General features: G+C 35.8%; 1 protein-coding gene across 6 annotated transcripts; it reads left to right on the top strand.

The window, feature by feature from the left end:
* Positions 1-80,506: 80,506 nt before the first annotated feature.
* EPHA7 (EPH receptor A7) lies at positions 80,507-243,997 on the top strand (the record flags this gene model as incomplete). Of its 6 annotated transcripts, none has more annotated exons than XM_082669129.1 (17): positions 80,507-80,603; positions 84,986-85,050; positions 88,702-89,371; positions 139,004-139,159; positions 139,983-140,318; positions 213,850-213,974; positions 216,965-217,133; positions 221,977-222,085; positions 222,735-222,790; positions 227,189-227,302; positions 228,131-228,316; positions 228,897-228,958; positions 230,431-230,640; positions 231,383-231,532; positions 239,947-240,140; positions 241,580-241,735; positions 243,883-243,997. In XM_082669129.1, the coding sequence occupies 17 exons, from the start codon at positions 80,507-80,509 to the stop codon at positions 243,995-243,997; spliced, it is 2,970 nt and encodes a 989-aa protein (XP_082525255.1). The 6 variants fall into 6 exon arrangements, with proteins under 6 accessions (XP_082525255.1, XP_082525253.1, XP_082525254.1 ...); XM_082669127.1 differs by having other exon boundaries at positions 227,177-227,302; XM_082669128.1 differs by having other exon boundaries at positions 216,965-217,148.
* Positions 243,998-288,358: the final 44,361 nt, after the last annotated feature.

The raw sequence follows: 288,358 nt of genomic DNA, 5'->3' as shown, positions 1-288,358 counted from the left end.
CCTTAACAAACAGGAAACATCTCAAATAAACAACCTAACCTTGCACCTAAAGCAGTTAGAGAAAAAGAACAAAAAAAACCCAAAGTTAGCAGAAGGAAAGAAATCAAAAAGATCAGATCAGAAATAAATGAAAAAGAAATGAAGGAAACAAGAGCAAAGATCAATAAAACTAAAAGCTGGTTCTTTGAGAAGATAAACAAAATTGATAAACCATTAGCCAGACTCATCAAGAAAAGAAGGGAGAAGACTCAAATCAATAGAATTAGAAATGAAAAAGGAGAACTTTTCAACGGACACTGCAGAAATACAAAAGATCATGAGAGATTACTACAAGCAACTCTATGCCAATAAAATGGACAACCTGGAAGAAAGGGACAAATTCTTGGAAATGCACAACCTGCCAAGACTGAATCAGGAAGAAATAGAAATTATGAACAGACCAATCACAAGCACTGAAATTGAAACTGTGATTAAAAATCTTACAACGAACAAAAGCCCAGGACCAGATGGCTTCACAGGCGAATTCTATCAAACATTTAGAGAAGAGCTAACACCTATCCTTTTCAAACTCTTCCAAAATACAGCAGAGGGAGGAACACTCCCAAACTCATTCTACAAGACCACCATCACCTTGATACCAAAACCAGAGAAGCATGTCACAAAGAAAGAAAACTACAGGCCAATATCACTGATGAACATAGATGCAAAAATCCTCAACAAAATACTAGCAAACAGAACCAACAGCACATTAAAAGGATCATACACCATGATCAAGTGGGGTTTATTCCATGAAAGCAAGGATTTTTCAATATACGCAACTCAATCAATGTGATACACCATATTAACAACCTGAAGGAGAAAAACCATATGATCATCTCAACAGATGCAGAGAAAGCTTTCGACAAAATTCAACACCCATTTATGATAAAAACCCTGCCGAAAGTAGGCACTGAGGGAACTTTCCTCAACATAATAAAGGCCATATATGACAAACCCACAGACAACATCGTCCTCAATGGTGAAAAACTGAAAGCATTTCCACTAAGATCAGGAACAAGACAAGGTTGCCCATTCTCAACACTCTTATTCAACATAGTTTTGGAAGTTTTAGCCACAGCAATCAGAGAAGAAAAGGAAATAAAAGGAATCCAAATCAGAAAAGAAGAAGTAAAGCTGTCACTGTTTGCAGATGACATGACACTATACATAGAGAATCCTAAAGATGCTACCAGAAAACTACTAGAGCTAATCAATGAATTTGGTGAAGTAGCAGGATACAAAATTAATGCACAGATATCTCTGGCATTCCTATACACTAATGATGAAAAATCTGAAAGTGAAATCAAGAAAACACTCCCATTTACCATTGCAACAAAAAGAATAAAATATCTAGGAATAAACCTGCCTAAGGAGAAAAAAGACCTGAAAGCAGAAAATTATAAGACACTGATGAAAGAAATTAAAGATGATACAAATAGATGGAGAGATATACCATGTTCTTGGATTCAAAGAATCAACATTGTGAAAATGACTCTACTACCCAAAACAATCTACAGATTCAATGCAATCCCTATCAAACTACCGTTGGCATTTTTCTCAGAACTAGAACAAAAAAATCCACAATTTGTATGGAAACACAAAAGACCCCGAATGGCCAAAGCAATCTTGAGAACGAAAAACGGAGCTGAAGGAATCAGGCTCCCTGACTTCAGACTATACTACAAAGCTACAGTAATCAAGACAGTATGGTACTGGCACAAAAACAGAAAGATAGATCAATGGAACAGGATAGAAAGCCCAGAGATAAACCCACACACATATGGTCACCTTATGTTTGGTAAAGGAGGCAGGAATGTACAGTGGAGAAAGGAAAGCCTCTTCAATAAGTGGTGCTGGGAAAACTGGACAGGTACATGTAAAAGTATGAGATTTGATCACTCCCTAACACCATACACAAAAATAAGCTCAAAATGGATTAAAGACCTAAATGTAAGGCCAGAAACTATCAAACTCTTAGAGGAAAACATAGGCAGAACACTCTATGACATAAATCACAGCAAGATCCTTTTTGACCCACCTCCTAGAGAAATGGAAATAAAATGAAAAATAAACAAACGGGACCTAATGAAACTTCAAAGCTTTTGCACAGCAAAGGAAACCATAAACAAGACCAAAAGACAACCCTCAGAATGGTGGAAAACATTTGCAAATGAAGCAACTGACAAAGGATTAATCTCCAAAACTTACAAGCAGCTCATGCAGCTCAGTAACCAAAAACCAACCCAATCCAAAAATGGGCATAAGACCTAAACAGACATTTCTCCAAAGAAGATATACAGAATGCCAACAAACACATGAAATAATGCTCAACATCATTTATCATTAGAGAAATGCAAATCAAAACCACAATGAGATATCATCTCACACCAGTCAGAATGGCCATCATCAAAAAATGTAGAAACAATAAATGCTGGAGAGGGTGTGGAGAAAAGTGAACACTCTTGCACTGCTGGTGGGAATGTGAATTGGTACAGCCACTATGGAGAACAGTATGGAGGTTCCTTAAAAAACTACAAATAGAACTACCATATGACCCAGCAATTCCACTACTGGGCATATACCCTGAGAAAACCATAATTCAGAAAGAGTCATGTACCAAAATGTTCACTGCAGCTCTATTTACAATAGCCCGGAGATGGAAACAACCTAAGTGTCCATCATTGGATGAATGGATAAAGAAGATGTGGCACATATATACAGTGGAATATTACTCAGCCATAAAAAGAAACGAAATTGAGCTATTTGTAATGAGGTGGATGGACCTAGAGTCTGTCACACAGAGTGAAGTAAGTCAGAAAGAGAAAGACAAATACCATATGCTAACACATATATATGGAATTTAAGAAAAAATAATGTCATGAAGAACCTAGGGGTAAGACAGGAATAAAGACACAGACCTACTAGAGAATGGACTTTAGGATACTGGGAAGGGGAAGGGTAAGCTGTGACAAAGCGAGAGAGTGGCATGGACATATATACACTACCAAACGTAAAACAGATAGCTAGTGGGAAGCAGCCCCATAGCACAGGGAGATCAGCTCGGTGCCTTGTGACCACCTCGAGGGGTGGGATAGGGAGGGTGGGAGGGAGGGAGACGCAAGAGGGAAGAGATATGGGAACATATGTATATGTATAACTGATTCACTTTGTTATAAGTTACTGTACCACAGTTACTGTACAAATTCACATTCCCACCAACAGTGCACCAATGTTCCCTTTCTCCACAACCTCACCAACATTTGTTATTTCTTATCTTTTTGATAACAGCCATCTGACAGGTGTGAGGTGATACATCACTGTCGTTTTGACTTGTACTTCCCTGATGATTAGTGATACTGAGCATCATTTCACCTGCCTGTGGGTCATCTATGTCTTCTTTAGAAAAATGTCTATTCAAGTCTTCTGCCCATATTTTGATTGGATTTTGGGAGGCTACTGAGTTCTTTACATATTTTGATAGTAACCCTTATCAGATACATCATTTGCAAATATCTTCTCACATGTATTAGGCTGGCTTTTCTTTTCGTTGATGGTATGGTTTCCTTTGCTGTGCAAAAGCTTTTTAATTTGATGTACTGCCATTTGCTTATTTTTCCTTTTGTTGCTCTTGCCTCAAGGGACAGATCCAGAAAAATACTGCAAAGACCAATACCAAAGAGCAAACTATGTATGTTTTCTCCTAGTTTTATGGATTCAGGTCTTATACTCAAGTGTTTAATTCATTTAGAGTTTATTTTTGTATATGATGTAGGAAATTGGTCTAGTTTCATTCTTCTGTGCAGTTGTCCAGTTTTCAGAACACCATTTATTGAAGAGACTATCTTTTCCCTATTGATATTCTTGCCTCCTTTGCCAAAGATTAATTGACTGTACAAGCACAGACTTATTTGTAGCCTCTCTATTCTGTTCCATTGATCTATGTGCCTGTTTTTGTGCCAGTACCATACTGTTTTGGGCATGATACCTCCAGCTTTCTTCTTTCTCAAGATTGCTTTTGGCTTTTTCGGGTCTTTTGTGTTTCCATACAAATTTTAGGATTGTTTATTCTTGTTCTCTGAAAAATTCCATGGGTATTTTGATCAGGATTTCATTGAATACGTAGATTGCTTTAGGCAGCATGGACATTTTAACAATATTAATTCTTCCATCCATGAACACAGTACATCTTTTCATTTGTTTGTGTCATCTTCAATTTCCTTTATCGATGTCTTATAGTTTTGAGAGTAGGGTTTTTTCACCTCCTTGGTTAAATTTATTCCTAGGTATTTTATTCTTTTTGGTGTAATTGTAAATGGGATTTTCTTAATTTTGCTTTCTGATACTTTGTTGTTAATGTACAGAAATAGAACAGACTTATGTATATTAACTTTGTATGCTGCAACTTTACTGAATTCATTTAGTTGTTCTCATACTTTTTTGGTAGCATCTTTAATATTTTCTAAATATCTTGTCATGACATTTACAAAGAGTGACAGTTTACTTCTTCCTTCCCAATTTGGATTCCTTTTTTTTTTTCTTGTCTGATTGCTGTGGCTAGGATTTTCAATAACATTGAATACAAATTGTGAGAGTGGGCATCCTTGATGTGTTCCTGATCTTAGAGGGATAGCTTTCAATTTTTCACCACTGAGGATGATGTTATCTGTGAATTTGTCACATATGGCTTTTATGTTGACATATGTTCCCTCTATATCCACTTTGCTGAGAGTTTTTATCATAAATTTATGTTGAATTTTGTCAGATCTTTTTTCTGCATCTATTCAGATGATCATATGTTTTTTATCCTTTGTTTTGTTAATGTGATGTATCAGGCTGATTGATTTGCAGATACTGAACCATTCTCCCATTCCTGGAATAAATTGCACTAGTTCATGATTTATTATACTCTTAATTTATTGTTGAATTTATTTTGCTAATATAACCACAATCTGTTGAGGATATTTGCTAATGTAACCACAATTTGCTGAGGATATTTGTATCTAAGTTCATCAGGGATATTGGCCTGGATTTTTTTTTTTTTTTTTTTTTTTAAAATAACCCTACAGTATCTTTATCTAGTTTTGATATCAATCAGGGTAATGCTGGTCTGAGAAAATGAGTTTGGAAGTGTTCCTTCCTCTTCAACTGTTTTAGAATAATTTGAGAAAAATAGGTATTAACTCTTCTTTAAATGTTTGGTAGAAATCACCTGTGAAGCCATCTGGACCTGAACTTTTATATGTTGGAAGCTTTTTTGATTATTGATTCAATTTCATTACTAGTAATCAGTCTGTTCATATTTTCTGTTTCTTTATGATTCAGTCTTGAAAGAGTGTTATCCATTTATTCTAGGTTGTCAAATTTGTTGGCATATAATTGTCCACAGCAGTCTCTAATGATTATTTCTATTTCTGTGGTATGGGTTATAATTTCTCCTCTTTCATTTCTGATTTTATTTACTTGTGTCTTTTTTCTTGGTGAGTCTGACTAAACTTTCATCTAGTCTATATTTTCAAAGAACTAGCTTAGTATTATTGATCTTTTTCTATTTTTTAGTATCTATTTCATTTATTTCTGCTCTGATTTCTATTATTTCCTTGAGTCTAATAACTTTAGGCTTTATTCTTTTTCTATTTCCTTTAGGTGGGTAGTTTATTTTGAATTTTTCTTGTTTCTTGAGGTAAGGCTGTTCACTATGAAATTCCCTCTTATAATTGCATTTGCTTCATTCCATTGATTTTTTAAAGTTCTGTTTCCATTTTCATTTGTCTCAAGGTATTTTTAAATTTTCTCTTAGATTCTTCCTCTTTGATTACTGAATATGTGATTATTGACAGGTACATATGTGCTGCCATTTTATTGTTTTCTGGTTGTTTATGTAGTTCTTCTCCTTTTCTTTCTTCTTCTGTTAGTCTCTTCCCTTGTGGTTTTATGACTTTTTTAACGTTATGCTTGGTTCCTTTCTCTTTTTTGTGTGTATATTTATTATGTTTTTGGTTTGTGGTTACCATAAGGTTCATGAATATTGACCTATATACATGTGGTTTATTTAGGGCTGCTAATCATAAGTTTGAATGCATTCTAAAAGCACTATATTTCTATTCACTCCCTCCCACACTTTACATTTTTGACATGATATTTTACATCTTTTCATTTTGTGTATTCCTTAATTGTAGTTACTGTCAATTTTATGACTTTTGTCTTTTAATCTTCATACCAAATTTGTAAGTGGTTGATCCACTGCCTTTACTATATATTTAACTTTACCAATGAGATTTTTTTTTCTTTCACAGATTTTCTTATTTCTATTTATGGCCTTTTCCTTTCTGCTTAAAGAAGACCCTTAAACCTTTCTTGCACAGCTGGTATAGTGGTGATGAACCCTTTAGTTTTTGGGTTTCTGGGAAACTCTATCTCTTCTCAATTTTGAACGATAATCTTGAAAGGTAGGATATTTTTGGTTGTAAGTCTTTTTTTCCTTCAGTGTTTTAAACACATCATGGCACTCCCTTCTGGCCTGCAGGGTTTCTGCTGAAAATCAGCTGATAATCTTATGAGAGTTTCCTCGCATGTGATTTGTTTTTCTCCTGCTGCCTTAAAATTCCTTATCTTTAAACTTTGTCATTTTAATTATAATATGTCTTGGTGTGGGTCTCTTTGGGTTCATCTTGTTTGGGACTCTCCATGATTCCCTAGGTTAGGGAAGCTTTCAGCCCTTATTTCTTCAAGTTTTCTGTTCCTTTCTCTCTCTTCTCCTTCTGGGACCCCCATAATGTAAATGTTAGTATGTCTGATGTTATCCCAAAAAGGTCCCTTATACTACCATAATTAATTTTTTTTCTATTTCTGTTCTAATTGTGTGCTTGCCACTACTCTGTCTTCCAGATCACTGATCCATTCTTCTGAATCATCTGTCCTGCTGTTGATTCCCTCTAGTGTATTTTTCATTTCAGTTATATTCTTCAACTCTGATTGGTTCTTTCTTATATTTTCTAACTGTTGAAGTTCTCACCACGTTCCTCCATTCTTCTCTCAAGTTTGGTGAGCACCTTTATGATCATTATTTTAAGCTCTTTATCGCTCAAGTTTGGTGAGCACCTTTATGATCATTATTTTAAGCTCTTTATCAGGTAAATTTCTTCATTTCATTAAGTTTTTTCCCTCCTTGTAATTTTGCCTTGTTCTTTAATTTGGAACATATTTCTGTTTCCACATTTTGTTTGACTTTCTGCATTTGTTTCAGTGAATTTGGTGAAATGGCTACCTCTCCCAGTCTTGAAGGCATGGTCTTGTGCAGGAGCATCCTCTGTGAGTATTGCATGTGCCAGGCAGGTTTGGCAGGCAGGCTGGAGTGGGTGTGGATGAGGGGAATCCTGGGGTGCACTGTGTTGGGGCCACATTGGCAGAATGGATGGAGCTGGAGAAGATTAAGGCAGTGGGAGTGGAAGGGGGAAGTTCCAGATGCACTGGGCTGGAGCTGCCTCATCAGGACAGGTAGAGCTAAAAGCAAGTGCAGCCAGGGGGATCTGGGGCATGCCATGGCCAGGCTGTCTCGGTGGGATGGCTGGAGCTGGAGTAGGTGTTCTGGAACACCTTAAGGGCATGGCTTATTGTTGGCATGGCCAGGGACATGCTGGGATGGCCTTGGCAAGCTGGTTGGAGCACGTGGACTGGGTTCCTACCTGCACTATCAAAGTGTAGGGGGAAGGCAATAAAAATGGTGTTCTCAGGTGCTTCTGACCCTGGAGAGAGTTCTAGCAATTCCTTGCTTGTTCAGCAATACTCTAGGATTAGTAAATTTCCTATACATACAATCTAGGTGCCCCTTAAACCACTGGGTTGTTTCTTTTTTTCTGCTATGCCTCAGGCCAGCCAAGTCTGCACAAAGGTCCCTTAGTGACATCCCTCCTTTCTGCCGGTCAACAGGTCAGGAGTGGTCACTTATCTCTGTCTCTCCTACTTATCTCTGTAGTCACTCTGTTTTTTTGTTGTGCAGGAGCTGTTCAGTCAGCCCTCCGATCTTCCTCAGTAGGAATTGCTCTATATGCAGATGTAGATTCAGTGTGTCTACGGGAGGAGGTGAATTCAGGGTCTTCCTATGCTGCCATCTTGGACTCACCCAGGAGAAACACTTTAAAATTACAAAGTTTTCTATTAACAATGTTATGAGAATTTAAACACTCTATAAATATTATAGGCAAACTCAAATTTTCCTTTCACTGGAGATATTCAAATTGAAAATTAACAATTATTTATGAGGAATATTCTAGAGAAATATACTAATACTATTTGAGGAATCTACAGTAACTACTGTCCAAGAATATAATTAAATAATGTTGGCACTGGAGTGGGTCTTATGTAATCTAGTCTACTTAAATCACTCTATAAATGAACAACTGAGACTATGAAATTTTGTAGCCCCAAGGTTGGTTAGTGACAGGACCAGAGCAGAAACACCCTTTAATGAATGCTCCACAAACCTAGAACAGATTACAACACCTACAATGAACAGAGGAACATACTAGTTCACAAGCAGAAACACTGGATAATATTAGTGCTTAATGTCAAAAGCTTTTCTGACAGGCTAAAGCTATAAAGTTTGCCAGAGCACTCTGTTCTGATGTGGGGAAATAGCCTAAGCTGGCATTTTTCCCACTCAGGCTAATAAATATTTATATAGTGTTTAAATGTAAAAATAATATAAAACAAAACAAAAACATGTAGAAAACAGAAGAAAAATCACTGACAGCCCCGCTCAAATACAACTATTTTGGTACTATGGTTTATCTAATTCCAATATTTATTACTTTTGAATATGTTTTATGTGGCTTATATACACATACTTTCCATACGTAAAATTCTGCACCTTTATTTTTACTTTTCCTCCTATATATTATCACACACTCTTAAATAGTTTTCTACATTTCCTTTAAAGGAGTTATCAAAGAACAATTTTAAGAAAATACCTTAATGAAGTGATTTTTAAAAGAAGTAGCAGAATACAATTCCATTTTTTCTCATATTATAGCAATGTTCATGTTGTACAATCACCATATGTAACTTGAGAAGATTCTCTAACCAGTTGGGATGAAAGGCTATGTCTTTCCTCCACAGTCATTCTCATCTGTGAATAATTTAAGGCAGAGCAGATTTGTGACTATACTCCCACCAATATCTTAGCCATATTATCACAAGTTCTTTTCATAGGTAATACTCCTCTTCAGAGTGATAGTAATGCTTTTCCTCTCCAGAGGGATACATATGGTGCATTACTCCCCCCCCCAATAAATATTGCGAATGAATGCAAAATATGTTATGTAAACTTGTATGTGCATTTAAAGCCCATATAAGATTCACATATTTTCCTGTTTGGGAAACAAATATCTTTTTTTTTTTCAGAGGTGAGCCTGCATTTTTGCCAGAATGTTATCTTTTAAAATTTAATCCCTTGTGATAATTGAGCAAGAAATGTCAGGAAATTGTTATTCTGGCGAAAATGAGCACATGAACTATATGAAGGGCCGTAAGAGTTCAAAATAACCGAAAGAGCATTCAGGTTAAAGTTAGAGAAAGGAAGAAGATGATACAGAAGAATATTTTTATTTTTAATAGTATTTTTAAGCATACTGGAATACCAACACTAACTGTGGACAAAAATATCCAATCAATCATCCTTTATTAAACATTAACATACATTAACTATGTGTGTGACAATGACCAAAGCACTTCTCTTACTCTGAGTTCACCCATCAGTGCACTAAATGATACAGCTTCTAAGATTCCTTCCTGTTCTTCAAATCTCACTGCTACCTCCAACAATATATATTAAAACCACAAGATTACCTTAGTGGGAATACAAACGATTATTAAACATTGTCCCTGCTGTCAGTGGGCCTAAATCTATAGTAGTGAAACATAGCTAAATCAGGGATTATAAATAACAATAATACATAAATTAAACATTTTACTTTAACTTAACATATACAAATGATCACTCATTCATCAACCTTTTCAGGTAAGAACTTTTAAAAATATGGGTCTCATGATTGGAATATATTCTTTATAATTTCTAGTCTCTGTTTCTTTGAAGTAGAGTGAAGTAGAGTGACGATCTATGTGTAAAAAACCTTCTAGTATTGCTTTTCTTTTTCTAATCAGTTATTTTGGTCATACTTATATATGGTCTTACTTATATATAAACTTAAGGATATTTTCCTCTGGTGAACAAATATTGAGTCTTTCCAAAGCACTGGACTTAGTTTGCAGAGTCCAACTCTTGTCACACTTATTAAATAATTACATATATATGTAATTGACATGATATGATATACACATCATATATGTAATTATATATGACTACAATTTTATATGTAAAATATAAATATGTAATATTTATGTAATATAAATTATATATGCAATATGTAATTATACATAATTACAATTTTAGTTATAACTGTTATAAGCATGTTTGAGAACAAATTCAATTCTTGTTAAGCATACGAGCACCTCATGGGAGCCAAAGTGCACAGGTGCACTAGAGAGAGGCCTACAAGCAATGAATATTCACTATGCCTTGGACAGCAGTCAGTGTCATTTGTAGATGGGTTGTGAGCACCCGTTAATACAGCAGTTATACTCAATGGAGACTGGGTAAGAAAACTTCTCCTCTATTTGGGGACAACAAATAAGCATATAGAGAAGTGTGTAAAAATATGGTACGAATTACTATAGAACAATGTAGTGAATACATAAATATATATAATCCAACGTCTAACAAATGAATGGAAAGTATATGAGTCCAGAAAGAACTTTTCAGGGTAAAAAGTGTTAGGAGGTAACAGTTGTTTTCCACTCCTGTTCTCTCTCTGCCTCTTTAATCTTCCCATCCCAGAGGAATGCAATGCCTTTTCTCATTGGAAAATTTAAGGTTAACATTTCCCTTCTTCTCTTTCAGGAATGACCTGCTCATCTGGAGTGGGCTTGCTCTCTTAAGACTAGGCTCTGCCCCAGGTTATAGAGGGACCTTGCCCCAGCCCACAGCTGCCAATGGTTTGGAATTTGATATTAAGAAGCACACTTGCCTACAGACATAAGCCACATTTTTCAACCCAGACTTTATCAGTAATAAAGGTGATATTTTGGCTCCCATCTGCTTGTTATTATCTATTTTTTTTCACTGGGTTCAGAACGTAAATGAAGAAGATAGTTCTAGAGAGTGGCTGGGCCCTTCAAAGAACCCAGCAAGAAGATCAAAGAAGGCTTGAGGAAAGGTGTGGAACTTCAGGTGGAGACAGAAATGGAGAGTCCCCAGAACTCACGTTTCACTGAAAATGCCTTTTAATGGGTCTGTCATTCCCAGCTCTCCGCTAATAACTCTTTCCACTCCACTACGAGAATCATCTTTCCTAGAAATGTGCTTGTGATTAAATATCTCAATTACTTCCTTAGCATAACATTCAAGGCCTGTTATTATTAGGGTGACCATTTATCCTGTGTTGCTTAGGGAAGTCCCAGTTTGTTGTTTTGGTGTCATTATTTATAGCACCCCCTTTTACTCTTAAAAGTGTTCCAGTTTCAAAGTTTTATTGTAGCCGTATTTATGATGTACCTGTTACCTAGCCTTTCAGTCTCTTTTCCTACTTCTAACTTGCAATTCTAGCTCTACCCAATATAACCCACTCAGCAATTCCAAATAATGCACGCATGTTGTCTCCTATGGCTCTTTGTCACAGCTGCCCCTTTTCTACGGAATGCCTTTCTTTCCTCCCTCATTTGGTAAAATCCTACTTATTCTTCATGGTCCAGATCCAAGGTCACTGTTTCTATCAAGTCTTCCATGACCCCTCTCTGCTCATCCAAACTCACACTTAGTCTGTGTCTGCCACTGGAATGAAATGTACTTTGAGGCACTAAGGCACCAGTATATTTTGATCGATGTATACAATTTAATTTTTGCTAAAACGGAATATAGAGAATGTTAAACAGTGTCTAAAGAGTGAACACTGCACTGAGAATCCTTTACTGTGGTTCAGAGCTGGGCATAAGACATGCTCTTTAAGAGTCAAGCAGAGTTTAATGTTAAGCAGGTGACAGAGAATAAGCACAGGTCAAGCGGGACGTGTGAGAACTCTCCCTGGTGAGTATATTACTGTGCTTGTTTAGATGGGCAGTAAACAGTCCAGCTCCAACAGTGGCCTGTGCTAGAGAACAGTGGATTATTTTTATAGACACTGGGAGACATTGTTATGCTGTCGCAGTGATTGCATTTTCATTATTGCTAACCTGTTTAGTGTTCTTTTGAGACTTTTAACCACTTCAAGTGTACTGTCAAAAATTCTGGTACTCAGAACTGTGCTGTGATGACAAAAAAACTGGAGAGCTACTGGTAGTGTAACTAAGAGCATAGGTGTTTTGAATAAAGAAGACCTGGGGATACATTCTGCACCCTCTAAATGTGACTTTAGACAAATTATTGAAACTCTCTAAACGAAGTTTCTTCATCATTAAAAGAGGGACAACCATATGATCCAGCAATCCCACTCCTGGGCATATATCCAGAGAAAACCATAATTCGGAAAGATACATACACCCCAATGTTCATTGCAGCACTGTTTACAATAGCCAGGACATGGAAGCAACCGAAATATCCATCGATGGAGGAATGGATAAAGAAGATGTGGTACATATACACAATGGAATGTTCTGCCATAAAAACGAATGAAATAATGTCATTTGCAGAAACATGGATGGACCTAGAGATTGTCATACTGGGTGAAGTCAGACACAGAAAGACAAATATCATATGATATCGCTTTTATGTAGACTCTAAACAAATGGCACAAATGAACTTATTTACAAAACAGTAACAGAGTCACAGATGTAGAAAACAAACTTACAGTTATCAATGGGGAAAGAGGGGATGGATAAATTGGGAGATTGGGATTGACATATACACACTACTATATATAAAATAGATAACTAATAAGAACCTGCTGTATAGCACGGGGAACTCTACTCAATATTCTGTAACGACCTAAATGGGAAAATAATCTAAAAGAGTGGATATATGTATATGGATAACTGATTAACTTTGCTGTACACCTGAAACTAACACAACATTGTAAATCAACTATACTCCAATATAAATTAATAAAAAAATAAAAATAAAAAAATAAAAGAGGGACAAAAATACCTATCCTATAAGGTTTGTTAGGTCAGTTACATAAAATCATGCTTGTAAAGGGCATTTAGATTAAGTACTCAGTAAATGTTAGCCACTCCTACCTAGAACATATTTGTGTACTCATGTAAGTTGTGTCATGATACCATGGGAACTAATCAACTGATGCAACTTTGTGTTTGTGGGGAAAAGTGTGCAGAAGAAAACTAACATGTTTGGTATATGTCTCCCCTAAACAGCTTTGCAGTCAAAACAGACTCTGATCCACCAGCCCCAGTTTTCATAATTTGGCTCAAGCAGGTTGGTCACCGAGGGACTGAGAGAGAAACCAGGTCCTCCTTCAGTGTACTTCCCTGGGGATAGTTTTCAAACTTGAATACCTTTTACATCATTGCTTTCTCTCCCTCTCTCCCTGTCTTTTTTTCTTTTAAGAAACCCAAGTGTTTACCTGGCAAGGCTCTTTTTCAACCATTTTCCTAACAAAGGCCTCTATATCTTCTGAGTCATAACATGATAGAAAATAATTTCCTGTCTTCTCCCCTCCTCTATTCCTAAACCAAGTACACAACATAGTGAAGGTTTTATTAAAATGCTATTGTTATTAACGACGACAAAAAGAATAGAGGACCTTATTTCTAATGCCCTCCTCGTCACTATACTCTATGAAAAATAAAAATCAAGAATAATGTCCCTCTGTAAGGACTAATGGTAGATTTGGGTGGACAAACAACAGAAATATATCCCGTCCATTTTTGAGAGGAAAATCATTCTGAGAATATCTGAGCATTTCTTCTACGCTAAGGTTGAGAGTCAGTGCCTGGGAGGGTCTCTGGGTAAAGTGCAGAGGAAAGGAGGGAGGTAACAATGGAGAGACAGCAGCTGTACTGACCAGCAGTAGTAGCAGAAGGTTAATGGAAGATCAAGTTTAGAGAGTTATTTCTCTTTCTTCTATTCTATTGTTCTTGCCCAGATCAATGTTAATCTTGCCTCACAAAATGTTCCTCCATTTTTCTCATGATAGAATAGAGATAATATCATCATAGAGTTGTTATGAGAAGTAAACATGATAATAGATGCAAAACACTAAATGCATTGCCCATGAACAAACTCAATGGTGTTAGTCATCATTATTATCATTAATTTTTATTATTGTCCTTATCATAGAGTGACACTAAGGTAGAATGAAATACTGGATACACTCTACTAACAGGAAAGGGAGGTCTCATATCATTGAACACAGGGATATATATGTTCAGTGTTTGTTTGATTTCAGCCTGGGAGTCAAAAACACATGGGCTGTAACATGGTAAGAGGGCAAAAAGAATAATTGCGCTAGGGTGGAAGTGGAATCAGAGTAAGACGGAAAGCAAGATTGTGCAGAATACCAGGCACAGTGGAAGCTTCATGGAGATGACCCTGGAAATGGGCACAGATAATTAAGACAATTCTAAGTGCCAAGCTCCTAAGATTGAAGGGTGTAAGAGAAAATGGTTCTTCAGTGACAGGAATGTGGTGGCAAAGCAGTAACATCAGTGCAAAGCAAAGACAGTGAACTTAACAGAAGAGATTCAGGTCATCCTAGGAGACTTCAGAAAATTGAAGGAGATTGTGAGCGAAAAAGTATTCAGAGTCCAGTCCATGGGAAATGAATCAAGTTAAAATAAGAGAGAAGTATAACCTCAGTCAAAAGAGGCTAAGACATCAATATTCTTTAGGAACCTATGTGATATGAGCTCATAAAATAATGGGATCAAGTAATTAGCCTAATTTCCCAGGGAGAGTTTTGAGACAGACCTTTGCCACCCAATCAGGCAGTGAAATATTTCCAAGAACATCTTATGAGTAAATTAATTAACTGGCCCTTTATCTCCTAAGAAAATGAGCAGGCCATCCTGGGATAAATAAATATGGAGACCTAGATATATCTGAACATTGCTATAATATGAGAAAAATGCTATTATAGTATACTGCTACTTTCTTTAAAAAATAATTAAGATATTCTTTTCTTAAAATTGTTCTTTGGGCTTCCCTGGTGGTGCAGTGGTTAAGAATCCGCCTGCCAATGCAGGGGACACGGGTTCGAGCCCTGGTCCAAGAAGATCCCACATGCCGCAGAACAACTAAGCCCGTGCACCACAACTACTGAGCCTGTGCTCTAGAGCCCGCAAGCCACAACTACTGAGCCTGTGCGCCACAACTACTGAAGCCCATGCACCTAGAGCCCGTGTTCCGCAACAAGAGAAGGTGCCGCAATGAGAAGCCCGCGCACCGCAACAAAGAGTAGCCCCAACTCGCTTCAACTAGAGAAAGCCCGCGCACAGCAATGAAGACCCAACACAGCCAAAAAATTTTTAAAAAAATTGTTCTTTGATAGCTCCTTTAAAGGAAAGGTAGAGAACTATTTAAGAGTGGGTGGTAATACCTCGGAGAGAAGTAAAAATAAAGCCACATACTTGAACGCCCATTTGACCCACTTGATTGGGGCAAAGATAATGAAGTTCCTTTCACACGCTGAAGCATTTACAGTCACAGAAACCCACTTACTGCAATGTTTGTCTGAGTATAAATGCTGAATAAATGTGGCTTGTATCTAAAAGAGTACGTTTAATTTTTAACAATGTATTTTAATCCAATATAGAGTACTGAATGATGGAGGGAGTTTCTAGTACATTGGCAGGACTAAGGATGGAGATATTTTGGAGCCAAGAAGTCCTTTGCAACTTTTCAAATCCCCCTAGAAACCTGTATGTTCCTAGGACCAGAGTTCAACGCAGGCAGTTTTTACACAAGTTTCTAGGAGTTGTGAAGGACACCACAATAAATACTGTCCACATCTCTGGGGAAAGTAAGTCAAATTACTTACTATTTGTGGAAAAAACAGTCTGAAATTGTGAGGGCTTCAGAAAGTCACCAAAGATCTGTCATGGGATCAGGTGAGCTCTCAAAATTTTATAATTTGGGGGCTAGACGATATACTAAAATTCTTATTGGCTAAAATGAGGGCAAAAGAAGTAGGGTGCAGAAATGTATATGTTTATATAGAAATTAAATATATATGCAATTGGGATAACAATACATTTGGAAGAACTTTCAACTTGTGGGAAGTTTAGAAAATGAAGTTCAGGGTTACCTGAGAATAAGGGGCTGGCTATTTTTACGCATCACTGCAATGCAGCCGTCAATATCTTTTCAAATAACCTTAAGTTCTCTGAACTCTTCTGGATTTAACTCAGATTTCTAATGCCATTTTAACATTTTACACAGTGGTTTAATAATACAGAGTTTTCAGCTCAAAAAAATTAGGAACAGATGGTGAGAATGGACTCATTCCCATTCCTGATGTGCACTTTATTATACTCCTTTCAAAGAGTGACTTAAAGCACATTCCAAAAACGTACAGTAGGTGTGTGGCTTGCGTCTCTTGAGAAATGAATATTTTTGTGCAGTATTCCTTTAACTATTGCTATTCCAAGCTCTGTTTTGGCATGCAATGGGACAATCTTAGAAAACAAAGCAAATTAATAACTAGTGATGCAGATGTCCAACACAACAATTATTCTACAACCCATAAATGAATTTTAGTATTTGAATCTCTCTTTAAAATAAAAACTCTATTCCCTAATATTTAAAAAGGACTTTTTAACAATACTCAGTATCAACCACAATAGGATATTTTCAATTAATTTTATTTTATTATTTATTTATTTGTTTTTCTGGTATAATTGGCATATAACATTATATTAGTTTCAGGTATACAACACAGTGGTTTGATATTTGTATATATTGCAAAATGAGCCTAACAAGAAATAGGATATTTTTTAAATTCCTGATTTCAGAAATTAATTATGAAATGGTGACATAAAAATAATAACAGCAGTAGCTAATATTAAGTGTGTGCTTGTTATTTGCCAGTCATTATTTTAAGTGTTATATATTTTAAAATCTCATTTATTGTTCAAGATTACCCCAGTTTCAGGGAATACATTTTTAGGGATAAGTTTATCCCCAATTCATAGATGAGACAAATGAGATACGAAGAAATTAAGTATTTTGCCTTCCCAAGGTTCATAAATAACATACTCTGTTAGATGGCCATTAATAGTAACATTTAATCACCAGTAGAATAGAAAATATTTAAATGTACACCTACAGAGTAAGATAACAATTGATTTTTTAATGTACTTACTACTAGATTACAGTACAGTTTGTTGTCTACCAAAAACATAGATAGCAATAAGTAAGTTTTCTCAAAGTATACCTCTGGCTCAATGTACTCCCACTATATCCCAACGAAGTCCCTAAAAGTGTGATTAAAATTTGATCCTCTGCTTCTTATGTCATAGATGTTTTACTAGAATTATAAACAGAGTGGAGAGGTTGGGAGAGGCTGATGCATTTCTACAGTGGTAACAACTTGCTATGAGCACTTGGCTTGGGAGTGAGGGAAGCTAGATATTGTAGAACATTAATAACAGAAATCTCAATTAAATAGGGTCAGGAGACCAGAAGGGGGAGCTCTCACACCCCATGAAGATAGCATAGCCCAGCAGGAAGACTCCTTTCCTGGCAAGGTCTCAGTCAATGAAAAACCATGGGCTTTTTGTTTACTGTAACCCTCCCAACCCTTTGTTTACCCTAATGCCCCTCTGAAAAGGCATTCTCCTTTCTTTGCCATACTGGGACTTGCACGTGGCTCACCATGGTTGCAGACCCCAAATTGCAATTCTCTGCCAATCCTGAATCAACTCGTCTTTGCTAGAGAAATACCTGGCAGTCTATTTGTTTTAGGTCAACAATATATATGAAACAACAGTGATCCAGATCTGATTCTATAAGGAAATTCCCCACAAACACCTACTAAAGTGACCTGCTTGGAGTATACTTTGGTGTTCTGGAGTCACACATCCTCTTAGAGAGATTTTCAAAATCACACCTTGTCTTTGATCAGTAAATCTTTTCTTCATATGACTTCCCAAAGATCATGCTTGCTTGAAAATTATGAGAGGAATAATGAAGCAAGAGATTCCTATCTTCATTTTATCAAGTGACCAAAGTTTGGCTTGTACTTCCTCTGGATTTACAAGTTAGGAAGACTGCACTGGTTTCGGCTCTGAATTAGTTTTTGCCAATTTTGCATGCTGCATGAAGCAGTGGTTCTCAAACATTAGTGTCTATCAGAATCAACTGGAGGTTTGTAAAATTCATTTTATTGGGGACCCTGTCCCCAAGTTTTGGATTCAATAGGCCTAGGATGGGGCTGAAGAATTTGCATCTCTAACACATTCCCAGGTGATGCTGATGCTGCCAGTTGGGAGATCACACTTTGAGAAGACAAATCAGTGTGTGCTACACGAGTCTTAAAACCAAGCATCGACCATTTTGACCTGCATTAGATTTTTAATGTCTTTTGTTATTTTTTCTGAGCGCTAATTGATATTATTTAATACTTTATAGTTGGTTGTTATGTTTAAATTTTATATCTTCCTTTTTTCAAGATGGTTGTTGCCCTATACATTTTTCTCTTCTGGGTACTTGAATTCTAAGTCAAAAAAAAAAATGTGAAATTTTGTGAAGGCATACATTCATATATGTAAATCTTCCTTCTTATATTACCACTAGTTTTAGGTGGTGGTTTTGCTCAAATGAAAAGATTTTTTTTTTTAATTAAAAGAATGGTAATATGCTTCAAGTTGATCTTCTTTCTAAATGGATAATATTACAAATAATCATCGGTAGTTTTCCAAAGTATATACAAACCATATAAAGTAACTGAGGTACTGTGCTAGATTAGTCCCATTATTTTCTCTTTTATAAAATACTCATTTCTTTAATAGGCTTAGAATATTATAAATAAAGTTTTGCATAGCACAATTCCTATCAGGTTTCAAGAAAAACTTTTTGGTGCTACTTAGATATGCCATCCCTTTTCAAGGAAGATTACCCTACAAACCTAATCTTGGAATTGAAGATGTTTATTGGCTAATAGTATAAAAAGAAAACACTAAAAGCTGGTAAGAAATTATCTTGCTTATTAAATTTTAATTTACAGCCACTCACGTCTGTGGCTTAATGTGGAACTCATTTTACAGACTGTTGACATGTTATTTTTAATGTAACCAATGAGAGATTCTCTTTATCTGATAACTCTAAACACAGTTATGTTATTAAGGTACAGTATTTAAAGAAATGCTTACAAACTTAACAAAGTAAAGCCGAACATCTGTTTGCAAAGTAATTTTGCAGTCACTAAGAGTAAAACTATATTACTATTAGGAGACACAAAAGAAGACCAGAGGAGTTGTATTTTCTCAGCTTGTTTGTATTGTGAAGCACTGTTAAACAAATAGCATCTCCCTTTCATGGCTCAGAACCCCAGCCAATAATACAGCTGAGGCTGAAACTATTTGAGAGGGAGACTTGGCTTTTGTTGTGATCTGGCTGGAAGGCATTGCCTAGTAGAAAGCCAAAGTGCTGTTGCTCTACCACAAATACTTTACAAGGCAAGGAACTTTAGAGAGAGACGACAGCAGAAACTATTAGAAGATTAATGAGGAACCCCCTGGCCTGTGCTTTTATGGATTGCCAGGAACTCTTTCATCAACCATATTTACTGGGCAAGTGAATCAACTGCAAAAATATGTATATATGATATGTATCTGTATCTACCTATCCATCCATCTATTTATATTTAAAAGGATTTCTACAAGTCTGCTTTCAGGTAAGAGATCCTACACAAAAGGTTTAATAACATTTTATCAAAAATGAAAGACTCAAGGAGAAAAAATAAAAGGAAGGGGAAAAGCTAGGAAAACTTTCACTGTGCATGCCAATTAGACATTTTGCCCTTCAATGCCAACAAGCTTCTTTTGGATTTTCTCACAAACATAAAGAAAGTAATGCAGAATGAAAGTGAAACATACTAACAATGTTTTAATGTATGTGTTAAATCATTTTAAAATTGCTTTACCAGTAGTATTTGTTATTTCAACAATCAAATATAGACTTATGAATGAATTCATTACATAAAATTAACAAGAAAAATGGGGATCATGTTTTTTAAAAAATTGCAACAAATTTGATATTAAGTTTATATACCACCCACATAAAACTTAAAAAAATAAACAGACAACAGGTTTTAATCTGCTAATGGTTTAGAGGAGCAGAGTAAGTTTAAAACTTCAGATTCCAAGTAAAAATATCAGAACGATCCATGCGGTTCTGGATTAGTTTTAAACACCACACCAGGAGAAAGAGCCCCCTTCTTTTGTAGCGCCACCCCTTCCCTTCCTTACTGCCTCTTAACAGGGCAGCATGTAGAGCTCTGGCAGAAAATATGCAAGTTAACCTAAACAGAACATATGATAACTCTCTGCTAAAGAAGGGTGCTCTGTTCCATTGACAGGGACAATTATAACAAAAGCCGAACTACTTTTAGGTAACTGTTTTGGGGAACCAGATTTTATAAATTTAAATTTTAAATTTGGTATCATGTCGCCTCCAAACTATCTGGCATCACTTTATTACATTCCTAAACAAAACGGTATCCTAAATGTAGATGTATATAGACCCAGAACATAATTCACGTATGGAAAGAAACCAAATTCGAGTAATGGAGTGAGAGGAAATGAAGCAAGAATTATTAGTAGCACCATCAAATCTCACAATGTAACCTCAGCCACATACCCACAGTAAAGAATATCATAGTAAGAGGAATGTGCTGTATTATCATACATAGAAGACCATCACCAATGTCAACTATATAGACTTTGGAACAAAATTAAATACTTACATTTGAATATGAGTATGTTTGATCTTTTCAAAATTTATTTCATTTCAGAAATACTACTGCTTACAACTGTCACATGATATCCATTAGCCTCTGGTTCAACCAAATCCTAAGACCCTCCCATTAGGTGAATGAATAGTATTATTTACCAGATTAATGAAAAGTATAAACCAGCAAATCTGTCCTCTGCCTTTCTGAACCTGTCCTTCTTCAAAACACAGTAATAAATAAAATGTTTAGACTCAAAGACTTTCCCTGTTAGGCAGCAGGCAAAACACAAAAGTAATCACATTTACTAAGAATAATTGAAAGGAAGGTATATCTCTAAAAAATAATAAAGATAAATTTATTTATGGAATTAGAGTCATTTTAAAGATAATTTCTAGTACTGTTTTGGCCTTCTATGTAATAACATACTATACAGTATTTTAGTAAAAATGATTTAACCCCAGAGAGTATATATTCTAATTTTACTGTTAAATTTATGATAAAATATTTTAATGATATGAAAAACTACTAAAATAAGTCCAAGAATTCAACACCTAGATTTAACAGTTTTCAGTTTGGTGTATTTGCTTCAGATATCTTTCCTTTCCTCCCTCCCTCCCTCCCTTCCTTCTTTCCCATCTTCCTTCCTTCCTCTAGATTAATAATAAAAATAGATATTAAATGTATCATTAATAAATTAAAATTGTGATTTGGGCTGTGAAGAAGCTCATTATAATAAATTTTACTAATGATTAAGCAAATAAATTTAAGGATTAAAAAGAGATCTTACAAATATGTAGTCTAACTTCCTCATTTTTACCCAACTCTCAGTTCCCTCTTACTTGTCAAAACTACCATGGAACAAATTTTTTAAACTGAAACGTGTTTGACATATAACATTGTACAAATATAAGATGTACAACATGTTAATTTGATACATTAATATACTGTAATATGGTTACCACTGCAGAAATAATTAGCACCTCTGTCACATTACATAATGATCCTTTCTTTTTAGTGGTTGAAATCATTAAGTTCTAGTTTCTTAGCAATTTGATGATTATAATACAGTATTGTTTCTATATCCTCTATATTGTGCACTAGATCTCTAGGGCATATTTATTACTCATTGCAAGTTTGTACACTTAAACAACATCTATCCTATTCCCCACCCCCAATCCCCTGGTAACCACTATGTTACTTTATGTTTTTATGAGTTTGGCGTTTTTATATTCCACATATAAATGATATTATATAGTACTTTTTCTTCTGTGTCTGACTTATCTCACTTAGCATAATATGCTCAAGGTCTACCCGTTGTCACAAATGGCAGGGGGTCCTTGTTTCTCATGGTTGAATAATACCATAGAACAAATTCTTAAACAGGTGGAGAAAAAAATGCCTTCTAAGGTCACAATCAACATTAAATTCTATAATTCAAACTTAAATGTTCATAAGTTAGCTCTATTTTGGTGAACAGAAGCCATAATAGTTACCATGTTATACAACTGTGTTGAAATGCAAAGCTAGAGATCATGTAAGGAAACTTGAAAACGTTCATGTATGAACTGGTGGACACTGTTTTGTGGTTTTTTTCCTTACCACAATCTTTCCTGTACAACCAGAGTTCTTGGCATACTGTAGATTCTCAACAAGTATTTGCTGAACTAATAAAGAAAATAATAAAACTGTACATTGATTCTGTCTACCTTCTACTTAGTGGCCCATCCTGCATCCATTATCCTTTAAATACTCAATGAACATCTTACGTCTTGTGTAAATGACACTAGTTGGTCCCCCAAAAGATCTGTCCACTTCCTAACCCTGGAAACCTTTGCATATGACCTGATTTGAAAAATGGTCTTTCCAGGCATAATTAAGGATCAAGACAAAATTATATGGATTGTCCAAGTGGGACCTAAATTCCATGACAAGTGTCCTTATCAGAAACACACAGAAGAGCCACATAAAGAGAGAACAGTATGTGGCCATGTAAAGACAGAGGCAGAGCTGAGAGTTATTTGGCCATAAGTCAAAGAATATATGAAGCTACTAGAAGCTGGAAGAGGCAAGGAAGGCTTGATTCTCCCTTAGAGCCTTCTGAAGGAGTGTGGACCCCTGATTTTGGACTGCTGGCCTCCAGACTTGGGAGTGAATGAATTTCTACTGTTTAAGCCACGTAGTTTGTGGTATTTGTTATGGCAGTCTTAGAAAATAACATAATACAGTGACCAAGCAGCAAGTTCAAGGCTGGAAAGATTTACATTCTAATCCTGCCTTCATTTTTTTATTGGTTCTATGACCTTGAACAAGTGACACAGACCAGTGAACATCAGTTTCCTCATCTCTAGGAGAAGATAACAACAATTACTCTATGCTATTCCCAAATGTCAATGAAATAAAGCATAGAAACAGTAAAACACTATACAAATAGAGGCGTGTTTTAATGTCTCTTATAATCTCCTCTCAAAGATAAATCTCTCTGGGACTTTTACCTTTTTATCATATGGCATAGTTTCAAATCCTTCATCAAAATGGTTATCTTCCTTAAAGATAAAGAGAGGATTCTAAAGGCAGTAAGAGAAAAACAAATAGTTAATTACAAGGGAACTCCCATAAGGCTATTAGGTGATTTCTCCACAGAAACTTTGCAGGCAAGAAGGGAGTGGCAAAATATATTCCAAGTCCTGAAAGGGAAAAATCTGCAAGCTAGGATACTCTACCCAGCAAGATTATCACTTAGAATAGAAAAAGAGAGAAAGAATTTCACAGACAAGCAAAAACTAAAAGAGTACAGCAACACTAAACCTATCCTAAAGGAAATATTGAAAGGTCTTCTCCAAATAGAAAAGTAGCAAGAATCTATAAGAAAGACAAAATCACAACTGGAAAGTAAATCACTTAAATAAGCCAGTACACAGATTTAAAAAAAAAAATTCTGTGAAAGAAATGATAACCACAATGAACAGCAAAAGGATAAACATGAAGATGTAAAAGAGGAAACCAAAATCATAAAATGTGGGGAGAAGAGTAAGAAAACGTAGATTTTTTTTTTTTCAGAATGTGTTTGAGCCTACATGACTATCAGTGTAAAGTAAGTAGATATACGAAGGGGTTAACATACTTGAAAAACAGGTAATCACAAATCAAAAGCTTACAATAGAGTCACCAAAACCAAAAAGAAGAGAATACAAGCATACTGCAAAAGAAAATCATCAAACCACAAAAGGAAAAAAGAAAAGAAAAAGAAACAAAGAAGAATACAAAATCAATGGGAAAACAAGATTTAAAATGGCAATAAAGACATATCTATTAATAATTACCTTAAATGTCAATAGACTAAATGCTCCAATCAAAAGACAAAGTGGCAGATTGGATTTAAAAAGAAAAGCCTACACTATGCTGCCTACAAGAGACCCACTTTAGGGCAAAGGACACATTTAGACTGAAAGTGAGAGGATGGAAAAAGATATTTCATGCAAACAGAAATGACAAGAAAGCAGATGGCAATACTCATATCAGAACAAATAGACTTTAAAACAAAGGCTATAAAGAAAGATAAAGGACACTATGTAATGATAAAAGAACAATACAAGAAGAAGATATTACACTCATCAACAAATATGTACCCAATATAGGAGCACCTAAATACATAAAACAAATACTGACAGACATAAAGGGAGAAGTTGATGGGAATACAATAATAGTAGGAGACTTTAACACCCCACTCACACCAATGGACAGATCTTCTAGACAGAAAATCAATAAGGCAACAGAGATCCTAAATGATATAATAGAACAGTTAGACTTAATTGATATTTTCAGAACATTACAACCAAAAAACCCCCAGAATACACCTTCTGTTCAAGCACACATGGAACATTCTCTAGGATTGACCACATACTAGGGCACAAAACAAGCTTCAACAAAGTTAAGAGTAAAGAGATTATTTCAAGCATCTTTTCTGACCACAACAGCATGAAACTAGAAATCAACCACAGAAAAAGAAACAAGAAAACGATTACATGGAGACTAAATGACATGCTACTAAAAAAACCAATGGGTCAATGATGAAATCAAAGAGCAAATTTAAAAAATACCTTGGGACAAATGACAATGAAAATACAACCATACAAAATCTGTGGAATACAGCAAAACAGTTCTTAGAGGGAAGTTCATAGTGATACAGGCCTTTTTGAAGAAACAAGAAAAATCTCAAGTAAACAACATTACCTATCACCTGAAAGAATTAGAAAAAGAAGGACAAACAAAACCTAAAGTCAGCAGAAGCAAGGAAATGATAAAGATCATACAGGAAATAAATAAACTAGAGACTTTTAAAAAATGGAAAAAAGTCAGTAAAACCAAGAGATGGTTCTTTGAAAGGGTAAACAAAATTGACAAACCTCTAGCCAGGCTCACAAAGAAGAAAAGAAAGAGGACCCAAGTAAACAAAACAAAAACTGAAAGAGGAGAAATCGCAACTGATACCACAGAAATACAAAAAACCCTAAGAGGATACTATGAACAATTATATGCCAACAAATTGGACAACCTAGAAGAAATGGACAAGTTTCTAGAAACATACAGCCCACCAAAACTGAATCAAGAAGATATAATTTGAACAGACCGATCACTAGAAGTGAAATAGAATCTGTAATTTAAAGAACTCCCTACAAACAAAAGTCCAGGACCAGATGGCTTCACAGGTGAATTCTACTAAACATACAAAGAAGAACTTTTACCAATCCTTCTCAAACTCTTCCAAAAGATTGAAGAGGAGGGAACACTCCCAAAGACATTCTATGAAGTCACCATCACACTGATACCAAAACCAGATAAAGACACTACCAAAAAAGAAAATTACAGGCCAATATCTCTGATAAATATAAATGCAAAAATTCTCAACAAAATATTAGCAAACTGAATCCAACAACACATACAAAAGATCACACATCATGACCAAATTGGATTCATCCCAGGTTCACAAGGATGGTTCAACATACACAAATCAATGTGATACACCATATCAACAAAAGAAAAGACAAAAACAACATGATCATCTCAATAGATGCAGGAAAAGGATTTGATAAAAGTCAATATCCATTCATGATAAAAAACATTTGTGAAAGTGGGTATAGAGGGAACATATCTCAACATAATAAAAGCTATTTATGACAAAACCACTGCCAATATAATACTCAATGGTGAAAAGCTGAAAACCTTCCTGCTAAAACCTAGAACAAAACAAGGATGCCCACTCTCACCTCTTCTATTCAACGTAGTATTGGAAGTCTTAGCCACAGCAGTCAGACAAGAAAAAGAAATAAAGTGTATCCAAGTTGGTAAGGAGGAGGAAATAGTGTTTATATGCAGATGACATGATACTATACATATAGAAAACCCTAAAGACTCCACACAAAAACTACTAGAACTGATAAACAAATTCAGCAAGGTAGCAGGATACAATATTAACATTAAAAAATCAGTTGCATTTCTTTACACTAACAAATATCAGACAGGAAATGTTAAAAAAAAATCCCTTTTAAAATCACATCAAAAAACAAAATAATTAGGAATAAACCTGACCAAGGAGGTGAAAGACTTATATGCTGAGAACTATAAAACATTAATAAAGGAAACTGAAGATGATTCAAAGAAATGGAAAGATATCCTATGCTCTTGGATTTGAAGATATTGTTAAAATGGCCATACTACCCAAAGCAATATACAGATTTAATGTGATCCCTATCAAATTACCCATGACATTTTTCACAGAACTAGAACAAATAATCCTAAAATTTATATGGAACCATAAAAGACCCAGAGTTGCCAAAGTAATCCTGAGGAAAAAGGACAAAGTAGGTGGCATAGCCCTCCCAGACTTCAGACAATACTACAAAGGTACAGTAATCAAAACAGCAGGGCACACCAACAGATATATGGATCAATGAAACAGAACAGAGAGCCCAGAAATAAACCCACACCCCTACGGTCAATTAATCTTTGACAAAGGAGGCAAAAATATACAATGGGGAAAAGACAGCCTCTTCAGCAAGTGGTGCTGAGAAAGTTGGACAACCACGTGTAAATCAATGAAGTTAGAACATTCCCTCACACCAACACAAAAATAAACTTAAAATGGCTTAAAGACTTAAATATAAGGCATGACACCATAAAACTCCTAGAAGAGAACATAGGCAAAACACCATCTGACATAAACTGTACCAATGTTTTCTTAGGTCAGTCCACCAAGGCAATAGAAATAAAAGCAAAAATAAACAAATGGAACCTAATGAAACTTATAAGCTTTTGCACAACAAAGGAAACCATAAAAAAATGAGAAGACAACCTATGGACTGGGAGAAAATATTTGCAAATGATGTGACTGACAAGTGCTTAATTTCCAAAATACACATACAGCTCATACAACTCAATAACAAAAGAACAAACAACCCTGTCAAAAAATGGGTGGAAGATCTAAAGAGATTTCTCCAAAGAAGACATACAGATGGCCAATAGGCACATGAAAAGATGCTCATTATCGCTAATTATTAGAGAAATGCAAATCAAAACTACAATGAGGTACCACCTCACACGGGTCAGAATGGCCATCATTAAAAAGTCTACGAATAATAAATGCTGGAGAGAGTGTGGAGAAAAGGGAACCCCCCTACACAGTTGGTGGGAATGTAAATTGGTACAGCCCCTATGGAAAACAGTATGGAGGTTCCTCAAAAAAAACTAAAAACAGAGTTTCCATATGATCCAGCAATCCCACTCCTGGGCATATAACGAGACAAAACTATAGTTTGAAAAGACACATGCACTCCTATGTTCATAACAGCATTATTTACGATAGCCAAGGCATAGAATCAACCTAAATATCCATCAACAGATGAACAGATAAACAAGATGTGGTGTGTGTCTCTGTGTGTGTGTGTGTGTGTGTGTATAGACACACACACACACACATATATACACACACAATGGAATACTACTCAGCCACAGAAAAGAATGAAATAATGCCATTTGCACCAACATGGATGGACCTAGAGATTATCACACTAAATGAAGTCAGAAAGAGAAAGACATTTGCCATATGATATCATTTAAATGTGGAATTTAACACATGACACAAATGAACTTACCTAGGAAACAGAAACAGACTCACAGACATAGAGAACAGATTTGTGGTTACCTACCAAGGGAGGGGGTGTGTGAGGGAGGGATGGATTGGGAGTTTGGGACTAGCATATGCAAACTACTATATATAGGATGGATAAACAACAAGGTCCTACTCTATAGCACAGGGAACTATATTCAATATCCTGTAATAAACCACAATGGAAAAGAATATGAAAAAGAATATATACACATGTATAATTGAATCACTTTGCTTTACAGCAGAAATTAACACAGCATTGTAAATCAACTATACTTCAATAAAATACATTTTTAAAAGCTTAAAAAATGGTTATATTCTTATAGAAGAATAAATTTGACTATTCTGAATATTAACTCTCTTTCTAATCATTAATTGAACAAACTTGGTCTCTTCCATTAGGATGCATAATCCATATTCTTGAATAATATACCTAAATGGCTACTCAGCATCTCTACTTGCATGACCAATATGCATCTCAAAATCAGTAAGTTCAAAACAGAAATCTTCACTCAACCTCGGCCTCAAACTTACCTATCCCCAAGCCACTTCTCCTTTTAGATTTCCTCATTCATGGTCAATGGTTCCTAGATGAGCACACCTAGGCAATATAAAGTATGAAAGGCAAAATTAATTCCTCTCTTTGGTCACCTCTCACATCCAGCCCACCAGAAAGACCTCGTGCCTGTACTTCTCACGTATATGCCAAATCTGACCATTTTCATTGAACACTAACCACCTTGTTCAGTACCATCTTCTCTCAAAAGGAATATTGCAACAGCCTCCTAAGTCATTTCCCAGTTTCCATCATGGGTCTACATGTGGCCCATTTTCTACATGCTAGTCAGGCAAACTTTCAAAAATGTAAATCAAACCATGCTACTCCTCTGATTAAATCTCTCCAATGTCTTCCCATTGCAATTAGAATACAATTGAAATTTATTGTCTTAGCCCACAACACACAGCTGGATTTGGCAATTAGAATACAATTGAAATTTATTGTCTTAGCCCACAACACACAGCTGGATTTGGCCTCTCCCTGCTTGTCTAACCATTCACCACACTCCAACCAAACGGACCTTCCTTGCCAAGCTCATTCTCTCATCAGGGACTTTACATATTCTGCTTAAAATGTCTTTGTTCTAGTTCTTCAAAAACCTGGCCCTTTCTAACAATTAAGGTCCCAGCTCAAAGGTTACCTCCTGAAAGAGAGATCTTCCGTGGCTATCTCATATAAAGCAGCTCTCCCTCCCGTTTCTATCCTAGCCACCCCTGATCCCAAATTCCAGTTTTCTTATTACAGCACTTATTACCATACAAGAGTGTCTTGTTTAGTTATTTGCGTATGCATTTACATCTGCTCTCTTTTTTGGAAGGTGATACCCACAAGAGAAATTACCTTTTGTGACTTTGTACACCACCTGGTGTCAACTACGAGACATTTCGTGAACACTCAATGAATGTCATTAAACACTTCAAAAAAGCAGATGGCAGCAATAAAACAACAAAAATATGTGACAACTGTGGGAGAATGTGCAATTAGTCACAAATATATTTAAGTGTTCTGACTGAAATAGAGAAAATAAAGTGAGATAATTACTTTAAAATTCTAAAACTGTGGAAGAAATGTTAGTATTTTGAAGTATTGATTTAATATCCCTATTTTCCTTTCTAAAATCCTCTTTTCTGCACATTGAAAAATAGTACAGAATCTAATTAGCAATAATGAAGATATAATATTAGGCAATGATAATGTAATTATGATGATTTGGTTTACGAAAGAAGAAATATAAGCAAAATAACATCCCCTCATAAAATTTTAACTCACATAAACATTTAAAGATCCAAACAGCCATGCAATATAGGCTGATTCATATGAACAGTATGGAGTAATTCCAGCATTAATAAACTAATAATAGTCATTACCTTTAATGAAGGTCATACAATTTCCTTTTTTAAGTCAACATAATTTTGAAACTTTATAACTCAAGGAAAAATTATATGAGGGCTTGAAAACTATTCAAGCAAGTCATGAATAGCAAGGGTACACACTTTACTCCTGGAAACTTTATCAGTGTAAAATGAACATGATTATGATCTGATTTGTGCAGACTTGTATTTGTGATGACTCCAATGTTGCCTATTAATTCTTAGAATTATATTAAATGTACTCAAGGAAGATTGGTTAATATCTCTTGAGATTTCCATGAGAAATAAATGTCTTTTTCATTTGGCTAGTCAGGTGGGAAAATATGAAGACAAAGTCTATACTAATTTACACCGTATACTGTGTTGTTTCCAAAGGCTCAAGAATATGCATTTTTCCGGAGAGTAATAATCCCTTCCACTTTATAGTTTGCAAATCACACCACATACATTATTACATTTGAGCCTCATAAAAATAAGTATAACAGTGTATTATTTCATTTTCATATCAATAAATGAGAGAAAACATTTACATAACTTTTCCAAATGGCATGGCTAGAACACGGACAAACCAACAAGAGCCCAGGGTTGAAATTTTCATCCTACCATCCTCCCTTGTTAATTTCTTGACAGGTAGGGCATAAAGTAATTAAAGAAAAGTGCTTTCAGCTACTGCTACCCAAGGAAGTGTCATGACATCCACATTTCCCTGCAACAGGAGAACCAGTTCTGACTCCAAGTAGGAAGTAACTCTTAAAAACAAGGGGCTTAGGGCTTCCCTGGTGGCGCAGTGGTTGAGAGTCCGCCTGCCGATGCAGGGGACACGGGTTCGTGCCCCGGTCCGGGAGGATCCCACATGCCGCGGAGCGGCTGGGCCCGTGAGCCATGGCCACTGAGCCTGCGCGTCCGGAGCCTGTGCTCCGCAACGGGAGAGGCCACAACAGTGAGAGGCCCGCGTACCGCAAAAAAAAACAAACAAACAAGGGGCTTAAAAACCCCTCTTGCATCACCAAAGTAAAGAAGAAAACAGTAATTCTACGAAGAGAAAGCAGCTGCCAGCAGACACAAAGGTCTTAGAATAGAAGGGCAGAGAACAGCTGGAAACTACTCCTAGACAGCAGTTTCCAAAACATATTAAAGTGAAGCACCGCTTTCTGTAGAAATCAATGGATAAAAATCCAGTACTTAAAGATTATACTTTGAGGAAGAAAAACAGAAGAAGACTGACACTATTACATTAAGGAGGCTGAAGCTAGGTCAGGCAGATTTGGGCAAGAGAAACTTGAGAAAGATCAGAACCCAGATGGGACCGTATCACATTGTTGAATGAATATTACAAGTCTTATGTGAGGGGAATTTGGAAAAGTCAGAACCTCTGTTATGCCTATTATAGATCTTACCTTACCACACTGTAAATTGTATAACACTTTCCTTTGGCTTATGGGCTCAGTCACTCTAGACAAAGTTGCTACTGTCATTAAGTTTCAGTATGAAGAGACTTCTCTGGATATGTTTATATGAAGATACCTAGACAATGCAGTTCTTATTAGTGTTAAAATTCTGGAGCCCAGATTAGATTAGTCAGTGAACCAACTTCATACCTTTTTTAATGAGGTTATTTCTGTCTTAGGCTGTGTTCATCCACAAATGGTCACTGCTTCTCTCTAGGACAAGATTATACATGACTGTATCCCTCAGGCTCCCCAAACTTCTTCCTCCCTTATTCCTCCTGGGCCTAAGTATGGTAATAGTTTGTTTGCTAATATACCCAAGATTACTGCAACAGTCTTTGTGATTACCATACACCCACACCTTTATAATTAGTATCTCTGTAAATAAATCATTCTAGAATTAACCTATTTCAGGTGTGCCATCTGTTTCCTGTTAGTACTCCAGAAGATACAGATTCACATAGTACAAGACTCTGTTACCTGGTTCTCATCACAACCATGACAGATAATGAATTCTAGCATTTGCTACTGACACCAGTGCAACTCGGGGTTATAAAGTAATTTACCTAATGTCACACAGATAGTAAGGTAGCACCAAAATCTTGAAATAGAATAATCTGAGCCAAAACCTCTGGTATTTCCACTGTACTGCATTGACTCTTGAGTTTATTATATATCTTTCCACATATGTATACCTGATTTCTAACAGAATTTGCTATAAGGTGACAGGATGTTTGAGTGAAAAAGATAGTTCAGATAACCTATCTTAAAAGCTTTATAAACAAATGAGGTAAGAAAACTGAGGAAAATGACGTAATTTGCTCAAATTCACAAAGGTACTGACTGCCAACCAAATTTCCCACACATTCTTTAAATAAACAGATATGTGCTATTCAATGACATACTGATACAGACAGGTGACATGACTTGCCAAAGGTGACATACTCAAAGGTTGAGACATGTTTCTTATTCTCAAACATCTCTTATAAGAGTTGTAGGGGGCTTCCCTGGTGGTGCAGTGGTTAAGAATCTACCTGCCAATGCAGAGGACGCGGGTTTGAGCCCTGGTCCGGGAAGATCCCACATGCCGCGGAGCGGCTAAGCCCATGCGCCACAACTACTGAGCCTGCACTCTAGAGCCCGTGAGCCACAACTACTGAAGCCCGAGTGCCTGGAGCCCATGCTCCACAACAAGAGAGGCCACTGCAATGAGAAGCCCGCGCACCGCAACAAAGAGTGGCCTTGCTGCCACAACTAGAGAAAACTCCCACGCAGCAATGAAGACCCAACACAGCCAAAAATAATAAATTAAATAAATAAATTTTTAAAAAAAGAGTTGTAGGGCAGAGTAGGTGCTCATACCTATAATAGAGAGGAAATCAATATTTTTTAAACTGAAATTATCCATCAATTGCTTTATCTAACCATCTTACAGTTTTGATTAGAAATAATGAATCAATTTCTGAAGGAAATGGTAATCTGGGGAACATATTTGACATTTTGAAATGCTATTATTATTATTATTATCCTCATATAGTATTTAGAGAATCACTATCTGGTCAAGTGAGGAATAATTCTGATATTTTAGGCAATTTTGAGTAAACCTTATTACTAGCTTTAAAATATAAAATAAGTTAGCTAAAGCATAGCTAACTCATACTAAATATAAAACACTAATAAAATCAGGGGTAAAAAAAGAATTTCTAGTAAAAATGTTATAATTTTCATGCCTTTGCAAGTTCCAACCAATACAACTTATCAAAAATAGAAGTTAAATAAAGAAGTGAAAAGATGGGGAAAGAAACAAAATTATCATTTTTATGGATAATACGATTGTATAGCTAGGAATTTCAAAAGAATGAAGAGAAACTACTAAATTAACACGAAAATTCAATACGGTGGCTAGAAACAAACAAAATGACATAGTTTTCTTGTATATCAGTATTAAATAATTAGAAGTTTAATTTAAAAACGTATACTAGTAATCAAATATAAGGTACTCAGTAAGAAAATGAACGAAAAATATATGAGATCTACATGAAATCAACTACAAAATTCCTGAAAGCCATAAATACATTAAAAGTCATGCACTATTTCTGGATCAAAATACAAATTATATAGATATCTAATTGTTCCCAAACTTCAGTAAACTTATAATACAATTTTAATAAAAACTCTGAAGAGACCTTATCCTAATTAAAAAAAATAACTATAATGTTCATGAACAGACAAGCAGAAATCAAACAATTTGGGGGAGGAAATTTACACAAAGGAATTAGTTTACATAAAGGAATATATGATATGGAAAACAATGAGGAAAGAATAGATTAAGCGACCAATTATCCGGAACAAACGGTCAGCTAATTTAAAAATATCAGCTAAGATTCTATCTTTATAATACATGCAAAAATATAGTATAATTAAAAATTTAAATATAAAATATCAAGCCATAAAAAACAGAAAATATTAAAACTTTCTACTTTTAAGGTCATTGGAAGTAATCATGAAGGATACAGTTAATATATTGGCAAAATAAAAATATAAAACTGAATGTTGAAAGTATTGTAAACATTAAAAGATAAACTGAAAAAATATTTGCAATAGAGAAAGGGTTAGTAGTTTAATACATAGAGTTTAATCAAGCAATTAAGGAAAAATTTGAGACAATACATAAATGAAAAAAGGATATGAGAGAATTCATGAAAAAGAAATTTTATGTAATAAATATATTTTAAAAAGGCTGAATGTCAAAAGTAATGAAAGATATTTTACTTAAAATAAAAATCAACTTTTCGGGCTTCCCTGGTGGTGCAGTGGTTGAGAGTCCGCCTGCTGATGCAGGGGACACGGGTTCGTGCCCCAGTCCGGGAGGATCCCACATGCAGCAGAATGGCTAGGCCCGTGAGCCATGGCCACTGAGCCTGCGCGTCTGGAGCCTGTGCTCCACAACAGGAGAGGCTACAACAGTGAGAGGCCCGCGTACCGCAAAAAAAGAAAAAAAAAAAATCAATTTTTCAACAAATAGATTTGCAAAGATTTTTTTAAAAGTTAGTTTTACAAAGTTAAGTTATGTACATAGTACCACATTTGAAAGTATAATGATATAGCCAGTAATTTCATCCTTGGTAATCCATAACAAGGATATACCCTGAAACACAAATATTTATGCACTAAATTCTTCTACACTGCATTAGAGTAAAAACAGCATTAATTTGCATATGGGATATGATATTAACTATGTTCTACCAGATAGGAAAATAGTAGGAAGTTTTGTAAATTGTGTTTCATGTTGATTCTTTTTTCCCTATTTTATTGAGATATAATTGTCATACAGCACCGTACAAGTTTAAGGTGTAAAGCATAATGATTTGACTTACATACATCATGCAATGATTACCACAATAAGTTTACTGAACATCAACCATCTTATATAGATATAAATTTAGAGAAAAAAATTTCTTTGTGATGAGAACTCCTAGGATTTCCTCTCTTAACAATTGTCGTATATAACATACAGCAGTGTCAATTATATTAATCATTTTGTACATCTCTAGTACTTATTTATTTTTTAACCAAAAATTTGTACCTTTATTTTTTTTGATGCAATTATAAATTTCTCTAATAGTTTGTTGTTAATGTACAAAAATGCAACAGATTTCTGCATGTTAATTTTGTATCCTGCCAATTTACTGAATTAATTTATTAGTTCTAATAGTTTTTTGGTGGTGTCTTTAGGATTTTCTATATATAGTATCATGTCATCTGCAAGCAGTGACAGTTTTACTTCTTCTTTTCCAATTTGGATTCCTTTTCTTTCTTTTTCTTGTCTGTTTGCTGTGGCTAGGACTTCCATACTATGTTGAATACAAGTTGTAGGAATGGTCATTATTATCTTATTCTTGGTCTTAGAGGAAATGTTTTAAGCTTTTAACTGTTGAGTATGATGTTGGCTATAGGTTTGTCACATATGGCCTTCATTATTTTGATGTCTATTCCCTCTATACTCACTTTACGGACAATATTTTATCACAAATGATGGGTGAATTTTGCTCAAAGATTTTTCTGCACCTATTGAGATGATCATTGGATTTTTATTCTTCAATCTGTAGCATGGTGCATCACACTGACTGATTTGCAGACACTGAACCATCCTTGCATACGTGGAATAAATCTCACTTGATCCTGGTATATGATCCTTTTAATGTATTGTTTAATTCAATTTGCTAATATTTTGTTGAGGATTTTTGTATCTGTGGTCAATAGTGATACTCTCCTGTAATTTTCTTTTCTGTGGTAACAAGAGATGAAGTGGAGTGACAGAGACACTCCAGGCTAGGACTCTGATATATGAATAAAAATATCTATAATAATTTGTATTTCCCTAATGTCTAATGATGCTGAGCATCATTTTGTGCACTTATTTGCCATCAGTATACCTTCTTTAGTGAAGTGTCTTTTCAAAACTTTTCCATGTTCCTATTGAATTATCTGCATTTTTATTACTTAAGTTTGAGTGTTTTAGATACACTCTGAATTATAGGCATATAGTGAAGTACCATTCCACATCTATTAAAAGCTATAATTAAAAAAAACTGACTGGGCTTCCCTGGTGGTGCAGTGGTTGAGAGTCCGCCTGCCGATGCAGGGGACACGGGTTCGTGCCCCGGTCCGGGAAGATCCCACATGCCGCGGAGCGGCTGGTCTCGTGAGCCATGGCCGCTGAGCCTGCGCGTCTGGAGCCTGTGCTCCGCAACGGGAGAGGCCACAACAGTGAGAGGCCCGCGTACCGCAAAAAAAACCCAACAAACCTGACTGTACCAAGTATCGAGAAGATGTGAAGGAATAGGAACTCTCATACACTTTTTTTTTTTTTTTTTTAACTTTCGGCTGCGTTGGGTCTTCATTGCTGTGTGCGGGCTTTCTCTAGTTGCGGTGAGCGGGGGATACTCTTCATTGCGGTGCGTGGGCTTCTCATTGCGGTGGCTTCTTTTGTTGTGGAGCACGGGCTCCAGGCACGCAGGCTTCAGTAGTTGTGGCTCACAGGCTTCAGTAGCTGTGGCTCGTAGGTTCTAGAGTGCAGGCTCAGTAGCTGTGGTGCACGGGCTCAGTTGCTCCGTGGCATGTGGGATCTTCCCAGAGCAGGGTTCAAACCCGTGTCCCCTGCGCTGGCAGGCGGACACCTAACCACTGTGGCACCAGAAAAGTCCTCTCAAACACTTCTGCTGGTAAGATGGTATAACCACTTTGAAAAGCAGCTTGGCAGTTTCTTAAAGTATCTACTATATAATCCATCCATACTACTCCAAGTATCTACCCAAAAGAAACAAAAGTTTATGTCCATACAAAGACCTGAATATGACTGTTCATAGAAACTTTACTTGTAATACCCCCAAACTAGAAACAACCTAAATGTCCATCAACAGACCAATAGATAAACAAATTGTGGTAATTCCATACAATAAAATACTATTCAGCAAAAGATAGGAATGATACTACTTACTGATACATGCAACAATATGGATGAATCTCAAAATAATATGCTGAGGTGAAAGAAACCAGACAAAAACTATGTATATTCTATGAATCCATTTCTATAAAACTCTAGAAGATTCAAGATAATCCATAGAGAAAGCAGATGAGTGGCATGTGAAAACTGGGAGGGAGTGAGAGGAGTGTGAAAAGGGTGCAAAACTGGAATTACAAAAGGCTATGAGATTAGTTTAGGGAATGAAACTCACCAAAATGTACATTTTGTATATGTAAAATTTAGTGTATGTCATTGTTACCACAATAAAAGCTGTTAAAAATTTACAGTGACCACGTGTTACTTTTCGTATTTAAATTATTTTTATTATTGTGAGTGCATTATTCAATATTCAGATTCTGATCATGTAGTAGTAACCTAGTGGGTGAAGAGTTTCCCTCAAGGGAAAGGTTTATGGAGGGAAGTCCTGTGTGGGCCAGTTAAGCAGGGAATGTTACACAGATATCTCTCTATGGTATAGGAGGGAAGACAGAGAAGCAGGAGGGAGGACGGGCCAGAGGATAAAGAAAGATGAACATGGCCTAGTGGGAGGAAATGGGTTTGAAAAGGTCCAGGAGGGCATGAGGCCAAGGTCAGCAGGTGAAGAGGCAAGAAATTTAGGTGACCAGGCTGGTCACCTAACAGGTACAGTCTAGAGAGTCTACTTAGATTTGGGGGATGAGCCTAGCATATTTCATTAGACTAGGGTAAGACAAGTGACATATCTATTCTAAGCTGGGTAATGAATTCACTGGTTAAACAAAGAAGCGATCTCACAGTGATGCTCTTTCAAAAGAAGAGAAGTCTCCATATTTGACTAGGAAGAACACTTCACATTATGTAAAAAGGACTGTTGATGAAGTTGGATTGTGGCTGGAAAGGAAGATATGTGAACACTTTCATTTCCTACTGTGTATATAAAATAATTGCTCTTTGAAAAAGTAAAATCTCAATTTAGTGATAATGCTTAGGGATTAAGATGTCCTTGTTAATTGACTTTTTTATTTATACAATCATTGATGACAATCATAGAATTTCACAGCTGGAAAGGGCCTTGGAGATCCTTTAGTCCAACCTCACTTTATAGATTAGGTAACAGAGGACCAAGAGGTTAAGTAAATGGCCCGAGGTGGCAGTCAATTAGCGACAACTGGGATTATAAGAGAAATTTAACTAGAACATGCTTTTGTTTCAATCCTTGTGATTGAAACGTTTTCTTCAAGAATGTGTTCATCTATTTAAATGTTTTAATATGGAAATACAGGAACTCTGAACCTACAAAGAGGTGTGCCTCCAATTTCTACTTTTATCAATTGGTTTAACTAATATTTATTAAATTCCTACTATGTTCTGGGTACTGATTAAGTTCTGAGACTAAAGAAATAAAATATAAATAAAAAGAGCTCATAGTCTAAGGTGCTGACAGAAAGTAAATGTGATTAATGCTATGACAGATGTAAGCATAGGGGCTCTCAAACCACACCAGAGGGATGTCTGCTGGGATGGAAAAGAGTTGTGACAAGTATTGCATTAATACAAACAATATATTAATTAGACACACAAAAAACATAAGAAAAACAAGGAAATAATTATCACAAAATTTAGGATTGCAATTACCTCCAGGATGGAGTAAAGGGAGGCCATTACCAGAAGCCCATTCAATTATATTGGTCGTGATCTATTTCTTAAACTGGATGGGCACATGTATGCTCATTCTAAGTGATTTTTCTAAGTAATAGTATATAGTTGTTTGTACACAGGCTGTGTTACATACAGAAAAAATCTTTTAAGCAACTGAGAGCTAGAGAGAACGAGAATAAGTGAAAACTACAGTCCCTCTAATGGTGAAAGGAAGAAAGGAGTTTCTATAGGAGTTCAAGGGGTATGAGGGGGGAAGAAATAAAGTATTTCAGCTTTTCTGCTGGCCAACAAGAAACAGATTGAAAATTACAGAGGACTATATCAATACATATAATTATGAAAATTGGAGAATGTAAGTTTTGCTTGAGAAAAGTGGCAAGCACTTTCTTCTGTCAGACGAAAGAAAAAGGAAAATAGTTAACCGTGAGAAACATTAGGAGCAAATAAAGGCATTTCCTGAAGCTCCTCTTGAAGGCTCATGGTTTTCTTAGCAAAAGTAAGGATTTTATTCCTTATTTGCCCAGAGAGTAAGGGCAAGAGGTGGTAAGGGAGGGATAGGGGAGTGGAAGGGGTAGAGACGGGGAAGAATTGTTCTTAGAAGCTGGAGGGAAATGAAAAAGTATGAAATGGCCTCTAATGAATACAGACATTACCACTCAAGTCTATCTGAGGAGTAAGAGTAAACCTGCAGTTGATTATATTGGCAGTCTTGTGACTTTTTTTTTTTTTTGCAATGATAAGCTGGCTGCAGAAGTAGAGAGCTCAGGTGGCTTAGAATAACATAAAGTGTTCTGTGGACTTGATTGGGGCAGCAAGGAAACATAGGGTGTTGGGACATGTCATACACTGGACTGGGTTATGAGATGTAGAGCTCCAAGCAGGCAAACAAAAGAGTGGAAAGGATGAAGCCATTTGGCCCTTCATCTAACCCCACCAGGGCAGAACAGGTATGGAGGTTATGCTTAAGATTTAATAGTTAAGGTTTATTGTGAGTCTAACTACAAAGTGTAGTTGAAAGGGGAAAGGGGTGTAGGAGGTTGTGAGCCATGTACAAAGAATGTGAAGAACTCAATTTGGATTCAGACAAAAGTCAAAAGAGGGTTTGCAAGAGCAGGTGTTAGGTCCCAGCAGGAAGGCAGAGCACAGCTATATAATCTGGTTGATGGCCCAGGAAATTTAGGAAGAAAAAAAAGTCACTATTCAGAACCAGGTCTGTAGATGGAAAATAAAGGCCCATTTAGTAGGTGGGTGTTTAGAAGCAACACTTTTGTACTTCTAGAAGGGAGTAGAAAAGGAGACAGGTTAAAAGGAACTAAGTTACTAATTAGCCATGTTCTGGGAACTGGACCCCTAGAGATAAGGGTAAGTGTGACTCTGAAGTCTATATATCAGAGTCTTTGGCTGGAAGAAATGACCAAGGCTAAATGTCTGTTAGATTGGTGCCTTCAGCTGTACAGTCGTTCTTTCATAAGTCAGTTGGTCTTGGAACTGGGGGAAAAGAAAGGTCTACTGAATGTATAAAAGTGGACGCAGTTCCATTAGTGGAGCTTGGAACAGTAGAGTCAAGAGAACTGAGGTGGAAGGATTAATTAGGAGTTTGGCATTAAAATACACACACTATTGTATATAAAATAGATAATCAACAAAGATCTACTGTATAGCACAAGGAACTATACTCAATAACTTGTAATAACCTATAATGGAAAAGAATCTAAAAAAGAATAAATTTGGGGGCTTCCCTGGTGGTGCAGTGGTTAAGAATCTGCCTGCCAGTGCAGGGGACACAGGTTCGAGCCCTGATCCGGGAAGATCTCACATGCCGCGGAGCAACTAAGCCCGTGTGCCACAACTACTGAGCCTGCGCTCTAGAGCCCGTGAGCCACAACTGCTGAGCCCTCCGTGCTGCAAATACTGAAGCCCACATGCCTAGAACCCATGCTCCACAACAAGAGAAGCCACCACAATGAGAAGCCCGTGCACCGCAATGAAGAGTAGCCCCGGCTCGCTGCAACTAGAGAAAGCCCACACTCAGCAACGAAGATCCAACACAGCCAAAAATAAATAAATTTATAAAAAAATGAATAGATTTGTATATATGTATAATTGAATCACTTTGCTGTATACCTGAAACTAACACAACATTGTAAATCAACTATATTTCAATAAACTTTTTTAAAAAAGAGAACTGAGGTGGATACTGTCAAAGAGAGCATGGTAAAAAAGGATTAACATCAGGTCTAGGAGACTGGCTGAATCTGGGCCCAGATGCTGATGAGATTTCTCTAGGTGTGATTAATACACTATGTTGGTGGACTTCAGGTTTCCTATTAGTTCATATCTGTACCCAGACCGTACCAAATGATTTAGAGTCACCTGTGTTTCTTCTTATAGATGGACTTCAAGATCACATTCATCAGACTGTCAGAGCATGGGTTAGTGTTTTCAAAGACTCGCGTTATTCTTAGGAAGCTTGAAGTGTTGCCCAAAACACATGAGCACCAGTGCTGTCAAAACTTCCGCAGTATATGGAAGTGCCAAATACACCTATACAACACCCCTGACTTCACAAAAAATTTAATCAATTTCACCCATAAGCCATGCTTAACAGAAAAATGACAAGCCAGAGTTGCCACCCTTGAGATTGTGGAATGTGGTTAATCATTTGGGAAGGTTAAAAAGAGAAGAGTGGGCAGAGGGCAGTAATACTTGTGAAGACAATTCAACGTGAAAAACAAAAGGAATAATGCTAAAGAAACGTAGGAACAAATAGAAAGGTGAAAGGTGTATTTTCACTTTAAAATTTTTTCCTTGTTAAAGGAAAGTTACTTTAAAGTTACTTTAAATATAAAGGATTGAATCTTAAGGAGCTATGTATGGAAACTTCACTGTGTGACTCTTCACTTGGGAACTCTTCATTATAGAAGATTCAAGTCTATTTGGGCATCAACTGGAGAATGAGTATTCAATAAAATACCCAGAGGATCGCAAAATTATTTCACTAAAGGCAGTCTCAAAACAGGAAACGAGTATAGTGTTTTAGCCAAGTTCCAGTATATATTTGTATTTTAATCCTTTGGAATAAAAACTAGAATAATTTTCTCAGGAATTAAAACATAGAACTCTAAGAAAAACAGAAATAGACTCACAGACATAGAGAATAAACTTATGATACCAAAGGAGAAAGTGTGAGGAGGAAACTATATGTACTGTATGTATAGTACAGGGAACTATAGTCAAGATATTGTAACAACCTATAATGGGAAAAAATCTGAAAAAGTATACATATATATATATATATATATATATATGAATCACTTTGCAGTAGAAACACTTTAAATCAACTATACTTCAATTTAAAAAAACCCAAAAAACAAAATATAGTACTTTAAGAATCTATGATGAGAATGCTAAGAAGAAAAATCTCTATTTTATTTTCCTAAAAAATAAGGAATACTTTATAATTATATCACTATGAGTAATATTTTTAATCTTTACTTTTTAAAAACATACATAAAAATATTTGAAAATTATCCAAACTTTTAATATCTCCCTTACTGTTGATTTTAATTGTTACCCACAGAAAGTTTAAAATTAGGTTTTCTGTGCTTAAAGCACAAAACTTTCATGAAAGCTTTTCTCAACCTTATTTACCCTGAAAAATATGTATCTTAATTTGATTTATGCTCTTGAATAAGTAATTCACTTAATAGGGAATTTTTCTTAAAATGTAAATGCTATTCAACTTCAATACACAAACTTTTAAACTATTGTTCTGCAATAAAGATACATTTTGCAAAAACATTCCATGCTTATTTTTCAGTTCATTTTTAAATTAATCTTGCACACACACACACACACACACACACACACACTTGCTTAAGGGTGAACAAAACTTATGGTTGTACAATGTAGGGAAAAAACAAAAGGGAAAAAGTCATCCTTATTCACTTTGAATTTTATCTATAGAATAAGCAATCATAGAAGTAGAAGAGAATTATATCTGTCATGTTCCCAACAAGAAACAGATGTCACACTCAAATTAGGATAATTCAACAGACTACCTGGATATGGGGCTATTTACAGAGATGGGAGTGTAGGGGAACCACAAAGTAGATACAGCAGTGCGGGCTTAGTAGTAACTGTGGAGCTGAGACCCCTGACCCAAGGGAGAAGGGAGGGAGCGGTTATTGGACCATTGAAGAGAGAGCCAAGAGAACACATATCTGCTTCATCCTCTACCTTCCCCAGTGACCAGACCCAACCCGAAGCCTCTGGGCACAAGAACTCCATGGCTGTAGGGCAAGTTGTTCCCTTTCCTCAGACAGAGAACAGGGTAGAGAAGGGAAGAGAACAGAAAATCCAAAGGAATGAACCAACAATGTCAAAGCCAAAAATATATAACCATAGCAAAAAACTCTTCTCCTAAACTAATAGATAAGATACGTAAATTATAATAATTATTGAATAGTATTAGTAATTACAACCAAGCAGCACATGGTTGAATTGCTTATAATTTCCATTACCATTAATGACTGAGTTCACAATCTGGCCTAACACAAATCCCATCGCTAAATCATAGTTAGAGGAGACACGGAGACGCATGCACACACACACACACAATGTAATATATTCAACAGCTAGGTTCATCATTCATTCTTTCAGTCATTAATATGTACTCTGCTAGGCACTAGGGATTAAAAAAGGAGATCTCTGCTCTCCAGAAATTCTCAGTGCAGTGAAAAAGACAAATTTAGCAAGTAATTAGGAGACAATAGAAGTGAAAAGTGGTAAAGACCTCAGAACAGGGAAGCCTTCATAAAATGCTAACTTTTGACCTGAGACTTGAAGGAATAATTACTCTAGACAGGGGATAAAGCTTGTACAAAAGCATGGAGTGAGAGGGTTTGGTATGGTTGGGAAACCAGAAAAAAAAATTCAGAGTGATGGGGAACAGTGTGAGTGGGGATGCAAGATGCATATGAGATAGAAAAGATGAGTTAGGACCAAATTATTAAGGCCCTGTTTGCTATGAAAATAGCATAAATTTCATCCTAAGATAATACTTTTCAAACTTTTCACCATAAAAATAACACAGAGAGAAGACAGTGAACTTATACACCCATAGGTCTGCTGGCAACATCTGCAGCAGTTTGTACTTCAAGCAAAAACATTTTTAAAGTCTTAAACCTTACTGTGAAAACTAATGAGAATTTTGCATTCTACTCGTTTGTTTGTAATAACACGAAAGGGATATTTTGACACACTTAAAAATGAGTAAAGTGGATACTACAGTAAGCTCAGCCATGGTTAGTTTGGGGCTTCTAAAACTCCCAGGAATAACCTAAGAAAACACCCTCTCCAGGAAGTTTGAAAAGCAGATTTGAAAAGTCTCATGAGGCAATAGAGAGGCAATGGAGATTTTATATACATATATATATATATATATAAAATATATAAAAATACAGACAGTGATACTACAGAAAAGAGAATGGATTCAAGAAATGCGAGCTCTAGCGTCTGGCAACACTAGGAGAGGAAGAATGAGACAAGGATGATTTCAAGTTTTCTATTTTGGGTAGCTGGTCTCAATGGTAATGATATCTTTGAAAATCACAAAGAGAGGAAAGTTTGTCAGTGAATGTGGCGATTATAGCTTGGGAACATAGTGAGTTTCAAGAGGATGCCATACAGATAAGTAGAGCTTTCCAGAGGAAGGATACAAAATAAGGTCTAGAGTTCTAAAAATGGAGGTTGAGATTAAACGTCAAATATTAGCCACCCTGAAACCAAATCTGGTCTATACAAGTGTTGTGTTTGACGTGCATAGTGTGAAAATATATTTTTGAACTAACATTCAAACATTTGGAGACTAATTTCAACTATTCTCAAAATACTTCAAATTCAGGGAACCCTGGACCAAATTACCACATGACAAATCTCCCACTTACGAAGTAAAGGCTGCCCCTTTTGAAGAGGTCTGCACCCTCCTCTAATCAAGGAGGCATATACACTTACCTCCATCTGCCTCACTCATGTATAGTGTTACTTGTGAGACCCTGATGATGTTTATACTTGCAGTGTCTGGTCTAAGTGAAAGCTAAGCTTTTATAGTTAATGAAATCACTTGCATGAGAGAAGAGGAGGGAAAGAGAAAGGAGAAAGGAAAAGAGAAGAGAGACCACGAAAGGAAAGGGGAGAGGAGAGAAGGAGAATGTTTTCCCTGAGAAACAGTTGAACACTTGCAAAAAGAAGTGCCAGAAAAGGATTGTAAGGATGGTCAAGCCAGTAAGAAAACTGAGACTGTGCTGTCGCGAGAACCCGGGGAGTAGAGATCTCCAATAAAGAAATGAGAGAAGTCCCATGCGGTCGAAAGGTGCAATTCAAATGAATTTGGAATTGTGGAGGTCCTTGTTGTTTCAACGCGAGTCAGACTGCAGTACATTTAGGGGAGTGGAAAGTGAGAAGAGAGATACAAGTAGCCCAAAACATCCTTTTAGTAAATGATTTTTTGTGTGTTCTTTGAAGTTTAATCCACATGACAAAGTGCATTCTAAAATGATTTCTGAGTTATTTTTTATATTTAACGGTTTGCAAAACAGATGAGAAATTAGTGTCCTAAATTATAAAATCTTTCCTAAACTTTAATTTAAATAAATTTTATTTTCAGGATACACATATCACCAGAAAAAAAGGGATTACTGGTAAAGAGAACAATGACTTATACCGTATCTAGAACATTGCTTGAATATGAGGACAGATGAGACTTGAAGTAACCCAACTTCATGGCAAGGCTGTGGTGATTTTTTTTTTACTTGACCTTGATACTGACTCTTCTCTATTTTAGAGGAATGAAAAAATATTAATAAAATCATGTATAATGGCCAAGATTTATGCAGATTATCCTCTCACTCAAATACTAACAAGTACATTTGTGGAACAGAAATAAATCCATTTACATCCAATGACCTGTCCTGCAGGTTATGGCAGAAAACCAAAGACACATTCAGAAGGAGTCTGTGATTGAAGAGGATTTATGGAAGGGACTGTCTTACAAAGGCTTTCACACAGTTAAAGGACAGCAGTAAAGAATGGTATCAGATCCAAGGGCTCGTGACAGTGGAAAGAAGGCCAGCCCCAGGCCTAAGTAAGAAGAGGGAATATTTACAAGAACCCAGGTAAACATGTAACTGTAGGAAAAAAAGGACAGGAGCTTCCAGAGAGCAACGGCTACAGCCAACCTGAATGATGCCTGACAGGAAGGGAGCTGGGGGAATAAATATCTCAAACCCATTGTCCTCCAGATCTCCAATTTCCGGCCATTGTCTCCCATTTTCTAAACCCAGTCAGAACATAAGGGAGACCAGTTGACGTGACCATTAACACCAGCCTTCCCACTAGCAGAGAGAAGAGGAGAGAAGGGGCAAAAAGATCTCTCTAGCATATCCTCCAGAAAGTAAATAGTTTTCCCTCAGGGAGTTGCCTAGACCCTACATTACAGCATTTTCTTCAACCAATGGCGAGTTGGTCCCCTTCTGCAATAATAGTGATGTTTCATTTTCTCATTGTTTGGAAAATTGCCATATAAGGCAGCGTAATGGTTAGCGTAGTGGTTTTTTTGTTGTCCGCTTGTTTATTTATAGCATCCAACCCCCTTTCTTATTTCCAGAGAATTTGTCATTGTAGATTGTCTCTGTGGGGAGGTGGGGAAAGGTGCTCCTACCTTTGACTAGGAAAGCTTGAGGGACAGCCCCTTCCCCTTCCTGCCCTCTGCCCACAAAGGCAAGTCCCTGGACCTAAGAGCACTGAATGAGGTGTGTTCTCCCAAGACCCTAAATTCAGAGGAGGTAAGCAACATTAACTAGAGTTAGGATTTCTTCTAGGCAGAGGAAGCTGTGCTCATTTCCTTAGCAACAGCAGTAGCAGCCTGGCCAGGTTATTCCTGTTAAGAACACTTGTAGTACTTTCTGTACTTTTACTACTGGGAAGCACTTAGTTCAATCCATTCTGCTAACCTAGGCTTCCAGCTTCTGTGCAATTACCTAAGTTCCAAAGACCCTCCCAATAAACGCTCTTGTTGGCTTCTGTTATGTGTACTCAGAAACACCTTAACATGTATGATTACTGTTTGCAGCACTGAGTGGCCAGTTGGACGACACCACGTTTTCCCCAGGAGCAGGTTTCCTTCACACCTCTGATGTGGACCTATCTGCATTTGTCCTATCCTCCTTACCCAGCCACTCAGTCCCCATCTCAGTACCTGACCTAGTCATTCCTTTGTCCTGACCCTGTCCTCAACTGGGGCCTTTCTCTCCCTTTATTTTAAAATTAGTACCATTTTTTAATCTTAATCCTCATCTTCAGAAATATTTTAAGTCCAAGTCTTTTGATTCCGATATTTGAATTCATTTAGATGTGTATAACTGATAGAAGCTTGACAGGACAAGCAATAGATTTTCAGGTGTCAGAGGTCAGCTGTTAGTTGAGATATCTGAGGAACAGGTAGACTATCCCGGCAGTCTTAAAAAAATCTCAGCAGTTAGATGACTGACTACCCTGCTTAAAAATCTAAATGCAAGAGAAAAAGGGAAAATAACATTTTATATTTGTCTACTAAGTCAACCGCACCGAGCTAGCCACTTTTGGACATTTTCTTTCATTCTCACAATAAGAGAGTTTAGGAAACTTCCCCAAATAACTGCTATTTAGTGACAGAGCTGGGATTTGAACCTGTAACTCCTCCCTCAGCCCCTGCCACACCACCACTCTGCCTAAAAATGACAGCCACCTCTTCAAAGATTCTGACACTCCGAGTGTGAGAAAATAGTGGCAGCAGTCAGTTCAGTGACGAAGGTACAAGAGACTACATGGCATCGTACATTTCAAGATGAATTTCTGACAGCACAGGAAGCGCTTTAGAAGAAGTCATGAATTTGACTGGGTTAAGCTTAGAACATCTACTAGAAAACCATTTCTTAAATTACTATTTTCTATGGTATTGATGGAAAGGAAACTGTATAATTTGCTCATGTGTCAGAGGTAGTCTGCTTGTTTACTGTTAATGATAATCAAAATATCTGACATGTAATAGTGTTCGGGTAACACTTAAATCAACCTGATTATACTGGAAACCTAATAAATAATAACTACAGAGGTTTTTTTTGTTTAATATGCCTCTGGCTGCTGAAGTACTGCCAATCTGTAAAATATTTGAATTCCAAACCACAAATGGATGTGTATTCGATTGTATAATCAAAAGAGAGGAAATAAAAAACACAGCTTTGATGGAGTAGCCTTTTAACATGAAATTAAGGGAAAAAACCTGAAAATCATAAAAGTACACTTCAATTTTGAATGTTAATTTTAGGGAATTAATAATATTTTGTGGCCAAGATGAGTTTCTTTAGCATAATTGAATTCTTTTTGGTAATCGGGTTTCATAGGTGTGACCAGAAGCAGCTGCAAAAGCAAACCAGGTTTTCTCAGAAAGAATATTAATGGCGTTCTGAAATTCCTCATTCCCAAGACGAGAGTAAAACTTTAAGCTAAATACTTGAAAGAATACACATTTTACATGTTTCTTTTATTAGTGATGAGAGTTGCTTATTAATCAATGTTTAACAATGTAATTACAGCTGTTTTAGTCTCACCAGATAACACAGATTAATAAATGACCTGCAACTAGTGAAGTGTGCAGAAAGGGTAATGAATTCTTTCCAACAGCACACTAATATATTAGTAATAAACAAAGACCATGATGAATTAGGAGTATTGTAGAGTTTCTGAATATTGAAATCAAATTTCCAGATGAAAGCATTTAATCACTCAGTTTTCCTTCATTTATTTCTCTTCATGTCTGATAATGGGTTGGGATTTGCTTTTCTGGACTGCATTAAATAGTGCATCTAAAGCTCATCTCTTATACTATTTTTGCAAGTTTACACTGATCCAACTCTTATTATTTTATATTAGTTTTACCTAACACTGAAAGTAGTGTAACTCTGATATCAACTAATCGAATTATTACGTTTAGAAAGCTCCTTGTTCCAGCTCAACAAGGCACTACTGGATGAGCCCTGTTTTTCCAAAACTGGCTTTAACTATGCAGAATTCTATTTGAAAAATTTAGTTAACTCAAAGGAGAAAGACACAAACATATGTGTTTTATGATAAATATCACCAAAATATGATGGGGAAGGAAAGTTATTAGTCATACACACACCCAAAAGTAACACTGTACAATGTTTAAGAGTCATTTCAAAATATTTCTTTGTTTTAACTCTAGCCTTTCTTTGTTTTAACTTCTAGCCCTTGACGTTCTGTAGCAGAGAGTTGTTCGAATATGAACTTTACCTGATGGCATACATTATACTACGTGTTCCTTCAATTACATCCAATTACTACCAAATGCACCTTCCATATCATTTCTGGGGGGAAGACATTCTAAATCTGAGTTACTAAATTAGAAATGCAGTACTGTATTAAAAATAATTAGCAGCATGAGATGCCAAGCATTTTCTTAAACTATTTAAGAAATTATTATGCCTAAAATATATATATATATACATATATTTTTCTGAACTGTATTTTAAGATGTAGATTCTGAAAGAAAGGTATAAATCCCATTAAGACACAGGACAAAGAGTGAGCTACAAGTGGGAACAGTCAAAGGATAAGAATTTGAAGCAAAGTAAATTTGTGCACTTTCTGCCCATAATGGAAATGAGTTTAGTAAGAAAATTATTCTCTCCTGCTGATAAAGGCTAAATCATAGGATTTTTCAAAAACCCTGAGGGTTGACACTGCTTCCTGTATCCACATATTGTTGGAGATACCCTCTCTTTTTCTATCTTGACTCTAGCCTGGTGGAACAGAAAGCTTTTTCCTTCATGTAAAGGAAGCAAGTAAGCAGAGGGAGAACTACTTATACATGAGCAGGAGGTGACAGTGCTTTTTCTCCATGAAAACCTCTGAAGGAGGGTATTAAAAGCTTCAACTTTAAGGCTGGAAAGTGTAGTGGACAATGGCTGGAGAAACTGGAACCATCCTACATTGCTAGAGGGGATATGAAATGGTTCAGGTACTGTTGAAAAGAGTTTGACAATTCCTCAAAAAAATTAAATATAATGTATACAACTGAGCAAATCCACTAAGTATATACCGAAGAGAAATGAAAACCGGTACTCAAATGAATACATATTCACGAATATTCATAGCAGCACTGTTCACAATAGCTGAACAGTGAAAACAACCCATCAAAGGATGAATGGATAGACAAATTATTACAATGGAATGTTATTCAGTAAGAAAAATAAATGAAGTACTGATACATGGTACAACTTGGATGAACCCTGAAAACATGCCGAGTGAAAGAAGTTAATAACAAAACACCACACATTGTATGACTGCATTTATGTGAAATATATGGGACAGGTAAAATCCATGGAGACAGAGCTGATTGATGTTTGTCAGCAGTAGGATGGGGAGTAGCTGATTGATGGGTTTCCTTTTGAGTGAGAAAAATGTTTTAGAACTAGATAAAGCTTCATAGTTGCACACATTGTGAATGTACTAAATACCACTGAATTGACATTTAAAATCATCAATTTTATGTTATGGGAATTTCACGTCCATAAAATTAAAAACAAACCAAGAAATAGATAAAATAATAAACGATGGCTAAATAGTGTTTATTCCAGAAAGAATGACCAAATCAGGATATCCACTTAAGTAAAAAATTCATATGATTATACGAAGACCAATAAAGTTTAATAGCCAATGCTAATAAAAAAACCTCTAAATAGAAATAGAAGGAAATGATATAATGTTGATAAACATTAATAACAGATATGTAACAAAAACTTACCATTATAGTGAATGGTGAAATGTTAAAATCGTAACACAAAAGTCAAGACAAGAATGCCTATGCCAACTATTGTGATTATGAAAATTATTTTGGACAATTCAGTTAATGCAACTGGACTTTAAAAATGGGAATCTTTTTAAATATTGGAGGAATAAAAACATATTTATTTACAAAACAAATGATACATGCCCAGAAAATCCAAGAGATACCAAACTTCTAGAATTAAAAATAGAATTCAGTAAGTTGGGTGGTATCTGAAAAACATACAAAGTTCCATAAATAATTCCCAATAACAAGTTAGATAATAGGGTTGCAAAATAAATGTCCCTGTTACAACTTTAAAAAAACTACAAAATACAATGCATATTTTTTTAAGTACAGCACCTACATAAAGGAACACGGGGCATTCTCACCACTCTAGCCACCAACACCATTTAGATAAGTTTGTGGTACCAGGCTCCTAGAATGCTGGGGCAGAATGGCATGGATCAACCCACTGTCCATTCCACAGAAACATTCAGGGATTGGGCTTCTCAAACCTACCACAGACACATGAGGGTTCCAGCATGGCAAAGATCTGTAACTGGTCCCAAGTGAGAAACCAGGGAGACTGGAGAGGATGAGGCTTTCACTGAGATGTTTGAGATGGAATCAGAACCTGGCAGAGGAAGCTGGACCATGTAGCAAATTGTTCTCCATGTCAATTAGGCTGGTAAGTAATCCACAATAATAAGGAATATATATATATATATAATTTGTTAAAAGACTACTGACTTAAGTCTTTTCGCTATAAGACAACTTTTGTAAAATTTGACAAGGCACTGTGGTGAGTTATATTTATAATTTCAAATTGTTACAATTATTCTGGGAGATACATATATTTAATCCTGTTAGACAGATGAGGAAACTGATACTAAACAGCTGGAAGACACCTGCTCTAAATCACAAAACGGAAAAGAATGGGGACTGGGATTTGACCATAGTTGTGCGTGCATATATCATTATGTATCATTCAACAACATAGCCCAGAGTAAGACTGTAGTAATGTCTTTGATGGTGCTTCTTGAACAGTATTTATGTCCAAGATATATGCCTGGCACTAAGAGCTGGACTTACTACAAAGATCACATTCAATTAGTGAAAAGGCACCATCAACTCTTCTCCTTTCATACAATTTTTCTAACAGTGCAGTCTTAGAACTTAGGCCTGAGTTATTGAACCTATACTTATGGAAAACTTTTGAGAAAAATGGATGAAAGCAAATGGTGAGATGTAACAGAAAATTCAATTATCAACTTCTATATGATGGAAACACAGGGAATAGAGCAAGTGCTCAGAAAATTTAATAAGCACGATTTAAGGTCATGTGATGATACAACACATCTGAAAAAGGGACAAAAAGAAAGAGTTATATGGAAGCATCCTTTGAATTGAAAGAACCATCAAACAAACATAGTACTAAGAAATTTACACCAAAAAACCATAAACCAGGAAAGACCCTCTGCTGGGGAACGTCACCTTAAAACATACTTGCTTCCCCAGATTGTCCAGATAGTACACATGGCAGATCATGAGTTGATTTAATAATTCCTTTTATCACAGGTGAAAGTCTCTTTGTCTTTAATAGACAATGATATATTGACAGCATTTTGAAACTTGCCCAGCTGAGTTCAGACAAGGCTATTACAAATAACTCAGAAGCTGTAGGATCTGCAATGTGTGGAGAGAAGCTGTTTATGGGTGGCTTTTGGGGTATAAAGAAGAGGATAACCTGTTACAGTCATGTGGAGTGTGTTTCTCTGGTCAACTGAAGATAGACTGGGGATGGGGATGGCTTCTGTCAAGGCATAAATCTCTGATAAGCTAAAAGAATCTTGCTCCATCAAGGTGTGACAGGAAACGCTACTGGGAACCTCAGCCTCACATTTGTCCTTCTGAGATATTTTCCTTGCAAGAAACTTCAGCCTTGTCATGGCAGATGCAAAGGGAGTTTGTTAGTGGGATCTGACCATCTTACAACTCAAGAAGGGCTTAATTAGGACCTAGGACTTGAGCTTAATGCAATTTAGAATAACAATGTGTTTTGACTTCTGTACCTACTTTTTTTTTTAGTGGGCTGTCTTTTAGCTTCTTTTGTTTTTTGATTTATTCTACTACATGTTGAGAAGAGTGATCAATGAATACATGCATAACACAGTCTATTATGAGAGTAATTGAGCATTAAAGAGTAAAGCCAGATTTACATCACAAAGATATGCAGTCTCCTGAAACAGGTCCCAAATTTGGGCCTTGAACATGTTGCTGTGATTGCTTCATATTAAAAAAAACATTGCCCAGTCCTTTTCAGAGGGAATTCAGGCATGTACTACAACAACCCTGCTATCTGTTTTTCAGAAACACTCAGCATTTCAAACAAAAAAAAAATTAAATGAAACTCCTATTATAAGACATCTAGGGAGACCTTCAAGATGACAGAGGAGTAAGACGTGGAGATCACCTTCCTCCCCACAAATACATCAGAAATTCATCTACATGTGGAACAACTCCTACTGAACGCTGGCAGAAGACCTCAGCCTTCCCAAAAGGCAAGAAACTCCCCACGTACCTGGGTAGGGCAAAAGAAAAAAGAAAAAACAGAGACAAAAGAATAGGGATGGGACCTGCACCTCGGTGAGGGAGCTGTGAAGGAGGAAAGGTTTCCACACACTAGGAAGGCCTTTCGCGGGCAGAGATGATGGTGGGGGCGGGGGGGGGACAGGCACGGGGAAGCTTTGGAGCCATGGAGGACAGCGCAGCAATAGGGGTGCAGAGGGCAAAGCAGAGAGATTTCCGCACAGAGGATCGGTGCCGACCAGCACTCACCAGCCTGAGAGGCTTATCTGCTCACCTGCTGGGGTGGGTGGGGGCTGGGAGCTGAGGCTCAGGCTTCGGAGGTCAGATCCCAGGTAGAGGACTGGGGTTGGGAGCGTGAACACAGCCTGAAGGGGGCAAGTGTACCACAGCTAGCCGGGAGGGAGTCCGGGAAAATGTCTGGACCTGCCTAAGAGGCAAAAGACCATTGTTTCAGTGTGCACAAGGAAAGGGGATTCAGAGCACCGCCTAAATGAGATACAGAGATGGGCACAAGCCGTGGCAACCAGCACGGACTCCAGAAACAGGCATGAGATGCTAAGGCTGCCACTGAAGCCACCAAGAAACCTGTGTGCGAGCACAGGTCACTCTCCACACCTCCCCTCCCAGGAGCCTGTGCAGCCCGCCACTGCCAGGGTCCCATGACCCAGGGACAGCTTCCCCTAGAGAACACATGGCGCACTTCAGACTGTTGCAACGTCACGCTGGTCTCTGCCGCCACAGGCTCGCCCCGCACTCCATATCCCTCCATTCTCCCCACCTGAGTGAGCAAGAGCCCCCTAATCAGCTGTTCCTTTAACCCCATCCTGTCTGAGCAAAGAACACATGACTTCAGAAGACCTACAAACAGAAACGGTGCCAAATCCAAAGCTGAACCCCAGGAGCTATGTGAACAAGAAAGAAAAAGGGAAATCTCTCCCAGCAGCCTCAGGGAGAGCAGATTAAAGCTCCACAATCAACCTGATGTATCCTGCATCTCTGGAATACCTGAATAGACAACGAATCATCCCAAAATTGAGGTGGTGGACTTAGAGAGCAACTGTAGACTTGGGGTTTGTTTTCTGCATCTAATTTGTTTCTGGTTTTATGTTTATTTTATTTTAATATTTAGAGTTTATTATCACTGGTAGATTTGTTTATTGATTTCGTTGCTCTCTTCCCTTTTTTTTATGTATATATATATATATTTTTTCCTTTTTCTGTGTTTGGGAGTGGTATGTGTATGCTTCTTTGTGTAATTTTGACTGTATAGCTTCACTTTTACCATTTGTCCTAGGGTCCAGCTTGTCCTTTTTTTTTTTTTTTTTGTATACTTTTAAGCGCTTGTTATCATTGCTGGATTTGTTTTTTGGTTTGGTTGCTATCTTCTTTCCTCTTTTTTCTTTTACTTTATTTTTTACTTTTTTTTAATAATTTAAAAAAAATTTTATTTTGATTATTTTATTTATTTTTTTCTATCTTTTTTTCTCCCTTTTCTTCTGAGCTGTGTGGCTGACATGGTCTTGCTGATGTACCCAGATGTAAGCCCTGTGCATGTGACGTGGCAAAGCAGAGTTCAGGACATTGGTCCACCAGAGACCTCACCGCTCCATGTAATATAAAAAGGCAGAAGTTCTCACAGAAATCTCCATCTCAACGTTAAGACCCAGCTACACTCAGCGACCAGCAAGCTACAGTGCTGGACACCCTATGCCAAACAACTAGCGAGACAGGAGCACAACTCCAACCATTAGCAGAGAGGCTGCATAAAATCATAATAAGGTCACAAACACCCCAAAACACACCACCGGACATAGTCCTGCCCACCAGAAAGACAAGATCCAGCCTCATCCACCAGAACACAGGCACCAGTCCCTTACACCAGGGAGCCTACACAACCCACTGAACCAACCTTAGCCACTGGGGGCAGACACCAAAAACAACAGGAACTACGCACCTGAACCCTGCAAAAAGAAGACCCCAAACACAGTAAGTTAAGCAAAATAAGTAAACAGAGAAACATATAGCAGATGAAGGAATAAAGTAAAAACCCACCAGACCTAACAAATGAAGAGGAAATAGGCAGTCTACCTGAAAAAGAATTCAGAGTAATTTTCGTAAAGATGACCCAAAATCTTGCAAATAGAATGAATACAAAAAATGATTAACAAGGACCTAGAAGAACTAAAGAGGAAACAAACAATGATGAACAAAACACTTAATGAAATTAAAAATTCTCTAGAAGGAATCAAAAGCAGAATAACTGAGGCAGAAGAACAGAGAAGTGACCTGGAAGATAAAATAGTGGAAATCACTACCGCAGAGCAGAATAAAGAAAAAAGAACAAAAAGAATTCACAACAGTCTCAGAGACCTCTGGGACAACATTAAACATACCAACATTCGAATTACAGGGGTCCCAGAAAAAGAGAGAAAGGAAGAGACTGAGAAAATATTTGAAGAGATTATAGCTGAAAACTTCCCTAATAGGGGAAAGGAAAGAGTCAATCAAGTGCAGGAAGCACAGAGTCCCATACACGATAAATCCAAGGAGAAACACGCCAAGACACATATTAATCAAACTATCAAAAATTAAATACAAAGAAAAAATATTAAAAGCAGCAAGGGAAAAACAACAAATAACATACAAGGGAATCCCTGTAAGGTTAATAGCTGGTCTTCCAGCAGAAACTCAGCAAGCCCGAAGGGAGTGGCAGGACATACTTAAAGTGATGAAAGGGAAAAACCTACAAGCAAGAGTACTCTACCCAGCAAGGATCTCATTCAGATTTGACACAGAAACTAAAACCTTTACAGACAAGCAAAAGCTAAGAGAATTCAGCACCACCAAACCAGCTCTACAACAAATGCTAAAGGATCTTCTCTAGGCAGGAAACACAAGAGAAGGAAAAGACCTACAATAACAAACCCAAAACAATTAAGAAAATGGTAATAGGAATATACATATCAATGCCTACCTTAAATGTAAATGGATTAAATGCTCCAACCAAAAGACATAGACTGGCTGAATGGATACAAAAACAAAACCCGTATATATGCTGTCTACAAGAGACCCACTTCAGACCTAGGGACACATACAAACTGAAAGTGAGGGGATGGAAAAAGATATTCCATGCAAATGGAAATCAAAAGAAAGCTGGAGAAGCAATTCTCATATCAGACAAAAGAGACTTAAAAATAAAGACTATTACAAGAGACAAAGAAGGACACTACATAATGATCAGGGTTCAATCCAAGAAGATATAACAATTGAAAATATTTATGCACCCAACACAGGAGCTCCTCAATACATAAGGCAAATGCTAACAGCCATAAAAGGGGAAATCGACAGTAACACAATCATAGTATGGGACTTTAACACCCCCACGTTCACCAACGGACAGATCATCCAAAATGAAAATAAATAAAGAACACATGCTTTAAATAATACATTAAACAAGATGGACTTAATTGATATTTATAGGACATTCCATCCAAAAACAACAGAATACACTTTCTTCACAAGTGCAAATGGAACATTCTCCAGGATAGATCATATCTTGGGTCACAAATCAAGCCTTGGTAAACTTAAGATAACTGAAATCATATCAAGTACCTTTTCCAACCACAATGCTACGAGACTAGATATAAATTACAGGAAAAAAATTGTAAAAAATACAAACAAATGGAGGCTAAACAATATGCTACTAAATAACCAAGAGATAACTGAACAAATCAAGGAGGAAATTAAAAAATACCTAGAAACAAATGACAATGAAAAAACGACGACCCAAAACCTATGGAATTCAGCAAAAGCAATTCTAAGAGGAAAGTTTATAGCAATACAATCCTACCTCAAGCAACAAGAAACATCTCATATAGACAACCTAACCTTACACCTAAAGCAATTAGAAAAAGTAGGACAAAAAAGCGCCAAAGTTAGCAGAAGGAGAGAAATCATAACAATCAGATCAGAAATAAGTGAAAAAGAAATGAAGGAAACAATAGCAAAAAAAAAAATCAATAAAACTAAAAGCTGGTTCTTTGAGAAGATAAACAAAATTGAAAACCATTAGCCAGATTCATCAAGTAAAAAAGGGAGAAGGCTCACATCAGTTGAATTAGAAATGAAAAAGGAGAAGTAACAACTGACACTGCGAAATACAAAGGATCATGAGAGATTACAACAAGCAACTATATGCCAATAAAATGGACAACCTGGAAAAAATGGACAAATTCGTAGAAAAGCACAACCTTCTGAGACTGAAGCAAAAAGAAACAGAAAACTATAAACAGACCAATCACAAGCACTGAAATTGAAACTGTGATTAAAAACCTTCCAACAATCAAAAGCCCAGAACAAGATGGCTTCACAGGCGAATTCTATCAAACATTTAGAGAAGAGCTAACACCTATCCTTCTCAAACTCTTACAAAATATAGCAGAGGGAGGAACACTCCCAAACTTATTCTATGAGGCCAACCATCACCCTGATACAAAAACCAGACAAAAAGTCACAAAGAAAGAAAACCACAGGCCAGTATCACTGATGAACATAGATGGAAAAATCTTCAACAAAATACTAGCAAACAGAAACCAACAGCACAATAAAAGGATCATACACTATGATCAAGTGGGGTTTATCCCAGGAATGCAAGGATTCAATATACACAAAATACACAAATCAATATACACAATCAATATACACAATATACACAAATCAATATACACAATATACACAAATCAATGTGATAAACCACATTTACAAATTGAAGGAAGAAAAGCATATGATCATCTCAAAAGATGCAGAAAAAGCTTTCGACAAAATTCAACACCCATTTATGATAAAAACACTCCAGAAAGTAGGCATAGAGGGAATTTACCTCAACATGATAAAGGCCATACAAGACAAACTCACAGCCAACATTGTTCTCAATGGTGAAAAACTGAAACCATTTCCTCTAAGATCAGGAACAAGACACAGTTGCTCACTCTCACCACTATTATTCAACATAGTTTTGGAAGTTTTAGCCACAGCAGTCAGAGAAGAAAAAGAAATAAAAGAAATCCAAATTGTAAAAGAAGAAGTAAAACTGTCACTGCTTGCAGATGACATGATACTATACATAGAGAATCCTAAAGATGCTACCAGAAAACTACTAGAGATAATCAATGAATTTGGTAAAGTTGCAGGATACAAAATTAATGCACAGAAATGTCTTGCATTGCTATACACTAATGATGAAAAGTCTGAAACAGAAATTAAGGAAACACTCCTATTTACCACTGCAACAAAAAGAATGAAATACCTAGGAATAAACCTACCTTAGGAGACAAAAAACCTGTATGCAAAAACTGTAAGACACTGATTAAAGAAATTAAAGATGATACAAACAGATGGAGAGATATACCATGTTCTTGGATTGGAAGAATCAACATTGTGAAAATGACTATACAACCCAAAGCAATCTACAGATTCAATGCAATCCCTATCAAACTACCAATGGCATTTTTCACAAAACTAGAACAAAAAATTTCAAAATTTGTATGGAAACACAAAAGACCCCAAATAGCCAAAGCAATCTTGAGATAGAAAAACGGAGCTGGAGGAATAAGGTTTCCAGACTTCAGACTATACTACAAAGCTACAGTAAACAAGACAGTATGGTTCTGGCACCAAAACAGAAATATAGATCAATGGAAGAGGATAGAAAGCCGAGAGATAAAACCATGTACATATGGTCACTTTATTTTTCATAAAGGAGGCAAGAATATACAATGGAGAAAAGACAGCCTCTTCAATAAGTGGTGCTGGGAAAACTGGACAGCTACCTGTAAAAGAATGAAATTAGAACACTCTCTAACACCATACACAAAAATAAACTCAGAATGGATTAAAGACCTAAATGTAAGGCCAGACACTATAAAACTCCTAGAGGAAAACATAGGCAGAACACTCCGTGACATAAATCACAGCAAGATCCTTTTTGACCCACCTCCTAGAGAAATGGAAATAAAAACAAAAATCAACAAATGGGACCTAATGAAACTTAAAAGCTTTTGCACAGCAAAGGAAACCATAAACAAGATGAAATGACAACCCTCAGAATGGGAGAAAGTATTAGCAAATGAAGAAACTGACAAAGGATTAATCTTCAAAATTTACAAGCAGCTCATGCAGCTCAATATCAAAAAAACAAAGAACCCTATCCCAAAATGGGCAGAAGACCTAAATAGACATTTCTCCAAAGAAGATATACAGATTGCCAACAAACACATGAAAGGATGCTCAACATCACTAATCATTAGAGAAATGCAAATCAAAACTACAATGAAGTATCACCTCACACCAGTCAGAATGGCCATGATCAAAAAATCTACAAACAGTAAATGCCGGAAAGGGTATGGAGAAAAGGGAACCCTCTTGCACTGTTGGTGGGAATGTAAATTGATACAGCCCACTGTGGAGAACAGTATGGAGTTTCCTTTAAAAACTAAAAATAGAACTACCATGTGACCCAGCAATCCCACTATTGGGCATATACCATGAGAAAACCATAATTTAAAACGAGTCATGTACCACAATGTTCATTGCCGCACTATTTATAATAGCCAGGACATGGAAGCAACTTAAGTGCCCATCGACAGATGAATGGATAAAGAAGATGTGGCACATATATACAATGGAATATTACTCAGCCATAAAAAGAAACGAAACTAAGTTATTTGCAGTGAGGTGGATGGACTTAGAGTCTGTCATACAGAGTGAAGTAAGTCAGAAAGAGAAAAAACAAATATCATATGCTAACACATATATATATATATATAATTTAAAAAACAAAAAATGGTTCTGAAGAACCTAGGGGCCGGACAGGAATAAAGATGCAGATGTAGGGGATGGACTTGAGGATTTGGGGAAGGGGAAGCTGGAACGAAGTGAGAGAGAGGCATGGACATATATACACTACCAAATGTAAAATAGATAGCTAGTGGGAAGCAGCCACATAGCACAGGGAGATCAGCTCGGTGCTCTGTGACCACCTAGAGGGGTGGGATAGGGAGGGTGGGAGGGAGATGCAAGAGGGAGGAGATATGGGGATATATGTATATGTATCGATGATTGACTTTGTTATAAAGCAGAAACTAACTCACCATTGTAAAGCAATTATACTCTAATAAAGGTGTTAAAAAAAAAGACATCTATTGTATGTGCATGCACAAACTTTTTCATATGCCATAAACAATGTCTGAGAGTACATATGAACATTTTTATGTACATGATGAGGATACAGTCAACTCCCCAGTAATCTTTTCTACGGATGTACGGGGGAATGACAGTTGACCCCTGAACAACACAGGGATTGGGGTGCTGACGTTTCTTATGGTCAAAAATCCGAGCATAACTTTACAGTCATCCCTCTTTATTTGTGGTTCTGCATCCCTGGATTCAACCAACTGCAGATCGTGTAGTACTGTAGTACCTATTTATTGAAAAAAAAATCTGCCTATAAGTGGCAGAACTGCCCATGCAGTTCAAACTTCTGTCCAAGAGTAAACTGTAGTTTATATATGTCAGTCCCGATCTCCCAGTTCATCCCACCCACCCACTTCCCCGCTCAGTAAGCATAAGTTTATTCTCTACATCTGTGTCTCTATTTCTATACACACTACTATGTATAAAATAGATAACTAATGAGAACCTACTGAATAGCACAGGGAACTCTACTCAGTGCTCTTGGTGACCTAAATGGGAAGGAAATCCAAAAAACAGTGGATAAATGTATACGCATGACTGATTCACTTTGCTGTACAGCAAGAAGCTAACACAACATTGTAAAGCAACTATACTCCAATAAAAATTAATGTTAAAAAAAAGAGTGAACTGTAGTTGAAAATATACGTTTGTTGAACTAATTAATATTAATTAAAAATTAAAATTAAAAATAATCAATTAATTTAATTAATTAAAATAATTATTTTTATTTAATAAAATTTATTTTATTTAATAAAATAAATTATTAATAAATTAATAAAATAACAAAATAAAATTAATTATTTTTATTTAATAAAATTTATTTTATTTAATAAAATTTTATTTAATAAAATTAATTTATAATAAATAAAATAAATAAAAATTTATTTAATAAAATTAATTAAATAAATTAATTAAAATTAAAAATAATTAATATTAATATTATCCTGGTTATTATCTCCATCTACTCCTACAGAGCCCCCATCTACTCTAAACTCCCTGCAACCCCCTCTTCCCAGCTACATCCTAGAACCTCCAGAGAATGTGCCACTCTCAGAAATAAGTTCCATCCAACAAACAAGAGGGGTAAAGTAAAGACAGAGGCAGAAAGAAAGCCTTAGGAGTGATTGATTCCCTGGTTCCAGTTAGTCCTAAAACCATCCCCACTCTTCAATTCCTTATATGAGCCATATGTTTTTAGCTATTTAAGTTATGCTGCTGTCACTCCCAACCCTACAGATGCTACAGTATTGCAAAACTTATCCTGGAGTCAACTTCTCATCTTCTGCTTCTACTCTTCCTTCAGATGCTAGGCTAAGAGACAGGAGAAATTTCTGCCCTCATATTTCTACCGGCATAAAGTACCTGTGTGTAAAGCTCAGAGCACTTCTCTGTCTTATGCAAAATCTCATTCTGCTTCACCTCTTGTCAGCATTTGGCACAGCTGACCACTTCTTGAAACACATTGCCCTACTGTATTCTAGGACATCACACTCTCCTTTATGCCTTCTTTCTCACTGGTTCTTCTACTCCTTGACAACCCCTATACATTGGGAACCCTGTATGTCCTCTCCTATACCTATATTCTCTCCCTATGGGATTTCATCAAGTTCTAAGGCTTTAATTACTATATGACAAACGTGTGTTTATACCTGATCTTTCCCTTGATCTCCAGATTTGTATCTCCATTTGACTACTCAGCATTTCAACTTGGATGTATTGTAAGTATCTCGATATTAACAAGTATAAAACAAACACTGGATACTTAACACCTCCCAAATCTATTTTCCCCTAGTTTTACCCATCTCGTACAATTTCTCCTATCAAAAAAGTTGTATTTGATTCCTCCTCTCTGAGCTCACTCTATACATCTACTACATTTATAAGTCCTGTTAGCTCTACTCCAAACTGTAGTTGGAATTCGAGCTCTTCTCTTTATCTCCCCCGCTGTCACCCTCACCCTCATCACTATCATCTCTCACTGAGGGCTCTCCAAGAATCCTCTAGTTTGCGTCCTTCCCTTTGATTTCCCCACATGTGACTTTTTCCACATATTAGCCAATGTGATCATTTAAAAATGTGAATCACATTACTTCCCTGTTTAGAACCCACCAATGTGATCCCATGGAATGAAAATAAAAGGCAAACTTCTCATCTGAGTCTAGAAGAACCCACATGATCTGGCCTCTGCTGGCCAACCCCAAAATGGTACCAAACTATCCTGCCCAACATGAGCCACACTGACCTTCTATGTCTGATTCAAAAAGGATGTATCTCAATGACATCAAGGCCTTTGCATCACTGTTCCTTCAACATGGAACACTTTTGCCCCAGATTTTAGCTCAACTGCCTCCTTCTACCTCATTAATTCAGTATTCAAATTAAATAACACTTTCTGAAAAAGAACTTTGCTTATGTCTTGATTTAAATTTGTCTTCTCTCCTAATAAACTTGATCATAATACCAGCATTTACTAGTCTCCAAACACGTATTACTCTCTGAGCCTGTATTATTTTTAGTTGTTTACATTATTTGTCTCCCTCATGCAGAGTGTAAGTTCCGTGAAGGAAAGTATAATTTGCAATTGCTACATCCCCAGGTTCTACAACCAAGTTTTGCTAAAAAGGCGAAAGAACAGGAGAAATATAAGAAGAATGAAAGGAAGATGAGGAGGAAGAAAGAGACGAGGGACAGAGGTGAGGTGGAGAAGAAAGTCAAGAAATGTACTGATAAATCTGAACCTCCACTCAGAATACTCAAATTAGCCAAACTCCAAATGTGTTAGTAAGTCTGGTACCTGAAACTCTTGAAACGAACTTCCTAATGATTTGTAGAATGCACCAGAAGAGAGGTAGATGCAAGGGTATTAATCTGCCAAAGCTTGCAGTGGTTTTTAAACTTGACTGGGAAGGTGTCAGCAATTTTTAAACTTTGCTGCAGAAGTGTTTTGAACAAATGGTGCTGGAGCAAGTGGAGCATAGCCCCCCCGCCCAAAATAAACCTTTACCTAAACCTCATACCTTATAAGAAAGCATTACTCAGAAGAATCACAGACTTAAATATAAAACTGTTAAACTTTTAGTTAAAAACATATGGAAGTGGGAAGCAGCCACACAGCACAGGGAGATCAGCTCGGTGCTTTGTGAACACCTAGGGGGGTGGGATAGGGAGGGTGGGAGGGAGATGCAAGAGGGAGGGGATATGGGGATATATGTATAGCTGACTCACTTTGTTATAAAGCAGAAACTAACACACCATTGTAAAGCAATTATACTCCAATAAAGATGTTAAAAAAAAAAGAAAAAAAAGAAAATATATCAATGTAAAGGGGTCAAATGAGAATATCTTAGGGAAAATAACTAGGTATAGATCCTTCGTGAGATCTTTTATTCTCTAATAAGAGCAGAGCATAATCACATAGTTAAAACAACGGTAGGAAAAAATATATATATATGGAAAAGTTTTAAGTCTCCAGAACAAGCAAAGAGATTTTAGGCTTGATAACAACAGCATAATTCATAAAAGAAGAAAAATGAAAATTTGAACCTCACCAAAATTAAAAACTTTTTCCTTGTGGAATACCTTGTGAAAAGGATGAAAAAACAAGCTACAGATTGAGAGATAATATTTGTAAACCACATATCTACAAAAGGTCTTGCATCTAGAATATATAACACTCAAACTTCAACAGTACAAAAACAAAACAGTATAATTGGAAAATAGACAAAAGATATGAAGAGTCATTTCACCAGAGGAGATTTCACCAGTTGGCAAATAAGCCTATGGTAACATATTCAATATTATTAGATATTAGTGAAACGTAAATTAAAACCACAATGAGATATCACTACATACCTAAATTAGTGGCTAATTTAAAAAAACTGTGATAACATCAAATGGTGGCAAGGATGCAGAAAAATTAGATCACTCATGCATTACTGTTCAGAATGTAAAACGGTACAGCCACTCTGAAAAAGAGTATAGCAGTTTCAGTTTCCCACAAAACTAAACTTGTGCTTACCATATGATCCAATAGTTGTACTCTTGGGTATTTATCGCAAAGAAATGGAAACTTATTGTCATATAAAAACCTGTACATGAATGTTCAAAGCTTTATTTGTAATGGTCAAAATCTGGAAATAATCCAAATGTCCTTCAATGGATGAATGGGTAAATAAACTGTGGTATATTCATATAATAAAATGTTACATCAGCAAAAAGCGTGAACTATTGATATACTCAAAAAACTTGGATGAACTTCATGGATATTATGTTGAGTGAAAACAGCCAATCTCAAAAGCTCACATACTGTATGATTCCATTTGTGTAACATTCCTGAAATAACTAGATGATAGAGATGGAGAAGTTATCGGTGGTTGCCAAGGGTTAGGAATGCTGGGGAGAGGGGTTGAGGGTAACTACAAAAGAGGAGCATGTAATATCTTAGTGATAATGTAACAATTCTGTCTCTGGATTATGGTGGTAGCTACATGACTCTACACACAGGATAAAATTGCATAGAACCACACACACACACACACAGAGACACGAGTGAGTATAAAACTGGTGACATCTCAATATGCTGTGGATCATACCATTGTCAATTTTATGGTTTTAATATTGTACAATAGTTTTGCAAAGATGTTAACATTGAAGGAAACTGGGTGAATGGTATGGAGTCCCTCTGTACACTTTGTATACTCTGATTCTGTGAATCAATAATTCTTTAAAAATGAAAAGTTAGGGCTTCCCTGGTGGCACAGTGGTTGAGAGTCCGCCTGCCGATGCAGGGGACACGGGTTCATGCCCCGGTCTGGGAAGATCCCACATGCCGCAGAGCGGCTGGGCCCGTGAGCCATGGCCGTTGAGCCTGCACGTCTGGAGCCTGTGCTCCACAACGGGAGAGGCCACAACAGTGAGAGGCCCGCATATCTCACAAGAAAAAAAAAAAAAAAAAGAAAAGTTAAAAAATCAACTGAGAATCTTTTTAAAAACTCAAGCCCAGATTTCATCTTGAACCAGTTAAGTCAGAATCTCTAATTAAGCCAGGTAGTAGTATGTTAAAAGCCTCCCAGGTAATCCCAATGAACAGCCAACATTAAAAACCGGTGTGCCAAAGTGTGGTTTTCATGGTGTGATCCCAAAATGAGAAGCAAAAAAATCATCTGGAAATCTGTCATGCACGTTATCAGGCCCCACCCTAGACCTACCAGCTCAGAAACTGAGCAAGTTGTGTTTTAACAAAACTTCTAGTTAATTTTGATGTATACTACCCAATATGGTAGCCACTAGTCACATGAGCTACTGAGCAAGTTGAAATGTGACTAATGCTACATGTTGAATAATAATATTTTTGACATATTAGCTTAAATAAAATGTATTATTAAAATGAATTTCACTATTTATTTAAAAAAATTTCCAGCTCTATTGAGGTAAAATTGACATATAACATTGTACAAGTTTAAGGTGTACATGGTGATTTGACACACACATATATATTGCAAAATGATTACCACAATCAGGTTAGTTAACACATCCATCATCTCATAAAACTATAATTTGTGTGTGTGTGGTGAGACCATTTAAAATATACTCTCTTAACAACTTTCAAGTATATGATGAAGTATTGTTAACTATGGTCACCATCCTGTGCCTTAGATCCCCAGAACATATTGATCTTATAACTGGAAATTTCTACTCTTTGACCAACATCTTCCCTCACCTATTTCTTTTTAATATTTTTAGGGCGGCTACTATAAATTTTAAGTTACATATGGCTTACTTTATATGTCTATTGAACAGCAGTGCTCTACAGCAATTATTCTCAACTCTGTAAGTATTCAGTAGAATCACTCAAAGAGCTCAAAAAAAAAAAAAAAACCTAGTACCCCATCCCAGATTGATCTATATAAATCAAGTTGCTAATAATGAAAACCTGGGGTCGACCATTTTAGAAAGCTTCTTGGATGATTTTAATGTGTTGCCAGGTATGAGAATCACTGATCTAAAGCTGGGTTCTGAATTTTTGCCGCTTGGATTCCTTCAACAATTGGATTTGGGAAACTTCACCCAGAAAATACACATTCACAGACAATTTACATATATTTTCAAGACACTTCTAGGCATCATATAAAGTCCCCGCTTTAGGACTTTCACACGGTTTACTTTTTTTTTTTTAAGATGTTGGGGGTAGGAGTTTATTAATTAATTTATTTATTTTTGCTGTGTTGGGTCTTCGTTTCTGTGAGAGGGCTTTCTCTAGTTGTGGCAAGCGGGGGCCACTCTTCATCGCGGTGCGCGGGCCTCTCACTATCGCGGCCTCTCTTGTTGCAGAGCACAGGCTCCAGACGCGCAGGCTCAGTAGTTGTGGCTCACGGGCCCAGCTGCTCCGCGGCATGTGGGATCCTCCCAGACCAGCTCGAACCCGTGTCCCCTGCATTAGCAGGCAGATTCTCAACCACCGCGCCACAAGGGAAGCCCCCACACATGGTTTACTTTTAAGAAATGGGTTTTAGAGAGTAACATTTTTTCATGTCCTTAGATCTAGACATTTGTTAGCACATTTTGCTTCTAAGTAGATAAACTGGAGTGAGGGTGAGCTATCCATCTTAATCTCAGAGATGATTTTTTTTAATTAACTAAGCATGTGTAATGAGAACGTATCCTGCTTAATTCTGGTTTATTTCCCCAATAATTATCTGCTATATTTTATTATGTATAGCTGTCTTTAAAAATGAATAAACATCCTCCGACATATTGTTCCCTCTTTTGAATTTTATATATTAGCTACTCTAATGCTTTTCAAAGATTTGAATTGTTATCATTAATGGCACTGCCAAAAATCTCACCTCCAGAAACTCTAGACTATAAGAAATATCCTTGTAGAACATTTTTCTAGAAATAACTTTACAGAGCTGATTCTAAAACACATGGTCAAGCTAACTGAAAACTATTCATTCACGTATTCAACTATCAAGTACCTAGTATGTATGTAAGCACTGTTCAAGGCACCATCGAAAGAAAATATCCCCACCTTCAGGGGTCTTACATTCGAGTTTGGAATTCCAAAGATAATAAATAAGGTAAGTAAAGACATGATATATGGAGTGATGATAAGATCTGTAGAAAAAGAAAAATGGGCATAGAGAAGTCCAAGGAAAACCTTTGTGAGAAGAGACATGAGTAAACCTAAAGCAGGTGAAGGAATCATAGATATAAATGTCTAGAGGAATCACATTTCAGGCAGAGGGAATTTGAATGCCTTGATGCAGAAACTTGCCTGGCCTGTTAGAAGAGCAAGAAATCAGTGTGATGCAAAAAAGTAAGAAAGGGGAAAAGAGGCAAGAGAGTGGCAGTCACAGGGGTCATAGTCTGCTGAGATTGCTTGGGTCATTACTGAGCTTGACTCTCATCACAAAGTGCGATGGGAGCCACTAGAGAGTTTCCAGTGGAGGAGTGATGTGTTCTGATACACGTTGTAAAAGGATCACTCTAGCGGAGGGTCGAGAATGAACTGAGGGTATGAGCAATTCAAGTAGAGAGCCCAGGTTAACAGAATCATCCAAATGCTAGGGGGCAGGTGATATATTTTAAACTTAAATGCTGTATTTTATACCTGAAGTTCTAAGTTCCTATAATGACTTTATTTATAATCACTCTCAGCCTGTGTATGTCCCAGGGGGGATAAAGCAGGAAGGAGAAGAACAGGAAGCAGGAGGAATGCATGGCTCCGGGTCCTTTTCTCTCTCTCAGAAAAAAATGGACATGCCTTTAAAAGCTTCTTTATTTTGCCATAATTAACAACATCACTTGTGGCACTGCATGCTACTTCCTGTCCAGTGAAACAGGAAGAATTAAGGCAGATGAAACATCTGTGGGCTTGCCTTAAGTAAGCAATCTATTTTCCAAAGATCAGGGTAAACTTCAAATGGGCAATAACTAGATATTGTCTCAAAGTATAGAGAAAGGTTTTTGAAGTCCTATCAACAAAAATGAGATTTTTGTGAAGCCATGTGATGGCATAGAATTTTAAATAGCACATTTCCCTGCTACTCAGAAATAAATATGTAAATATTTATTCAGATTTCTGACTAACATGGTTTCTTTGACAATAGAATTTCACAAAAACTTAGCAGAATCTTCCACACATATAGTCATCCACCAGATTACAATCAAAGCTCTCTTGTACTACAATGCACAAAAGTAGGTCTTTCCAAGAAAGGATGCTAGGCCTATTGTATACTCCATGGGAAAAAAAAGCATCTTGACCTCTACCTGCCACCAAAAACAAAAACCAATTCTAGATGGATTACAGATCCCAATATGAAAGGGAAAACAATACAGACTGTAGAGGAACACATAAGGAAATATCTCTGTGGCCTTGAATTCGGCAAGGAACTCTTGAACAGAATACTAATATTACTAATCTCAGAAGAAAATCATGATAAAATGCACCATACTAAAATCAAGAACTTCTTTTTATCAAAAGATTTCATTAACAGAGTAAAAAGGCAAGCCACAAAGTGTGACAAGACATGTATACCCGACAAAGGATGCATATCTAGATATATGAACTCCTACAATCTATAACAAAAAGACAACTCAGACAAAAAGGACAAGAATATTTAACAGACGCTTAACAAATGATGAGATTCAAATGGCCAGTAAACATACAAAGATGTATTCAAGTTCATTAGTCATCAGATAAATACTAAAACCACAATATGATATCACAGAATGGCAAAAATAAAAAAATAGGAAAAATATTAAGTATATGGAGCAACTGAACCCTCATACCTCAGTGCTCTGATAGATGTATGAGGAAACATAAACTGGGCACTTTAAACTGAAGAAACTTAATTTGGAAATTAGATGCCCACAAAAATTGTGAAAGTCCTTGTATTAGTTTCGTACAATTGCATAACAAATTAGCCCCAAAGTCAGTGGCTTAACAACCAACATTTATTATCCCAGTTTCCCTGGGTCGGGAAGCTCATGTAACCCAGGTGGACCCTCTGGACCAGCGTCTTCCACAGGCAGCAATCAAGGTGCTCATCTGCATTACAATCATCTCAAGGCTCTACTCAGAGGCTTTGCTTCCTAACTCACACCTGAGGCTGTCGTTAGGCCTCATTAAGATCTGCTTTCAAGATCTTTCAAATGAAATTTCTTCAGTTTAAAATGTCCAGGGATTTTCTGTTTTTCCAGTAAAATATAACATATATGTACCCTGCTATGCCCTTTACATATTATCTCTGCTCTCTGAAATCTCCATCCCTCCATCACCTTCATGTGGCCAGCTATTCCTTACAACTCAAGACCAATCTGAAACACCGGTTACCGCTAGGATGTTCTCCCCATTCTGACTTACTGCTCTGAATACATCTATCAAAGCACCTATCTCATTTAAAAAGCTCCATCTGTTAATTACGTTAATTATGTGTATTTCTGTCACATACTAAAATTTTTTGTGTGATATTTTACAATATATAGAAATATTGAATCATGTTGTACATCTGAAACTAACGTAATTTTTTATGTTAACTCTACCTCAAAATCATAAACTATGATATGCTAGGGAAAAGACAATATCAAAACTAGTTGTAGCTTCTGAAAACAGTTAAAACTTCGCACCGTATTTCAATTCTCTCCTCCGCCGTCCCAATTTTTTGTTTGTATCATGCCTACATTCTCAGAACATAAAGCCATCATGAGATAGGCTGGGACCTGGGACCCTTTACCTGAGTGCTTGCACCTGGACAAAGGTTTCCTTGAGCAACAGAATACAAAGGGACTAAAAATAACCGCACCCGTGGGAAGGCCAGGCAATTACAAACAATAAGATACAAAAAGGCCACAAACCAACTGCCACTTCTGAGGTACTAGGAGCAAAGGAGGGCACTGTGCATGACCCCTACATACAGCACCACCAAGGGGGTGGGCAGACCACCTAAGGCACCCCTCCAGCCTGACCCACTGACCCACTCACACCCTCAAGCCATTTAAGGAAACAGCCTGCTCTCCTTCAAGAGCGAGCAAGGGCACCTGTTACTTGTTTTCACTCCCTCGTGCTACACCAGTCCCAGTAAAGCCTTGCCTGAAATCCTCATCAGACTCCAAATGATTCAAGAGTCCAAGAACCCGAATTCGTATCAATTACCTACTATACTCTCTTCTGTTTAACCCTCATTTAATCTTCACACTAATCCTTACTGTAATGTCTCTTTAGTTATTTTGATTTCTGAAGCGGGTTCTTTAGTAGTCCTCAAGGAGGGCTCCTGGAACACTCTCCTGAAAACACTGTAATAAAGACAGGGTCAGTACTACCGATTTTTCCTTTTGCCTAGGCTTCAGTATGGCTCAGCATCAGACTGTTAATGAGTCTACCTTTAAAAGTTTGATATTTTTCTCATCAAGGATTTTTGGCATTAAATTTGCTTTTTGAAAAATTATTACATTAAAATCTCATTTATCTTGATTTCTGAGTTGTTTGGTGCCCCTTTAAATTCTGTGGCAGAGACCTGTGCCTCTTTTTTTGCTTCTGGTTCTAGCCCTCAGTTGGAGCTTCTCTGGCTTTTGTCTTTACTGTTCCCATCCTACTTAATTTTGACTCCACTCCTTAGAGGTGATGTCCATTGTGGGGTCTAGTCCCAAGGGAGCCCTGGCAGCCCAGTGTGAGAATTCAAAGACTTTCATGCCTTACTTTAGACTTCTACCTCCCTCGCTGGTGGAGTCAGCCAAGTTCCTCCGCGTCTCAACTGCAGGTGCTCGCCCAGCTCCTCCACCGCTCCGGCTTCTCCACGGCCCCGGCTCCTCCACTGCCCCCCTCACAGCTCTGCGTCTGGTCCTCATTTGGCACCTCCACTCGCGCATGCGTGGGGCTCTGCCGCTAAGGGGGCAGGACAGGGGCGGGACAGGGGCGGGGTAAGGGCGGGGTCGGAGTCGGGGCAAGGGCGGGGGCGGGGCAAGGGCGGGCTCACTCTGCTGCTGTACTGAGTGTGCTCAGGGCCCTCGGGCATCCAGTTACACTGTTGCTTCCTTCTACTTTCCCCATACTTCTGACATTGGGCAGCTCTCATGGCTGTTGTCCACCCTTTGTATCTTGGGGTAACACGGGGATACCTTGTCATCTACTCTTGTTCTAAATATTGTCCGTGGGTTTTGGTTTTAATATCTTAATTGCTCTGTGTTATGTGGGAATTGTGGAAGACCCAAATTCTACGACCACTGCCATCTTCCCAGAATTCTTAAACTTAATTTATTTTTAAAAGGATACTTTAAAAGAAAACAATGGAGAACCAAAATTATTTTTTATGTACAGAAAGCATTAAAAAAAAAAACTACATTAAAAAAACCCCAAGACGATTTTTAGCTCAAGGCCTAGCTATGTTCTCATTGTTAACAAGGGAGACTACAACTGCTGGGCACGTGACAGCTCCTGGTCCAGGCAGGATGTTGAGTAGACAGTCCAAACACCCTTGTGCTACAAACACCCAGGCATGAGATGGCCTGGCCAAGCTCAGAAGAGAGGACGGGAAAGGCCTGGGGAGTGAAGAGGGAAGGGAAACCCAGGTGCAGGCTGTGATCCAAGGTTTCATCTGCCAGGGTCAGGGTCCTGCTATTGGCCCATGGAGCCAGGTGAGTGAATGAGTTTCACTGCCTTTTGTTGGGAGAGAAGGCAGGGATCAGGGATGGAGACACACACACACACACACGCACACACAGAGCCAGGTCTGCTGGTGGATTGTGCCCCTAATAGAAGGGAAAACATTCTACTCATTGAGGAGGCTTTGTTGGCTGGGCTCTGGTTGAGGAAGAAAGAGACTCCCCTGAGGGGAAAAATTACTAGGTATCTGCTAGGGACTGAATATTTATGTCCCCCCAAATTCATATCTTGCAATCATAACATCTAAGGTGATGATATTAGGAGGTGGGGCCTTTGGGAGGTGATTAGGTCACGAAGGCAGAACCCTTATGAATGAGATGAGTGCCCCTTGTAAAAGAAGCCTGAGAGAGCCCCCCTGCCCCTTGTGACATGTGAGAACACAGAGAAAAGATGGCCATCTATGAACCAGAAAGTGGGCCTTCACCAGACAACGAATCTGCATGCTCCTTGATCTCAGACATCGCAGCGTCTAAAACTGTGAGAAAAAAGTTCTGTTGTTTATATGCCACTCAGTCTACGGTACTTGTTAATAGCAGCGCAAATGGAATAACCTGGGATTCAGGCAGCCAGTGTCTGATTATAAGTGCTATGGATATAAGTAAAATAGAGGAAGGGGTGGAGGTGGGGAATGGGAGACGTTTTGTTTTAACTGGGGTGATAAGTGAAGTTTTGAGTCAGGACGAACATTAAGGAAATGATGTCTAAGGAGAACACTATTTGTCCATCTCTATAGGGCCTGAAAATGCATTTGAGAAATTCAATAGTTACACTGTTGTGTAACTGATTAAAAACCAAAACAACACTTAAAAAAATGGGACCAAAAAAGCATATATATACATCAAAACCCCAAAGCCAGCAAGTATCCACTATCATCAAAACATGCCCTGATCTCACCATGAACAAGAGTCAGCAGATACTACAAACAGGTGGATTAGAACCTCAAGACCTTCATGAAATAGAATAATTTGATAAAACTAAAAAAGAAATTCCTGTAAATTGGTTAAAGACCTAAAAGATCATATTGTAACCCTAAGTGAATAAGATACTATGAAAAAATAACAGGAAACTTAGAAAAACAAAACAAGATAAAAACAATTTCTAAAACCAAAAAAAGAGTTATGGAAATTAGAATTCTATTGAATGGATTAGATAGCAGATTAACCAAAATTGAGGAGAGAATTAGTGAACCAGAATGTTGCAGAGAGGTAAAGAGATGGAAAATAAAAAGAGGGCAACTACAATGAGACATTAAAGGGGTAAATATAGAGCAATTTTTTAAAACATATTTATTGTATTTTGAGATATCTGAATACATAGAACTCTAACATTGATCCTAAGCTTATCACTGCTTTTTTTTTTTTCCTTTTCATTCAGTATCCTTCACCATGCTGTTGTGTAGTCTTAGGAACAAGTATAACTGATTGAATCACAGCCGTTTTTCTCTAAAATGTACATAACTACCATTTAAAATGTGATGATCTACTGGACAGTTTCCCTAAAGTATCTGAGGACATGCATGTTATTATAGTATACCTTTATTCAAACTTGGAAGGTAGTTGTTCCCTCAAAAGTTTAACTCAAAGGTATATGTAAATATATGATAAATTGTTAAAATAAAGACAGAGATGTGACTGTATAGAAACATTAAATCCAAGTTGAGATCTGAAAGAACTCTAATGAGGAGTCTCGTCCTTCTTTATTGGAATGCAGGATAAATTTCCTTTCCCTGTACTTGTGAGGTAGGTAAAGTAGGTTTTGCCTTTTAGGGTTATCATCTATCCTTAAATGACACAAATTTCTGTCATGTTTTTCACTTCTTTAGTTTCACACACTTTACCACCAGAGCTTGCTGGATAAAAGACTGCCGAGAGAGTGACTATCAGATATTAAAATACTTAATTAAACTGAGATAGACCTCAGTCATTTCATCAATCTAAAATCAACTAGAGAATGTGCCAGGTTAACTTTGTAGCTTTAGCTAAATCAATGCATCTGTAAAACCAAACAATGACAATAATAACCTCACAGAATCTGAGATGGAGTATAAATTTTCATGAATTTTTTTTAATCTGATCTAAGAGCAGAGAGGGGAAAAGAAAACACCCTTGGACAAGCCAGATGATAAAATCCATATTGTACATTGAATCATCTTGCAATTTATGGCCAAAAGTGTGACTATGAAGATATCATTGTTGAAGTGGCCGAAATCAACACTGAGTAAAACTGGCTAGTTACCTATTTCTCTAAACATATGATTTCTCTGTTTCTAAAAGGAAACATGAGTTACAAAGGAATCCTGGTGGTGTTAGGTCTTCTGAATATTGGGCTATGCCTTTATTCCTCTGAATATGCCCCCAGTGCCTTTCTAAATATTTAATAATACTCGAAAATACTATTTTTAATCAAGGTTTCTATCAGTATTCTTTTTCTGAAATATTATGCTATTTAGATTGTGAACCTGTAATCTATTTGATCCACATCATTGAGGAGAAGCATAGTCACTTATCTCTTTCAATTTGACTAGTTTAACTTAAGGGGAAATCTAGCACCTCCTTCTTGAGGTTTTCTTTTCTCCATAATTGTCTAAGAATTCCTAGTGGTACAATCAGTCCAAAGGGATCAGATTTCTTCCCAATGATTCATATGTTTAGTCCACTAGTGACTTCATTTTCCTTACTGTCATACTGTATAACATTTGAAACCTACCTTTACACAGAATTGCTACAGTGAAACCTTGTTCTGTAGTGTCACTCAACATTTGAGCTATAACGGTATAGCTCTTTTAGTTCACACTTAGATAATTAGTACAAACACCATACCTGCGTTGCTGGGTTCAGAGGGCTTCTGAGCCTCAGGCATATGTGTTCACCCAGCAAATTTTAAGCCCAGAATTTTCATTCCCTCACAATAAGTACTTCTCTGAGGTACTTAGGCTTATTTACTCCTCAGAGCCCTTCTAATATTTTAGAGCTTCTAATATTGTTGAAATTCAAATGGGATTGCGTTAGGGACTTAAGATACCTTTCCTCCCAGGAAGGTCCTTGTCTCATATAAATGTGCCAACGTTCCCCACAGAACACACACTGCGGGCCAAGTTAAGGGGTAGCATAAGGCACCGCCTTTGGCAGTGTGCAGAATTCCACCCTTAGTCAGTGGAGAAAGTACCCACAGCTTTATATTTTACAGCTAGGACACACTATTCATGAATTCTTTTCCCCATAACATAGAAACACTATTTCTAAATTACTTTGATGCATAAAATTACTATTGTTGAGACTTTTCTTAGACCTCCTTGAGAATAGCCAGGCAAATTTTGACAGAATTTCATTTTTAGTATTAACCATGGCAGAAGACCAGGGGGAGAAGAGGTCTATAAAATGTTCCTCAAGCTAGAGAGTCCTAGGAACATCACAGTATCCTTAAAAACTCAGAACTGTCAAGTTCAAGGGAATACTCAATCCCAGCCTGGCCCTGTTTCCAGGGTAAAAGACTTTGGGAGTAAAGTGGGTGGAAAGGAAGGAAGAGAATATCTGAGGTCTATCTGGAGACGGAGAGTTGCTCAGATGTTTGGTTTAAAAGAATTGAAGAGCGCTTTTCTGCAATATAATTCACCTTCTAAGGTGCCTTCAGAGCCTCTCCAGTTAAATATGGCCTGAATAGATTGAAATAGGTTATAGAACATCTCACAGATTTTTACAAAGGCCTTTAAGTAAGCTGGCATAGGTACAGAGCATAAGAAACTTAAAAGTGTCAAAGGAACAAATAGGTACCAATTATTATATATAAAGTTATATACAAATATATATATACATATAATTATATATGTAGATAATTTCATAATTACCTCATTTTTATTCAGTGTGGACTTCGTTGGCTTGGACACCCAGAGGTCCTGATGCCCCCTGGTGGTCACTGAATTATCACAGCTCTCCTTGACACCTGAAAATCCACTGGGTTTGAAGAGCTAAAAAATTGCAAGGTGGGAAACCGTGAAAGCATGTAGAAGTAATTTGCATGATTTAAACTAGTTCTTCCTATCAGTGCTGGTGATTTATAGAAAAATGAAGTATAAGTAGTGGAAAAGAAGAGCCTCCCCGGGCAAAATCAAATTTGAAAAAAAAAAAAAATTCTTAAGCACAATTGGACATGTGTTAAGTGATTTTGAGTATAATGTGTCACATTTCTCTGCTATGTTTAGTAGTTCTCTTAATAATAGTCAAATAATAAAAGTTATTTGATTTAACATCTTTGAATATTTTAAGCGATCAGAAAATTTCAGAGTGACACCTTAGCAATATTCAATTGGACACATAATCTTGATATAAATTGTATTTTTATTTGTTAAGCTCTTTTGAATTAACTCAGTAATTGCAGTTAAAGGATTATAATTTTAATTTTCTAAGCCTCACCAATTTATCTGACCATACGAAAGTGAATGAACTCTTACAGAGGCACAAAATATAGTCTTGACTTATGATTTGATTTCTGAACTCTGACTTCCTATACTGCTAGATAAATCTGAAATTTCGAAGAATAAGTAAAATTATTACTATGTTTTTTATGAGCTTAGTTTATGTACATTTTACATTGGACTGCAAGTACATATTTTATATACACTACATAAATCACGCTAATGTAAATATGTAAGTGATTTTCCTGCACAGCGGAAAGACTATTTACATTTTGACTGAAATCACAAATAGAAAACCTAATTTTCTGTAATATCTATTAACTGAGACATAATGTTTCTTTTCTGTTTATAATCAGTTTCTTCTGTATGGTACCTTTTCTAATTCAGTTTAAATTACCCCCTTTTCTGTGATGAACTTGAATTTTCACATTTACCACCTGTGAATGTATTTAGATAGTAAGTTCAAAAGTAGTAGGTTCAGAGACAGCCCTTTGAGTTTGTTGTCGTTGTTAACTACTTAGTTTGGCAGCCTTGGAGTTGTAACATATTGAAGTCTCAGGTTCTTCCTTTACCCTCTAAAGGCCTGTTTAACACACACACACAAAGGCTTTTATTTGAAAATGTATGGAGGTAATTCCCTGAAGTCATTAGAATTTACTCCTAAGTGACTATTTCTCTCTTAAAATCAGAAAATATCTCCCAGAGATAAACAGTGAGGTAAATATTAGTGTTGAAGCAAGTTAAATGAAGATAACAGCTATACCCTCATTTGGAATGTGTGTCTTGAATTTGTACATTTATTTTCATATATGTACAGTTATGTGTGATTATTAGTAATTAGATAGATAAAAATAACATGGTTCATAAATATTGGGCATGTCTTCTTTGCATCTGAAAATAGGCATTTTTCATCTTTCTGCTATACAATTATGACAGATGTTTCAAAAGAGGGTCTATAAATGGTAATATTAAAGTTTTGGTCTCTTTTTTCCATTTATTTAAAACTACCTAAATATAAGTTGGGTATTATATCAACTGCATTTCACAATGAATACATAAAACTGAAAAAAGTTTTTAAAATTTCTGCTTTGGCTTACACATGTTGGTTATATATACACCATTTGGTATTGTTCAGGAAAATGATTTCTAATTCATTTTATATACACACATACATTTACTTTTCTAAAATTTGCCTTAGAGATAATATGCACAAATCATAGATATGAAGCTAAAATAAACCATTTTAAAAGTGATATAAAGAAATTACCTATTAAAAGTTATTTTAAAATATGAAAGTTTTGTGAACTGATTATTTTTCATTTCAGTGGCTTCATGTACAAAGAGGTTTACATGCTTTGCTGTTAGTCAAATACAGTCTAATGCCAATTTATATATTATATTTATATATTATACTATATAATACAGTATAATAAACATTCTTTTCTTGACTAGGTCATTCACTTTTTATTTAAATTCCATGACTTCTCATCACTATACCTAGATCCAAAAGAAAGAAGAAAAGGTTGGTAAACCTAAAAATGAGTATCACTGTGCAACTCTGCAGGAAAAACTGTCAGCAGTCTGGCACATGTGCATTTAATGTGAAGCCTCTTGTCTCTAAAAATAAAAGTGAAGCTGAACATGCCCCTATGTCTGATAGAGAGAGGGGACACAGTAAGGGGACTCCTTATACCACCTACACTCATCAGAGTGAAGGATGTTACTTCTTTAGTCTCCTCGTTTCATGGAAAGGTATTTGTATTCACATCACTGAGTATTAGTCATTCAATAGATGAAAGGAATGTTTTAAACTTTAAAGGCTACCTTGGTGTCGTTCTAAGAAGTGGGGATGAGACCCTGGGGAAAGTGTTGAAATCCTGGAGAATTATTTTAACTATTAGAAGTGGTTTAATATCTGTGAGTATGTGAGATTAACAGTTTTATTGCCTATGAGTGGGGATCTATATTTTTAATTCTAATGTTTCACCTTACAATTTTTACTCCTTAAAGCATCTGTTTGTGTCAATACTGCTTGATCTCTGTAACAAGTGCACTCTACATCTTTTTGTCTATTTTCAAGGTTAATCTATTAAGCAGTTTACATTTTCTATGAATCCTCTAAAGGGCACTTAAGATGCTTTTAGATATAATTTCTAAAATATTTAATAGGGGTAATGGCTAGGAATAAGTAACATTTAAGAAATAAACTACAGACCCAAAGAGAGGTTAGAGGGGAAGGAAATATTTCTCTCTTCTTCGTAATTGCATTAGGCAAGTAAAAACTACAAGAGACAATTTTCCATAAGACAAAAATTTTAAAATTTGGGGATCTGTCATCTCTTTGCTATAAATACCAGAAACAACTCAATTTACTTTTCCAAATAGAAAAGATAGGAAAAGTTTGGAGTCTTAGGCAAAGTCAAACTTTTTGCCTCTCATAAATAGAGGCAAATCGTGAATGACAGATTTTTTTTTTTAACGGAAGAAATATAGGACAGGAAGAAAATAAAGCTCGTCTTTGACATGTGATCAAGTTACTCTGCTTGACCTTTGAATTTGATGATTTGGCAATTAAGGTTTTTAAGTTCTTCCTCTTATTGTACTACCCACATCTTGAATTGCAAAGTGTCAGAAACTGCCTAACGTTAAAGGGATTCCTCTAGGCAGTCGTCCTCAATATTTAGTTAGACGAAATCAACTGTCGATATTGGTAACACTTTTTATTCTTAGTTTGCCTTTGAAAGATAATTATTGAATACTTATTGAAAAGTACTCAATATTTGCGAAAGAGGTCTTGATTTTAATTTAATTTTAATTAACTTAATGCATGGTAGCATTCTTTAAAATTAAATATAATTTATGCAGCGAAATGGAAAACGATCAAAGTGTGGCAATTCCAGGAAAATCTCAGAAAATGATAAACATGTAGGAAAAACCATACGGAACCTTCAGAAGTTTCTCTTAATGTGCTACTTCGTCCAACCAACTATCGTTAAATGATAGGGCGGGAGTGAGAGGGCACATAAAACAAAAGACTTCCTTTCTCCACTCCCTTTTCCTCTGGTTCTTTTGCCAAAGCTTGTTTCAAACTCTTGGAAACATTGTTTGAACATAATACATTTGGTTACTTTTATTCTTCCAGGGATTGTGTTGGGTGGTGCCTAGAGCTAACTGCCTTTGGAGTTACAGAAAAAGAGAAGTAGTAACCCTTAAAGAAAGAAAAAGAACAAAGTTACCCAACCCGCGGAGGTTGTGACAACAACAAAAAAGTAAAAGGCACTTTACTTAAAGGCACAGCTCATTTCACTGTCCCGGCTCCGTGCTTGGTAGCTGAGAGATGGCTTGCATCCCCTCTGGTTTCTAAAGATCGCGAGGAGCACCGCTATAAACACGACTGTAAATTGGGAGCGTTATTTTAGGATTGATTCTGCTCCACGAAAGCTGCGGTTGCTAAAAGCAAAGCTCCCACAGCAGCACGCACCTCGCTTGCCCTCCACGTCCGCCTTCTCGGAGCATCCAGCGCCAGCCCGGAGCTCAAAACCTGGAGGGAATCCTGGACCCGCAACCTGACTCCGCTGGCCGCCGATTGGCCCACGCCCCGAACCCCGCCCCCAAGGCCGGGGCGGCCGTTTCGCCGGGACCCGCCCCCAAGCCCTGGGAATCGCCGCCTGGGAGGCCGGCTGCGCCTGCCACTCAGCTCGAGTGGCAGAGGCTCTCGGCTCGGAGCCCCGCCCCCCTCCCCCCTAATTGATATTATTGGAGTGTGGAGCAAGCGGCCGGTCTGCAGTCGGAGACTTGCAGGCAGCAAACACCGTGCGGACCAAAGGAGGGAAAATTTTTTTTTAAAAGCTAAACGTGGAGCAGCCGGCCGTAGATCGAGAAAGGGAATCGATGCGTGGAGCGCAATAATTTTTGTTTTTTAAAAAAGCCCCACATACTCCGGAGCAAACAGCATTTAAAAAGCTGCGACTCAACTGAAACCTAAGATAAAACCTGCTCATGCACCATGGTTTTTCAAACTCGGCACCCTTCATGGATTATTTTATGCTACATCTGGCTGCTCCGCTTTGCACACACCGTGGAAGCGCAGGCTGCAAAGGAAGGTAAGGTGATGGGAAAGCAAAGTTTGTTCTGACATTTATTTAGCTGTCTACCTGCAAGAGCCGGCTGGTCCGCGGGGTTGCCGGCCGCGCCTCCGGAGCCGGGCGAACCTCCCCCGCCGGCTCCCCGCCCCCTCAACGTTCGGGCCGCTCCTGGCGGGCGGGTGGCAAGCGGGCTGCTCCGAGAAGCTTGCAGCCCCGCTCCCGGGGCCGTTCGCCCGACGGGAGCGGGATTTCTGGCGCAGACTGTACAGAGGGCGTGAGCAGCAACGGAGGGCAGGGGGCGGGGGTGTGGGAACGGCCGGCAAGCTCATTCTCCGGGACCCTGGGCGGGTCAGATCTCTTCCTCTAGCCCTCTCCTCTTCCTCCTCTCGCCGTTCGTCTCCCTGGGGGTAAGCTGCGGCCGGAGTTGGTCGGAGACTGGGGAGTGCAGCCTCTAGTATCCTGACCAGCCCGCCGGCGAGCGGCTGGAGTCCGGAGCCTTTCTAGAGGCGCCGTGACTTGGGTGAGCTCCGAACGCTCGGGTTACTAATGAAGTGCTCACTGCGTCCGAGGAGCCGGCGCGGGCCTGCGGCTGGCCCTCGGCCGCCTGCACGGAACAATAACGCCGCGGAGGTGAAGCAGCGGGCGGCGCGCGCTCCGCGCCCCGCGGTCGGGAGACATCTCCATTCAGCGCGCGCCGCGCGGGTCCCGGCGGCCGCAGGGACAGCGGCAGCCCAGAGGGCTTGGCCGGGCCGGGGAGGCAGGGGACGGGCTGGGTCAATGCAACTGATTACGATACCTCCCGGGCGACCAGAGGCCCCCAAACCTCTGCCCCACAGTCCGGCAGTTAAGGAGTGCTAGTGGTCTAACCTTGAAAAAGACCTGGACCCCGAGGGCTAGCTCTGGTTGACTAGAGCCAGGATTCATTTGGGCAGTCAGATACGCCTGTATATGGCTATTCCCCCCACCCCCTTCTCCTTTGAACCATTAACAGAAAGTAAAATACCTTTCGGTGCCTGTAGTTGGAGCTGGGGAAAAATAAATCCTGTCAATGGAAAGGTCTTGCTTCTGAGCAGTGTCACCATCTACCCGCCCTCCTCCGTATCTTGCAGGCTGTAAGTCTAAGGTTGATTTCCTGATATTTAAAAGCAGACTACTAATAATTACTTGTTCCTAAAGTGTGGAGGATGGAGAAATCTGTTATCAGATTTAGGTCACGGTGGTCGGGAGTGGATACCTACCGGTACTCGCTCCATCTATCCCTGAAAACTTAGTTATTTAGTGCTGCTTTTTAAAATTCTCTTCGTGGACCCTTCTTCGGTCACTCAAAACACCCTCTCCCACAGCCAAACGCCATAGTCTGCTCCTTGATCCAGCCTGACCTTCTGACCCCAGTTTCCGCATCTGCAACCTGTGTTGATGCTGAACCCATTCAGAGAAAACCTTAACTTCCAGCTGTTGGTTTCGCGTTTGCAGATGAACCCACATCTGCTAGAAACACACAGCCATACACACCAAAGTCCACACTAATACTCGCGTGACATTAGCGATTAGGGACATTGAATCCTGGAAACTTGTATTGATGCCCCCGGAAGAGCGGGACCCGAGGAAAAGTTTGCACCGCCGGGGCGAAACCCCGCGCGCGAGCTCGCACAGACCCGGGCTGGAGTTTGAGCTATAAATAACTGCATCACTAGGGGGAGAGGTTCCTGCAGTCAGAATGGCTTGCTCGCCCGCGTTCCTCTTCTGGGTGCGAAGTACGTGGAGAGGATTCTGATTCTAGGAGGCCGAATTCTTTACATGCAGAAGTGAGCTGTTTAAAAGGTGGGCGGGGGTGAGGAATGCGCTCCGCTTCTCGGTGGCAACGCACCCGGCGCGCCACGGTGGCCCAGGGCTGCCGTTCTGGGAACGAGCAAGCCCCGAGACGGCGCCGCGGCACCCAGGGGCAAGCGCCGGGAAGCGCCTGGAACAGGTGCCTGGCTCTCCGGAGCGGATGGGGGGTAGTTACAGGAAGAAGGGGCACCCCCCCTTCTCCCCTTTTCCCGCACACGTTCTATCGGGGAGGTCAGTTCGGCTACTGGGAGCGCGCGTGTAAGTCAGTCTGACGTTTGGAGGCGAAGTGCAGCCGCCGTTTTTCCTTTCGTTAATACCGTCGCCGCGCTCCCTCTGAGGAGACGCTTCCCGATAGCCCCTCTCCTCCTCCCGGTTCCTTCTGGAGCTAGGGCGCCACCGGCTCCCTGGAGTGCCCACGTCTGGCGGAGGCGTAATGGATGTTTCGGCCTGCGGGCGCGCCAGTCTGGCATCCCCCTCCCCGCCCCGCCCTGCCCCACCGGCGGCCCCGCCCCGGCTCCAGCCGCTGCCCGCCCGGCTCCGGGCTGGCTCCGCCGGGGGCGACCCGCATCTTGCTCCTCACCCTCGCCCCCACCCCCTGCATCCCCCACCCCGGCCCGCGAGGCAGAGCGCAGAGTCCCCGAACTCCGGCCCGCGTGCCCTGGGTCCTGGTTGGCCGTCAGGCTACGCCTCTGCGGGCGCGAAGGGCCGCTGGCGCTCGGTGCTCTGAGCGGGAAGGCAAAAGCGCGCACTTGCGGGCTGGCACAGAGAGCGGACGGCGGAAGGGAGACACGGTGAATCGTTCGAGCTGGTTAAACGCTCAGGGGCCGGTTTCCCTTTTGTTTTATTTGTTCATTTGTTCTCTCTTAACTTGTTTGCCATCATCACCGCACCGCCGGGGTCCCTGGTTCCCACCCCAGGCTGTGCTGAGGGGTAACGGAAAAGGAGTAAACAATCATCACAGTGTTTTAATTCACCCTCAAAAACGACCCAAGAAAGTTTCCTGGGTTTAAAATTCACTTGTCTCTTGTCACTGCGGAAGACCGAAAAAATAATAATAATAAGTAATCTCAAAAGGAAAGTACCTGGAATCCATGTTGTTTGTCCACGTTGAGGACAAAAACAAAATAAACTTTAAAAGTTACTTAATGTAAGTTCAGTAATCTAAACATTTATGACTGTTCCTAGTTCGAAGTACAACTTGGTATTTTAAAAGTGTGGCTTTGAAATTATTATTTGAAAGGGAGTCAAGTGTTTGTAACCAAGGTTTGTGCTGTCATGGTCTCCCTGAGAGTCTTAAGTATAAAACATTTTGGGAAAAATGTGTTTCTATCTCCATTTTCAGTTATAGGGAATAACCTTGACTAGCTTGAAGGAGTTGAACACATAATAAACTGTTTCTTTTCTTAGCGTAACAAATTTTCGTTACCTTTAAAAACACATTTTTTCCCCTCTGTTGGTCACTGAAAAGTTTATTTAAGCATGTATTTAATTTAAGTTCAAATTTTAACATTTTGCTGAGGATGATGGTAAGCGTATTTACATACTTGAAAATGTATTCACCATTATTTCTGGACAAATTGATACATTTGCTAAAATGCTATAGAATCATAGAAATATTTTTAAAGAATACAAACTCATGTAACTCTGCAACCGGTTTGAGCAAAGAGTGAATGCTTTAAGAGGGGAATCGTCCTAAAAAGCAATAAAATATGTTAAATTGGAAGTATGGTATATATTAATGTATGATATTTGCATGCATTATCTTATATTAATACCATCAGGAGCATTAATTACATTTATATAAATATTAAGTTAAGTGTATTATGCTTTATGGTAGCATAAAAGCAGAATACAACTGTTTTTTAAAAGTCAAGTCAAAGTTTAAATATTCCATTTTGAGAATTACGTACTGCTTTGAAATATTAAGAAATTAAAAAAATAGAAATATTGAAAACAAATGTTTGACTAACCCAATAATATATCTTGTAAATGATAGGAAATTTATTTTTCTCATGATAACATTGCTTAATATAGTTAATTGTATTCATTTTGGCTTAAGAGAAGACACTGTGTGTGGAAAGTTTAAAAAAAAAAAAGCTCCAATTCTCAAAAGGCACTAGGAAGTACTTTTGGAAGAATAGTACAAATTAATGACTGGCTGAGGAGTAATAGGGAAGTATGCTTTATTATGTTAATGTTATTATATTTGACAAAGTTTAGAGCAGTCAGTGGTTTACAAAATTCTTTACAATATATTATTACTATAGAATCAGTATACTTCACATATCAATTTTTTACCCTTGCTTTCATGCTACTTTTGAGTTTTTTAGTTAATTTTAATATTTTAATTAAAAACTATAATGCTAGTGTTTTAATATCTTTTTTCCCCTAAGAAAGTGGAATATATTTGTAAGAGGTAGGTATACATTTTGTCATTCATTAATGTAAATAACTTTTTATTTTAAATCATAAAATGGTAATTATTTAAAAAATTAGATCGACTTTAATAACTTTTACAAACATGTTTTCATTTTTCATCTGACATTTAGAAATGCAACTTTCTTTTTCAGTACTACTGCTGGATTCTAAAGCACAACAAACAGAGCTGGAATGGATTTCCTCTCCACCCAATGGGGTAAGGGCTTCTCCTCATAAAATATCAACCTTTATTTTTTTTAAGTAAGAAATAAAACCTTTTCCTCCTCCCCCAGTGGAATTATTCACATTCTTCATATTTAAACTGTTTTGATCTCCAATATCTTGTTCAATATTTTGTTGTGCTTATAATGAGGCATTGAGTTCTTTGAGTAGACAAGGTATATTTAGAACATTGGAAAATGGATAAAAAATAAGTTCTTACTGTGAGTGGGACCATACCTCAGGTTCCAGGCTATAACTGTTAACTAATTACAGAGAACATGCTTTTCACGAACTCACTTAAACCTCTTTAGTTGCTTTATACTTCCTTAGTATCATCACCAAGTAGGTTGTATGTAGTTCTTTAAAACAGTAGTTCTTTAAAACTGTTTTCCTCTTTTGAAAAACGTTTTAGCATCATTCAAAATATACTTGAAAAGATAACTAAAAATGTAATATGCTCAATATTTTAACATAAAATTTGCTCTAAAATATGATTTGGATTTTCTGAAATTTATATGTTGTGCTATCTGTTGTTATTAATCAGAAGTGATGGCACAGTACGCACATATCAGAGTAAAAATCTGTTATCATAAATGAGTGAAAGCTGTCCAATAAAATTCTATGAAAATATAAGTAGATTCTAAAAAAATTCTGACCGTTATGTTTCATATATCTGATATATTACTTAAGATATATTACTAATATATATAAGATATATTACTTATATTACTAATATATATAAGATATATTACTTACTTTAGTTCAGTGTCTATGTCTTCAGGTCTTATTTTAATTGTGAGACAGGACACATACTTCATCCTTGACTAAGGAAGGGGGCTCCAAGAAAGGTAAATGTACCCCATTGTTACTTAAGTTAATCTTTGGTACAATAAAAAGTCTGGAGTCAAAGAGCATGAAGTATAAGTGAGGATATAAAAAGTGTAAGAAACTTTGCAAAGACAAGAATGAAAGTCTGAAAGGGATTTTTGAGTATAAGAACATCATAAAATCAATATGTCATAAGCTAGCAGTTAAAGAATGCAAAATGTGAACAATGCAAATCTGTTTAAAGTATTTAGGTTTTTTATTAAATTAATATTTGAGAAACGCTTAAGATCATATTGCAGCTATCTGTATTGGTCAGACAAAGCTATAAAAAATGACAAATATTTACAGATTAAATATAAAAAGTATGCTAAGTTTGAAGTATGAATGTCATACTTTTCTTGAAAGTGGAGTAGTTTCCATGAGTAAAATAATATACACTATAGGAAGACATTCGTAATAAAAAATGAAGCACCTTTCTTGCCAATGACAGATGTGGCCCATTTTGCACCATCCATCAATTAAAACAAATAGAGATACAGCATGGTTTTTAATCTCTAACGGGAAGTAAACTGATATATTATTGTAATATTTCATCCATGTAATCCATAAAATGATAAATTATGACTGTCTATGTTATCTTGGACTGAAATGGACATTTTATCAGTCCAAAGTATCTTGAGTTAACCGTTAACCCTACATATCTTTAGGAATCAACAGATAATATTAGAAAATGACGACTGACAATATATTCCATATATGAAATGGATTGGCTTACATGTGGTTAAATATCTAACTGGAAATAAAATGTTATTAAGATATAAGTGTCTAGAAATAACTTTATAAGCATACTATAAAAGCATGCTAGACGAATTAAGACTTCTTTCCCAATGGTGTTGTTTGTAGAAATCACTGCGGTCTCTTAGAAAGTGAGATAATAAAACAAAAGTTACATTAAATGCATTTATTTCGTTTCACTCTTTGTTATTTATGCAACAGTTATCTTGAAATTTTCCCCGCAGGAGTAAATTTTTAATTAAACATTAAAATTAACTGAGTTTCATTGGTAGTAAAGTTGATTTTTCATACATTGAACAAAATAATATAATTGTTCTTGGAAGTAGAAAAAGGAATTCTTGAGATATATTCCTTTCTCATAATTAGCCTTCGTTTCTTGTAACTAGGGAATTGTTCAAAAGAGCTCATTTATCCATGGAGCTTTTCATTTTTTGGTAGATGCTACTACTAGTTTTACTTATTTTAATAATTTCAACCTAATTAAGAGACTAAAATCTGCTTGTCCAAATGGATGAATTTGGTTATATTTGGCTAAGGGCCATTCAAGCAAATTATAAGCAGCTAACTGAAACAGGAAACTATGTACTCCATCAACTAGTCACAAACTCCAGTTGTGTTGAGTAAAAGCTGAACATGATAATTGGTTGTTTGCTGCATTTGAGGACCTTTGATGATATGTATAATAAAATTGTAGCAAATATATAATATGTCATCATAAGAAATTTCTGAATTACAGTATACTACTAATTTGTCTGTCTTGTTAGTTTTCTAAGAACTGCTTTTAAAGTTAGAAATTAATATTTCACAGAGCATTTAAGTAAATTGATTTTTCTGATCGAGTTTTACAAATAAAACTCATTACCACATGCTTATTAGTTTATTTTCCCATCTGCTTTTCTTGAAACGATAGTTTAAATATTTCATGCTATGTGACTTTGGATTAGAATACTAATATAATTTTATATTTGGCATTTCCTGTTTGGGAAATGAATATAAGTAGGTGACAATTTCACTATTAAGGTATCATAAATACAAACTTGGAAATTTTGTCATAATGGTAAGAAAGGACATAAACAACTGTTCTCTTAGGCTTTTAGGTGAAATGAATTTATTAACTAATGAGCAATATAGATAGATTATACAGGACTTAATCTTTAAATTGTTGCAAATTTGGCTAAGCTTATTGTTTTCCTTTTTTGTGAAAATATATGAGTTTGCTGTAGTGTACATTATATCAGCATATGAATGGACATTTTTAACCATCTGATATTTTTCCTGTCAGAAAGCTTATTACTGAAATATGATCCAGCATGCTGATTTGCCATGTACATTTGATTGTCTGTTGAAAGCAACTTATTTATAAAGATGTATCACACTTTTATAACTACTTATTTATAGTTATATGGCATTATGGATAGTATTGTATATAACACTGCAATAAATAAACAGCTCTGTAAAATGTTCCTCCCTTATATCTCATTTTGCAAAGATCGTAAAAGATTTCTCATTATGAATATCAACATGTTGTGGAATGCTTTTACATTTCAGAGTACTCTTGGCATTTTCTTCCCTGTGTTTTTAGGTACTCTCTAAGTTTAACATCAACACTTAAAATGTCAACGGAGTTATCAAGAATTCTGCCATGTATCTGTATGTATATGCATTAAATGGTAATTTAAGTAATTTTGTTACGTGCTTTAGTCTATAAAAATCCCAAGCTCAGTGGAGACATTGGCATAAGCAAACATTTAAAAAGCAACACTAATACACTTGCAAACAGATACTAAGCAAAATGAAAGATTTATTGTATGCATACAATACAAGCGACAAAAATGATGTTCTGACACCGGGATGAAGCTGAACTGAGACTCTGTTCTAAAGGTTGCAGTGTTCGTCAGGGTAGGAATTCACCTAGCTCTTTGAAAGATATGCATTTGTGCTACACTAAAGATTCCTCATGCACTTGCAAAAGCCAAATGTTATTTTTTGCTGAATGACTGATGACCTTTTCTAAATTTTACAGTGGGAAGAAATTAGTGGTTTGGATGAGAACTATACTCCGATCCGAACATACCAGGTGTGCCAGGTCATGGAGCCCAACCAAAACAACTGGCTGCGGACTAACTGGATTTCGAAAGGCAATGCACAAAGGATTTTTGTAGAATTGAAATTCACCCTGAGGGATTGTAACAGTCTTCCTGGAGTCCTGGGAACTTGCAAGGAAACCTTTAATTTGTACTATTATGAAACAGACTACGACACTGGCAGGAATATAAGAGAAAACCTCTATGTAAAAATAGACACCATTGCTGCAGATGAAAGTTTTACCCAAGGTGACCTTGGTGAAAGAAAGATGAAGCTTAACACTGAGGTGAGAGAGATTGGACCTTTGTCCAAAAAGGGATTCTATCTTGCCTTTCAGGATGTAGGGGCTTGCATAGCTTTGGTTTCGGTCAAAGTGTACTACAAGAAGTGCTGGTCCATTATTGAGAACTTAGCTGTCTTTCCAGATACAGTGACTGGTTCAGAATTTTCCTCTTTAGTCGAGGTCCGAGGGACATGTGTCAGCAGTGCAGAGGAAGAGGCGGAAAACTCCCCCAGGATGCACTGCAGTGCAGAAGGAGAATGGTTAGTGCCCATTGGAAAATGTATCTGCAAAGCAGGCTACCAGCAAAAAGGGGACACTTGTGAACGTAAGTAAAGTGTGCTATTAAAATTTCACTTTGCACTTTCTTCTATATCAGAGATTTTAAGTAATAATGACTATTAAGTAATAATGACTATTTGAACAAGTGAGTCTGCTGTGTACCAGCAGCCCAATTGAGTAGATCTTAAGTAAAGTCACTATTGAACTTATCAATGATTCCCCATAGTGATATCTGCACTAAGGATTCAGTAAATATTGCAATAAATATCGGCGATAATAATATTTGTTACTAAAATTTAATTGGCCCTATGCTTGACATAGAAGACAACAGTTGCACATTGGGCTACGAGCTTTAAGAGAGGAGATTGGGCAGAGTGAGGTGAGATTAATCAGGATTTAATGATGTGTGATTCCTCCTGTCTTGAAACCCATATCGTCTGGCCTTGTAGATAACAGGAAAAGGATGTTAAGGGGTCTGCTAACAAGAGTTCTACTAATAGGCAAGACACATGCAAATAGATTTACAAACTTATAGAATTATTTTTTATAAGTACTAAAATTTTGATTAAAAAATCATCAAATTTCCCTTGCTAACTTTCTGAGGTTGCTTCTGCCAAAGCCATATTTCTTTCCTGGACTAAATAATTAAAGGAGTATTTCTCTGATAAGTCATATTATAGGTAGACCACATTTTTGTGGAAGTGGGCCAAAGTAAGTTTTAGTTATCGGAATACATCAGCTGGATGTTTTCTGTTTGTTTTGAAACAATAATAACATATGAATTAGTGAACCTTTTCCTTTGTATAGTAAAACTGAATTTTCTCTTACATAGCTTTATGTGGTCATAATAATTGGCCAGTATTTTTCTATTTAAAAGTATGTCACAGGGACCTTCAAAATTAATAGATATTTTTCTGTTTGTGGATATCCTGAAAATATAATAAGGTTATATTACTTATAATATAATATAATAAGGTTATATTACTTATGTCTCTTATAACTTAGAAAACATAATACGTTCCCCAAAATAACTTTCATGTATTCTTTGTACCCCTAAGCCAGCTGCATAATTTTAATATTTGTACATCCTAGTTAATTTAGAGGGAATTGTAGCTAACAATGATAACTAAATGTTTTTGCTAATTTACTATATGCAGATACTCTTCTGAGTGCTTTACACATACGAGTTCATTTAATAGATAGATAACATTATCATCTCTGTTTTACAGAAAAAAAAATGGGGCTGTCAAGGGTAAGTTGCTGATTGCAGCTACTTTAGTCAGTAGTATTTGTCCTAGCTTACATTCAAGCTCAGGGTGTTCTGATTCCAGAGCCGGGACTTTTGCAACAGTATTGCCCTGGTTTCCATCAGAAAGCAAGGAGAATCCTGGCAAATATTATTCTGTTTCATTGCTGAACTTAAATGCCTTGGTCCTAGTAGTTTGTTATGTAAATCACATTACTTCCCCATAAAAGTCTCATTCTAGTAGAACATTTCAAGAAATAATTTAACAAATATTTAGATCTGTGTTGTCTAATAAGGTAGCCGGTGGCCACATGTGGCTCTGAGGTTCTAAAAAAGTGGCGATTCTAAATTGATATGTGCTGCACGTATGAATTACATACTGAATTTCAAAGGCTTAGTACAAAAAAAATGTGACAAACATCATTAGTAATTTTCTATGTTACTTAGATATTGAAAGAATCATACATTAGATATATTTGGTTAAATAAAATATTAAAATTATTTCAACTGTTTCTTTTTACTCTTTTTTGATGTGGCTACTAGAAATTTAAGAATTACATATGTGGCTCACATTATATTTCTACTGCACACATTATTTAGGTAGAGTAACTGAGCAAGTATATTTTTTCTGTCCTGGTTGAAGAGTTAAAATACTTCATGTGGATGGTTGCTAGCATATAAAATGCCTATGACCCAGCACTCAATTATCATTCCTGCCATAGCTGACATTGTAAAGTGAACTCTGAGCTAAACAAATAGAGATGCTATAGGTTCTGGTCCCATTGACCAGTTTAGCAGCCTCCTTTGACACTCCCTGTAGGAATCAGACCTGTCTACCCACTGTCCTCTTCTCCTTTCCTTCACTAGTAGCATTTCTTAACAAGTAGAACATCCTGCAGGTTCCACATGTGTGGAAATCAAAAACTGATGGAGATTTATCACTACTAATAGGCAGAATGCTATTCCACTTGGTAAGTATAGAAATATTCTTAATGAACTAATTAAGTCAAAGAAAAGGAATGTTTTTATTGACTGGAAATGTTTTTATTGACAAGTACTTGAAAATGACAGTGGATTCAACAGTAACTATTATAAGAACATTTTAACAACACACTATCACACTTCAGCTGTGAAAGCAGCCGGTTTCAGTAGTATGGAGATTTTGATTGTGAAAGTGGAATTTTAGATGTTTGCACAATTAAAAACGGGACACATAAAATTGCATATAAAAGGCCTTATCCACAAGGCCTTTAGACAATTACATTTGTCTAAAAAGAAACTAGGAAATAATATTAAAAGTCCTGTTCTTTTAAGGTTTAAAAAAGTTTAAAGCAAGTTATAGTCTCTTTTCTTTCATTTTGTGGATTTAACTCCATTGATTTCTACATTTACTTGTTAAGAAAAACAAACAGGAACTGTTTGAGTTCTACACTTCCTAAGTATAGAATTTAGTAAGAAAAGCAGTCTTTAACTGCAGTAAAGAGATATATTTACCATGACGACTCCAATTTCTTCCAAATGAACAAAATCATCTCATTAAATGTGGTACTATTAAGATTATTCACATTCATTTATTTTGGTTTCGAGAATTGGAACCACATTTGAGTACCAAAATTATTGTCGCCTGCAAACTGCACCAAGGTGCTTAAAAATGAAGTAAAATTAGTTCACTGTCATCTACTTTAATCTGCATTGGAATAGGTAGAATTAGGTATTAACAGTGAGAGTTCATTAAAAATATGTGATTAAAGGACTCAAGACGCCTCCTTATGGTTCAGCCGAAAAAGGATGTGTGCACTAATTCAGGTAAATTGTCTATCGTGTAACGTTCTTAATTTTTAACCTTAGTGATGTTGACAAAGGAATTAAATACCTTATGCTTAACTGTGGCACTATGTTCATTTGCAAAAACACTTCCCTCCTGGGCATAATTCCAACGCATTGCTGTGAGAGTACTTGCCTCTGGAATGAGTTCAGGCCTGCCTTTATAAGTATTTCTCCTGTTTCCTTTCAGTGATCCTGTTAAGAGTTTGAAAATAAACTCCAGTCCCATATAGAGGAAAACTAAAGTGTTTGGGAGAGGATGTTAGTGAGCTCCTAGCCAAATGATGGTGGTTAGCCACTTAATGGCAAGTTTATCTGGGCACTTTCTAGAATGGCAGCCCATTGTGATGTGTTAAAGTATAGTTTGAAATATGAACAACTGTGAAAACTGAACACAGTTTTGATCAGTTGATGGAAAAGCTTTTACTTCTTTGTGATTTTGGAAAAAATAACTCAATTTTGAAAACCACATGTTTGTCAAATCTAATATATAGAGAACTTCTGTCTAATTTTTTAATATAGTGATTTTAAGAAAACATCTCTTGGGCTTCCCTGGTGGCACAATAGTTGAGAGTCCGCCTGCCAATGCAGGGGACACGGGTTCGTGCCCCGGTCCGGGAGGATCCCACATGCTGCGGAGCAACTAAGCCCGTGAGCCATGGCCGCTGGGCCTGCGCATCCGGAGCCTGTACTCCGCAACGGGAGAGGCCGCAACAGTGAGAGGCCCGCGTACCGCAAAAAAAAAAAAAAAAAAAAGAAAACATCTCTTTACAGTCATTTAAAAATATAATTACAGATAGCATGCTTCGATTGTCAAACAGTCCTTCTGAAAATATTTAGCATATCAGTTACATCACAACTTCTATGCACAGTAACCAATATATTTAGATAAAAAGTGTAGTCATTTTAAAAAAATGAGAGCAGATTTTAGTTTACATATATAAATATTTTTAGACTAATAAATCGTATTCTGAAATATAATTTGAAATTTTTGGAACATTTGTACAATTTTATTCCAGTTTAAAAGTAGAATAGTATTTCTCAAAAGTGGAACTCGGTATTATAACTTGGATTTGTATAAGTGGTTCGTAGTTTACACTGCAAAATTATGTTCATTTTTTCTCATTTAATCCTTACCACACCGCTATGAGGTAGAAAGTATTATTTTTTCTTTCTTTCAATTTAGGAAGGAACTGAAGCTCAGGGATATTAATAAGTAACAAAATTGGATGAGAATCCAGGATCCTGTTTATCAGTTCAAGTCTTTTTCCCCACTGCACCACACTGCTCCCTAAAATTTGTCCTGAACTTCAACCAGTGGATTTTAGTTACTGAAGAACTGATGAAACCTTATTCTAAGTAGTGTGACCATAAGTCTAGTTTGCTGGGGATAATTGTTTTACTTATTACACTGTGTCTTTTTGCTTTCAAAAGTGTTCTGATTTGGATGATAGAATATATGGTCAACCTAATTGTAAAAAGTCCAAGGATGTAATGCAGTTTACATGCACATACATCAGAACATAGAGATGTGAGCTGCTTACATTATTTATATTGCTTAATTTTAATTTTCTGGGTTAAAGATTTAGTAATTTTTTTGATGATTTCATGTAAAGGGGGACTCAAATAATCATAGATTTCTAGTTTTTATTATAAGGAATTTCCCTAATAGTTTCTTCTTAATATTTTCTATTATCAAGTTAGCAGATATATCATTAATAGTGTAAAACTTAGACATATAACATGTTATATGTTACTTCAATAATTAAAACATTCAACTTAATAGCATTAATAATATTGAAATCTGTGTGTGTTGATTAGATTTTTGAAAACCATGTGTTTTTTTCACAGAAAAGAAGCATGTAATTTGTACCATTACTTTTCATGATAACAAATGAGTTTTTGTGATATATAGTATTTATAATCAAATATATACAGAAATGTAAGGTACACTATAGGGTTAATAGCTCAGATGCTGGAGTCACAGAGTTTTTAAATTCTGGCTCAACAACATACCAGGTGCATAAACTAGGACAATCTCTCTAAGCCTTAGTTTCCTTAAGTATAAAATGGGGCTAATAAAAATAGTACCTCCCTCATATAGAGTTCTTGTCAGAAGTGAATGAAATAATGCATGTAGAAACCCTAAGAATAGTATCTGGGACGTAGCAAATAATCAATGAATGCTTGCTATTATCTTAGTATTAATAATGCAACAAGGAGTTGGCTAAGTAAAGAAATTTCATGGCAGTGAGTGAATGAACATAGATCTCAAAGGCCACAGATAGTTAAATATCCTTTAAGTCAGTAATTTCATCCCTGGTAATTTACCAGGGAAGATATTTCAGTGAAAGAGAAGAACTTTCTATATAACCTTTTTTCCCTCCAGCAATGTATATAATTTGAAATATTGAAAATAACCTAAATATCCAAAGTTAAGTGCGTCATCTTGATTGAACTTAGTCCTTAAAGTCTCAACAATGTGATATAGGAATTTTAAAACATCTTATTAATAATTTTGAATGAAAAATAGAGAATAAAATGTATACACTGATATTTAGAATTAAGCAAAGTATGCATAGGGAAAAGAATAGATGGGAACATAAATATCGTCACAATGAATGTGTCAGAATGGTGAAATAGTGGGTGATCTTCTTTCTCTGTGTTTTTAAACTTTCTTGAGCATTAACCTTTTTTAGCAATATAAGTATAAGTTTTATGTAACCTGGTAGCTCATGCAAAGACAACTTGAACCGTATCTCCAAAATATGGGTTTTTAAATTAAGTTAGCATCTGTATAAAATACAGGGCTCAGGCAATAGAACAGTAGTAAATGGCAGGTATAGTTTAAATGATTTAAAAGTGGGGAGAGTCAAGGCATTCAACAAAACAGGTCATAGATTTTGTTTGTTTTTAAATTATTAATACATGGCAAGAGCTGTTTTAAGTGTTCCACATGTGTTAATTCATTTAGTCTTACAGAGAGGTAAGCACTGTTATTACCCAGTTTAAAGGAGAAAAACATACCTAAGAGTATGTAAAACATAAAAGTGTTACATTTTATATATTAAATCATATTTACATAAATGATATGTATACACATTTTTATGTAAGAAAACTAAAGCACAGAAAGGGATGGCTTAAGTACCCACAATCACCAAGAGCATAGAGTGGCCGACTGCTGTTTAATCAAGGCAGTCTGGCTCCAGAATCCCTGCCCGTAACCAATACAGTGGACCACATCTTTATAGATGAGCATATATCTATCACAAGGAATTTTTAAAAAATAAAGTTTCTTTCAGGATGTCTTCATGGTGATACAAATCTGAGCACTTTCTTTCATTTATAATAATTTCAAAATACTTATATCTCTGTCTTTCCCAACATTCTAAATATTTCATCTGCTTTGCCATTTTCTTTTCTCTTCCGGTTCTTTCATGGGGCGGTCAGAATGCACTTTGTAAAACACAACATAGACCCTGTTACTGTATTATTCAGAAAGCTTCAGGTTCCTGATGACCAATAAAAATTATCTGTTTCTTAGGGTGGCATTTAAATACCTCCTACTTGACCCTAGTATTCTTTTCTAACTTTGAGTTACGTAATTTATCATCCTTGAGAGCCCTGTTCCCTCTGCTTGGTACTGACTGGTCTCTTGTTCTACCTGAAGCACATCCATAGATGTTTTTATGATGCCCTATCACTTAACCTTTGGTCCCAAATAAACAGAAAAACAAATAAACCATCATGACAAATAAACCATCATAAACCATCACAATTACCTATTGTATTTTAATCTCTCACATCCCCAATTTCTTCAGTGACCTCTCTTCCAAATTCTGATGGTAGATACTGGCTGTACCGTTCTCCTAGTTTTTCCCTTGCCTTACCTTCTTCTACCAGCAATGCCACCTACCATATCTCAGGCTGTTGAAATTTTGCCTTTCCTTACATTTCAAATTAAATGGCACTTATACCTTGTTAAAAGATCTCTGTGGGTTCTTAAAAATACTTTGCCCTTTCTCTCTGGGGATCTTCGTATGCGATCTGATTTTTATCAATGTTTGTAATTTCTTTTTACAGCTTCTAAAGCTTCTTAACAACCAAAACTTACTTATAGTATTCTACCTACCTACCATGGTACCTAGCACAGTTCCTTGCACCACCCAAGTCTTCCAAATAAATGTTTATCAAATTTCTTAAAGACTTTGAGAAATTTGGTTATATACTACCCACTCCCAAGGCAAATATTTTCTTATTTCAAATTCATATCACTAGTTAATTCCTTGTTGTGTAAGTCCAGTCTCTGTGATTAGTCTTAAACTTTGTAAGAGAACCCTATATTGTATTTCATTTTGCTCATAGCATATAGCAAGTTGATATGCTAAGAATTAGCAAACATGAACAGGAGTCTGCTCCAGATATGAGGAATTTATTTCTATGAGAATAATGTAAATATTTATATTTACTCATTATCATATTCCCATTTTCTATTTGTCCATTGTCTTTATGTGTCTTTCCTTTTAACTACTCCATCTGCCTCTTTTAATGAACAGAAAGCCATTTCCCCCTTTACTAATGTAATATTTATGTCTTGAGAAAGAGAGTTGCAAGAGCCTGATACATTTTCTAAAATAAGGTATTAAAGCTTATTTATCTTATATGGGAAAGTAGCTTTTGTTTTAAGAGTATATTGGTCTTCTTCCAAATTATATATTGTAAATATTATCTTGGTTTGCAAAAAAAAAACGAAAAATAAGAGAAAGAAACAAAACTGAGAAATCAGTCCCTAAACTAACATTACACTCTACTCTATAAATTGGAAATTATGTAAATTCAGTATCACATTCAAATATATTTCTGCTATTTCAGTTATAACTACATTACATTGCAATTTTTATACTCTTCTTTAAATTATTCACTTCAGAAGCTTATAATACTTGTTTTTTTAAGACTTTGTGAATAGGTAATGTGCATAGATCTGGAACAAATGCCATCGCTGTGTGCTGCAGTCTCAAATACCTTTTTCCAGGAACAGCTACTGTTAATCAGTTTCTTCTGTCCTTTGCGAGATATTTGCTCATAATTCCTTAAAAAATATGGAGGGCTTCCCTGCTGGCGCAGTGATTGAGAGTCCGCCTGCCGATGCAGGGGACATGGGTTCGTGCCCCGGTCCGGGAAGATCCCACATGCCCCGGAGCGGCGGGGGCCCGTGAGCCATGGCCGCTGAGCCTGCGCATCCGGAGCCTGTGCTCCGCAGCGGGAGAGGCCACAACAGTGAGAGGCCCGCGTACCGCAAAAAAAAAAAAAAAAAAAAAGGAGAAGGATAATTGTGATAATAAGAATCATAGCAAAATTTCCTTCTAGAACATTGTAGACTTCACTTAAAAATATACTGCTTTTTACTCATCTTCAATCAACATTGTATCTACCCATAGTACATTGAACATGATAACTATTCAAAAAATAAAGGACAGAAAGAAGGAAGACCTGATGAAAGTTGGGAAAAATGAGGAAAGAAGGAAGGCAATACGAAATTAATATGTGCGATTTAACTTCCTATGATTTAGAAACTCAGTACATGACTTCAGAACATTTCTAATTATCCTAACTTTGGCAAGTATATGGTCACCCTTTTATATTTCTAGTGGAAGTTTAAATTGGCATCACTTTCTAGAAGATAATGTTAAAATATAAATCAGTGATACCTTAAAATGTTGCAATTCATTTGATTTTTGTTTTTATTGAGCTTCAAGCCATTTTCTCTAAGGTAATTATCACTAATCTACAAAAGCTTTTATTTATGATAATAGTATGTATAATGTAGTTATTTTGTGCAAATAATGTTATTATTTTAATGGGAGAAATTTAACCCAGCTGTGTATTTGATATTTTTCTCTATGGGCATAAAAATCTGATGCAAGAATCAGAGAGGAAAATTTCTGACAATCCTTTTATTCTAATTTTCCTCACATTTAAGTTAATTCACGTTATCTCATCCTATGCAAATTATCACAAAAATTTACTTTTATGGAAGCATGTCTTCATTAGGTTATCCACATAGTATTAATCTGTGTTAATTCCTATAGTATTAATACATGGGAAGTAGAAGGGCACATACACACATAAAACAAAAACAACTCAACATTGAGTTTAGGTCAAATTAATGAGCTAAAGACATTCTTTTTTGTTTTCTACCTATAATATCAACTTCATTAAAAAGTTATAAACTGTGTATACACATCAAATATTAATCCCTAATAATAGCATTTCACAGGAACCCAGAATAATACATACATCAGTTGAAATAAATGTACATTATTTTTCTCAAATTTTGTGGTCTTATAAAGAAGTATGGAAGGTTTATTATTTAGTGTATTTTGTTTAGTCTGGGGTCAATGAATGACATAGAAAAGAGGGCAAAATACATTCTGGGGCATAGTAGTTTGAAAAAATTTTAACAGTTTAGGTGTTGTGGATTTTGAATTTTTTAGTTTGGTTCTTTCATTTAAATTATTTACTGTTGATAATTATGTTATCTCTTGCTTCCAATATACTAGAAAATTAGGAGGCTTTGAAAGGACACATACTGTGGTTTATTTTTTGTTTCATGTGTCACCCAGTTAGCATCTAGTTTAGCCCCTCACCTGCGGTGGTATCAGCCTCAGACCTGCACTGAAGCTATTAACACTGAATACAGAAACCTAGATCCGGGGAAGGGAAGGGAGCACTGTGATGCTTTTATTAATAAAATATGATATTGATCACATATAATTATTAGCTAGATATCTTGTATTTGTCATTTAGTAAAGTTGATTAACAATCTGTTATGTTAATATTACCTATTGTACTTTTTAAGAAGATCATTCTTTCTAAAAGAGAGAGATCAAGGGTGGGAGCAGAAAGATGTAGAATATATCTAAGGAATCACTAGATATAATAAAAGTTTATTCTGAGAAAAATAAATTGATTATTAGTAAGTTCACTATCTAATCTATGTTTTCCAATGATACATATGTTCTATGTTTATTTTAATAGTAGTTTATTATTTTAGCTAAACCAGCTCCCATATAGGCAATGACACTTAATGGCATTAACTTACCTATGACATTAATTAATGACATTAATTTAAACTAGTAGATAGGATAAATAAGTAAACTTGATGATTTCAAAAAGTGTTTCTTTATATCTTCTATTTTTAAAAGTTGAAATAATTATACCACATAGTGTTTCTATGTTAGTTGACATTTTCCAGTAAAGTAGTTTTATCCTTGAAAAGAGATGTGAGATATGTATCTTACCCACTCAAATGTATAAATTCATTATAACATAAATGTTCTGTGGACATTCTTATACTCCTTGAGGGTATAATCTCTTCCTAGACAATTAGAATCATAACTTCTTGAAGGTTGAGTGTACCTTAAATTTTGTTGAAGATAAATTAGAAGGTCTTGGGGGGCTTGTAATAAATGGGACAACTAAGGACCTCATTTATAGTTCTAACAGTTTATTTATGACAGATTCCAAAGTAAAATCAGAACTTAACTGTTTCCTGTTTTCTTTCCACTTCAACATCACACACACACAATACATATACATATACACACATGTATGTGTATACACATATGCACACATACAGATATAAGTACACACACAGACACACTGCCCACCTCTACTCCCACCAAAAAGAAAACATGCAAGTGAACACAATGGAACAAAAAATTAAGTTTATTGTTCTCCTTGATCCATTTTTAGATTGCTAAATTGCTGTGCACTAATCTCTTAATATATAAGTGCAGAATAGTTAAGGTTTTCTCCTCTGTGGAAATCTCAGGTGACAATTATAAAGAGGCTGAGTACTCATACAGGATATTCTTGGATTATTGCATATTTTAAAAAGAAAAAACAAGACAAAATAAAGCTCAGTAATGTCTTTAAATTTTGCTTCACAAAGCAAACAATTTATAAACAGATTTTTGCTTCCTTATTTTCAAGTAGATTGTTTATATTTCCTCTACTATAAGGGAAGATAAATTTCACTTTTTTTTTTACTTACTTTAAATTCTTGTAGTATTTTACCAAATCCTAAGAAGGTAAATTTTTGCAGTTATCGTGTTTTGGATATTGTGACTATTGTAGGTAAATGTGTTTTAAAATGAGAACAGCGAACACCTCTTACATTATCAGAAACCTAGGATTTGGGAGGGAGCAGAAACTCCGCTGTTTAACTTTGCAGTTTCAGTCTAGATCTCCCTCTGAGAAACCTACAGACTTCAGCTTTTCAATCTTTTCAAGGACAGAGGGACAGTCAGACTTCAGTAAAATCTGTTTCTCAGACTGACCTCTTAAATTAACCCATGCTAAGCTTAGACATTCAGCTGTGATCTGAAACTGGGAGAACGTGTGGCTCAGTATTTTAGTTTGCAAGAAAAACCTGATCGGAACTTTTAAAGAAATTGCTCTTTGGGCCATGCTTCTTGCTGTGTCTAATGTTTATTCTGCACAAACATTGTGTACTTGAGCACTGTGTTTTTCAAGGTTGAACATAATGGTTTGATCATTTTACCCCTTTGTAAATCTTTCCAATATGATGACATTGCTACTCACTTCAAATTCAGACAGCCGTCTCATTGATTTTCAAGATTATTCACCAGGCCATCACTGTACGTGTAGTCATCCTTCTTTCTAATATACTTCATTCATCCTTCAACATGGTAAAGTGGATGTTCTTTCCCATCCCAGCTCCCTTTGGTTTCTCCTTTTTTTTCCCCCCTGCATCATTTCCTATAGTAGTATAGACTTGGCAATAGCTTTTCATTTACCTTTAGAAAATTCTACCATATTCCCAAGTTTAAAACTCTTTAGAACATACTTTCCCATCTAGTAAGTGGACTAAAATAGTGAAAGTACATTTTCCTTCCCTACTCTGTCTTTATTGATGAAATATAATATAGCTGGCAACGTTTTGCCCTTTTGCCTTTCTGACATGACAGTAATTCTATATAACTCAGTACTATGCATATTAATAGGCAGTTAATAAAAAGTTTGAACCTTATTAATAACACTTTACTTGTTTTCATTGCCAAGTTTTGGTCTAATGATGGTATATCTTTCTGTTTTGAACTATTATCCATCCTTTCACATTGCCGGTAGAATTCTTCTTTTTTTAATATATTTATTTATTTTATTTTATTTTTTGGCTGTGTCAGGTCTTAGTTGCAGCACACGGGATCTTCCTTGTGGCATGCAGGATCTTTCACTGTGGTGTGTGGGCTTCTCTCTAGTTGCGGCGCGTGGGCTCTGTAGTTGCGGCGTGAGGGCTTTGTTGCCCTGTGGCATGTGAGATCTTCCCAGACCAGGGATCAAACCCGTGTCCCCTGCATTGGAAGGTGGCTTCTTAACCACTGGACCACCAGGGAAGTCCCGCTGGTAGAATTCTTAATTAGGTGTAACGGGAAATCTAGTTTTTACCTCTTCTGTCATTGATGATGTTAATTATTTGCAAAAAATATAAAATTAAGCTTGTACTATTGACCAGAGAAGGAGTTTCATAATGGAAAGGTAAAGTGGTAAATTAAAAATTAAAACCACAAATCATAATATATGGCAAAACATTCACAATTTGTATCATAACTTGTTGAGTTAAGAACATAAACCACACTTTGATCAATGTTGAAGGTTATAGCCCCTCTTGTAATATTTAGACTGTGAGTATCTAATTCTAGAATTACCACTGGCAGTACCAAAAAGGAACTCAGTCAAGATGTGTATATGAATGCCTAATCACTTAAAAGTTCTCAATCCATATTTTTTTCAAAAAGCTGTAACAGTTTCTGTTATGGTATGTTTAAATCTGAGAGAGAGAGATGGAGACTTAACAACAGAATGTGTAGTAATAATTTAAATAGTTTTTCCTGCCAGGAAGGCAGATTAAGGGTGAATAACAAAAGAGGAGCAAGGTTAGGATACTGACACAACTTCTTCTGATCTTTGGTTTTTTAAGGATTTTCTGTCCTATAATACTCTATTGTGGAGACAACAAACTACGTGTTAGGTCTGTAAAAGACAACATAAATATTCAGGAGCCTGTGAATACAGCTCATTTAAGCTCATATGATACAAGCTAAGACAGGGTTGATTTGTCGAAAAGCAAAACAGTAATGTATACCAGAGATCACATTTAGCACATCTTTTATTGCAGCCACTTTTTTTTTTTTTAACCAATTCCTAATATATGAGATGCAAAAACCAAGTCTGCTTTTGCATATAGGCTAATCTACACTGAAAACAGTATACATTTTATTCACATAAATCGAAAGGGCATGGTTATTTATTATTCATTAATGTCAACAGATAACCGACTATCACTTGCTGTCAGAGTGGAGTCTGATAGAATGCTGACATTGATTGATGGACATGGTCCTGAGAATCTGCATAGACAGACTGTTTAAGTCAGTTCAACATAAAACCCAGACTGGGCATGAGGAATCCTGTTAGTATTTTTATTTATTTTTTAAAAGACATTGCCTAGTATCCAGAGCTCATTTGATTTTTAAAATTAATTTTAGATCTTTAGCACCATCATTATAAAATAAGAGTAATAACTGATTTGATTTTAAAAATAATTCAGGTTCCTGGTGCTTCTGGCTCACATCTTGGAGGAATAATTTTGATTTTGTTCAGTCTGTCTTATAGAAAGAGAAATCAATAAATAAAAATTGTTAGTTGCTTTGCATATGCATACCTGAAATTACTGGAATTTGGGGGAGGAGATACTATTTACTTAAGACAATAAAAGTTTAGAGTGATCGATGTACCATGTATATGATATTAAAAATAAAAGGGAATTGTGTTCTTGAATTTCCCCTTGAATACCTGTCAGCTTATACATTTTAAAAGCGATTCCTCACCCTAATAGGTATACTTCCTATAGTGATAGTTGTTAACAATATTTAGAACAAAATGTTTGGCTGCAGAGATTTTAATTGATGGTTATTTTTAAGTATATTTTCTCAACTTGAGTGAAAGCACTAACACTAAAAAATAATATGCAGAATTAATAGTTTTTATTTCAAAGTATGGGAAAATGATCATATTATATTTTGTCTGCAATTTCACAGAAGGGTTGACTTGAGTTTGAATTGGTACATCCTTATCTTCATTGTTGTGAAATTTTCTTTTATTCTAAGTTTTCTCTTTTAGTACTGAGATTGGTATAGTTTATATATACATATATTTATTAGCTAACTGTACAATTCCAGATATGCAAATATGTTAAATTATATTTTGCATGGAATAATGTTGACAGTTATGTATAATAATATTTTAGAGCCTCTGAGTCATAAATCCATACATACTCAAAACAGTTATTTTTCATAAAATGTGTTGCATGTAAATCTGCTTGTAAGAACTTTTCATCATTTATCATATATGTTTTGAACATTTGAATTTGAGGTAAGGTAATTTCTTTCAAATTATTCAAATATCAATAACAAATCTCCAACTTATTAAAATAGCTCACAGGCAGGATCTCAAAGAAACATGTAATTTATTACATCGTATAGCATCTTTGTTAGGTATCAAATATTTTAATGTGTTTTTTAGTCAGGGAAGGACATATTTCACAGTGTCAACCACTGGTAGAAGGCAAAATAGAGTTCTGAAAATTATGTAGAATATTTTCAGGTACATTTGTTCTAAAATATGGTTGTCAATAACTGCTTATATAAAATGACTGGGAAGCCCTTTTTTCCTACCCACTGAATAGTTCTGTGTAACATATATTACATACTAGTTAGTCATCAAAATGACAGAAGATTTTGATTTTCCATTTAGAAGTATACTATGAGATTATCTAAGGGTTAATTTCTTCAGACAAACGCCATATCACTTACATTAAAATGACTTTGGGAAACAGAGATAAATTGTTCAGCACTTTCTGTGCTGACATGAAGTTTGCCTGTCTGACTGCATCCTTTCCAATAGACAGCAGAGATGCAATTACAAAAAAAAGACATCTGTGCCAAGGTTTAGGTAGCCAAAAAGGGCAAGCTCTTGTGCTTAAAAGGTAGAGAATCTAATCAATGAGAATGTCTGGACCTGTTATCACCAATAAAACTGAAGGCTACTGGGAAGCTCAGAGAGGGCCTTTTGTTGTAGAGCTAGAAAGAGACCCAAACTATGACACTTTAGGGGAGCAAGGTCAGCAAGGAAGATCATCCATCTTCTTCAGTGGCAGCTTTCTGTCAGATTCTAACCCTGTTCAGTGCAGGAACTAAGCCTCTACTGTTGACATCAACCAATTCTCAGCCAAGTGTAAATGAAGCTAATATTCACTGACCCTATGCATAGCAAATGAAGCCCTGTGTGTCACTTAAGAAATAATGTTATCTGACACTTCAAAAAGTGAATGATGGACAGAGTGTGTGTGTGTGTGTGTGTGTGTGTGTGCGCTTGTTGGTCAAGTAAACAAATGTATGTCCCATAACCACTCCGTATTTTTAGTTGATTTTCACAGTAGCCACAGATTTGCCATTTTGACACTGATTTACCTGTGTATTATTTTCACTTACATGTCATGAAATTTTACATGCAGATATTCACTGTGCTGCAGAACAAACTCTTATTTGGCTTACTTTAGTTTCTGATACAGTACCTAGTCACAGAAAGAGAAGACTCAGTTTTCACTAATAAAAGGTAAAATTTCAAAGAGAATTCTGAGTTACTCGTTCACATTCAAAACATGATGAAGTAGAATATATGTCTTCATGATTGTAAAAAATGGACTGGTCTCATTATAGTACAGCAAGACAAAATGGGTATACTTTGTTTATCATTTCTAAAGCATTGTCTAAAACCTCTTTTCTTTCGAGTTAGCAATATTTGTTACAACCTAATAGTCTTTCTTAGTCTATAAATCAAGACGTTCTTATATTATGCTTACTGAGGATTATATTTAAATTGCATTTTGTGCACTTCTCATTCTGAAAGATTTTTCATGGTACTTAAAAAAAATTCTCACAAAAGTGAGGGCTAAAATGTACCAGTGCTCATAAATATCCATTACATCAACAATATTATGTAGGTAGTGTGCTTTGTAAATAAAACAATACCACTAAAAAACTGAAAAACATAGCTGTGATAAATATAAAACAGTTTTAAAGAATGTGCGGAATTCAAAGATTTAAGGGAAAGATGAGTTAAAGCATGGTGTTGAATTTTCAGAGTTCCATGGAAGGTGATTTATCTGACATGGATTTCATGAGAATCACCAGGACAGATCTGCATCTAATTGACTTCAATCATGTTCGAACTGAAAATAAACAGTTGTAAAATATCTGAGATCTGTGTATTGATTTTTGTTCACCTCATCAGTCTTGTTTATTTGTACTTACTAAAGGAGTGAACATGTTTTTTGGTCTACCAAGCTTAAAAAGATAGCATCTGATCAGTAAGGTATTTTTTTCTTCTTTTTTGACAAGTAACTAAAATCAGATGACATCATACACAAAGTTTTCTCCTGGCAGTGTTCCTGAATCAAATCACGCAAAGACACTAAACATGTGTTTAGTCAATTCTTACTTCTTTTTCCCCATATTTATCTGAATCTAAGCACCCTTGTAAGTAAAATGAAAGACCAAAGAGAAAATACCCGTGTTGAGAGTAACTTCACTGAGTTAGGACAACTCTTTCTCTGCAATCAGTTGTTTATCTTCTGCAGGATTCAACAATGATGTACATATAAAACACAAGTATTAGAGTTGTAGCTTGTTTATGAATGATATGTGATAGCTGCACATATAGATGGTAAATTTGGTCAGTGACAATTATTTTCAAAGCAGTGCTCTGACAAAGAGTAGCTTCATAAGTTTTGTTGTTAGCTGTGTTGGGGAGTTGGGGGTGGGTTAGGGGTTAGAGTTAGGGTTAGGGAGTGGGCTAAACTGAGCTGATTTTCATATATTTTGAATTGCATGTGTTTGTACAAAGGGTCTTTAAGATAAATCCAGGGGCTGTAAATACATACACACTCCAGAAATGACAGGAGCCTCCTATTCTGGATATGTTTGTCGGAAGCAATCTATAAAAATTTGTGAAAAGCTCTCTGGAGTACAAATATAATTTTGCATAAACTTTCTACATTAGTTTGTTATAGATTTTCTTGATTTCTTCAGAAATGTCCTTCAAAGAATTTTCATAATAGAAGAAAGCAAGGGCGAACTTGTTAAAAGCCAGTACATTTTGCTTCACGGAATCGCTGTTTAATGGATTTAGCCAGGTGTTCGAATCTACGTTGAAAAGGCCAATTGTACTTTATGATCTGTAGAAGTCAGATTGGATTAGTAACACTGAAGTTTAGAAACCAAAGTGTCATTTCGTGCTGCAAAGTAAGTCTCAGCCCCTTTGCCCTGAGAGTTTACAAAGTCCAATTCAGTTCCATCCTGCTAGCCCAGTAGAGGGTTTTTTATACGCGTATCAGTGTATTATGGTATCATAAAGACTTCTGGTAACTTTCCAAAATGCTTCCTTGTTGAAGCATTTGAACTCGCAGTGTCATCTCACAGAACTGCATGGCTGCTTCTAAGAGGCATTGTTTGAATTGGAAACTGAGACAAAGAAGGTACTAAACATCTTTCCTGTACTGATTTAACAGTCATTGATGGAGCTGCATCACTCAGCATTATACTAGGTAGCATATTAACATACAATACTGATTTGTATTTCAGATTTTTAGGATCCAAACAATGCCTGAAATAATTGGGATCCCTGGTTTCCTGTCAGAAAGCTGTAATAGTTGAGCGCTGTGGTTTGAGAAAAGATGCCATAGAGGGTTATTAAAGATGCCTAAAAAAAATCACACTACTTCAGTATGATGTATAATTTGCTAGAGCAGGTCTTAAAATGAGTTTCAAAGATCTTTACATTCACTCAAACTGTAGAATCAAGGCAACCTTTTCCAGAGTTGATTATATTTATTGCCATATATGATTATTAAATGAAATGAGATATTTTATCCAACTAGTACTAATTTCATGATTTTCTCTAAAGTAAGGGTTGCTGTAATTTATTTAAATAAGTATGTTTGCTTAAATGTTAAACAATAATTCCCAATAAAATTTTTGTTTCTATTTATTTTCAAGGAAAAATTGAAATACATTTCAAGTAAATTAGTTCTTAATTTTACATTTTATGCTTTAGGACCTCACCTGGGAAATATATATATATATATATATATGTGTATATATATACACATATATATATATATAAATAAATAGGCATTATGTCTATTGTTTTAAAATAATAAATGGTGCTTTACTGTGTAAAGGACAGGCTTGACATGCTTATGTTTTTCAATAAGAAAGAAATTACTCTGGATTCAAAATCCCCCCTCCCCCAAAGTCAGTCTTTTCCATGATATTAATTTTATATGATGTGTTAATATATATTAAATGTTTCTTTTTTTATCTTCAAGGAACAATTTATGGAGAAATCAGGTAAATGGATAGTATTCAGTTTTAAATGCTGTTTGTTTATTCTTCCTGTTTAAAAAGTGAAGGAAAAAAATGGGACGGGTTATTTGTAGTATAACCAGTTGGAGACTCATCACGTGAATAGTGACATCTCTGAGAGCTATGGAAGTTGTTTTTTCCTTTGTGTCAAACTGGAGGGAAAAATAAACAGGGAGTTCCAATACCGGGTCTCATATTTCCCATCTTTTCTTATTGAGGCAGCCGGGCAAAAGCACACACAGCAGCGGAAGAGGTAACTATCCCTTTGAGGGCATGGTTGATTTTTCTTCTGATTCTTATTGTGCTATAGGGGTCAAGGATTTCTGGAGAAGCTTGACCTATGTTTGCTGTCAGGAAAAGTGGGTGATTTTCACTCTCTATACCTGCAGATCTCTGAAGTTATGTGTAGATTGGACTTTGCACTGCTTTGTCAGCATAGCTGTGGCTTTTTTTTTTTTTTTTTTGACAGTTGTAAGAGAATCCTGAGATGGAAGGAATTGGGTATAAAAATTGCTTTCTTCTGTAGAGTGGGAGACTCCTATATAATTTATAGAAATTTAGATTGTAACATGTACATTTTTTTAAAATTTTAGATTGTGCCATTTTATATTTAAGAAAATTGTGTCTAATGCTGACTGATAATGCTCCCAAGTATAAACATTATAATGAGTGAAATCCAACTACAATTCAGTTCTTAGATTTTTTTGTCTTAGATTTTCTGTCTCCTAAACCATGAAGGGTTTAATTTTTAATTCTGTTTTTAAGTAGCTGGAAGTTTAATGAGGAAGTAATAGGTTAGAAAAGTAGATTATTTTATTCCATTGTCCTTATCTTTTAGCTAGTTAACTAAATAACTAAACATTGTCTTCCTTCATTTCTTCCACCCATCCTTCTTCCTTTCCTTCTGTTATTTATTTATAATCATAAATATAATATGGGTAGTTTATAATGACATAAATATATTCATAAATATATAGATAGGTTTCCCAGGTCAACAGGGTTTGCAGTAAATCCCTTCTCATCTACATCTTTCCTTTGTGACTGAGAAATTATTCCTTGAGTTTTTCCCTATTCATGCTAATTTCCTTAGGCCCTCCTCTGACTTGTTCAACCAAGACATAAACGTTGACATGAGGTGGTCAAGGTGCTATATTTTCTTCTTGGTAACACCATATAATTATTTTGCACCATTTGAATATTCTGAAATGTTTTCTAGTTGTTTTTTTTTCTCTATTATCAGTTGTCTGTTTTTGTTTATCTCTTGGACAGTGGTATGTTTGTAGCTTACCAAGTGAAGATGATGCTGAAGTTTCCATTCACATGTTTACACCTATAATGACCTTTCTTGCTCTCAAGGTAGAGGTGCATGTTTTGGCATCTGTTTGAACCTCTGGAGGGCTAGTATGTAGCATAAAATTCCAGAGGGATTGCTTTCATTAGAATATACTCATAGTAAGGCTACAAGTACTAGTAGACTAGATTTAAATATGTGTTGACAACTTAAATTATTGCTAAAATTTAATTTTATTGAGGAGAATGAAACTGACAGGAATATAAGGAGGATTAGAGATTCTTCAGTGCTGCCTGGAGAGTAGAAGATCAAACAAAAGAAAAATATTGGCATTAACAGGAATTCAGTACTAAAAGGACGGCTGGGGAAAGGTGTTTGGAATATAAAACCAATTCAGTTTAGTTCAACAAGTATTTCTTTTGTTTTCATTTTTTATTTATTTTTCTTCATTTTTAATTTTCGTTACATCTTTATTGGAGTATAATTGCTTTACAATGTTTTGTTAGTTTCTGCTTTATAACAGAGTGAATCAGCTGTATATATATATATATATCTCTCCCCATATCCCCTCCTTCCTGCTTCTCCCTCCCACCCTCCCTATCCCACCCCTCTAGGTGGTCACAAAGCACCGAGCTGATCTCCCTGTGCTATGCAGCTGCTTCCCACTAGCTATCTATTTTACATTTGGTAGTGTATATATGTCCATGCCACTCTCTCACTTCGTCCCAGCTTACCCTTCCTCTTCCCCGTGTCCTCAAGTCCATTCTCTACATGTGCGTCTTTATTCCTGTCCTGCCCCTAGGTGCTTCAGAACCATTTTTTTTTTAGATTCCATATATATATGTGTTAGCACATGGTATTTGTTTTTCTCTTTCTGCCTTACTTCACTCTGTATGACAGGTTCTAGGTCCATCCACCTCACTACAAATAACTCAATTTCTTGAGTGCTTTCTGTTTATAGATAACTGATAAATTTGTTAGGCAGAGATAAATTTACATGAGTTTATAGATTGCCAAAAACACTCAAAATTAATAATGTTAACAATCCAGCAGTGAATATTTATCTCTTTAATTTCTACCTTATAATATTTTTCTTTTGAAAATGCCTAACCAATGGTAAAAGAAAGAATAGTATCTAATGGTTTTCAATCTCTCCAATTTTTAAAATACTGCCACATTTGTATTTGTTTTCCCCTCCCCACCCCTATCTGAGTGTGTGTGTGTGTGTGTGTGTAAGTTTTTTTGGGGTCTGAACCATTTGAAAATAAGTTGCTGTCATCATTATACTTAACTTCTAAGTATAAGAAGTTAACATACTTTAACATATTTCTCCAAAACAAAGACATTCTGCTACATAATGCTACATTTCAAACCCCCCAAATTTAACATTTATTTAAAAGTTTATCTGGTAAATAGTACATGTGCCAATTTCCCAGTTGCCTCAAACTGTTCTTTATACCTTAATTTTTTTAAATCCGTGATTCAATTAAGGGTCCCATATATGTTTGGTTGTCATATTTCTTTTTTTTTCTCTTTAATCTGGAACTTTCCCTCAACACTTTTTTTTTTTTCATTTTACTGACAGTTTTTTTTAAGACTCCAGACCCGTTACCTTTAGAATAATGCCACATTCTATATTTGCCTGGCTATCTCATTATTAGATTCAAGTTAAATTTTTTGATAAGGATACAATATAGTTGTTTTGGTTTATTTTCCATTGCATCACATCATGTCACATTGTCCCCTTATTTGTGATGCTGTTTGATGACTTGGTTCAGGTTATGTATACCATATCCTTCTATTGTAGTAGCCTGTTTTCCTTTCATAATTAATCAGCCATCTATGCAGTAATACTTGGAGACACTATAATTTTCTAATTCCTTGACAATCTTTCACCCAGTGTTTTATCATCCATTGATAATGGCAAGTGGAACCATAGTTGCAAAATGTCAGTTTTCTAATTTTCTTATTTCTTTTACATTTGGTCGTTTGTTTTATTCCATAAGAAAGAGTTGTTCCTTCTCTGGCCCCAATTTTATTTTTTGAATAGTGCTATGGACTCATAGAATCTAATAAAATAATACTTGTTTAAAGTGAGTTTTTACTTAAAGAAGAATGATTTCTATTTAATGAAGAAAGAAATTGAATATTAATAGTATTCACTTTAATGTCAGTTCATCATTTTTCAGACTGATATTCTAACCCACATCTTCCAGCCTTTGTTCTATTATTTTTTTACATGTTTTCCCTCTGAAGAGGACTTTAATGCATGTTTATTGTTGTGCATCCTTTGTAACTGAGTGAATAAGTATTTCATTTTCAGAGACTTTTTGAGACATCTTTCAGAATGGCAGCATAACCCTATTAAAGTAATTAAATAATGGCTTCAAAATATCTCTTCTAGACTAAAGATACATAGAGGTGCCAATCCAGAAACCAACACCAGCTAGCTGTATGAATGGGCAGGCTAGTTAATCTCTTAAGACCTTGGTCTCCTACATTCAGAGAGGGAAATACTAACACTATGGTATTTCAAGAGATTGTGTGTGGACCAAATGATCTAATATACATAAAACGCTTACACAAGGAAAGTGGACAATAAATGTGCATAAAAATGAGGGGACGCTTGTAAAGCATTTAGCACACTAACACATGGTAAGCAATCCATACATGTTTAGCCACAATTGTTGTTATTCTAAGAATTTCTGTCTGTGTTTCTATTTTGGTAAATGGGCCTGGGAATGATCCAGAAGCCTTATTGATTCTACCGCCATAAAATCTCTCTGATCTATCCGATCGATTTTTCCCTATCGTAATGCCACTATCTTAGTTTAAGTCCTTTCCATAGCTGCCTTAGAGAATATCAGTAGCCTCTTAATTTATTTGTTCGCATTTGGTCTTACTCTCCGTCAGTATTTTTCTGCTTATCCTCCGGAGTCATTTTTTTAAAATACAAATTCAGTCATGCCACAACTTCCTTCAAAAGGTATAATTGCCTCACGTAGTTTCCAAGTTATTCTTTAACATCCTATTCAAAATCCTTTTAACTTGCCTCTGCATATCTTTTTGCCCATTGCTCATCTATACTGAATAATTTGAGGTATCCTAAATATTGAATTTCTCCTTCTGATTTTCATATATTGTAATTTTCTGCCTAGATTGCCATCTCTTTTTGGAAGTCTTTTCTAATCTCATCATTCTCCACTCTCCTCCCTGCCCCCTTCCTCACAAATCCATAGCCATACTGGTCAGGCAGGCTTTCAATTGCATCACCTTTATTGTATGCTCCCCATTAGATTATAGGTTACTACAGAATAATGGCATTTCCTTATATTCTTCACAACTAGCACCCTACCTGAAGGCTTAAACATATAAAGGAAGTTATTTAGTTAATTTCTGTACTGCAGGACACAAAGATTACATATCATATCCAATATTCAGTTGTGCCAACAAGTAATTTTGGTGATAAGAATTATGTTGATAATAGGGATTCTCCTCCAAAGCAAGAAAAAGACCTTTGACTCTTGAAAAGGAAATACCAACCTAAATGTCCAAGAATAGGAGACCCAGGCTATTATGAAATATCCCCAAGTTGAGATATCATATAGAGTCTCAAATCATGTCATTGAATTATAATGTTTATATGGGAAAGTGTTCACAATATTAAGTTAAGTAAAAGAGCAGTGAGCAGAGTAGTGTGACATCATTGTTAGGAGAGACTGGAAAAATATACACGAAGTTGCTAACATGGATCGTCTGCGGCCAGTGGAGATATAGGTTATATTTGGTTTTCTTTGGATTATTCTATGTTCTTTACGTTTCCTGCACTGATCATGTGTTACTATGTATGTATACATGTATGTGTGTGTATATGAATATATGTGTACATATACTTATATATGTATGCATTTATCAATCTATCTATGTAATCTGTCTATCTGTAATTTTACAAAGAAAAAAGGAGCAAGGAAGTAAAACATGACAAAATTAACCCATCCTTGCCTTGTTTTTCACTGTCATTAACATGTGCGGTGCAAATACGTTTTTTGATTGTTGTTTAAAAATATGGGACACCATTTTAGTTAATAAATATGGAGTCCCTTATTTTCAGAAATATTTTAGTATTAAAAAATACAATCTAGACCAATTTAGTAAATGCACCGCCATTAAATGTAGAAGGAAAACAGACTTTTGGGGGTTTAAAAAGTTATGAAGTGTTTAACTTTTATGATTCCTTTCTGATTACTGGATGACACAGAGTAGATTATTTAAGCACACTGTATATATAAAATACATAAAACTATCTCTGCCTCCCTATCTCTCTCTCTCACATGTATATATCTGTGTATATATATACACATACACACACACACATATATATATATATACAATACACACGTATATTTTACTCTTATAGATTACTAGTCCTTGAGCTGTAGCTGTTACTAATAAGCTATTATACATTTACAGTCAATTGCATTGTTTTGTGGCATTAACTATCACTTATAGAATAAGGTGCAAATGGGTAACATGAGTTCTAGTAGGTTTTATGTATTAATTCCCCAAAAGTAAATGTGTCTTTTTGTGTAAGGAAGAAATTGATATATAACTGCATACTAATTCCAAAAAGGAAACCAAATTAATTATAAACTTAACTACTGAAAGGAAGTAAATACACTGTAACAATCATTTTCAATAGCAAGTTGAATCTTGCCATATTCTGCATATTACACATACATTTGTATTTGTACTGCAACTAATTTTTTTGCCTCTCACTGTTGTGGCCTCTCTCATCGCGGAGCACAGGCTCCGGACGTGCAGGCTCAGTGGCCATGGCTCACTGGCCCAGCCGCTCCGCGGCATGTGGGATCTTCCCGGCGGGGCACGAAACCGTGTCCCCTGCATCGGCAGGCCAACTCTCAACCACTGTGCACCAGGGAAGCCTGCAACTAATTTTTGGTTGTCTGGTATCATATCCAAAATTTCTGGGTTTCTTAGTTCAAATGAAAAATACAGTTTTTAATTTTCATGCCATTCAGTAGGTCTATTTTAAGGACGCCTCACTAATTTTCATATTAGACTGCAGAAAATATTTTAGGGAGATAAATTATCTGGGAATCATATGATAGAGTATAATTTATAAGAGTTTTTTTAAAGATATATAAACTTGTGGCCTCTAGCTCTGCATAGTCCTATATATTTTTTGGTAGATCAGCCTTCTCCACTCAGATGTTTAGGAGATAGATATCATGTCAGAATCCCAATCTTAGAAGCTTCTGCAGCACCAGGAAACTTGATTTGTGGAGTAGGTGGAAAAGGCTGCCCACAGCTTGTGTTTTCCCATCACAGCAGCTGTTGCCCAGCCTAAGACTTACATCAGGAAAATTTTCGTCCCTGCTGACAGTTTCCTCCCAAATTATCTCCCCATCCATTAGTTGAAAAAACAAGCCAGAAAAACAAACAAACAAAAATCTGTACTGAGTATCTATTCTGTGTACCATAGGTAAACTTTCTATTTTCATCAAAGTATGAAGGTTTAAATAACTAGTTACAATATAAGTCAGAAAATGGTAAATTATATATAAATTCTAATTAAGTGAGAAAATAAATTTCAACTTTATTAAAATAAAAGCTTTTAGGAGATGGTATGTACATTGAGATTTTTTTTTTTCATCATGAATATGCACAGAAACTTTATTTATTTATTTACATCTTTATTGGAGTATAATTGCTTTACAATGGTGTGTTAGTTTCTGCTTTATAACAAAGTGAATCAGTTATACATATACATATGTTCCCATATCTCTTCCCTCTTGCGTCTCCCTCCCTCCCACCCTCCCTATCCCACCCCTCTAGGTGGTCACAAAGCACCGAGCTGATCTCCCTGTGACATGCGGCTGCTTCCCACTAGCTATCTATTTTACGTTTGGATTGAGTTTTAATAGACAGATGTGAAATCATATAAAGGCACTTCCAGGCGCCGTGAACATGATGAACAAAGGTGGGGCATGTATGAAATTGCAGGTCATATTTGTTGATCAGATAGCTGGGGTGTGTGTGTAAAGGATTATAGTGATAAAGCTAGGAAAATAGAAGATAAGTTGGATTGAGTCTTGGTGAGGGCTTTCTATGTTGTACTAAGGAATTTGTACTACGTTTGTAGTTATGGAGAAATCATTACAAATTTTTAAGTAGGGTATATAATCAAAGTTGTGCTGTGGTGATAACTTGAAGGGAAGTTGAAGACTGGATTAGAGATGAGAGAAACCAAAAGCAACAGCTTTTGGAGTGACTAGAAAAAAATCTCTGAATGAAGACCCTGTTACTGAGAATGCGAAGGAAGGGGTGTGTTAGGGACACATTAGGAAATAAAACTAATGCTCAGAAAAGGAACAAAATGTTAAGGGTGACACATGACATTAGAGTTTTAGCTTATCTTTTACTACTGTCTTGTTTAAGCCCACTTCACTTCAGTCAAACTAACTTCGTTTGTCAATAGTTGCTAAATGCAGTCCTTAATTTTTGGTTTCAGTGTTTTCTATTGTGCTTGTTTCACTTTCCTGATACTCCTTTCCTCCACATCTACGTAAAATATGTATATATTGTGTATCCTTCAAAACTCAAGTGTTAACTCCTCCAGGTAGCCCTCTCTGATTTTCATGGTCAAAATGAATCTCTTCTCTCCTGAAGTCCCAGAATATTTTATTTGTATATTCTTTATGAAAAATATATTATTGCCTAAGATGCTACATTTCACTGGTAAAGAGCAAGAGCTTTGGAGTCAAATTCTTACTCTACTACTTACTAGTTGTGAACTTGCACATGTTACTTAATCTCACATAATCTGTTTCCTCGTCTTAAATTATGGATTCATGGTAGAATCCATGGAATCTGAATGATAGCTGATATTATTATTAATACTAAATCATGTAATGCATATATATTACTGAGTAACATCCCAGGAACAAAATAAGTGCTTAGTAAATTTAGTTTAGCTAAAGATAGTATGTGAATTGATGGGAATTACCTAAAAGCTTTAAGGCAGTAGGGAATGAGGCTCTCCCATCAAATGATGGGCCAGTCAGATTGAGTACTCTTAATGCCACGCTCTTAAAATTGGATAAAGACTTTGGGTACAATGGACAAACCAGGAAAGAATAGTTTTCCAATACCCAGTTTTGCTAAAGTCTCATCCTTGGTCAGGTCAGAAAACCAGGTAGTCTGGGCTTCTGCCTTAAAATGAATGTGGTTGTGGATGGTGGCTGCATGCAGTGTTAGAAGCCTCTTGCAAATGACTTGGATAAGCTAGGACCTTGTCAGAGATATTTGTGAAAATAGTAGTAGTAGTACCAAAAGCTGGGAAGACAAGCTAGATTAAATCCAAGTGGGAGAGTTTTTTCAGGAAGAACCATATGGGGGTAAGTAACGTCTCATTCCATCATCTAGATAGTTGTGAGGGCAGAAACCAAATTCAAGTGAGCCAAGGAATGAATGGTCAAGTGAGAAAATGGCTGTTGTGCAGAAAAGAAAACCAAGACAAAGTAAGCTTGTTAGCAGAATGGATAAAAGTTTATCTGTTTAGTTACTTGGATGGTCCACGTTAAAAGGGTTCTTATTCTCTGCTGGAGAGTTAATGATATGAGAAAAAAGCTTTGAGAGGTTGGCATGAAAGACTTTTTCTATCCAAAGTTTCCTAAACTTATTTGATTGATCGAATGTGCAAAGCTGACTTTAAGATAAATCCTTATTGTGTAATTCTTAGTAATGTTTGGAACAATGTTTCCAAATGCAGTGGGAAATGATTGTCTAGGGTCCTTGAAGGAGAAGGACATAGAAAGCAGGATTAATGTAGGAAAGGAAGAAGATTCAAGGCTGAGATCAAAGTGGGAAATATCAGAGTTAGTGACTGGGAAATGAAAAATTCTGATTGATGATGATGGCTTAAGTATGGCTGTGCTTGTTGACAGATGGAGAGATGCTATCAGTTTATCTCTCCAAAAGATGGAGCAGAAGAATTGGGATGAGAGGGTCACAGGGTATAAGGAAAAAGGACAGGGATGGGGAGAGGAGAGGGGGAAGGGGTACAGAGTACCCTGTCTCAGAATTCCAGAATGTAATTATCTTTTCTCCTGACTTATTAGCTCATTAATTCCAACAACCTTTGATATAAAGTTTCTAAGTTTTTTAATTTGTGATTTAATTTGTGATTAATTCAATTTAATTTGTAATTAATTTGCTAATATTTATTAATTAACCAGTGGTTAGAATTACTAAATACATGTGTTAATGATCACAGTACCCAAAGAAGCAGCTTTATTTGCCCTACAAAATAAATCAGACTGAAAGGTCCTACTTTTTAAGGACATATTTTGAAACGAAAAGGATTTTCTAAAATAAAAATCTTTAGTTTGTTTCAGAGAAGGTAGTAAAACACAATATGATCTTTTAAAGGCATATTATATTAGGTCTTACCTGTGTTCCCCACCATTTATGTTCAGTTCTCGACTTGTGAAAATGAGATATGTATCATTTAACTATCTAATAACTTAAAATAGTAACTTGTTTTATTGCTTATTTTACTTTTAACTTAAAAGTTATCACCTTAGAATTTTCTCAATTTGTAGTTATGATGTCAAGGACAGTTATGCATGAAGCACTGAAAGTAGATGAATTTGTAAGTAATAAATATGATCCTTTGAAATGAATATAACTGTGACTAGAACAGTAAAAATTTTCAGAAAAATCGGCTATGTGTTTTTGCTAAAGAGGATTTCATTATATTTAAGAGGATGCTCTGAAAATGTTCAGGAGGCAATGCTTTAATGTTAACCAAAACACATGAAAAGCAAATGGAAACAAGGCAGTCACCTTCCGCAGAGCTTTTAATAGTTACAGTGAAAAATTAAGGACCACCTGCCACATTGAATTTTATAAGTATGAATGATGTAGCAGTACTTGCCAATACATTCAGGAATAAGTGAAAAAAGAGGGGTTTTATATAGTAACACAAACCTTCAAATGGAGTTAATAAAAGACAAGGCTTTTCTTTACTGGGTGGAAAGTTATCTGCTATATAGAAAGGCCTACTGAATGAAACATTTGTCCTCAAATTCCTTTTAATCTGCTGTGAGGTTCTGCCTGTTACCTCACTTGGAATAATGTGCCAATTTTGTAAGGATAAAGAGAATTTTATCCTTTTTTCATTCCTTTAGCTTCTTGATGTAACATTTCCTTGAATTTCACAGTACCTACCTGTTTTTAGCAGCTCTAATTTCAGACTATCACTTTCCCCGACTAAAGTGTAAAAACTGATATTCTAATCTCCTTGACGGAGAATATTCAAGAAATGCAATCCCAGTGAGAATGCTGCTTACTAATGGATATTTCTTTCTCCAGCCATCTTTAAAAATTCAGTTTCTGTTTCAACTCTTTAATACCTCCTGTTCTTTGCAGAGGTGGATTAAAATGTCTAGTATCTGTGGAGGAATGCTTTTGTGGTAGCATATTGCTTTTGTATTATATATTGTAAGTGGTTATTGTTCATAGCTCACACCTTAATAGTTCGAGTTAAAGTATTTTTCTTTGCTCCTACCAAAATATTTGCTTTGTCCTGTGACAGTTTGGAACTGAAGTGCAAGAATTATGAGAAGGTATAATAGGGTTTGATTAGTTTGGCAACCAAGCTTCGCCTTTCAAAGTTAATTGGGTACTGTTCTTATAGATTGAAAAGACTTAAGTGGAAATGATAATAGATTTTAAAAATGTTGTTGAAGATTGAAATCTGTTTGGCAACTGTGGCAAGATATTCAGGTTCTTAGCACTAAACAAGGGTGCTGTAGTTAGTGTGCAGGAAGGTTAAACATGAACAGCAACAAAAACTTCTTACAGTTTTAAACTCAGTTTTGAGCAGGTTGTTATTGTGAAATATATTGATTCTAACTCACTTCTAAAAATATTGGTAAATATAAAATAAAATTTTAAAAAATAAAACATAGAATTTCTTTAAAAAAATATAAAATAAAAAATATTGGTAGAGGAGCTGACGGTTATAATTTCCAGAATCTCCAGGTTTCAGAACCTTGAAGTAAGTCTAGGTTATTTAGTTATTTTAGTTGAATACAAAAGTGAATTTTACTGAGCGTCTCATCGTTGTAATTTCAGGAACTCTTAGAAAGGCCATTTCCCTTTGTTGTCATCTCATTCTAGTGATTAAGGTGACACTCATTCTGTTGTTATTAATAGCTCCCTTTTCACTCTTGAAAAGGTCCTGGATTGGATGATAAATAATACAGTCACCTTCCATATAAAGTGTTTGACTTCCTCCTTTTCACACATTTTATATGTTTCTAAAATAATCACTTTTTAAAATGTATTCTTTTATCTTTTAGATTTTTTAAAATATAAGGCTATTATTGCCTACCATATCCAAAGTAAAATTTATATATGTGTAACTGGTAGTTAAATCCACTAAGAAAAGTAATTATAATGCCCTAACATTAAGTTATTAAACTGTGACTCAAGTCTTCATATTTCATGATAGAAATTGACTAATTATAGTTTTTGGAGTTAAATTTAGGGCTGAAAATGTAGAGCATCTTATAGCATTACTTGTCAAATGCAACTAAATGGAAAGAAAAATCATGTTTTGGAGAAAGAGGCAATTCAACGTTTTTTGCTTCTCCGGAGTTAATGTGCGTTTAGAGTGAACTTGCACAAAGGAAAATTTGATTTTTATAATTCATTAAATATTTATGTTCTAATCATGCCAGCCAACCCATGTGAAACATAATTTTAGCCTGGACAATGCTAATAGTTATCGTCTTCCCATATTACTTATATTAATATAGATGTCTATTTATGATTTTATTCATCCAGTTGTGTTCAATATAATAAGAGTTTATGCTCTTATTTTCATTTCTGTTTGTAATGGTTAGTGAGTATACATATACACTAATGAAATGATTAGAAAATTATACTTGACAGTAATCATATGCCAGAATGAGTAGTATACACCAAGCAGCACACGACTTTGGTAGAGGTCTAGATCCAGGAAAAACACTCTACTAGAAACAGAACTGGATTCAGAAACTGATGGCTGTGTTCTAAGCCCACTTTTACTCTTTAGTAACATTATAAATGTGCATGTTACTTAATGTCTCTGAGCCTTCACTTTCATCTCCTGTCCAATGAGGGAGATTTGCTTACCTACTTATTTCATACGATGTCGTGAGGACCCTTTTACCTCTTATAAATCAAATTGCATTTTAATTACCAACATTTTAATATTGAATCTGCTGGCATGTGCTAGACAGTTGGAAAGTGTAAGCGTAGAGAATGGGGACTATCTAGTAAAAATCTCTTGATTCTGCCTCCCAAAGATCTACTGAATGTCCAGCTCTCTATAAACAAACTCGTGCATCCTCTTCCAGGCCACCATTACCTTTCACCAGTTTTACTGCAGCAGCCTTCTCTCTGTTCTGTTTTTACGCCTCCTGCTAATCCACTGTAGTTAGAGTGATCTTTCTAAGTGCGAGCCTTGACAGAGCACTCTCTTCTTAAAATTCTTCAATGGCTTTCTCTTCCTCTTAGAATAAAATAATAATTCTTAACTTTTACCCCTGCTTCTTTTTTCCAGCTTCATCTCTTGCTTCTCTTCCGCTTGTATTCTACGTTTCAGCCCATTGACATTCTGTCATTGCCTCAAATGCACCATCATCTTTTCCCTCTCTGCTCTTTCTTTCCTTGTGAATAATCTCTTTCCACGCTCCTTTGAATATTTCTTCCTGAGTCTGCAGGTTTCAGTTATACCAGAAGAACTGTCACTTATCTGTGTTCCTACAGTGATCCCCTTTCTGAACACATCATGAGTTGGGAGAATTGCTTCTTTAATTATTGGTCTTCTGCTGGACTGAGAGCTCTGTGAGGGCAGGGATCTGTCTGTCTTTCTTCCCACAATGTCTACTGTTCTTCGCATAAACAGTACATAAGAAGTATTGAAAATATTTGTTGAATGAATGAATAAGTGAATGGCTACACAGCAAGATAGTGCAGTAAACAAGATGTACCGTGATAAACATTTGACACAGTGTTGCTGTGATCAGAGTGTCGAAAGAATAGCAGACAGGAGTTAACTTGATAAGAGAAGTAGCAGAAAGTAGAAACTCCAAGTTTCCTGCTACTGAAGGAATGACAAGTTCAGGGTTTGTTTTGTTTTATTTTTTTTTCCCTTTTGAATTTTAGGTTTGGGTAGGCTTTATAAGTGGAGACACTTATATGTAGCTGGAAATTCGAAATAGGGGGCACTGATATGATCGAAGAGATAAATAGTGGTAATAACAATAGTTCTGTCAACTGCAATCTATACAGCACTTTTTTTAGTTTTTTAAAAACTTTTTTTAACAGAAGTTTCAAATGAGGTTAATTTCTAAGCAAATCATCTAGAGCTGTAGCTGGAGAACTTTGAAGAAAAATTAAGTTTGTGAAAGATAAAACTAACGTTTGTAACAAAATTATGTTCTGTTTTTGTATAAATATGAAAAAAAAATCTAGCCATGATCCTTTCTTTATTTTGCCTAGTTAGGACAAAGCTTCATTAACACGGAGATGCCTGGGACTCAGAGTGAAACTGACAGATACCTGTTTGTAGTAAAGCAAGGTTTCTCAACAGCAACACTATTGATGTTTTGTGCCAGATAATCCTCTGTTTTGGAGAGCCCTGTAGGAGATTTAGCAGCATCTCTGATGCCTGCCTACTAGATGCCAGTAACATCACCACCCCCTTATAGTTATAATAAAAAAATATCTGCAGACGTTGTGAAATGTTCCCCGGGGGCAAATTCCCCCCACTTGAGACGTAGTGCACTGGAGAATTAAAAATTACATCCCTATGCCATAGATAGGAAAACTTGGTAATATACTGGAGCCTTGTAATTCCCAAGTAAATTATTTCCAGATATTTATTTGGTGATTATTAGCAAAATGCAAAGGACTGATGTCACTACTCTCAGGTGTTGCTAGGAATGTAGAAGTGGTGAGGACTCTGGGCTACTTTTCTCAGAAAGCAAAGACGTCTAAGGAATAAAGGATGGGAACATAAGAAAGGGAAGGATAATTAATTTGTGTTTTGAGGATCTGCCTCAAAGATGGAAGGAGAGAATGTATGAGTCGGCCTGAATCTTTCACTTTATCTTATAATGGAAGGACACGATTTTCCAGAAAATCAGCCACATATGTTCCTACAGGTGAGAAAAACATCTTAGGCCTTCTGTTCTCATACATCATGATAGGTTGTGTTTTCTCAAAGATCTCATGTCAGTTGTTTGGCTGCAGACTACCAGTGTTGTGTTATTATGTGAAAATGAAACCACAGTTTGTTACTTGAGTACTGCTCCTGATGGTACGGCCTGCTTTCTGGAGTGTGTCCTCTCTCTCTTTGCCTTGTTATCATCAGACTTGTTGTTAATTATGAGGAGACCCCACCTCCTTCTCCCCAACTTGCCCTATATCCATAGATCACAAATCTCTTATAATGAAGGTTCTATTGGGCATATGGGCTAAGAGAATGAACAACAGAAGTTCTAAAACACTGTGGGTTTTTTTTCGTTTTGTAGTCATGAAGGAAGAGAATGGTAGCTTTCATTTTTCTCAGTTTTAGAAAAACATTGGCAGATGTGGGTGGAAAGCAGACTAATATCAAGTTGTATATCGATAACTTACATCACTGTTAACGGTAGCAAAGAAACCCCTTCAACTGACCTGAAAAATAAGTTGTATGATTATAGCAATCTGTTTTTTCATTACGTTCCCCTTTCCTTCTCTTTCTCTTTTTTTACAATGAATGTTGCTTCTATGATAGCTGCCTATGAGATAGCAGAACCTTTCAAATCTCAGTTTTTATCAGTCTGTCTTATGTTGTTTTCTTTTGGTATTACATGGCAAGTTACACAGATTGAACTGTGTGTTTGGTATATTTCCTTTCATTGTAGAGTATAGTGTAGAGTTGTATCTCCACCTAAATAACATACTAAACAAAGTAAGTTTATCTAGACCAAAACAAACAGAAGGGGAAATAGGTTAATTTTCAAATGAAGAATTTTTTAGAATAATGTCATTTTAAAGAATCTAATATACCTGATTTCTTTAGTTGTTGAAACTATTAAAAGAATTGCTAAGTTGAAACTTTCACACATTAAGCTACTGGATTTATATAGTGATGCAGTTAAACAGATAGTTTGCAAAAATGTTGGAGAATATTCCAAAAGTTTTTATATGTTTTAGTGGAAGCAAAATTATCTTAATTAAAAAAAGACAGTTGTCTTTACTATGTTAACATAATGATGATAATTATATTAACTGACATGTATAGAGTACTGAGTATGTACTAGATATTGTTATAAGTTCTTTAATTTAGCCCATACAGCATTCATATTAGGAAAAATCTATTACTATTCCTAGGCAGTTTTCTATTCAGTGGTCTAGTGGTAGGTCTAGCGTTTGAACCTCGGGTTTGAACTCAAGGTGTTTGTCTTCATAGCCTGCATTTTTAAAGACTGCCTTCTACTGTTCTATAAACTTTTCCTTATCCATCAATACACATTCACATATACAAATATTTTCTATTTTGGCAAAGAAAATTACAATCTACATAAATATACATAAAACAGCAACATCCTGGGTGGTATTAGAGACTTGCTTAGTGAGGCATGACGCTCAGAAGGAAAATTTCAAAGGACCAAACTGCTGTGAAATGTAAAGGAAATAAAGTTAACACTGTTACATTTATTTGGAAGAATATGATAACTATCTTGTAAGATTGTGGTGATGGTATAATAATACCCAGCATGAGATAGGTAGATAGATAGATAGATAGATAGATAGATAGATAGATAGATAGATAAAAGATAGAGATTGAATCTACAGTGCTTAATTTTAGGAAGGGTAAGAGAGAGGAGGGGCTCAGTTGTCTAAACCAGAGGTCAAATATGGCTTCACTAACGAGGTGTGGGTTGAAATTTTAGCAAATATATTTGTAATGAATCTCCTTTAGGAGTTCAGCACCACAGAGCTTACTCCGTAGTATAAATATCTCTAAATATGAGCGTGAATCTAAGAAAAAACTAGTGCTCTATTTTAATACCTTTTGTGAGACTCCATGTTATTTTAGTGCTTTCTGTTGGTTGGGAATTCAGTAGTCTACTATTTATTATTTCTTCTGATATTTGATAAAATCTTCTTTATTTCTTGTTATGCTGTTTCTCTCTGAAAGTTAATAATAGGAGTACTTATGAAACACCGAGGTGTGCTGTAAAAAGATTTATTCCTTCATATGTTAGTCTAATATGTAAAATGAGATTTGTAGTAACTTTTTTTATCTTCTGTAAAACCACACACAACAGTATATTAATCCATAGTAAATGATGTGCTTATGTTAAGCTTGTGATTCTTCAGAAGGGACTGCACCAGAAGAAAAGGGAGAATAACAGATATAGCATAACCCTTTGTCATTCTAGAGAAATGACTTTGGAGACGTTGGCGAATACTGAGAGCTAAAAATACCTCTAATTTTGATACTGTCATTCACGCTCACTAATTAAATTATCTCCGTAACACTGTGGGATAATGCTATGTGGTGGTAAACAGCTGACAAATCAGTGTTATATCAGATTCCAGAGAATCAAGAATCAAGTATCCTTGATTAATTGTTGGCATGATTGAAAAACTATTCCATAGTATTTCCAAAAATTATATTGAATAAAAGAAATATGATTTTAAAGTACTTTACTGCATACAAGGTTTCCTGTCCTACTAAAGCATTGACTGAAGAAATTTAACTGTAGGATTCAGCATTTCCAAAAAGTTAGGGCTTCTGTTTTCTACTTGATACAAATCTGTTTTCCACTTCACCAAATTCTTAAAAATCTAATATGGAGCATCTGGCTTTTAAGAAAAGCTAAGGATTATTGCTTTTAGAATTTTCTGTTAAATTTGTTATTTTTGATTTTTGATATTTAAGCAACAAAGTAGAATTTTTGGATTATATTAATAAAATTAAATATGATATATAGAGAAAATATGTCTGTTGTTTCATTTTGAATATAAATTATTATAAGTACTTATTGACTATGTCAAAATACATAGATATTGTTCATTTTATTATTATGTATCACAACTAAATATTTGAATGGAAACAAATATATAAACCCTAATCTAGACAGCTATTTTGACAATTCTTTTAAGAAACAGCACACTCTAAATTATAAGTCTGTATACTAAAATTTAGAAGAGAGAAGTATATTTTGAGAATTCTCTATTCCCTTTGGAAATATAACTTTATTTCAGAGTAATCAAAGAATTAATTTAATAAAAATTAATAAATTTGTGATACAGATATTAAGACAATGCCAACATATGAACTTACTCAACTATCATAATTACATGTAAAAAAATAGAATGTATAAATAACCATATTAAATAGCACTCAAGTTGTTAGAACTACAAGCATAGTACTTTGCAGTTAGGTATTCAACACTTCATGAACAACAGAAAACTATTTAGAAGTTTGGACAAACTGCATTCCATTTGGGGATATAACTTAAATGGAAAATTTGTAAAGCAGAGATACAATAAAGATAACAGGTAAAGAGCAATGTACCTTCTCTTAATAAAAAACTGTTTCCTCCAAATTCTAATTTTGCAAGATATTTTATAGCACTCAATACTGTCTATTTATATGGTAAGAGAAGAATTTCATTTTGGGAAAATCCTAGAACTTTATTGGCACTGTAGCCAGACGTTATCCTTTAACATCTGCAGCTTGAAAAGCTTAACCTTTTAGCCCCTTACTTAAAGGACTACTAATTTAAACTACAAAATAACCATCTTCAAAAATTGCAAAAGGAATAGTCCTATTCTTACAAGGTTTGGACTTCCTCTTATAATTTTTGGCATTTGGCAAGGATCACCCTTGGTCTAATCATGCCATAGGTTTTATGTTCCTTATGGTGACATGAAATAGAAGCACATGAAAATTTTCAACCATCAGATGCCTCATTTTTCCATTGGCATACATCTACTCACAAAGATTTTTATGTCATAAATTCTTATACAGTACTTGATTATCCCTAAATTACATAGGACTGAGTCAATAACACCTTAGCTTTTAGATATTCTGTTTATTTAAACATACATACAACTACTGTTCTTATCAGTCTTTTGTTGAACATTTACCCAAAAGGTAATTCAACTTAAACATTGAAAAAAAAGTCTATTCTAAAAATATTGTCTGATCTATTCCACCTGGTTTCCATCTGTGACAGTGTGTCTTCACAATGTCATGTGCTTTTCTTTTGTATGTTCTTTACCATTTGGCTTGGATGTAATCTTTGAACTGATGTTTTTTCTCCCTTACTTTCTGTATTCTGATTAGCATAAATTGAAACTTCCAAACCTTTATGTAGGTTTTGAGATGATTTGATTCTAATTAATTAGGAAGATTTAATGGATTATAAGCTCTCTGTATAAAATATTATATTATAATGGCATTAGTATAGCAATAGAATCAAGCATTATATTCTTTTTTATTCTTTTCTTTGTAAGAACTTTCAACAGATTTTTCATTTACATTTTTATCCTTTTCTGTGAGAAAGCAGTATTTCACTTCTGAGTTTCTCAGTTATTTCAAATTGACATATGTGGGCGTATATGTGTTGAGTTTGATACTTTGTAGTGTTGACATTACATTTCCTGAGATCACCATTAATGTTAAGGTACTTTATGTTTTTATCCAGTTTTTCTGTTAAATTTAAGTTTTGACTTGAAAACAGAGATATTATATGTGCATATAAACAGGCTTTAACCCTTAGTTTTGTCATGCCCCTCCTCCCATAGGTCATAGGCAAAACAAATTAATTTGAGACATATGAAACTGAATGGAATAATACCAATGTACAGAAGGGTGTGTGGATATATGTGTGTGTTTGTGATCATAATAAAAGAAAACAAAAGATGTAATAGCCCGTTGTATTTAAAGTAGTTCTTTTGTTTACTCTACAGTAATTGTTTTTAAAATTTAAAAGAGAGCCAGTTAGAAATAAATTGAAATCATTTTTCATAATGTAAGAAATATCAGTAATATTTCTGTGTTTTCCAATAGAAATGTTAATTACAAGAATTTATTTAAAAGGTGGCCTGTCTAGTTCCAAATTACTAACAGAAATGAAAGCATTTCTGTACTCTCTAGAATATGGCAATTCTAGATTACCTAAAACTAGAATATTCTTGGTTTTGAGTTTGGATAGATCATATATTTAAAGAAAAATTGTCTTGTTTAGGAATATGAGGAGGACTATTATTCTTTAGATTTTTGTCTTGGAAAAGAGCCCTACACTGAAAGTTTTGTTATGATTTATAATTCACTACTTAGTAGTTTCTCTTTCTTGGACCTTCCTTCTCCCATGTTCAAAGAAAATGTTCTCAATTATACTCATAAAATATTTTACATCTCATTCATATACTTATTCATATTACTATGTTAAGGATTCTCATAGAATCATTTTAGAAATCATCTAGAGCATTAATCTAAACATGACTGTGCAGTTATTTCCCTGTACAGCATAACAGGGAACTCCTTAGGAGTCTGAGCTCCTGAACTGTCTCTCCTTTAACTGTCAGTACTGTACCACATTCTACTAAGAACGTACCACGTCATTTCCATTGATCTGATTACTATGAAAAATTTACTAAGTGGTGTCAGTGAATAACCTTTGGTAAGTGGGATGGCTATTACCAGGTGCATACTGCTGTAGGATGAATAAATGTTCATTCATTCAATAAATGTAGGTTAACCTCCTGCTGTATGCTAGACATTGTGCTGTGGTTTTGGGATCCATGGATAATATCATAATCCCTGTCCTTGAGGTGCTCACAGTGGGCTGGAGGAGACACACATGAAGAAATAATTATGGCAGTGTTAATGCCACAATCGTGACCAGTTTGTACTGCCTTCTACGTAGGAGTTAAGCTTCTGATTGATTGATTCACAAAGGATGAGTCAGTTATTCTTAAAAAAAAAAGAAACTAAACTAGTTAAGATGTCTTTTTACATGTGTAACACAGCTTTTTCTAAAGCTAAAGACTTTATTAAGAAACATATTAAATAATATTCTGTTAGTACCAAGATTGTCTTTTTGCAAAATACTGTGGCTGCAAAGTAGATAGGATATGATAGAACTATATCAGATTATTGGCTTGGTGTGGAGATAAAAATTAACAACTAACTGGTTTTCTATTATTAAGAAGTGGAAAGTATGGGTATCCAGTTAGAGAATTCTTACTATTTTGTTTCTCTCTAACCATTCTGTTTATCTAACAATTCTGTTTATCTCACATATATGTATATGTATGTATCTATTCACTTTGTGTGTGTGTGTATGTCTGTTTTGAAAAAAAGATTGAGCTCAACAACATCATTTGTTGTAAGGACTTATTCTGCCTGTTATTTTCTTTTATTTCTGAGAATTAAGGATTGAGTGAATCTCCTCATTGTCCTGATGCATCTTTTTAAGATGTCCTCCTTCCGGGTAAACTGATTTCTTTATGATCTTCAGAAAATTTTCCTCTAACATAACAGAAATGATTATTTATTTCCCCACATGTTCAAACTGCCTTCAACTGCTTTAGGGTAATTTGCTTCACAAGACTTAGTATTGATCCATATTTTATAACTGACTAAATAAGAAAAAAAGAGTCTCCACAAAATAGCTAGAAAGATTGCCTTAACTGATGATTTCGTTTTAATCATTTTTGAAATGATTGCAGAAAACTGGTGGTGAAAAGCCCAGATCTTAGACCGCTTGAAATGAAAGGTCTGCCCTTTATGTTAAGAAATTAAGATGAAATTAATTCTTTTCTTTTGGGCTGTGGATCTTGCAGACTTTTTCTACATATGTGTAGTTTTAAATAGATTGTAGGAGAAAACCAATTATTGATGAGCCACAAAGTAATCTGATTTTTAATTCTTTGAATTTAACTAAAAATGTTCACTTTATTAAATATAACAAAATCTCCAACATTTTTACTTATATACATATTTCTTGTCCAGCTGAAGTCTTTTGAACTTGAAATAACCTGCCCTTACAGAGTATTCTGATATTGCCAGATCCACTATTAGCCTCATTGAAAAACAAGCCAATAACTGCCACAAATAGCTCTCCAGTTTAAATATAATTGGTCAATAATATGTACCTACACACATTTCCTGCATGTCTACCTACACTGAGTAGTTTTTTCACTTCACATTGATGAAATGCTACAGCTTTGGCAGGAAAGGTGACTTCTGAGTCTATGTTCAACACTGAAATAGGAGATAATTAAGTGCATTGTAAAAGATACAAATTAAGGTACAATATTTATAATTTATGTAAGTAATTTCTTATGAAAAATCAAAAATTTAATTAGCTTAAGCACATAATTATCCATACGATTTGATGCTAGGTCGAAAGGTAATATAGTATTGAGAGATCATCATATTTGTCTTTCAGCAGTTATAGCTTTGGTCTATTGCCTGGCACAATGCAAAGAGTAGGCAAACAATAATTACTTAGTCAGAGAATGAATGCATAATATGGCCATATTTGCCTAATAATTAATTTGTGTTTCTTATTTGCATACACCTCTGGTAATGGGGAAGTAGCTCAGTGTTTATCAGGGGTAGAAACCAGAGTGGGATCAAAACTTTGCATGGAAATTGACACTGTGAAATAATCATAATAGTTTACTATTTATTGAGTGCTTATTCTCCACCAGACATTGTGCTAAGTTCTTCACATGAATCATACACTTTAATTCACAATAATCTTTGGAAGTAGTCTTATTAGGTTTTTCTATTTTAGGTATGGAAAAACTAGGCTCAGAGAACTTAAGCAATTTTACAAAGGTCACACAGCTGGTACATGCTGGAGGGAAGTCAGATTCATAATTTATATAAAGGACAAGTTGTATTGTCTTTTTGAGATTGTTGGAGTGAGACCTTAGATGATGAAATTAACCATGTCTGTAATTCAGAATATGAACTTTATCTTTTAAGAACTATTGTTTTTAATATGATTATGTTAAAACAAGAATCTTAATCTTTCAAAACAGGAGTTCTCACTAGTATATTTTACATTATGTTTTGAATATAGAGCTTATATTATCTGACCTTTCTTGCTGTTTTCAAAACTGTGAGGATAATTTAGCATAAGAAGAATGAATAATAAAAACAAATTACAGAAAGTATGTTATTATAATAACTATAAGGGAAATATTTGAAAATACACTTGACAGTGGCCTAAATGCTAGAGTAAATCGTATCCCCCGTCTGAAATCTTCCTAACACCAGTTACTGTTTAAGAACTTACTGCATCCTCTTGTTCATAATGACATGCCCTCAAGGAAATCTTTTAGTAAAATAAAATAATACTCTGTCATAAATGTCACATTTTTTTAGTTACCACAAATAAATAATATAATATTCGAGTTTGGTTAGCTGGCTTCCCCTAATTTAAATGTTTCTCACCCATGGGAACCCCATAATTATGTTATTTTGCTATAGACATGAATTAAGGTTAAGATTACTTTAGTTCATTTCCAGTGGGGTTACTAAATTCTGAGACTTCATAGTTAATTTATGTTTTTTATCTGTAGGTTCATCTCAAAGTAGACCTTTGAGGACAATATTGAATGAGATCCAGAAGGGTCTGATTTCATTTTGAATTTTTCCTTTTATGGGAGTTGACTATTAAGTAATTTACATAATTAAAAATTCCATTTCTGGATCCTTACCTGCATGAACCAAAATGGATATGCACATCTCTGAGAACACACACAGGGTTTGGCAACAATGGCACAGGGAGAGATCGAGGTGAATGGCTGAGCAGAGGAATCCTTGACACAGTGCCTGCCACTGCCAGTCAGGGATGCACGCAGAGACAGGATGGCCCTTCCGGAACCTGTCTTTCACACTCTTGCTGAGGCACCACTGAAAGACTAAGTGGGTGTGAGTTAGCATGTACCGTTTTGGGGTGGTGATGGTGATCAAAATATACGTGTTTTCACAGATAGCATTTCAACGAAAACAATCGTGCTAGAGTTTAACAGCTAGATAACCAGTTACTGTGTTGTTAAAACAACCTTTTGAAAATTGAAATAAAAAAGAAAACTAGTGTCTCTAGCTCTTAGTAATTAATAACAAGGAAACAAGGACATCGAAGCCGAGAATGTGAAAAGGCTTTGTCCAAATTGCATGCCAGTAAGTGGTGGCGTGGATTTGAACAGAGTTCTTTGAGTTAAAATCCAGTTCTCTTTTGAGAATAAGAGGAAAAAAGATTTTGAATATTCTAACTTGACATTTTTCTCCTCTTTTAATCATTTTGGTAATGAGGTCAGGTTTATGGTGAGGTTCTGGTACAGTAGAGAGTGTTTAAATGCCAGGCTTCAGCAAAATTCCTAGCGTATTTCAAACTGATAATTTAAGAAAGAAGAAAAAACTGTTGACACAGTGCTTTGTTTTATTTCCCTTTACAGTCTAAATCCTGAAAATAAAACTTTTAAATCCTTGTTATTTTACATCTGTTTCTTTTCCACTGTATAGTATCATAAAACGTGAAGTACTCAATTAAATAACACAAATAAATAACATATATTTATAATGCCCCCAAATTAGTTTTTCTTTTTAGTTTTAAAAATCCCAAAATTATTTTCAGCACTTGAGCACCTGTTATCAAACTTTATATTTCTGCATCATTTCTTTTCTAAACTCTTACAAGTTAGTTATGGGATAACATGGATGGTGCTTCACAAACTGTAATATACTCGTTACATCATGTTGTTTTTATCCTCCCTGCCCGCTGTTCATTCTCAATGTGAACAATCATAACATGTCAATGACAGGAGGTCTGGCTTTCAGGCCGACTTCTTTAATTATTCCCACTGAGGAACTGTCAATAGGATTAAAATACAGATTCTGGATCTGTCCATTCCAGATGAGGTCAGCACTCTGAGCAATGGGAATACTATTTCTGCAATCTGTGTTTTCCCCTTTGCATGCAGAAGCATAGACATTAATGTGACACAAATATTTGAAAGCTCCTATGGAAACAGGCTAGCTTTGCCTAAATTAAGTCAGTTGTCCATCTGCAATAAATAAAATAACAGCATTCATTAGAATCCGTAGCTATGTATGTGTGTAGATTCTACAATAATATTAAAGCCCAGAAAGTTTCAATTACAGAACAATCCACTTATAGTTCATAATTAATAAACTCTTTGCAGCTGTGTAACTGTGGCCGGAAACATCTGCAAAGCCTCATATTTTACACACAGACACATACACATAATTCCTTCAGAAAAAGTTTAATTGTGCTTAAAATCACAGGTCTGGAAACAGAGTAAGACCTGAGGAAGCTGAGTCTAGTTGTATTCAGTTAGCTCCTTGGAGGAGGAGTTGTGGGGGGAAAGGAAACCTGCCCTTGTGTGGCACAGGTGATTTAGGTAAAAAATAAGAATGTTTAAGGTCTATTCATATATTCACTGAAAACTAACTTTGTATATTATCTCCCCTACATATAACTTGGTATTGATAAGCATCTATTTAAGTTATAAAATTACTCAGTAAAATGCTAGTCCTTGGATAAAAGATAAATTATTATTTATAAAACTCTAAAATTAGAAATGGGTAAAAAATATATTGATTATATATTTTCCTTTGTTTTGGAATTTATAGTTAATTTTTTACACCTAAATGTATCTTTATAAAAATAGATGAATATAGAGCATATGTGTTAGAAAGGCAAACTAACATATTTTCGACAGATAAAATTTGGTATTTTTTCTTAATGTTGGCTAACTTAAATGTTCAGTTTGAAGTTGCATCATCAATGGATTTTATTATACATGACAACTTTACTGAGGTAAAATTCACATACCATACAATTCACCCATGACAGTTAACAATCTAGTGTTTTGTTAGTATAGTTATAGAGTTGTACAACCATCACTACCAATCAATTTTTGAACATTTTCATCGCCCCAGAAAAAAATCCTGCACCCATTAACAGTCACTTGCTATTCCTCTCACTGCCCCAGCTCTTAGCAAGCACTAATCTACTTTCTGTCTCTATAGATTTGCCTATTCCGGATATTTCATATAAACAGAAGTATATAGTATGTGATCTTTTGTGACTGGATTCTTTCACATGGCACAATGTTTTCAGAATGTATCAGAATTTAACTTCTTTTGATTGCTGAATAGTATTCCATCGTGTGTATTCATTTATTAGTTGATGGACATTTTGGTTGTTTCTACACTTTGGGCTATTGTGAATAATTCTGTTATAAACATTTAGTTATGTTCAAGTTTTTGTGTCAGTAAATGTTTTCATTTCTCCTGGGTACATACTGAGGAGTGGAATTGTTGGGTAACATGATAACTATGTTTAAACTTTTGAGGACTTGCCAGTTTTTTTCAAAGTGGCTGCACCATTTTACATTCCCAACAGCAGTGTATGAGAGTTCTAATTCCTCCATATTCTTATCAGACTTCTTTTATCTGTCTTTTTTAATAGTCTTCCTACTGGGTATAAGTGGTTTATCATTGTAGGTTTGAGTTTCATTTCCCTGATGACTAATGATCTTGAGCAACGTTCTGTGTGTTTATTGGCCATTTGTATATGTTCCATATAGAAATATCTATTCAGATTCTTTGCCTGTTTTTTGATTGGCTTATTAAGAAATTTTAATTTGTTGATTATTTTAAAATTCTAACTTATTATAATTCTCAATAATATCTAATCTTATCTCCCTCATCAATTTTATGGTGGACATATCTTTTATCATGCGTTCTTTACAGACTTTGATAGTCCAAGAAAAGACCTAGAACCTCCAGGATGATGATTCTAAACACCTGGAAAGCTTTTAAAATATAGATATATCCGAACCTTAATAATGACTCAGTTATCTTTAATAGGGCCAAGACAGTAGTCTCTTTTCAAAGCATCCTTCATGTGCAGTCATGGGGGACAGCCCACTAAGATATGGAGTTTCAGTGCCTTAATGTTCAGGATGGGTCAGTTATGTCTGAAAGTAAAGATGGAGTTTAAGATTTCTAAAAAAATGTGCCCATTATGGTTGAGGGAATCTTTCTTGGCTGTGGAGAAATTCTAGAAGTATGTGGATTTTCTGGGATAACCAGTTTGTGGGAGAAGGTCCTTAGAAGTATAATCAGATAGGATATCCCCCAAGCTTACCCTTGTAGGTCATAAACCTAAAGCACCAGGGTAAGTGTGAGTATCTACACCCTTGATCAGAAAAAAAAGAGGTATTCTACTTCATCCAACTGCTTAGCCTAAAGAGTGGAAATTTGTCTGCGGATTTTACAGTGAGTGGCCTTTAGGATTGTTCATTGAGAACACAGAGTTGTTACACCATACCCTGATTGTTCCACAGACTGCCTCATGCAAGTATATACTCAAAGGCCTGGCACCCCATTGCTTAAACACTTGAAATCCATTGAAGACAGCTATGGAATATGCTAATGTTAGGAGAGTTTGAGAATCAGGATACAAGGCTTTTGTATCAACTCTCTTATGTATTTAAATATCTTTGTGTTCAGAATTTTGTTGCTCTTAAGTAATTTACTTATAAATGGGAAACCCTGTTGCACTTTGTGTGTGTGTGTGTGTGTTTTAAGAATTTAAATCCCACATATTATTTGAACCACTTTTGTTACATAAGACAATCTTCTTATTTAAAAATAGTTGAAATTAAATATAATATGACAGTTACTTCATTGCAGTAAACAATATAGCAGATCTTGGAATATAGTATATTTTGTAATATAATTTAGTAGGTATATTACAGTAGATAGTCTTGTTACTGTCCAGTAAAAAGAAGTTTCCTGTGCTTCCTAGATTTTCTTTTTCTTTGGTGCTTTTCCATTTAAACAACTGGCTAAGTGAAAACTTGCTCAGTGTATGAAATCTGACAAGATTATGGCTCTTAGCTCTAGGATAATGAACTTATGTTATTTTATTCATTAAGGCCCTGAGGGCTAGAAAAAAAGAGTCCAAAGAATCAGTCCCAGGCCTTTGTGGTAACAATGAAAAATACTGTTACTAAACTCATTGGTGAAATATTATTTTTACAAAAGTAAATATTGAAAACAAATTTTATACATATTCCCAGTCTTCATCAGTCCAGTGAAATATTACCTTAAAACAATGTTCAGTTAAAAAAACAAAGTCATCGAAAGGCAGGAGATTAAAATGGTATGTTTCTTATTGTAACTAATTTTACCATAAGTGCATACAGTATATTAATTAAAGTTTGCTTTAAGTTCAAATGCTGTTGAACAAATTGAGAAATAAAGCAAAGGAAGAAAAAAGTTTTGAAACTGCTATTATTGCACGATTCCTAGAAAGTTATCCTTATATACTTCATCATTATGTATAAAGGGAATTTATCTTTGATTGAGGTTTCAGAAGGCATTTACCATGAAAAAATTTTTTACTAGTACCTTTTTGGAAAACCAGCTGCATTTATAGAGAGAAGAAATTGCCCTTATTTCCATGTAGGCTTTTGGGAGCAGCTGGAGGGCTCATCGAAGTCTTCCTTAAGTGGTTAAATCTCAGGTATATCACTTCACCCCAGTTTCTCTCACTGAGTATTTTACTCAAGCTATTTCATCTAGATATCTCATCTAAAATTTTAATTTTATGAGCATCTGTTACTTCCTTCCTAAACATTTTACTACGCAATTGCTCACTGCTGTCCTGAGAGATACAGGTTATGTCTTCTCGTGTTCTTGGCTTTACTCTTCACACCATAGCTCCCAAGATTTTGCCCTTATTTTTAGTAAATCTAAATTAATAGCTTCCTTAGATGTTAAATGAAAACTCTCTTGTTACAACTTATTATTTTCAATATTAACTGAACTGAAACAGAATAGTACTTCAAAGAAAAAATGTTAAGACTTTTATGACCACATTTTTTCGAGATTGCTTCTCTCATCATTTAATGATGGCCATACATGTACTCCATCATTTTGCAGGCATCTACAATGCCAAAATTCATGGTGAAATTGAGGAGATCTATTTCATATCTCTTCTGTAAGGTGTACTAGGATATCATTTCACCGTTTTCTAAGTTAAAGTAATAGCTTTAAATTAGTCAAAGGGTAGAATAAAAGGCAATAGGGGCCCATTGAAAATTCATTTGGGGGGTTGCTAAAGCTTCGAGACCCATTGAACAGATGCCAGACTTTGGCTCATTCAGCAGTCAAGGCTGGTGCAATAGCATATGGTTGAGTCTCAGCCGTCCTGTGTTCTAAATCCAGTTTTAGCCTAGACAAACAGAATTATTTGAAGAACTCAGGTTAATTTTGCTTCAAATCTGCTTTCCCATCTGCTAAAATGGTAACAGAATTTAATGAAATTTGAAAGTTGAATGATAAGGGTTTTAAATTTCTCTACATTAGGTACTGTTATACATTCTAAAAATCATGTAAGTGGAGCAAGAAATGGACCTACTTATTTGTGGGAAAAGTGGAAGTAAGCCTTTGGTTAGAAGCCTTTATTTGCAACAGGAGGGTGAGAATTGCGAGAGATTCCACTAGGTAGTTTGCTGCCTACAGTTCTGGAAGCCTTACCTAGTGGATGTTAAATCGTGTTGCCATTCCTCCCCCATTTCCTTGCTCTCCACCTCCTCTCCCTGTAAAAAGTGAGTAAATACACATAATATCATCAAAGACTCTCAGCATACACCTCTTCTCTCTGTCTCTCTCTCTCTCTTTTTCTTTGTTAATTCTCTGGGCCTTAATGTTATCAAGCTGCAGGTTGTGAGTAAAGCATTGCCTTCTCTGTGTTACGGATGTTCTATCTGATCACTGAATTACAGATGATACATGGGGCAAGATACAGTGCATACTTAAAGAAAGGAATTTCCAGCCTGAGAAATCCATGCTAAATCCTTTATCCTACTAGTTAACCATTCTTTTATGTGGCAAGATTGTATCTTTAGAAACATTTTAAAGTGTTAGTTTGTTTCATATTATTTCAAAATCGAGGTCGTTTTTCTCTCTGTGTCTTAGATTTGTAGTAATTGCTGCAAGAACATGTGAAGATGCATTAAGCTTTGTTGCCTAATATGTTTGTGAGTGCTTCCCTCTTGTATGAATTGAGGAGGCCAACTAAAGGCAGACTGGCTTCTGAGGGCAGCAGTGGATCATAATTTACAAAGAGATGATAGTAGTTCTGTTCACAAATCTATAACTTATCTATCACAATATGACCTATCTTTAAGTTTCTAACTTATCTAAAATACCTGTCTTGTTCATATAAAACACCTTATATTCTTGAAGCTTAAAAGATAATTTGGAGTTCTCAGTTGTACCAGATTATGTGTTAAATATTCAGCATGTGAACAAAAGCACAGAATGACTTGACTCTTTTCTGGAGAATATACTATCTTAATAAGATAGGATTGTTTTTCCCACCCAAGAGTGAAAATGTGCTTACACTCCTGAATAATGCTCAAGTTGAGAACATTAAACAAACTTGAATCTAATACATTAAAAGTTATAATTGAATTTATGTTAAATATTCACTTATTTTTCTTTGTAGATATGACTTATTAATTTCTATTAAATTTGAAGGTCACTAAAACTTAAACAGATATTCATTTAATAAAGATGGAGGGTAAATTGAATCTATTTAATATATTCAATGTATAGTACCATCAATTAATTTAAAAATTGTTGAGATAATGAAAATTGAACTTGCTAAATTTTAGTTGAAGATAAATATGTAAAATGTCTGGGGATAGTAAATAGTTCCAGGTTACTTGATTTAATAACAAGTAGTCTCTAAGTGAGTTAGGGCAACTTCACTGGAAGGTGATAGAGATGTCTATTCATTGCTGAGAGCAGTTGCTGTGTTAGTGTGACTATCTTAACCTCTCCCAGCAGAGGAGAAACAGTTATCACCTGTTTGTAGTTGATGGCTTTCTCCTTATTTCTGGCAGAATAGGTTTCTTCTATTCATAGGATTTCATTATTTTTAGTAACAAGGAAGTTCGCTTCGTGGAAAGCAGCCTGCCTTGGAGCTTAAACTGGTTGAAATATCTTGAAGTTTTCTGAAAATTGCAGGGTGTGAGGGGGAATACATTTCTATCATTTTCCGATGACAGTTTTTACATCACTATTATTTCTAGTCAGGTAATAAAATTAGTTTAATATTTTTCACTATGAACCAAATTCACACATAAAAACTTAATTTATAGCTATACTAGATTAAGAAAACATAACTTTGAAGTGTGTTAATGCAAATCAACAAGCAAGTTAATTATTACTGAAATCAAAGTTCCCCTGAATTAACTCTCCTGAGATTTTATCTAAATAAATTATGCTTGTGTTTAGTTTTGGGCGCTAGACTTTGGACTGATGCCAACTACAGGTGCAAGTTTGCTGTATCATTTGGTTTTTATTATTTTGTTTTAAAATACAGTATTATACAATTGGGTTATTGATATACACTAAACAGAATTTTACCATAAAGGGCATGTTTTTCCCTTCTTTTTTCATATAATTAGAGACTTATGGTTTATAATTAGTTCCCAGGAAACATGACAACAGATATAAAAAGAATATGTTAGAAATTTCTTATTGGAATCTAGGTTTCTATTGAGTCTGGTGATAGCAAATTTGGAAACCAATATGACTAAAATTTAAAGAAGGTCTGTTTGTTCTCATGTTTCTATTTTCACTTTGTTCTGCATTCCCAGCCTGTGGCCGTGGGTTCTACAAATCCTCCTCTCAAGATCTTCAATGCTCTCGTTGTCCAACCCACAGTTTTTCTGATAAAGAGGGCTCCTCCAGGTGTGACTGTGATGATGGGTATTACAGGGCTCCATCTGACCCACCGTATGTGGCATGCACAAGTAAGTTCATAATTGTAAAATAAGGACTTTCAAATCCCTTCCATTTGTTTGTAGTATTGTGACATCATTGAAATAGGCCTGAAATTTATGAGTACATTCCACAAACCGATGAGGCTAAACAATAATATAAAAGAGATACATCTTACATCATCATCAGTGTAAATTTCATGTCTGCCAGATCAAAATGCATTTTAATCATATTTTACACATGTATTCAATAGGAGTAATAAATAAAATGTAAAAGTTATTTGAGTCTTGCATGGCTGTGAAATGTTATTAGAAAGTAATGGTTTCTGAATTAAAATTTTCCATCACTAAATAGGGCAAATCTTATATCTTGGTGCTTCAGTTAATGAATGTTTGAGAGACTCAAATCCAAAGCCAATTCCAGACATTACTATAAATCATTCTTGAGCAGATTAAGAATGAATGGATGTATTCTCTGTTATACGGTTAAAAGGCAAAGTATTTTTAAACAACTGCACAACTGTTTTTTTAAGTGCATTAACTGTTCTTTTTTAATAGCTTGGAAGAAAAATAGCTAAAGACCGTGGCAAAATGACAAAGACAGTTGTTATCCTGTTTTCATTTTGACATATTAAATAGAAAATAAATAAGGCCTCTTGCCGAGTGAATTCAAGAAGGCTTTTATTCAGTTTCTCTAGGAAAGGTAATGAAATGTTTATGTGCAAGAGAGCATTTCAAGTAGTTTTCTGTATGGTGATTGAGCCACTAGCTTAATGCCCCACGTGGATCCTTTAGTTCATTTTTGTTTGTTTTTTTTGTCTATTTTTGTTTATTTGCTTATTTTTGGTTTCCAAAGGGCCTCCATCTGCCCCACAGAACCTCATTTTCAATATCAACCAAACCACAGTGAGCTTGGAATGGAGTCCACCTGCAGACAATGGGGGAAGAAACGATGTGACCTACAGAATACTGTGTAAGCGGTGCAGCTGGGAGCAGGGCGAATGCGTTCCCTGTGGGAGTAGCATTGGCTACATGCCCCAGCAGACTGGATTAGAGGATAACTACGTCACTGTCATGGACCTGCTGGCCCACGCTAATTATACTTTTGAAGTTGAAGCTGTAAATGGAGTTTCTGACTTAAGTCGATCCCAGAGGCTCTTTGCGGCTGTCAGTGTCACCACGGGTCAAGCAGGTATGTTTCTGTGTTTGTCTTGACTAAGTGAAAAATGTGACTACATAAGTGAGGTCTCTCGCTTAAATATCTCGTTAACTTGGCTCTACAGAACTTGATTATTCCAGCTTGTTGATTATTCACACCTTTAGCTTTTCTTTGCTATTTCTTCTGTTGCCTGTTAAACCATTACTAGACTCATTAACATCTCCTCCAGAGATCTGGCAGGAGAAAGAAAAGGGGATAAATTGTAAACCGATTAAGACTGCTCTAAGAGGACCAACTCTATTAAGATCTAGGGGAGGAGAGGGAAAATATTGGACAAAATAAGATGTAGGATATTTCTTGCATTTTTTATTTACCTTTTTGTGTGCTACGTGCTTATGATTAAAATCTACAGGATAATCAGGAATGAAGGAGTTGGCTTCAGTGTCTCACATGGCGTTAACCAGTTTTTTACCACATAAAATGTTATATTTGTAATAGATGGCAAGTCTGCCTTAAAATTTGCATGAGGGAATTTTACATTCCTCACTAGATTTGTGATCATATGGATGTCTATAGTATTGGAATAAGTACTTGAGAGATCTCATGAGGCTTTCAAAATAAATGAATTAAGAAATATAATAACCATGATGATTATGAACTGGTAGCTTAGCCTAAAAGCAGTTTTCGCTTATTTTCTTATTGGCATTTAAGATGCCCTGCTGGGTCATTCTTTGCTGTGGTAAGTAGGTTTTGGAAAATATAAATTGGGAAGGAAGCTTCAAAAATTGGAGACTTTCTAAACCTTTAGAGAAATATTATTATTGGGGGAAGTTCCAGAAACGGAGGGCTTTTTCAAACTTTTGAAAGTTCTTGCTGCTGAAGGGTGATGCTATGCAGTCAGAGTAGCCAAGTGCTATGTCATCGTCATTAATAAAATTGGACCTGCACTGGAGTACTGAGTTGTGTAAGCATCGTAATAAGCTTATAACAAGGTCTTCTTGATCTTTGGCTAGCTGTCAACAGTCAATATTATCCCAAATTCCTGGACATAGACTGATCTATTCTTCCTATCTATGCCAATTTTAATAAAATGTTACCTATTTAAATCATATCTGCACAGTGAAGCCTATGCATATAGTCTCATGCTTACCATTTTGAACAGATTAGTGGGTTCCTATTCCAAAGGTTTTATTTTGATGTTTATTTAAAAGGCTATTGCAAATCAGATTTCTTACGTAAAAGCTGAAGTCTGGAGGTAAAGCCACATAGAAACTTTTAGATCTTCAAACACTGGACAAAAGGAAGCAACTCATAACTGATATTTGGATTAATTCATTTTATTTAGCCTTACACCATTTGCCATTCTTTTATAATGCTGGTGTTAGTAGATGTTTTTACTTGTTTTGCTTTATATTGAAATTTGTCATCGTAACGTTACAGTGAGTGGGTTTGAAACATTTTAGGTTCATGATTATGACACTAGAGCTATCTTTGGAGCCATTAATAAAAACTCTTAGGTCTGCTGAGCTAGAATAACTGCTTTATTCTTGCTGATAAGAAGTAAAAGAAGGGATATTTTTATTTATTTTTTAATACAACCTAAAGATACTGAACTGATACCACAAATAGAGTTTGCCAGGTAGGCCACTTTGGGGATCTGTTTCCATCATCTTTAAATGTCCATTGTTTAATTGTTCAGGTTAATACTACACAGCCTAAATAGGTCATAGATATTCCATAAGTTCCTGAATCAACTATCTTATAGTAGTTGCGTAAAATAGCTTTGTCCCCTTGATTCTCTTCCGGTTAAGAGCAAACCAGGTTTGTTTGGTTTTGGGGGGGAGGTAATTTAAATGTACAAAAATTAGATTGCTATGATTACACAACTATGTAAATATACCAAAAATTATTGAATTGTGTGCTTAAAATGAGTAAATTTTATGGTATGAAAATGATACCTCAGTAAAGCTATTAACATTTTTAAAAGAATAAATATAATAAAGTTAAAAAGCAAACTAGGTTTGTACTTTTATATTAAAATATTAATTCACAATTGCCTGGTCCCAACTACATCTCAAATACTAACAACCCATGAATTTACACTCAGCTTTTTCTGCTTTCAAAAAGAAAAGCATTAATAAGGCAGCAAACTGTGGTAATTTTTAAAGTTTTAATTTATTTTTTAACAGAGGAAATTTAGGATATGTTAGTGACTATTGTTCAGTTAAATTTGTACCCATTCCCCCCACCCCATCGTCAATATTTTTGCTTTTTCTAAGGGGGGAATGATTTGAAACTTTGTCCATGTTTATGACTATCCGTGGAAACCTGCCGTGATCCTTAAAATTCTCATTCTGTGTTAATCAAACAGCATCACCTCCCACCTAGTTTATGCTGCAGTCACTTCAATAATGAATTTAAGGATCTCTGGTCAGTTATCAGTTATCGCTCATCAGCAATCCACTGATGCCTAGTACAAAAAGAATCTGCAGGTGTCTGGGCAAGAAGAGAGAGTAAGGATGGAAAATCATCAGGCAGTGTTTGAAAGGTAGTGTGTACTTTGTAGTTCCTTTTCTATGAAGTTTGGAGTCTGGAGCTCAGGACCCCCCCCCCCCGTACCAGTGTTTGTGGAAATGGAAGTACATTGAAGACCCCCTTGTCATTTCCTCAGGGTAGCAGTAGGGTTATTGGTGTTTAAGGACCTGTACCCCAACCCCTGTTGCCACTTATGAGGTATGTGCTGTTGGGTGGACCGCAAAAGTTCTACATGAGTAAGATGGAAATAAGATGGTATCTATCTTCCTGCATTATCCTGTTAAATGAGATATTGGAGAAAACTTAAAAACTTTTTATTGTCATAAAAATGTTATTGCAGTGAGTAGCGTAATGAATGCTGATTAATCCTCTTTTTATGTAACTATGAACCTGTCAAGGCAAAACACACTAAAATCTTTACCTATTGCCATGTGTCCAGGGTGGGGTGTATAATCGAGGCAATTATGTGTTATAACATTGCAGGAGGGAGAAATTCATTTTTTTAATCTAATCACAAGTTATCTTAAGACTGAGGTTCTTATTTAAACCAATAATTAGCTTTAAGATGAGATGTTTATAGAGAAGCCTAATACGTGATATTCATATTTATATAGTTTTCGTATTTACTTATCGGGAACATATTACCTACACAAGCTGGCTGGAATGTATTCTTTTTGTTTTTGTTTTGTTAGGAATGATATTGACCTATTAAAGGTGAAGTCACACAGATCAAACTTAGGTACATTGGAGATATTAAATATATATATATATATATATATATATATATATATATATATATATATATATAAGATGGAAAGCACATGCATTTGATTTATTGCATTATGATCCTCATTCTTCCTTACAGTGGAAGGCTCCGGGTAATTACACAAGTGTTCTGAAGAGGTAACTAAATTCTACTTTTCAAAACATTAACCCAGCCAACTGTACTGAGTAGTATATGTTAAGCACTGTGCAGGATGCTGAAGATAGGAAGGCAAAGAATGGTCCTATCCTTATGAGGAGCTGTTACTATAGCAGATATATATTAATTTATACAACTAATGATAGGACACTTGACTATAATGTGATGCATGCTATAGAATAAAATTAGGAACAAAATACAGAACCCCAAAGAAGGAATGATTCATTCCATCTGTGGAAAAAAGGGGAGTCCTCACAGAAAAGATGCCAATCAATCTAGAGCTTTAGAATGGATATGGTTTTGCCAGAAGGAGGACAAGTAAGTCATATTCTAGGCCCTCAGGCGGACCTGTCCCATGAAAACATAATCATTGCCACTGCATTCCTTCCACAGATCAAGTGCATTAACACACCAAAATGGGCTGCAGAAAAGTTAGTAAAAACGAGTCATCCTAAAATTACTGTCTCTGTCTGTAATACCTTCATTCACTGTGGGATCATTTAGACAACTAGATAATTTTTAACTTTTTTAGAAAACATAATATAAAATTATAATATGTGATCTTTCCCACAAACAGACTTAAAAGACTTAGTCATTATTCTTCAGGTCAGTAATCATGTTATGTTTTTGTCTTTACCATCTAACACAGTTCTTTCTCTGTTCCTAATGTCGTGTAATTAATTCCAGTAAGGAAACTAGTCACACACAAGAAAAGTTAAATGATTTTACGGGAGTGAAAACACTCAGACGTGAATGGAAAAGGCATAGGATTTGATATTTGATGACATGATAGCTTCGTGTTAGACAAATTATTTCACCTCTTTAACTTGAATTTTCTCCTGAAATAGGATCATGTTACTTGACTCCTCATATTGTGAAAAAAAAAAAAACTGAGCTTTTAGCTTAATACCTGTTATATTTGTTAGAATAAAAACAAAGTGTTTTTGTAAGTGTGTTATTGTACTACAACAATGATAATAATAGAAGTAATGACAAGGGTTACAAGTGATTGAACACAATACAGTTTTGGTACTTTTTAAATGTACCAGGTACACGGAAAGTGTGTCAAGTTGAGTCACTTAATGTCTGTGGACTCATGTAGTCCTCCTAAATAACAGAGAGGTCTGGAACAGAAGACCTCTAAGAGCCCATCTTATGTCCATAATTAAATGGACAATCATAATACAGTACAAACTATACATTGCACAGTGCAGGGTTGACTGCAAATTATTGATAGCTGAGTAATATGTGTACAGATACTATCATTTTTGATGGGATCCATGACTTACAATGCTGTAGAAAGCACTGGGAAGGAATTAAGGATGAAAACTGGAACCTCTTGAAAGAGGGTATGATTTTCCAAATTGGGCTCCCTAGAAAGCAGACACTGATGCAGATTCCTTGCAGGAGTTGTGTTAGGGCATGTACTTGGCATCAGCACCATCTGAAGAGAAAGGAAAGGAGCAGGACTGAGCAGAAGGGAAATTGAGCCATAATGCAGTCTCATTGGGATTCTCGGCCAGCTCCATGACAAGCTCTCCACCCATAAGGGACCTTCAGATTGTCCCAAGTTGAAGAGATAGTGGCAGGCTTTTTTACCTCTTTGTCGTACAGACACTGGCTGCAGACTCCTCTAGCAGGCTCCTCTAGGAAGGTGTCATTTTTCAGACAAGGAAATTCTAAAGGGCAGCGGGGAACTGAGGTTTGCTTTTGCGCAGCTATCTCAGCAGCTAGCAAATATGTTCTTCATTCCTTCACCAAGGGTAATGGGGACCGTCCATCATAACATCCATTACATAGAGTTAAATCATGCCAAAGGATACAAGGGGCAAAGTTCAGAGTGTGTTTAAAGAATAAGTGGTAGCAACTGGATAAATAAAGATTTGTGGGAAGAACTAATGGGAAAGTTTACTTTTAGGAAAGAAGAACTTTCTAATGGAGGGAGGAGATAGTGGGAACTGGATGTTTTTGAACAGAAAAGTTACGTAACTGACCCTGGTTTACATCTTAAACTTTTGTGTATCTTCCACAGAACATTTGATGTATTCCATATAGCAGTTTGTTTTAAAAAAAAATTCTCCTGCTTAGCCTTGATTCCTCTGGAAAACAGATATATAGAAAACATTTTCTGAAAATATGAGAAAGTATCAGCAAAGTTGCCATTTTGAGGCAAAATTTCTTAATGTCTCTACAAAGATATCATATAGAATCTCTCTCAAAAAGAACTATTTTCTTTTTCTCATCAATTTTGTTGTATATGGGTGAATGGTTTATACAGCACTTATATACATATTATATCATTAAAATTTGAAGTAAATTTATAAAGTTGGTAAAACAAGTATTAATACCATTTACAGGTAAAAAGTTGAAGCTTAAACTTACCAGTGTCACATGGTAAGTTATAAAGTGGCGACCCAAATTATTGTAATCAAGTATACCCCTTACCTCAGAATTATTATGCTCTGTAATCTTCTCATGGACTGCTATCTTAAAGAATTTAGCTCTACAGTCCTTTACATGGGAATTTGCAGATTGATTTAATGGTCTGGTCATAAATTACTCTTCAATGAAAAGGGGACCTCCTAAGAAGTTTTGTTTCCCGAGGATATTAATAACACATATAATCTCTGAGAGGGAGCATTGGTAACTATAGTATTTGCCTCCTGGCTATGATTTTATTACCCTTCTTTAAGAAATTTCAGAAACATCCCTTCATATCTTAATGGACTAATTTCCCTTATGTTTTCAAATCATATTTGAAATCATATTTCAAATCTTATTTCTCTGTCAAAATTAAGATTGGCTTTCAGTATTCCCTTTACTTAGATTTATGATGTTTACATAATGTTCCAAATGAAATATAATCATAGAGTTATATGATATAACATTATACATAAGCAAAATTCTACAAAAAAAGAGACAATACCAAAAGTCATTTCCTGTATTTGTCTGAAATATCTTCACCCACATTTATTAATGTGACTCAACTGTGATGATTTTTCTCATAAGTTAACTCAGATCATCTCTTTTCAATGATTTTAAATAGTAGGCCATCAAATTATGTGTCCTTTAAGAAAAACCAATTAATTCCATTTAAGTTTATATATTTTGAGATTTCTTAATTTTTTAAGGGAACATAATGTTAAGAAAATAATATTTTCTTGTTTGAGAGCATTTACTGAGTAATATTAAAAGCAGCTATTGCCATAAGGTGAAACAAGATATAAATGCAAAAAAAAACCAACAATGACAAAAAATGTGTGGAAATAGTGTCAATGTTATTAAAACATGCATACATACATACACACACTTACACAGTCTGCAGCAGAAAAATCAAATGAATGTGATTCCTTTAACAGTAAACCATTCAAAAATGCATTTCTGTTTCTAGTTATTTTATAAATCTGATGTATCTGAATGGCATAGCAGAATTCAGTCATGCTAATTTATACCAGAGGGCATGACATTTTAGAAATTTTATGCTTTGCTTTGCAAGTAGGAGCTTTAGACTATGTTACTGAAATTTAATTCTTTATAAAATATTTTTGTGACACCACTAATTTAAAAATATACATGTAGATCCATTTACAGGTTTTCTTCAGTGATCAGTAATTAAAATATATATATAAAAGATTTTTTTGGATACTATTTTAATAAAATTTTCATTATAGGAAATGCAACCATGTGATATAAGTACTGATAACAAGTATTAGTGACTACTTGTTGACTATTTAGTATGTGCTGATCACTTTACGTGTAAAGACCCATATGCCTACACAGTATCTTCACATCCCAAATTCAAAATGAAAATTTGGGAGAAAATTATGTCTTTTTGTGATCTGATCTTACAGTAAGTAACTCATGCATTTCCTTATAATATTTTTCACATATTATGTGTGAAATGTTTGTCTTCCCTGTTAGAATTCACAGTGTAAAGAAACAGTGGCATCTTTGGTCTTATTCTCTAGCCTCTGTAACATATTGGGCCCAGGGTACATGCTTAGTAAACTTGTTGAATTAAATTCATAAATTCATTGCTTATTGTCATGTAAAGAGACTTTCTAAGATTATCAAGATTAATACATAAAGGATTAGTGAAATTCAAATGCATTATAATTTTATTTAAATTATGCAATGAATATATAATAATGATTTGAAGTATAAAAATTTTGTGATTTGTTCTTAAAGCTATAGATATACTTAAAATCTTAAACTGAGTTTTTATCCATAACTTGGTATTTAAGTAGAGATTTAGAAAAAAAGCTTAAAATAATCTTATTATGAAATATTAAGATACAAGTCACATTTAATTTTGAAAAGTTTTATAATTCTTCATATTTTGAAAACCTGCAGAAGGTCAAATTAATTTTTTTCTTTTTGGACTACTATTTTAAGCACATGACACCAGCTTTTTATAGCTTATTTTAATAGTTTTTTCCTTTGTGTAGTTTTGTAACTGCTTAAGACTATAGCACATCGCTGTTCTATGATTTTTCTTGATTAAAATATATGTAAGGAAATGCCTGTAAGCACCCGTGTTCCCACCCCACACCTTCATCTTCATCCCTCCTTCTTGTTCTCCAGTCTCAGTATCTTTGTAAGTTGTCATATCCACCCTTTTCTGATTTTATAAATATTTGTAGTGAACTATCTATGCTTATGTTATCAGGGTGACAAGTTGATCTGCATACTATTGAATGGAAAGACTCTGTTAACGTTTGAAAGAAATCTAGTATGTTTTAAGAGTCTCTTGTGTTTTCATTTCAATATATCTTAATCTTTTCTCAAACTCTTTGATCTCAAAATTGCTGTTTTGTGGGTAATGATATTTAAGTGGGAAGAAAGAGTTGATTTGTGCAATAACTCAGTTATAATACTGCTGTGGACTGAACTGTGTCTTTCCCCAAATTTTTATGTTGAAGCTTTAACCTCAGTGTGACTATATTTGAAGATAGGGACTAAAATGAGGTAGTTAAGGTTAAATGAGGTCATAAGTTTGGGGCCCTGATCCTACAGGATTAGTGTCCTTACAGTAAAAGACACCAGAGAACTGGCTCTCTCTCCATGCACATGCAGTGAGGAGAGGTCAGTGAGTACATAGCCAGAAGGTGGCTATCTACAAGCCACAAAGAGAGGCCTCATTAGAACCTGAACCCTACTGGACCTTGATCTGGGACTTTCAGCTTCCAGAACTGTGAGAAAACTAATTTGTTTTTTTTTAAATACCAAACCTATGGTATCTTATTATAGAAGCCTGAGTAGAATAATACAAATACTCATCCCTGAGATAGTTTAGTTCCATCCTATTATTTTGAAGGAAAGTATTTATTTTCCATATGCATGAAGACAGCTAAGGCATGAACACGTTTTTGTGAATAGGTCAAGGAGTGGGAGTTGTAGGCATTTTATGCATTTCTGTGATTTTGCTCCATCAAAAAGTACTAAATTTATTTAGTGCAATGCATTAGTAAGTGCCAGAAAGACCAATAGTAATATTTTGCTTTTGACATTAAAAAATTCTGTTTTTTAAACCAGAGCCAATTCATTATCTCATAAATTGTAGAAGGTGCTACACTGATGGTAGCAGAACATTCAATACAAAATAAGTTATGAGTTTTGTCCCTGAATATTCAAGCTTGAGCAAGTTTGTCATATTCTTGGCAATTTTAAACTAGCAATTTCTACATGATTAAGAAGTGACTGCAGTTTCAGGATTTTCTAGTGAAAAAAATTTTATAACTCTATGTTTTGGATATTTAAATTTGTAACTTGTTAAATTTAAGCTTCCTCTAAAGAGACTCTTCAAAAAATATGACTACCCATTAGGATCATTATCCTGGAATAGTCCATAGTGATGGAATTATGTAAAGTAATTCTTATTATATATGCATTGTCCTTAATAGGAGATCCTTCATTTTGCTACTGTCAGTTTGTAGAGATTATAGATAATTGAAAATATAGCCACTAGAATATTATTTATAAAGAAATAGCTACTTTACTTTTAAAGTCAAGACGTTTGTTCAAGTGAGATATAGAAAATCTGTTTTAACTGAAATGTGACTAACCAGACCACCTGCTCTTTACTTTTAGGGAGCAAAAGATACAAAAAACAAGTTAACAGTATGGACTGATGTAAAATATGCAAAATTTTTTCGGGTTACAGTCCTGGGTCAATATATATTGAATCCATTCTCTTTTTCTGGAGGTATTACATGATCATAAATAATAAAACAGAAAAATATATGTAGTATAGTAAGATTACTCTGCTAAGAATACAAACTAACACGTTTGTAAAAGATTTTCAATATGAATTGAATCAAGAAGTGATTTTTGGTTGATCCTTAGTTGACCAAAACTGGTTACCTGATTTACTTGGTGGTGTTCCACAATACAAAAAGGTTTTGATCTGTGAGTTGTTTGCTTAGTTCTTATAGAGAAAACTGTCATAACCATTGTCCCAAAGGAATAGCATTATGAAGACAGGCACAGTTTCAGAAAAACTTCATTTAAGCGCAAGAAATCAATAAGCTGCATTTCGGAGAATGAAAAGTCAGTGGATGGTAATTTCATACATTATTCATGTATAGACGAGTATATATAATGTGAATTGGTAGTGGTGATGATGATGATGATATTGATGATAAACATTCAGTGAAACTAATATAATGTTGTATGTCAATTATACCTCAATTAAAAAAAAAACGGATTTGAATTACATAAATAGGTCCCACCCAGTCCCATCTCCTACACTGTGCTACACCCAACTATACACATCATTTTAAGCCATGGATGAGCTGAGGGGCATAGCTTTGAGACAGGTAGGAGATAGTTTTTAAATTGACAAGCATTTAGCTCTGTTTTCAGTGCCAGTGTTACGAGAGAGTAAATGTTGATTATTTTATTCCTTGCTTCGTTGGTGATGAATTGAAGCAAATTTGATTCAGACAAGCAACCTGGTGGAATGATGCAGAACCATCCACAAAAACATCTGTACTAATCAACCAATGCAGTAAATTAGAGCTACAAGGAAAAGACATTGATCCAAGAGAATCATTAACAGTTTTAACCAACCGGTCTAAGTTATAGGGTAAAGGAGAGAACACTATCAAGATCTTGCTTTTCACCTCTGTCAATTACTACTGCAAAAACCTGATTGCTACTTGTTTCAGTTCAAACTGTTTTATGACTCTGGTTCCCTTTATGCTATTGTAAGCAAGAAACAAGGATTAAGAAGTAAAAACCCCGGAAAAATTATCCAAATTTCCTGCACTCCATTTACAAAGGAGTCAGTCACAAAGGGAGAGATAATTGCTGCAACTTAACAAAATAATCAGGGAGAAGGCAGAATGGATGATATATGTTCTGTGACAAAGCACGGGGCAGAGATGTGCATGCAGTCCTGTGGTTGCTTGCCTTATTTTAAGACACAAGGACTAGAGAAGATCCGTGAAAAACAATTAGCGTAACTTTAACGCACACAGTTCTTAATTATCCACAGCATGCTGACATCAGATAATTATTGTCCCAAATTTTAATAATATTTGATCATAACCTCAGCATATAGAAAAATGAAGAACACTGAGCATAGCATTCATAATGGCAGTCATGTATTATAGGATAACAAATGCGAGGATACTGGTTAAGCCATATCCCTATTGTATAGTTTATTCAAATGTTGCTAATACTCTTAAACACAACACCCTTAGCTCCGGTTACATTAGGCTGTTACATGTGATCTGATGTATCTACAGACATGTATATGGACAATTATAACTATATGTATGTTTTAACTTCATACATTTTATGAGCATATATACATTCCTAAATGAATGGATTTTAGGATGTTGGTGAGACTTAAAAGTTATAGGTTTGGGAATCATAACCATAGATGGTGAGTTAATGAATAGCCTTTTGGGGGAAAGAGGAGGTGGAGCTAGAATTTAAAAGTTTGAGAGAGAACTGGCAGAATATCCAAAGCACATGACAAAAATCAAAAAGGAGTACCCGGACCATTTGGATGGGAGGGCTGTCACAGTAACCAAAGAAGGAAAATTTCCTGAGTCAGTTGAACATAGAATCAAATGTCACAGGAGGTCAATAGAATGGAGACAGAAGAAAGTCCATTGGATTTAACAGTTTCAAGCCATGAGACAATTTTGATAGACAACTTGGGGTAGAGAATGTCATGATCATATTTGTCATGGTTCAAAACAAAGCCTCACAATATGACATATGGGGCGTAAGTGCTCGGTGTTGGCTGAATTGAAATGTAATTACTTTTTATGCTGATTTCATACAACATTTATCAGACTGGTAAAGACTCTAAGATAGGGGTTTCCCTAGTGGCGCAGTGGTTGAGAGTCCGCCTGCCGAAGCAGGGGACACGGGTTCGTGCCCTGGTTCGGGAAGATCCCACATGCCGCGGAGCCTGTGCTCCGCAACGGGAGAGGCCACAGCAGTGAGAGGCTCACGTACCGCAAAAAAAAAAAAAAAAGACTCTAAGATAGATGATGAGTCTGAATTTTGTTTGAAAAAAAGACTGCCTTTGTTCTTTTCTAATACATTATTGTAACCTTGTTTTCTCCTTGTTTTGACATCTCATCCTGTTTTCACACATCCCTGACATCACTAAGAACCCAGATTTAGCCTCACATAAATTTCATTGTTAAGAACTCGATAATCTCAGAAATAGAGGTCATAAGAGAAAAGATGTTAATTCTGTTAAGATAAACTATGCATTTATCATTCTTAATATAAAATGTTGCTTAATTATTATACTAATATATATTTTCTTCATATAAAATAAAGTATATATAGGTATAGATATAGTTACATTTTATGTTATGCTTTTTGTTTTCTTAGTTTTTTTCTCCGTAGTTTCTTTGCTTTCCTCAGACATTTTAAATTATGCTCCATATCACGTGTTCATCTATAAAAATGTAGAACTACCTAAAAGTTTGGAAGCTTTATTCTTGCTATTTTTCTGTATGATAATACTAAGCCTTCACCTTTTATTTTGAGTCACATTTCCTTTATCTTTAAAAATTGCATAAACAACAAACAGAAAGCCATGATGCTATTTCACCAAACCTTGGGAATTATTATGATTTGTAAGTCACTTCTCATGCACCTGCTGCATTAAATACTGGTGTTATGTTTGAAAAGATACTAACTGACCTCCTTTAGACTGCTGTCTGACTACTTTGATGTTTCATTATTTTCTTCAATCCAGGGATGAAATGGATGAATGGATCTTAATTATAGTGTCCTGGTGACTCTTTTTTCAGACAATTTTTCTGGACAAGCATCAGCTAATCTGACAAATCATGAACAGTTTACTTTATAGTTTGGCTGGGATTAAGTTACTAACTGGAACCTGCAGGGAACATAAAGAACAGTGTCTCCTGATAAAATGCATTGGATGTTTACCATGCCTGTCTTCAATTTTAATCAGTAACCTTTAGGAATGGAGAGCTATAAACAGATAATTCTCTGACAGATGTGTTTTTATATGTTCATCTATAGCACTTCAAACAAAAACAGGCCCTGTGTATCAAATTTACATATCTAAAATCTTATTGTGTCTTTGCCTATGAAAGCTACATAATTATTTGCGGGGTTTTAATAGTAAATCAATATTTACATTATTATTTAAAGATTTTCATACACCAAAAATCTTTCAACTTTTATGCTGTTTTTTATTTTTTCTGAGACAGTGATTGGTTGTTTTTGTGAATTTCATATGCAGTCTACTAGATGACATGGTTTTCTTGTTCAGCATTAAGTTTGTTTTTGTAGACAAGAAAACTATTATGCGTTTTCTTTATACAGGTCAGTAAAAGCAAGATGTGTTCATTAGTTAAACAAATGAGTAACATGTAAAACCATATTTTCCAATAACTATCATTTAACTGGACATTTTGCTTCATCTGTCTTCTGTTAGGTGTGTAATAAACATACCTGAAAGAACTCAACATAGAAATTAGATGTAATATCCCTCTAGGTAACTGAAATTACCCTGATGTTGTTATAAAACAGTTTTTAAATTGTTCTTAGATTGTAAATAAATGTATTGACAGTAAAGAATTAACAACACATCCAGGAAGACTTTATATAATGATGATGTAAAATACGTCTTATGCCATTCAGTTTATCTAATTTATAACTCTGTTTGATTACCCCAGCAAGCCTTTCATCTATAGAATTGCACCCTGAGGGCTAGTCAGTTTATTAATTCATCACTTGTTCTTTTATGGTTGCATCCCTATTACAGTATGAACATAGGATGATATTCTCTTCTGAAAGCTGCCAGCCAACTGGTTCCAGTCTAGCTGACCTTTTGTTTGTAACTATAATCCTAATAGTTTTTCTGTTGGCTTCTGTTTCTAATAGGTTGCATTACAATCTACCTTTTTGTCTTATGGTATCATGATGAGGATAGGCCAGCAAGAGTGAATTCCACACCTGCAATTACAGAGTTTTATAAAGAGGAAAGACCTGCTTCAAGTTAACCTGTAGTCTTTTTTAAAATGCCTTTTGATTTATCTGTCACCTGATCCATCAGCAATGAATAATTTTCATGGAAGGTGCACTTTAATTACATTCCCATTTGACTTGCATTATCAAGCCGTATCTAGGTAATTAATCTCACCAAGTATCCAATTTCGGCCTTTATTGCTGGCAGGCAGGCCTCTTGAATTATGTGTGCTTGAATGGGTCTTGGGTCATTTTAACCAGGCAGACCCTGAAAGAGATCTGGGGCCTTCCAAATCCTGGAACCGTGACTCAGAAAGTTTTTGGTTTTTTTTCTTAGATATTGTGATTAAATTATATTTGACATCAAAAGTACACTTCCATCTTTAATGAGGCCTATAGATTACTGTAATCATGAAAGCCTTCACTTTTAGGTACAGCCAATCTGTACGTAATTTTGTATGTGGGGAGCTGTGCTCAGTTGTTAACTGTAGCTAACATCTGTATCAACCTGCTGATATAAATTTGCCACAGTTCACCACCTACACTTAAGCGTGTTCCTTTAGTTCAGGATTTAAGATTTATATGAATTTAGGTGAATATTTGAGAGTTAAAAGACGGTTAGATCAAAATTAGAATCACAATTATCCTGCTTTATATCTAGTCATATACTTTTCAAAAGTTTTCTTTGTTCTGAATTAACAAATAACTTACCTTTTATGTTTTCCCTATCTTTTGATGCTTTTCATTAAGGAATTACTGATACCAATTAATGCCAAAGTTCAATGATCTTACCAAGTTAGCTTACACCCATACGTACCATAATTCTGAAATATATAACTTGCCTTTCTGTTATAGTGTTGTTTCAAATCTAGTGGAAAAATTTCAGTGTGCTTTGTGATTTTCTAATTTGGAAATTATGCTTATAAGGAATATAGTTTTTACTTCTCTACTCTGAAGACATTTCAAAAAACACCGGGATCTTCTTGAAAATCAAATTAAAATATAGTGTAAATAGATCAGTTGCCTGTGAAAGTGCTCTTAATATCTGTCAATTTTTTAAGCCTTAGATTGCCTGATTAGTAGAAGAGAAGGCTGTCCAATCTTTTGTAGACTAAATAGGCTATAATGTTTACATAATAAGATATTTTGGAAAATATGGACTGGTGATACTGAAAAAAAAGGATGAGTACTTCTCCACCTTCTACTATCACCCTTGCATGGTTAATCGTGTACATCTCCGCCGCTTACTCTGACCCCTCTCACAAATTCATGCCGTGTATCTCCACAAGGCCATAGGTTATGATTGAATTTATTAGTATTCCGCCATCAAACCAAATGCTACACAGAAAAAAGTCTAACTAGTTTTTTAAAAATCTCTTAATATGTAACTTTAATTTTTGACCCTTTGTTTTTTAGACAAATAGTTTAACACATTTTAATGGGATACATATTATGGATTCCAAAAGCATTTAACACAAGTTTGTAAGAATCACATAGTATTTTTTTGTCCAAGTATTAGTTTCCCTTGTCATTTAGAAATGAGTCTTCTATTTTTTTCACAGTGGTTTAATTGCAAGAATATATAGAAATGTTTTACCATTCATAATATTTCTAGAATGGAGATGCAATAATTCAATTTTATCTATTTTGACTAGATATGTTCATAATTATTGCTTACAAGCTACAAGATAGCTTAACTCAGAATTTAATTTGGCCAGGGATATTTGCTACTGAATGGTTCACTATTGTGAATTCCTCAGTAAAGTGTGTGTGCACACACATCTGTATATATACACACATGCACATCCAGATATGTACATACCATGTTGTATGAATATGTATGAATTCATATTAGACATTTTGAAAGGAATTATTTCCTTTATGAATACACTATTAACATATATGCCCCTGATAATTAGATATATAGTATCTCTTAGTTATACTTCCTCTTAAATGTTAATAGCCAAACAAGGAGCTTATGACTTTTCAACATCTGTCCCTACATTTAGCTTCTTTTTGACATTTCTGATTCATGACGGTTTGTATTTTTCAGTAATTGTTATTCTTCCCTGTAACATCATTTTGAATTGGAATATAACAAATATAATTAATGTTCACAGATAAAGGAATTGAGACTTAAATGAGAAAGACTGCTTATATAGCATCATATAGTAAATCAGTAGAATCTAATTTAGAATTTAGGAATGGTTTGTTAACTAGAAACATTCTATCAGAGTTATTTTGCTTTTCTTCCATATATTCTTTGATGTTGATCCTTTTCAGTGTATTGACTTGCCAAAAATATTTATTCTTAGGCTGTTTACAGAGCCCATAAATATATCAAAATAAAATCAGTTTCTACATAATAGTGCATGGAGAGATAGATAGACTTAAAAGACACATTAGATAAGTTTGACTTAGAATGCTGGATTTGGAATCAGTGTTTGAATCCATGCTATACGAGTTGTTTTTTGACCTTGGGCAATTAATGCAATCTCTATATCTTACTAGTTAAGTAGGTATGACATAACGCAATACATGAAAAAGTTTTATAAAATAAAAACACTTTGCAGTTGTCATTTGGTGGTATTGATATACTAGAATGGAAATTTGAACAGCTGTGCTATAAATTTGACTGTAGCAAAAGCACTGTCCTGGAAAAATTAACAAAATAATACTGATTATAGCAAAAATTAATATTGACCTCATTCTCCCAATATGTAGTCTTCTCAATAACCAGGCCTATGAAAGTAAAGGCATTTCTAAAAACCTATTTCTGGGTAAAACCATCATAATTCAGAGAATTCCAGGAATTAATAACAGGTGTATTAGCTATAATCGATTTCATAAAATGAACTTTGAATTCTTAAGACCCTATCCCACAATAAATTAAAAACCTATTTTTATTGCCAGTTTTCATATTATTTTACTTTTAGAAAATGATGCTCAGTATCAATGTTAAAATTTAATATTTTTTAGGATTTAATTTAACATAAAGTTTAATTTTCTAGATATATGGAGATATTATAGCTATATACAATTTTCTTTACTACTCCATCAGAATATAGGGATCTTCCACTTTTAGGCTCAATCTATATTGTATTTTGAGGGTACAATAATATAAATCTAGAAGAAAATGATTTTATAGAAACCAATTGGAAGTATTCTAAAGATCAATAATCTTTAGTTATGCTTTTAAAAGATATCCTAGTATCCATCTCATTAAATAATAAGAGAATTAAAATGACCTATTTTTGTTTTGATTATTATTTAATATCCAGATATAGCTGAAAGCTTTGAAGAAATTTTAAATACCTGGGAACATCTATATTTGTAAGTTAAGCCCATTTATGGCAAACTGGGAGTAGGAGAAATATGGTTTATTGAAATAACGGTTTAGAGAGAAAGTTGAATTTCAGTGGTTCAGATATGATATAGGATCACAAGCAGAGTATTCCATTTTATAACTCCGTACAAGCTTACTTAGTACCTGGAAACTGTTCTCTTGTTTGGTATATTTGATTGGTTTCTACTTTTCCAGTGGTTTTTTTTTCTGTTGGCTAAAACATGAGCCACTGAATACACATTCTTGCACACACACCCTGCTTAGATTACTTCAAACGATTGGGGGAAAAAATGCAGGAATTAGGAAGCCAAAAGATGTAAAAAAAGAAAGAGGGAGGAGAGCATGACTTTGCACATGCATTCTAGTTTTGGATGGAATAATATATGACAGCTGTTCCAGACTGACCTTTACCTCAGAAAGTCCTCATCTGCCTTTTACATTTCTACCCCCAGGGGCTGTTGATGGGGACTTTTGGCAACATGACAATATTCTTGGGCCTCCTGTCCTGGAGTTTTATACTGTTTGACATGTCATCTCTTTCTCTTTTCTTTTCTTTTCTTTTCTTTTCTTTCCTTCCTCCCTCCCTCCTCCCCCCCTCACCTTTTCTCTCTCCTTTCTGCCTTTCCTACCTTCCTGTTTGATTTGGTGGCGAGCAGCAACTAGGTACAGAAAATAAACATGCTACAATATGAAACCACTATTCCAGTGTCACAAGAGTCGTATAAATGGTAAACAAAGAACAGGTTGTTCCCTGAGAATTCACTTCTTTGCCTCCAGTATGCTGCTGCTTTTCCATCCTGTGATATTTACTTCTCTTTCTTAGGTACATCTGACCTGAGAGCCGCAGGTATGAGATCAGTGGTGAGAATAACAACAGAGTTGTCTCTGATACTGTCCTGTTTGTTATGGAAAAATTTTGGAATATTTTCTTTTCCTGCTAGCTTTCTATGAGAGAAATTTCTCAATTATTGACTGAATGCATTTATACAAATCTGCATGAGTGGTTTTTAAAACTAGGTGTTTGAGACCTTTTGAAAACAGGATTTTCTTTCCTTTGGGTGCTTCAAAATTCTCTTCAATAAAAAGCAGCACTATGTCTGGACCGATTTTATATTTGTAAAAGTAGCTTTTTCTAAGGGTAGACTTGGTCAGAGAACTACCCACAGAAAAGTAGGTCTCATTTCTAATCTGTATTCCAAAGAATAAAAATAGAGTCTTTTATTACAGCCTTATTCAAACCAGTGTGTAAATACATTCACTTACTACAAGATCTTGTGATTCTGACCTTTTAGAAATGGTGTGTGGTCACTGGAAGCTTGCTTTTGATCACAGGTAGTCTTTGACATTATTGAGCAATCTTATCCTTGAGGATCTTTCTCTAGTGTTCTGGGTCAGTCTCCCATGGGAGAAAAGTGAGGTTTTTGTGGAGTTGAAAACAAAGCAGAAGTACACTCTTCTATTGTTTAAGGTACTTTTCTGTGAAGATTCTCACTGTAGTTAATGTGCCTTCAGCCAAATACAGCAAAACCACACCATCAGTCACTTTTAATTACTCCTTTAAACTACACTCATGCCTTTTTCTTAACCACTTCTAGCCCCCATCCCTAAGGATGCCGAACAAAAGGAACAAGTTAGCTGATATAAGCTTCTTTGGTTTTTTTCTTCCTTTTCTATAGTGTTTAATAAAGGAGATCCAATTTATATCACTCTAAGCACCATCCAAATTTACGGTAAAATTGTTAAATTGGAAGAAGGATGCCATGCAAACAAAGCAAGAGAGATTACTCTTGGCTGCTTGAGGGGTAGCTGCTGTTGGAGCTGGTTATGGGGAAAACTGCTTCTCCTGTTCTTAGAAGGTGTAAAAGGCGTTGTACACCTGTACATTTGACTCCCCATTAGGCTTTCAAAGTGGTGGGCTCACTATATTAAAACAGTTTGTAATAAACAGCATGTGAGTAGAATCTGAAACTTTATGTATGTTTTGCACTTGCACGGTTTACTGATGCTAAACTCATTGAAGAGAGTACAAGGAATATTCCTCTGAGCCATCTTAAGACAAGAGCAATGTTGTAAATGAAGTTACACAATGGTTATACGTTATTTTTCTCTCTTGTGTTAAAAAGCCTTATAGTAGTTGAAAGGCTTGAAAGTTTTGGTACTCAGTACTCTACATAAACTTTTTAAGTTTTTTCCCTTTTATGATACTATTTTAAGTGTGCTTTTAAAAATGTATAAATTACAAGTAGACCTTATCCAATTTATATTGTGTAACAAGGATAATACCTGTGCCTCTTTTCTAGAGATAAAGCTGCATCATACATCTCTCATATCCTGTATAAATGTTTGGATCTCTATCCTACCAACTCTGTAGACTATCAAGAGATGAATAAGGGAGTTCTTTATTAAATAGCTAAATAACTTCTTTCTCTCTGTTTAAGTTTTCACCAAATACAAAGGAAAATGATGTAACTTACAGTGATTCGTATTTCAGTAAGAAATTATTGTTATAAGAATTCAGAAACTATAACTAAGTTCCAGGTCTCCATTTTACTTCTTATAGATAACATGGGATTTAAAATTAAAAAACAAAAACTGTGGATGATTATCATAATGTCACTAAATTATGGGTTAACTTATGGGTCCAATAGGTTTTTTGCCTTTTGCCCCTTTCTTTATCTTCGTACTCTGTATCTTTTCTGGTGGTCTCCTTCACAAAGCACAGGTGCTTTTTTAATTACAATTATTTCACTGCTTTTTGTTTAAGTAATTCCTTATGTCCCTAATGACAGCCAGAACTTTAACTAATCCTTTGGAATTATAATGTAAATACCAATGAAATTGTAAAATTTTAAATAGAATTCATGTCCCAGGTTTGGTCAGGCCAAAAAGCTTATATTACAATCCTAGACAGATAATATATCACACATGTAGATGATTACGCTTTACATTGGATGAAAAGTCTCATTTCGTTCTAATACTAAAAACAGAAGTAGAGAGAATTTTTATATTACTTGAGTACCCCCTTATATTTTAAGAAACCGAAAAAGTAAGACTAAAAAGTAGTTAGTGATTCAGTCCTGCCTACTAACATTTTATTGACTCCCTAGTTTTGTGAGGAATATGTTATTATTAAGAACGTTGGGGAAAGTTAAGCAAATTGCCCCAGGTGATGAGTGTCTGGGTGAGCTGACCAGTGAGGTCAGACTGGCCCATCTGCTTATCTCCTAGGTTATATTACTTCTTCCTGTTCTTGATTTTTGTAGTTGTGTTGTCTTATTTCTGGAGAAAAAGTCCATCCTAATAAACATGTGATGCATACGCAAACTGGAATATTTCTAAATACAGTCTACACCTCACAAATCTATACCACTTTTGGATTAAGTGTAAAAGTATAACATGCAATTATATTCATGGAATTCAGGGGATAAAACGGATTTGCATCACACTTTTAACCTTAATATTTGTGGATTTGATTCAGAATACCCCAGTTATCATGCATGGAAAACCCACAAGGATGTAGATTTCTACCCAGTGTATCAGCCATGGTAACATTTAACATACTTCTTTGGACATTTTTCCAACGTTATATGTTAAGTTTGCTCTCTAGTAATGGAAAGTATTTCAAATTGTAGGTGTTGTATATGCAGGTTAGAGAATTATCTCTAGAAATACCAAATTAATGTAAGTAGAAATATAAAATTAGTTTCTATTATTTTGATAATTTTGAACCAGCATTTTTCATGTTTAAATTAAAACTTTACACAATTTTATTGCTTTAACTCTTTGCCAGACCACATTGTTCATCACATCAGTTTCTTTGAAAATTTGAAATTCAAAAACATCCTGAATAATATTTTCTACTTAACTGTATTGAAAATTTAAGGCATATTTCTAAAACATCTGTGGCTTTTGCCTTCAGGTGTATTAATAGGATGTGCACATAACCAATATTAATGTTTATATGAACTTGCTTACTTTTGCCATGAACAAGAATATTATAATGTAGCACAGAAATTTAACTTCATTAAAGTTATAATTGAGTTCCTGTGTAAACACTGCATATAATAAAAATATAAGCCACTTAGCAAAGAAAGAAATGGAATTTGCAATGTTTATAAAAGTTCATATCAGATTAAAGATTACAAATATACAAAGCTCACACTCTATAAATAACTGTTCGTTGTTTATAGTATGTTCTCTTCATAGTCAGAGCCAGTTAGCAGAAGTGAAACTTGCCAATGAAAGTAAGAAGAGTTAAAATATCTGTTGTTGTATATATTTTATGAACACTGTTATTCATTTATTAATCTTCCAAAAAGGCTTTTTATGCGTTTATTTTAATTTTTTGCTTGATTCAGTTCCACTCCTCAGCCCCCAGGTCCATGGAGCTTCACTGTAAACATTCTGTGAATACAGTTCTGTGAGAATATTCTTAAACAGGTGCTCTTATTCAACATGTTTTCTGTGGTCACACACCTAAAAATGTAAGGTGCATAGTTAAGTGCAAAATACATACTTCTTGAGAAAGTAGATTTACTTTCTTCCAGTTTTATTGAGATATAATTGACATACAGCACTGTATAAGTTTAAGGTGTACAGCAGCTTAATGATTTGACTTATAAACATCATGAAATGATTGCCAGTCAGTTTAGTGAACATTCATCACCTCATATATATTCAAAAGAAAAAGAAAAAGAAAAGTTTTTCCATGTGAAGAGCTCTTAAGATTTCCTCTCTTTACAACTGTCATATATAACATACAGCTGTGTTAATTATATTTATCATGTTGTACATTACATCCCTAGTACTTATTTACCTTGTAACCAGAAGTTTGTACCATTGGACAACCTTCATCACCATACAAAGATACCACATTATTATTAACTGTTTTCCCCACACTGTACATTTCATTCCTGTGACTCATTTATTTTGTAACTGGAAGTTTGTACCTCTTAATTTCCCTCGCTATTTCACTAATAAAATATATTTTTCTATTTTATTTATATATTAAAATAGATACTGCTAATTAATTAGATTTTAATACATTATTTCTATTGAATTGAACTATGTGAGTAAATGTGACTTAGAGTTGTCTGTGTTCCTCTTAAGGCAGAGTTGATATAATGGACTCCTTTTCATTCAGTAGTGGCTTGTGGATACTTTGGGACAGACAGAAATACATAGTGGTTTACACTAGCAGCTGAAAAGTGAAAAATACATACCACTGAAGAAATAATTGATAAACTAAACAATGTATAAAGAGTTGTTGATATTTGTCACATATACACAAATAACATTGAGAAATTTATTAGGTGAAAAAGCACTGTTGCCTCAATTGTTTGTATATTTCAAATGAAAAAATTATTTGTCCTCAGTTATATAAATTATTTCTTTAACTTTGTGATCGTTTCTTTGAAAAAGTTTATGTGCGTACATAAACAAATCTAGTGTGTATTCTAGAAGGAATCTCTTTCTTGAAGTAAGTTCTAAAAGAAAAAAAAGAGACCTATGTCTGTATTTGATTTGAGGGAGCTCCAGAGCATGCCCTTTATATATATTTTTTTGGATAAAGATGTAACTCATATTTCAGGAAGGCATGTATTCAAGAGTTGCAGAATTTGGAAAGGGTTTATGGGTGGAGAAAACTGAGAAAGACATTTGGATTTAGCTAGAAGGATATCAATGGAAACCTTAGAAAACATGGTTTTATTATAGTGGTGTTACTATATGAGAAATGAAACTGGAGGAGAAACTCTGTTTTTAGGCCATCGCTGTTTACTGCTTCTCCTAAAGTACAGTGATATTCCTTATTTATAGTATTCTGATTTATACATTCTTTGCCAAAAGTTATACCTAAAATCTTATAGTTTTACCACATTACCATGTTGCTAATTTATATTTCAACATTGCAAACTTCTCTTCAAATAGCCATGGTTTATTGAAATGTTTGATCACTCTTAAATGTGAATATGATCAAACAAATCTTCTACTGTAAAGCCATTTAAGAAATCCTCAATATTGTAGTTAAGTGTGTGTGTTCTCCATAAAGAAAAGTCCTAAGATCAGTTCCAGGGTAAGTCAATAAATGCTTGACACCTAATGCCCAAGCTAACAAGGAAGAGAGGGAATAATATTTTGGGGGGGGGGGCTTTGAAGAAAATGCTGTTGATTGCCTTGGATAAACAGTTTATCCATGATTACCACTTTATGCATTATTTGGAAAAATTTAATTACTGTGTTTACCATTGTATACAAGGACTATTCCAAGCTTCCCTTAGCCATCTCCTCCCCTTATCCCACTGATTGTGACATTTTTCTCCACTCCACCAAAAATGTAGTTTTTATTTTGACCAGTGTAAAATGATGGATCTGGTTATACTTTGGGTGAGAGTTTACATTGCTAATGATTTAATTCAACAATATCATTGCTCAGTATCTTCTACTCCAAGACTAGGTCTTTGTTTTTGATTTCACTTCAGCTGTTGAGCATAGTAGAAAAAAGATGGAGCCCTCAAGCAAGAGAGACATGGTTTTACTTTCTAGTTCTGCCACATTGTATGAAGTAAACAATATATAAAGCAAGATTATTTTATATATGACATTATCAAAAGTTCTTGAGAAAATGACAAAAAATATTTGAGAAAATCCAAGAAGTCCTAAATTTACTTAACCTCAGTCATGCTTTCTAAGGTATGGAATGTATACTTTGGGAAATGTCCCCTTATTTTCAATTCTACAGAGAACAACTATATTGGAAAAGTACTTGAAAAATCAAATATATCAGGATTCATAGTTCATGGTATAGCACTCACATTCTTTATCAGGTGTGGAGTAAAATTCTTGGAAGAGCTCTTGGACCAAATGCTGTTGCTGTGTTAGTGTGTCTAAAAATGACAATTTAATTTCATATATGTGTTAATATTGCTTATGGTCTGGCTTGGACGTTAATTGATAAAACCTTTCAAACTTTTTGTCTGAAATAAAAACTGCTGATAATTGGCTATTAAAAATTTCAGTTATTCTGCTTAGAAGGTAAATGGTAATTGTTTAGTGGCCAATGTCTCCTTTAGAACTTGAGGGACAAGCTCTGTAGTTGTTTCTCTTAGGCATATATTACTTATATCATTACAATACAGATCTGGAGAAAGATGATATTTGTTCAGTCTGACACTAAAATATGAAATTTCTAAAGGAGACAAAAGTTGAAAGTTAATGGTAATTTAAAAAACTAAATAACTTCATTAATCTCAGTTTCATGAGGAGTTCGTTATCTGCATGTATTTAAATGATGAGACTTTCACTGTTATGATGTCATCATTACAAGCTGATTTTGATCATGAAAGGTGGTTTCGAACATGGATTTTATAATGCAGTTTTGGTGTTCTTTGTCTACAAAATATTTCCTTTCTTCTTTTCCTTTCTTAATTTTGTTATCTTTAAGAACTTAGAACTTTGCCTATTTTGTTTACTTTATTGTTAACTCAGAGTATTATTTTATTCATGGTGTGTATGTAGTTTGCTTAAGGAGACCATGCCATCTTTCCCCCCTATATCCCCCAGTGAATCTTTCTCCTATTATTTAAGTTTTGTGCTTTGAGGGGCACATTGATTACATAGAGCTTTCATGGGCGTTCTCTAATGAGAATATATTATTACCCAGAGTGAATAGTGACCCTATAATCCTTTTCAGTTGCCATAAATCAGGAACCAATGTCCTAGGAGAAATCTTGGTATCCAAAAATAATAAAGTTGGATAAGACCAGCTTACCTCTATTTTGAGTTAGGAAAAAAATCAATAAAGTGTGATGTATGGTGCACTTCTAGGAAGGTGAGGATTCCATCACACCAGACCTCTTCTCAGCTGGCTGATTGTTGATAATTCACTGGTGACATGCTTTCCCTTAAAACTTTCATTCATGGAATTCCCTGGCGGTCCAGTATTTAGGATTCTGCGCTTTCACTGCCAGGGCCCGGGTTCGATCCCTGGTCGAGGAACTAAGATCCCACAAGCCGTGTGGCATGGCCAAAAAAAACCCTTTTATTCATTCTTTTATTATGCAAAAATATTTATTCAGTATATCATAAATTTTATACATATTTCTAGGTGCTGGGAGAAAGAACTAGACAAAAAAAAATCCGCTCTTAAGAAACTGCTAGTAGGAGTGAGATGCAGGGTGGAACAGACAGAAGTCGATTAAATGTGTGACGTATTTAAAAACTAGATGATGTTGTCCAAATAGTGTAGGAAAGGTATGAACAGAGTGTCAGAGGGGTTGCAGTTTTTAAAATGTTGTCAGAAAATGTTTCTTGAGAAGATGACATTTGAATAAAAGCCTGAGTAAGATATGAAAGCAAAACCAAGGGTAGGAAGAATGTTCCAGTCAGAGAGAACCCTCTGTGCGAGGTCCTGAGGAAGGAGCATGGTGGGCGTGTTGGGCTGGGAGGAGGGGGTAGATGGTGTGGGGAGATAGAAGAGAGTAGAGTGGGTGCCAGAGATTTAATGGGATTGGAGGATATTGTGTTGGTGCTTGTAGGTCATTGTAACCACTGGCTTTAGATGGAGATGGAAAGTTCCAACAGAGGAGTGACATCAGTCCACTTCCATTTTAACAATATAATTTGGCTGCTGTGTTAAAAATGGATAAGAAGGGCTCAAGGGTGGAAGTGGGAAATTAGTTCCGGAGGTTATTGCAATAATCTAGAAGGGAGATGAAGTTGGACTGTGTTCGACTACTGGCAATGGAATGGTAAGGAGTGGTGGTCAGAGTCTGGATACATTTTGAATATGGAGTCCACAAGATGAGTTGACTGTTGGAATGAAGACTGTGAGAGAAAGAGCAATATCAAGGGTAATTCTGAGCATTTTAACCTGAGCAACTGAAAAGATGAAATTGCTAGTAACTCAGATGCAGGAGATTATGAGAGGGAAAGGTATGAAGGAGAAAATTAGGAACTCAGTTTTGGATATGCTAAGTTTAAGATGCCTATAGTTGGATATACAAATCTGGAATTCATGTGTGAGGTCTGTGATAGTGAAATAAATCTGGAATTATCAGCAAAATATGGAATTTAAAGTAATGAAACTGAATGTGATCATACATGGAGTGAGTATAGCTAAAATCACAAAGAGGGTTCAGATCGAAGTGCCAGGGCAATGGGAGATGAGGAACATTCAGAAAAAAATGACAGAGCATGAATGGCCAGTGAGATAAGAGGAAAATTCAGAGTTTAATGCTCTGAAAACAAAGAAAGTCTTTTAAGGAGAAGGCAGTGATCTGTGTCAAATGTTAAAAGCCCTGCAAGGTGAGCAGTGAGAACTGAACTTTGGATGCAGTCAACTCAGCATGAGTCTGCTGGGCATCGGAACATCTCATATGCCTTTGATTGCACTAATCTATCGTCTGAGGATGTCTGACATTCAGCTCTGCTCTACACTTGTCACCTCCAACTGGGAGTATTGTGTCCAGTTATGATGCAACTCACAATCCTGCCACATGAATACCAGTCAAAAGAATGGGTTTGGCTCACTTGGAGAAAACAGAGGACATAATAATCTTCAAAAAACTATGAAGCTTTATATCTAAGAAAATGTTTTTCTTATATTTGGTTATAATTTGTCTCTTTGTGGTTTCAGCCCATTCATTCATTTATTCATTAAATATTAAGTGCCTATGATATGTCAAACACTCTGCTGGCCACTGGAGACCAGGTAATGTGCAAGGAAGGCAAGATCCCTATGTTCGTGGAATAGATTGTCTGAAGAATTTTAGTCCAAAACTGTGATATGCCTTGTTGAGATTCCAGCTCTGTGGGTATTCTGCATTAGCAGGAAACTCACTCACTGAAAGTGAAAAGGGAAGAGAAAGTATAATCTCACCTTAAAAATTCAAGGAACAAATTATTTCTGTTTTAAAAATTGCTTTTTTTTTTGCTTGTTTCTGCTTATAATTTCCAGTGAATTACTGAAAATCATCACATATGGTGGATTTAGATCACATGCTAGTCAGCCTTTCTTCTAAGGAAGTTCTAGTTGTACTATTCATTAAACATTTAATACTCATATTAAATTCATTTAAAATCACTTCTTACACATGTTTAAATGACTCAGTGTTTTGTCAGTGTTGTATTCTGATTTGGCTTGCGTTTTTACTCATTTGTCAAACAAATATTTAGTGAGGGCTTACTGTATGTCAGGTAGTTTGCTGAGGGCTGGGAATTCTGTGGTAAAATGGGCATAGTGTCCCATGGAACCTAGACTATTGGGGGAGATAGGTATCAATCTCTTTTCCTTTTTGCTTCTACTTTCCGCATAACATTATTCTTGAGTGTTCTTATGAGATTTTCATTAATAAGCTCTAGCTTATTAATAGGATTATCTGCTGTGTGGCTGTTTGGTGAAGACATCAGGCAGTTTATGAGTCTAGAATTATTGTTCTTGAATAGTTGATGGAGCTCACTGATGGCAAAGACAGGGTGTTATGCCATTTTTTTCAGTAAGCGTAGGCATCAGCATTACATCTATCTTGAGTCAGCAAAGAAAACAGATAATTATTTAATCTCATGTGTTTGATGATAACCGTTTTTCTTGGCAAATGTTTGAATTAAGCAAGTTTTCTTCATTGGTATTTCTATGATTCAAAGTCCTTTTTTCAGCCAATTAAATATATTCAGAGTCTTCAAAGTGTATCTGAGTATATATAAAATATTAAAGGTACACCGGTATGTTCAAAACAATTTTTCTACTGCAAGCAGAATTGGTTCACTGTATACCTATTTTCAATATTAAAAAGGTGATAGTTCGGGCTTCCCTAGTGGCGCAGTGGTTGAGAGTCCGCCTGCCGATGCAGGGGACACGGGTCCGTGCCCCGGTCCGGGAAGATCCCACATGCCGCGGAGCGGCTAGGCCCGTGAGCCATGGCCGCTGAGCCTGCGCGTCCGGAGCCTGTGCTCCGCAGCGGGAGAGGCCACAACAGTGAGAGGCCCGCGTACCGCAAACAACAACAACAACAACAAAAAAATTAAAAAAGGTGGTAGTTCATTTTGTTGGAATATTTTAAAAATTCCTTTTACTTATTTTATCTTTTATTTTTCTCCTGGGTGCCCTAGTACATGTATTTGGCAGGGATAGGAATAGGTGTGAAGGGTAGGAAGCAGCAGTAAATAGTAGGATGTTGTATCTTCACTTTTACCAATTTAACCCAAGCTTGAAATTATAGAAAATTTTAGACAATAGATCCTAACAGATGCTTGGATCTTGTGAGTCAGTTACACATCACTGGTTTGGCCCATATTATCGTGTAGTTGAATGGGCCTGGCAGTTGCTTTGATGAAGGGGCATACTATCTCTTTTAGAAGAATACGGTGAAGAGTTTTTTTACTTAGAGTTTTGATGATTAAAAGGAGATCAAAAAAAAAAAAAGGAGATCGAAGAAGTAAGATAATGTTGACATTTCTATTAAATAAAAACCAGGCAGGACTATTACTTTCTAAATTCCATTGGTCCTCTGCTTTGAACTGTATTTTATACAAGTATTTCCCAATGTTTATATGTTGCTCTTGGCAATTCTAATTTTTTTTTTCCTTTCCTTAAAAAACCTTTTGGTCTACACCATAGGTATTTATATGCATTGTGACTTGGATCTTCTTTTCTTTCCTGCACTTTCTTTTCACTTGGGGAGGTGCAGAGATGGAGGCTAACAGGTGTTTTTCTCATAAAGATATTTAACTGAGGAAAATCTCCCTCTTTATGTGCTCCCTCCCTTTCCATCTCACTGTCCTCCCACCCATTCCCATATTTTTAGCCTACATAAACCCCAGTCCTAGAAAAGGTGTATTTATGGGAAAGAATGCTTTTTTTCAGGATCATTATTAATTAAGTAGAAAATAAGATAGTGAGTTTACATAAGTTTAAGACGTACAGCATAATGATTTGACTTACTGATACTGAGAAATGATTACCACAATAAGTGTAGTTAACATGGTTCGGTTCTTTCTTTTCTTGGCCCTGTTTCTCAGAGTCTAAGAGTGGGTCTTCCTATTTGCCACAGCATACTTGCAGACATATTTCTAAAGCACGACCATCAATGTTATCTAGAAGTAATGTACACAGTTCGGAGAATACGCAGTTTTCTGTTTCCAGACTTTTCCTTTTATTCACTAATATGTTGTATGAATTTTCTGATCCCATTTTTGCCTCAGTGACAATCCTGTTATATTTTTGTACTTCATACCTTTCATTTGCTCTTGGGTCTCCCAAAATCTAATAATGGTTTATAGATATTTCTTCCCCAAACTGAAAAACCTTCTAGCCTCTGAGGTTTATGGAATATTCTTTAACACCACCTGAAGTTAATCTCATTTTCAGGTAGAAACTTTAAAAAGTTACTTGAGGGCTTCCCTGGTGGTTCAGGGGTTGAGAGTCCGCCTGCCGATGTAGGGTACACGGGTTCGTGCCCCGGTCCGGGAGGATCCCACATGCCGCGGAGCGGCTGGGCCCGTGAGCCATGGCCGCTGAGTCTGCGCGTCCGGACCCTGTACTCCTCAGAGCGAGAGGCCGTGGCAGTGAGAGGCCAGCGTACCGGGGGAAAAAAAAAAGAAAAGTTACTTGAGATTTAATTGACCACTCTACATAACTGAGGCCCAAGAAAAAACATTCTCATAAATATTATAAGGATTCAATCATAAGAATATTTCTTGTTAGTTAATAAATTCATATGCAGGTAAAGAAAGTTATCCCAGGACAAACTTAATGCAGATTTGGAAAAAATCGTATTGGTACTATCCATTAACATTAATGTTGTGGCTTTTTTTCTAAGCCAACAGATCAAAAGATAGTAGCAATACTCCTGTGAAAAATCTCCAAAATATTTCCTGTGCTCAAAAAGTCCATCTCCCCCTTCATGGATGGTTTAAGATAACTTTTGGCAACGAAGAGCAGACCACTGATAATACTTGGAGGTAGTTTTGTATTTGTGATTAAATGCATGTGAAATGTATAAGTGGAAGGACTCCTGGAGTTAAGATGTTAATATTTCAGTGATAGATAGCTCTCTTTGAAAACATAGCTTTTTATACAGATTTGGTGTGAAAATGTTTAGTCGAGCAGATGGAGATCCAGCTGGTGGAGTATATGTTTGTCAGGGTATCTGGCATTTAGCTACATCCAAAAATGATATCAAACCGAAAGATGCCAACAAGCAGCACTGTATGAAAGCCAGTACGATCAGTTAGGGGTAGCATTCCCTCAGTTTTGATTTTCTAACCTTGTAGGAAGATATTGTAATCCAGATGGAATTTTCCACTTCAAAAATAAAACCTGAGAAAATAGAAATAAAATTGTCAAACAGCTGCCTTTCCAAAATCATGATTATAGTAGGCCAGGAAACACATGCTGCTTCGTGTGTTGAAAGTTGGTACCTAGTGAATAGTATGTATCTGTAAGCATACAAAATCATACATATTTCCCGGAACTTTATATCCTATACACTTAAAGTCATTATTTTGGTTTCATGAGCTAAACTGTAAGAAGTGGCAGAGGATAATGAGTAGAATAGTGCAAGAAAGATGGAAAGCATTTGGGGAAGAATGACAGGAGCCCCAAATATATTTGAAAACATTGTACTCTGTGGGATGCCAGTACGTAAGCCCACACTGAAGTGGATAAAAGGCCAGCCTAGTAAGGAAGAATAGTATGTTTACTCCTAAGTTTTATAACATGTATATTTGGTTGCTTAATATAGTCAACTTATTCATTTCTTTCCCAAAAAGATGAATTATTAGAAATAAATTATTTTGTCAAAAGGTACATGTACATCAAGAAGTCCTATAGTGCACATTTGAAATTGTTTGAATTGAGAGCAATAAACAAAAGTCATAATTGTAGTTAATGAAAAATTTTACGTTGTGTTTTTTGTTTGGTTCCCCTTAGGATACTGTATTAGTAAAATAGAAATTCAAACTTTAAGTTCACTGAAAATGACCAATTTGATTGATGTTTTATATGAGACCTCCATAGCATCAATTAATATATTTATTCATAGAACCGTTAACACACACACAAGCGTGCATATACACAGAGTGGGGGATGGAATGTCCCCTGAATACTCGGAACCGCTTACCACAGTGCGTACAAGTATCTGCAGGTGACTTTTGGAAGGTTTACCATAGAGATTTAAATGAATCACTGACTCCAAAGAGAATTTTTTATCCTAATTTGATTTAATGAACTCATGAATTTGGGATCCCTGTTTTATAAGTATAAAACCAGAATAAGATAGTCACTAATATGCCTCCCTGATTCTGCCTCTGATATATCAAGAGCTAACTATACTACTTTAAAATATCTCCTTACCAAACACTTGGGCAGGGAAAAGCATGTTTCCTACCATGATTTAGTTAATTCAGATTTAGAAATTGTTTAAGGAAGCATGTGTATCTGCAAAACTCTAGTGTATTTATCAGAAAGCACACCTCTGTGAAATAAAAAATTCTTTGACCTCTCCAGGGAGCTTCATATTTTATAAAACAAGACCAAAAAAAAAAAAAAAGAATTGCTATGAGTAGACAATAAAAGATATTTGCTTTTTATTTCCATGTAGTTCTTTATTGCAGTATATCTTCCTGAATTTTAAAAAGAATACTATATTTCCTCTCTTCAAATATTCCTCTTAAACTTTACTTGTTTAAATCACTTCCCTATAGTGTAAATTATATATATATGTATATAATATATAACTTAGAGTATAAATTATGCATGTGTGTATATATATGTATGTATCTATTATATATATAAATAAAATGTGTGAGTGTGTGCATATGTGAGTGTGTGCATCTGTGTGGTGTAAAAACCTGATTGCTTAATTTACTTTATACTGAGTCCTGTGTTAGGTTCTGTGCATACATCATTTCAGTGAATCCTCATAGTATCCTATAAGGCAATGTTAATTTCTCCATTTTACAGATGACAAAATACAGGTGTAGAAAGTTTGATAACCTGAAGTTGTACAGAGGCAGGAATCAAACCCCAGTTCATGCTCTTTATCACTATGCCTTAATGCCCTGTCCTAATTTTCTAGTCCTTTTAAGATCCAAAATTAAGTCTTAAAGGGCATAGTTTAGATATTAACCTGAGTAATTGACCAACTCCTTTAAACAAATTCCTAAGCAATTAACCTATCAATGTTGAAGCAATTAATGTTGAGGTCCCCATGGAGCCACGTGGACCTTGGTGACCTGGAGAGGGGATGACTCCTTTCAGGTGGCAGTGCCTCCCACCTCTCACTGAAGATGGAGACATTCCCAGGGAGGCCAGGTCTGGCAATTCCAGAAGGCAAGCCAGAAACAGATTTTGTCAGTGAAATCTCCAGATTTTACAGTTCTTGTGGAATAATTCAATTTTAAAACAAACAATACCCACACTGGGTCAACAGAACAGAAAAATAGGAAGGAAAGAAGAAGTGCATTAATTTGTGAGCTCAGCAGGAGAGGCAGGTTGAATTCTAGGAGTAAACAGAGTCTGAGACAGAGATGTGCACACAGGAAGTTTCTTGGGGACTGCTCTTGAGATCAACACCTCTAGGGTGCAAAAGTAGCAGGACTGAGCAGAGAGACTCCCTGAGCTAAGATGCAACTGCAACAGTGGCCTCAGTCAATCCCACAGAGCACTTTGGCACTGGGCAGGTATTACAGAGTTGTCCTGATTGGGGCAAGGAGCCAGCCTTTATGCTGTCTGTCCTCCCTTTTACCATTAAGTAGTCATTGGATATGCACCCACTTGGGAGTATGAACTTGGGCCATGTGGCTCTTATTAGTCTAGAAAAGTTTTCAGAGGGCCACTCAGCCAGTATCAACACAGTTAGTACTAAAGGGAGGAGCTAGGGAGTCTGGGTGGTACACCACAGCAAGTGTGGCAGCCTGTTATCCACAGTCTAGCCCCGGCCACTTTTACCGCCTAAGTCATCTAGTAACTGTTTTCTAACTATTCCCTAATAATCTAGCCATCTCACCAGAAACACCTACCTTCCACCTCTACACGTTCAAATTCTATCCATCCTTAAAGAACTTCTCAAACCTCCCTTTTTCTATGACTCTTTATAGATCATATGATATATATATATATATCTGTGCCACTATGAGATAGATATATAGATGTATGTAATCAACAAATAGTATATTGATGTTGCCCATTCTTTGATTCTCAAAATTTTATGTTCCCAAACTTCATGTCAGGTACTTGTTACAAATGCAGACAGTGGTACCTAAGCTCAGGAAGTCCTGATTCTGTAAGTGACTGGGTTGGAGCCCAGTTATGTGCATGTTTATGTGTATGCAGGTGATCCTTAATTTAAATGCATATGCCAGATGTTTATATAGCAGTTTGAGATATACTGATTTAAAAGATACCTAAAAATAGAAGTTCATATATCTTCTTCAGGGCGTGGGTTGTGTTTTTGTAAGCCTTCCTCATAGCACTTACGGTAAGTAAGTAAAAGTTACTGCTATTTTATTTATCTGTTATTAGATGAGAACAAAATACATAAAATATACAAATTCTTTTGTAAACATGAGACATATTATGAGTGAAATTATATTTTAACTAATCAAAATTATTCTGGAAAACTTCTGACTTGGTAAGCTCCCTACATTCCCATATTTCAGGATTTTAATGCTGCCTCAGAACTTGGCTAATTGTGTTGGGCCATCTTGTCTCTAAAGCATTAAATACTAGTAAAGCTGTGTAAGCTTTAAATATAATTTGCCAAACTATATTTTCTGACTAGTGCTTATGAAATTTCATTTATTATCAAAAATGCAACACATTTTTATTGTAAAATGTATGCACTTCCCTCAGTTGTAATTGCACATCTGACCTGTGTCTAATAGCATCTTTTTAAAACCATGGAAGAGAAAAGTAAGCATTATACTTCTACAGAACCTGGTTTTTCTAGCTACATTCTTAAATATATTTACTAACTATGAAAGGGAATTGTTTTTCTCCCAAGTGAAGCAAAATTGCGCTACAAATCGTTTTGTGCTAATGATTGTAGTCTTTTAAAATGGCGAAGAATATTCAGTCTCTAATCACTTTACCTATCATGGCAATATAATGTTAATTTTAAAGAATTCTCTTTTGAAATGAAAGAACTAGTATACCGAATCTTTATTCGAATTTTCCTTATGTATCAAAATGTTTCGCTAAGCTTTTGTTAAATCTGCAGAGTATTCCAACATGCTGAATCTTCTTAGTATTAAAATACAACATTTATTAAAGCACCTCTGAGTAAAATAAAACCAGGCATGAAAATATAATATCAGATAAAATTTCTACAGTTTCACAAGGAGGTTAATTAATCAATGCAATGGATCAGTGATTTCTCTTCCTTAAATGAGTAACCCATTAATACTAGCACACAAGACATGCCATGGATTTTACCACTAGGTCACATCTTTAATTATCTAACATACTTATTGTAACATATTACCCAATTTAACACACAGTCCATTGTTCAAATATCTGGTAAATATGTACCAGTAAAGAGGGATCCTCAGTATGGAAAATTTATTTTTCAGCTTACCACATAAATTGAAAAAATTTATAAAATGAACGATTTCATTGCCTTATAGATATTATTTTCTATGTAAATTTAAAATGATCAGTTATTGGTTACTAAATAAAGATTATTATAATACTTGACTGTTAATATAGGCAGTCTCTCAGGAAATCCTGTTGACTTTATCCTCAACATATTTATATATTTACAAAATATCTATGTAGAATCTGACCACTTTTTTCACTTCCACGGCTATTTGGCTGTTTCAGGCCACCAGTAATTTCTTACCTGGATGACTGCAAAACTTCCTAACAGGTCTCTTGTTCTACCTTGGGCCCCTTAATTGTCAGTTCTCAACACAGCAACTAGAGTCTTCTTAAAGCATATACGATTTTATTCCTCTGCCCGGAAAGCTGTTATAACACCCTGTCTCACTCAGAGCACGAGTAAAAGTACACTAGGCTTTCTGTGCTTCCTACCTCACCTCCTTAACCTTTCTGGTCTCATCCCCTACCATTACCCCCCTCACTCACTTACTCCAGCCATATCGGTCTCTTTGCTGTTCCTAAAACACACCAGAAATGCTGCCACCTTTGAGCCTTTGTTCTTGGTATTCTCACTATCTTAGTGTTGTCTTCACCTGGATAGCAGTTTGGCTAACTCATCTCCCACACATCCTTGTTCAGAGCCTACCTTCTCAATGCGGTCTATCCTGACAACCTACTTAATGTGACAACTTTTAAATTCTCAGTACCCTGACACTCTGACCCTGCTGTATTGTGTCTTTATGTCAGAGCACTTTTCACCTTCCACACTATATAATTTCTTTTTTTTTTTTTTTTTTTTTTGCGGTACGCGGGCCTCTCACTGTTGTGGCCTCTCCCGCTGCGGAGCACAGGCTCCAGACGCGCAGGCTCAGCAGCCAGGGCTCACGGGCCCAGCCGCTCCGCAGCATGTGGGATCTTCCCGGACCGGAGCACGAACCCGTGTCCCCTGCATCGGCAGGCGGACCCTCAACCACTGCGCCACCAGCAAAGCCCCAGACTATATAATTTTTTTAGTTGTTAAGTTTATTGTCTGTCTTTCTTCTGCAGAATATAAGCTGCAGTGGAGTAGAGAACTTTATTTTCTTTGATTTTATTTCCCTAACAGAAGAGTTGTGTGAACATAGTAAACCCTTAGTAAATATTTGTTAAATTGAGTTGAATTGTGACATTAGTAAGAAGGTGAACTATTAAACACATATTATGTGTTAAATGTGTTACGAGTTATTTGTGTTAAGAATTGAAATCTAAATTTAAATGCCTGCAAAGATTAAGTAGAAACACCAGAAAAATTAGTTATATTGGTCAGAAAAGACCACCATTTTTTTCTGTCAGCCGCAAATAATATTTTCCTGATTCTAGAATTTCAGGAAACTTTAAAATTAAGAAAAAAAAATGGAAGGCTGACAGACAAGGAAGACTTCAGGAAGCTTTAGCAACTAATCGCATTATGATGTCATCACCATAAGATAATGACATAGACTACAAAGCAAAAAGACAAAAAAAAAAAAGACTGTATAGCTTTATCTCCACTATTTCTTAAAAGCAATTGTGTTTAAAAACTGTATGAGCAAAACATAAAATTGCATGATTAATGGCATCTTTTAAATTAAATACATTTGTCTTTATTTAAAATGCACTGATTTTTAGTATTATCTGTCTTTTTCTCATTTCTAGTGAAAACTGCATAAGGGATAGCACTAGTCCACAAACCTGCACTTAGATACTGTGAACCAGTGAACTCACTGCCTTCAAAATGCCTGATTCCAAGTAGTTTCTGTCTATCGATACATGTATCTTTCTCTTTCTCACCAAGCAGATGGTAGCATAGTGGCAAGCTACAGAGACATGCAGGCCAATTTATTCTGCCATGCAGTGAAAACTAGAATTTGTGCTAGAATGTGTAGGCAAAATAAAAGCAAGAGAAAGAAACTAACATTTTTGAGAGCCATATTATATACCAAGCACTATGTTAGTGTTTTTGCATATATATATATTTTATATATATATATATATAATTTCATTTAAGAAATCCATGAATTAGCGAGAGAGAGATATTAACACATAGGAAAACAGTATGTCTTATAAGAACAACATTTTTCTTCTGAGAAGAGTAGTGCCATAATTGGATTAGCTCTTCATGCAGTGTAATATTTGATCCGAAGGAAATGGTAGAGCATTCCAGATACAGAACATGATTATGAAGAAGGTATAGAGGTGAGAACAAGAGCTGTGGTTATTGGATGGCTGACTTGAAGGAGGATGAAGAGTTCCAACTCATATTGTAACCTCGTTAGATAAACTATTTCATCTCTTTCTGTAGCTAATGACTCTCCAAGGGGTTCTTAAGCCAGCTGTGATGGCAGCAGGAGCCAGCTTCACATATTGAGGTGCTAGACAGGGTCAAGGATTTCTGCTTTTATAACAGCTGAAGGGATTGGGTGGGAGGTGATGTGAAGGAAGGACATAACTTAGCTCTGTTTTATTCTTGCAAAGTTGGTTCTGCCCAAGCAGTCAATATTTATACTTGTCATTCTGTATAACTCTGTGACAGAGTACAAATGCTGCTTAAAATTAAATCTTCATATGACAAGACCTTATTAAAGAAAGTTCATAGTTGGATTAATCACTCTGCTAGTGTTAAAACAGAATATCCTGAAAAATGTGTCAGGGAATCCACTATGGTCCATAATTCATATATAAAAAGTATCAAAACCAGCACAAAACTGGGTCTTATATAAACATGCCCCCCAGGTTAGCACCTTTCCTTTTTGAACACCTTTGTTTCTAGGCTGGTTCCTATTGCTGTTTATACCATACATTCCTAGGACATGCCTCCAAGTATCATGCATGGAGAAATGTCAATTCATTTTCACATTAGCTTATTTAAAATATAATTAAGAAAGTAAATCGTCTTTAAAATCCCTATAATAAATTCCAAAACCAGAAACTTATGGGTTTTCTGTGAGACTGTTTTATAGGCTACCCAGGCGAACATACAACTTACACAGTAGAGAATAAAGCCCTCAAGGGCTTCTGCCCTTAAGCTTGCTTTCATCCTAGCAGAAAGAAAAAGAAGGGAAGAGAGGAAATCCAAAGTGTCCAGCATGTTTGGCAAAGAGCAGCTAGGGAGGAATGACCCTAGTAAATGCAGGAGGTAGTGGTACTAAATGTGCAATATGAAATTACGACATTCCATCTTAAGAGTGTGGCTTAGTATTCTATTGTCAAGGCTAATTACTAGTTTCCTTCTGACTTCTAAACCTTTTCAATATTTGTTCTTATAGCTCCATCACTTACACATTTAGAAGCCATACATATAAGGAAATATACCTGAGAACCTTGAAATGAGCACCATCTGTTTACATAATGTAGAAACTCAGTAATCAACAGGAAGTTCCTGAAAATATATAATTCTTCTATTTTAGAAGTGAAGTGAAAATCTGTGCCTTAGGTTTACATAGTCATTTTTACCAACTGATATAGAAAGTAATTATTTATCTCAATTAGTAGTTTATGTGTAAATTATAAATTGCATATCAAAAAAAAAAGCAACTTGGGACCTGATAGGTAGTCATTTAAAAGAGTAGGTATTGCTTTAAAAGTGTAGATGTTTGCAATGAACTTGTATTACACACAACCTAAAAATTCTGTAAATGTAATACATAATCAAATACAAACTATAGCTTTCAAGGTCTCTAAAAATATCTCTAGCTCCACAGGGAAAAACCCTAAATATTTTCAGGCCGATTCTGTAAGAGTAAATCCTAATGTTATAAGCTACTTGACATGTTCAAGAAATGAAAAACTTACAAGGATTTAGTTTTCACATTATTTAGGAAGCTAGAAAGGGGACGTTACACTCTCAGACTTAAACACAGAAAATCTGCTACATATTCGTTATTAAATAGAAAAGATTTTTAGAAATCAACTCCTGCACCTGCCATACCAATTGCGGTTTGAGAGAGTAGACTCATCTAATTATCTGTTGCCTTCCCTCTATTATTATCATAACTACGACAGTTCAGAACCTTCCTGTGATAGGATAACTCAGTCATATGCTTCCTTTTACATCGTGTCTTCTCACTGTAGCCTCTCAACACGTTCAAAAAAGGTAGGAGCTAGAAAGACAAATATATAATATCGCTTATATGTGGAATCTAAAAACATGGTACAAATGAACTTATTTACAAAACAGGAATAGAATCACAGATGTAGAAAATAAACATGATTATTGGGGGCATAGGAGGGGAGGGATAAATTGGGAGATTGGGATTGACATGTATACACTACTATATATAAAATAGAACCTACTGTATAGCACAGGGGACTCTACTCAGTACTCTGTAATGGCCTACATGGGAAAAGAATCTAAAAAAGCGTTATATATGTATAACTAATTCACTTTGCTGTATACCTGAAACTAACACAACATTGTAAATCAATATACTCCAAAATTTTGTTTTTAAATAAATGCAATATGGGATCCTGGAACAGAAAAGGACATTAGTTGAAAAACAAATAAAATTTGAATGAAGCCTAAAAAAAGAAAAGTAGGAGCTTAGCCATTTCTTCTTTGACTCAGAGGAAGTTTAGGTCCAATGAAATCAACTTTTTCATAAAGCATTACCGGTATATTTTACGGTACCCATTCCAGGAGGCCTAGTCTTCCAGTAGGGCTCTTATAAGAAAACATAACCTGCTTCTTAGGGAGGATAAAACTGAGTGAATTATCAGCACTTGGTTTAGCATAAGTAAAATAACACATTGGGAGAAACCTAAATAGCTTCATAGGCCATGAAATTGGTAAGACAAAAGCATGGTGCACTGTAGTAAAAAGTTGAACAAGGGAAGATCAGCAGATACTCAAGGTGTTGCCTTTTAAAAGATTGGCACATGTATTCTTCTGAGTAATGTTCACTAACGTGGTTTTCAGGTTGTGGTTCTAATTAATGCTTGGTCATGGTTGTGGGTCATGTCCGTAAGGTGGACTTGCTACTCTGTTGGTTGAATGAAGATCTCTAAATGCTCAGTAGATGCATGTTATAACTGATGATTGTGAAGTAGGTTAGGAGATATGATGGAGCTGGGCGGGTCTGGGGAAGTGTCTCTGCCCTTAGCAGTCAGATGTCTTTATGCTACCTTGTTAAATCTTCCTCCAGGCCTAAAATTCTTCATCTTCGACACTGAATCACCATAGCAGTTATTAGGATGGTTACCGTGCCAATTAAATAATAGATAATTAATATTAGACAACATAATAGGAGTAGTGGTAATTGGGTGTATTATATAGGATTTTTTCCCATGTAACACCTCTTAAAAATAAAGCAACTTACTCATTTAACTGAAACTTCTCAACTTTTTTTTTTTTTAAGATTTTTTTGATGTGGACTATTTTTAAAGTCTTTATTGAATTTGTTACAATATTGCTTCTGTTTTCTGTTTTGGTTTTTTGGCCACAAGGCATGTGGGATCTCAGCTCCCCCACCAGGGATCAAACCTGCACCCCCTGAATTGGAAGGTGAAATCTTAACCCCTGGACTGCCAGGGAAGTCCCCTCAACATTTATTTTTTCATGTAATTTATTTTTATATATAGTTTTTTAAAAGTTAGATATTTCCCTCAATGAAAAGAAATATTTCCTATGGGATATGCTTGTTTAGCCTCAAGGGGAAAAATGTGAACCCAGTAAGGTTGTCTCAGTATGACTATTTCTCAGGACACTCTAAATAGCCTCTGTCGTGCATGTTGAGACAGCTGTTGTCAAATGAAACTAACATCTTATAGAAACCAGACAATGGAATAAACAGATGAAGACAGGGATGAAGTGGTTGATGGAACAGAAAAATAATGGAGAAAAAAGTATAGACTACAATACAGAAGCAAAAGAATTGAAAAGAGAAGAGAGATAAAAGGACTGGGAATATAACATAGAACACAGGACCAATAGAAAAGATGAAGAGAAAGGCCGTCCCTAAACTCTTCATTTTCTGTAATGTATTTGCTACCCTCTGTGTCTGGCTGCCAATTAGTGCTAGGCATGGAACTGTTGCCTCAAATTTCCCTCTCTCCCAACCTGAAACCGTCTTCCTTAGTCTGGCCCTCTTCCTTATTACAAGGTGAGGAAATCTCTGCTTGAGTCTTTATACTGCCTGTACCATCTCTTTAAGGAATACTTAACTCTGATGATTAATACATATTTTTAAAAATTTTGTCTCTTTAAAACCAGAAATCATATGAGAAATACCTTGGGTTTAATTTTGCAATCTTAAAATTTTCATATTTGGTAATTATTTAAAAAAGAAAATATGTCTTATTCTGCTTAGGTATGTATATTAAATTTTGTTTGTACCTCTGATTATACCAAATAAGAATGGTTTGCTATATGAGGTTCTCTAATAATAACATTTATTGTCTCTGGCTATAAAAGCAACATGTGTTTGTTATAGAAAATAGGAAGTCCAGATATGTACAGTGTTCAAACAGGAAAGAAAATGATCACCAACAGTTAAAATTTTCCCAGATTTTCATTAGTAGTGTTTATTTGATTCTATATGCTACTTTTTCCTCAATACCACATAGGATCATTTTCTCTTGAAATGAAATATTTCTTGAAAACATTACTTTCAGTGGTTTTATAATATTAACATATGCAGGATATTTAGATTGTTTTCCAGTCTTCACCACAATTGATAATCCTTTCCTATTTCTCTCAAGATATACCTTTTAGCATCTATTTAGGATACGTTTACAGAAATAAGATTGCCCAGTCAAAGATTTTGTGCTTATTGTTAAATTGCTTTTCACAGGGTTCATTTCAGCGTACACGGTATCTAACAATATAGGAGAGAACTTGCCTTGAGTTTTGAGTTTTGTTTTGAACTTTTATGAGACTACAAAGTGAAACATTATGTAAAAAAATTGATGTCATCTACCGGGGGGCTTTCCATTGCTGATTTTCATTCAATTTTCAATGACTTCCACAATGAAACTGAAAAGTTACTTGGGGGTTGGAGAGTATAACTTTCTCCATTGAGGCCATAACCAAAATTTATATGAACTTGACTCATGTCATATGCCAAGTAATTTATTCCAAAACTCAGCACCATGAAAATGCAAATTAACTATAATAACTCATCTTTATTGAGAGTATTCAAAAACATAGCCCTTTTTAGTCTTTTTAAATGTACTTGTTAGATGCCTGATAAAGTAATAAAACTGTCAAGGACTCCAAGCCAAGTATAAAGTGACTAAAATGGTTAAAATTCACCTCTAAACTTGCTTTCCATAACCCTGACCTCACTTTCTTTGTTTACCTTTTAAAAAATAAAAACTGAAGAATGTTATTTTCTGATGTAAGTGAGATTAACAGAACATCTATCTACATTGTTTATTTAGTTGTGCAACTACTCATGTTCATTAATATCAGAAGTTATAAAAAATATATATATATATATCAGAAGTTATGTTAATGCAAATTTTAGTTGCTAGTCTCTACATGAACATTTATTTTGTTCTTTACTTACATGTGACTCAAGAATAAAACATCTTAGTATAAAATATTTTAATAGTATCATGATTCTTGGGTAGGTATGTATTCATTTTCTCATATACTTATGTTTAATTAAACAAATTATATAAGACCATAATTTATGAAATTTGAAAAATGTATTTTATTTGAATAGCATATATAATAAAGACATCTCTGATTAACCTTATTGGGCACCAGGAATTTTTGGCATTGTTTCAATAAAAGTGATAATTTCTTTATAAGCCATTATTTTTTAAATAAATACTAGCTTTTCAATTGATGTAGTAATGTGGTGAATGCTGGAAAAAAGTTTTGACCAGAAAAATTTTATAACTTTGATGACTACAATGATTTGTTATTATCAGAATTTCACATTATAAAGTATTTAATACAGAATATTTTTAAAGTGGCCAACATTTCAAGAGGAATTTCATAAGTTAAGGTTATTCCATTTGTACCCTTCAAGGAAATATCTCTGAAATTAAAAGATAGTTGAATTATTTATAAAAATTGTCATATTAATTGGGTTTTAAAAATCCACATGTAAGTATTCAACTATGAATTTTTAACTATTATCAGAATTAATAGTGCATTGATTGTACTACTTATAACAGCAAAAAAAAAAGAATAAGAGTATTTTTCCTCTTGTGTACTGAAATCTGTTACATGGTAGCCAGAGCAGGTGTTGAAGGGCCTGTGCGCTCAGCTCAGTGAGCCCCAGAGAAAAGATTCTAGTATCCTAAGCAAGAGGAATGGTCAGAGCCTAAGACAGAGTTCTCATGTAGCGTATCACTCATTAGTGATTAAACCTCAAAAGATTAAAAACGGGCAGCATACAAAGAATATGCTTCCTATTTGGACAGTGTCAGGTTTCTGTGACTCTGATGCTGTTTGTCTGATACTGTTAGCTTATTCTGCTCAAACACATCTCTCCCACCCTACACTCTTCACCAGGGAACATTGCCAGTGGGAGAGCTCAGGATAATGTTCTCACTTTATTCTGAGAGTGCTGACATCTGAACAAAAACACTCACATCCATATTCATCGTAAAGAAATATTGATATCTGAGAACCAGGTAGATATTGTTTACTACTTTCACTATTTTATAGTAACCATAGAAGGTATTTTTGTTATTAGTAAATCTTCCTGGTTTCATCTGGACTCAAAGCCTGGATGAGAGCTTTCCCCAGAAGGAGGAGGACAAGATGTGATCAAATAGTCGTCAGGGGATAAGTTATAAAGATTGGTCTGTATTAATATGTAGTATAAGTGCACACACATTTTACCATAATTGTCCTTATTTTTCCAGGGTCTTCTAACTGCTTGATCTGAATGCCATGAAATTCTATTTGTACTAATCAGCCTAATAGGAGTACAAATAAGCTTGACTCAAAAATTGTATACTTAAAAAAAAAAAAAATTGTATACTTTACAGCATAAAATTTCAAAACAGTTTTTTAGCTTTCATTGAACAGATTCAGCTCCTTAAAGAAACTTTTTATTATAGGAAGAAAAAAATGGGTGAGGTTAAAAACTCTTCTTTCCGTAATATCTATTTGCTAAGGTAGTGTGGGAATAATTTAGTCCAGAAAAAGCTGAAAATGGTAGCAAAAAAAACGGTTATTTAAAATTTGTTAGCAGAGTCAGAACAACTCAGTTCACTAGCTGAGTTCATTAAAGGTTTATTATCTTCGCTTTAATTCTGCTACATGGGATAGAGAGTGCCTTAACTAGAATTTTATGTTTATATTTGTCATCATGGTGAATTTTTTTCCTATACCACGTATTGTCACACTGGTTGGTTTTCTAACATAGAAAATACAGAGAAATATAACATTTGGTTGATACAATGATAGCATCATTAAGTATTTTCTTTGTAAGGAGATACAATTTAGGTAGGCTTGATAATTTATAGTCTGATTTCATTTTTCTAGCAGTTACATTAAAATCCTATGTTCAAATATAGTATTATTTGTAATTATACTTTTTTATATTAGATTATTCTGTTACAATTAAATTGAGGTATGAACAATTCTAAGTGTATCAATCTACTCTGATATTTTCTGTTAAAATAAATAATAATTGCTATTAAAAGAATTAGGTTATTTGTTTTATTTTTATAGAGAGACTTTTCACTCGTTTAAGAGGGAATTTATTTCTCTCACCTGATGAACCAAAACATCAGTGAGAACCTAGCATTCCCACTGTAGGTCATAGAATTCAGTTCAAATCTTATCCTAGCTGGAAATAAACTGAGGGCTGACATTCTCATGCTTTAGAGAATGTAGTTAGATTTTTAGAGGGTCTGTATTATTTACGTATTTCATGAATATATGAAATGATTTGAGCTGCACATGAATTTAGCTTAAAAGTCAAGGAAAGAAAAAGCAACTTATTTACACTGAGTTTTGTTAAACATTGGAATTAATTTCACATAAAAAATGACTATATTCAGTTCAGTATAACATAGGTTACATGAAATACTATCTAGCTTAGGTGTCTGTTTTGATCTAATGCCTCTGGTTTTATAATTTTTAAGTCCGTAGATCTGTGCCATGCACACATTACTGGGTTGGGTATATCATCAGGAATTACTATTTAATTAAATCCAGTTGAGTAGTTGAAAAATATATTCCTAAAACTTCTTGGTACTTTGTAGGAACCTAATACTTGGCAGACTCCCTGAGGGCATTTTTTATATTTTCATTCCCACAGAAGCAAACATTTACGGTTTCCTTATCCCATTAAATGAGATAAAATATAAAGTTTTCAATCTCTGGCATGTCAGCAAAACAAAGAGTCTTCCAACTGGGATTCCTGGAAGGATTTATGAGAGTAGAGAAGAATTGTAGGCTGCTTCCACAATTCTCCAGTCAAATCATATTTTTTAAAGTTTTTTTAAAGTAAGAGATATGTTTGGACTTGGTTGAGAGAAGTATGATTCTAGCATAAATAGTGATGACCACACTAGTTTTTCTTTTGGATATCTGTTAATGAGCATAATGGTGACTATTTTAAATATCATTACCTCTGTGAGAACGTTCAGGATATATGGGGTCAATACATTTTTTTTTAGTCTTTCAACTAGTTTGCAAAGATGGCACTAATGGAGGTGTTGACAATGGGGGGGAAAGGATTTACTTAGTTCCCAGTATTTATTCCCATAAGTAATAGAATAAATTAATGACTTTGATTTTCATCTGCTTGGCAGTTTATAGTCTGTGTTTTTCACCGTAACCTAAATATGTCTCATAAGTCTAAATTAGCATTAAAATTTATGAAGAATTAGAAGGAAAGCCACTTTCAGAATCAGTAGTTATTGGTCACTTAATTGCTTAGTATTATGTATTGTGTTTTGTTTGTGACCAGAGAAGTATTTCTCTCTTACATGGGCATTTTAGGTTGGAATTGCCCATGTGGTTTTTGGTGGTTATAGAAAAATTGCAGGAGAAAATATTCCTTACAAAAATTGATTTGTAAACCACAGAGAGCGTATCAGGGCATTATTAGGAGATTTCAATCCACTAAATTCTGTAGAGCAGAACTGCTTCAACCTCTCATATGATTCCTTGGACATTTACTTGCATAATTTCTCTTTTCACTATCATCACCTCTTACTTTCCTTTTTCTCTGCTTAATCAAATCTTCTCCCATCTTTTAAGGTCCAGTTTATGCTTTTCTTTCACGAACTCTTTCAATTGTTCAATGATTCCATACATATGTATTTTATATCAGGAAGCAACAGAAATAGTATAGAAATAGAAACTATAGAAATAGTTGTGAAAAAAACACAAAAACTGAAGCCCTCTTTGGAGCTTCAATTTATGTTCTAAATAACTTTTTAAAATAAAATCGTAGGATTTATTTTCAAATTCTAGAGAAATGAGGGGGATAATCAACAAAATTAATAAGCTATATGGTGATTTAGAAGGTCATAAATAGGAATAGGGAGTAGGAATGTGTAGTAAGGCAGAGGCTGATTGAACAAGTTTAAATAACAGGGTAACATTAATAACATGGAGGAGGAAAGGGAGCAAACCATGTGCATATCTAAGGGAAGAATGTTCCAAACAGATGGAACACCATATGTGAAGCCATGAGGCTAGAGCATGCCGTGAGTTCTGGTCACAGCAAGACTATTACTAAAAAGCAAGGGAGAAAGTAGTGGGCAGTGAAGTTACGTTGCTACTCTGAGGACTTGGGCTTTTTCACTGATGTAGTTGGAAAGCCATTGGAGAGTTTCAGCAGAGGAGTGACATAATCTGACTTAGGGTTTTAAAGAATCCTTTTCTAGGGGCTTCCCTGGTGGCGCAGTGGTTGAGAGTCCACCTACCGATGCAGGAGACGCGGGTTCGTGCCCCGGTGCGGGAAGATCCCACGTGCTGCGGAGCGGCTGGGCCTGTGAGTCACGGCCGCTGAGCCTGCGCGTCGGGAACCTGTGCTCCGCAGCGGGAGAAGCCACAACAGTGAGAGGCTCGCATACTGCAAAAAAAAAAAAAAGAATCCTTTTCTAAATCCACAGCATTTTTTAAGGCATGTATCTTATTTTTTACACTTGCATCTTACTTTCTTAACATGATTATATTCCCCTTTAAATCAAGGACATAAGGTATAATCAATCATTTTATACCCCCTGGAGCATTGGGGGTGAGGTATATGGTATAGTGGCATTAAGTAAATAATCGTTGATTTGGTTTGGAAGGCTGGAGTAGAATGGATAAAATAAGCATTACAACCAGCATTGGCAGCCCTGGAAATCTTTTCTACACAGATTCGTTAGTTTACCTTTAAATAAAGCAGCCCGATAGAAACTGTTTTTCTATCTTCAATCTAGAACCAAGAACAAATCACAAACCCTTAGGTTGCCTCCATATTGCCTTTCAAAAGACGTAGTTTGAGCAAGTATCCAAAATTTAGGACTTAACGTGTTACAACCCCTCCATCCTAGAATGCCTGTTAGGTCTTTACACTTTTCTTTACTGGATCCTGTGATTTAATCAGAAATTTCTCCTGTGTTCTTTTCATTTGCGGGCAATGAAGGCTGTCTTAAACAGTAAATGCACAACCATCTTCCTCCTATTCATTTCTCAGACATTTATATCTTGCAGCATGTGAGAAGAATATTAAGTGGCTGTTAGGTGAAAGTAGAAAGGTTTCCACAAATAATGCCTGACAATTCAATCAAAGAAAATCAGGAGGAACAATTCATGGAGAAAGGTGACATAGAAGATAGGTGGGGTTCCTGGGGACATTCACAAAATAGAGTGGTCCTTTGCCTTGCTTTTTCATACTCCAAAAATACAACTTCACCTCCCATTTTTACAGAATCAGAAATCACCTATCTACTGATAAAATTACAAAATTAAAAATCTCCAGTTCAAGCTTATTTAATTTCAGTTTAAAATGCAGAGTGTATACTATGCTGATTCATATGATTATGTGTACGATTTTGTCTCCATTTATTTCCATTTTATTTCTTAAAAAGGAATGAATGGTAAGGTTTTACTACTCAAGGAGGTGATCTGTATGCTAGATCTAAAATTGCAGCCATCAACAATATTTGCCATCTTTCTACCCTGCCTTATTTTTTCTTCTTAGCACCTCTCACTGTTATCATAGTATATATTTTACTTATTCATGTTATTTCCTATATATCTGCTTCCCACCCCCATTAGGATGTAAGCTCCTTGGAAATATACATATATACATATATAATCTATTTTATTCATTGCTTAATACACTTAAGAGAGTGCCTAAAACATATTAAACACTAAAATATTTGTTGATTGAGTGAATGAAATAATTATTATTACAAGTTTATATATAATTTGGTATGTATTTTTATATATATGTCTGTATATACACACACCAAATGATTCCAGTTTTTTGTGTTTCAATTTTATATATGCCACTCTTTGACACAGAGAAGTTTACATTTTTATAAGTCTATCTTTTGCTTAATGGTTTATATCAGTATTAATTATGCTTTGAAAAACCTTACCCATAACAAATTTACAAAAATACTTATTCAACTATTCTTCTTTTATTAAATGGCTTATATTTTATATTAAGATTTTAAATTATCAAGAATATATCTCATATGCAATGTGATGTTTTTAACTTTCTCCTTTCACTAATCTTTTCAGTTTCTTTGATACTATTTACTGTAAAATTCATCCTTCTCATCTCATCCTTCTCCTTTAAAATTAGTATTTTAAAACACTAATATTTTATACCAAGGCCATGTAGAGACTAGAGCCTGTTTCTGGACTTTTTAATCTTATTTAATTCTTCATTGTTTATTTTGTTGGCTAATATGACATTATTTTACTTAATACAGATTTAGATTTTTATATTTTGTAATTTGTGCCACCTAATTATAATTACCCTAATTTTATTCATTCTAAAGTATTTACTTGTCCAACCAAATATTAGTTTCTTTGTGTTGAAGTTTTTAAAAAGCCTCTTGGAATTTTCATTGAGTTGTCATTTTATTGAATTTTTGGATTAATTTGAATAAAATAGAGATCTGTCCAACATTGTGTCTTCCCATCTCACAACATATTCTATTCCTTTATTTAATTGCATTATGTGTCTGTGTAGCTGAGTAAAGGATTATTATTTTCTTCATATAAGTCCTGTCGATTTCTTAGGTTTATTCCTAGGTGATTATTCTTAATGAATTTTTATGCCAGAAGGAAAATAAAATCACTGTTGACTTTCAGAGCTGTAAGATTAAATCTACCATAAGAAAGCCAACTTTTCAATTCATAAAATTTACAGATATGTGCTGCATTTTAAAGGTTATGAAATAGTACACTATGAATGATAGACCGTGCACTCTTTCTTAGTCAATTTACTCAACAGAGCATTTCTGGAAGGTGCTTCACACCATGCCCATTGGTCCACCTCTTTAAACTCTGTAGCAAAAGGTACCTAAAAGTGGGAGTTTTTTGTTTGTCTTCTTTGTTGTTCTAATACATGGATCAGAGAAGTACTGTCTTGTGGCTGCCCAGTTAGTAACAATTTGACATACTGGAAAACCTGCTGACCATAATACAAGAAAAACTGAATTCTAATCTACTGATCTATTAAGTTACCATTTACCCTTGACAAGTCACTTCACTTCTTGGAGTCTCAGTGTCCTCAGCTATAAAATTCAAGATATTGAATTGGAAAAGATATTTTAATTTATTGACTCTGTTCCCACTGTGACCGTACTACTGTTCCGTTTGCTGGCTCTGTGTCAGTGAATAAGGCAAAGTCTGCGTCCCCATGGAAATTAGATTCTAGTGCACCTAGAACCCTTCTCAGTCTAATGTTCTCTGTGTCTGTATTACAAATTGTGATGGAGTCTGGGGGAGAACTAAGCCTTAAGTTATAATCAAGAAAGATATAGCCACTGGAATTCAAGTACAGTTGGCCCTCTGTATCTGCAGATTCCACATCCACCAATTCAACTGGCAAAACTTGAATTTGCCACATGCAGGCAACTATTTACATGGCATTTACATTGTATTTACAACTATTTACATAGCATTTACATTGTATTAGGTTTTTATAGGTAAAGATGATTAAAAGTATGCACACCCACCCACCCAAAGGGCCAAAGAATAGTTCCTGTGACATTCCGCCTCCCTCCATTTGGTCCCTCTTGGAAATCCTTCATCAAGCTTGGGGACTTCACCCCAACAAAATTGTAAGCATTGTTAGGTTTTCGTGTAAGACTCTTGCTGTAGTGTGAATGCTGTGATTGGTGAATCAACTGTCTGTGGCTACCAGTTGCACTGAGATTGAAACAGCATTTTTACTTTCTGCACAACAAAGAAGTTTTGTAAATAAAATCTTAACATTTTGGGTCTGTATAAGAAGAAAAGTATACGATGTATGTAGGTTATATGTAAATACTACCCCATTTTATATAAATAGCATTGAAGATATTGGTATCATTGGGGATCCTGGAACCAGTCCCTCGTGGATACCAAGAAATGACTGTACAGTAAATTCTCTAGTGACTATCACTAAAACCAAGAAGCTCAGGAAATAGCATCAGGTAATATACTAGGCTTTATAACCTGCATATTTTTATATAAATTTAGTTCAACCAGCTCCTGCATGTGTCTGTGGATAAGCTTCCTTACCTTTACCTTTCTAAACTTCAACATGCTTATTTGTACAAAGGCTACAATAATAGCCACCTCAATGGTTTATTTTGAGGAGTGAGTGAAATAACATATGTGAACATTTTAGTATAAAGCCTTAGAAAACCTCTGCTTAATAAATCTTAATTTTCGTCCCTGTTCAACATACTCTGAAATTGGAACTTTTCTTCACCTGTGAATTATATTAGGTTGAGGTCAATGTAAAGATCACAGTAGGTCAAAAACAGAGGATGTATAAGTCACAGAAGCAGCTTTTCTGTTTAACAACATGCTGATCTACCAAATGCCTCCTGGAAAGAGAATTTCTGAAATGACACAGATCTAAAAGCTAAAGCTAATTTTGTTCCCACCCAAACTAAGGATAATTCCAACTCTAATAAATGAGGAATTAGATATAAAATATCATCATGGAAATAAGGGTCAGCCAGAGTATTTTTGGCAGAGACGTGCTGAAGTAGAAATTTTAGTGGCTTAAAAAGCATTTAGCTCAAACCTTTGTAGTATGTTTTGGTGCAGACTTGGAGATATAGTATATAGGGGCCTCAATTACTGAGTTTCTGTTTTTAGTAAATAGCTGTCCTGTAGGTCACTAAGTGCTATTGCTGACAAGGTTATATATGAGAAAGCTTTTATTTTAATAACCAGTGACAACTTTACACTTATAAAGAACATTCCATTTCTCAAAATCCTTTGGTTCAGGATAGCTAAACAGAATTGCAGTCACTTCTAGAATGGTGGACCTAAACCGAGTATTAACACAAGAATAAATGGGACATCAAAGAAAAGGAGATTTTTGAGTAGAAACAGAGCACCAAAACTAATTCTTATAAAATGTGGCTTGGAGTCTTTATGGCCACGTTGAACGAAATGCTTTTCTCAAGGTCCGTATGCAGTAACCTGCAAGTAATTAGGCTCACTTTCCTCAGAAAGAAAAAGTAAGTTAAACCTACATCATGTGGACTCTATATTGTAGTCGTCAGCTCTTGGTGTTGTAGGTTTAGTGACCTTGGGAAAGTGACTTAAATTCTCTTATCTACTTCCTATTTGTAAAATGGTGAAAATGCCTTTATCCAAGGACTTTTGATGATTAAATTAGGTAATTATATAGCACACCTTTTTCAGTGAACAGCACACAGTAGTTGGAAAATTAATGAATAGTGGCCAATGAAAAAGCCTAATTTTAAAAATGCAATTGGCAGTTGTAAACACAAAAATCTGTAAGGGGCCATGTGTTATGCAAGATTTTATAGAAAAAACTACAAAACATTTTCAAATGACATAAAAACGACCCCAAGGTAGAAAAGGCTGACAATATTTATTGCTTGGAAGTCTTCATACCATAAATATATCAAGACTTCATAAATGAATTTTTATATTCAATATGATTATAATCAAATTTCCCATATAATGTGGGAACTTTTTAATACATCAGAATGGAGTTTGTTTTCTTACCTATAATTGTCATTTGATTTAAAGTTAGCTTAATTTAGCATGTTGCCCCTGATGCATTGCCCATTTAAGAGGGTAAGGAAAATCTTATTACTACATGGAAAACAATTTAGTATATTCTATTCAGAGTCCAAAGTTAAAACCCAGGGTATATTGTCATCTCCACATTCAAAATCATAGTGTATTAAGACTTTTTCCACAGCTAACATCCTTGAGGTTGACACCTTCTTGTGACTGAGTAGATAGCAGTAAGAAATTCAATTACAGCAAGTCGGCTCTGTCATTGCACCTGTCTGCTTGCGCAGAAAATGATTTGTAAATTGGGCTTTATCTTTCCCATCCCATAAATCTCCTGTCCATAATTGACACTTGTCACCATAGATGAATAGTGGGAGAAAGGAAACAGAAAGTAAATGAGTAGCCCACCTGGGAAAACAATGTCTTGTTGCCTTTGGGAGTCATTTACAAACAGCAGTACATACGGGCCAGAGTTTTTATCCACAAGCAGGTGGCAAACATTTTGCAACTGAAAAATACAATGCCTGAGCTGAATCACAATGCAGACAAGAACAGAGGAACGATAATTAATATATAACATTTTTCCTGAACATATAAACATGTCTTCCAAGGAAATAGAAGCTTTTCTTTACTATTTGTGATGCTCGCTTATTGCTGCTGCACATTTGTAAGCATTGGGTTGGTGTCGACCTGTCAAAATGCATTCATGAAGCAAGCGTTTCATCTGTCTTGGGAGTTGATATTGTCACTTGTTACACAACTCAACATCAGTTCAAAGTTGTTTGATACCAGTGTCGACAGATTGGTTTAAAAAAGACAAGAATGATGATGTTTTCTTTCAAATGTCAAAGAAAGAAGGGATTTCATAAAGATGATCTTGGGAGCAAGCACTAACCGTAAACATATGACAGACACACCTTCATATCTAATTTTCCTAAATGACTTATTTAATTTTGTGTTTCTTTCTGAAGCTTATCTCATATTGTGAAACACTCATATATTAAAACAAACGAAAAAGCATTTCAGAAATTATTAATAATCTCTTGATACTAAAATAGCTGAGTATTCTAAAAAAACATTCTTAAGTTGTCACCAAAATTTTGATTAATAAAATATAACCACACGGGCTTCCCTGGTGGCGCAGTGGTTGAGAGTCCGCCTGCCGATGCAGGGGACACGGGTTCGTGCCCCGGCCCGGGAAGATCCCACATGCCGCGGATTGGCTGGGCCCGTGAGCCATGGCCGCTGAGCCTGCGCGTCCGGAGCCTGTGCTCCGCAACGGGAGAGGCCACAACAGTGAGAGGCCCGCGTACCTCAAAAAAAAAAAAAAAAAAAAAAAAAAAAAAAAAATATATATATATATATATATATATATATAAAACCACAAGTGCAAATAAATTTAAATAACAAATCAAATATTTTACAAACTAAATTGTGAATTACAAAAATCATTATTTATGAATCATGTATGGCTTGCATAGTCTTTTCTACATATTACCTGATTTTTTAATAATTCTTTAGTGTATAAAATTTTTATCAATAATTTTAGAAATCTACAACTTATTATTAGGAAAACAGAAATTATCATTTCTTTTGAATATTTGCAAGATCTAGAATTATTTCTTTCACTTTATGTTTTAAAAATATATTCTAACTTAAAAGGATAAGAACGTCATCATTCTCTTTGCTCCCACAGATCAGCACGAATATAAAGAGTTATTTCCTCTAAAATAAGAGCAGAAGATTGGAAGTGGAGCAATGGCAGAAGCATAGACTTAACTTGAATACCTCTCCACTATCTGCTCCTATCATCTGTGGTTCAAAGGGTTGTTTGCCTATCTACCTAGCATTTAAAGAAGTTGTCAGCATTCTGTTATTTTTGTACTACAAAATGAAAGCTTGAGTGAGGAAGTTAAGTTGCTTCTCTGTAGGTTATTGTTAGTATAAAAAAAATGATTTACTTATGCCGACTTTAGTATGCTGGGCTTGTAAACACAGTGGGGAATTTCTTGGATATTGATCTAAAGCGATAGGTGTTTATAGCGTAATACAGTGGTACTCCACAACTCTTTATCACGGTCAACTTTGTCACTTGGCAACTTAAACTAAGAACAAAGAAAAACCTTTTAACACAAGTTAAGAGTACTGTCTTTTACCTGCCTTTTCTTAAATCATCAGTTTTCCAATAACAAGTATATGTGCTATTGTTTATCTAATGAGTGTATCAATCTGGCCATAGATATTTAAAATACTAAGGTAATATCAACAATATTAGGCAACATGGAAAACAGAGATGTGGATATTGTTGTAAATTTATTTTAAAGCATCTTTAAGTAGATGCATTGCTTGTCCAAATGTCAAAAAAACCTTTAAATTTGTTCCACAAACGCGTATGAAGTACCTGCTTTGTGTTTGGTTCTGTGCAGTGTCTGGGGATGTAACCAGGAACACATACAGTCCCCACCACAGTGGAGCTCATGTACTGTAAGGGAAGAAGGCATATAAACAGGTAATTCCCCTAGTTGAAATATACACCAAGTACAGAGAAGCTGAGCCTTCAGTTGTCTTGAAGTTGTGGGCCGGAGCTTACCAGCAGGCTAGGACATGGGTTTCCATGTAGAAGAAATTAAGTAGCCATAACTATGGAGTCATAAAATAGCACAAACTGTTAAACAAGAGAGAGATTTCCCTGTTAAACAAATTTGAAGGCATTTTACAATCCTGGCAGTTAGGTGTGAGAAGGAAATGACAGGTAAGTGATGCTAGAGAAGTAAACAGAGACCAACCAGGACAGGCCTTGTATGCTGTGCTCATTTTATGACAGCTATCGTTTATTCTATACTTAGTTTGCTAAGCACTTCCTATCTTTTCTCATTTAATACTTTAGTTATCTCCTTAAAACTTGATATTATTACTTTGGAGAGATGAGAAAACTGAGGCACGATGAAATGAAATAATATGCCCAAAGTCACAGAGCTTAAGTACCCAGCACTATGATTCTTAATTGGGAGAGATTAAAAGCACTTAGAAGCATCAGAATAATAAAATCAGAATATTTTTCAGTGGTTATAATAGGTGTTATCAAGAAGTGTTAAGGCCATCCATTCACATAATTTAAAATAATAACAAATCAGTGTATTAGCAAAGACAATTCCCTCTTATCAGAAAATATTACAGTTTATAATTAATATTCAGAATTTAACATATAATAATTTATTTAGTAAATATCATCCTTACATTAGACTTTGTTTGCATGGATGATGTCACATTTTGTAGAGCATTTACCAAGTCATATCCTTTATTAACACACAAAATTTAAAAAATGAAGATATAATAATCAAATAAGATTGTGCATCTCTGCACCTGAGCTGTGCATCTCTGCACCTGATGCCTGAATAGAGTATATCCCCTTGGATCTAAAATAAAATACTCAAGGTTTCAAATATATTGTATTTAGAATAATTACATTAAATTATAAAATGACAGTTTGCACTAGAAGAAAATAATGTCAGTGAACCGAATAGAAATGTTTTTTGTTGTGCTGTTTTGTAAAGTTGATTTGGCATGCTTATTTCCTCTTTAATTTCTTTCTTTCATAATAATACTAACAGTTATTGAAAGATTGCTAATTGCTAAACGTGATGTATGTGATTCACATTTATTATCCTTTAAAATCTCTGCAGCACCCATATCATTTCAATTTTGCAGATGAAAAATTATGTAGTTCAGAGCAGTTTAGCAACTTGAGCAAGATGACATAACTAATAAGTGGCAGAGCTGGGATCAAATATTTTCTGTGTGACTTCAAAGCTTGTGAAGTTCAGAGGTGGAGCATTTTTATCAACACATTTTCTTTCCATTTACTCGAATTACTCATATATACATATAAAACGGTGCCCAGTCGTATGTTGTGTTGAGGGTGGAGGTTAATTTCAAGCATGAGAAATCAAATTTAGACTGATTTGAAAATACTTTTCCTTCTAAATCTGGGGCATAATGAAGTTACATGCCATGCATGTGTTTGTGTATGCACACGCGTGTATGTGTGTGTGTGTGTGTGTGTGTGTGTGTGTGTGTGTGTGTCCTCAGTGGCCCAGTGTCCTTTTGCACTGTAGCTAAGGAATAATCTGCAGTTCTTTTTAAATGGACCAATGGGCAGCTAACAAATGATTCTTTTTCATTGCACATATAACCTGGTACTCTGGCACCAGAAAATTATTCCTTGTCTGTTATTTAGTGGTAAAATATTAATGTATTCTGAAACTTTTATCAAATACTTTATTTGGGTATGTGGTTAGATGCTTAATGATAATTCTTTTTTGTCTTTGACTAAAAAAACAAACAAACAAAAAAAACCCAAACCATAGAACACTAGAACTCTGTTAAACTCAAATGTTCTTATTTTAAAATACTGTAGAAGGAACCTTCCATTCAAAATAAATTCTTCATAAGCACAAACCACACAGAATCTGTCTCTCACTCTTCATTGATATGTAACACAATATATGTTAGACAATTGCTTTTGTTTGTCATCCAAGACAATTTACAGCAGAAATAGGGATGTGTTCAGAAATATGATGGAGAAGTGAAGTGTGCCACTGGACAAATTTTATTACTGGACAAAAGAGAAAATGCACTCATCTTAAAGAGCATTTAAGCATTTATTGGTCAGTGACTTGCACTTTTAAGTGAGCATCAGCAGGTTAATACTTGCAACATAGACAGAATACATTTCAATGTTACATTCTCTGCCTGCAGTTGTACTTTTTGTTTTCTTTTGTTTTATGATGGTGAAAAGTCAGATTTGTATTAACCAGGAAGTAGAATTACCTTAAATGGATTATTCATGCGACTTTCTGCCAGGCTCCTAGTCATAAGATACCAGGTCACTGGGCATACTGAAGAGCCTGGCTCTAGCATTGAGTGAGGAAAGATTGTTAATGTGAACATGTAATGGAAGGTGCTCAGAACCCGGCATCGCTTCACTTCTCAGAAAACAGAAGTTGCTGTTGAGCCTTGGTGCTGGTTTGTAGGTAGTCTGTTGATTTAAGACAAAAGAGACCTACAACTTCATAACTAACCTAAAACTAAGAGAGAGAGAGAGTAGGGAGAGAGAAGAGAAGAAAGAAATTCTGTGTCAGAGGAAAATTTTAGATCAGAATTTTCTTTTCTTTTCTTTTTTTTTGTGGTACGCGGCCCTCTCACTGTTGTGGCCTCTCCCGTTGTGGAGCACAGGCTCCGGACGCGCAGGCTCAGGGGCCATGGCTCACGGGCCCAGCCGCTCCGCGGCATGTGGGATCCTCCCGGACCGAGGCACGAACCCGTGTCCCCTGCATCGGCAGGCGGACTCTCAACCACTGTGCCACCAGGGAAGCCCAGATCAGAATTTTCTTATCAGAATTTTGAAAGCAAAATGGACCATGATGACAATAGTCCCTTGAAGTTAGACCCACAGAGTTGAGGAAACGCCTAATGCTCTTTCTCATGTACTGGCGATTGTTTGAATAGAAAGCTGAAGAGTTATCAATTTCATACCTTTATTAAATATAGTTTATTTTTAGAGAATATGCACCAATAAAATTTCTGAGACTGCCTTATATCATTGAGAAATATCTTTAATGTACAAGTCATTTATTTCACATTACTTTTCTGTAGTTACCACATTTAGAAATCAGTAGTGATAAAATTACCAAAATATGTTGGTCATAAAGTGCTTTTACTTACAGATATGAAAAGTTTGTCTATGAGTATCATGATATATATGTGTATATGTATGCACATGTTCATATATAGGATACATATGTATTTATATTTAGGTACTGTAGATGAAGAACTATAGTATTTTCTTACATGAAAAATTACTTCAAATAAATATTAAGAGGATATATTTTATATATGTATATAAATATAAAGTGTGTATCAATTTTTATAAAAGTAATTTGTTCTTTTATAATTTTCAAATATTTTGCTTTTTTATCCCAAGCAGTTTTAAGACCAAAAGACTAGGTATTAACTAACTAACTTAATGATGACCATTTAAAAAAAAATTCAGGGAATTGAAACTAATATTTTGATGGGCTTTGTTTTATTAACAAGTATATTATATATAACCAATGTTTTTATGTCTGGTGATTTTATATATCTCCAAAATCCTGTGCAGACACACAGAACAAGATGTAATGAGAGAACTTGGTTGCATTTGGAAATTATTTTAATAAAATAAAATAACACCTCAGAATACCATAAGCAAAATTATGCTTATTTGAAAGAATTATTTGAATTCATTGGTATCAGAATTTATCTTACTGATATTGATATATTGAAAATTACCAAAAATTAATAACTGACTTTTAAGTTACTCTAATATAGGATGATTTCACTAGTTTGTTTGTCTTTTTTTTTTTTTATCATTTGGCATTTTGTGATGGTTCTCCCTTAGAGAATTGCAATAGGTATTGCAAGCAGTAGTCAAAAAAAACCCAGTCTGATCTTAAGGTATGTATTCAACTTCACAAAGTTCTGAAAGATACTTTCACACTTTAATTTGAGAGAATAATTATCCTGGAACAACAACAAAAAAATCTGCATCCTAGAGGAAATTTTTAGATAATTGAGAGTTGTACTTTATCCGTTAAACCAGAATTTAATATGTACCTAAAGGCTGGGAACTGTGATAAGTAGGACATTTTGTTGTCAAAACCAAGCATATCCCTCCAACCTTATGGAGCATACAGTGGGGGAGACAGACATTCATCAAATGATTATACTAGGGCTTCCCTGGTGGCGCAGTGGTTAAGAGTCCGCCTGCCGATGCAGGGGGCGCGGGTTCGTACCCCAGTCCGGGAAGATCCCACGTGCCGCGGGGCGGCTGGGCCCGTGAGCCGTGGCCGCTGAGCCTGCGCGTCCGGAGCCTGTGCTCCGCAACGGGAGAGGTCACAACGGTGAGAGGCCCGCGTACCGCAAAAAAATAATAATAATAATTATTATTATTATTATTATTACACTAACGCATGTCAATTTCCACCTCTAAACTGCTGTAAATGGAAATTTTCTAATTCCATGAGAACACAAATAGATTGGGTTGTATTCAGTCAGAGAAGTTGGAAAAGATACTCTAAGAGGAAAAGTCAGAATGATGTTTCACCTCAGTGTGAACAGGAGTTTGTCACAGCTGAGGAACAAAAGGAATATAGGTTGCACAGAATGGGGGGATATTTATACATGGTGAGGCCGGAAAGATAGATGGAGGTCAAACAGTAAGTTATGTTAAGGTTTCGGTCCTTATTCTAAAGTCATGGAAAGCCAATTTTTAACAGCTGTCATTAGATATAATTTGCATACTATAAAATGTACCCATTTCAAGTGTATAATTCAATGATTTTTGGTAAATTTAAAGAGTTGTGTAATCATCACCACAATAAAATATTAAAATTTTAGTATTAAAATATTACCATTACCCTAGTAAGAACCCTCCTGCCCATTTTCAGTCACTCCCCATTCCTACCCCCAGACCTAGCCAGCTACGAATCTAATTTTCATCTCTATAGCAGCGGTTCCCAACCTTTTTGGCACCAGGGACCAGTTTCATGGAAGACAATTTTTCCACCGACAGTAGGGGACGGGGATGGTTCTGGCAGTAATGTGAGCAATGGGGAGCAGCAAATGAAGCTTCCATTCACTAGCCTGCTGCTCACCTCCTGCTGTGCGTCCCAGTTCCTAACAGGCCTCTGACCGGTACTGGTCCTCGGCCCGGAGCTTGGGGACCACTGCTCTGTCTTTCTAAACATTTTATATAAATAGAGTCATACAATGTGGGTCTTATGCATCTGACGTCTTTCAGTTAGCACAATGTTTTTTGAGGTTCATTTATGTTGTACCATATAACAAGTCCATTCATTTTTATGAATTGAATATATACTGAATATATACTGTTCCCTTGTATATATTCCATTTTATTTGTTTACCAGTTGATGGATCTTTAGGTTGTTTCCACTTTTTGGCTATATGAATAACATTGCTATAAACTTTCATGTTAATGTCTTCGTGTGGACCTATGTTTTCATTTCTCCAGCGTAGACAACTAAGAGTGGAATTACAGGGTCATGTGGTAACTTTATATCTGACTATTAAAAGAATTGTCGAACTGCTTATCGAAAGTGGCTGTTCTATTTTACATTTCCACCAACAGTGTATGAGAGTTCTAGATTTTCCCACATCCTTTCCAACACTTGTTATTATCTGTCTTGTTGACTGTAGCCATTCTAGTTGATATCAAGTATATAGTATCTTAATGTGTTTTTAATTTGCATTTCCTTAATGACTAATGAAAATAAGCATCTTTTTATACAACCTTCAGGAAATTTGACTTTTGAATGAGGAGAAGTGGCTTGCAAAAGGAAAGAAAAGAATTAGCCAGACAGATAGAGAAAAACTAGAAGAATGTGTCATGCGAGCCAAGGATAAAATGAGGAAAAGTTAACAATATTAATGCTGTTGAGAATACAACAAAGATGAGGATTGAGAAAAGTACTTCACTGTGGTTAGATGAGGGCATCAGTGGCTTATCCAACCAACTGGATGGAATGAGGTGGACTGAAGCCAGACTAGAGAAGGTTGGAGCATGAATGGGTTTTGAAGAAAGGGAGAAAAAGAATCTAGACAAGTTTTTTGGCATATTTGGCTGTAAAGGGAAGAAGAGTGATTCCCTGGCAGATGAAAGGGGATATAGGCTTGAGAAATAATTTTATTTGCACGGGAGAAATCTGTAAAGTCTATTAGGCAGAATCCAGTGGAGAGGAAGAGATTGGTTACGTAAAAGAGAAAGGGTAATTTGTATGTAATAAATGTATCCATTTACTTAGCATGTACTAAGTGGCTAAAATATGCAGGTGGTGTGTTCCTTGCTAGTACTGTCAATCAATTTGAGACTCTCTATTTCACCTAGGAATTCCTCGTGTCAAATGGCTAAATGAAATAATGTCATTAAAAGGTGTTGTTATAAAAAATTCTCTTTAGTTAACATGTTATTCATGCTGTCTAGTAAATGGCTTTTCTCCAGGAAAATCTGTTTAAATCACCTGATACGACCTTTTCAGACCTGACCATTGTACTGTTCAGGTTTTCTACAACTATCTGGTCCTATAAGAAAAAGCCTTACCTGGGCTTCCCTGGTAATGCAGTGGTTGAGAGTCCGCCTGCCGATGCAAGGGACACGGGTTCGTGCCCCGGTCCGGGAGGATCCCACATGCCGTGGAGTGGCTGGGCCCGTGAGCCATGGCTGCTGAGCCTGCGCGTCCAGAGCCTGTGCTCCACAACGGGAGAGGACACAGCAGTGAGAGGCCCGCGTACCAAAAAAAAAAAAAAAAGCCTTACCTGAACTAGCTCCCCGATGTGACCAAACAAAGAAAAAAATTTTTCTCACTTCACTCTTAAACTTGCCAGATAAAGATTTAGTGATATCATAAATATCTCTCAAGTCCCAGTTTACATAACCTTACTTTTTATCCATGATCTGGTGCCTTCACTTAGGAATCAGAATCACTTTCCTTCATCCTTTCTGTTCTATATTCAGAAGAGAAATTAATTGAGGAGGTTAGAAGTGTAGGAATCAAGTTAAGTCAATGATCTCCCTTTCTCTTGCTATTGGGAAGATGAGGGTGGCAGACACTGCCGGTTTCCTCCCTAATATCAAGTTCTATCTTCTTATTTACTATCGTTTTTTAGGGCAGCAGTACACCCAGCTTAAATTTTAGAAATCCATGTCCCACCTAGGGAATAAGATGAATGAGACAAAAGCAACAGACTGCTAGAGCTTGCTGGAATAGTTGGCTTTCCTTATTTAGACCCGGAGCATTCCACACTGCCTTTTCACTGCAAGCCTGCAACGAGGATATGACTGCTGTAGCAGCGGCAATCGCAACGCATTGCAACCATGAGGGAAAGGCCAGGAGAATCATCTTTACACCCTTGAGCCACTGGACAAAATAGAGCAACTGCTCACCTGTGAAGTATATTCCTTTTTGCATGAGAAAAGTGTAAAAAACAATTAAACCCTTGTTTATTGGGGTTTACTTACTTGCAACAAAACAAACTCTAACTTAGAAGTGAGCAAACTTTTTCCGAAAAGGACAAGATAATAAAAATTTCCTGCTTTATAGGCCATATTTTCTCTGTTATAATTCCTCACCTCTGATATTTTAGCACAAATAGCACCCATAAGCCATATGTAAACAGATGGATGCAGCTGTGTTCTAGTGAAATTTTATTTACAAAAACAGGTAACTAGCCAGATGTGGCCCAAGGCCGTAGACCCCTGCTTTAACTGATAAAAGGTGAAACTAGGGACGTATTGTCCTTGTATTTATGTTCTAGTTAGTTATTGAGATGGTTATTTCCTGGTGGCTGGAGACTATGTAGGAATAAAGTCAAAACTCCCTATAAGGAAGATGAGGGCAGTGGCAGAAGCCTAGCAAATACTGATCAGTTTCTGTCTCTGGCTAAGAGACATCAGAATTTTGGCAGGATTCTGGAAGATTTTAATTCTTGTATTGAAGCACCTGTATTAAATAGTAATAGCAAAAACATTTTTTTCATCCTATTGGTTTTTCTGTTTTCCGTAGTTACCAGTATTGAAGCAGAATTGTTTTTAACTCATTTTCTGAACAAATGTACAATATTTTAACAACATTCTGGGTCAAAATGTGTTGGTTGGCTAACCTGGCAATCTAAATGCTTTTTTTTGATACTGATTCTATGGAAAATGAAGTCCAAGTTACAAACAACTAAACTACAAATTAACTTTTGAAACCAAACTTATTCATAAATTGGTAACTCTCCCTATATATAACTATTTAATTATAAGCCAGATTTTCCCAATGTATAAAAGTGACTCTTTGGGTATTAATTGGCTACTTTAGGAAACTGCATTAATTTTCTCTTGGTACTAAAATATTATTTAGTAAATTACTGCCACGTGGTACCATCGGCATTATACAGGTTTAGGAAATTTAAGGCAGTTTTCATTTATGCCTGACTTCCTAGGCAATAGCAACAACTTTCAAATGCAAGCTGCAAAGCTAGTTGAAATGTATTTAGGAGACTCTATTAAACTACGTACTTAGTTTGTAGTAAGTTCTTGAAATAAAGTAATAAATCTTGACTGGTGTTGAGAACTTATTATTAAGCAATGTGAATCTCTTAAGTTTATGCACTTCAGAGATGAAATGTATTCAGAGTACCTGGAGCAATTGGGATGATAACATTTTTTAATTGCACATTTTAAGTGAGATAATTTTAGTGAGGTTTTTTTTTTTGTTTTTTTTTTGCGGTACGCAGGCCTCTCACTGTTGTGGCCTCTCCTGTTGTGGAGCACAGGCTCCGGACGCACAGGCTCAGCAGCCATGGCTCACGGGCCCAGCCGCTGCGCGGCATGTGGGATTTTCCCAGACCGGGGCACGAACCCGTGTCCCTTGCATCGGCAGGCGGACTCTCAACCACTGCGCCACCAGGGAAGCCCTGTTTTAGTGAGCTTTGAGATACTTTAGGTTTCCTTCTTTTTCTGCTCCTCCACCTTCTCCTTCTTCTCCTCTTCCTCCTCATTACATTCTTCTTCCTCCTTCTTTTCCTTCTTGAATAATCAAACTTATAATAGAACAGAGAATTAAAATCAAATTAGTTGCGAGGAACACTAGAGTGATGATTTCTGCAAAAAATGTAAAAAAATAAGATAAAACCACTAATGAAGAACAATAGCTGGAAAACAATATTGTTAGATAATATTTAAGAAAATAGATTGATTTGGATACATACAAGTTTTAGGTAGGCCTAGAAAAAATACAGTCGAAAATAATTCATACCAGAGTAGAAGCCACAAGCAGGAAAAGTAAAATAAAAAGAAACTGTAAAGTGGAAAAGGATGAGATTGATAGCAGCCAGAATATAATGAAATTGGCTGTTCTCTTCAACCGTTATCAAGAACTTGGGATAGAGTAAAAGAATGGTGTAACAGGGAACTGTCACACTTACTTTTGCTGTATTATGTTTTGTATTGTATCACTTTAAACACATTCATATCTCTTTGTAAACAGATATACCCTCAATTATATATCATGTAATAAAGTAGCTTTCAAAAATTTTTTAATGTGTTTATTAAAAGTAATTCATAGGGCTTCCCTGGTGGCGCAGTTGTTGAGAGTCCGCCTGCTGATGCAGGGGACACGGGTTCGTACCCCGGTCCAGGAAGATCCCACATGCTGTGGAGCGGCTGGGCCCGTGAGCCATGGCCGCTGAGCCTGCGCGTCCGGAGCCTGTGCTCCGCAAAGGGAGAGGCCACAACAGTGAGAGGCCCGCGTACCACAAAAAAAAAAAAGTAATTCATAGATGCACGTTGTATATCTGTACTTTGGTATATTTATACACAAACACACATGTGAAACCAACATTTTATGAAACCATATCACTATATGCAGTAAACTCAATTTTTATGGTTTCATTCATTTTTTTAAAAACTTTGGTTGTAACACATGATACTCATTTTATGATGATGAGAAATGGTGGTGTACTGGAAAAGGACTTGGGAGTTAAAAATGCAGTGTAGTCACATAGCAAGCACACAGCTGGCATTCAGTAATGTAAGTTTATTCTAATGGGAATTCTGAATATACATTATTAATGTCCTGCTTCAAGGCAAATCTCATGTCTCCTCTTTCTTTAATATTCTTTCTATTAACAATGTTCCTCTTAATAAACAACCTACATGTTATTTAAATAAACGCTATACTGCCTCTGAAAAGTAAATGGAATCTTTGGAATTCCAGAATGTTATAATATACAGAATAATATTTTAAACATTGTGTAGATATTTAGCAAGAGGAGCTAATGAGCTTACTTAGCCACATAGTTATATATGTAAATATTAGTATATGTTATTACATAATTTAAGAATCATTCATATGTGTTCATGATACATATAATAGTATATAAATTAAAATTATTTATCTAAATGAGGGACTACATTCATCTCATATTGTAAGGAAGTATAGTTACAGTATATTGAATTAAAAATTTAGACAGTCTGTGTTTAATATAAATTAATGGAAAGAATATTCATGTTGTAAAGAATGTAAATAGATAACTATGAAAATTATAATTAAAGATAGCCATGACACAAGGATTTGGACTAAATCAACATTTCAAAAATTGTCGACTGGTATTACAATATTTTTGTGATTGAAATACAACATGATTCTCTATTTATAATAAAACATGTTCCAAGGTCAAAGAAAATGTTCACAACTGAAAAGCTTATTCTGATGACATGTAAAGGAGGTTTTGGTCATTAACAAATGTGTATACACACACATGTATATCTTATTCTTAATAAAGGTTTATTTTCATTATTGAAAAGGTCTGGTTGTGGGCTATAGCTATCCCATACTTCCTTATAAATCACTTCTATAAATAGTTCATCATTAAAGTGAGACTGTAGTCACGTAGTTGACCTTATAAATAGGTAGCCTTTAGCTCTAGATTCATGGAAAATTAGACATGGAGTCAGATTACTTGATAGACCACATGTGAAAGTATGCATTTTTTTCTAAAGCAATCAAAATATTAATTTCCCCACCACCCAAAATAGAAGAGATTGCTTCATCTGTATTTTTCTCTCAACTTAATACGTAATATTTTTAAAAGAATGTGTGTTGTTGGACCTCTTCCCATTTTGGTAGTTATTTCATTTTTTTACAATGATACGTTCCTTCTAAATTACTTAACCTTAATGTCTTTCTGTTTAGCTGGTGTATATAAAATAGAGAGTATAAATTATGGAAATTGGTCATTTCTAAATGATAGAAATTGAATAAAACCTGTCAATATTTAAAAGCCTAACGTTTGCCAGCATTTATTATAGACAGCCCTGGAATTCCACATTGAAATGACAATTTATGTTCCTGCCAAAGCTTCAGAGGAATTGATCTCAGGCTCGCTGTACAGCAGCTTCATCTCAGGACCATTTGAAAAATAATGATGCCTGAATCTGATCTCAGGATCAGAGTATTCTGGAATGAGTCCCAGGCATCAGTAAGTCTAATACAGACAAACTAAGTATAGGATAATAATAAATATACATACATATATATGTATTTCTTACCATGTCGCAGGAGTGGTTTTAAGTATTTAAATACTGATTTCCAGAACAATTCTGTTTATGAAGTATGCACTCTGATTAAAACTATTTTAAAGCTGAGAAAACTGATGCTCAAGAAGTTTGTTTCCTTGTTCAAGATTGCACAATTTGCAAATAAACGCTGGAACCTAGGTGCACACCCACTAGACTAGCTCATGAGCCCATGCTCTTCAGTCCTTGGCTCTATTGCTTCTCCAAATGTCCTTCCTTCAAGGAGCATCAGAATAGCTGAGGAGATAAACAACTATGAAATAATTAAACACTACATTGTGTAGTACTGTCAGCAAGGGAAATAGGATTTGGGGGAAAAAATAATAAAATAATTCTGTATTAGCCGAAGCAGAGGAAGAATGATTCAGTGAGTTGTAACTTTTTTGTGGAGGCCACTAGAGAGAAAATAATGGATCCAATCTTAAATAATCTTCTTATTATTTAAGATAATGGGAGAGGACTATAGTTATTTATAAGCATCTGGTCAAATATATCAGTCGTACATCCACAGAATGGAATACAACAGCTGATTAAAGAGTGATACAGATATGTATATGTTGAATGATACAAGTTATAAAATACAAGACAAATGAAAAAAATCAGGGTTTTGAACTATTAGAATAATATCATCCCTGTTTTTAAAATATACATACTTTCATATATATCTAGACTATTTTTGTGAGGATATCAAAGAAACTACTAAAAGTAGTTGCTTTAGGGAAGGGTAACTTTGTGACATGGGAACCAGGTTCAGAGGAAGTCTCCCTTTTCAGTATATTCTCTTTTGTACCGTTTGAATTTTGTTGCATATAATATGCATTTGCCATTTTTAAAAAAGTAATTTTAAAAATCGCTGCTCAGATTGACCTCTTCTGGTATCTGCAGGTTCTAGGACTCCTACCTATTGAATGGATCCCTAAGGGTCTTCTCATCATTATGGCCCATCATGGATTCTCAACAAATGCTAAGTGTGTGACTTAGCTTTCCTGCTTCTAGTGCCTGCTCTCAAGAAGTGCCAGCACCTAGAATTATTGCAGCGTAGTTGACAAAAGATAGGGATTAGAATTTGAAAAACGTGATTGAATCTAAAATCTGCCCCTTTCTGAGTGGATGCTACTTAATTTCTGTAACCCTTAGCTTTTCCACCAATGAATAGAACAACACTACCTACATGCACGGTTGCAGTAGGGAAGAAAGGAGGTATTTATTTATTTATTTATAGCAAACTGTAAGTTTCTATAGAAATGCCACCATGCCCTGCATCGAGTAAATGCCAAACAAACATTTGTTGAGTAGAACTGAGCTAATAAAAGAGTATTAACTGTTGATTGAAAAGATAGGTGACATGTATGACTCAATATCAAGGGCTCCTTAACCCTGCTGGATTGTCATGTTCGATTATCATTTAGTTATTCCTCTGTGGGTAGGACTGGTGTGAATAGTACAGCTAGTTCTGGGCAGCTGCCTAATTTATACCTACTGTTTTTACAATATTCTATTCTATTTACATCAATAGTTACAATTACATTGTAATTCTATGAAAATGCAAATGCACCTGGAGTTACAAATTAACGGCCTCGTCAATTCACATTTTAGTCAGTACTTAAGCAGAGATGAGCAGAAGTCCAGATATGTTTTTAGAACAAATTGCCACAGTGGCTTTCTCCACAACCTTCAGCTCTTTGCTCTTTAAAGCTCTTTACATAGACTTTCCAGGAAGTGCGAACTCCTATTGTAATTAATTAAACATCCAAACAATTGGTTACTAATCATCTGATGATGACAGAGGAAACTTTATTTTCAGAAAGATGTATTAGCAGATCATTTTTGCAAAGATGTTGTGACTGTTGCTTTAAAGAACAGCACTATCCTTAGTTGATCAAGTAGCAGAGTAGTGACGTTTGTTGTTCTATGAGGAGTGTTATTACCCTACTGAAACGATATTGACTTTACTCACAATATATACTTGACTTGGCACCCCAATCACGATGCTTTCTTTTTCCTGCTTTGTCAGTTCAATATCATTCATTTTTTGTTACAGAACTTTCAGATCTTATTTTTTAGCTCTTATTCAAGTTGTCTTTTCAGTAATTGTTCTTAAATATATTTAGAAATCCATTCTGTGATATGTCATGTATTATATTGTGTATTTTACATTTTTGAATAAAACATCATCATTCTAATTGGTAGGTCATAGCTGGCAATGCAAAGAGCATAATTTAATTTTGAGAAAGATCAATTCATTTCCCACTGATTTTTTCAACTGCTTATTATAGAATGAGATTTATGTTTGTTTTAGCCACAAATCATCTTTCTCTCCAACCAAAAACAATTTGACGGGTACGTATTGCAAATGGATTGCTCATAATTCCCGCAGACTCAATTGCCCTTAATCCCTGTGCTTTAATTTTTAGATAAAATTTTATATTTATTGCTCATGATATTATTACTGACCCTTTTTTGTTCACAGCCAGTAAATTGAAGTTTAGTGAAATCACGTTAGAATTTTTTACTTATTCCTAAATACCCTAAAAATTGAATTGATATGTTACATGATACTCCACTGGATCATGTATACTTTTGGTCTACTCTTTTGTTATTGGAATAAATTTACATGTGTTTTTATACGTTTGTCCTGTAGTGCAAAAGTGAAACACCTATGGGGAAGAGTAAGAAAGCTAAAAGTTGTGTATTATAAAATCCTAAACTCCTAATAATACACACATTTGTTATTTCAAAGGATGACAAAAATGAACTCCATACTATAAAGCAGCAAAAGTGTTCAATAAAAGTCTATTATTCTATAATTGTCAGATTTGCATTTGATTGTGTTCTAAAGATTTTTTCATTTTCACTTTTGGTATTTACCTAATGGAAACCTAACAAGTGTCAATAGATGTAACAATTTGAGGTGTGGTAAAAGGTCATTTCATACTTCTTGACCTATCTTTCCTGATTGTATTATTTAGAAATACAAATATTATTTTTCCACTTACCATTCTTTGTTGAAATTTAGTGGGAGAATTTGTGTAGTGAAAATAATGACTAGTATAAAGAAATTACTTTTAAAATCCAAAATCAAATTCATGAACTTCATTGAAGTATTACCACCAAAAAAAAAAAAAAAATTCTTCCAGATGTATGATGAAGAGTTCTTTTTTATAAGGCATTGTGTTTTGAGTCTTAATCAAGATCAAAATTCCTTGATTCCATGTTATTTCAACATAAATTTCAACATATTGCATTATTAAACTATCCTATCACTAACCTTTTTTCATAGACTTTGTTAAAATTCCAGTAAGTCTATTCTTTCTTTACTGTATGTATTAGTTTTCTATTGCTACCATAGTTACCACAAAAACTTCAAAACAACACTAATTTCTTATCTCCCAGTTCTGTGGGTCAGAGGTCTGGGCATGGCGGGGCTCAGCTGGAGCCTCAATTGCCAGCCTCTTGGGCTGAAGTCAAGTTGTCAGATGGGCTGGGCTCTTATCTGGAGCCTCTGGGGAAGATCCACTTCCAACCTCATTGATGTCAGAATTCCAGGCCTTTGTGCTGGTAGCATTGAGGTCTCCATTTCTCTGCCTCTGTCACCTAGGGCATGTCTTTGATCCTTAAAAGCTGCCCCCATACCTTATGTTCCCCAAGTGACTCCTCCAGCAGTGGCGGGTTGATTCCTTCTCATGCTTCAGATCTCTCTGGCTTCACCTTTCGCAAAATCTGTCTAGCCCTGGCTGGAGAAATCTCTCTGCTCATAAGGATTGATGTGATTAGATTGGGCCTGCTTGAAAAAGTCCGAAATAATATCTTTATTGTAAGGTCTATCACCTTAATTACATCTGCAGTGTCCCTTTTGCCTTGTAATGTTGCATATTCATACATTCCAGAGATTAGAGTATGGAGTTTGGAGGGCCATTCGCTTACTATATTATGTTTTAAAATTGTCTTTTCCTCACTTTGTGCTAGGAAATGTTTCCATACATATAGGTAAGCTTAACATTTTGGAGGGCATAGGGTGAGGGGGATGGAGCCCTTATGAGTACATTTCATCTTGTAACTTAAATATAATTTTTGTACTTGGATTTTAATTAAAAATTGATTAAGATCAAAACTCATGCATGAGTGCTTGAAGCTCAAAATCTCGAAAATGTTGACTGGCTCAGGTCTGTACATAAACCCACCATTCTTACTGATTATTTTTTAGTTCAGAGCCTCATACTAAACGATCCTAGCCCCAAATTTACATTTTAGCCTGTTATTTGACTTTTGCTTTTCTGTTGCATCAACTTTGTTTTTATACTGTTGAGATTTACCACTTTAAACCACAGAAACCATTTCTGTATTTCCTAAGATCGTCTTTCACTGTCATTTGTATAGACTCCAGATATGTCCCCAATAATTCTTGAAAATATTTAAGGGCAAAACGTTCCATCTGTTTCTTCAGTTGAAATTAATTTTTATATCGGAATATTTCTAGAAACTTAGGTGAGAAATTAATCTGTTAATCACTTTTTAGAAACCCTACTACAAATTCATGTTTAAAAGCTTGCCTCTCTGAATTTGTTTTCTTACATTTTCCAGTGCAGGGAATTTACTATTGTCGGTTACTATTTATTAGCTTCACATTAATTCCAATTACAAAAGATTTTATTTAACTTTGATAATTATGAAAATTATAAATGTCATAATACCTTATAGGTTGTTAAGTATGTATATGATTTAATTAGTTGTATGCATATTCTTTTCAAAATGAATTCAGATTGTAGCTAATTGAATATTTTGGTGTAAGAGCATATTCTTAGTGAAATTGTTACAGTGGGATTAATTTAGCAGATCAAATATATTAACCATAGAAATCAATGTTTTTTAATATTTCTTTCAATTTTACTTTTATGTATAACTTTATCTGCAAATCATGACTTAGAATCTGATTAGCTTTAGAGATATTTTTGTTTATAAACTGTATATCTTATGAGTTATATATTCTCTATGCCTGAGATATTGAAACTCAAGGGAAAATATTATCAATTTTTATGTACCAAAGTGTTGTATTTGAAGGACATAGGTAGGGAAAGATTTTTCCTATCATGCAATTTATCTATTCTCAAGGGCCATGTGCTAGTACTTCTGTTTCTGACTCTTCTAAACGTGTGGCTTGATACAGTATTAGCAAGGGATACATTTTTAAAAATAAGAAATACACAGGAAATCAGGAGTATAGTCACTGACAGATATGGCTCTTTGTACAAAAGAGGGAAAATACATTGTAGAGTACTGCACTGCTAGTGCTGTGTTACGGGCTTCAAAATACTGTACATTTCAAATGTGTTTTTTGGCATCTTTCCCCCCATTTCCCAATTACCATCATTTTATTGGTAAAAGTTCTTTTTCCAGGATGAGATAATGAGTTTAATGTTAATGTGTAACTTGCAGAAATCATGTCTCATTTTACACTTAGATCTTGCTGCAACATATTAGAACTAAATGAGGTACATTTATACCCCAAGTCTCTGCCATATTTTGGAGGATTCAGTGTCTCGTCTCTCTCATCTTGCTGTTTAGGGATAGGAACTAAGCAAAGTGTTTTATAGTTTGACTTACACTGAAAATCACATTAAGCTATGTGTGTTGTTTAAAGAAGACCTAGAGGTTGGCACCTAATAGTGCTCCCACCTATTTCCATTTAACCTGTTTCCAAATGGCACACCTCATGCCGTAAACCCTGATCGGAGACCCAGCAGCCTTACTGAGTAATTTATGTATTGACTATTGCAGTATCCTCACCTGTGCTGCATTCTGTTTTTTACTAATTAAAATTAAAATACAGATTTTATGAATGGCGTTAAGTAAATTAGACTATTAGAGATTCCTGGCTAAGTAGAATCTCATCTCACCATTAGCTGGGGAATGTGTTTCCCAAGGCTATGGCTTGGGGATGCAGCTTCTTAAACCACACAGTTGGCTGAGATGCTAAAAATGTTATGGGTGGAGAGATAAATTACTTTAGAAACAAGTTCTTCTTCACTGCACATACCCAGGTTTTAAAAGTCATGGCAAAAATAAGATTCCTTATTAGAAATTGGCTTCATTGGAAACATATCAGAAACGCATTTAGTCTGTAAACACCGTCTGTTGAGTACTTCAGCTGCATGCCCCTAAAGGGAAAGTTGTTCCACTTAATCCGCCCTAGTTATGCTTTTGTTAGTAATCTGAGAGGAAATGGGAGTCATGCATCTTCCAGGTCCTTCCCTCAAAATCGTCAAGCCAGACAGCAGTGACAAATGTTTTTTCTAGATATTGATATAAGAAAATATCAAGAAGTAGAAGAAACAAAATAAAGCCAAAGGGATAAACATCAGAAGCTTGCTTCAACAGCTTTAGACCCATATAATTGCTTTTCTGTCAGCAGGATTATTAACAATTTTGGACATCTGAAAATTAAATTAACAGCCTGAAAACATTTTACAGAATGAGATAGAGCATGATACATGAAACATAATGACCCCACTGAAATGCAGCCAAGCCAGTGCAGCTACTCATTTAGACAGAGAAGACAACTAGTTAATCGTCACTGAACAAATTAGACAGAGCAGATTAGTTTGCTACCTTCCACAGTCTTAGCTACCAAAAAGAGTATATGCCACTAATTAGGATGAAAGAACTCTAGCATGTTATTATCTGTATATAGAGAGAAAGCAAAACTGTAGCTTGAATTGCTTCTATCAAAGCTTGAAGCCTAGGTTACGTAGGTATAAATTACATGTGGAAGAGTCTGTGTGTGTATGTGTGATCACGCACATATTTAAGTAACAGAAGCCTTAGCATTTTCTTGCACCTTAACCTAATGAAGCATGAAACACCCACACGCGCACACATGCACAGACACACACGTGAAACATAAAAACATTTTTTTAAAGTTTGATTCCTTTAATTGAAAATGAAAGTAGCCATTTCATATACTTTATCTGGCACAGTATTAAGTTATTTGTTTCTTGTGAAAAGTGTATTGCTATTGCATGTGAAATAAATATTTGGACTTAGAAATCATATTTTGTAGCCTTAATTAGCATTCCTTTGCTTAATTGTCATTCTCAGCCCCATCATTTCCATTTTTCACTAACTTGAACAATGCTATCTTCTGCTGTTTGCACTTTAATTTAAATTTCTATTAAGGTTTATGAACAGTAATAAGGTCCTGTTTGAATATTCATTAGCTTCTGAATTGTGAGCTATGAAAAGGTGCTTTCTTTTACCTTAATGAAACCGGCACAGCATGGGACTGATCAGTTGTGACATTTGATTTGAGGCATCCAGTGAATTTTCTCATTGTTTATTGACACATCTTGTCCAAACAGCTCCCTCGCAAGTGAGCGGAGTAATGAAGGAGAGAGTGCTGCAGCGGAGTGTGGAGCTTTCCTGGCAGGAACCGGAGCATCCCAATGGAGTCATCACCGAATATGAAATCAAGTATTACGAGAAAGTAAGTGCTAAGAACAGCTGAAATGTACAACCATGTACGACACTCGGTGTGTCTTGTGTCATCCTACTGCACTGTCGACTAAAGCTGGCCATTATAACAGCTATTTGGAGCTACTTCAAAATAGATAGTTAATTTTAGCCACTTTTAATAACCTTCTCCCTGAATCTCTGGTTCATTATTATAATGATAGTTTCTGTGTATTAAGTTTTTGTGTTACACAGATGCAAATATTCCACTAGTAGTATGTTTAGGTATTCAAGTTTTGATGTCCTAATGATTAGTTGTAGGATGTTTAGTACCACAGAAACCACACAACCCAATGTGGTATTTTTTTTCCCTCTGTGTTTTTGAAAATGTTTCTCTTAGGGTGTCTGTTTGAGCCCTTGATGATTTATTTTATGTATGTGGTTTCAGTGATAATGACGTGGCCTCAAATAATTTTGTAATTTGGAAAAAATAAGAATATTTTCTGTAATAAATGTGTAGAGTTCTCCAAACTTCAGAGTCAGGTGATAATATTTCACTCCTTTAAATTCCTCCTGAAATTTATATTTATATTTCACTCCTTATATTTATATTTCACTCCTTATATTTATTTATATTTATATAAATAAATATATTTATTTTTATTCATTTATATTCACTCCTTATATTTATTTATATTTCACTCCTTATATTTATATTTATATTTATATTTCACTCCTTTAAATTCCTCCTGAAATTTATTTCATATATCTTATACTAATTATGTCTACTACTTCTTTATACCCTTCTCTCCATGAAAAAAATAGCATGGCTAAAACTCAAGTACTGCCCCTTTAATCCCCTATAAGGACTAAATTTTAGTAAATAATGACATATCTCAGTGTATGAGTGCATTTATTTCTGACCCGTCTAGAGAAAGATAGACAGACAGACACAACCCTGTTCACAAATTATTTTCTAGGCTCTACCTCTCAGAAAGACCTGATTCAAGGTTTGAAACATGGAAACTATTATTATTACTAATAGTAATAATAATAATGTGTTACTATTATTGACTTAATTAGCTGAAGTACTCTAATATACATAACCATTTTAACCATTTAGACAGAATTTCAAAATGGAAACCTAAAGCTTTGGAAATATTTGGGGACTGAATTGACTTGATTGAATCACTTAAATGCATACAGTGCCTTGGCAATAGACACTTTTTTTTCACTTTGATGGAAAAACAGATAGTTTAAGATTAGTTTCAACGTTCAGATTGAGTTTACAATATTTTTACTTATTATTTCCTTTATGAATGCGTAACTTCGATAGCCAAAGTTACATTGTAAATACCTCATTTTTGTACCAGAGAATACATTTCTTGTCTCATCAAATGTATTTCTAAGGAGATCCTTGTTTTTAGTGCTGGGTTTTTTATGTCTGTTTTCCGGTGAACTCTGACAGTTATAAGTCCCTTCTGAAATTTCATCAGATTTCAAAAGCAATGAAAAATACATTTTAAAAATATAAGTTAGGTGGTAAGTGAGAGTAAAGTTTCTTACAATGCAACACAATATTTTGCAAATCCTTGCTCTGGAATAAATTTGTTCAAATAGTTACTTTTCTATTTTACATGACAGAAACAGTGTATCTACATTCACTCAATTTTACAAATTACAAAATAATCTTAAAAATAATACTATTGCTTTATAATGTATGTAAGCCTGTGATCTAATGTATATGTCATTATGTCTTCTAATATCAGTTATGCCTACTTCTTTTATTTGAGATAAATATACATTTATAATATCAACTCTCATTTTTATAAATGATTATAATGAAGACAATTACAAGTCAGCTTCACTAAATCCAGTTAAGTATACATTTATTTATGCTTTTGCAAATATCATCGTGAAGGTAAATCAAACAACCAAACCAACATTTTCAGATTTCACTGAATAGTTTTATTTCTAGACACAGTTGATCACAGGTATTTATTATTGAACAAGTAAGAACCCATCTAGAATTGTATATTTTGATGAGTAGTTTTTATAACTTTTTTCATAAACAACACATTAGAATCATATCAACTAAGCTTTAAATTTTTATTCATTTAACTATTGTTTTGATGGCGTGTTTTATATTCTTGATTTTTTAATTATTCCATTCTTAAGCTTATCATATGTAATATGATAAACACATTTTTAAACTCTACAAGCCTCAGTTTTCATATCTGAAAAATGGGGAAATTGAACTGAGATGTTTAAAATATTGCCAAATCATAAATTATATGACACTTTAAGTTTTATATTTAAGACATTAACTTTTATATTAATAGTTTTAACTTCAAATATTCCATCAAATGCTATTTTGTAAAAGTGGTTTTATTCTGCGAGAAATACATTTTTTTTTTAGCCGCACCGTGCGGCATGCACAACCAGGGATCGAACCCGTGCCCCCTGCAGTGGAAGCACAGAGTCTTAACCACTGGACCGCCAGGGAAGTCCCCTGAAAAATGCAATTTTTAATGAAAACAATTGATATGTCACTATGCTGGTGGTATTAGCTAAGTTTCTTGATTTTATAGATTTCTTCATTTTTAGCCTGTGGCTTTTTACTTGTTGAATAACATTCAGGAACAGTATTAAGAGAACCACATTATGAAGTGAAGACCTCTACTAAACTGTAGATTTTACAAGTGTACTTATGTTTTGGTCAAAAGAACATTTGATTATATTTATGGCTAAATAATTCTTGCCACTGTGCCCTCTACCAACAAAGCAAAGGCTCAAAACATCATAAATGTTTTAAAAAAATTATTTCTCTTTGAAATTTATAGAACAAACGCATGTGCTCACATTATTTTATATTATCTGAGAAACAACTCAGTGTTCCAATATTCCACAGGGTACAATGTAGCCTTTATAAAAACAATGCAGCAAATTGAAGTAAATTGCAAGAATTGGCTGTCAAATTGCCTGGTTGCAATCACAATTAAATATTCCCTGTATTGTTTCTAGGATCAAAGGGAACGGACCTACTCGACATTAAAAACCAAGTCCACTTCGGCCTCCATTAACAACCTGAAGCCAGGAACAGTGTATGTTTTCCAGATTCGGGCTTTTACTGCTGCTGGTTATGGAAATTACAGTCCCAGACTTGACGTTGCTACACTAGAGGAAGCTACAGGTAAAATGTTTGAAGGTAATTACCATCTTTGGTTTGGATTCTTACTCTCTATAACTCTGGCATATTTTTTTTCAGTACTGGGGGCGATGATTTAGTTCAAGATGATTTTTACTTTTAAAGGTGAATATATATGCATATGTATATATATATTCTTTGTAAAGGTTATTCAGAATAATAATTTAAAATTTGCAGTTTTGTTTTGTGATGTTATACCCTTGTGACTTAAATTAGTTTCTTTAATACAGACTGGGTTTATTTTGAAAAGATAAAGTCAGAAACAGAAGCAGGACTTGTTCTAATGTGTATTGATACAGACTGTTTTGATACACCCCAAAATGATCTTACTCTAGTTGTCAGTCAAAGCTGCCCCCAAAATGAAGCCAAATGAAGACAGGAAAACCCCCAAATGAAGCCAGGATGTACACCAGGGTGGGCCAGAGAAAGGTGGTTTATAATAATCATGGTTAATTCAAGCTACTTACCTTTTAGCAATGATTTCAAAACTTGCCATTCAACAAGAAGATCTTAGACCTTGTCATTCTTTTTATTTTTGTCATCTTTTTTCATTTTTATGAAATATTTCCAACATACTAAATGCCATATTTAAAGTATATGTGAAATATTAAGAAGAATAATTAATTGAATATCTCTGTATCTACCACTCAGCTTAAAAATAGAACATTAGCAATATCTCGAATCCCCTTTATCACTTTGTGTTTTATAAGGCAGCATAGGAACATAACAAAAATACATGTGTCTATAGTGTATCACAAATAAGCAGATGTATCTTAGGCTGCACGTCCCAGTCTATTGTCAGAGTGCAAGTTTAGAACAGCTTGAGTACCACTGCTGGTTGTTATTCAGCTAGGTTGAAGCCTCAGGGTGTGTTTCTGTGTTTTGGAAGTTTTTGATTTCTTTTGATATTACTCAGACTCAAGGTTCACCCAGCTGTTACCTCCTCCTCTCCTTACCAATCTAGTGTTCCTGTGGAATTCTACACAAATATTAGCTAAAAACTATTATATGATTTTCTTTTCTCAATTTTTAATAGAAAAATTTTTTAATAAATTAAATCAATACAATTCTGATCAAAGAGTTATTTTGACTTCGGGAGAATATTTTTCTAGCTCTTTTAAAAGGTAGAATAAATTGGTAAATTCTTTTGCATTAGCTAATGCTTATTAAGTCTGCTAACAGTAGTCTTTTTTCAAAATATTTTGTTACATTTTTAAATTAAGCAGTAACTCTCAGAGCCTCAAATAATAAAACATATGTTGAAATAAATTTGAAATAGAAATTGTTTATATAAAATTATAGACACAAAAGTCATCAATTGAAAAAGATTTCACATAATATGATGTGATAAACTTATTATCATTATTCTTTGTCATCTTTTTTAAATGGAGTGTGTAAGATTAAAACTGAGAATATCTAAGTTCAATGGCCCCCCAAAATTACAGTGTTTTACACTAATATTTCAACATTTAAACATTTGAGTGGTCTTCTGTTGAATGTGTTGCAGTAGTTTTTCATTTAGACTGATCTCTTGATATTTTACTTTGTAATTTCTAATATAATAAAACAATTCAAAATATGTTTTTTTTTCATATTCTAATGAATAGTTCAAACTTAAAGAACCATCAATCAGCTATGCTTACCCAAACATTCATTATCAGTTAAAAGTTTAGGTTTGAAAACTTTCCAAAATGAGTTTGTACATTTTCCTGACTTCGTAAATTAAGAATATTGGGTCAAACTATTATTTATTAGTGCTGAGGTTCATAGATGTTATTTTCATTATTTAAAAATGAAGTAACTAACCCTCAGAGAAATTGAGATGAAGTAGTAGAACATGAAAGAGCACATGAAATTCATGTTAAAAATGAATTTTGCATTAGAAAGGATTTGGTGATTTTTTTATCATCAGAATATTCTCTCCACTGGAAGGTAAAGTTGATGAAAGAACAATCCATATCTCTTTTTCTTACTTTAGTCTTGCCAGTGCCTAATATAGTGCTTGATGCATAGAAGGCAGTCAGTAAGTAAGCAAGAAATGAATACCTCACAGTCATCAAAAAAACAGATTATCAGGATCAGTTGGAGCTAGTAGACGTATTCCTGGTTTCACATTTCAGCTCTGCCATGTCCATTTGTGTGACTTTGGATGAGCTACTTCTCTATGCAAAAGTTGCTAGGATACCAGTACCCAACTCTCAGAGTAGTTTGAGGATTAAATAAGTTGATGTACACAAAGTGCCAAGTACAGTGCCTAGCACACAGACAGTCTTGAATGTCAGCTTTTCTTATTTAGGACAGCCATTCTCAAGCCTTTAGGTCACAGGAACCCTTACAAGCTATTAAAAACTATTGAAGATCCCCAAATAGATTTTGACTATTTGGGTTATATTTCTTTATGTTCACCACTTTAGAAATTAAAACTGAGAAATTTTAAAAACACAAGTATACACAACACACATTTCATTAGCCATCAGAGTGATATTATCACGTGTCATGTAAGTTCTTGGGAAACTCAACTGTGCACTTGTAAGCATGTGAGAGTGAAAAAGGCAAATAACATTAAATGAAAATAGTGTTGACCTTGCAGATTCCCTGGAATGTTTCTGAGGAACACTTAGGGTTTCCCAGACACCTTTTAAGAACTACTGATTTAGCACACGCTACTGTGCTAAGAATCTGGGATGTACAGAAACACATGACACATTTGATGCTCTCAGTTAGTGAAAGAGAGAAACTTGTACACAAGTTCTGACCGTACAATTGAGCACTGGTAGAGTGCATGGCCCAGTGCTATCAGTGTCAGGAAACAGTGATCCTCTGTGCTAGGAAGGAGGGCAAGAAGGAAGATGCCACCAAAGAGAAGTTACCTGAGCACTGTTTGGAAAGAGAACTCAGATTATTCCATTGCACATACATCCAAAAATCCACTTCTGCGCAGAGCCAACGCTACTGTTTTCACAATTTTTAAATCATGGTGTAGTGATTATGACACATATAAATTACTTTTAAAATGTATTATCCATGAATTAGATGAAAATATGAACCATAAATTTTGACTATGTTAAGATAAAACTGTGACCCTGAATATATATAAAAACATGTAAGTAAATATTCACAAACTCTAATTCATCATTCACCTGAGTTCAGTTTTCTCATTGGAGATCTGTTTCTGAAGCTATGGGCAGAACAGAGCCTAAGACAAGCAAAAAATTAGACCCATGGGACAGATTGCATGAAAACAATTTCTACACATAACATGTTTAATTTTTTTCTTTCTCATGAACAAAACTACTCCATTCTTTTTCCTCTCTTAATATATATTAAAAGACAGATAAAAACAAAAACAACCAAACCAAGAAAAATACTTGAAGGCATCTTTTCTCTGTTTGATCATAATGGGCTGTAATTCAGAAATTAAAGCTGTAAAGATGCTTTCTTTTTCTTCTTTTTCTTTTTCCCTTGTTTCATTCCCTCAGGGAGCAAATCAGCAGGTGCTGAATTACGGAGTGTGTATAATACCTCTTTTCAGAAACCAATACACCAGAGCTATTTTTACTGTTTTTCAACGTAAGAACTATCTATAGTTAGCGTAGGTATACAAAATTAAGAGATGAGTTGTCAAAGGAGGGAGACGTAGATAAAGTAGAGAAAGGCCAATCAGAAAAATTTATGCTTCCTGTTGGGGCAAGACACACTCTGCCTACATAAAATTTACTGCTCTGGAGACTGAGTCCCTTGCCACACCAAGAAGGAGTAGTATTTTCCATCCTACCTTAAAGATTACAGCTGTTGATTTTTTCAGAAATAAGCAAACTATATTAGTTTGATATTATATAATTATCAATTTGCAACTGGATCAGCGATTGGAATATATATTTTCATTGTGTTGCATTCTTTTGATTATTTTATGAAGTCTATACTGGTATTGAAAATATAATGCTCTGGGGAAAATGTGACACTTGTGAATTGCCAGATAAGTAAAACTTCGCTAATTTGGAAAAATCCAAGTGAGAAGGCCATGTGACTCGATGAAGAATCAGAATCAGAGGCTGCTTTAAAGGACATGTAAACATATACTGTTCCCAAAGAGACTCTCAGGAAGGTTCAGCTGGGCTTGCCTTAATGAGCATAGAAGAATCACTTAGCATTGTACAGGAAGCGACTACAATTAGATAATACAAAAATGTTTTTTACAGTGCTTGCAGAAAGTTGGCTCTTTCATAAATAGCCTAGCTCTTAAACTCTCAAATGTGTATATTGCCTACTTTGTCAAATTAATACCAGTAATTCTGTTCGTTTTCCTTAATTAAGGTGGATTATAAATTCATAATGATTTACTATGACTACATGATGATTTTTATTCTATATTGATGATATGAGAGATAAATCATTTAAGGTGCTTTGAAAAATGCTGAGAGTATGTATTTGGGTTCTTTTTTTACACACCAGGAAAACAGACACAGAGAGATCAAATACCTCACTGAGGGAAAAATAGGGATTTAATGGCAATTGTAGATGAAAGATCTTTATCTCTTGATTTATAACTAAGTTTCCAACAATTAAGCAGGGGATAGCCATTCAATAAGGCATTTTGTAGGGATCTTTTCTAGCTGAAGAATATAAAATAGATGAAAGTATTGTCCTTACCACTGATTTAAAATGCAAAAATAAATGGTTATTTAAATTTATGTTACAATAGAATGCATTTAAATTAAAGGTGAATGTAATAGCATAGCTGTCTTGTTTATAAGATTTTGTTTAACCTCAAGTGCTTGCAAGATATTGAGTGTTTTATTGAGCCTTTTTTTTTTTTTTCTGTTTATAGCTACGGCAGTCTCCAGTGAACAGAACCCTGTTATTATAATTGCTGTGGTTGCAGTGGCCGGGACCATCATTTTGGTGTTCATGGTCTTTGGATTCATCATTGGAAGAAGGTAGAAGACAAAATTTGTTCTAATCTCTAACATAAAATGTGTTGATTTTTCAGAATTATGTCAGACTATTACTTATTGTTTAGTTTAGAATGTTAAATAGTAAATGCAGACATTTGTTGTCTCATATGAAACATTGAAGGTCAATAAATTTCCATTCTCCCAATGTCAGAATGTCGTGTGAGCTTGATCATTGCCTTTAGTTTAAGAGGAATGAGTATTGTAATTTCTATTGGGTGACTTTTTATTAGCTATTTTCAGAGTTAGATTTTTGTAATAAATAGAGAAAACACCTGGGGAAAGATTTACTCTTTTAGTTAATGGTTTGTGGAAACCATTTAAAATCTGTTGTTGTTGTCGTTTTTTCAGGAAAAAATATAAGCATATATTCACTCATAGATAAATCTAATCTATGAAATATGTCCCTTCCACAATGTCTCACACAAAGACTTTATATTCTCTGCTTTTTTTAAATCATGTGAATTGCTATATTACTATTGAGTTCAGAACTATGGACAGAAAGTTTATGTATTTTGTTTATAGCTCTAACTAGCATGTTGTTAAGTAATTAAGGTATATGATACTGAATTTTAAATATGTAAAGTGAGATTATTGGCTGAAAATAATCATCAAATATCTGAATTTTTTCCAGGCACTGTGGTTATAGCAAAGCTGACCAAGAAGGGGATGAAGAGCTTTACTTTCATTGTAAGTGTTTGGCTTTTCTTTATTATTATTTACCCCAATTAACACAGAAACCTGGTTGTTAATATTGGCATGAAAAAATTCCTAATGCATCAGGCTTGAAAATATATCATGAGCTCAAAATGTTACTTTAAAACATTTGAACAAGATATGCAGAATGAAGATCATATGATGTGAATTTTTAAAAAATATATTCAGACATGTAATCTCTCATAAGAAATTTTAATATAAGTGCAAGGATATTCAGTAGCTTTTATGTCACAATTGTTCCTTTTGCAAACTTTGCCCAAGTGTTTCATATCATTCTAATAATGATTCATTAAATGTTGCATGTACCCATGTTGTAGCTCAGGAATTCGTTTCAAGTTAGAAGGATAGGCCCTTTTTTTTCTACCCAATGAGAGATGATATAATGAAAGACTAAGCTAAGGAGCCTCTTTCTCTCCATCTACTGTAAAATCCATCACAGATGATATTTCAAGGGACGTAAATAGTATAATAATAGGATTCAATCCTCTGATGTTTTCCTGTGGATCTGGGCTACCTGATTCTTAAAAGTTCATTTTAGAAATAATATCAGAAGAAAGCTCAGGGAACCAAAGAAAATAGATGCCCGACTGCATTAATCTTATCGTTGTTGCATGTGGATGGCAAGTGAAAAACTGAGAGCCATGCAAGTAAATGTTGACTTCTTGCAATCAAAGTAAAATCCTAACAGGGAAATGATTTTAGCTCTGATAATTGATGATGCTCTTATCCAAACCCATTATTCCTATTTTTAATCCTTGAAACTATTGAAAAATAATTTTATTTATTATTTTTCTTAGTAACCATAATCTTTATGAAAATTTCTCATGGGGAGATAAATTTCCTGTAAATGGCATAAGAATTACATCTATTTTTGTGTTATTTATCAAATTCTTATGTCAGTTTCTAAGAAGATATTGTCATATACCCCTTCTAAAGTCACAGGAATATGGAAGCATCAATCAGGGAAATGTGTGGTTGAAAAAACACAAATTGTGAACACCATTATTATCATTCCTAAGTTTCTTCAGTGTGTTATTAATTGTTGAACCAATAGTTCCCTTAACTTTAGTTTCCAAAAGAAAAATGGCTTTACATATTACATATCCAAATTGATGATGAAACTCTGTAAAATTTCAACCACTGATGGCAGGAAGGGTATTGGGACACTAGAAATTATAGTGAAAGGTATGACCAAAGGGCACTTTATCATGAAGTTTAAGTTTCAAGGCCCCTCACTTTCACAGACTCCTTTCAAGGCCCTGGAAGAGTCCTAGCAAGTTAGTGTGTAGAATATTTTTTCTTAAAGAAAGTATCCCAAATTGTAGAAGGTTCAAGCCCCACAAAACTTAAATCTGCCCCTAATTATGACTGAATACATGTGATTCTGCCCCCTCCCCCCGGGATGATTTGATATGCTTCCAGTGTCAGTGCGTCCTCTTGCTAATCTGGAGGTGATTTTGTGACAAGTCCCAGTAATGAGAGTACCATAGGCCGTTTACACCTAGAGGATATACAGAAAGAGTGGAAGTTACATTTTTTTTCTCTTTCATGACATGAGACAATACTTTTAACACTTCCCCAGACAGAAAGGAGAGAATCAAAACTTGAATGCATTAATTTTTGTATCTAGTTTAAAATGTATATGGAAGAGTGACATAAGACTATTGTTGCTGGAATCCTTGACTCTAACTATATGTGAATAATTGGATGGCAAAATCATTTAATAATACCTTAATCAGTATGTCACTTTTCTTTTCTTTATTGAGGGTATCTGAGACATCCCCAAATGATCAAATGCTGCCTCTTAGTTTTTTTACTTTTAGCGTGAAGGTTAATGCTGAAGGTAAATTAAAACATGGCTTACCTAAAACATGATGTATAGCCTAATGCTTAATTGTCATCACTCAGTTTTGATATTTTGATGCCATTCCCTTTTTTTACATTTGACATCCAGTTTGTAATTAGAAAAAAATAAAGCTGCATGTGTTACCTGCTAACATAGAAAAGATAAACTTGAGGTATATATAAACAGTTTTCATCTCTAGAGCAAAATATCAGTGGTGGTTTTAAGGTGTTTAACATTCATGAGAAATGTAAATGAGATATTAAAACACAGAAAAGCGCCTACTCTTAAATCAGGAAAAACAATAGACCAAAATATTCAGAAATTACATCAAAATTTTTCTTATTTTAAAGCATCCATTTTGAAACGAATAATGAAAAAAAAATAAAGTACACTTAAGATATCCTATCTTGGTAAATCCTTGATATTTTTGAATTACCCTTTTTACAAGGATATCTTTTCTTGTCATTTGTTGAGAACCAGGCATTTTATTTGATTTTATGACTGTATTTACAATACGTAAAGTACAAAACTGTGGTCACCAGCTATTTACAAGTTGGTGTCCTTTTATTCCTTTAGTATACAAACAATTTCCTTAGGTGCTAAGACACCAGATTGAATTTTTACAGAAACATGAAAGCAACCATTTTACTAGCTTTTAGAGCACTGAATTTAATAGAATGTCCAGTCATTTGTATCAGGTGCCCTCCACTCTCCATGGCCCCAAGTGTTACATTTAAAGATATAAACACGATGGAGGAGTTTAGTGAAGCAATTCCAATTTACATTTTGTTTCCTCCTACCATTTCTTCTAACAATGTCTTTGAATCCAAGCCGGGCAGTATTTCATGTTTTTATGCCAAAATTGCTCTGGCCTGTCAAAATGTTTTATGACAGCTTGAATAAAGAACCATCAGAGACCCGTTTGAGATGCAGAAGGCTACCTCCAATCCAGCTCCCTTATCACAGAACCAAACCAAAAAGAAAGAAAGAAAAAAAAAAACAATGAAAGAAAGGAAGAGAATAAAAAGGGAGAAGATGGCTCATTCTCCATCTGCCTACCAATCTAGGAGGTTAACCTATTGTTTTCTTCCCTTCTCTCTTTTTCTCTTCCCCCCCTTTCCCTGTACTCCTTTTTCTCTCTTTTCTCTTTCTATCCCCTCTCTCTTTTCTTCTTGTGTTTTTTTTTTCATGTTCAGCTTTAGTAACAAATGAGCATCTGTCAGTTTTATAGACTGCAACAGTAATTGTTTAAGACAATCAATTTTGGATAAACAATCAACTACAGCAGAATAATTCAAGATTTTTAAATCCCATTTTTCCTTTATACATTCTGCTTTTTTTTGTTTGTTATATGCTTATTTTAAAAATATAATTTCAATTTGATGTGATGACATAAGCACAGTTAGGCTGCAGTGTAATACATAAAGAAATATATTGTTCTCCAAATAGTAAGATTTAATGAAAAGATTGTTCAGTGGCTTTGTTAAAAACAATAAAGTTTTTTTGAGGATATAGTGTATCTTTTCATTGCATTAATATAACCAAATATATGCCTATCTATCTTATCTTTGTCTTTAACCAAATGATTAGATTTGGAATACATTATTGTAATTGATTTAAAGTTGACATAGCATTATCTGTTACCTGCATGCTTCTGGGTGCATTTTAAGAAGTTTTTAACTTTTAAGATGATTCTATGTTGTTTGAATTTTGACTACCTTTTCTGAGGCATATTGGCTACCTCCTCATAGCAGTTAAGATCTTCCAGAGCCTTATAATTGAAAGTTCATATAAACCATTCCTCTTTCAAATTACTGTCATACATGGTTAGCAGATCCCAGGAATATTGTAAATTTTCTAACTTTACTCTGCACTTTGTACATCTGGCCTCTATTGCCCTTCAAGGTGAAGAAGAAACTGTGTCATAGTAGATTTCTCTCTGGTTCTGTGATAGCAGTCCCTCACATCTTGTATTAATTTATATGTCTATGTCAATGGTGGTTGGTCTTTAAAAAAAATAAATCAAAAGAATAAGTAACATGTCTAACTGTTTTTAATATTGCTGTCAGTGTAGTAGGCTACCTGTAAATGAAATGTCTTCTTTTCTCAGTGTATTAGTTTGATTGATGACTGAATGATAGATTTACAAATGTGTTTCCAAGTCCATTACGAACCTCAGTATGGCTTGAACTATGCCATGATAGCAGTGAATTTAATTAAACCTCCAGTCTGATAAGAGTCATGTCAGAGAATTTCGGTGATGTCTTTTGTTGATTTACTGGAAAAGCAATTCAGTTAGTAAACTATGAACTGGATCCTATGTTACCTATAGAAGCTTGCAGATAATACCTATACGCCCGCAGACTGAAGTAGTCTGTTAAAACTGCTGTGAATCAGGTGATGTGGAAGCAAGTTCACTGTTCCAAGGAGCACTCTGCATAATGAAATTCCTGGGCTGACTGCACAATAAGTGCTTTGCTTCATCACAGTCATGCTTTCTTACATCATTACAGTTAAATTTCCAGGCACCAAAACCTACATTGACCCTGAAACCTATGAGGACCCAAATAGAGCTGTCCATCAATTCGCCAAGGAGCTAGATGCCTCCTGTATTAAAATTGAGCGTGTGATTGGAGCAGGTAAGGCTGTTGTAGCTTCCTTGTTCAGCTGTTCCATTTAGCCAAGATCGAAAGTCATACATCATAATGACAGGCAAATAATTATAACTCAAGTATAGAACCTTTGCATTTACCTGAACTGTTAGAAGCCATGAGCCTGTACTTGTTTATGAAATCTTAAGAAAAAAGTGAAAAAGAAGCACGTGGTGCAGAGAATCGTGTATCTTTTGTCTTCTGTTGGATTTTTAAGATATCGTTCTATTATAAGCTATTTCATAATAGTTCTGGCCTGTCCAAGAAATGACTTCGTATTTAAAAATAATTAGAATGTCCCGAATTTTGCTGGAATATACATCTCCTCTGACTTGATTTACCATCTTCCTGCTAAGCTTTAGGTATTAGCCGTTGTGCTGCGTAATTCCATGTAGAAAATTAATATGTATGAATTATTTAAAAGGAGCATTATTTTCTATGGATACAATGTATCTTCAGAATAATTATACATTTTTGGATCAAGTCCATTCAATCTAGCAGACATAAGTAGATATGAATTCCAGAATTTTAAATCTTTGAGAAGTATTTGCTTCTCAAGCTGTGAAAACAACAGCAATGTTTAGAATTTGCTAATGTGCCCTTATACTCTAGTAAGCAGTGTACATTATGCAGCGTATTTCAAACCTGAATGTTGTTTCTGAAAGAGTTTTTGTTAACCCAGTTAAAAAAAATAATAGTTTGTGTAACAGATAGTTTAGGAAAGTTTAAAAGTGCTTTTAAAGAATTTAATGCATTTACTTTGAGAGAGGAAATATTTCTGAAATTAAAATACACCTGCCTGTTCTGTTACTTCAGGAGAATTTGGAGAAGTCTGCAGTGGTCGTTTGAAACTTCCAGGGAAAAGAGATGTTGCGGTAGCCATAAAAACCCTGAAAGTTGGTTACACAGAAAAACAAAGGAGAGACTTTTTATGTGAAGCCAGCATCATGGGGCAGTTTGACCACCCAAATGTTGTCCATTTGGAAGGGGTTGTTACAAGAGGTAGATATTGATTCTATATTTCATTTATCCAGCGAACTGTCAGAAATTAGTGTTATTTCATAGATACTAAAAAATCAAATTGTAAATACATTGCATATTCTTAATGAATTTTTTTTCTTGATATGTAACTGACTAAATTTTCTTTTGTGTCACCATCTCAGAAAAAAAATCAGGATAAATGAATGCAGGTTTAGAGCTAAAGAATATATCTGAAAGATAGATGGAGTGACAGATATTTTCATTTAGCTTCAAAGCCACAAAAGTAATACAGTTTAGTCTTCGCATTTTCTGTAAAGTGTCATTTTCTCTGAGTTTTGTTCACAAGGCAGGAGTCAGAAGAACACATTGACTTTTACTGTTTAATTTTGTGAATCGTGACCACATTCCAAACAGACAGTTAATGACTCTTTGCATTTTGCAGCACTAAAAGCGTTAGAAATACTCACCACTCACCCAGTCAGTCTTTCAAAAGAGCACCATGTGTTTTATCCGGAGTGAGAAAGAGGATAAATACGAAGTTTAGATTACAGTTTTGGAAGCAACACTGTTTTTTCTTATGTATATATTCTTGTAATTTTAGGGAAACCGGTCATGATTGTAATAGAATTCATGGAAAATGGAGCCCTAGATGCATTTCTCAGGGTAAGTAACAAAGTTATTCTCCCATTCTAAATATACATGCTACCAATGTAATTTTCTGAACTTTTCTTTGCAGTGTAAAATGTGAACAGTGTAAACTTTAACAGGTCACAAAATTGTCTTTGAAAAACAGATTAAAAGAGTCTTAGACTGGATTGAACTAGAATATTTTTGAGCATTTAAGTGATACAATGTAGTTAAAAAATAGTTTCCATTGACATATTACCACAAGTATGGAGGATACCTGAAGCCCTGTAATTTGAATACCTGTTGTAGTGTAGCATTTTACTTTTTCAGTACAATTATAAATGAAATACAGACATAATACAGAGAAGACTGAGAAGTGAGATAGCCATTCAATGTTGGTAGGATGATCCCAGCTCTGCTCTGTGGAACCATTTCTGTTATATTGTTATGTGAACACCAAGCCTAAAATAAAGAATTATGAACCTTTTTAGAGTTACAAGTATGTTATTTTTATAAATAATAAATTCTAAATGTAAAAACATACGTATTTTTACATTCAGAGACTTTCCACCTAAGAACGTGAACACATGTTAACAGTTTTTCAAATGGCAAAGAGAAAATAATGAGAACATACATGATCTAGAATGATAAGTTCAACCCATTTTAATAAGGATTCAGAGGATTTCGAGAGGTCTTTATTGCTGCATCTTGATGATATGCAAGATGCAACTGTCATCTTGCATATGACGTGCAAGATGATATGCATAACTGTCAACTCTCTGGAAGAAAGCGTCACCTAGCAAGCTCATCTGCTCAATCCACGGTCCTCATGCACCATACCTGCAATTCAGTTGGAGAAATCTGTGGGTTAAAAATATATGGTGGCCAGTTGGTTGCAAAGAGTGCTCAATTCTACTTGCTAGTACATGTATTTTAGAGAATCTTGGTTATAAGTAATGTACCTACGGATAGCAATGAAAAGTATAAAGTGAAAACCAAGTCAGCCAGTATAATCCTTTTCTACCTCTTAGTTTCTCTTCACCTTTACTCAAAAGTTTTTTCACACTTACATTTTTTACCATTTGGAGAAAGAAAGCTAATATATGTATCTTTATCCCTTTTATATTTTTAGATTATTTGTGTAATTTTTGGCAAGTGAGGAAAACAGTTAGCTGTCAGGGATCATTTTTTTTTATATTCCATTCCCTAACTTCGATTTAAAAATTAGCATATACTTTTGGATTTGCACAATCTGAAATTATTATTAATGTTAACAACACATCCATATAAATAACTAAATGATTATCAGAACTCTATTTTATATTACCTGACTATCAAGTTAAATCAGCACCTGTTATGTTTTTCACAAGTGTCTACACTACGTAGAAAATTAACTGGTGATTCCTAGTATACAATAGAAAACGACTAGGGTGCAGACATTTTTCATGGTGATTTTTTTTCCCTTTCAAAGTATAGCTAACTGGACTTTCATTTTTGTCTTCCTGTAGAAACACGATGGGCAATTTACAGTCATTCAGTTAGTAGGAATGCTGAGAGGAATTGCTGCTGGAATGAGATATTTGGCCGATATGGGATACGTTCACAGGGACCTTGCAGCTCGTAATATTCTTGTCAACAGCAATCTTGTTTGTAAAGTGTCAGATTTCGGCCTGTCCCGGGTTATAGAGGACGATCCAGAAGCTGTCTATACAACGACTGTAAGAAAAAGTCTATTACTGCACCTTTTCATATTCCTGCGATTTTCCTACCAAGAAAGCAGGGCCTAATAATACAAAGCTAAATGGGAGAAAAGAGGCAAATTGATCTCAGCTTTTAGTTGTTGCTATTTTTTTCCTTTTGGAAGAATCTTTGTTGCTTTTACAATCTACATATAGGCTAAGATGAGAAGTAATGATAAAAATGAGAACAGCTCATTTTATATTGGGATGTTCATATAAATAATATACACATACAACATTTGGTTACTAGCAGTCATAATTGTAGCAGAAAAATATAATCCCGTTTTAATAAAAGATTAACTATGCTAATTCCTATAACTTTTGTAAGATTAGAAAAAGGGAAAATATGAGGATTTACTTATATACTATTAATATTATTCCAATATTTCATTCCATTTTAGTAGCTGTTTTGTCTAATTTGTCATCTTCCTTTCGACTAGACTCTTGCCCTACAGCCACATAGGTCCATTATTGATTTGCCTTAAAAATGAAACTTTAACTGTGACATTTTAAAAAACAGATTAGTAACTTTAAATGCACTTAGAGAAATTCAAGATGAATAGACCTGATACTGCTGAATTGCCAACCAAATACACAAGTGTTTAACTGTAGCTTTATGGTTCTGCTATAAATGTTTTATACATTATTATACATACTTAAAAAGTATTATACATACTTAAAATGTCATACTTAAAAATACATACTTAAAATACTTATACAGGGTGGAAAAATTCCAGTGAGGTGGACAGCACCTGAAGCCATCCAATACCGGAAATTCACATCAGCCAGTGACGTATGGAGCTATGGAATAGTCATGTGGGAAGTTATGTCTTATGGAGAAAGACCTTACTGGGACATGTCAAATCAAGATGTAGGTATTACACTACTTAAACAAAAAGGATTTATTTAATACATTAATATTCATATTATGGGACGTGTAGGTAATGGCTCATATGAAGAAACTTTTATAGAATCATAAAAAGATGATTGCTGAGTTTTCACAATTATTACCACAAATTACCACAATAATTACCATAAATTAATGGTTCAATTAATTTCATTTTGTCTTCATTTTGAAGAATTGCTTTTTCTTTTTTTATTTAAATTCTCTGGACATAATAGAAGCCTGCAAAGGATATTTCTCCTTATTAAAGGTAATCATGCTGAGCTTGCACACCTGTAGTGGGAGAGTCACATGAATAAAAGAGTTATTTGCAGAGGGGAGGGTGAGGAAGGTTGTGTTTGATTTTGTTGTTACAGCTTGTCTTTCTTTTTTTTAATTTCCTGATAAAATCTGTTTAAATTATCTATTGTTGATTGATTTACTTAAATTTTAATTTCATGAGATAACCTAGATTTTATGATCAATATTGGTGTTTCATAGTGATATTTTAGAATGTAATCACAATGGGACTATCTTTGGAAATTTCTTCTAAAAATACAACTTATTAAATATGTATCTTGTTACTAAGGCATAAGATACGTCGTTATCCTTTAAGAAGCTGATGATAGTTCTTGAGCGTATACATCTCACACAAAGAAACCATTTATAAAACAATATAGCATAAGTGCAAGTAAATATTTGCTTCTCTAAGTTGAATTTTACGAAATTAACATTTCTGTAAGCCAGAAGCTTTCAAGTACTGGCAGATTCATGTGGCTTAATTTATTGAAAATATGAGTGAAATTTAGATAAAAGTAGAGCAAATGTAAAGTCTAGGAAGGTACCCTGGATTTGAAGGTGACTTCCAGGACTTTGAAGGTGACTTCCAGGACTTTGAAGGTGACCCTGGATTAGAAATATGGAGAAGACCTTGGCTCATAGTTGACTAGAGAATTTGCCAAGGGAGCCCTTTGGAAAGTCCAGAAATAAAGGCTTAGTGAAGTGTTTGGGGACCAACCAAATAGACTCCTGTGCATCTCCTATAAGGGAGATGCATACATCGTTAGTGATTTGAAATGAAGGTTAGGTTGAGGCAAATTGATGAAAGCTTTTTTTTGAAGGAATTTGGAAATGGTAAAAATGCATGCTCTTGAAGAATAGAGTAAAAAACTAAGTGCTGCTTGAAGAAATTCTATATCACCATTGAAAAGAAGGATGTGACAAGCAAACCGGTTTGGAGTAGTCAATTCTTGAGGTACTATAAACATGGACAGCAATAGATGCTGACTAACATTAAAGTTGAGTTATTTTTCAAAAACAGATCATGATCATTGTTATATAAAATTAGTATCCTTTTTTATTTTAGAATTTTCCACATCAAGTTCCTATGGTTCTTAAAATTTATAAATAGCTATTTTTAGACAACTAAAATGAGACTGCTTGTTGGTAAGGTAATTTTCAATACATTTTAAAAAAATTTTTGAATTGGCTGAAAAATTCACAGCCTAAAGAGGGGGAGCTTTGAAATCAGTGAAATCTTTTGCTATTTCGAATTGAATAATGACATAAAATTTTTTTATTTGGGGTTTTTTTTTTTTTGATTTTGGTTTTGGTTTTTCAAAGATAAAAGTCTGAATGATGAGTCCGTTTGGCAGAGGCAAAGTTGTTAATATTTGACAGGTCTCAGTGTCAAAGATTTCATGGACTGTCAAAATGTGGGCAAACAAATCCTTGGGGCAGAGAAAGAAATATTTACATTTCCCTAGACACTCAGTAGAGTTTCATTTCTTTTGACACCTTCCTTCTGTACTAGATTCAAACATAAAGGGAATGACAGGAATATAAGATGACCTAAATTCAAAGTTCCCTTAACTTCTAAAAATAAATAATAGAAATAGTTAAGAAGAAAAAAAATCTTCAATTTAGTTTTTAGTATTCCCTATTGTTTTTCTTGAAAATTAAATATCATAAATGTATATTTAGTCTATCAAGCATTAATAAATATTTTTACTGATCAAATGAAATTTTTATAGGCACAATGAAGTTTACTTCTGACCTAGAATATTTTAGCACCATCTTTCTTCATTTTTTAATCACAAAGGTGGGAATTATTAAATTATTAAATTCAAACACAAGAAAATACCTATGCAGTTCAGTTTTTATAGTGAAATTGATATTAATATTCTTCTTAAAGCATAATATTCATTATTTTATACTTATGTTAAACTGGTATTTGAGCAATTATATGTTTAATCTTCAATATACAAATGGTGGAAAAAACTGGATAATTTAAAATAATGAATTCCATTCTAGCAAAAAAATTCTCTAGAGAAAAGCTTTTTTCTTGGAGTCTCTGGGTAGGAGACCATGGAGAGACTTAAGTGACCTGCCAACTCCCTGATGCATATGGAAATCCTCTGTATATGTGAATATATGTTATTTTTCTGGGAATGTTGCTTTCATCAGATATTCAGAGACACTAATGTTTTAAAAATCAGTCTAGATTGATCGAGAGAATCACCCTTGATTGAATCAACTCACTTTATATTGTTTAAATTTAGTTGCTAGAAATTTGTTAGGGATTTTAGAAAGCCCTCAAATTTCAATACTCGGATTACAAGAGACTTTTCTTAAGTCACCATGAGAACAAGATCTAAGTTGATAGTTAATATTTGTCAGGAACTCCACAGAATTCTAGGCTGAAAGCTAAATAAAGTGAGGTTTCTGTGATCACTCTGAAGAAATAAAAAAGAGGTACACTAGTCCCTTAGTATCCATGGGACATTGGTTCCAGGACCTTGGCAGATACCAAAATCTGAGGATGCTCAAGTCCCTTATACAAAATGACATTGTATTTGCACTAAACTTGTGCCCATCCTCCTGTATACTTTAAATTATCTCTAGACTACTTATGATACCTAATACAATATAAATACTATGTAAATAGATATGAATACAATGTAAATGCAGTGCAAATAATTACTGGTGTGTGGCAAATTCAAGTTTTGCTTTTTGGAATTTTCTGGTTTTCCTTTTTCTTTTGAAATGTTTTCATCCATGGCTGCCGAATCTGAAGATGTAGAATCCTCCCAGGATATGGAGGGCTGACTGTATTGTAAAATCAATGAGGTAGATAGTGCCAGGAGGCTTTAGTTGCACTCTAAAGCAGGGAATAAGCAAGAAAATCTTGGGAAAAGATAATATGCGTATGTATGAAGTTCCCCACACCCAAATAGGTTTATCACAGGATTACTCCTCACTGTTTTTCATGTGCCCATAAATTTCCTGAGTTTTAACTGCAATGGAATCAGTTAGAATCTAGGTATTTGCAGTTAAAACCAAAAGGGTAGGCTTTCCCAATAAATTTCCAACTTTCATTCTTCTGTAAAATCTGTAGGTGTTTAGCCCTTTCCATTAATGACCTTTCAAAGACAGAACTTATATGTATAAATGCAGTCAAATATAATACATAATACACAAATTGGAAATACTTATATTCGGCATTCACAGCAGCTGTCTTTTAATTGAATTTATGTCTTAATTAGTCCGAATATAATTTTCATAGTCAATTTATGAAATTTTAAAATTCTTCATTATATGGATTACTTTTTTTCCTGTTTATAGTACTCAACAAAGTCATTTCTTCTTACCTTAAGGTAGGCCAATAAATCATCCAATTTACTGGTAGGTAGTCACAAGGATGGTAAAAAATTAAGCACCCATAAAGAAAGGAGACATAAAGATAATTCTTTAAAGTGGTCCATGAAAAGACATTTAAGAGCTTTGAAAATAGAATATGCTTGTAACTAAGTTTATCCTCAGCTAAACTGTGAGCCCTCAACTTTTCCTTTTAAAAGTCACCACTGATTTATTACTTTTTTATATTAAAATATAAAAAATTGTGGATTTTTTGGTAAAACTTTGCTGTAATCCTGCAGGTGGGGTCCAAAATATTTAATTGCCTAAAATGTGGGTCATGTTATTGTGAGGTTAATGAGATGAAAATGGGCATAAGTGGAGAACAGAAGCCAATCATGTTATCTCCCATTTTGAGGTATTATAGGCCCATTATCATGGGGTCTGTCTGTGCTCCTTTTTCTCTTAACTACTGTCATACTGTAGTAATACTGAAATACATCTCGGCAAGCAAATGTGTGTTTTCCAAGTATTTCTCTGCAGTCTAAGAAGTGTCCCTTGGTAGATCCCAGTGTTCTTTTAAAACGTCATTTACCCTAGTCACTTCCTATCCCTCTGGGAATGATCTAGAATTAGAAATTGCTATGAATATTTTCCTTTTTTTCTTTGACTTTTATTATAATGCTAAGGCTAGACCTCAACAGGCAAATCCAAGGGGTTTCTAGTAATTTCACAAAAAGATGTTTTAAATGAATTCCATGGATAATTACGTAATGCTTTTAGAAGTGTAGGATCAGTCATCTTACTGTGTGTTTTGTTGTTTCTGAGAACGTGTAACTATTTGCACAGCACACTTTTTGTTTTCCCAGTTGGAAATATAATGCAGCTCTCAACAGCATGGGCTCTGGTCAGACAGCCTCCATCAAATTCTGTCTCTTCTACTGACAGCTGTGTGATGTTTTCCCGGTGCTTAACTTCTCAGCACCTCTGATTCTTTGTCTCTAGAATCAATATAAAAATACCTGCCTAATAAGGTTTTTGTAAAGATTAAATGAGATAATTAAAACAATGCTAATCGTATAGTAAGTATTCAATAAATATTTACTATGATTATTGTATCCTTAAAAGATAACTTGTTTCTCTGGCAGGCTAACCAGATAAAACCTGCGGAACCTCAAGTCTCAGTTCCTGGCTGAATCATCCCTTGAAGGCGGGTTTATCCTCAACAGGCTTGCCTTGAATTATGCCAAACTATGCCCTATAGAGACCAAGGTCACCAGCACGTATCTTTGGTGCCCCTGTAGGTAGGAGCGTGATTGTTAATGGCAGCTTTGGAGTCCCAAAGTCCATTCCCAGTCCAGAGCGTCTCTTATTTTAATTATACTTTGCTGCTGCTCCTTTAAAAATTTGTAAACCTCTGCGTTTTTTGTTTTTTGGTTTTTTTGCGGTACGCGGGCCTCTCACTGTCGTGGCCTCTCCCGTTGCGGAGCACAGGCTCCGGACGCGCAGGCTCAGCGGCCATGGCTCACGGGCCCAGCCGCTCCGCGGCATGTGGGATCTTCCCGGACCGGGGCACGAACCCGTGTCTCCTGCATCAGCAGGCGGACTCTCAACCACTGCGCCACCAGGGAAGCCCAACCACTGTGTTTTTGAGAGCTAGAAGTTTCATTTTGTGTTGATAAATGTTCTCTGTTCTAATACTAGGAATCGTCAAATTTCTGTAGTGCAATAGGATAACTACAGAAGTTTACTAACTCTTTCATTCCTGTAAGAGTTATTTCATGTTACTTTATTCATTGGCACAAAGATTTAAGAATATATTGTGCTCAAAGCCAAAGAATTCTAATTGGAGAGCTGTTGAAGGGTATTTTGTCAAGAGGATCGTGATAAGGTTTAGATGTACGTTTCAAAGATTATTTAGAGAGAAATAAAAAAGGAACGATTTCTCTACCTGCATTGTTCCTTTCAGAACTTCTGAGAAAAAGCTACAAGTGGGGAAATAGGAGGTGGTAGAAAATAGTAAGCATTGCCCCAATCTTATGAGCATGGGGGTGGAGTCCCATCAATTCAGAAAAGTACTGCATATGTTCAGATACAAGCAACCTCAAGATAGAGAAAAGCCACTCTTTTCCCCGTAAAAAAAAATGTTTACTATTTGGTCATTTTGAATATATAAAGTTTTACCAGTTATTAATTTACTTATTCACAACTTGAGCCACTGTTTAAATAACTTAATACAGCTTTCCAAAGCACATTATTTTTAGTTTTATCTAACTTGTTTAACATAGAGCACTTTTGAATCCTAAAATAGCGCTGTCCCTGGAGTGTTATACAAAGCCACATGAAATTCTTTGCATTTAAAAGTTTTTTTTTTAATTTAATTCCTCCTGTAGTTATATGTTGATGATCTCTACAGAGGTCCCATTTGTGTATGTTTTCTTGTGTGCTTTTTAAAGGGATATTATTATAGAGGAATGTTTACAATGATATCCAACATTTGTAGTTACAGAGTCATAAACAGGAAAATTTTAAAACTCTCATACGACTTTCACTAGCATTCAATACCAACACTGATTAAAGTCACTTAACGCTAAAGTGTTTTCTCCCTAGCTGTTATTCAAAATAAAGTACTGAAGGAAAGATCCCATAGTGTGAGACTTTGTAAAGACGTAACTACATAACTATGGGATAATGGCTCCATTACTGCAAAAATAAATATATATTTATGTGTTGTACTTTAATCTATTATGTTCATGGTATTTTCTACCACACTTCCCCCCACCCCACACCAATTTAATAAAACAAATATAAAGGTAACATTTTAAAAATTGTTGTATTCAAAATTAATAATAAACTTTAGGGTAAATAAGCTTTAAAACAAAAGTACATAAGCAAAAATAAATAATTTTCACCAATCCACTAACCTAATTTTCAGAGTAAAGCCATTTCCAATTACAGCACTGTGTATGTGTATATACACACACACACACACACACACACACACACACACAGAGATAGAGAGATATCCATATACGAAAATATATTTCTACCATTTGAGTATATTGTATTTAGGAAGTAGTATCATCAGAAAGTGGTGACTAATTGTGCATGTAAGAGAGTCTAGATTGTTTTCATTTCAGCTCTCTGGATGGGATGACTGGAAGTGTCATTAAATGAAAGAGTAAGAGCTTTGGGGAAAGGTAAAAAAATTCAATTTTAAATAAAGTATGAAGTTCCTATGGAAAATCCAGGGGAAGATATCTAGTAAACGAATGGACTTACAGCCTAGTGATCAGGGGAGATTTGGGGCTGAAGATTTTATACTTATGAAATTTTTCAAAAATTATTCTATTTAAGTTTATCTCTTTACCTTTTAAAGTTTATCAATTTGCATATATAAATTTTCCTTAAAGAAAAGTGGACACGGTTTTTCTTATACAGAGGATTTTGTCTAAAAATTGTTGATGCTAGCTACTTTATTTATTCCATCCTACAACCGTTCACATTTTAATGTGCTATTCTTGAACGTCAGCAAGCATCTTAAGGATATGTTTCCCTACAAATATTAAGTTCATCGACATTTCTTAGAGCCAGCTTTTGTCTGCCTACTTTAGTCCTGTTTTCTTCAAAAACTCAAGGTTACCTCTTTTTTTTTCCAGAGAGCCATTTTTTCCTACATTTCTATTACTATTATGTTAGTATCAAAGGATTTGTTAATCCCTCTTGAATAATATTTTGATGTTTTACAAGTCCTTCTTATTTGTGTTTTTTTGCTTTCCTGTTATTTTCCCTGTGCTGCTCAGATTTGTAACAATGTCTGATTTTAAAATCTTTTTTTGCTTTCCATATAAATAAAAAACCCAAGTCTAAATAAGTAATTTTTGGACTTTCTGATTGCCGTGTACAAATGTTTATGGAGGCCTAGTGTGCATTAACATTTAAAGATTGATACAAATAGCCTCTTAGGCTGTTAATAGATATAAATGGGTAGTGATGTGCTGATAAAAATTTAACAGCCAGCACTCTGAGTGGGAAACTGATTTGTAACCTTTCCCAATTTCCTAGTATAACACTTTCCTCCCTCCATCCCCCAAGGCTGGTTTCAGTCTGCCTGTGTGAGGTCACGGGATTTGGAGTTGGGAAGTGATCCAATCACCTTTATGAACAGTACAAATTGGTTCTAACACAATACTGTATCTTGTAACACTATACACTTCATCAGTATATAAGCTTCATATTGTTTAAAATAATAGTGTGCTTGGTAACATTTTCTGTCATAGTACATTCACATATTTGGATATCTTGCTGAAAAGTATCATTTGAACTCTTCAAAAAGTGAAACTTTGTGGTAGGGGCTAATTCTGGGTAACTCAGACCTTCTTTTTACAACTTGAGGAATTCATACATAAATGTATGGGAAGATATGTACATGCACAGCTATATACAATAAAATGGTTCTGTTAACATCTTCCCTTTTGAAAACCTCTGGGATGACATTAAAAAAGTTTCCATCTGTTGCGCCCTGGGTGAGCTTAATTGCTGCTCCCTATCGCCGAATTAACTAGGAAATGTCATCATACCCTGCGCTTCACGCACCCCTTAACAGCATGCTTAACATCCATGGATGTTTTGGAAAAAATAAGTAAGTCTTTTGCATAGCAGTGTACTTTACTCTTACCTGGATAAATCACTTTGCCTCCTGGGCAATCCGTTTGATTATAATTGAATCTCAGTCAGTAATATTTTAATGTCCTTTTGGCTATTAGGTTATAAAAGCAATAGAAGAAGGTTATCGCTTACCAGCGCCCATGGACTGCCCAGCTGGGCTTCACCAGCTGATGCTGGATTGTTGGCAGAAGGAACGTGCGGAAAGGCCAAAGTTTGAACAGATAGTTGGAATTCTAGACAAAATGATTCGAAACCCAAATAGTCTGAAGACACCCCTGGGAACGTGTAGTAGGTAAGAAATAGCTAAAGAAATGAAATCTGGGAGAAATTCAAACTTCATATGAACCATGTATCTCCTCAGCCCCACCCCAATGGCAAATCAACATTTGTGTTGTTATTAAAGTCCATATTAAATTTCTTATCTTTATAGAAGTTTTTTTTTTTCTTTTCAGATGGCTTGCCTTAGTTAAATCAGTGTTTAAAGAGATCTATTCATTGTTATTGCCTTAAATAAAATTTATGATCAATATCACTGGCTGTCATTTTAGAAAAATTTCTCAAGTGGATTTGTGTGATTAGGTGGCATTTTACATTATCAATATTACATGGATTTTTATTGCTGTTGCCCTAGTTTTTTATTATATCCATTTTATCTATTGGATTGTTTTGCTTTGAGTTTCATAGTAAAATGATTCCATGAAGTTAAAGATTATTAAGGTAATTCAATATATGATTTAAGAGGTATACCCATTAAAAAGAACCTAACCGAACCGCCCCATGCATGCTTCATGGTAATGGTAATGTAGATTAGTAGTTATTCGGCTTCATCTGCCAGGTAGACCTGTTGCTCTGTCGTCTGTACTGTAGTCAGGCCCTTGCGGAGGTGTATGAACTCACAAGGTGCACAAGGGGTGCCATTAGTACAGTGGGTGCATTATGTTCTCAAAAGCACCCTCTGAACAAGTTAGTCCACAGCCAGATGTGCTTTCTGTACTCCCAGTTACTTTCAGAGAAGCAAATGAACAGATATTTACTGATTACAAATATTGTTGGCCATACTCTGAAAAGTACATGGAAGATGCAATCTGCTGGTTATCATATCTAAATAAAATAGAAATTTTGTAGTTAGTAGGGTTTTGGGGTGGTTTTTTTTGTTTGTTTGTTTTTGCGGTATGCGGGCTCTCACTGTTGTGGCCTCTCCCGTTGCGGGGCACAGCCTCCGGACGCGCAGGCTCAGCGGCCATGGCTCACGGGCCCAGCCGCTCCGCGGCATGTGGGATCTTCCCGGACCGAGGCACGAACCCGCGTCCCCTGCATCGGCAGGCGGACTCTCAACCACTGCGCCACCAGGGAAACCCTAGGTGTTTTTTTTAAACTTCTTTTATTGAGGTATGGGTGATTTACAATGTGTTAATTTCTGCTGTACAACAAAGTGATTCAGTTATCCGTATATATACATTCTTTTTCATATTCCTTTCCATTATGGTTTATCACAGGATATTGAATATAGTTCTCTGTGCTCTACAGTAGGACCTTGTTGTTTATGCATTTGGAATTTGGAATTATTGGGCAAACTTTACACATTAGATTTTTATTAGCATATCTGTTTGTTATTACAATATCAATTAAATATGTAATTTTATTTTTTATATCCTTATTTTTGTGGGGCTAAGGCATGCTTTCTTTCGTAATTCATGAAAAAATTTGCTTTTCTGTATTATTCTCACCCAGGCCAATAAGCCCTCTTTTGGATCAAAACACTCCTGACTTCACTGCCTTTTGTTCAGTTGGAGAATGGCTACAAGCTATTAAGATGGAAAGATATAAAGATAACTTCACAGCAGCCGGCTACAACTCCCTTGAATCAGTCGCCAGGATGACTATCGAGTAAGCTTAAACCTGCAAAATTATATTGAAGAATGTATCAGGTGCAATCCAAACGTTAGACTTTAGGTCATCTTCCATATATTAAAGAGGTATGAGCCCTAAAATCAGGGAGAAAATTGTCTCTTTAATAAGTGCCTACCATGTCCCAGGCATTTTGCTAAACAGACTTCTGAACATACAATATCTTTTTTAACCTTCATGGCAACAATTTTATTAAGTCAGTAGTTTTATGTATGACAAGGCTAAGGCTCAGAGAATTTAAATATTTGCCCTAAACTGACTCAATCGTAAGTGGTAGCTAATTTGTCTCCATAGCCAGTGTTCAAAACACCACCCAGTGAGACTTCCTCTTTCATTAACCGCTGTATTATCTATCTTTTAAAATTTTTATTTTATACTGGAGTAGAATTGATTAACAATGTTGTGTTAGTTTCAGGTGTACAGCAAAGTAATTCAGTTATACATGTATAACTATTCTTTTTCAAATTCTTTTCACATTTAGGTTATTACAGAGTATTGAGCAGAGTTCCCTGTGCTATACAGTAGGTCCTTGTTGGTTATCTATTTTAAATATAGCAGTATATTCATATCAATCCCAAACTCCTGCTGTATTGTTTAGATTCCTAGTCACTGGGGAAACTTTCTCCATTGCAAAAGAGGATTTCTTTCACCATGTTTGTATCAGACATTAAAAATCTCGAAATTTTAATACCAAAATGCATTATGAAATCCAGTATGAGCACTTTCTGAAGAGGTCAAAGGACGCCTAATTCAATTAAACGTAATAAGAATTTAACTTAAGTTTTGGAAGGTTTGTGATTGATTGATTTTTTTTTTTTAATTCAAGAATGACCTGATAAAACAGTTTTTGAAATTGCTCTGAACTGGAGGTAAAAAGAAGTAAATATTTCTTTCCGGCTCTATAACTGATGATGTGGTCTTAGGAAATACATTTAGTATCTCTGGACCTCAGCTTCCTTGGCTGCAGCATAACTCTTACAGGCAATGCAGTTCCTCTCAGTCAGTGTGTTTGAAAATGGGAAACAATTATCAAGGTTCTATTAGTGGGATGCTATTTATGTACTGTTGGGAGAAGTGTTTCACATTTTTCAGATGAGAAGAAAGCCAGCAATCACGTACTCTTTCCTGGCATGTCAGGAAATGGCATATACACGAATTTCGGCATGTGCATGCTCTCTCGTTTGGTTTTCTGCTAGACACCACGTGGGTAGAGCTGATGTAATTACACCTGTCTCTGCAGAGTAATCTACTCCTCTGAAAAACCGTGCTTCGCAAGGTCTCATTAGACCACGGCTATGAAATATCACAGTACTCTACTGTGGCTATATTTTAGCTACTTGTAAATACCTAAGCTCAGTCTTTTTGGCTAATAGATACAGCTGGCGTATGGCAAATTTAGGCTATTAAACATAGGTATTGCACACTTTAAGGAATTTTTTTTTTCCAAAATGTGGTCAAATGATTGTACTAAACTGAAGTATACAACCAATAATATGCTCAGGATTACCACACGTTGATTAAACTCAGTATAATACTTTGTATGATCCTTGATGATTCTTGATCTACTAGAGCCATGCAATGTTTCCATTCATACTACATCCTATTTAAACAATGAAATATTTTTAACTTTCCTTAGATTCAAGAATACTACATTTCAAGTAACGTTTCCTAGCTGTACCTTAAGTTAATAATAATTTTAAGGCTTTGATAATTTCTTAAATAAAATGTCAAATCAAAGAATTCCCTGGCGGTCCAGTGGTTAGGACTCAGTGCCTTCACTGCCTAGGGCCCGGGTTTGATCCCTGGTCTCGGGGAGCAACCCCACAAGTCGCGCATAGCGGCTAAAAAATAAAGTCACATAACCCTGTTAAAAAAAAAAGGTCAAATAGTTTAAAAATAACTGATCACGACAAATTGAGATCCTGAGTAGCAGGGTTTTACAAAGGATAATGTTGATGCAGGTTGCCAATCCGACCCACTGTGGGAATAGGATCTTAATGTCCAAGAACACCAAGATAAGATCTGTGTGCCTAAGAGAAACAGATTAATTAAAGAGTTGATGACAGTTTAGTACCAAATAAAATGTTTGCAAGGTAACTAATAAAAACTGCATTTGTCTTTTTCAGGGATGTGATGAGTTTAGGGATCACACTCGTGGGCCATCAAAAGAAAATCATGAGCAGCATTCAGACTATGAGAGCACAAATGCTCCATTTACATGGAACCGGCATTCAAGTGTGATAAGCGTTTCTCCCTTATGAGGGAGACTATGGACCACGAGAGAACAGTACTGGCCTTCAGTATATGCGTAGAATGCTGCTAGCGGACAGTTGATATCCTGGGTCCTTCCTACAGTGAAGAGAAGATTTAAGAAGCACCTATAGACTTGAACTCCTAAGTGCCACCAGAATCTATAAAAAGGGAATTTAGGATCCACCACTGGTGGCCAGGAAAACAGCAGTGACAATAAACAAAGTACTACCTGAAAAAACATCCAAACACCTTGAGCTCTCTAACCTCCTTTTTATCTGATAGACTTTTTAAAATGTACATAAAGAATTTAAGAAAGAATATATTTGTCAAATAAAATCATGATCTTATTGTTAAAATCAATGAAATATTTTCCTTAAATACGTGATTTCAGACTATTCCTTTTTAAAATCATTTGTGTTTATTCTTCATAAGGACTTTGTTTTAGAAAGTTGTTTATAGCTTTGGACCTTTGTAGTGTTAATTTATGACACATTACTACACTGGGTACCTTTGAAAGAATCTCCAATTAAAAAAAAAAAGCATAGCATGATTGAAGATATATCTCTGTCAGAACATTGGTATCCCTTTTGTGCTATTTAATTTTGTTTAATCAGTGCTGTTTTGATTGTTTGCTAATTGGCAGGTAGTCAAGAAAATGCAAGTTGCCAAGCGCTCTGATATTTTTTAAAAAGAAAGTTTTTTTGTAAAGATCTGACAACACACTATCTTTTCAATGAAAAAAGCAATAATGATCCATAAATACTATAAGGCACTTTTAACAGATTGTTTATAGAGTGATTTTACTAGACAGAACTTAATAAAAACTCAAATTGTAGGTTTATGATTATAAAAAGAAAGATGAGTCACTTCATCTAAAGAATGTTGGTGGAGGCAAGTCTCTGAAAGCAAGACTATCCAGTGTTATCTAAAATTTAATCTGAGCACATCACGATTTTTTCAATATCGAGACATTAGGAAATTTAGGAGAAATAGTTGACATATATTTTATATCCTATTCTGTTTAATGCAGTCCAAACACGAAAGGAAAGAATTAAGTTTTATATTAGAACTCTGAAGCATGATAAAAGGGGCAGTTCACAATTTTCACCTTTCAAAAACAAATTTGCTGCACAGAATATCACCACTGCAGTTTTAAAAAAAAAAAAGTCTTTTTATATGTGAACGCTGATGTGAGACGCTTTTTAAATGAAAGAACGCATTTTACCATGTAAGGAAGAGGTGAAGGGTCTGGCTTTTTCTTTAAGCTTTATTAAACAAGATTATTTGATTACTGTGTTAGAATTTCATAAGCAATAATTAAATGTGTCTTTATAGCTATTTCAGGAATGTATACATATTGTGAGTAATGCTTTCAAAAGTAACGAAAATCATGAACTACCCCAGAATTGAACTGTTGTATTTCCAAAGAGAATTGGGCTGTTTATAATGATTTTAATAGAGAAAGATCCCAGGGATCGGTCCTAATTGGTCTTGTTTGATAATGTGGGCACCCACAAACAAACGATCAAATAACAGAAACAAAACCTGTAAATGTTCCTTTGTAAAACTTGTAAATTTTATTTATACTGTCTTGTTTTGTACACACATTTCTCTGTAGTGGGCTCTGAATACATTGAAAATGCACTATATTTTTCTATTTCACTTGCAGAGCATCACAAAAGAACAGGTATTTTCAGTGCTACATAATGTGTTTTCCCACATTTAGGACCAAAGATGGCTATAGAAAAACTCAAAAGGATTGCGTCCCAACCCCTCCCCACCCCTTTTTTTTCTTTTAAGTCACTGTACAGTGTTGTTTGATATTTTAATTTATTTTTTGATTGACTAGAAAAATCATTTTAATTTCACTAAAATGTTTTTTGTCCCTAAGGAGAAATAATCTGTAAAATAATTTTAGTTAGCATAATATAGTCACCTAGACACTTCCATTTGTAATCTTTGTAATAGACTGTAAATATATTTTTGGAACTATAACACAATGTGCTTGAGGGTTATTTTTCAGTGTCTGCAGTGTATACAAGTGTTTATACTAAGTACAGCACTTTACAATTCTAATCAGTAGCATTGGCCTTTGTGAGAATGAGTGAAAGAGTTTGAGTGAGTGTTCTTAATTCCGTTTGGATTCTAGACTCACTAAGAATGAAGTTCTTTTCTTGTTCATAGCTTAAGGTGCTTATTTTTTCTATTAAAATTAAATTAACAAAAAGCCATTCTAGAAATAGAAGACATAGTAGGGTACATGCAAACGGTGTCTTTCCTGCTTTTTTCTAGCACTAGATTTATAGTTGAGTAGTCTTTCTTGAGTAGAAGGGCAGAATAAAAGTTTTTTTGAGTTTTTTTTCAAAAATAACTTTTTCCTTCAGCAATATACCTCATCTGCCTTAAATTTTTTACAGCTCTTTACAGGGAAAGGGAGAAGGGATGGGAAAGACACAGCACAATAGGAAGGGTATGACGCATCACTCTCTCGTCGGTAGGTTTCTTTTCCCAATCAACATTATGATTTTGAAATACATGTATGTGAAACAGATATTCAGAGAAAAGTAATTAACCTTGTAATGCTGATTGTAATACTGTCTTCCAGAAAGAGATGAAACGGTATAACGATGAGAATGTACAACTTGCACCTTGAAATCCTTTTTTGTTTTGTTTTGTTTTGTTTTTTTGATAAATTAGTGCTCAGGGGAAGAAGGATAGAGAAAGCAAATGTCAGAAAGAGAATTCAAACGTAATAAAAATGCAAAAGGAATCGGCCTCCTTGCTTAAACAGAGCCACCTTTTTTAGAATGCTGTCTTCACACATGACTTGTGTTTTGCATTCGGGACTGAAATAAAAGTAACTTTTGTTACATCTGAATCTAACATTTTCTCGGCGGTTGATCTGGGCCTTGTTTACTAGGACTGGTGGTTTATGCTTGTCAGAGCACTCTGAGTTGAATCATATTGTATACTTATGTAATCTACATTAGCTAGTACTATTTAGGATGCTATTTTAATTGCTCCTCTTATCCGTGTTTTTAAGACAATTAAAATGGTGTAAGTCACCTCTCTTTTTTATTTAGGTAATGCTGATATTCTCCCTTTTGTTTCCTGAGTAGCCTGGAACTGTGCTACTCACTGATGTGCATGTTCAAATAAATTACTGATGTGTATTTTTTTGCTATATGTGGAGAAATCATGGGGAACTCGGGGCGAGATGTGCTTTTTGTTGGTTGAATTTGTCCCTCCTTGCCTAAGAATTACTACAGGGGTCATCCTTTTATAAGGACAAAATGCTTTTGAACAGTGTCTTCAATGTATCAAGCACAAATAACTCTTTCTTCAACACGAAGCATAAGTCTCTTTTTACCAGCTTACAATAATAAACGAGTCTATTAGACAATGTAAAGAAAATCCTGTCTCCAATCATTGGCGGATTCCTTTATGTCCCTTACTCGTTCTTTATTTTCTTACACAATATCATGAAAGGAGATGTTTAGAGTCAAGGTTTTATTTAAATATTTCAGGGAGCCAATCAGAATATGAAGAAAATTATTATCCTTTTCATCCCCTCCTTCTGCACACAGACTTAATTCCACTCTAATTATTACAGAATAACAAGTTAAGACTATGTCTTCAAAGAGCTGAACTGTCAAATATTTTAATTAAAACCTCTTTTGTTCTTTTTTGAATCTACAACTACATGGTACTAACAAGAATATTTGCATGGGAAAGGTAATACTTTGTCATGAAACCCTGACAAGTATTTCTCACATTTAGTATAATACAGCAACTTGGAGAGTCTCTGTGTTTAAGATGCTGCAGGATGCAAACAGAGTCCAGAGAAAATGGGAAAAGTGATAAATCTGGTTATCTGATTGTTTATCAATGACACTGACTTAGATCAGACCAACTTGCACCTGAAATAAACTAAACACTCCCTTTTCTCCAGCGTCACCATTGTAAGCTCTACAAACTCTGAACAAGTATCCAAACATGTTTCAAAAAATGAGACTAGGCAGATACCAGGTGACATGCTATCACTAGTTATCACACTCCTGATGCTGAGGCTCGGGGTAGGCTGAACTGAAGTTGAAAGATAATCTTGAAGTCTTGGCTGTCCCTGACTCTTCCACAAGCAATGCCCTTCCGAAGTTCACACAGTGATTATTACACAGCCCGAAACACTGACGCACAGTCAAATGGTCTCTTAAAGTACTGGATTTATAAGTGGTACAAAAATACACTATTCTACCAGCACTTGTTTTCCTCCAAAAGTATGAAGCTGTTATGAAGGATATACAAGTTCTATCACTAAGTAAAAATTAGATTTTAATACTTTCAGTGATCATCAGTAACAAGTTTTTGCTGAAGTATTTTTATCTTCTACTGTTACCCTTTGTTTTATGTTGTTAGCTACAGTAAAAACTATCAATTTTGAGAGAAGCCTCTGAGAGGATCAAAGAGGTGATCAAATTCCTAAATTCAATTCAAAAGATTGTAACTGCTGATATTAACAAATGATAAAAGATAGTGCATGGTGACTGGCAAACCTGCAACCTGCTCTGAAGGGAAAAGCATGCTCTTGGCTTTGTGGCAGTGGCCCTTCAATAGCCCCTACCCAGCTGCTCTACTGTTCTGTCTAATGCATCTCAGCGTAGCTTGAAGAATACGAACAAGAGAATAAAATATTTCAATAGGATGCTTCTGTGAACCTCATTAGAGTTAAGTGCTGTAGGGGGGTATTTTTTTCAAGTTCAGTGATTGAATGTAATTAAATCTATTATTAAACAATAAAAGACCTCTTCTGATTGACCTTGAGGTTAAAATAAATGTAATTAATTGATTTAATTTAACTGGACCTCTCTCCCAAAGTTTGGTAAGTAGCAATAAGTAGATCTAGTCTAGTGTTCCATGGGTCTGTGACAGCACTAGAAATCCCTTAGGTATGTAACAGTAGCAGGGATTCTCAAATTGCTGGCGTTTGATGATTTGGGCACAGTAACAAGTGAGGTGTTGTCTATTCTAAACCTCCATGAATAACAAGCAAAGCTCCATAAGAAATAACCTGCAACATGTATTTCATTATTTCAGATATCCCAGGTTTCCACTACTGAAGGTTATCTTTGTTTCCCTTTTGAAATTCATAGACTTTAATTAAGTATATTTGTAGTTTTATATATAACTTAAGAACGCACAGGGACTTCCCTGGTGGCGCAGTGGTTGAGAGTCCGCCTGCTGATGCAGGGGACACAGGTTCATGCCCCGGTCCGGGAGGATCCCACATGCCGCGGAGCGGCTGGGCCCGTGAGCCATGGTCGCTGAGCCTGCGCGTCCGGAGCCTGTGCTCCTCAATGGAAGAGGCCACAGCAGTGAGAGGCCCGTGTACCGCAAAAAAAAAAAAAAGAAAGAAAGAATGCACAGTATATTTTTAATGAATGATTAATCATAGATCTTAAAGATGCTCAGAGGAAGAAACAACAGGCACATTTGTTTTGGGTAATGTTGGTTCTAGTTTAGCAGAAGACAAACACATACTGTTCAAGTCTCACCATTTCATTATGGAACCAAAATTAAATAAAATGAATGACTGGACAGCTAACTCGAGAAAAACAAATAGAGAATATTAAGCTACATATGCAGAACTGTGTTCATATAAATCACATTTCTAAAATATTTCACAATTCACAGAAAGGAGGCCAACAACTCACACATACTTTTTTACATGAATTTGCAGACACTTATTAAACAGATCGTTAGACCTATAGTAAAATACAAGAGAAAGTTCTAAATTTAACCTGGTGTCCCCCTGTCAGTTAGCTAGAGATAAGCACTGTTAAGATTGAAAACCAGACAGAATATGTGGCTAAAATGTTCTCTTTCTAAATGAAAGAGACCCACAGCTTTCTTCAGCTCTGACATGTGCACGAGTGTTTTAGGGATCTACTGGGCAGGGGGTCTGCTGGTCATATGTTATTGTAATTCCATGTTTCCACTTAGATCGTCACCCCTTGCACGCTGAGCTCCAAGTGTATTCACCGGAACCCAACTTAACAGAAACCACACGAATCTGACTTTACAAACATACGTGCTTAGCTTGACCTGAGAAATAGACAGGAGTTAATGCATGGGCTCCTGCTGCTATTTCAATGGCTCTGCTTCTCATAAAGGAATACCTGTTAGCTTAGCTGTGGTGCAGGGCCAGCAGACACGGAGCAATTAAACTTCTTCTGATCTACCTGAAAAACAAAACCAGCAAACACCAAAGAATGCCATCCTTCAGATTTGCAAAGGAACAAGTAATACTGTTTATTAAAGTGTATACAAAAGCATATATAAAAGGAGCAAGTAATATTATATATTAAAGTGTATATAAAAGGCAGGGATGAATTGCAGGAAATCTGGAGAGTCCGCTAGGAGAAGCTGAGTGTAATGGAAGAGGCCATAAAGAGCCACTGGCAATTCTGACCAGAAAAAAAAAGGATGTGCTGGGAATAGAGTTTACAGAACCAAGGTCTGGCCCTGATGCTTGAAGAATGAATTAATTACTCTCCATTTCTGGATCAGAGCAATAGAATCACCTTCTGCGCTTCCACAGCATTGCTCTCTGTTCTCACATTCTCTCTCACTTTTCTACACGAGGGAAATCCCCGTCTTCAATACACAACTCACAGTTGTTTCCTCCAAGCCTTCACTGACACTCAGGAGGTAGACTTCTCTCTTCTGTGCTTTGCTTCTGCTGCTGGTGCTGTGATTCCCCTATTGTGTTCTGTCAGATTATGTGTGTGTGTGTGTCTCTCCCACTAGATCAAGGGCTCTTGGAGGGCAGAAGCCAAATGGAAATCTTTGCTTTATGTCCTTTGGGATTTAGCTGTTTCTGGCATTCGGTAGACACTCTATAAATATTTTAGAATGCTTGAAGTGCAAATTAATTCAAATTGGTTTTTTTTTTTTAAAGGATAGTGTAGATCAGGTGCTCTGAAGGATAAATGGGGTAGAGTGAAGGTGGTAGTAAAACGGGTGTTGAGGGAGAAACTAATTGCAGAGAAAGGATGGATGCTTCTGTGATAGGCTGGGGCAGCTGGAAAGCCCGGGAGACTGAGTCAATGAACACAGTGATGGGGCCCCCTGGGTAAAAGGGAGGTGGGGAGGAGATAATTCGTAAACAAGACCAAATAGCAGCATCTTCCTGATGTTGAAAAAAGTAGGAGGTATCACTGGTTGTAAATAACAGAGCAAGATTAAAGAAGAACTTGAAATCAAGTAGAAGAAATTGGACTTGATGAGAGAGACAACGAAGAGCTATTTACCAATATCTTGTCTGACAAGGCAAAGACATGGGGAGAATGTTTTGGGTTTTTTTGCGGTACACGGGCCTCTCACTGCTGTAGCCTCTCCCGTTGCGGAGCACAGGCTCCGGACGCGCAGGCTCAGCGGCCATGGCTCACGGGCCCAGCCGCTCCACGGCATGTGGGATCCTCCCGGACCGGGGCACGAACCCGCGTCCCCTGCATTGGCAGGCGGACCCTCAACCACTGTGCCACCAGGGAAGCCCGAGAATGTTTTTTAAGGAACAGTAATCTGCAGAAAGATGTGAGCTGTGATTGTGAATATTTTAAAATTAAACCTAGGCAAGGGAAAAGAATATTTTTCTTCTTCTGGAATGAAAAATTCTCTCACTCCAGCTCTCAATCTCAGGATTCTATCAGTAATTCTATAGTTAAGTAAGAATAGAATGAAGTAGAATTTTGTGGGCTTACTTGTGAGTCTAGTTACCATTTACATCTTGAAGAGGCAGCAGAGTGTGGTGGGTGATGGCAGAGGGTTTGAATACAGACCATGTGGGACTAATTCCTGTCACCACATGGGTAATACAGAGGAGACAACTTAATTTCCCTGTATCCTTTCTCCTATCTTACCTGTAAAATGGGACTAAATAGTACCCGCTTCAAGAGTTGTTAAATTTGTTAATTGATACTTGGAAAGTATTCAAAACAGTAGTAAGTGCCCAGTACAAGTTAGCTCTTATTATTTCCCTGGGAAATATTTTTGTCTACATTTCTTTCTAACTATCTATTTGACACACACTTATAAACACACCTTTGTGAATTCTGAAATAACTCACTTACAAATACATTTTAGAATATTAATTATACATTTTCCTCCTAAATTTCAACCTTATCTTTTTCTCAGTTTTTAAAAAATCACTACTGATCCTATCTCTCAAAAACGATGGTTCACTATGTCCAACTGATTTTAGCTTTTCGTTATCACTGGAACCTAGCACCTTTTTCACAGCCACTGCCCTAAACTACGTTTTCATCATCTCTCACCTAGACTAATGTTACATCCTCCAGTGTGTTTGTCTTTCTCTAATCCTTTTTAATTATGACCTTCAGAGTCATTTCTCTAACACGTATCTGATCTGGGTTTCCCCCAGTTTAAAGGACTTTAATGGCCTCTCACTGATCAGAGAACTGCACTCAACATAGCAACAACAGTTGGGATCCTGCCTTTCTGATATTCACCATTATCCCCACCTGCTGGACTAAACCACTTGTGATTTTGGAATACAAAGTTCTTTCATGCTCCCTGTCGTTATGAGTTTTCTGAGAGAAGCAAGTGAGTCTATTTTATTCCTCCTAGTATCTATGGAGCCCAGCACAGATTTAAAGGCTAGTGGTAGCTTCTATGCCTATACCATGAAGCAAGAATATGGAATTACCTTTAAAACAAATACTGGATAAAAATTTAAATTTGAGGAAAAATACACAATCCCCCTCAATTCATAACTGGTATCACAATGTCATTTTTTCACTTTCTAAGCATCTTCTTTACTGACTTGGACACACCTCTAGGAGCTATACAACAAAACAGATCATTTGTTAATAAGCATAGCATTCTGAGTTATAATAGAAAATTATATCTATGTGCTTATGTGCAAATTTACATTTTCTCTCATCTAAATATATGTTTTAAATTTTATCTTTCATTGCTACTTATTGGAGAAGTGGTGGAGAGAATTCTGCATGACTTTATTCTGCCATCCAATCAAGGAATCAGAAAATCTCTAATTTTCCATTACCCAGTAATGTTATATAATATTTTATATTTCTTTATCAGTCAATTACTTCACCTCACAGATAGGAAGCAGAATTTTTGTGCAACTCACATTTCTATTCCAAAGCATGGCACAGTTCCTAGCACCCTGCAGATTCCTAATTGGTGTGTGTTGAGTGATTGAGAGTCATGTGACCCCCAAGCTCTTCACTGCCTCAAAGACTCTGATACAGCAGCAGTAGGTCCTAACCTAATGCATGAAGACCATTCTCCAAAACTGAGCCTCTTAACCACTCTTCTTCTATTGAAGTGTCTCTTTTCAATGTCACAGAAGTTTCCCAGATGCTGCACTATGCCATGCTTCACATGGTCCTCATCTTCATTGACCTGAGAGATATGCATAAACCCATCTGAAGCCTCCAGACCACAGCATCACAAAGATCTACACATCTTTTTTTTTTTTTTTTTTTTTTTTGCGGTACGCGGGCCTCTCACTGTTGTGGCCTCTCCCGCTGCAGAGCACAGGCTCCGGACGCGTAGGCTCAGCGGCCATGGCTCACGAGCCCTGCCGCTCCGCGGCATGTGGGATCTTCCCGGACCGGGGCACGAACCCGTGTTCCCTGCATCGGCAGGCGGACTCTCAACCACTGCGCCACCAGGGAAGCCCAAGATCTACACATCTTGTCCAAACATATACTCCAAATGACATCAGCAACTTATGATCACATCTTAATTTCTGATTGGATAAAATCATCATATTTATATTCAATTAGCTGCTCACAAACTCTTTTGAATGAAAAACAAACATGGAATTATAACTTCATCCTTCCAAAATACCATTCTGACTAGTTAAAATATCACCACTGCCATGACATCTATTCTTCTCCCCATCTTTTTCCAAATAATCAAGCTAACAACTTTACGTATTTTCCTAACCTTATAGCTACTCCTCTCCTTTAGTAAGAGGTCTATATGGCCTTAGCACAGGTGATGTCACATTTAGTATTTAGCCTGTTATCTTGACTTTAACATTCTTAAGATGCATACCTTCATGCTTTATCATGTGGGTATGCCGGGTTAAATAAGCAAAACACCTGCTTCTGTAATTCTCACTCTACCTCTATTCTCTGCTCCCAAAGCAGCAGCAGACCCTGCTCCCTGCCTGTGTAACATGTTTGGGAAGAGGGCTGAAGAGGTTTCCCATCTACTGCTGCAACAGAGCAGCACCCTGTGGTCCTTGTCCCCCACCACCACGTCTTCCACCTGCCTCGTGTCTGTGGAAAAACTTTAGCCAAAGAATAAGTTTAATCAGAGAACTGAGAAAATGCAGAAACAAAGGAAAACAGTCAAAGGAGACCAAATAATAATAGTTTAGTATTAAGCATAGTCCAGGACCTTTAGTTCCTTCTCAAGGGCTATAGATAATATTCTGAGCCATATCCTGTGAGCTGTCTTATAGATTCTGAAACCCCAGCATGTGGAAGAAGTTAACTACATGATGACCCAACTGTAGCCATGACAAAAGCTGCCACAATTCCGAGAACTGGCCTCAAGGAAATGGGACAAAACCAGCCCTGGAACTGAAGATTAACTGTACTCAATACAATCAAGATGACGCTGGCCAGACCACCACATGACCAATTTCAAGATGACGGTCAGAGCTGACTGTGCTCTTTCTGCATGGAGCCTCTCCCTTCACCTATAAAAGCTCTTCCCCACTGGTTGTCAGCTGGGTTGGGGTCGGGGGGAGTGAGACTTTGGACAGAAGTCCACCCTCCCCTCCTCCCTGCCTAGTTGCCAGCACTGAAATAAAGCAAACTTTCCTTTCCACCAACCTGGCCTCTTTATTGGCTTTTGAGCAGTGAGCAGCCAGACCCCACTTTCGGTTACACTGCCATCACACATTCAATGTGTTAATGATAAGAGCCAACATCTGCTGTTAGAGATATGCATTTTGCCATCTTTCAGGAGTAAATATATCATCATGGCTTTTACTTTCTTTCCTTTTATAAATAAAGATTTCATTTTCCATTATAGTAGTACAAATGTCCTCTATGCATGAGCTGTGGCCATGGAGTTATTGCAAGGAATTTTTCTTTCCATATATTCACCTAGCACTGCATTTGGGCTGTCTTGCACATGGTAGGTTCATAATCTATCATTTTGACTGAACAACTGTGTCACCACAACTGAAGCTAAATAAATACATTTCACATATAACTAAAATATAATCTTTCGCTTACAAGGTAGACTCTCAATTTTGAGTGCTAAGTTTTAACAACCATCATTGGTATCTCCATATACATTTACTATCATAGAAAAACCTTTACACTTAGAGAGAATACAAATAACTAAGGTAGAGGAAAAAGTTAGAAGCTCTCAGTATTAGAAGTTCCCAGCTATAGAAGTATTAGTCCTGGTTCCACCATTTACTAATTCCTTGACATTGGGAGAACAATTTAACTCTATAAAACTCAGTTTTCTGGTCTATCATATTGGAGATATCTGCCTTGCTTTTTTTAAACAGTAACTTTATGAAGAACATATGAAATTAAACAGACAAATGAACTTTAAAAAATATAGAGCAAATTGATGACTATTTTTCTTTGAAATGGAATTTCAGATGTTATCTTCTTGTCAATTGCTTTTCCATAGTTTCAGTTGAACCTGGTAAAATTCAAATATATTGTAGGGAAGGATTTGATGCTTTCTTATTTTCAGTGATTATGGTATATGTGCTTCTGATCTGGGTTGGTATTTCCCAACTTCCTTGTGGCCTTTCAAGCTTCATGGCTTGGATGGCCCCCAGTCCAAGAATTTCCCTACTTTCCTTTCTTTCACTTTGGTGGTCTCCAGTCAAGCACAGTCTCAAATTCGAGGTTTTTCTTTGTAGATGCTAAAGCTTCCTACAATCTTTCAGCATGTAACCTGCAAGGTCTCTTAATCCCATAATCTCTAAATCACATCTCGTATTCTTCAAACTACATACGATTTATCTGCTCTTGCAGCCCCACCTGGAAAGAGCCCCACCTGGAGTTTCGTGGCCGTTGTGAATTCTCTGTGTTGGCCCCTAGGTTACAAGTGGTGGGTGTTGCTCAGCACATGAGTAAGCTGCCTGAATTAAAGACCTGAAACTTCTGCATGAATAAATGCTGTTTGCTCTCTCTGTAGTGCTCCAGGGTATAGTAAATTTTGATTTCTTTATTTTAATCTTGTTTGTACGCATATCTAATTATACTTGTTGGTTTAGCGCTGTGTTGAGAGTGTTGTGTAATATTACTGTCCATCTTGAAATGCCAGCCATAGGACTAGAATTGAAACAACATGACTAAGGTTGGGTCAGCATTGCTGTTAGGGTCTGTATAATTTTAGAGATTTATACGTTGGATGTAAATATTCACATCGGACTCAAGAAGGACAGACATTTTCTCACCAGGTTTCAGATGATTTGAAAATCAGATAAGAAGATGTCTGGCATTTCTGAAGCTTTTTTTTTTTTTATTCTTAGGATTTTTTAAATTTTAGTGAAGTATAATTGATTTACAATGTTGGGTTAATTTCAGCTGTGCAAAAATTCTTTGGATTTTTAAATGACTCACCCCCTTTAAAATAAAATAGATTGCATTAGTATTTTTTGATTTTAATATATTTCAGACAGGTAGAAATATGTATGCAGATGTAGAAATAGCAATGCTTTAAAGCTAACCACTTCAAAACTATTATGACTGAATAAATTAATACATAAATGTTATTGAGACTAAAGAAATACATTTCAAAGAGTTACTGAAATAAACTCTGACTTGCTTGGTAGTTTCTCCACCTTTGACTATAAAATGATAGCTATTATCATGTGTAAATGCATATAATTTTTGATAATATATGGCACATTGTATCTTGATTTGCATTTTACTGTTTCCCAAAACTCCCGCAATTCTGGTTCTCCAAACTCACTCTTTTTGTTATCAAGTTTGCAGCATCTTTTCTCAATTTAATTTTCAAAATCTGATGGCAAAAGGTGAGAGTAGTCCCTGTTTCCATTTCAGAAGTAGATGTGTAAAATCGTAAATTTACACAATTTACAATTGTGTAAAATTGTTACCTTCGTGGGATTCCGAGGTATGACAATTAAGACTCTTCTGTCCTCAGGAAAACTACAAGTGTGAGCAAGGTAGGCATCTACAAATACTTGAACTTGGCTGTAGGAAAAGGTGAGTAATGTTTGTTTCTTTCTTCAAATCCCAGTTCTACCAATTACAGGTGGCGTGACCTTGGGCAAGTTACATAAATGCATTTTGCCTCATTTTCTCCTTTGTTAAATGGGAATGATAAATACTACCTGTTTTATAAGGTTGCTCTTAGAATTAAATAAATAAAAATATATAAAGATCTTAGAAGAGCCCCGGCTATTATTATTTCAATCATTAAGCTCTGTGACGAAGAACCCCTCAGTGTAAGTTAAGTGGCAGTAACCCATTAGAGGATGGTATGCCTCATTTTAAACATCCAAAAAGATTTGCTGAAAGCAACTTAAACATCAAGCGTTTTGCTAGACCTCTGAGCCCTATGATTATTCAAGAGTAAATGATAAAAAATGTAGAGAACTCAGAAAATAGCTTTAGAGAAATTTTGAAAGAAAGATCTATACCTGAACATGCAGATTCAGAGCAAAGCAAGGAATCCAGAAAGAATGGAAGAAAACCTGCTTAGACTCTGCCTTAGGGCACAAATGTGAACTGTGGATTTCTTAAATCTCTTTCTAATTAGCTGCAGATGAGACAATTGCACAGATATGGAAGAAAGGCAGACTTTGCTTATAGTACTGATTGGGCCCCTCACTAATTATGACATTGAGGAAAACACTCAACTTTTTTAACCTGTTTCATCACCAGTTAAATGAGGCTAAAATAATTGCTTCATATCTGTGAGTCTGTTTCTGTTTTGTTATATTTATTCATTTTCTGTATTTTTTAGATTCCACTCATAAGTGATATCATGCAGTATTTGTCTTTCTCTGACTTATTTCACTTAGCATAATACTCTCTAGGTCTAATGGTTACCAGTGGGGAGAATGGAGGGAGGAGGGGCAAGATAGGGGTATGGGATTAAGAGACAAAAACTACTATGTATAAAATAAGTAAGCAACAGGATATATTGTACAGCACAGGAAAATACAGCCATTACTTTGTAACAGCTTAAGTGGAGTATAATCTATAAAAATATTGAATCACTATGTTGTACACCTGAAACTAATATAATATTGTAAATCACCTATACTTCAAGAAAAAATAAAATAGAATACTTGCTTCAAAGTGCTGTTTTGAGAAAAAAGAGAGAGAGAGAGAAAACACAGGACGCTATCTGCTCATATAAGACAATGTTTACTTCCCTCCCCTTGACCACGCCAAGGGTGCACCAGGACACACTGAGATAGTGTGCCTTTCCCTTGGTCTTCCAGGATCTGTCCGCAAGGACAGAAATGCTAGCAGCCCAGGCAAGCGTAGTAGTGACTTATCTCCACAGTGTATATAGAAACCCTGGCTACTCTCTTTTTCCCAAGAAAATTGAGGGATCAAATTTTTTTAATCTGTCTCCACACAAATTAGCCTCCCTAGTAAGGAGCAGACAAGGTGTGACACAGGCAAACTCTCTTACCATTATTACCATGTCTAACTTTCGCTATGGTTAACAGAAATCTTTACGGAGAGAAGTGGAAACAAAACATCCAGTCTCCACCAATAGCCCCCAAACCCAAGGTATAATCAGGCTACCAAAATTTTAAAGATGTAGCAAAAATATTTGAATTAGCCAGACTTAACACTTAGTATATTTTAAAACTCAGCTGACACCACAAACCACAAATGTATGGAATCTATGCAGAAAAAGAGAAAAAAAGTCAAGGTGAAAGAGATTAAAGAGCTAATTGGTTGTTGAAGCAGAGGTATACACACACACACACACACACACACACACACACGCACAAGAAATACCCTCACTGAATGGAGCATTTATGAGTACATATGATAGCCCGATGCTTATAATCATAAGCCAATCTGCTATTACAGGTAGGGTAGATAAGATAGTTTAACTCTCAAAACTTCATGGTATGTAATAGTGAAGAAATGCAAGCCAAAGAAAGAGAAATACCTAATTAGTATTTTTATAACTTAATTTCCTCTTTTGCCCAAATTCCCTTTCCTTCCACTACCACAACCTACTGAAAGTTAATTTTTTTAAGAAAGTAGACCAGCAGCCTACCTTTCTAAAACTGCATAGGTTTACAAAACCCATTTCTTTCCTATTTTCTAAATAGCTGTAGGCAGAATCATAAAGATTACAGAAAAACACAGTCTTCTACTTTATCTTGATATGCATTTTATACTGTGTCACCAGTGGGAGAAATAATATCTCACCTTCATGCACAGTTCAGCATATAAAAGGCAATCTATTTGAATAACTATGCAAAGAGCTTCAGCTAAGCAACAAAATGCAAGTCAAGAAAGTTATCTTACACCCCATCCTTTTACGAATGTTTTAAAATGGGAACATGTAGACTTCTAGTTTGATCGCAGGCCATCATTAAAGTTACAGTCCTAGCCAGGCTCATGTTGTGCTGGGCAAAATGCACATTTGAAATATTGGGAAAAAGCTTAAAAGTTGTCTTTCAACTTCCAATAGGTGACCTTCTCAGCTGTACTAAGTAATATGATACAAAGTGTTGTCATGACTTCTATATTGTAGAATTCCAAAGGTGAGTTCCTATTTATTTGGAAGCATTTCCACCTATTTATCAAACTTTCATTACTGCGTGTTATCTAACACCTTTCTTTCATTTGTAGGGTAGGGGTTGAGGTTGGCTTGAAACGTTTTTATAAAGCTGTTAGTGTCTTAAATAATTCTCAGGGAATATCCATTTCCATGCTAATTTAGCTGTAGGGATCTTAAAGATGAAAAATAAAGAAAAGCCAGTCTTGTGTTTTTAATAAACAAAAATAGTCACACAAAACGAAGAAACTACATAGTATTAGATAACCTAAGATTATCTTGAGAGAAGTACAAAATTTTCATGGCACTCTCAAGAAGCATTTACAAATTGCTTATCAGTCTTTAGAAATAAATAGAAACCTGATTGGTCCAAACTCCTCTGATAAGTAGCACTTTCTCCCACCATCATCAGATTAGGAATCATTTGTCAAAAGCCTTGAGGCACCGTGGAATGTAAAACACGAAACAATTTTACTTCAAAAGAAATCTAAGTAGAATAGCTTTTTGGGTATATTTGGAAACAGAGTTCCCACTGCTTAATAAGCTGTAAGTTAGAAATATTTTATAAGACTATCAATGTAAGGCCTACTTTTCCCAGGCACAATCTGAACCCACTCATTCTAATTCTCTTTTTAATTGTTATTATTTATTTAGGCTGCGCCTGTGGCATATGGGATCTTAGTTCCCTGACCAGGGATCAAACCCATGCCCCCTGCATTGGGAGCACAGTCTTAACCACTGGACCGCCAGGGAAGTCTCTAATTCTCTTTTTAGTCCCATAACCGCTGACATCCCAACCCCTCTGTAGCAGCACTGCTTGTCTTACTCGCAAAGTTTGAAATCTTGCCAGATATACTGGTATCTTTTTTCTTTAATTTCCCACTTTACTTAAGTATTACTTCATAGAAAAGCCAAAATTCATGGACCTGAGCCAACCCCAAATCGTTTTGCCTAAGTATTTGCTTTAGTATAAAACTCTTTAGTTAGCAAAATGATGTTCTACGTAAGAAAAGAGAGCAGAGTCTATGGCAGAGGTCTCCAAGCTCACACTTAAATCACTGATTGGTTTAAACTCGGACACACAGAGGAATGCATTGGGAGTCTTTTAGAAATACTGATGCTTTGCTCCCACCTGCAGCATTTTGATATATTTAGTCTGGGGTGCAATCTGTACATAGTCTGGGGTGCAATCTGTACATCAGGACTTTTCTTAAATCCAGGTGATTTAATTGTGTAGCAACTTTGGGGAACCACTAACTTGGTCCATGGATTTACAGGCTTTGGGATCGACCCAAATAACACTCTTCTAGCTCTTTCCTCACTTAAAGAAATTTTATAAAAGAGGATTCCTTGCAAGTCTGCTTTCCACCCCCAGCCCTCATAACCTCAGGAAAAATGAAACAGTTGCCTCTGTCTCATGATTTTTCATAAAGCTTCAGACATGTCTACAATAGGGAAATGTACAGGAAAGGATATTCATCTTAATTATGTTAATCCTTCTTAGCCAAGAAATGGGAAGTTGAGATCATCCCTCTGGATCAACAGAGATATGTTTATCATTGCCTTAAAATTGTTTGGGGGTAATTTGAATACATCCTTCGGGTTTGTAAAAGATTCATGAAATAGCACTATATTTCCCTGTGGGTCACTCTATACCATCTAGAATACCAAAGGCTATGACTTTGTTATTTATTTTTCCAAATGCTATTATTTCAGAGTTCTCAGTGTTTCAGTATGAGTGCACCAATTTAACTCTATAATAATCATCATGGTTTTCTGCCTCCTCCTGGAAAATGTTTTTGGCTGTATCTCTTCAGCAAGACTTTGAAATAAATGGTAATTTTCAAACACGTAATAATAGTGCTTTGTAACATCTTCCCAAGAAAAACTTAGAAAATGCTTATGAAATTTGATTGATTTTTATTGGACACCTGTGACGTAAATAAATATGTTCGGGGCCATTTTGCATGGGCTAAAATGAGGCAAGAGATATTTCCAGAGATTTCATATATCTTTTGATGAGAGAATAAAAAAGCATATAAGTCTGTTACCTAAACTTTGACACGTGTTTACTGCTGTCAGTGCATTATAGCCATTGATATGAATGACATTGTTAGAATCGATATGTGGTATCTTTTTATTCATCATGATAATTCTGTGAAGTGGATATTATTATCATCCTCCATCCACAAATGGGAAAGCCAAGTTCAAGGGCAGTTGAGCAATATATCCAATGTTTTACAGCCTTGATGGCTATGTTTGACTCTGAAACACCAGATGCTTCCCTACATACCACATTAACTAAAATTAGTTGCCTTTTTTTTTTCTTTCCTGGTTTTAAATGTTCTCCTGCCTGAACAGTGGAGAAATACAGGTATATATCTCTAGACTCTTGTCATAAAAGCTTTCCAGAACCATAGAAAATGACTATCTTACATTCGCTGTTATATGGTTAAAAAAATGGTAAGTTAAGAAATTATCTTATTCAAAATGACCTTTATTTCAGGTTTGTTTAGTGATGGGTATATTTTTTTTCAATAACTTCCAATTATAAATAAAGGTAAGTAGCTTGCAGTTCTCAAATTAGAAGTATAGCTTTAAAATACTGAAAGAAAACTTCAATAAAATTCAATAAGAGGCATAAAAATATTTTGAAAAGTGAATAATCAATAAAAATGACTCTATCTTCTCAGTATATGTTGCAAAAACCTTCGAGACAGTCTTTCAGGTGCTGGGAGGCAAGATGCTTTATTACATTTGGGGGAAAAAAGCATAAGTGGCATAAAATATGAGAAAAATTACAAGCAACTTAAAAGTTTAGAGAGTAGAAAAGACGATAACAATTTTATAATCATGAATTACAAACAGCAAACGTTAATTTTATTGTTGCCCTAATGCTGTAACAGAATGCTGGGTCTGTAAGGTCCTCATAATGATTCCAGGCTGAAACCCTAAAGAAAAACACGATCCTGAGACTGTGGTTCTGCCTCTCTGCTTCCGCCCTGAAGGCTTGTCATGCCCCTTTTTTTAAAAAAAAATATTTATTTTATTTATTTTTATTTTTGGTTGTGTTGGGTCTTCGTTGCTGCACGCAGGCTTTCTCTAGTTGTGGCGAGCGGGGTCTACTCTTCGTTTCTGTGTGAGGGCTTCTCATTGTGGTGGCTTCTCTTGTTGCAGAGCACAGGCTCTAGAGCACAGGCTCAGTAGTTGTGGCGTATGGGCTCAGTAGTTGTGGCTCATGGGCTCTAGAGTGCAGGCTCAGTAGCTGTGGCGCACGGGCTTAGTTGCTCCGCAGCATGTGGGATCTTCCTGGGCCAGGGATCGAACCCGTGTCCCCTGTATTGGCAGGTGGATTCTTAACCACTGCGCCCCCAGGGAAGCCCCTTGTCACACCTCTTTACGTTTTCACTGCTTTTCCTTAAAGAAAATGATTGCTTAATTCATAGTTTAGGTTCAGATTTTAAGTAAATGCTTAGAGATGAAAGGGATAGATAGCACTAGCAAAAGAAACTTGGTTTCTAATCTCACCTTGTGACCAGTAATGACTCTGGTAACTCTCTGAGCCTCAGTTTCCTCATTGGCCAAGTCAAGACCTTGAATGAGATCAGTGGGTCTCAAACTCTAGTGGGTGTCACAATCACCAGGCGGGCTTGTCAATCACACACAGCTAGACTCCACCCTGTGCTTCTGATTCTCTGAGTTTGAGGTCAGGTGGGGACATTTACATGTCTCCCAAGTTCCCAAAGGAGCCTGATGCTGCTGGTCTAGGACCCACACTGTGGGAACTACTGAATTGGATGACCTCTAAGGTCCCTATTATGTCTAACATTTTGATTTTTCTATGTGAAGATTTCAAAATATTTTCCCCAAATTTCCTGCAACAATATTGTAATACTGACCTCTTCACATCTCTATACACAAATAATAGAATTAACATATCCTTACACTGGACACTCCTAGCTAGGCTTCAGTATTTTCTAAGATTTTTTTTAAGGAGAATGAAACCTACACTGTACCTAACCTATTGTCTTTTGTCTATCGTTCTTATTATTGACATTTTAACAGATACGAAGACAGAGAAGTTAACTTTCTCAAAAGATCGCTAGTGAGGAAAACTTCAAGTTTAACTCAAGTTCTTTTCTCCTGGGTCACTAAATTATGCTTTAGTTCAATCTTGCCTTAGAGATGTGCCTGATATTATATCTTCTACTGAGGAAGGATATTGAAATTATTTTGGTATCTCTCTATGCTTTAGATATGAATAGATTAAAATCTGAATCAACACAACCATCGCAAGGTGCAATGTTTCTGGGTAATAGTGTGAACACAATGATACCAACAGTTAGAATAATTATTATCACAGCCCAGCATAGTAGTTTGAATGTGTATCTGATATGTCAGCTTTGATATGAGTTCTGAGTATACACATCAGTTCCATAATGCTTTTTTTTTTTTCTTTCACAAAGACAAGTTCAACAAGAGCTCTTTAACAGTCATGAGGCTGGGACAAGGTCATATAGTTGCCTGATATTTCAGCCGCTCTCCTGTCACCCGGCCCTTGCTGCAATACTTAGCAAATAATTGTCAGCAAGGAGCCAGAGGGGGAATCCAAGGGCAGACCTATATACGAGGAGTGTTATTCTCTCACCACAGCTACAGAGCTCAGGATGCTCTGGTCACAGCAGATCCAAATTAGTTTTTCCACATAGGTCAGTATGAAAAGATTGCAATGCATTTTGCCCCTTTTATAATCAATCCACACAAATTATTGATGTCTAAATTTAGACCATGTCTTTTCTACATGGGGAACACAGGTGTAATTTAAGACACCTTCTCATCAGGGCAAGAGTCTTTCTTATCTCCTAGTTTCCTGAAGCAGCTGTGAGACTTAGCTTGTCCGGCCCTACATCCTGGGCTGGCCTCACATTCTGAGTTGGCCCTGCCGACAGGGCTGAGTGGTGAGGGGTGACACCCTCCCAGGAAGTCAGAAAGTAAGAAAGCCTTGTTCTCTCAACCAGTCTTCATGTTGCCCTTGTACTTGATTTGACATTGCTGAGTACTCCTGAGTACTGGCTTGGACCTTTATTCTTACAGTTTGGTGTCCATGGTTTTCCATCTGGCCTTTGCCATAATTATCTGCTTCTGGGCAATTTGGTAGAATTCCTTATTATAAATAATGTTCTAATGAATAATGAAAACTGAAAAGTAAGAAGTGTCTGATTGCTGGCAATTTCAGACACACTAGAATAGAGTTTAGGAGGGGGGACATGTAGGTCTCTAAATGTCTCTCAGTAACCAATAAATAGGTTCTGACCTCAGAATGGTGGCACAAATTGCAAAGAGCCAAGGGTAATGACAGTTCCACTCATGTTGCTCAGTGTCAGGATATACTCCTATTAGATTATCATCACATGAGTAAAAACACACTAATTGTCTGGCATGGAGCAAATGTTTAATAAGTGAGGCCAAGTACCATGCTCTCCAATTAGGTATATAAACTTATTTGTGATGAAAGTCCTCTATAATCAGGCTAAATATCACCTCAGGGCACAGCCCATGCTTCAGCCAATCGTGCTTCCTGCAAAGAGCCCCTAGACTGGAATGCTCCCTTTCCCTTCGTGGTTGTCATATGCATCCTGCACACTCTGGTCCTGCAAAAATGCTTCCTACTTCTTAACTGGACAGCTCTCTTCCTCCTGTCATACCCCCACGACATTTTGTTCTTCTCTTACAGGCATTTAAATAGGGTTTTTTGGAGCTGACTAGTTCAAATCTCAACTCTACCACAAACTAGCTACGTGACTTTGAGAAATTCATTTAGCGCTTCTGAGTCGAAGTTTTCTTATCTAAAAAATGGGATAGTAATACCTGCCTCACAAAGTGGTTGAGAGGAATTAAGGTTTATAAAGGCAGATAGCACAATAAATAGATGTTTTTTATTATTAAGAAAAACACAGTAAGGCTTGATTATAAAGGTTATCATAGAGAATGTTAATACTGAATAGAGTACAGAACTGGTTGAGTGAATCTCCTAATTTAAAACCCTTTGCAGACTCTCCTTCATGTCTGGACTGGACTAGTTAGAGAATTATCATTGTAGTCAGTATATCAAAGGTAAATCTAGTCACATGTGCATGTGTATGTGTACATACATATGTTTTTATGATTTTTATTGTACTAGGGAAAAATTCATATCTGAAAAGTTCTCCCACCTACATTTTCATGAATATTCTAACAGTTACTTTAAGAGGGGTAGACATTCAGTCTACAACTTCAAATAAGGTTTACAATTCCAAGCACTTTGGGGAGGTAACACTGAGCTAACAAGCACATACGTACCTGTGGTCCATCGTTAGAGCCTTTCCCTGAGCAGCTTTTCACAGAGAGATGGCTGAGGGAGAAAGCGTGATGACAGAGTACATGTAGGCTTGGGACAAAGGAGGCAATGGTCCAACATTAGCACACTTCAAATTTTGTCCTTAAATGCTCCAATTTCCCTTGTGAGGATAATATCCTGCCATGTTGAGAATTTGCCAATTGCTTCATCCTCCTGGCACTCAGTTTCCAAGAGGAAAGCCCTATTTTCTTAAACTTTTCAATTTTATTTTATTATTTGAACTTTAGGTACACAGGTTTGGCTTAATGGCCCTTGACTTTTGATGCACTAGTTTCATCAGTCTAAGCATGGTCCACATTTATATATTTAGTTAGTTAAATAGCCTAATACTGTAATAAGAACCCATGAACCCCAAATCTCAAAAGTCTAATTACGAATCTGTTATAATGTTGGTCGTTATCACTTATATTGATTTTGCCAAAGGTTAAACAAATATAGGTATTACACCATGACCACCTGATAAAATAGGTGACAGTGGACAAAATGGCTTATGTTTTCCTACTGCCCACAGCCCTCCTTTGGGGAACTGACCCCTGTCTCCTTCCTGTGATTCTGTGGTCTGCCAATCCGAAGACCCCACCTTGGTTCTCAGTGACCTCAAACCATGCACTGATATTTTCCCTTGTTGTCTCTTATCCACCTTTTGACTTTGGCTGCACTCCGACTACCTACTGAAACATGTATCCAGGAGCGGGATGATGGTGGCTTGGAGCAGGTTGCAGTGGTGGAGCTGGTAAGTAGAATTAGATTATAGATATATTTTGAAGGTAGAGACAACACAGTTTACACTGACTGGAGGAAGGAAGTGAGCTAAAGAGGCAGAAAGGTAAAGGGTGATTTGAAGCACTGAGCAATTAAAAAAGAGGAATGCCCTATTAACAGAGGGAGATAATAATACTGGAAGAGGAGCCTGTTTGGGGTAGGTGGAAATCAGTTGGTTTTTGGAGATGTTAACTTTGGGGGCTATTGATATCCAAATGGAGGTGGCAAGTAGTTGATCAATGGGTCTGTGGTTTAGAGCACACAGAGGCTGGGATATAAGTTCAGAGGTGTCAGCATGTAGATGGCAGGCTGAGCCAGGAAGCTGGATGAGGTCATCAGGAACATATGGAGTTAGAGAAGTGGACCAAGGACAAACGTGGGGCACTCCTGAGTCCAGAGACAGAAAGAGGAGCCACTGAAGGAGATCAGAGTAGGAAGAAGAGGGTGTTGTCCTAGGGGACAGGGGAAGAAGGGGCTTCATGCAGGAAGGAGCAAACAACTGTCCAATGTCACTGATGAGTCAAATAACATGAGAACTGGGAATCGACCAAGGGTGACCTTGACAGTAGCTGTTTGACAAAATCAACATAAGTAATAATGACCAACATTGTACATAGTTAGATTGTACATTGTTTCATACTTAGATCTTTGAGAGTTGGGGTTCATGGGTGATGGGGTGAAATATTTACTGGCGTAGATTCAAGGGAGAATGAGAGAAGAGAAATTGATGATAGCGAGTATTGATGTTAGCTTTCCCCCTTGAAATGTACATCTTAATCTTTTGCAAAGATTTACTTGCTGTGAGACATTTTACTAAATGTAAAACTTACATAGCAATTAATTTAATAAATTCCTTCTTAACATCTAATAAAACATCTGTGCCTTTTTGTCCACTGTGATGACTGAGATGTACGGCATGCAATAAAATTATTAATAATGTTATCCTTTCAAGTGAGAATCTAATCCTTGATTCACACCATTAAATAACTTTCTAATCTTTGAGCCAAAATGTCAACCAATACCTTGGACTGGGTCCTAAGGATATTGGTGGGTAAAGAAGAACACTTCTTATCTGGTTTATTTTTCTTTAGTATTAGTGCTAGCTTGACTCATTTCAACGTCTGTAGTAAATTGCTGTTTACCGAGGAATTTGAAAATAATTTAGCCGGAGCATTTCTAACCAGATGTATATATATATTTCTTATTAAATTCTGGTTTGAATCCATCAGCTCTGGAGCTGTATTGTTTCATAGATTTTGTGACTGTTTTGTCACAGAGAGTAGAACAAAATCCAATCTTTTTCTTTGTTTCTGGGTATCCGTTTCTCTTGGCAATGCTAGTATTTCACTAGCATCTACAAGATGCCTGATGCCGGGTCATGGCTGAGGCTGAGGCCTTGTGATAACACACATTCATGAGCCTGAACCCAGTGTATCACCAGACAACCCGAAAAGGTCAGCTTTTCTGAGCAATATGTCCCTAGCAATCTACTTTGTGTCAACGTCCATACAAACAGATAGATTTCAATAACATACACAAAACAAACCTACAACTTGGGGATGAATATTTACTTTTTTCCCTAAACTGTTCTGGTTGAGCATTAATTTTTTCCACTTAAAATGATTAGTAAGGATAGACAAATTTATAATTACATAGGTTGTAAGAATTTTAACACAGCTATTTTAAATATGTGTATCTGGTGATGTCAAACTATATGATAACTCCATTATTTATTTCTAGGGATTTCTAGATGCAGGCATAGATAATTTAAATAGAAGTAACATTCATATGGTTTATAATTTTTAAAATATCAGATTTTAGGTATTTATAACTTATAAGTATAGTTATAAAAAAAGGAAATCAATGACTATTAAAAATTAAGGACACATTTATGTAGAATTGTACAGAAATCTGTATAATCTTCTATATTAGTTTGCTAGGGTTGCCATAACAAATGCCACAGACTAAGTGGCTTAAACAACAGAAATTTATTTCCTCACACTCCTGGAGGCCAGAAGTCTGAGATCAAGGTGTTGGCAGGGTTGGTTTCTTCTGTGGTCTTTCTCCTCAGCTTGTAGATAATCATCTTCTCCCTATGTCTTCACACAGTCTTCCCTCTATGTTTTAGTTTTCTCTTCTTTAAGAACACCAGTCATACTTAATTATTTTAACTTAATTACCTCTTTAAAAACCATATTGCTGAATACAGTCATATTCTGAGGTACTGGAGGTTAATAATTCAACATATCAATAGGGTAGGGGGGAGATTCAATTTAGCACTTAACATTTTCTATCATATTAAACAATTTAAAATTTATTTCTAGAGCAGTGGTCACCAACAGGGGTTCCCAACACATACCCCCTGTGTATATGTGTACACACACACACATACACGTTTTTTATATATATATATATATATATATATTTTTTTTTTTTTTTTTTTTTTTTTTGCGGTACGCGGGCCTCTCACTGTTGTGGCCTCTCCCGTTGCGGAGCACAGGCTCCGGACGCGCAGGCTCAGCGGCCATGGCTCACGGGCCTAGCCGCTCTGCGGCATGTGGGATCCTCCCGGACCGGGGCACGAACCCGTGTCCCCTGCATCGGCAGGCGGACTCCCAACCACTGCGCCACCAGGGAAGCCCAGCGTTATATATTTATATACATATTATGTATTTTATACATATTATATAATATGTTTATTTATTTATAAATTGAGACATCCAAACATAACAAATATGGACAGTTTTTAAAAGTATCTGATGTTGCAATTTATTAAATGTTTTCTCTTTTTCATAGCTTCATACTATCATTATCTAATTTCTCAAAGAGTAATATGCATTTAGAAGGAGGTCTATCATGTCAATAATGAATATAATTTTATATTTCAAATAACCTTGTTTCTTTAATTCTAGGGGAGAGAAACAAATTGTCATTGTTTTCCCATCATAATGTGGCTGGAGACGATCCCAGCTCTAGGGGAAATTCACTGCTCTAGTAACTGGCAATTCAGACAAAATCTCTGGCTTCATGAATCCTACCTTCTAGCAGGAATACAGACAAAACAATAAACAAATCCATATACAGTCGACCCTTGAACAGTGTGAGGGTTAGGGGCGCTGACCCTCAGCAGAGTCGAAAATCCGAGTATAACTTGTAGTCAGTGGGACGCATGCATTCGCGATTTCTCAGTATCCGCGGTTCCGCATCTGCGGATTTAACCAACCCCAGGGTGTGTGGTACTGTAGTATTTACTACTGAAATAAATCCGTGTATAAGTAGACCCATGCAGTTCAAACCTGTGTTGTTCAAGGATCAATTGTAATTTTTTAAGCAATACGTATAACGAAGAAAGACTCAGCGAGATCAAGCGAAAGAGCTGTTTGCCTTGGGATGCGCTTGGAGGGCCTCTATAAGATGACGTTAGACCAGAGTATAAAAAGTGAAGGACAAAGCTTGGGGAAGGTTCGAGCAGTGCTCCAGGATGGCAGTTGGTTTGCCTGTTGTCTGTCTCCCTCAGGAAAATGTAAGCATCACAAATGCAGGACATCTTGGCTGTCAGGCTCCATGCAGATACCTCAGTACCTTAGCAGTGCCTGGTACAGAGTAAAAGTTCAATACATAGTTGATTAAATAACTCCACTTTATTAATCTTTTGAAAAATAGTTTAGCTTGATAGTAAGTTAGGGAAGAATTGTAAAAATGCAGTGGACAAATGTGTTTCAATAATAAACCTGCCAAGATTCTATGTGAGCAATGATGTGAAAACAAGTCCAATATAAGCCACGAGAAATATGCAGAAAATGGTATGTGGAATGTTGATGATTAAAGGTACAAGGAAACAAAAAGTAGGCAACTAAATAAGCAAAAAAAAAAAAAAAAAGGGGGGGGAACAGATACCCTATTCATTCAGTTTCTATGGAAACCTAATTTCCACGTCCCAGGTTTCAGTTTTTAATCATTTTCCAGAGATACCCTCTATGTCATTTGAGTTCTCCAGGAAGCAGAAGCTGAGCTGGAGTTAGGGGTTCACAAGCTTTATTGGGAGGTAAGTCCTGTGAAAGGTAAAGAAGAATGAAGCAAGACAGCGAAGAAAGCCTTCAGACCTCAGTGCCTCAGTGCCAGGCTGACTTCTAGGACAGGGAAGGCAGAGGTGGGGGGACAGAGGTGGGGAGAAGCAGGATTGTGCAGGAGTGCCTCTGGCTGAGTTGCACATCTGGAGGTGTCTCCACCACCCCACAGGGTGCTCCAGAGCAAAGATCACCCTCGGAGGGGTCCTATATTGGGCAGAAATGGTCAGGCCCTCTCCTCCGGCTGTGCTCGGTCATTGCTGGGGGCCCCAGGGGAGAGCAGAGGCAGACAGCTCGTTGCAGCCCCGCTGCAAGCTCTTCCTTGAGGGGAGATCAGAGACGTGCCCCATGCCTGCCACTCTGACAGAAGTAGCAGCAGCCACACTGGCACACTGGGTGGCCTTCAAGGGGAATCACATTAGGGGTCTCATCCCCATCTTTTTTGTTGTTCTCTTGTGCTGGCCTTATTAATTTTATTAAAAGTTAGACTTCTTTGTCAGACATCTTTTTTTTTTTTGTCAGACATCTTTTTAAGCTCTCTATTTTGTGAGTGTTATTTTGTTAAATTCAAAAATTCATGCAGTTGTTCACAGGTAAGCTGCAAATACTACAAGCGGCTAAAAGCAAGAGGACTAGTGGCTAGTGACGGTGTCACATCCCACCTTACCCTTTTCTCAAATTCCTCATAGAATCTCCATTACGTGTGCTCCTCCTATTACTGAAACAAACTTGGGTCCACTTGTCCACGTGCAGTAAAACCAATCTACTGACACCAGGTTGTGGTGAAAGAAAGTGCAGCACTTACTGCTGGGCGCCAAGCAAGGAGTCCAGAGAACTAGTGCTTAAAAGGCCCAAATTCCCCAAAGGATTTCAGGGAAAAGTTCTTAAAGACAGGGGAAGGGGAGGGTTGTGGGGTGTGTGATCAGCTTGTGACATTCTTCTGATTGGCTGGTGGTGAGGTAATCAGCAGTCAACATCACCAAACTTCTGGTTCCAACTGGTCTGGGGTCTACAAGCTTGTGGGCAGCATACCGTTTATTTCTTCCACTTGGTAAGGTTTTTGTATCTGCAAAACAGCTCAAAGGATATGTCCCAGAATATTATCTATAGCCCTTGAGGACGAATTAAAAGTCCATGACTTTGTTTAATGGCTAAACTATTATTATTTTGTCTTGCTTGACTGTTTTCCTTTCTTTCTGCATTTTCTTGCTTCTCTAATTAAATATACTCTGTGGAAATCAGAGAAGGCCTAGGAGGCTAAAGTTTTTCTATAGAAAAGAGGCAGGAGGAGGACGTGGGATGCGGGGTCGTTTCAGGAAGGCCCCATAGGGTCCTGCTAGGTTACACTTTCAAATTAGTGAGGGGGCCAGTTCAAGACTGTATGGATATTAGCAGAGCCTACTTTCTTTTGTTTTTTCTTTTCTTTCTTTTTATTATACATCTTTATTGGAGTATAATTGCTTCACAATGCTGTGTTAGTTTGTTGTACAACAAAATGAATCAGCCGTATACATACATGTATCCCCATGTCCCCTCCCTCTTCAGCCTCCCTCCCACCCTCCCTATCCCACCCCTCTAGGTGGTCACAAATCACCGAGCTGATCTCCCTGTGCTATGTGGCTGCTTCCCACTAGCTATCTATTTTACATTTGGTAGTGTATATATGTCCGTGCCACTCTCTCACTTTGCCCCAGCTTCCCCTCCCCCCACCCCATGTCCTCAAGATCATTCTCTATGTCTGCATCTTTATTCCTGCCCTGCCACTAAGTACATCAGTACCATTTTTTTTTTAGATTCCATATATATGTGTTAGCATACAGTATTTGTTTTTCTGACTTACTTCACTCTGTATGATAGACTCTAGGTACTTCCACCTCACTACAAATAACTCAATTTTGTTTGTTTTTATGGCTGAGTACTATTCCATTGTATATATGTGCCACATCTTCTTTATTCCTCCTCCCAGGCACCCCTCAGGGGCACCGGTCCTGTCTGGCCTCCACTTCTCCTCCCCTCTCAATACCCCCATATCCTACCAGTTCGCTTGGGAGTTCCTCCTATCTCCTTGGGCGTTGAGGTCCCCCACCAGCATCCAGCAGGCACCCTAGTTGTGGGGAGACGCGAACTCCATGTCTTCCCATGCCACCGTCTTCTTGTAGAGATCCTGCTTCCTTTGTCTTTGTCTTATTCATTAAGATGTACACACATGCAACTGGAAATTTCATTTCCTCTCGGTGCCCATTTGGAGAGTGGGAACTATCTATGACATGTAATGAGGAGATGCAGGAGATACAGAAGAGAGTGAACAGGTCTTCCAAAGACAGGATTCTGTGAGGGGTTTTGTTTCCTGCACCCACCGACTGCTGATATCAAGGGGAATCCACACAGTTCAGAAGCTACCCTTACCACTGGCTCAGGTAACTCTTTATATGGCAACTTAACTACCAGTTTTTCAGGGCTTAGTGTATGTCGGAAGCTTCTTATGTATTCTTTTTTTGGCCTGAAGTATAGTAATAACATTTCTTCCATTTTGTAGATGGTAAAATTGAGATAGAAAAAGTGATTAAATGTCTCCTGCAAATTCATGCAGCTAGCACGTGACAGAGGTGAGACACAAATCAAGGGTGGATTCCAAATTTCAAATGCTACCCACTAATTATTTCTCAGATGAGAAATTACATGGCTTACTAAACTATTATGTTAAAAAAAATGGAAAGAAGAGTATTACTTTTTGTGCATAGACAGCATATGAGGAAATATGCATGTATTTTTCTTTGCTTGGAGTTTTTTTCTACCTCATTACTTCAGTTCTTACTTGCTATGGGCAGCTCCCCTCTCTAGGTCCTATTTATATTTCAAAACCTCTCAATTGCTGTGATACTGAGAACAGGTTTCTCATTAGTATTCAGGTGACAACGAGAGGAAGCTACCAAACAATGCACATGATGGAGGCAAAGCTCTCATTATAAACTGAGCTTATGAGAAATGGCAGTCAGTGCTGGTTGCTTGTAGGTTTTTCATTCTTTCTTTCTTTTTTTAAAACAAGGGCATCGTTTGGAAGCAGCCTCTGCCCACATGGCAACATGCCGTGAGCAGTGGTAGTATCTGGGTGGGTTGAAACCAGAGTAGAGAGCTTAAAAGAGATTCAGGGAGCGTGCCAGGTCCACAGAGCCAGCCTCTGAATCAGGTGGGGGTACAGTTGACCTTCCATGGAGGGCAACAAGTTCTGGTCTCTTTGTTCTTGGCAAAATTACTCAGCATGCCAGGTTCATGTCAAAAATTTGTGGAGAAAGTTCTGCTTTGACACCCTAATAAGAGCAGGCATCTCTAACCAGCTCAGCATTCACTGAGGGGGCAGGACCCAGAGCAGCAGTAGCTCTCCGCTGGCTGGTGGGGATCCTCGTGTGTTGAGGTGTGTGATTTCCCAACGCTGTGCAGTGAGCACTCTCCCGGAGCAGGGATCTTGTGTTGGCTTGCACCGGCTCCTTGGTGTGCTCCTATAGTGGGCGAGGATTCCTTTGCCATCCATTTAGAAACTATTGAGTGGCCATCTCGAGATGAGACAAAGGCAGGTGGAATGGCCCCCTGAATTGGGGGCAACTGTCACAGCCCCAGAAGAACTCTCTTTGCCCACTCTCGAGCATCTGTGTAACCCTGCATGGCTGGTGATAGGCACACAACTCAGTACTTCTGCCCTAGAATGTAAGTTCTGTGAAGGGAATAACTGGGTCAGTCTAGGTATGTCTATATCCCCAACACCCTGGCACTGAGTTCATCATAGGCAGGTGATAGATACTTCTTTTTATGAATAGATGGACCGAGGGAAGAGCTTTCTATCTGTGTTGGCTGATGAACTGGCATTACCCACATGACAGACTACTTCCAGACCTGCCCAGGAACTCCTGCAGATCCATCTCCACCGCTAGCTTGGCTTTCACCACACTCCTGGCTTGTTTCCTGTCCACATATTACTGGTTCTCTGTCACTATTTAAGTCTCCTCTGGCTCTGCCTGACCCTCCAGGCTCTGTGTTCCTGCTTCCTCTAAACTGTCAGTCCTGCACGTTTCTCAACAATCTGACCTCTGCTTCCATGATCTTCGCTTTCTAGGGCCTCCCAGGCCTTTCCATGACATCTTGTGACTTTAAAGCTGAGTGACCAAACCCATCTTTCCCTTGAACAACGACCTTCCTGTCACTTCTCCTTCCCTAACCTTCATTCGTGTCCTTTAGGTGGAATGATGTCACGGACACCGGGGATTTTCTTTGAAAGCAGTGATGCTTGCTAAAGTGCCATGCTTCTCCAGGAACAGAGACTAACAGGTAAGCACAAGTAAAGAACCCTTGCCCAAGGTAGAAATAAAATGCAGCGTGACTCTCCATTCTCTGTACTTTGAAGATATGCTCTTGTTCAGCTGACATCGGAACAGCTATTTTGAGTGCATCACTAGGCCAAGTTCTGGGAGGAATACAAAGAAGCAGGTTCCTCGTCGTTCAGTGGTTTGCAGGAAGAGCTGTGTAGTTGGGCATACACGACTAATGCTGGGAAAAATAACAGGATGTGGCGTGCATGTGAGCACTACCAGTGTAGCAGGAGTTTTAGGAGCAAGAGGATTGCTAAGAATCCCAAAGACCACAGATAAATGCTTTACCACGGGCTGGTCTGGTTTCACTCCTAAAGAACTGCAATCATCCTGGGAGAGTTTTCATAAGCTGGAAACCTCCAGTGGGACAAATCCTAAAACCTTTTATCTATCGTATTTCAAAAGGAGATAATGGAAAGCGTTTCTTTTAAAATGTGTGCATCGCTGCATAGCACAGGGAGATCAGCTTGGTGCTTTGTGACCACCTGGAGGGGTGGGATAGGGAGGGTGGGAGGGAGACGCAAGAGGGAAGAGATATGGGATATATGTCTATGTATAGCTAATTCACTTTGTTGTAGAGCAGAGGCTAACACACCATTGTAAAGCAATTATACTCCAATAAAGATGCTAAAAAAACCACAAAGTGTTATCCATCAGTAACAAAAATTCAAAATTTTTATTAAAACTGGTAAACAGGTCTGTTAAAATGTTAAAAATACAGTTTGTAAATTTTGTAACTATTGTATAATGAGTTGGTTTGTTGGCAGGTGAATCATTTGGTGATTCTGCTTGCTTCCGTGGAAAGGAAGATAAAGAGAAATACAAGATCTGAGCCATATTTAGAAGACACATTGGATAGGAATCTGTGATTGACTAAAATGTGAAGGTTAAGGGATAAGAGATGTTATAGATTACACCTAACTTTCTGTTTTAGACAACTGAATGAACTGGCAATGCCATTCATTTCATTAAAGCAGGAGGAGGTGTGTGCATGCAATAGGACAGGACCTCAGGGTTTAGGCAGAGGACTGTCAGGGAAAATGATAAGTTTATGGAATCTGAGAAGTCTGAGATGTTTTGTAGGCATTTGCATAAATGGGGCTAAACTTCATGTAGAAGATCTGGGTTGAAGACCTTGATTTTGGGGTGCTATGCTTGACATTATTTATTAACCACCCACCAACCATACCCTCCCATCTTCCTTGCTAACAGAACTCCAATTTTATTCAGGCAGTGATGTACCCAGTTCAAAAAAGAATGAATAAAAATTGGTTAAGTCAAAAAAATAGATAAAATAAAATTTTTTAAGTAAATAAAAAATAAAATGTGTGCATTCAAATATTTGCCTTTCCAACAACTTATCCCGAAAATATTTTCCCCATGTGTTTTCCATACATATCTCACTTTAAAATAAAAACTGAGGAAAGTGACCTTCAAATATATTATTGTTATTTTTAGGAATATTGAATATGCAAATATTTGCCCAACCCAGACCACAAGTCATGTGAATTATTCACAATTTTTCTTCTTCTTCTTTTTTTTTTTGCATCCCCAGAGAGTGTTGTCTTCCACACTCTAAGTAGCAAAGGATTTGGCTCCTTAGTCAATGATGTTATGCAAAGGGAATGGCGGAACATGGGGTGATCTCCAGGGTCTATTATAATTTGAGAGGTGGACATCTCTGCCACAACTCTGAAGTAACAGTTCCTTTTTTCTGACAAAACAAAAACCTTTTTGTATAGGCTACCTACTGTTGTGTGAGAAACTATCCCAAACCTCAGTGACTTAAAACAATGTATTCTTATCTCTCACTCAGAGTCTCTCATGTCGCAGGCAGATGGGGACTGAAGCTACAGTCCTCTGAAGTCCCAACTGGGTTGCATATCCAAGATGGCTCCCTCACATCTCCCAGGACTGGCGGTTTAGGCTGGCTGTCGGCAGAGGGCTCCTCCAGGGTCTTGACAGGAACACATACACGTGGATTTTGGATGTGGCTTTGGGGCTCCCAATAGCATGGCTCCTAGGTTCTGGGAGGGATTATAACCATTACATATATGATTGTTATATATATATGATATATATTATATGTATTATATTATATAGTATATTGTAACCACCATTGTCCTTTGCTCCCAACTTTGTACATCAGGAACTTAGGAAGAGCTTGGGCGGGAGGTTTGTCTCTGATCCATGTGATGCCATGTGGGGCTGATTCCAAGAGGCTCAAGTAGCAGAAAAGCTTCTTCTGTTCTAGCCTCAGGAGCCCCAGAATGTCATTTCCACTATCCTCTATTAGTCAATTCAGCCACTGGGATTAGGCTACCATATTCAAAGAGTGGGGCGTTAGACTCCACCTCTTGATATGAGAAGCAGCCTGCATTTAGGGAGAGAGACTACCTACCAGTCTGCCCCTGGCCGTTACACTTCACGCTTCTGCCACATGCAAAATACACCCCTGCCCATCTCAAGGCCCATATGTTCTCATTCTAGCATGACAGTAGCTCAGAGTCCAGGAGCTCCCCATCTAAATCAGGTCCAGGTGTGGCAGAGGTTTCTCAAGTGTAGTTACTCTCAATTTGAGACCTGTGAACCGAGGAGCAAGTTATCTGCCTTCCTCACACCCAACATACAATGCCGATGTAAGAGTAGGATAAAGTAATGAATGGTCCACCGCCCGAAGTGGGGGAGTGTGAGATGATGTGTGTAGCATCATTGTCCTAAAGCATTTCTGAGATCTAGCCAGGCACACATTGGCTTTTCCCTGACACAGGCTCTGATTCCGCTCCCTGGGAGACATTCTCTGTGCACCTAGACTCTGCTCTCTGGGCTTTTGCTCTACGTTTGCAGTTGTGTTGTTTTCTCAGCCTGCTTCCAGCCCTGGAAGACTGGGGACCCAGAGGTCTTTTTTTATACTGAACTGTCCTTTTCAATCCAAGCTAACAAGTAAACTTCTCTTACAAACTATGAGTTGCCTATAAACTACATCAGCGTTTACTCTGTTAGACAAAAGCCAGATCTGTCCACCTCTTAGATGCAGGTTCCTTTATCTCGAGAGTCAGGGTGCCGTTGGACAACACACTTAGGATCCATAACAATCTTTTCAGCTAGCTGAGTATCTAAAAGCCTTATCCTCAAGATTCTTAGAAGCCTCATTGTTTATTTCCTAGAGAATCGTTGAGGAGACTCTTAAATCTTCCTGAATTGTCAACAAAGGCTTACTGTTGTCCCTTTTTTTCAAGGCCTAAGCATTTTATTTTTGATTTAATTTTTGTTTTTTTAATTGAAGTATAGTTGATCTACAATGTTGTGTTAGTTTCAGGTGTACAGCAAACTGATTCAGTCATACATATACCTGTATCTATTCTTTTACAAATTCTTCTCCCATTTAGGTTATTACAGAATATTGAGCAGAGTTCCCAGTGCTATACAGTAGGTCCTTGTTGGTATCTATTTTAAATATAGTAGGAGTACATGTCAATCCCAAACTCCCAATCTGTCTCTCCCCTCAACGCTTCCCCCCGGTAACTATGTTTGTTCTCTTAAGTCTGTGACTCTGTTTCTGTTTCGTAAATAAGTTCATTTGTATCATTTTTTTTAAGATTTCGCATGTAAGTGATACCATGATATTCATCTTTCTCTGTCTGACTTACTTCACTTAGTATAATAATCTCTAGGTCCATCCATGTTGCTGCAAATGACATTATTTCATTCTTTTTAACGGCTGAGTAATATTCCATCATATATATGTACCACAACTTCTTTCTCCATTCATCTGTTGATGGACATTTAGGTTGCTTCTATGTCTTGGCTATTGTAAATAGTGCTGCAATGGACACTGGGGTGCGTGAATCCTTGGGAACCATGTTTTTCTCTGGATGTGTGCCCAGTAGTGGGATTGCTGGATCATATGGTAGCTCTATTTTTAGTTTTTTAAGGAACCTCCCTACTGTTCTCCATAGTGGCTGTACCAATTTACATTCCCATCAACAGTGTAGGAGGGTTCCCTTCTTTCCACACCCTCACCAAACAGCATTTACTGTTTGTAGATTTTTTGGTGATGGCCATTCTGACTGGTGTGAGGTGATACCTCATTGTAGTTTTGATTTGCATTTCTCTAATAATTAGCGCTATTGAACATCTTTTCATGTGTCTCTTGGCCATCTGTATGTCTTCTTTGGAGAAATGTCTATTTAGGTCTTCTGCCCATTTTTTGATTGAGTTTTTGGTTTTTTGATATTGAGCCGCATGAACTGTTTATAAATTTTGGAGACTAATCCCTTTTTGGTCTAATCATCTGCAAGTATTTTCTCCCATTCTGTGGGTTGTCTGACTTGGGCTTTTTATAGCATGGTGCTCTTTGGCAGTGCCACTTGTCACATGGCACATGGCTTCCAAGAGAAAGGAAACAGAAGCTCCCAGGCCAGATAAGGTCAAAGCCTGGAACTGGCACGTCATTATTTCTACAATTATTTCTATCTGTCAAAGAAGTCACAGGACCCACCATGTTCTATGAAGTGGAGAAATAGACTCTACTCTTTGATGGGCAGTGTCAAGGTGGCATTGCCTGAGAGCATGCGGGTTGGGAAATAGAGCTGTGAGCATATCTGAAAGTACAGTCTGCCACTTTCTTTGGTGTTCCTGCCAAAACTTCACTCCATAGCACCTCATGGCCATATTCTTCCACTGTCTACTCCTCTCGATGCCATACAGAAAAATTGATGTTATCTTACCCCTATTTGCATGAAAGCTAGCCTTTAATGTCAAATTGACACTTTATTGTACTTAAAATCGTATTTTTAAGAATAAAATTTAGATGTTAAAAGTAGGTTCTGTGATCCATCAAATACTTGCTCATCTGTAATTCTTCCCAAATGTGATGAAACATCAAGAAAGCACAAGGATTTTCAGGTTAAATGAGATGAGATCAGGTTCTTCCTTGACCTTAGATGTATGCAGTGTTATTGTGAGATGTAAAACAGTATTTACAGACTTTTGTATGAAAGAGAAATGCACAAATTCTTTGATAAAATTTGGCCATCTACATTTATTTCTGAAGAAATTTTAACAGCAGAAGATTGCCAAGGAATCTGTGAAATGCACAGTATTCAGCATATATCTACATATTTTATTGTAACTTCACATCATGGTTTTTAATTTTTCTCAACTTGTGATCTTAAGAATAATTTCTTTAAACAATGATACAAACTTGCCATAGAAACAAAATACAATTTTGGGTTTGAAGAGGATGTTACTATGAAGTGGACACAAATAAACTAACTTCCCTCTGTTTAAACTATAATATTTTGATAACATCTCACAGCAACCAAAGAATGAAAGAAAATGTGTTTAAGCTTTTGTCTCTTGTCCATTGATCAGGATTCATTTACACTTGCACCAATGTCTAAATAGTATATATGGTTTTCCTTATTTTATATTTGCTATTCCCATAACTCAATATTCTTCTGGGCCACTTTCTTCTGAGAACTGCATTTTTGATGTTATCTAAAGAAAATCAGAATGTGTAAGGTATGTTGATTGGAATTTGCTTCTTTATCATAGTCCCCATTTGTAAGAATAATTTATATACAAAAATGCTAGAATAATGTGCACCATCTAGACCAGGCTGTTATAATTAGAAGACCAGGCTATTATAATTTTAGGGAGTAAAACTTCATAGAGGATTTAGTAGACTGCAGGACCCACTAACAGTATGGGAGTGAGGGATCAGATAGCTCTGTGTGTAGCAAAAGTGAAGACCATCCGGGATTTGGAAAACATAATGCCAGACATTCTACCCTTTATCTTACTGAGTTAGGAGTAAGGTCTTTTTAAGGTCTTTTCTCCTCCTTCTCTTCTTCTTCCTCCTTCTTCTTTTTAAATTTAAAAAAATTTGTTTAAAAGCAGTTGAATTAGTGCATAATTTGCATACAGTAAATTGTACCTATAGAAATAATAAACACTGCATTACTCCAAACTTCTTCCCATGTACCTTTGTAATCCCTCCAAAACCCCACCTATCCTCCCATCCCAGGCAACTACTGATCTGATGTTGCTATGATTAATTTGCATTTTCTAGAATTTCATTAAAATGGAAACACATAAAGGTGGCCAAGATGTTACAGTAGGAAGACCCTGAGCTCACCTCATCCCAGGGCACACCAAAATTGTAACTACTTACAGAGCAACTATCAATGAGAACAATGTGAAGACTAGCAGAAAAGATCTTCTATGACTAAAGAGATAAAGAAGGAACCACAATGGGATGGGTATGAGGGGGGGAGATGTGGTATAGTCAAAATCCATACTGTTAGGTAGATGGCCCCCAAAGAGGAGGATAATTACAATCGTGGATGTTCTCCACAAGGAGTGAAGGGTCTGAGCCCCACATTGGGCTCCCCAGCCCAGGAGTCCTGCACCAGGAAGGTGAAAGCCTAGAACGCTTGGTTCTGAAGGCCAGTGGTGCTTACTTTGGGGGAGACAGAGAGCTGTGGGAAATAGAGGCTCCACTCCTAAAGGGCTCACACAAAATCTCATACTTTCCAGGACCCAGGGCAGAAGCAGTAATCTGAGCAAAGCCTGGGTCAGACACACTTGCTGATCTTGGAATGTTTCCCTGAGAAGCGGGAGGCAGTTAGGGCTCACCCTGAGGACATAGACACTGGAAGCAGCCATTTCAGGGAGTTCATCCTACCATGGGGACACTGGTGCTAGCAAGTCCCATTTTGGAATCCTCCCTCTAGGTTATTAATGCCTGGACCCTGCCCTGTTCGCCAGCCAGTCTACACCAGTCCTGGGACATCCCAGGTCAAGTGGCCACCTGGACAGGCACACAGGCCCATCCACCAGCGGGTTGGAGGTCACAGAATCCCCTGACCCCCAGCCACCCTGAGACGCAGCCCCACCCACCAGTGGGTCCAGGACCTGGCCCCAGCACCCAGTGTGCAAATACTAGCCCCAAGACTTCTGGAGTCTTGCAGCCGGTCATCAGACTCAGCCGTCAAGTGTACAAATATTTACATTATAGGCTCCCAGAAAGAGAAGAGAGAAAGGGTCAGAGAACAAATTTAAATACATAACAGCTGAAAACTTCCCTAACTTGGGAAAGGAAACAGACATCCAGGTCCAGGCAGCACAGAGAGTTCAGGAAAGGATAAGTCGAAAGAGTGCCACCCCAAAACACACTGTAATTAAAATGGCAAACATTAAAAATAAAGAGCGAATATTAAAAGCAGCAAAGGAAAAGCAACAAGCTACACACAAGGAAACTCCCATAAGACTGTCAGGTGACTTCTCAGCAGAAACTTTGCAGGCCAGAAGTGAGTGGCGTGATTATTTTAAAGTGATGAACGGGAAAAACCTACAACCAAGAATACTCTACCTGGCAAGGCTCTCATTCAGATTTGAAGGAGAGATCAAAAGTTTTACAGACAAGCAAAAGCTCAAAGCGTTCAGCACCGCTAAACCAGCTTTACAAGAAATGTTAAAGGGACTTCTCTAGGTGGAAAAGAAAACTCTACAACTAGAAATATGAAAATTGCAAAAGGAAAGATCTCCTAGGTAAAGGCAAATATACAGTAAAGGTAGTAGATCAACCGCTTATAAAGTTAGTAGGAAGATTAAAAGACAAAACCAAGTTTGTATGAGCATCGGGTACTGTGCTCTCTAATCTTTTTGTGTGTTTCTTTCTCTGGTATTGGGGAGTTTCCTTACTCAGGTGTATTAATACTGTGTTGAGTAATCAAGAATGCCCCTGTTTAGATCTCCAGAATTCTCTTCTGTGCAGCACTCTCTTATCCACCAACTCTGTCTGGCTCCATGGTCTCCAGGCTCTCAGCTTGGTCTCTTCAACTCAGGGAGTCTGCCAGGGTCTGCCTGCATTCCCCTCTCTGAACGGCAACCTGGAACTTTCTAAAGCAGAAAACTGGGGTAATTGTAGGGTTCACCTCACTTATTTCCATCTCTCAGAGATCACTGTTCCTTTGTAGCCTGATGTCCAGTGTCTCGAGATCCATTGTTTCATATATTTTCCATTTTTCCATTTGGGGTTTGCTTCAGTAGAAATATAAATCCATTCCCTGCTGTTCTATTTCGGCTGGAGTGGAAGTCTTCGCTTTTTCTTTTATAAGTTAGACAACAACACCCACCTCTATCCAGCCCAGGCAGATTGTCATGTGTTGTTTTAGATTAAGAAAACAAATTTATATAAACCTTAATATTATCTCATGTTTAAAGGAGTTTGGAAACATTCTGAGCATTTTGCAGAGAGATGTAGGAGGTACCAGACAAGAATTCCATTCATGACCGACTTATCTCCTTGAAGTCTCCCTTCGGCTGGACCCCAACCCCCCCCAGCACTGGTTCTGCCCTGGAACCATCTGCAGACCCAGCCTGAGCAGGATCTTCTCTTTCTCTCCCCACCTAGCTGTTTGATGTATCTGTCTTTCTAATGTAAAATCAATGAAGACTTTCCAGTCTTCTTTCAAAATTCTCTCTACCACCTCATTGATATAGATTAAAAAGACCTGCCTCCAGAAGAGGTAAAAACAGAAATCTCCTGATAAAGTGCTGTGTGTCTATGTCTGTATGTTCATGAGTTTGTGAGAGAAATGTTATTAATATATCTTCTCTAATTTTTTTTAATATATCACATAACTTAAGCTTGGAAGAGTAATAGGCTTAATGAATCACTCTTGTAATTAAACAAATAAAAGGTCTGTCTGGTCCTAGTTTCCTGACTGCTAAGATTCTCCCAGATTTAAACTTTTATTTTCCCCCATTGGATGTCTTCCAATCCTTCTGTGTGGTTCTGAAGGCATTTTTCAAGGACTGGAAATCTGGAGTGACAGGAAGTATTTCTGTGGGGCATGACAGGAAGGCAGGAGTCCTGAAAGACCACTGCATATTTTCCCCTAGGACCACCTTACCTGGGAGAGGTGCACCTGTGTTCATGGCCGCAAGAGCTCTCTAGTTTAAAGGTAAGGCAAGAGTCAGCAGGGGAAGTGTAACTTTGCACTTTCCTGACAGTCTGTGAAATAAATGGCCCTGGCCTGTTCTCTGACACTGAACTCAGCAGGGAGAAAAACCTACTTGGAATAAACAGTCACATGCAGCTATGAAGTCAAGAAACCTTTCCTGGGAGGAACACCTAAGAAGGCAAACAGGGTTGTCATCCTGAAAGCTCTCACATGATTTCATTTTTGTCTTAATGTCTGTGTCACGTCTTTTCTACAAAAGAGAATCTTCAAACGTGAAAGAGTAAAACAGACAGTGTTAAGAGTAAATTTAAATTCAGAACAGGAAAGAAAACTATTATGCATGATAGTAAGACAGCACTTAAATATTTTAAATTCATGTCTTTAGGCAGAAACAAATTAAATTCCAGTTTAGTTGTAAGAATTCATTCATTGATTCAGGAAACAGTTATTGAGTGCCTACCAAGTACCAGCCCTGTTCTGTGCATATGTTCATGCAGCTGGGAGAAAAAGAGATAAAGATCCTGCCCTCTAAGTGCTTTTATTTGTAACTGTGATTGCAAAAACCTTACCTCCACTCTGAAATGTCATAGGGAACAAGAAACTGCCAGTTGAGAGGAGATGCCAAATTCCTTCTTAATTTTCAAAGAAATGGCAGAAGCAGAATTCAGAAACTGTGCCACTGATAACCTTAGGTAAAATTAGAAAATAAATTTGAGTCCCTAAGACAAGAAAAAGGAACTACCACGTGCCCAGTTATACAAAGTCATGTGAAAGAGCCTTGCTTCACTTTGTCATTGAGTTTTTAGACAGGTAAGTCAGGAGAATTCTATGTGCAAAGTATACCTTGATTTCCAAAAGACATTTCTTAGCTGTTTCATATCACTTTGCAGATTGGTTAGAAGGGTATGGACTGGCTGAGTAAACACTCTCTAAGAATCTAGATTTAATGGATTGATATAAAGTTGGAAGGAGATTTAAAATTTCAGCTGATATAAATATACTTACTTTCCTGTAATACAACAGGGACTCTTGACATTAAAAAAATAAAAAGAATATTAGAATATTTAATTGTGAACCATGGGCACAGGTATGAAGTGAAATAAAAACATCTACTTCAAAAGTTTATATGAAGATTAAGAATTCATGGTCTTGCCACATAATAGGAACTCCATAAATATCACTCTGATCCCTCACTCCCTGGCTCAAAACGTAGTGTTTACTTTTCATCCTGTTCCTGAAGATATGCTTAGATATCACCATTTCTAAAACAAAATATATGCATACTATGATTCGAACTTTGGTAATATCTGATGTTCTGTTACCTTAAAAATGACCTAAAACCACTCTCCATATATTATACTATATAATATTATTTACATTTTGAATGTTGGATATAAACTTATTTTGAAACACAAATAACTTAATAACTTTTAATAATTAATATTTAGGCTTTTTGATGAGTTAAAATACATAAACTACTCACTCTTTTAAGTACCTACATTTTCTCATAAAATGAAAATAGAAAGCATACTTGACCATGTTCTCATCAAAATCTATGTCCTTGGTTTCTTTTCCTGGTAATGTTAACAGCAGAATGATGGCCCCATAACGATAAATGTACAAGAATGCTTTTTACAGCACTATTTGAAATTGGAAAACTAAAATAAAATTGTCCTTTTAGGGGAGTGGTTATATAAGTTATAATACATCTATACCATGGCGTTAATTATATGCAATGATAAACAATAAGGAGGTGGACCTATAAATATTGACTTGGAGAGATCTCAAGACAACTAAGAAAATAAATAAAGCCTTAGTACAGTATACTTCCAACAATGTAAGCAAAAGGACAATGGATGTGTGTGAGTGTGTGTGTGAGTGTGAGTGCATAGGAATAAGGGTTAGAAGATGGTACTTAATCTTTGTAAAATTTTATTTTACTTTTTAAAATTTTTACTGAAGTATAGTTGATTTACAATGTTGTGTTAGCTTCTGGTGTACAGCAAAGTGATTCCGTTATATATATATTCTTTTCCATTATGGTTTATTACAGGATATTGAATATAGTTCCCTGTGCTATACAGAAGTACCCTGTTGTTTATTTTATATACAGTAGTTTGTATCTGCTAATCACAAACTCTTAATTTATCCGTCTCCCCACTTTCCCCTTTCGTAACCATAAATTTATCTTCTATGTCTGTGAGTCTGTTTCTGTTTTGTAAATTAGTTCATTCAGTACTTAATCTTTTGATAGCAGCGATCTCTGATGAGGGAATAGGGAATCAGTACAAATGAAATGAATGGGACATTTATATTTTATTCTTGTTATTCCTGTATTGATCAAGACTTTTAAACAAAAATGCATGAATATGTTTCTAGTATAAAAATAATAAATAATGAAAAATAACACTGATATTATTTATGGGGGTTTAAAGTAAAAGATTGACAAACACTCAGTCATTGGTCAAGAGAAGGATTTTTCTTTAAGCCAGGTCTCAAAGAGCACAATAATAACCAGAAGAAAAATTAAGGACTCAAATCCAATTTGCAATTTGTTTGTTTAAAGAGAATAATGAAATAATATTCTGATGATTAAAATTTTCTTTAAAAGTCTAATTTGCCTGTACAGAAAAGCAATTTTACCATTTGCAATTAGTCTTCTTTACACACTAAGAGCAAATATAATTACCATACTTTCTTTTTTTGCAACTATTCACATGAAAAGATCTAAACCTACAATATAAAAGAGGGAGATTCATTAGCTTGATTTTATTCTATATTATCATTTTAATCAATTTGTCTAGATTGACCCCCAAAACAGTAAGAGCTCATCTCCTACTTTTGATATTCACAAGAGGGATTCAGATGCTCTAACATTGATTGTGATCAAGATGCTCTCCTCCTCCACCTCCAGTCCCTCTTCTGCTTTTTCCCTTTGTCCTCCTCCTTCTCTTCCTCCCCCTCCACTTCCTCCTGCTTCTCTTTCTTCCCCTTCCTCCTTTTCAAGTGGCACTTCTTTCGTTCATTTAGTTACCAAATCAGAAGGTGTAGAATGGATTTGCCTGTTACCTGTATTAAATGAATCAGCATCAGTGAAAACATTTCTAAACATTCTTTCAAAGAAATCTTTGGAGAGACCATCCTCAAGCCCAGTGTCCCCAGCAATACCACAACTACATATTCCAACATTTACTTTTTCCATTTTTGACCCATACAATTTCAGAGATGTAAAATAAGATGTAAAATAAGAGGTCTGGTGCCAATCAGTCATTGTGCTTGTATTTAGGTATGTTCCAGAGAACTAAAACTAATTGGTCTTTTTTTAGGGCAATGCCTTTCTTTGATGTTGTTTGTGTCAAAAACGTCATCCCCTCCTGCTAGAGACCTGTATGCTTCTGAACAGGTCGTAACTTTTCTGTCTATCTTGGCAAGTTATATCTGCTTTTAAAGAGGCTGTCAGTTTGGTCATAGGTCACTTAAAGCACTTATTTTGTAAATTGTGGGTGTTTGATTCTCTCAGAGGTGTCAGAGCACTTTGTTCTTATTCCTTTCTAAATTTTGCCATGAAGAAAAAGAGCTGTCATAAATCACCTTCTTTGACTTTCACTGGACAAGAACTGTGTCCTTCAACTTCAAGAAACAGTTACTGCTACATAGATTTCTTTGTCCTGCCTATTAGAAAGAAATAGACAAATATTTGTAAAATCATATGTAAACATCTGTGTGATAAGCGCATAGTACAGTAATTGTGTAGCCATCCATGCCAGCCCACATGGAGAAGGCCACCCTGCCCCATTCAATACGGGTGGGAACAAGGCTTCTCCATTTTCAACATGCCATCCGTGAAGACTCCACCAAGGTTCTTAATCTGTTTGCAAAACTTTTCCCATGAGTCCAAAAGTAGAGTGGAGGGAGAGAGATTCTAGATTTGAACTTGACATGTATTCATCTTTAGTTGAGTTCCA

This window comes from Grampus griseus (genome assembly GCF_964374135.1).
Source record: "Grampus griseus genome assembly, chromosome: 13".
Taxonomy (NCBI): domain Eukaryota; kingdom Metazoa; phylum Chordata; class Mammalia; order Artiodactyla; family Delphinidae; genus Grampus; species Grampus griseus.
The sequence above is the reverse complement of the archived record's forward strand: the minus strand, read 5'-3'. Positions and strand labels throughout refer to the sequence as shown.